This window comes from Lissotriton helveticus, chromosome 9, assembly GCF_964261635.1.
Source record: "Lissotriton helveticus chromosome 9, aLisHel1.1, whole genome shotgun sequence".
NCBI classification, from domain to species: Eukaryota; Metazoa; Chordata; class Amphibia; order Caudata; family Salamandridae; genus Lissotriton; species Lissotriton helveticus.
In genome coordinates, this window is record NC_136070.1 from 572,283,035 (window position 1) to 572,571,392 (window position 288,358).

General features: G+C 44.7%; 1 protein-coding gene across 2 annotated transcripts; it reads left to right on the plus strand.

The window, feature by feature from the left end:
* Positions 1-83,745: 83,745 nt before the first annotated feature.
* LOC144781594 (transforming growth factor beta-2 proprotein-like) lies at positions 83,746-222,987 on the plus strand. Of its 2 annotated transcripts, XM_078660509.1 has the most exons (7): positions 83,746-85,563; positions 106,909-107,072; positions 109,302-109,434; positions 174,884-174,994; positions 188,884-189,049; positions 198,113-198,266; positions 220,862-222,987. In XM_078660509.1, exons 1-7 carry the CDS (start codon positions 85,224-85,226, stop codon positions 221,018-221,020), a joined length of 1,227 nt encoding a protein of 408 aa, XP_078516635.1. In that variant the 5' UTR covers positions 83,746-85,223; the 3' UTR covers positions 221,021-222,987. The 2 variants fall into 2 exon arrangements, with proteins under 2 accessions (XP_078516635.1, XP_078516636.1); XM_078660510.1 differs by lacking the exon at positions 174,884-174,994 and having other exon boundaries at positions 83,808-85,563.
* Positions 222,988-288,358: the final 65,371 nt, after the last annotated feature.

Consider the following 288,358-nt stretch of genomic DNA (forward strand, 5'->3'; position numbering starts at 1 on the left):
AGGAAACATGAAGGGACATTTGCCGATCCACGGCGAAACAACATACAGGAAGCGTAGTGATTTAAAAACGCAAAAATAGCGAAGTGTTTGCTAAATAGTTTTATACATGTTAAATTTTATATTTGTATGAACAGAAACGTTTTTTACACTCGCTACGCACTGTACCCTTTCACATGATATATGAATATTCATTGTAAAAATGAGAGTGGTTAGATACTCTAATATGGCGCCCATTGCAACAGAGAGTATGAGTGTCCCTTCTTGATCTCAATGCCTGACAACACGTGAACCTTCAGAGTTTTGAATTGAGAATGCTTTATAAATGTGCCTTGTGTAATGGAATGGTAACACTGAGGAAAGCCCTGTGCTGAAACGTTTGTTTGTCAGTTTGCACAAAATAAACGGTCTTTTTTGCTGACAGCCCGGTCTCCCCCCTGTGAGTGCCACATTTCTTTACGAGTGAAAGAAACAGAGCAGTGATATATATATATATATATATATATATATATATATATATATATGCAACCAAGTGTAGTCTTCAACACCTCCGCTCTCGCGAATGAAATAGACTACGCAACTCCAACGTGAAATTTGGCATGTAAATTTTTTTCGCTGTAGTATTCCGCATTTTTTTCAAACACCCCACGTGATCATAGAAATAGAGGACACACTACAATGTTTAGGCATAGCGATCTGTTTTTACATTTATAAACCCTCCGATAGTATATTCAAAGTTCATGATTGTGAATAAAACTTTATGCACAATGCAAACGGTTCAAAAATATTAATGAAACCCACTGAATACAATAACATAAAATACATTATATATTGTATAAAAAGCTGTGTCCACGAAATCTAGACAGTTATTAAAACGTGATCTCAATATATATATATATATATATATATTACCTACTGGCGGTCGCCAGAAGGTAGTTATAGTTAGGACCTAGTTTCCATAGGAAATTCACAACATTCTATTTCAAATAATTTTTGCGCCGGTTGACGAATCGTCACAAAATTTTCAAAACTCATGGGGCGCTCCGGTCCGCTCCTGTCCTGAAAGTTTCGGGGTGATTCGGCAAGTGGGGGGGGGGGGGAAAAAGGGGGTCCCAGGTTTTTCCTATGCAATTTCCCATTGGAAACTTTAGACTCGGCTTCAGCCCGCACTGCTGAACGGAATTACACCAAATTTGACAAAGAGGTAGTTCTTTTTTCAGAAAGAACCCGTTTTGTTAAATGGTGTAAATCCGTTCAGTAGTTGCTGAGAAAATCAAAAGTAAAAACATATATATATCTAGGGCCGCGGATCCTCCCGAGCACGAGCTTTATGCTAATTGGCTGTCAACACTCCAAACCAGGAAGTGTTGGCAGCCATCTTGTGCCTCGGTAGAACAGAGGCACAAGATGTAAGCAGTGAAACAAATGTCAAAAACGCAAAAAGGGGCAGGGTAGAAACCCCCTGACCCCCTAGGCCTTCTTAGGGGGTCCCACAAGGACCCCCAGGGCCCCAAAATATATATATATTTTTTAAAAATCTGCAAAATCCGCACAGGGTGCGTGGATCTTGCTGAGAAAAAAAAATGAAGCGCAGACTCCCGCGCTTCGTTAGTATTTAGCCCCAGGGGGAGCCAAGTCCCTGGGGCAATATATTTAATGTGATGAGGGGCCCAGAGGGCCCCCCCAGCCCCGGGGACCGCCACCCCATGGGCTTTTCTCGAATATGTGGGGGGCTCTCAGCCCCTCCCAGCCCCGGGGATCGCCCACCCTCTGGGGCTACAAAAAGAAATGGGTGGGGGGGCTCTAAGGCCCCCCCAAACCCCGGGGTCCGACACCCCCGGGGCTTTTAAAAAATATGTGGGGGGGCTCACAGCCCCCCTCCAGCCCCGGGTACCGCCACCCCCGAGGCTTTAATTTTAAATTAAATAATCCTGTGTGGGGGCTTGAGCCCCCCCACATGCCCGGGGGACCGCCACCTCCCTGGGGCACTAAGTATTTAAATTTGGGGGTCCGTTAAGGGCCCCCAAGCCCCCGGGACCACCCCCCGGGCTTTGAAAATGTGGGGAGGAGGGCCGCTCGGCCCCCTTCCTGGAGACCTTGATGGCCCTGGCGACCGCCACCACCCAGGGCCTGCTCCTGCAGTGTCCCGGAGTGCCCACCCCCAGGGCACTGTAGTTTGCTATGGTTTTTGGAAGAGAGAGCAAGAAACCTGCTCTTTCTTCCAAATACCAAAGCCGATTGCTTTTCCAAACTGGGAGCTGCATCTTAGCAGCTCCCCATGTGGAAAAGCAATGCCGGCTCCAGAGGGACGCGGGGAGCCGGAGGGACCGTGGGGGGATTGAGGACCCCCCCATGGTCCCCAATGGAGAGAGACAGCCCCGGGGGATGGGATTCCCTGGGCTACAAGTTGTCCGGGAGCGGGGCTACGTGGCCACCCTCCCCAAAATTCTATTTAAAATTTTTTTTTTTTTTCAAAAAAAGGCCGGCCCGGGGAATGGGGTCCCCGGGGCCATGAGTGACTTGTGGAGGGGGGCAACGCAGCCCCCCTCCAAAAGAATTATAAAAATAAAAAAAGGCCTTGCCCCGGGGGTGGGGTCCCCTGGCCTCTCTGCAATGCAACTCTGTGGAGCTTAATGGTTGTAGCTGGTGGGCTAGTTGCACCCCAGGGACCCTCAGGATTCATGGGGAGTTAATCCCCCAACTTAAAACATGCCACATGGCGCATTTGCACAGTGGTGAAGGGAGGGGGCTGGACCTGAGGTGACATGTGTGCAAACACGCCATGTGACACGTTTTAAGTTCAGGAATTAATTCCTCTTCAATCCTGAGCGTCCCTGGGGGCCAGCTAGCCCACCAGGCACCTCCAGTAAGCGCCACGGAGCTGCGTTGCAGAATGTTGTAAAAAGGGGCGTGGCCCCTGAACACCTCTCTGCAACGCAGCTCTCTGGCGCATACTGGAGGTACCTGGTGGGCTAGTTGGCACACACACTCTTTTTCTGCTAGGAACTTCTTCCTTCTACCTTCCCAACCAGTCTAGAGCCATTGGCTTTCCTAATGGTGTCCAACCTGAGCAGCGGGTAGAGTGTTGCACTGCACTTCAGCCCATTTTCCCTGGAGAAATATCTTCCTTACCTTTGGTACCAGGGGTACCAAGGGTCAACAGTGTGTCGTCTGATCCAGCTCTCTTTCCACATTATGCCAAGAGTAGGCTGTTCCTGGCCCAGAGCAACACGTTTTGTGAAAGAAAAAAACAATGACTGCAAGCCTGCTTGAAGTCTTAATTATGTTTATTACAGCAGAAATAAGCAAAAATGGCATTCAGGGAGAGAGAGCTTCTTCTCCCGTAGAGTTTACACATGTCATGATAACCTCTTCCACAATCCTCAGCCTTTTGTGCATTTTCGGGCTATATGTTCATGTGACACTGAAACTCATCCAGTGAGTAATAGAAGGTGGGGCTTTCTCATGAGAAGGCACAGAGGATCTTGAAAAGATGCACAATTATGTATATTTCCTAGATGCTGAACTAGTCATTTGTGAATCCGCGCTTAAAAGTGCCAATATAAAAATGAGGCTCTAAACTTATGAAGAGCGAAGACTGAATAGCCCCAAGTATAACCTGGGCATGCAACATGGCTGTGGGTAAACGACAGGGCGACTCATTCAAGCTAACATAAATTGTCATAAATCATTATAAACGAACAAAATGAGCGCTCACTTTAACATTCTCAAACATTTTACTATATTAAATGAATGCATATAACTCACACTGCAACTGATTAATTATTAATGTTATAATTTAAAACTACAGTCTTAGATAAAAGTGATTTAAATATCAAATCTGTACATTTTCCACAAGCACATGTTTAATTATCCTCTTTTACATTTTCCCACAAGGAACATTACCCATTATTTCCCTCAACAGCTTAATTAAATCTGATAGATGGCAATAGAAGTTAATACCTATCCTTATTCGCAATATTTCTGACCTCTCAGCCTCAACCTAGAAGTCCCTCATATAGTAAAATGTGCCAGGCTTCCAGAATCTTTCTATAAAAAAGACTAACCAGTGGTTGTTAGATCGAAATGCTCAAGTCAAACGTTTTAGAGTTCGAAGAGCAACTCCATCTACCACATTCAACCAAAAATGTGAAGTCCTAGAAAAAAATGGAGACATTATTACAGTGATTGCGCCAAGTAAACTCATAAATCAGCTCTAAAAAACATACAGAACCAAAGTAACAAAACCTAGGTCTACTGTCTTCCATACCAAAATCGCAAAGGCGCACAACTCTACTTGAGTGCTGGTCAGGATTATCACAGAATCCACTAATCCAGCAGCAATCTCAGTTTCCATCATTCCATCCCAAATTCTTTGTGACATGCTCTGAGTTTTTTCCCGACAAGATTGCTAAAATTAGCTCTAACCTTGAAGCTTTCCTTACTCCTGAATCTGGTCCCTATTCACTGTGTATGAAAACAACACTGTTGTTGAGTTTAGACCTCTTGCTGCTGAAACTACAAATTTTCTAACCCAGTTATTTCAGCCTGAATTGCCTGTCAGCCCCTATCCTGCTCATCTATGATATCATCCCTTGGTGTTAAATCCACTATTATGACTGATATCTGCACTACTTCTTTTAAGTCATCCATTGTTCTTTCTGAATGAAAACGAGCCCAGGTACTTTGTCTTCTCGGGAAACCCCTACTATTCCTAGTAACATTAGTCCCATTCTCGCCTAAAATCTCAGAAAAGAAAGTGAAGCACCAGCTGTCTACTGTTGAGGAAGAAATGAAACTTAAATCAAGCACAGACAGTGTTTCAAAAACTTCAATGCACTAAAACCACCTTAATTGCTGTCACAGAAGAATTTAAACTTATTATGGATCAAGTGCTCATCCTGTTAGACGTCAGCAATCCTATTCCCAGCATTTTGCACGAGGCACGGATCCAATGGTTATCTAAAGTGAGATTTGGTGGCTCTGCCTTAGCTTGCTTTATTTTTTTTCTTTCTGGTAGGTCCCAAGCTATCTCTTTACCACCTTTTGAATCTAAACTCAGAACCACGCCATGAGTCTCACTTATTTAAATTGTCAATCATACCTCTGGCACAACATTTTTTTCTTCATTAATGTCTTACGCAGATGATACTCATATTGTTGCAACCTGTCAAAAGCATAACTCCTTAGAGATAAACAGCAATAAAACTGAAGTGCTGATCAAGGATCTGCCTTGGTTAATTCTGCTTTATAGAGGCCTAGCAAACTGAGAACCACTGTTTCTGTAACATATGCTTACAAACTAGGGGTAAGCTCTAATAAATCCCTGTTGTTTTTCCGAACAGATTTTATTGCATTTTCAAATCAAGTCATCTCAGACAGCCATATGTTTATCTTAATTCTTGGGATTCCAAACTCTCATGTTCATGTAAATAGTTAGCACACATATTTATTATCAACATGTGATTGTGTACATTATGCATATCTACTGCTGAAGAGCCTGGCATTATGCATCTTTGACAACAAAAGGGTCTGCCAAATTTGTTGTAATTACGTTATGCATTTTGGGCTGTACCCGTGTCTAAAGTTCCTATGGGAATTAGAATGGGAAATGCATGTTTTTTTCCCCTTTTTCTCTGCCCCCGCTTGATGAACCACTCTGGCACACTTCATTTTGAAAGTTTCCGGAAGATTTGTAAAATGGCACCAAAGATATAGGCAAGTCAAAAAATGCATTTTTTATGGAAACATGGTCCTAAAATACAATGTTCGATAGTCTCGCATCTCTTGTAGGATAATGTCAAGCTTATCAGGAGGGGTGTCCAATTCTCTAGGCAGAACACTGTCAATCCCTGTGTGTGTTGACGAACCATCAAAGTGACCAAGCTGAGACTCCCCCTTCCCCAGCGATGGTGTTGGTTTAGCAGTCTTCGTGCAGCGAACAGTAGCATCTTATATTGGAGACACAAAGTCACTAACAGTTGATTATGGACCACAGCACTTGGTATGGGCAGCCTCATGCCCTATGCATTGAAACCATGTCTTCCCCCAATGACCAGCCAAGCTCTGTGGAAGGCTTACAAAGTGGAATATGACTGTGACAAGACCAAGGTCAGTCCTTAAAGTGGGGCACTTCCAGTAGGTACCCCGAGGAAGACAGAGGGAATCCTCACAAAACAATGTCCCTCTGAGAGGTCGGGTAGGCCCAAATACACAGCAGGTATACGTGTCCACAAGGGAGAGTCTCCACATGTGGTAGCAATGGCACAGTAGCAAAAGGCAAAGTAAAACTGGAACTACTAGGTCGTATCAAAGTTCTGGGGCAACGGGCCTCACAACATAATGTTTTTCATCCTTTGGAGGCCCGCCCAGTCAGTTTCACCTACCCCTAGTAGCTGCTTCCTTCAGAAAAGCGTCCCATCAAAGCAGCCACACTGGTCGGAAAGAGGGCAACTAGTCACTTCTTTTGACCTCTGCCCCGCTCTGGCATTCTGGCGAGCTATCTAACAGTCATGCCATAGGCGAGGAATATTCCCCATGGCCAGTACACCGGTTTATTTATGGTGATGTTGTCAGAGTGCTAGGCATGAGGGCCTCCCTGCCCTCTGATTCACGACTGGCCAGCCAAGCGATGCCAAGGGCACAAGGGGGAGAACAGAGAGGGCCCCCTTCACTCCTCAGAAAGTCCACCGGGGCCCCTCAGAGGGGCATGAGGGGTAAGGAGGCATTTTCCATGCCTCTCGGTGCTGCTATCAGCCTTTCTACCATGTGGTTCTCACTGGCTTTGTTTGTTCTCCAGTACAGAGGCTCATATCATTCACCAGCGGCTCCATTGGCATCCTCATTCAGCCCGTCCCCAGCCTCAGGTCCAGCTTGTATCTCCTGCACTGTTCTCGGATAGCGCGGGTGGGCACTCAGGCTTCTCCCCAGCCCTGCAACAGCCCATGGGAGTCCGGCAGAAGAACAGCGAGGGTCTCCCCTCCGCAGTGGTGCCCTATGTCACTAACGGGGGTTTAAAAAACGGTGTGAGGTGGGAGGCAGAAGCTGTCCAAGTCACCTAGGGTAGGCGCCAGACTGCCATACATCTGGCCTACGCAAGTCACAATTGCTCGCTGGCTCCCACAACTATGAAATCAAGGCAGGAACACCTTCAGGGTTGCAGGAAGAGTCACTCCTCACAGGAGCAACTGCATTACTCTATGCGGGGCTCGGATGATGCCGTATTACTTGTGGTTCCCTAGCACTAGGAACGATTATCTGCCATTTTCGGCGATTAACCACGCACCCCATGACATCTGAAATGACATAATTGTTGGCATCACTGATTACATCATCCAAACTTTTTTTTGTACACATTACTCTATACGCGAGTATGGCGTTAGAAGTCTGAAAGTAGGTGCAAAATATCTCAGAATAATATGAAGTATCATTAATGACATCATATGCACAACCCCCTAAGGTGAAGTAAGTTTCTGTTATTTACAAGATTTACCCTTTTCCCTTCACTTTATGGATAACCTAGTTCATATTAACAATCAACCATATGTTGATTGGTAGCTCCTATTGCACAGGGTGTTCAATCCGCATACAATTTTTCAGAGAAAACAAAGTTCCTCCAGATACTCAGCTTATATTACATAACTAATTCCCTATTATGGACGGGCTTTCACTGATTCAAACTCTTCAGTGTCACTGACTTAACAGTGAGATATGAAGTGGATATGAGTACAAACGTATATACTATAAAACGTGTTTACTCTATGGAGAGAGTTTAGTTTGTACCACAAGGTTTGCAGACAGTGAAACTCTCATGAGAAATTAACCACAGAGTATTCAAGAGTATCTACTAAGAACAGTGTTCACCGTAGGCAAAACGCGTCCAAACAGAGACTATTCACTTAAAATAACGAAGGTCTGAAGGTGCTAAAGGCCATACTACCTGGAGCCTTCATACTGTTGAGAAAACTTTAGAGCTAGACCATCTTCTGAAGCTAATCAAGAACAAGTACCTGGTGCACACAGTCTTCTATCTTATGTAGAAATGTTCATGCTGCAACGATTCTGACTAAATGCTCAAGGCTGCTTACAGTACTTAGTATCTACTATGCAGAATCTTTGCCCTGTTGGAACCTTTTTCTGCATAACCCAAATAAATGTGTGGAACATACAGGACACAAGTTGTCAACTGTCACCTGCAACCTGCACTCAGAGTTACTCCTGAATACAAAGATTTATAACTTATTTAATACCTCTACTAACCTATGATGTATTAGGAGCACTTGTGGTTTGTAAACACTTACACCCATAAGCTGGACACACAGACTGTACAAAATTAGTTAATGAAGTAATATGGTGGTTACCTGCCACTGTGTAAACTATAAAACAAACTAACACCCCCATTAGATGATGTCATCAGTGATGTCATCAATGATGTCATTTGAGATGCCATCAGTGATATCATAAATAATTTCATTGATAATGTCTCGACAGATGTAATATTTGAGGTCATAAGCAGTGCATGGCCAGTTATAGTTAGTTCTGCTTCCCTTTCAGTTAAGTGCACCCTGGGAGATGGGGTCCCCAGGGCCTATTAAGGCTTTGGGAGGGGGGGTCACATGGCCCTTTCCCCTTTTTATTGAAATCGGCCTGTGGGGTTAGGGTTCCTGGGCCCTATTATGACTCTGGGAGGTGATGGGGGGGGGGGCTGTGCACCCCTCCCCTTAACATATTATGATTTGGGCCAGGGGGTGCAATCCCCAGGGCCACTATTGGCTTGTTGAGGGGGTTGTGCACTCCCTTCCTAGAAAGGGCCAGGGGGATGATGTCCCCAGGGCCCCTTTTGTCTCGGGGAGGGGGCCATATGCTCCCCTTGCCTTTACAAATATCGTTTGGTCTCAGGGATGGGGTGCTTGGGGCCAGAAGTGGTTTAGGTAGGGGAGATATGTGCCCCCTTCCTCTTTAAAAAACAATTCCCCGGGGAATGTAGTCCTCGCGGCTTGACAGCCAATCCTCTGCCACCCACAGTCAACCCTGGCTTTTTCCCGGAGTGTAACCGGCTGGACGGTCCGTTTCTGCAGTTGCGTTTTTAACTCTTTTTACTGTGTCTCAGCGCCAGGATGCCCGTAGGGTAACAGAGCGCTTTATAAGTGTAAAATACATACATACATACATACCCTCTGTTGCACATGGCTGAAGGCCATGCGCGGCAGGGATTGGTTTTACGTATGGTAATAAAATATTACTTCATGTTACAAAAACATATATTCCTTGAACAAAAACAAGGTTGAAGTGAGGTTATAGTTAGGAATTGTAATATCATATTTTACATTTTGTTTTAAACCTAGAAGTTGACTGAAAAAACAAAGGTTAAAGGGACGTTTGTCGCGACGTCAATGGAATGTACCACTAACCTCTGAAAGATGTCAGCAGGAACGATGGATGGATGTCTAGTCCCCCTCTTCTCCGGAACGCACAATACACAGTGTAGGGGTAACACAACTATGCATGAATGCCTCCCAGGGAAAAAGGGGAAAGGGGTTAAACAATAAAGGATGTTCCGAAGGGCTTCTGGGAATTGTATGGATGCCGTCCACCCACTCTCTCGCCAGTTTCTATGAACCCCCGGTGTTTGCTGCAGGTAAAGAAAGAATAAGAACCAACATTAGACTCCCAGTAATGCACAGGAAGCACGTTAACAGATGTTCACAAACTGATAGGTACTAACTGTAGGGGTGGACTGAAGCGCTTGTAATGCCCTCAGGAAAATCAAACAGGAACCAGTACTTCGTTGAGTGGAACCAAGCCTTCTCAGGAGCAGCCTGACAACTGGCGTCTAAGGTTTTCAAAATGTCGGCAAAATCAGCAAGGAAGAGGTAAACAAACAAAATCAGCAAGGGTTTTCTTCGTATAGTGCGCACCGGTACCGGCACGCCTGGATGCACAAAAGGAATCCCCCAGGAAATATGCAGTGGCGGAGACGACAACGCGCTCCTGCGCGGGTCTCACAAACGCCACTTATCTAAAGCCAGAAGGAATGTCCAAAGAGAAGTACAGTGGCGGAGACGACAACGTGCTCCTGCGCGGGTCTCGCAAACGCCACTATCAGAAGCGAGGGCGCCCGTCTTATAAATGCGGGGACTCGCGGAATGGACCAAGCACCAAACAAAGTATCGGGGAATGCAGGGAAGCAGAATCCGTTCTGCTCGAAAGGGCAAAAAGTACCTGGATACTCGCTCCGGCTACACCGGCAAGGCTCTGTCCTGAACACAATCAAAGACTTGATTGACAAGCCCCGAGCCGTTACCTCGGAAGGCTTTTGTCAATCCAGCACTTCCGTTTCCGTGGCTGCAGGGTCTCTGGGGAATGTAGTCCTGCAATCGCCTGGCTTCCTCCAGTGGCGATATGCGGGAACCACATCTTCTGATCACCGCTCTCCGTCCCTTCCTGACCCCAACACCCCAGGTAGGCGCTACAGAGCCCCCTCCCAAGGACCGACGTCCCGGCGGTCTACCAGGCTTGCCAGGGTGAGCTGCGTGAAACCGGTCCACCAACAGAGGGCAATGCAAATTGGCCACAGGTTCCCATGTCCTGTCCTCAACCCCATACCCCTTCCAAGACACCAAGTACTGCAACCTCCCACGGGACAAACGGGAATCCAGAATCTCCTCCACCTCGTACTCCTCCTCCCCATCAAGATCAACGGGGCCAGGGCGAGAGGGGAGACGCATACCCACCCGACAGGGACGAAGCAGGGACACATGGAACACGGGGTGGAGTCGCCAAGAAGAGGGAAGGGACAATCGGACAGCCACAGGGTTAACGATCCCCTCAATCCCATAGGGCCCTATGTACTTGGGAGCCAGCTTACCCCTCCCCTTCAGACGCAGGTTCTTGGTGGACAACCAGACCTTATCCCCCACCTTATACTCGGGTTCAGGGACCCGCTTCCGATCCGCACATCGTTTTTGGGTGGCCTGGGACAGGGCCAACTGGTTCCTAGCGTCTATCAATACCGCCCTGAGGTGAGCATGATGCTCCTGAATGGAAGGGTGTGTGGAGGTGACTGGCCACTCGAAAGGGAGCATATCAGGATGGTACCCATAGGAACAAAAGAAGGGCGAGCACCCTAATGTGGAGTGTTCAGCGTTATTGTAGGCGAATTCCGCCATCCATACCAGAGGAAACCAGTCACCCGCGTTCTGCAGGGTGAAGCACCGTAAGTATTGTTCCAGGGACTGGTTAAGCCTCTCGGTTTTGCCATCTGTCTGGGGATGGAAACTGGTCGATAGCCGAGCTTCCATATGTAATGCTTGACAGAGAGCTTTCCAAAAATGAGAGGTAAACTGAGATCCCCTGTCGGTGATTAGGACTCTAGGTATACCATGAGCTCTCACAACATGCTGGAGAAACACCAAGGCCAACTCAGAAGAGGTAGGCAGTTTTTTCAAGGGAATGAAATGACCCATTTTCGTCAAATGATCTATCAAGACTAGAATCGTGGTATAGGTCTCACAAGGGGGCAGTTCAACTATAAAATCCATTGATACTGTATGCCAAGGTGAAGGAGGAATAGGAATGGGACGTAGTAATCCCACAGGCTTGGAATGACTGGATTTACTCTGAGCGCAAACAGCACATTTCTGTACGTAGTCTTTGGAATCATTTTCCTCAGGAGTTAAAGGACCCCTCACCCCTCCAATTTGCATGGGCTCTACTCCCGTCCCGGTCTTGTTGTAATCCTCTGGAGGAGGGCGAGGCTTCGGAAAATACGAACGTACTTCTCCTCTGTTCTTGTCCCCTTTTCTATCTTGCACTCTGTGATCAAGCTGAACTGCAAGGTCAATCATTTCGTCACATGTCTTGGGTAGTTGTACAACTTGGGAGAGCACGTCTTTCAACTCCCCCCGTAATCCTTGGTAAAACAAAGAGGTGCGTTTCTCAGGGGGCCATTCTGTTTCCACAATTAGCCGATTAAAGGTGGTGATGTAGGTCAACAGATCTTGTGATCCTTGACGGAGAGTCATCAGTTCGCGATCCAGAGACAGCATGTGTGTTTTCCGATCGAACAGTTTTCTCATTTCGCTGCAGAAATCCTGGAAATTGTGTAGCACTGGGTCATTCCTTTCCATCAGTGGAATAGTCCAGCTGGCGGCGTTTCCCCCCATGTAGGACATCATGAATGACGTTTTTGATGCATCATCCACAAAAACGGTTGGTTTGCAGAGGAAATGGAGTCTACACTGATTTAAAAAGGTCTCAAATTTCTTGGTGTCACCATAGAATCGCTCAGGAGGTGCTAATGGTATACCTGGATTTTGAATGACATGGACTGTAGGCCCGGGACCTAAAGGAGAGGGAGTAGAGGGTTGAGAAGCAAAGAACCCACCTCCCATAGACGCCCCATCCGGATTTTGATTTGGGGGGGGAAGTGTTCCCTCTCTGATATAACTCCTTCCCTTTCGTGATATGCCTGCCACCTCCCGTCTTAACGAACTCACTTCTGTTCGGAGGTCCACATTCTCCTGTCTTGTGGCATGTACCTCCTGCTGGAGAGTAGTTATACTTTCCAACAAGGAAGTTAACACAGTATTAGTATCCATCGCTCAGGCTGACGAATTTCGTGGGCTTGTCAATCTGTCGCGACGTCAATGGAATGTACCACTAACCTCTGAAAGATGTCAGCAGGAACGATGGATGGATGTCTAGTCCCCCTCTTCTCCGGAACGCACAATACACAGTGTAGGGGTAACACAACTATGCATGAATGCCTCCCAGGGAAAAAGGGGAAAGGGGTTAAACAATAAAGGATGTTCCGAAGGGCTTCTGGGAATTGTATGGATGCCGTCCACCCACTCTCTCGCCAGTTTCTATGAACCCCCGGTGTTTGCTGCAGGTAAAGAAAGAATAAGAACCAACATTAGACACCCAGTAATGCACAGGAAGCACGTTAACAGATGTTCACAAACTGATAGGTACTTACTGTAGGGGTGGACTGAAGCGCTTGTAATGCCCTCAGGAAAATCAAACAGGAACCAGTACTTCGTTGAGTGGAACCAAGCCTTCTCAGGAGCAGCCTAACAACTGGCGTCTAAGGTTTTCAAAATGTCGGCAAAATCAGCAAGGAAGAGGTAAACAAACAAAATCAGCAAGGGTTTTCTTCGTATAGTGCGCACCGGTACCGGCACGCCTGGATGCACAAAAGGAATCCCCCAGGAAATATGCAGTGGCGGAGACGACAACGCGCTCCTGCGCGGGTCTCACAAACGCCACTTATCTAAAGCCAGAAGGAATGTCCAAAGAGAAGTACAGTGGCGGAGACGACAACGCGCTCCTGCGCGGGTCTCGCAAACGCCACTATCAGAAGCGAGGGCGCCCGTCTTATAAATGCGGGGACTCGCGGAATGGACCAAGCACCAAACAAAGTATCGGGGAATGCAGGGAAGCAGAATCCGTTCTGCTCGAAAGGGCAAAAAGTACCTGGATACTCGCTCCGGCTACACCGGCAAGGCTCCGTCCTGAACACAATCAAAGACTTGATTGACAAGCCCCGAGCCGTTACCTCGGAAGGCTTTTGTCAATCCAGCACTTCCGTTTCCGTGGCTGCAGGGTCTCTGGGGAATGTAGTCCCGCAATCGCCTGGCTCCCTCCAGTGGCGATATGCGGGAACCACATCTTCTGATCACCGCTCTCCGTCCCTTCCTGACCCCAACACCCCAGGTAGGCGCTACAACGTTATAGTTAGGTGAAAATGTCTGTTAAAACATGCCATTTCAAACAATCAAAGCCACTAAAATTCTGAAATTCACCAGTTATAGCTATCTCAAGGAATTTTAACTTGTGCCCTAGAGTAACGATAACTTGCGCCCTTGCCATGACCTACTAATAAACCCAATGTTACATCACTCATGACATGATCTACGACATCACTGATAACATCACTGCAACATTAAGAATGACATAATTGATGAAAACACTGTGCATGGCAGGGATGCAAGTTATAGTAACTTTAGGGCAAGAGTTATAATTCCTTCGGATAACTATAACCAGTGAATTTCAGTGGTTTTGCTTGTTTAAAACAGCATGTTTTAACTGACATTTCCCCCAAACTATAACATCCCTTAAACTTTTGTGTTTTTCAGTGTGTGAATATTTGTATGTGAGTGTTTACAATATGCAATCATGTTTTCACCCTTGCACACATACGTAGATGAAATATCTATAGAGACATTGTTATGGTTGAGTACATATGGAGATATGTGGGTCTATACTTTGTATAGAGATGGCACTGTTATCTTTATGCAAATGTGAACACATGCATATATATGTATGTCTATGTCTAGATATATTTATCTAAAAAACAAAAATGTGTACTCCATAGATAGCAAGACATTTATGTTTATACATTACGTCCATAATGATGTCATTATTTATAGAAAATATTTGTATAGATGAGATTCTGCATGTACGTTTCTGCTCCTTCTAGAGTAGTACATATATGTCAGAGTATGTAAATATGATTTGAGGAAAAAGCAACTATATTATAAGTGTATAACAGTATATTTTTTATATGAAAAACAATAGTAATCTAGGCATACACACAACATGCATGAGTATGTCTGAACATGTAACTATTATTACAAGCATGTATGTATGGATCCAAATATATGTAGGGATTTATTCCTTGTACATCAATAAAATTAATACAATGATTAGATGTAAGCATATTTACACAAAGATTGGTATGTCTGTATGCATGTATATGTTTATTTTATTTTATTTTAGTTCTAGCAATTTCTTATTTAATTAACAACTGTCACACCAACAATAATTTTTTTCTAAATTAATCTATATATAACAATAAATGTATGCCTTTCACATTAAATATATATGTATGTCATAGTACATGGGTACTCACAAACATTTTCGCAAGGGCCAAACCGATTGGCAGTGATGTGACAGATGGCCGCCTTGATGTCAGCCAGGGTGGCGATCTGGGTTTGGGGGGGTTGGAGGTAAGGTCGGTGTAGGGGGAAGTGAAGCATATACATCTAGTGGCTAAATTGCACAATGTGAAATCAGAAAACCTGCGATTACTCTCAGCTTTCCCACTTAACCAAATTGTGTGATCCTAGGCAATTGTTTTGTTTTCCATCTTCTGTCTTTTTTTCTCATTCTCACATATAAGACATCGAAATACATGACTTCAGGATTTGGGCTATACAAACCCTCGCCTGTGTTTGATTTAATAAACTATAATGTTGTTCATATATAATAGGAACCCAGGCCATCCAAAGAGTGCCCATTACAATTGACTTTCCTCCTAATTCACTTTTGGCATTGTTGTCTAGGTGAGGGGGAAATGAATGTTTTTGAAATTCAGATTTGAAAACTATATGTTTTGAAAAAAATACTTCTTAATGCACTGACATTATCTGATGTACTAAGGTGAAAAGGTTCAGCATGTTAATAAAACACACTTTTTAAATTTTGAAGACATTATCATAATTTTACACTTTTGCTGCAAGATGCCTTTAAAAATAAAAGTGTGCTTGAAGTTAAGTGGTGCAGGACATCCTTACTACTCCTTCTCTTTAATTTCAATGACCTTTAAAATAAATGCTTGCATGTTTATTTAACATCTCCTTGATGTTACTGCAGAGTCGAGACAACAGCAGCCCAGTGTTGCTATTGAGGAGGTGGCTGCTTGTAAAGGTCAGGAGGGCCCCCGAGTTGTTCTTTGAGTATCACTGTCATAGTGCATATTAAATACATCCTATTTACATAACATATAAGTGAATGTGTGTGTGGGTATATGTCTTTACACTTCTTTCTATGAAAACACATGTCTATCACAGTATGTAAATCTGATTACAGGGAAGGTACTCGTAAAAAAAAACCAATTACAATATAAAAGATATTAAAAGATGTTCCACCTATATATCTTTATATCTATGTATGTAGATAAACTCTCTTAAACACAAGCCTCACATATACGACCTACTCACTGTCACACAACCTGACTTACTCTTCATAACTGAATCATGGTTAGGAGATGACATGGCTCCTGTGTTGCATGAAGCCGTTCCTCTAGGCTATCGATCCATCACACAAAATCGTATAGGTCAGGCTTCTCCAACGAGTAGCTCATGAGCTACAGGCAGCTCTCCAGCTACCTTAAAGTAGCTTTCATGTCTACAGCCAGCCTCATAAATTAGAAGCTTTGGCGAATATATATATATATATATATATATATATATATATATATATATATATATATATATATATATATACACGACGACCTTTCCCGGCTGTTCCCAGTCTCAGATTACGGCGAGTCTGTGTGGGTGCCGGACACCCTATTTATGAAAACAACTGTTTCTTCCCACTTGCGAAGAAAATTTCACAGACTACTCACGATGCTTCAAAGGTTTATTTAGCACGAAATCAGCAGCTCACTACCGACGCGTTTCGCCACTTAAGGCTTGGTCACGGTGAAAGTGATCAGTTACAAGCTTCTATTTACATCTTAAATCATAAACACAAAGAAAGGACTTAACGTGTTGGTTTGCACAGACTGAATTGTAGTCGCCATCTTGGAGTGTATTATTATTACAAACAGAATATACACAAATTAAACAGTTATAAATATTTACACTTGCTTTATATCGCCCAAGTGGGCTATTGATACAATAATAATTTTATGCCACGAATTCCTAACATTTGGAATTTTATAACCTCTATTTGGGCATTAATTGCAAAATATATATTTTTGAGAATAATGTTACCACAAAACATATCGTCCCAAGGACTACCATCTAATCTAACAAAATCATGCCCAAGTGGGCGCATGTACCATGTTGTGTTCACTTAAACTGTTTACAATTTACAAAAATATTGCCCCAGTGGGCTATTCACAAGTGGCGCTTCTTGTCTCCAAATCAATGTTACGTCTGTCCTCCAGATCTCATTGCACACTCCTGCATGGAAAAGATGTAATCATTTAAAATTCATGTGTTCAACATATGTACAAATTAAAAACTAGAGAGAGATGTCAGGACAATATTGCATTTTCATAGATGAACTGCCATTTCTTCACTACAATTCATTCCATTTGGGTGTAGGGTCTCGAAGTCAATGATGTATTTAGACTCGAGAATTCTCAGCTGTCGCAGCCTATCACCCCCCCTTACATTCTCTTTGACTGCATCAAGTACCACAAATCTCAACAAGTTATCATTTTGGTTGTGGTGTGTTTTGTAATGTCTGGCAACAGGGTACAGTTCGTTGTTATTTCTAATTGCCCGTTTGTGTTCTAATATCCTAATTTTTGCCCTGTGTTTGGTACTTCCGATGTAAAATTTCCCACAGGGACAAATTAGACAATACACACAATACTCAGTATTGCAGTCAAAATTACCCATGATGGAAAATGGTCTGGATTTGTTGGGCATTTGGATTTTCTTGCAGTTCGCACTTCCCTTACAAGCCTTGCACTTCATACAACACTCAAATCCTGTTTTGTTCCTGGCTATGGTTTTCTTTTTTGATGAAACCATATTTACACTTAGCTCATCTTTAAGTGATCTTCCCTTACGAAAGGTGATCTGGGGGTTCTCCGTTATGTGTTTGCTCAGGAGTTTATCAGTGGTTAAAATTGGCCAGTTTTTTGTCAATATCTTCCTCACCTGATACGCTTGCCCAGAATACGTGGTGATGAAAAACAACAAACTGTCCACGAGCTTGCACAGAAAAGATACAGCTGGGAACAGCTTGCTGTTTGCGACGAGTGCCCATCCTTACAGCCTCATCCAAAGTATACCCTTTGGAGAGCTGCTAAGAGCCAAACGCAATAGCAGTGATAGCTTCAACTTTGAGAAAGAAAAACAAGTGATGGTAGACAGGTTTAAAGAAAGAGGTTACCCTGCAAAAACCATAAATCAAGCAATAGTCAGAGTTGATAGCATGGCAAGAACCGATCTACTTGTACCCAAACAAAGAAATTTGAGTGAGGAAGAAGGGACAGTAAGGTTTATCACCACGTATTCTGGGCAAGCGTATCAGGTGAGGAAGATATTGACAAAAAACTGGCCAATTTTAACCACTGATAAACTCCTGAGCAAACACATAACGGAGAACCCCCAGATCACCTTTCGTAAGGGAAGATCACTTAAAGATGAGCTAAGTGTAAATATGGTTTCATCAAAAAAGAAAACCATAGCCAGGAACAAAACAGGATTTGAGTGTTGTATGAAGTGCAAGGCTTGTAAGGGAAGTGCGAACTGCAAGAAAATCCAAATGCCCAACAAATCCAGACCATTTTCCATCATGGGTAATTTTGACTGCAATACTGAGTATTGTGTGTATTGTCTAATTTGTCCCTGTGGGAAATTTTACATCGGAAGTACCAAACACAGGGCAAAAATTAGGATATTAGAACACAAACGGGCAATTAGAAATAACAACGAACTGTACCCTGTTGCCAGACATTACAAAACACACCACAACCAAAATGATAACTTGTTGAGATTTGTGGTACTTGATGCAGTCAAAGAGAATGTAAGGGGGGGTGATAGGCTGCGACAGCTGAGAATTCTCGAGTCTAAATACATCATTGACTTCGAGACCCTACACCCAAATGGAATGAATTGTAGTGATGAAATGGCAGTTCATCTATGAAAATGCAATATTGTCCTGACATCTCTCTCTAGTTTTTAATTTGTACATATGTTGAACACATGAATTTTAAATGATTACATATTTTCCATGCAGGAGTGTGCAATGAGATCTGGAGGACAGACGTAACATTGATTTGGAGACAAGAAGCGCCACTTGTGAATAGCCCACTGGGGCAATATTTTTGTAAATTGTAAACAGTTTAAGTGAACACAACATGGTACATGCGCCCACTTGGGCATGATTTTGTTAGATTAGATGGTAGTCCTTGGGACGATATGTTTTGTGGTAACATTATTCTCAAAAATATATATTTTGCAATTAATGCCCAAATAGAGGTTATAAAATTCCAAATGTTAGGAATTCGTGGCATAAAATTATTATTGTATCAATAGCCCACTTGGGCGATATAAAGCAAGTGTAAATATTTATAACTGTTTAATTTGTGTATATTCTGTTTGTAATAATAATACACTCCAAGATGGCGACTACAATTCAGTCTGTGCAAACCAACACGTTAAGTCCTTTCTTTGTGTTTATGATTTAAGATGTAAATAGAAGCTTGTAACTGATCACTTTCACCGTGACCAAGCCTTAAGTGGCGAAACGCGTCGGTAGTGAGCTGCTGATTTCGTGCTAAATAAACCTTTGAAGCATCGTGAGTAGTCTGTGAAATTTTCTTCGCAAGTGGGAAGAAACAGTTGTTTTCATATATATATATATATATATATATATATATATATATATATATATATATATATATATATATATATATATATATATATATATATATATATATATATATATACATACATATATATATATATATATATATATATAGCAAAATCGAAGTGCTTATTGAAGATAAAAATGTGTATTTTCAGAACTCATGAACTGATGCTTGGGGAGACATATTACTAATTAATTAGAGCCAGGGGTATTGCAGCTATGGCTTTTATGCATTACCCAGGTAGAGGAATTCCACATCGACACACTGACAAACTGACAAGATATTTTTTACATGACTGCTGGTAACCGTGCTTGAAGCACTGATGTTAAATCTGCTTGTAATCTTGCATTTGGTGGGCACTAATATAATCTCTGATTTTGTCAGTATTAAGATTACTAGCTCGGGCTGACAATCACCTAACATGAGTAGCTCTTGCTATCATCAGTAGCCTAGACACACTGAACCTACATCAGATCGTTTACAAACCCACACACATCACTGGACAGATCCCAGATTTCATTTTTGCAAATCAACCAAACCAGTCACATGGTCAGACCACCATTTGCTAGCTTTCCAACATAAAATACCACAAAGCAACACACCTAAAACTACCTTACATACATCCACCTTTCGACTGTGGAACAACCTCAATATTGAACACTTAGAAACACAACTAACATCCAACACAGATCTTGACACAATACATTCTGTTAATAAACTATATGAGTGGCTACAGGAAGCTTTTGATATCCTAATACCACTCAGTACAACAAAACAGGACAAAAAACAGGCACCTTGGAGGAATACAGAACTAAAAGAGATAAAACTGCAAACTAGCAGGGGCGGCTCCTAGGCGGAGGAGTGTCACCCCCACTGACTTTCAGCACTTTAATGAAGGAAAAATAAAATGAATATAACGTGAGGTTATTATCATTTTATTTTTCCGTGCTGAGGTTGTTTTGCAGTGCGGGTCGGGCTGGGCAGCGCAGGGGGAGGAGTGGTGACACTCTGTAAGTGTCCTTGAATGTTTGGCCGGCTGTGTTGGGCCAGCCAAAACTTCTTGCACACTTTGCATGATCTCCACCCAGGCTGTATTACAGCCTGAGTGGAGAACATGCACAGGCTCCCATTCCCTGTCTGAGCACAGAACCATGCCCAGACCAATCACAATGCTGCATTGGCTTAGGGGAGCCTGGGTGCTTCCTGCTTCCTGTTTGCACAGAAGCCAGGAGGAGGACGGAGAGGACAGAGGAGAGGTGGCAGTAGGCCGGCAGATAAGTTGTCTTTTTTTTAACCCTCCTACTACCCCCCTGCTCCACTACTGCTTCCTGGGAGTAGCCACCACTGCAAATTAGAAAGCTGCATTGCACCTGGCTCAAAATAAAACAGCAATCAGGACACATTTCACCTACAGAAACATAACAGCGTATACAAGTCAACTCTCACAACAGCTAAAAAAAGGTACTATTCAGACAGAATTCAAAATGCTAAATAAAGAATTTTATAAAATTCTCACCGAATTTTGTAAACCAAAGTGCATAGAAGGAACTCTTTCAATTACTCCAGAATTCATGGACAAACTGGCAAATCATTACACACCAAAGCAAACACATAGCACTCCTATTTAAAGCAAAGAAAAAACACCACCACAAATCCCTTTCTAAAAAACCCCTCCAAGGGGTCTGCATTCCTTCAAACAAATATCGCAAAGTGACCTAATGGATCTGTTCAAAGCAAGCAGGCCTGCTGGCAGCCCTTCTGGCCTGTATCCACCACAAAACTTCAAGAGCATTTTTCTAACTGCCCCTGATGCTAAACCAGTATAAAGAATCATCAATAATTCCTTAACTACGGGAATCTTTCCAGAAGATCTCAAAAAAGGCATACATATGCCCATTATTAAAGAAAACTAACCTGGACCTGCTTGACCCAGACAACTACAGGCCAATCACAAATGGACCTTTCCTGGACAAACCGATAAAAAGAGCAGCATTCACCAGATGTCAAAATTCATTGAAGATAACTCCATACTTTCAGACTTCCAAACAGGATTTCATCCAGGAAGAAAGAAGCCTATAGAATCATATAGTCAAAATAAATTTATACAAATTTCAGAAAAACATTATAATTTATTACATATTAGGAAAAAATATACAAAAGAACAATTACGCTCAAGACAGAATGTTGGTATACAGAAAACAAACAAATCATGGCCCAAACAAGTGTCTTAACAAAAAAACATTACATGTAAAAAGAAACAGCACAAACAGAAAATAGTGTGCCCTTCAAACAAATTATGGCCACAAAGAGCGTCGACGGCGTTTCGATGGTTGTATTAATGTACGGTCATCATCAGGACTTGAATTTGCTTGAGCGTTACACAGCTGTACAAAAATGATAATAATTACATTAGTAATAGTAGGCTTCTTCAAAGGAAAAGACTTTAGAACAGTGCAGAAGAAGAAACTTAGAGTAGTCACCCAGTGACAAAAAGACTGACAAAATGAAGAACTACCACCACACCAAAAGTGATATCCGCAACTATCAAGAAAAATATGTAAAAGGTTTAGGATCACCTGCTGATTAAAATCAGAGGACCAACCAACAATGATGGATAGTTGTCAAGTCAATTCCAACTCTAAATCCATACTAATATTATAAAGAGAGAGTCCAAACCTTTGAGGCGGGTAATCTCAGGAACCACAGCACCAATCACAACACCCAATACAGCATTGGAAAGGGCAGTTGCAGCAGAAGGACATAGGCTATACAGATGCCCACCATATACATTTGAAAGGTAAAAGAACCGTACCAGCAAAGTAGTCCCTTGTGGGCGTGGGCGTGGGCGTGGGCGTGGGGGGGGGCGGGGCGGGGCGCGGCATGACGACAAAAAAAAAAGCGTTCCTTAAACGTGTGCGTTGCGCTGGGGGCGTGTGCTGGGGGCGTGAACAAGGCCAATGGGCGTGGCAATTGCAATTGCGCGACACCTAGGGGTGTGGCCAATGGGCGCGACAACCGGCAACATCCCCCCCAAAAAAACGTGCCTTGAGGGCGTGTGGAAAACAAACGTGTGCGTTGGGCCGGGGGTGTGGCCAAGGCCAATGAGTGCAGCAATTGCGCGGGAGCAAGGGGCGTGGCCAATGGGCACGGCAATTGCCGGGGCTTAGGCGGGGGCAGACGCGACTGATCGTGCCTGCGGGGACAATAACTGCACAGTATCCTGCGCGCTGTCAGCCAGTCAACTCTCTGCATAAAGGACCGTGCCTGCGGGGATACTAACTGCAGCATCTCCTGCGCGCTGTCACACACCCAACTCTCTGCATAGACGAATTGACACCAGGCGCACAACATCAACCAGGGCTGGAGCCGGGCTCAGGCGGCGGATGACGCGGCTAAGCGCGCCTGCTGGGACACTAACCTTTGAACTGACTGCACTTTCCCACACGCGCAGCATCTCCAGCGCTGTCACCCACTCAACTCTCTGCATCAACGACTTTACACCACAAGCACAACATCAAACAAAACTGGAGCCGGGCCTCAAGCGGGGGATGACGCGATTCAGCGTGCCTGCGGGGACATGAAATTTACAACTGAATGCACTTTCACACACGCTTACTTATGGAAGTGGAGTACATACACACTAGAGACATCTGCTAATACTTCTTACTCCGAGGTACACACAGTATCTGCACACACATGCCTAACTATTGTGACACTTCATGCTAAAAATGTTGCCTACCGCGAGATTTTAAAATAAATTTCCCTTGGCTATTACACACATTGCACACATTCTATTTCATACCCGGACAACGTCGGGACGGGCTGCTAGTGTAAATATAAACCAGAATGTTGAAATTAAAACTAAAATTCTGCCAGAATATCAGACTTTATATTATGATCAGACTGGCACATTCACTTACTAGAAACAAAATCCAAATTGGATACCACGCATCTCTGGGTTGTAGTCAAATCAATAATGGATATTCAAAATCCACTCGGTTCTGCGCCCAATAAATTGGCTATAAACCAAAAGCAAGAATAGTTATAAAATAAAATAAAATAGAATAAGAGGCTCAAGATGACTAGCAAATCTGGGCACATACTAACTTTAAAACAGCGATCAGACCGCGTGTTCGGTAAGTGTTAGCACGCATTATCGTGCACGCATATATGATGTTACATCACGGTCTTCACACCGCAATAAGTTTACAGCGCAGGCATTTCAATGCAAGTCGTTACAACGACTTGCGCTGGATGGCGCTATACACTAAGGATTAGTATGATTTACTATTCCAACACCTTCCCTACTGTTACGTAGGCTGGAATTGGAATAGTAAATCATACTATTCCTAAGTCCAGCGCCCTCCAGCGTAAGTCGTTGTAATGACTTGCATTGTAATGCCTGCGTTGTAAACGGATCGCGTGTGAAGACCGCGATGTAACGTCATATATTCATATATTTATATATGTATGACCTATATACATGTTATATATATGTATCCCGAGGGTCGATGAGCACTTTCTCTCGAGCCTCTTTATTATGGTGTTTCGTGGCGGGTTAGCGAGCCCCTATAGATCCACATACTGTACCAAGTCCGTTTAAGAACAAAACACACCGCAGCTCATATGCAATTCCAAGCATGCTTTTATTAGTGCAACAACATTCCTCTATGCGTTTCAGAGCACTCTGCTCCTTGTTCACGAGTAAACATGGTTTATTTATATATATATATATATATATATGTGTATGTATATATATATATATATATATATATATCACCTCGGATCCCCTGGGCTCACGTAGTCACCACAGAAGTCACGGCACCACAGCAGCTAAGTTAGATTTCAAGTTTCTTTATTACACAAACACCACGTCCATTAAGCAACAGGACGGCCTACGCGTTTCGACTATACTTAGTCTTCAACTGGACCTTAGAGTCCCTTGTGTCTAGACAATTTATGTTGTGCTCAGTGTTAAGTACCCTTATCAGTTTCCATACCTTTTAAAAACAACTAGACTACCAGTTCTGAGTGAGAAACCACGGCATATTGCGGTCGCCATTTTTTACACCTTGAGTCTATTCACCTCATTTTGTTCAGTAAAGTACTGAGATAAAAGTGAATTTACAAAAATGTAATATATATAATGTAAAGTACTCAATTAAAGTTCTGCTTTTCATTCGCATTGACATGTTATATAGATCAAGGTGTGTTTCTAATGCAATTTCCAAAGTACATTATAAGAGTTCTTTTTTCAAGAGTTCTTTTTTAGAGTTCATTTTGAGGAGTTCATATCAAAGAGATAAGTGGTTCTCTCAGGCAAAATTATTTGTGAAGTACAATTATTGCAAAAGTTGCTAGGGGACTGCAAGAGTTCATTTTAGGTGAAACCTATTAAAATTACAATGATTGATCAATCCAATATGTGCAAAAAGAACAAAAAAGCATTCTATGGATATTTAGTTATCTTCTTTCTTTCTTATTATCTCCTGTTTGTTACATTGTCTTTTTTCATTCAAAGTTTGTATTCTAAAGTAGATTGGACCTCATTGACGATGTTTGTCCTTTTCAGTATGGGGGAGTCTATTCCTGCACAAAGGTGATCGATTCCATAAGGTACATTTTATCTGATGTTTCCTTTATCTATATATATATTCACTGAAAAAACCATAGGTTTCAGGAGTTATATAGTTAGGAATTAGTTTTTTAAAAACCTTTGAAATTCACTCAAAAAACTATAAGTTTTAGTGGTGTTATAGTTAGCTGGACATTTTACTCATACAAAACCAATGAAATTGCTCCTATATAGTTAGTTGTACTATCTATATTTCGCGCACCTGCAATCCACTGCTGATGATGTCACACATTAGATCATTCATGACATGGTCAGTGACATCACTGATGACATCTCAAATGACATCACTGATGACATCATCCAGTGAATGTGGTTTGCTTCGTTATTTAAATATGCATTATATATATAGCAATTTACATTGAAGAATGAGTGGATATATATAAATAAATATTTGGATGGAGGATTTAGTAGCAGTGTAATTGACTGTTTAAATGACCAATTTATAATGTCTCACTAAATATAGTGGATAGTGACTAAACTGTGAGAATATCTGTATCACTTTGTCAGTTGTTGTGTAAACTGATTCTACAGTTGGTTACTAGCTATGTGAAAGTCTATATTAGTTATTGATTAGTTAACTGAGTATTTGTATGGGAGTGTGAAAGTGTGTGTGGTGCGGTGGGGGGTGTGTGACTGTCCAAAGATGTGTGAATAGTTGATTCAGTAGATATATGAAGTTAAAACTACATGTTCTAACAGTTTGGGTGAGGAAATCTCGTTATGGGTGTGGTGATGAGCAAATATATTTCTCAAAGGTACAGGTCCAACAAACTAGAAAAATAAAAGGCAGTGTATGTGTCAGTTGTTGTATATAAATACGTATACATAAGACACAATGATTGTGTGAGTGACTGTATGGATAACTGTATACTTGTAATAATGATTTTATAATTCACTAAGTATGACTTACTATCTAAATGAATAGAAGAAGTGGTGTTTGTATAAGTGTTTTGCTAAGTAAATATGTAAGTATGATCCATTGTTTGCATAAGTGAGTAGGATGACTTCATATGTGAATAGGATGCGTGCTGTTGTTTAATGTCGATATAGATGTACAAGTATTTTTGATAGTGTTCTGTTGTTCATTGACAGCATGTATGAGTGAATCCATAGGTAAGTGATTAGATGTGTGTATACATCTATGAATCACTGAGTGGATTTTAGATACTTGTATTGCTGTGACAATGGATTTAAATATGATACTCTGTATTTTACAAACAGTGATGAAAAATTGTAATAGTGTATGAAAAGGTGTATGTGATTGTCACGTGGATGATGTCATCAGTGATGTCATTTGAGATGTCATCAGTGATGTCACTGGCCATGTCATGAATGATCTAATATGTGACATCATCAGCAGTGGATTGCGGATGCGCGAAATATAGTTAGTACAACTAACTATATAGGAGCAATTTCATTGGTTTTGTATGAGTAAAATGTCCAGCTAACTATAACACCACTAAAACTTATAGTTTTTTCAGTGAATTTCAAAGGTTTTTTAAAAACTAATTCCTAACTATATAACTCCTGAAACCTATGTTTTTTTTCAGTGAATTTCAAAGGTTTTTTTAAATGCTAATTCCTAACTATATAAGGCCTGAAACCTATGGTTTTTTCAGTGAATTTCAAAGGTTTTTTAAATGCTGATTCCTAACTATATAAGGCCTGAAACCTATGGTTTTTTCAGTGAATTTCAAAGGTTTTTTAAATTCTAATTCCTAACTATATAAGGCCTGAAACCTATGGTTTTTTCAGTGAATTTCAAAGGTTTTTTAAATGCTAATTCCTAACTATATAAGGCCTGAAACCTACGTTTTTTTCAGTGTTTTTAAAAAAAAATTGATTGGTTAACTGGCTTATTAAGTGTATCTTAATGAATACATATATTAGCGAGTAATGTTTAAATATTTAAATATATGCATGAGTGATGTAATATGTGACGTCATCAGCAGTGCATTGCAGACGTGCAAGTTATAGTGAGTCTAACTAACTATAACGTGGGAATTTCAATGGTTTTATGCGAGTAAAATTTCCAGCTAACTATAACTGGTGTGAAACCTATGTTTTTTTCAGTGAATTTCAAAGGTTTTTTAAATGCTAATTCCTAACTATAACTGGTGTGTAACCTATGGTTTTTTCAGTGAATATATATATATATAAAATTTCTATGGCAAAATGAAACCCCTCATTTTGTTCCTTTTCAAATTAAATGTATTAAGTGTTACCACTTTATTCCAATCAAGATGACTTCAGGTGGGCCATACTTTTGTCATAAGTAAGACTGTTAGCGTTCTAGTTGTTCTTTAGAACACTCTGGGACATTCTGTCATTGGGCTATAGTTGGGCTACATCTGGCTGATATTTGGGCTACATTTGGGCTCTTTTGTCTCTGGTGGCCATCTTGGGAGACTGCATATCAGAATTTTTTAATGAAATATAAGAGGATTTGAGAAGTCACTCAAAATGTGCCCTAATTTTTTTCTTTCTTGAGCACTAATCAAAATTTCTATGGCAAAATGAACCCCCTCATTTTGTTCCTTTGCAAATTAAATGTTTTAAGTGTTAACACTTTATTCCAATCAAGATGACTTCAGGTGTGCCATACTTTTGTCATAAGTAAGACTGTTAGCGCTCTAGTTGTTCTTTAGAACACTCTGGGACATTCTGTCATTGGGCTATAGTTGGGCTACATCTGGCTGATATTTGGGCTACATTTGTTTTTTTTTGTCTCTGGTGGCCATCTTTGGGCTACATTGGGCTACATTGGGCTACATTGGGCTACATTTGGGCTCTAACATATATATAGCCCAATGTAGCCCAATATATATTTTTTCAAAGTTAATTTTCGTAAAAATCACTGGAGCACATATCTTGAGACATAGCAAAGGCACATCGGGCTACCAGTCCCTACAATTTTGCCAAGTTTGGTGGAAAACCATTCAGCCGTTCGGGCTAAAAGTGAGTCCAACCGCCCTATGGAAATTAACATGGGGAAAACACGTTTTGGGACCCCCCTTTTATCTCGGCCCGCGCTTGACGAATCCCCCCAAACTTTCAGGGAAGGAGCGGAGCGCCGCGAGGCAAAGTTAAGGAAAATTTCAGGAAGAATCCTCAACCGGAGCCCAAGTTATTCCCAATAGAATGTTGCGATTTCCCTATGAAAACAATCCTAACTATATATACCTACTGGCTATCGCCAGTAGGTAATATATATATATATATATTACCTACTGGCGGTCGCCAGTAGATAGTTATAGTTAGGACCTAGTTTCCAGAGGAAATCCACAACATTCTATTTGGAATAACTTTGGCGCTGGTTGACGAATCTTCGCGAATTTCTCCAAGAAAATGGCCTGCTCCGATCCGCTCCTTCCCTGAAAGTTTTGGGGTGATTCATCAAGCGGGGGCAGAGAAAAAAGGGGGTCCCAAAAGGTGTTTTCCCCATGCAATTTTCCATAGGGACCTTTAGCCAGAGCTACAGCCCAAACGGCTGAATGGAATTACACCAAAGTAAAATCATAGCGATATCTAGAGACGAAGTACAGCACGCGTACGGAAATCTGTACAATTACGAGCACGAGCTGCTTGCTGATTGGATGTCAACTGTCTGTCAACACTCCAAACCAGGAAGTATTGGCAGCCATCTTGTGCCTCGGTAGCACCGAGTCACAAGAAAACAGTAAAACAAAGTTGAAAAATAAGGAAAGGGGGTAGGGTAGAAACATGTTGACCCTCTAGGCCTGCTCAGGGGGTCTCACGTGGATGTTTAGGTGCACATTTTTTATTTTTTTTTAAAATGAAAAAAACGCGTTGTACGCGTATTGTACTCGTACGCAGTGGAAAAGGGAAAAAAAAACGACGTTCGTTTTATTCCTAATTAGCTCCCGGGGGGGGCAAATCCCGGAGCAATTATTTTCTATAATGCGGGGCTTGATAGTGTCCAACAGGAAGAAAAGAATGAAAAAAAAAAAGTAATGTCGAGGACAGTGATGCTACTGCTTCCTGCGTTTTATCAGGTCAATAGACTGTTTCCCATAACACAAAAGTTTATTGCAATAAATGTATAGAATTTTAACTTGAGCAAAATCAGGATGAATTTGTGTGCGTGGACTGTTTGCTGAAAATGCTGGTGTAGCAGTTGATGTGCTTGGTGCAGTAGCAGGTGGGTTGTCCTTCAACCTCCGTCTTGCAGCTCAAGCAAAGTTGTTGGGGTGTAAGTTCTTTACGTGTCGCTCCATATTTGCTGTGCTAAAGGAGTATTTTTTAGATGGATCACCCCTTGAAAGAGTTTGGAAAATTTTACAGGTTACTTTTGGAGCATTAACCTTTTTTTGCCCTTCTGGGAAAGTAAAAAACTGCCAAATTAGATCTTCTTTCCTCTTCTTTGGAGTTTCTTTAGGAATGAAATATTCTTCTGAAGAATGGCTGGAAGATGAGTCCATTGCTGTTAATATGGTAAACTTCGTTCTATTTGACAAGATTCTCAGAAGAGATGTTTATTTTTAGAAAGTCAAAGTAGAATTTTTAAAATGGGACAGAAGTTTCAACAGTTGTAATAGGAAGTGTTATGAACCAATGAAATTTCTTCTTTTAAAGTCACATGGCTTTGCGTACGGTCACGCTGTTATTACGGTGTTCTTAGGATGCGAGTACGCATGACTTTTCACCACGATTGGTGTAATTGCTTTTAAAAGTAATGTACGATTATTGGAACTTAAAAAAAAATGTTTTCATAATTATCCTAGATAATGTGTTCTGTTAGTATGTTCAATAAATACATAAACATATGTTTTTAAACAATAAAAAACATTCGCGTCTTTGCGTACGGGGCGCCGTACATGACGTCACACGGAAGCTTTGATGCGACGCGTAACGTGAAAACGTATTCGTAGCGTGTGGTGAGAATGATTAGCAGTACAAACTATGGTGCGATCACTCTCTCACTGTCAAATCAGAGCACAGGGCGCGCTATGAGAATGGTTAGAAGTGGTCACTCATTGGAAATCCGATTCAGCTGTGTGGCTTATCCACGGTATCATAACGTTACTTTTTAACCTGTTTAAGTTTGAGGTTTGCATGTAATACTATGGTATAGGCAGATATGGATGTTTAGGCAGCGCTTATCTCCATTAAGCTTGGTTATTATCATTTACATATAGGTGTCTGAGGGAGGGAAAAGAAGTCTATGTGAATGACGAGGATTGCACAATAGCACCAGATCACTCCTTAATTTGTAGACACATACAATTGCATGGCTCTTGTAATCAAGATGCGCCTAATTTGGTGTGAGTTTTTTTTTTTTTTTTTGCAGAGTTTTATATAGCGCGAACTAGAACCGAACCGAATCAGTTATCAGAGCGCTTTACATAGCACCAGTTACGTTACATGAGGACACACTTTCATTTTAGGCACGGGGAGATTAAGTGATTTGCCCAGAATCACAGGGGGTTTTTGGCGTCGTTACCGAGACTCAAACCTAGTTCCCCAGGTCCGAGGTCGAGCGCCTTAGCCGTTAGGCCAACCCCTCAGGCACTGAGACACCTGCTATCGTACCAACGTTCAGTTTACTGGAAACGTGAGTTATTTAATTTGACATAATGCAGATTGTTGTGCAATATTACCAGGCATCGGTTACATGATTACGGTAACTGAGCGTGTGATTTTCTAAAAAAAGTTGTGTTTACTCCTCTGTGTCACGCCTGCCTAGCCTCCGCAGAACTTGAAGACGAACTACCGAGACCCATCCAAGATGGCCTCGCAGTACTGCGCATGCGCAAGGGGTCCGAGCCGGAACTTAAGCTCGTTTCCCGAGGCGCTCAGCGCTTTGCGCTCTAGTTTCTTCTCTGCTGAGTCATCACTTCCGCTTGGCCACTTCCAGTCACTAGCCCATGTTTGTTCGTGGGCACTCGTCCCTGATTTTGAGGCACAGCTTTCCTTTGCCGTGCTCTTTTGTTTATTTTGTTTAGTTCTGGCTTGGGGTCACGGTATTACCGACCTAACCTCGCCCGGACTCCAGAGCGGCCAGCCCTGAATCTGTTGCCGCTTACCTGATTCCTTTGCCGAAGCTCTGTCCTTGCTGATTACCTCTCGCCGAGAGTTCTTCGGTGATTCCTCCTCAGGGGTAGTGCAGTATATCCCTGCCACATTCCCGGTAGACCCTTGTGTCCTGATTAACGTGGGTGCTACTTCTCATTCCTTCCCTCGCTCAGTGCCGGCTGTCATACCCTGGTGTCACAGTGATTTACTTTGCCCTGTTTCTTGCGGACCCGTCTTTGGGCCGGACTAAGGTCCCGCCGAACGGCCGGTATTTGCAGAAGCAGTGGTACGAGGGGATTAAGTGGCATTGTGGGATTTGTGGTCCGCCTGACGAGTTTCCTCCTTCCCTTTTTATTGCCATATTATTTGTTCGTTCCCTGGACTTCCCGGATTCTGGCATTCATCACAGTACAGGGACAAGAAGAACCGGTAAAGCGCTTGTAGCGCACTATATTTACATTGTGTTCTTTTCAAATATTCTATTGGTGTTTATGGAATCACTGACAAATTATCGATTTCACTAAAATCGACCTACAGAAATATCGTGTCTCAAATATCGATGGCAATTGCATCGACACCCTATATTTATTTAAAGAACTACAAAAACATCGATCACACAATATCGATATACAAAAACATCGTCTGCACAAATTTCGATAGCACATCTATCGACATATAAAATATCGACCTTTAGAATTAATTATAGCACTTTAAAATAATATCGATTACACAAATATCGACAGCTAATATTTCGACTTTATCTAAATATCGACAACTCTAAATGATTAAATAATATTTTTAAACATACTACACATTTAATCTATTACAAATACAACCATAAAAATATGTTTTAACATACTAAACACATTTATATAAATATATCTCCATAAAACAATTACTTAAAAGCAACACATCATAAAGAACATTTATACACACATTTAATATATACACATTTTAAAATAAATATTATACTATTTTACAAGCTATACAAATTTAAAAAGCTATTCGTAAAATACTTACAACTAAACTACTTCTCAGGATAAACATTTAACAGACAACTAACTTAATAAATTAACTTAAAAAAATTCAAACTAACCAATACAAACACTTTTCAAGGTATGTGACCAATCAGAAACAAAGACTAATTAAACATACCCTATATAAAGAAGTTGAAAACATATTCTAAAACCAGTAGAAAATATTCAGCTTCAAGATAGACTGCACAATTTTCGACTACCTTCAAGATTCTTCTATTAAGAAAAATACTACAAACTACAAAAAGTAAGTAATCTTATCAGTCTGAATAAAATGTTACATAAAATGTAACCTACTATTCATAGTCAAAACTTAATAACTGATTTTGCTTTCTATCTCTACATTTTTCCACTACAGATTCTACTTTAAAAAACAGATGAACATTTTCTACATAACTACTACAACATACTTATAACGTAAGTATATGAAATATCCTTTATAAACACTAAAGAAAAGCTAAAATAATATCTAAAATGATATAAACTTGTAAGAAAATCCCACTTAACTTTCACATTTTTTTTAATTAGTAAGCTCAGGTTTAAAAGACACAAAAAATGAAATGCTTTTTTTTTTTAAATGCAACTTAAATTATAAATACTGACCAAATTATTATTCATACATTTTATTTTTTCAACAGAAAACTGAAAAACGAAAAGCTGCAATATATCAACTAAGAATATACATTCAACAACTAAAAATTAACACTTGGTAAGTATATAAAACATACACATTTACTATTTTTTAGCTTTTAAAAAGCCACAATGTTACTACTTGACTTTCTTTAAATTTATAAATGTATTTTCACTAAATGTTTTCTATTCTTAAATAAATAAACATAACTTTTTTTATAATAAAAGATAACTCCCTACCAAATGTGTAAACAAAATACACATATAATCATTCCCAAAAATATTCTTCACTTTCTTTCAACAGACCAGTAAAATCTATAAACGCATCAAGCAAAAAATCCATCTACTTTCAAAATCTACAATTTTACTATTGGTAAGTACCTAAAAATTGTACATAAATAATTATGTACTCTTTTAAAGTTAATACTTTTCCTAATAATATTTAATACACCCTTTCTAGATTTAAGAAAACAACAATGACAGAAGAAGCAAGATTTGTTACATCTCAGAAAGGAAAATTTTTGTTGTGCTATATGGGGTATACTTATACTCAGGAAAAACAAAAAGACCTCAAAGTTAACTGGAAATGTACTAAGTATTACTCTAACAAATGCTATGGGCGTGCAACAACCAGAGAAACAAGTGTTATTAATACTACTGAACATAACCATCCACCTAACATCTCTGAAATAGAGGTTAGATATACTCTAGAAAATATTAAGGAATTAAGCAGCACCTCTGACCTACCAACTAGTGTAATACTTAAGGAATTAATACCTAGAGTACCTAGAGAGACAAGAGGTCAGTTACCATCAATAGCTGCTATAAAAAGAACCATAGCTAGGACCAAAAAATCCAGTAGACCAACAATACCAATACCTAAAACTTTTGAAGAGATCGTAATTCCACCTGAGCTTACCATAACACATAATGAAGAACCTTTTATCTTCTACGATAACAACAACAAAGATAAAAGGATAATAATGTTTGCTACAAACAACAACCTAAAAAAATTAAAAGAAAGTCAAACATGGATGATGGATGGCACTTTTACCATATGCCCTAAACCATTCTATCAATTATATACCATACATGGGCAATACCATAATACCTGTATTCCATTCATCTATTGTTTGTTACCAAACAAACAAACATCTACTTACACAGAAATATTACACAAAATAAAAGAAGAGACATCAGACTTCTTTCCCCTAAAAATTATAATAGACTTCGAACAAGCAATGATTAATTCCATCCTTAAAACATATCCGCACACATCCATACAAGGATGTTACTTCCATTTTAACCAAAGTCTATGGAGACATTTGCAAAAGTCTTCACTTAGGGGTCGATTCCGATCCGGTAAAATGTGCTCCGAATCGTCGTACGGAGTGTTTTTTCCCCGTACGAATCGTACCTGTAAACGTCCCGTACGTACGACGAAGTAGGATTCGTACCAGGAGCCGTACTCCGTACGAGTCGTACAAGACACCGTACGACTCTAATCTCCGTACGATTCTCCCTCGGAACCCGCTGTACGCGACATCTGTACGGTTCGCGGCTGGTTTTTACGACCCAGCAAGTACGATACGTGTCGGGTACGCACCGTACGACCCTTTTTCTACGGGAGCTGAAAACAGACGTAAAAGCAGAGTTCGCGCCTCGGTGTACGAGCCGTACCCCCATTGTACGATCGGTGTACGAGCCGTACCCCATGTATGATTGGTGTACGAGCCGTACCCCACGATCGATCGGTGTACGAGCCGTACCCCCATTGTACGATCGGTGTACGAGCCGTACCCCATGTACGATCGGTGTAAGAGCCGTACCCCCATTGTATGATCGGTGTATGAGCCGTACCCCCATTGTACGATCGGTGTACGAGCCGTACCCCATTGTACGATCGGTGTACGATGGGGGTGCGGCTCGTACACCGATCGTACAATGGGGGTACGGCTCGTACACCGATCATACATGGGGTACGGCTCGTACACCGATCGTACAATGGGGGTACGGCTCGTACACCGATCGAACAATGGGGGTACGGCTCGTATATCCCATGATCGCAGGGGTACGGTGCGTACCCCTGCGATTATGGGGGGTACGGACCATACGGTGTGTACGTGTTTGTGTGCTTTTCCGTACGACTCGCCCTTACCTGACGTGGACCGTACGAATCGCGTCCTCATACCCCGGTCCGGATCGTACTCGTCGGGTCGTACGGCATGTGTACGAGTCGTACGGTATGTGTACGAGTCGTACGGGTTCACGGTTTCAGCCTTGCAATACGTACGGATCGCGACGATTCGGACGGATTCACGGAATACGGATCGTACTTCGCGACTCGGACGGACAGGTACGATTCGTACGGAGAGGGCTCCGGATACAAATCGTACGGACGGTTTTTACGGACGGTTTTTTCCCCGAATCGGAATCGACCCCTTAGTGTTGAGTTTGCAACCAATATTACCTTTGCATACCAAATAAAACACCTAATAGCTTTAGCATACGTGCCAATCACAGATGTGGCTGAACACTATAACATTTTAATAGAAAGTCCTTTCTATACACAAAATAAACAAAAACTAGCTCCACTTTTGGAATATTTTGAGGACACCTGGGTGGGAAGACTACACAGGTCAGGCCACGGACGCCAACCAAAATTCCTAATACCTTGGTGGAATGTAAATCTACCAACCCTAAACCAAGAAGCCAAGACAAACAACGCAGTTGAAGGTTGGCATAATGCCTTCCTATCTACAACTGGCCGAACAACTCCCACACTACACAAACTCCTAACAGCAATCCAAAAAGAACAAAGTTTTCAAGAATTAAGAATGGAGCAATCTGTCTTACAATTAAAACCAAAACTATCAAGACAAACTGCCCTAATGTACCAATATTTACAACAACAAGTACAACTTTACCCTACAACAAGAGGACTAGAATACTTGAAAATGATAGCCAAAACACTAAACTAAAAACACTAACCATATAAAATATTCAAAATCCTAAAAAATGATCAAATATAACACCACACAACCCCATAAAAAATTATAAGATATTTATTTTGTCTAATATGTTTCAATAATTTTTCATATGTAGACAAAATAAATATCAAACTTAAAAAGATATGTTTAATATTAACACAATTCCCAACCCAAAAAATATTATAATTAAATCACTTACCTTTCACAGGAACGTAATAGGCAAATCCAATTATCCATACCAATCCATGTAGTAATAAATCCACAGCATAAAAATATAGCCCAATAAAATGAAAAAATACAACTGTGCAAAATCCATCGAACATCCAAATAAATCGATAATTCCAAATCCAACAAAAACCCGAAAATGGCTTAAAAATTTAATAAACGCTCCAGGAAACCCGAAAAATAAAGGAAGTGTAAAATGCATCTCAGTTAAACAACTGAAACAAACTTCCTTTTTAAAAAAAAAAAGTTACAACTCGGAAACGGAAAAGTCTGTATCCAAAAACCTAGAATAGAAAAATAAACATTCCCACCCACAAAAAACTTAGAATGATACATGATTAATAACGATAACATACATATTTTTTACCAAAACTCACTAAAATGCCACAAACACAATAACTCCAAGACCGTGACAAAACGCGAAGAAAACGTGAAAACGTACATAAACAACTACATACTACCGAAATCCTAATATAGTAGTCCACAAACCCTAAATAACAAACTACTACCTTCAAAACTTACTTAAAATAGTTAAAATATAATGAAAACCACTCTTACCTGCTCAGACGTGAAGTAACTTCCAACCGCGAGCTTCAATCTTCAAAAATGACCCAAAAAGACAACGAGCGGTTACAAAATAAAAGACCCAAATGATAGTATAATCAAAAAAATAGTGAAATAAATGTCAAAAAAATTAATTTTACTACTAATAAATTTATAAAACTGTCACAAATTGTTTTGCAACATTTATACAATGTATTTATCTTTGTTCCATAACTATATTATTATAATCATATTTTTAATATTTATAACATTAAATATAATTAATTTTTAATATTTAATGTTATAATTATGTAAACAAATTCTGTTAAAAATTGTGAAACTAAATGTAAAAATTTTCTGTATTTATTTTTCTTTTTTTCCAATTTTTTAAAATGTATTATTATTAATACTATATAATTAATAATAACAAATTAAATACATTTAACTAATATTATAATTTAAAAATGTGATTATAAAAATGTTTATTGTATGACATTAAAATTATTGAATATCAATGTTGCAATGTAAAAATATATAAACGTGTATAACATAATTTGTAAAGCACATTAATATGTTAAAAATTCAATTACATTTCATTTAATAAGAATGTATAAATATTTCTCTTTATCTCTAAATGTATGTACTCTATTATTGTTATCTTCAATCTATTTTCATGTACTATATTATTTTGATATACAAAAAATGTACTGTACTGAACAACTATCAAAAAATGTATATTTGTATTTTACATTGTACTTATATTTATTTGTTTAAATATTATACATGCATTATTAAAACATTGATAATTTAATTTATGTACTATATGAACAAATAAAGAATTTTTTTCTAAAAACTGAGTGATGTTTGTCTACTACCTATTATAAAATCATGACTAACACTATATAAAAATTATTTATTAAAAACATATATATATACATTTTATAAATTCAAATAAATAAAGTAAAATATTTAAATCCTTTTAATATTCACATTTAAATCTAAATTTAATTTATTTACATGCTACAGACTTAACCTATTTACTTTACTATTCCAATTCAAATTTACATTTAATTAGGGTAGGTGCTGGACACTGAACCAATTTAATTTACTATTCCAACTCCAATCTACATTTAATCAGGGTAGGTGCTGGACACTGAACCAATTTAATTTACTATTCCAACTCCAATCTACATTTAATTAGGGTAGGTGCTGGACACTGAACCTATTTAATTTACTATTCCAACTCCAATCTACATTTAATTAGGGTAGGTGCTGGACACTGAACCTATTTAATTTACTATTCCAACTCCAATCTACATTTAATTAGAGTAGGTGCTGTACACTGAACCTATTTAATTTACTATTCCAACTCAAATTTACATTTAATTAGGGTAGGTGCTGGACACTGAACCTATTTAATTTACTATTCCAACTCCAATCTACATTTAATTAGGGTAGGTGCTGGACACTGAACCTATTTAATTTACTATTCCACCTCCAATTTATATTTAATTAATTAAGAAATATATATGTGGCAAACACTCCCCACACATATCCCCTCTAAACACAAATTCCAGTTCATACATTTTTTTATATTTCAACAAAATTAACAATATATTCAAATTGCACATTTAGATTTTTTCTCAAATTTCTAATATTAAATTCCTATTTCAATTGTGTTTATTTTTGTTATATAAATTGTGCTCTCTATATTTTTAAAACACTCCCCACCCTTATCCCCTATTAACCCTACATCCCACTCATAACAAATATAATTAATTTAAATTTTCAAAATTAATACAAAAATCTACAATATTTTGACTTTTAAAATTTGTAAATGTTTTGAAATTTCTAGTGTAAATTTCATATTTCTATTTAATTTTCTATTACATATATTAAATATTCAATATATATTTTTAATACACTCCCCACACTTCTCTCCTATAAACCCTACATCCCGCTTTTAAAAATAATTTTTTTTAAACATTCACAATATTTCTAAATATCAAAATATTTTCACATTTCTAAATATTTTAATTTTTCTAATTTTAATTTCCAATTTGTATTTAATTTTTTTAAAAGATATAAAATACTCTTTATATATTTTTTTAACACTCCCCACCCTTATCCCCTATCAACTCTACATCCAGCTACTAAAAACTATAATTAAATAAAAAAATAATTTTTTTTTCTAATTTCAAATTTCAATTTTTTTTTACATTTTCTACTTTTTATTTCAATTTTCTTTTCTTTTTTAATAAAAAATATAAATATCTATTTTTAAAACACTCCCCACCCTTATCCCCTATCAACCCTACATCCCGCTACTAAAAACTATAATCAAAGTAAAATTTCTATTTTTTATCTAATTTCAAATTTTAAAAAAATTGAAATTTCAAATTGCTATTTCAAATTTCAATTTAATTTTAATTTAAAAATAAAAAATTTAAATATATATTTTTAAAACACTCCCCACCCTTATCCCCTATCAACCCTACATCCCGCTACTAAAAACTATAATTAAAGTAAAATTTCTATTTTTTATCAAATTTCACATTTCAAATAAATTTCAAATTTCGAAATTGTATTTCAAATTTCAATTTTATTTTATTTAAAAATTAAAAAATTTAAATATCTATTTTTAAAACACTCCCCACCCTTATCCACTATAAACCCTACATCCCGCTTCTAAAATTTTAAAATATTTTTATATTTCTTATTACAAATTCAAATTTCTAGGTAATATTTTTATTTATTTTTTATATATAAATATATATTTTTAAAACACTCCCCACCCATATCCCCATAAACCCAACATCCTGCTCCTAAAAATATATAATACATTATAAAACTATTTATTATTACTATAAACTATTATATCTAAAATTATACACATTTATTATTTTACTAACATTTAACAAACACTTTATAACATTTCGATATTTTGACTTTTCGATATTTTGAACATCGATATTTCTTATCTCGACATTACTTAACTCGATATTATTTTCATTACACAAAAAACGATATTTAGAACTACGATATTTCCAACATCGATATTTCTTACCTTCGATTTTTTAAACTCGATATTAGTGCTAGTCGACATAAACAACTCGATATTTTGACTGTGTACCGTGTTTACGTATGTATTTATTACTTTCCAGGCAACTACTTCTATAATCCCAACCTGTTACCATACAAAACCTTTTAGCCGAGAGGTGGTTCTGGTTAGGTAAGAGGTATACTAATACCCTTATATAGGTACATACCAGTGTCATACCAGAGGTAATATTTCATATCCCTCAATCTAGGCCATATTGGATATCCACAGTTCCATTGATCACATGTATGTTTCAGAAGATGTCCTAGTTGCTTTCATTGACACACCCTTGTGCTCTCAGGTAAAAGGTGGTTTATGTATTAACATTGGGGGTTTGTGGGTTGACTGTTGTTGTATTAACCCATTATTCCTTATAGCCTCACCTTCCAAAAGAAGCCAAAGAGAGCAGTGTCCGAAGAGTCCAGTGTTTGTCTCCCCCTACTTTCCTTGTTTTGTTCCCTCCTTTCCCTCCATATCACCCTTGTGTCCTAGTGTTTGATAGGCACAGGTGGTGTAGGGGGAAGGGTTGGGGTTCTTGTCGGCTCCTGGCACTCCTGCGGAAACCGCAACCGGAACCTTACACTCTGCATGGGAAGCTGGATGTTTCCATCTGGCCGTCGATTCCGACCTTGAAAGCAGAGTCAACCAAGTGAGTGTATAAGAGCGCTATTGTCTCAAAAAAAGGTCGCTGTTACATCTGCTAGAGAAACATTTGTCCTTCATGTAGTAAACACCTGCACAGAAGTGTATGATTTATTAAATACAGACGTGCCTTTGTATTTTGGGGAGTTAATTCAGAGTATCTTTAATGCTTCCTTGACTACGGGGTTCTTACTTTTTTAAAGTAAGAAGCAGTGGTCTTGTGAGTTCTTTTCAAACTATAATTGGTGTCTTTTCGGCGTTTTTTCATTCGATGTTTTCCAGCATCTTTGGTGGATTCACCTTAATAGTCGCATTAGTTGCCGGTGTGCTTCTATTAATTTGTTTATTTAAATATGGATGAATATCCTCCAGCACCCGACAATATGTCTTGGCTGTTGCTGCTGCGGAACCGAATGCTTAGGTATTATGGAGTGCTGGCTCTGGCTACATTGAGTGCAGCTTATGGATTATCGTTTCGATTCTCCTTTTTCACATGCGTTCAACCTGTCTTCCATTGCCTGAGCTGCGATTTCGACTGGGCCCTGGATTTGTGTCTCTGCAGTACGGTGTCTCCCAACACGGATTATGACCAGCTGATGAGCCCCTTAGTGGTTCATGACTTGCTCTGTTCTGGCGGCGGGATTATGGCCTTAGCAGTGATACATGGAATAATGGGAAGTTGGAATGTTTTTGCAGCGGCGCATGACTTCTTGGCACGCAGTTACATTGAAGATGACCCGAGTTTTCCTCCGATGGTGATAGAGGCTCCGGTCTTTGAGGAACATGTATGTTCATTCTCACTATTGAATTGGATGGCTGAAATGTTTTCAGATGAGAACAATGACTTCCTCTTGGAGGCTGTTGCTACATACTGTGCTTATACGCTGTTGGATTAAGACTCTTTGATTTTTCTACCTATTCTTTATTATTTAGTTACTGTTTTGTATCAAACAGCGAATAATTTTTTATGTAAATTTGAACTTGACTCTGCTTTTCAGGCTTGGACACTGCGTTCCTAGTTCGCCCACGTTTATATCACGTGGTTCTATCGAGGGAGGGTGTCGTGGGCTGAGCCTTGCACTCACACCGTGTTAAGTTAGCATGGGTTCATTAGAAGCTTAAACGTCATTTTTGCTTTCCTGCTCTGCTTTGTACACGACACGCAATTTTGATAATATTTAGAGAAGGCTGAAAATTTTGTTTCACATGAGAATAATTTGTCATGCTACAATTCTAGACTGCCTCGCTAGTTTAGTGTGTATAGTAAGAGCATGGAATATCAAGGTTATCCTGGATACTGTGTCTGTTATTTGGAATGATCGTCGCACGTTCGACCTATAACACATATGCAGGTGTGGCCACGTCTTATACTGGCGTGTTTAATAATGCATTGTGGAGGCATAATTAGAGAGAGTTGGAGAACATTGGTATCCTGACAGTTTGTGCAGAACTCAATGTGTTCCACTACTGCTGAGTACCAGAGGTATGGGACCGTCCATGTAATCCTATGAGACCTTCTGTAGTTATAAATTAACCTGGTAGGTAGGGAGGGTGAAATGTAGGTATATTTTAAACCTGTTTCCCGTTAGCAATATAAGATGCTTTCTCACTTTATTTTTTATGGAATAGTAACAATGCTGACAATCTTTTTTCTGATAATATGTTTGGTTGTATTATCTAAGGTACTGTGCATGAGATTACGGAGTTAGAAATAAACATTTCAAACTTGCACGTGTCTTTATTTACTCCTTGTTTTGGACTGGTGTAAGATTATAACGAAAGAGTGGTCTTTTTATCTACCTTACTTGAGGTAATCTAAGTCGCATGTTCTGAGTTGACTAGTCATTGGTGTTTTTGCTATAGAACGAAGAACCAATGAGTCACTGATTGCTAGTCTGGTAGGGGGTTTGGGTACTAAGGTGGGTTTTGGTACACCATAATTCACTGAGGTCCTAAGTCTTTATGCACAGTTCTGTGTAGGAGCAGAATTCTTGCAACAGTAGTTACAACAAAAAGGCTCGATAAAGGGCCTTGAGTTTGAATCAGAATATGAGATTGAAGAATATTTGATAATCCCAGCAAGGGAGCAAGTGCGCAAATTTACAATGTCTTCGGCTGGGATACTTGTTACAATAAAAATGTTCGATAAAGGCCTGCACTTTGAATAGGTATATGAAATAGAAGAATAGTTAATAATCACAGCTAATGTATGCAGCAAGTAGTTGTGTGTATGTGTGGATGATGTGTTGATTGAGCGGAAAATGAATAAGGTGAAAGATAAGAGAGGCTGCAGAGATGCAAACTTTCCATTTCTTTGTATGGGAAGTGGTTGTTTAGTTTTCCAGTGCATGTATATATATATATATAAGTCCACACAAGGTTGCCCCTGAATAAATGCCCCAAACAAGAGAGTTTTGACTCCTTTATTGTGCAGGTTGGCAACAAAGAACAGCTTCCTCCTCATGTGCACAAAATACGGCCAAACACGTTTCGGGCAGCCTTCTGCCCTTGATCACTGGCAAGTTCAAAAACCCCGGCAGGCAATGAGGAACACCTGATAAAGGAACCCGCCCCTGTGGGCGTAGCCGCAAGGCCTCCTGGTCTGTGTAGTTCCCCAGATTAAAACACAGTGGGTGCCACCGAGATTTAACAATAAAACTAAGTTGTTTGCCCCAGTGCGTTGCTCGATGGGGGAAGATCTTGTCTCCGTCGCCTTTCTGCTCCCACACACCGGCCTCTCTGTCCCAAACAGCGTAGGAAATCCGACGCTGGCGGTCCCCTCGAAGAGCAGCTGGGCATTTCTGCGGCTGGGCCAGCCGCTACATACAAATGCACACAAGGTTGCCCCTGAAGAAATGCCCCAAAAGATAAGAGAGGCTGCAGAGATGCAAACTTTCCATTTCTTTGTATGGGAAGTGGTTGTTTAGTTTTCCAGTGCATGTATATATATATATATAAGTCCACACAAGGTTGCCCCTGAATAAATGCCCCAAACAAGAGAGTTTTGACTCCTTTATTGTGCAGGTTGGCAACAAAGAACAGCTTCCTTCTCATGTGCACAAAATACGGCCAAACGCATTTCGGGCAGCCTTCTGCCCTTGATCACTGGCAAGTTCAAAAACCCCGGCAGGCAATGAGGAACAGCTGGGAGTGCCGTGTGAATTAACTTGGAACTTGGCTCTACGATGGCTTTCAGCCCCCTCTCAACCCACTGGGGTAATACTTGGGATTAACGCGAGTGATGAAAAGACGCCCACTGCGGTAATAACGCACAGGAACTCAAAGTACCAGCATGCTTTGCATGCATACGCCCACGGAGGCGGGACTGTTTTGAGTGCATATCAGCTGCTCCTGATGGATTGTCTGTCATCTATCTCTGCCATTGCCCGTGAACAAGAGCACCGTAGTGCTCAAAATGCGTTGGGCTGCTTATGAACATTGAGAGCGAGCTTGTTACCCCGTCGAGCTACAGCAATTCATTAAAGGCGTTCAATATTCATATATATATATGAAAAAAAAGAGAGTTGCCCTCATGAAGATGCCACACACATCGGGGTTAAAACACAAATCACTGGTCGCGGATTTGCCCCGCCGTGGTTTGCGGATCCAGAGTGCTCGTAACATTATGAGCAACGCTGAGGAAGGTAGGGGGCCTGGGCCACAGTGAACATTTGGGGAAGTAACCAGCAGTGCCTCGGATGCCTTTTACCCAACCGGGTTGTATATTTGAACTGTGTTTGCGGAAACAGTGCACAGGCATAGAGTAGCGTATTCAAAGTCATCAGGCATACTCCAGGACTAAGATATCCAGAATGCCTAAACGTAACGCCCACATGGGCCGGACTTTAAATTGAATTAAGAGTGTTCCAAACGTACCTGTTTTCGACATTCATTGAGCCAGTGATCAAGAGCTTTCCATTAGCTCGAAACGCGTATGGCAGTGTTTAAAGGCTGAGAGACATGCTGCTACTTTTCCTCCTGTGGCGTTGAGTGCAGTAACCCCTGCTTGTGTGGCGAATCCTTAAGGGCATCCTTGTGGACAGAATATATATATATATATATATATATATATTTTCACTGAAAAAAACTTAGGTTTTAGGTATCTTACAGTTAGGAATTAGTATTTAAAAACCTTGCAAATTCACTGAAAAAACCATCGGTTTCAGGCACGTTATAGTTAGGAATTAGCATTGAAAAAACCTTAGAAATCCACTGAAAAAACTATAATTTTCACACATGTTATAGTTAGGAATTAGCATTTAAAAAACCATTGAAATTCATTGCAAAAACCATAGGTTTCAGGCACGTTATAGTTAGGAATTAGCATTAAAAAAAATCTTAGAAATTCACTGAAGTCATCAGTGATGTCATTTGAGATGTCATCAGTGATGTCATGAGTGATGTCACTGACCACGTCATGAGTGATGTAATATGTGACGTCATCATCAGTGCATTGCGGGCGCGTGAGTTATAGTTAGCTGCCCAAATAAGGTAGCTATGGACCCGCAATGTTTTCTCGGTAGTGCAATCCCGCGACCGGGCTGGCCGCTATCAAAAAGAAGAAAGAGTTGCCCTTAGGTGGGATGCACTTACAGGTAGGTAATTATGCCAAAGCAAGGGCACGAGCCGTGAACAAAGTCCTTTTCGGTTTTCCTGCCAGACGCGTTTCGGGCCAACGCCCTCTTCAATGGCAGACCATGTGACATGACGGCATGGGGCATCTATATATGACTTGCTACTAATTTGGGATGGAACCAACGAAGAATTCGATGCTTACTTCAAGACACTCAATGATTCCAATTTTGGCTTGAAATTCACGTATGAAATCAGTGACTCAAGAGTGACATTTCTGGATACGGAAATCTTTATTGAAAATAATCTAATACAGACAACATTACATCGCAAGAGTACCGCGACCAATGGGTTCTACATGCTCAAAGTTTCCACCAATCCAGTCTAATTCACAATATTCCTTATGGGGAATTCTTAAGAATAAAGAGAATTTGCTCGAGAGAAGAAGATTGGAATATAAACAAAAAACAAGCTAGCATGAGATTTGAAAAACGAAAATACAACTCTGCTATCATCCAAACTGCTCTAAATCGTTCCTCAATTGCAAAGAGAACTGACTTACTGAAAGAAAAACAAATAACAAATATTGAGGACCAAAAGATCTGATTCATTACAACTCACTCAACGGCAAATCAATCCATAATCAAAATCTTGAGAAAGAATTGGCATATCCTGCATATGGATCCCAAAATAGCGGAAATTGTAGGAGACCATCCAAATGTAACTTACTGAAGGGCAAAAAAACTAAAAGATCGACTAATTCACAGTCACTTTCAAGATCAGAAAAAACCTGAAGCGTGGTACAAGCCAAAGGGATTTTATAAATGCTCAGGTTGCAAAGTATGTTGTATTGCCAAAAACATCAAGGAACTTGACATGGCAAACAAAAAGACATGGAAAATCCAACAACTGATCAACTGTAAAAGTCAATTTGTTATTTATGTTTTGAAATACCCGTGTTCATTAAAATATGTTGGCAGCACCAAGAAGGAGCTAAAGGTACGAATATTGGAGCATGTTCGAGCCACAATTAACACTGACAGAAGCAATGCAGTGGCCAAACATATGGAAAAGGAACACAACGGTAACTGGAAGGAACTCAAATTCTATGGAATTGAAAGTGTCGGATCACATCAAAGAGGGGGTGATCGTGAAAAAATAATGAGACAGAAGGAGTCGAAGCACATCATGAGCTTCCGAACTCTGAGCCCGCATGGACTCAACCAGGACAAAGAATTACATTGCCACCTTTAGACAATCTGAAACGAAAACTAACTGATTAACTGAACAATAATGAGCACGGAACATGACCTCCCTATGTATGGTTTTAAACTTTCACGGACACATGAAAATTTATTGCACTATTATGATTTACACATTTTTTTTTTTCAACTACATCGCGGGTTATGTAAATATGAGATTGCATATCCCATTATCAAATTGTTGAAATAAGAATTATGAGATTGTAACACTGCCTTAGAGGGATCAAGTCTTTAAGTTTGTTTCGAAAAGCCCACCGGAGGGCAGTTATGAACGTTTGGAAATGTAAAAAGAAAAACCCACAAATTTTTGATTGATCTTTAGTGATAATGATTATAATGAGGTCAGAAAGTATGAACCGAAATATGCAATTTAAATGATGCTTGAATGTAAACCCACCGGAGGGTAGGATTGTAAAGAAATACATTCCCTGTATTCATTTGACAGTGTAATTGAAAAGAAAAGAGAAAGAATCGTTTCCTAAAGCAAAAACTACATGTCCCAAAATTCCTGTGCAGAGAACAGGAAGTGATGTAATTGTAATGATTGTGCACTTTATTTAAACTTGAGTAAAAACATGGTGATTTGGCTTTCCTGTGAGCAAAGTCTCCGTAGAGACCGAAACGCGTAAGGTGTTGCTGGCTTGCTGTAAAAATAATGAAATAAACGGAAAGAATCCTCACAAAGTGTGTGATTACTTTGGTAAACCTGAGAGTGCACAAAGAAAAATTTCCCGACGGGAAAACGGAAATTATTTCAAACGCGGCTGGGTCCCGCCGTGCTTCGCGTGCACCGCCTAAGAGCACCCGGAAGCCTGGAGATTGGATCAAAACGGAGAAGATATATATATATTTATATATATATATATATATATATATATATATATATATATATATATATATATATATATATGTATTCCAATGGCCTCAGCTTTTCAGGGTCCACTCAACAGCGCGTTACCACGAAGGTCATTGACATCTCTCGCCATCATCCGGGAAGTTACGTTCGCCTGACGCGTTTCTGTGGTCCAATTACCACTTCATCAGAGGCGTTCTCCTGCTTTTCATTGGAACGCGCTTCATTGACGCATGCTCATTTATTCATTGTCATTTGTGGAACTTACATGATTTTTTTAATTAATCCACACTGCATGCTGGTCATAGTAGTTCTTTTGCGCTGCATTGATTGTTCCATTAAAGCAGATTTGGAGATAATGTTTGTTTCCTTTAGTAGGATCCGATTTGTGAAAGCGAGTCATTTTACCCACAACGTGCTGTGCTGACAGATTGGAAGGGTTCCTCTGCCTTGGCCGCTCGCTTGTCTGAGCCGGTGCATCCTGCACGGGAAGGCTCCCGTGTGAATTTTTGTATTCCAATGGCCTCAGCTTTTCAGGGTGCACTCAACAGCGCGTTACCACGAAGGTCATTGACATCTCTCGCCATCATCCGGGAAGTTACGTTCGCCTGACGCGTTTCTGTGGTCCAATTACCACTTCATCAGAGGCGTTCTCCTGCTTTTCATTGGAACGCGCTTCATTGACGCATGCTCATTTATTCATTGTCATTTGTGGAACTTACATGATTTTTTTAATTAATCCACACTGCATGCTGGTCATAGTAGTTCTTTTGCGCTGCATTGATTGTTCCATTAAAGCAGATTTGGAGATAATGTTTGTTTCCTTTAGTAGGATCCGATTTGTGAAAGCGAGTCATTTTACCCACAACGTGCTGTGCTGACAGATTGGAAGGGTTCCTCTGCCTTGGCCGCTCGCTTGTCTGAGCCGGTGCATCCTGCACGGGAAGGCTCCCGTGTGAATTTTTGTATTCCAATGGCCTCAGCTTTTCAGGGTGCACTCAACAGCGCGTTACCACGAAGGTCATTGACATCTCTCGCCATCATCCGGGAAGTTACGTTCGCCTGACGCGTTTCTGTGGTCCAATTACCACTTCATCAGAGGCGTTCTCCTGCTTTTCATTGGAACGCGCTTCATTGACGCATGCTCATTTATTCATTGTCATTTGTGGAACTTACATGATTTTTTTAATTAATCCACACTGCATGCTGGTCATAGTAGTTCTTTTGCGCTGCATTGATTGTTCCATTAAAGCAGATTTGGAGATAATGTTTGTTTCCTTTAGTAGGATCCGATTTGTGAAAGCGAGTCATTTTACCCACAACGTGCTGTGCTGACAGATTGGAAGGGTTCCTCTGCCTTGGCCGCTCGCTTGTCTGAGCCGGTGCATCCTGCACGGGAAGGCTCCCGTGTGAATTTTTGTATTCCAATGGCCTCAGCTTTTCAGGGTGCACTCAACAGCGCGTTACCACGAAGGTCATTGACATCTCTCGCCATCATCCGGGAAGTTACGTTCGCCTGACGCGTTTCTGTGGTCCAATTACCACTTCATCAGAGGCGTTCTCCTGCTTTTCATTGGAACGCGCTTCATTGACGCATGCTCATTTATTCATTGTCATTTGTGGAACTTACATGATTTTTTTAATTAATCCACACTGCATGCTGGTCATAGTAGTTCTTTTGCGCTGCATTGATTGTTCCATTAAAGCAGATTTGGAGATAATGTTTGTTTCCTTTAGTAGGATCCGATTTGTGAAAGCGAGTCATTTTACCCACAACGTGCTGTGCTGACAGATTGGAAGGGTTCCTCTGCCTTGGCCGCTCGCTTGTCTGAGCCGGTGCATCCTGCACGGGAAGGCTCCCGTGTGAATTTTTGTATTCCAATGGCCTCAGCTTTTCAGGGTGCACTCAACAGCGCGTTACCACGAAGGTCATTGACATCTCTCGCCATCATCCGGGAAGTTACGTTCGCCTGACGCGTTTCTGTGGTCCAATTACCACTTCATCAGAGGCGTTCTCCTGCTTTTCATTGGAACGCGCTTCATTGACGCATGCTCATTTATTCATTGTCATTTGTGGAACTTACATGATTTTTTTAATTAATCCACACTGCATGCTGGTCATAGTAGTTCTTTTGCGCTGCATTGATTGTTCCATTAAAGCAGATTTGGAGATAATGTTTGTTTCCTTTAGTAGGATCCGATTTGTGAAAGCGAGTCATTTTACCCACAACGTGCTGTGCTGACAGATTGGAAGGGTTCCTCTGCCTTGGCCGCTCGCTTGTCTGAGCCGGTGCATCCTGCACGGGAAGGCTCCCGTGTGAATTTTTGTATTCCAATGGCCTCAGCTTTTCAGGGTGCACTCAACAGCGCGTTACCACGAAGGTCATTGACATCTCTCGCCATCATCCGGGAAGTTACGTTCGCCTGATGCGTTTCTGTGGTCCAATTACCACTTCATCAGAGGCGTTCTCCTGCTTTTCATTGGAACGCGCTTCATTGACGCATGCTCATTTATTCATTGTCATTTGTGGAACTTACATGATTTTTTTAATTAATCCACACTGCATGCTGGTCATAGTAGTTCTTTTGCGCTGCATTGATTGTTCCATTAAAGCAGATTTGGAGATAATGTTTGTTTCCTTTAGTAGGATCCGATTTGTGAAAGCGAGTCATTTTACCCACAACGTGCTGTGCTGACAGATTGGAAGGGTTCCTCTGCCTTGGCCGCTCGCTTGTCTGAGCCGGTGCATCCTGCACGGGAAGGCTCCCGTGTGAATTTTTGTATTCCAATGGCCTCAGCTTTTCAGGGTGCACTCAACAGCGCGTTACCACGAAGGTCATTGACATCTCTCGCCATCATCCGGGAAGTTACGTTCGCCTGACGCGTTTCTGTGGTCCAATTACCACTTCATCAGAGGCGTTCTCCTGCTTTTCATTGGAACGCGCTTCATTGACGCATGCTCATTTATTCATTGTCATTTGTGGAACTTACATGATTTTTTTAATTAATCCACACTGCATGCTGGTCATAGTAGTTCTTTTGCGCTGCATTGATTGTTCCATTAAAGCAGATTTGGAGATAATGTTTGTTTCCTTTAGTAGGATCCGATTTGTGAAAGCGAGTCATTTTACCCACAACGTGCTGTGCTGACAGATTGGAAGGGTTCCTCTGCCTTGGCCGCTCGCTTGTCTGAGCCGGTGCATCCTGCACGGGAAGGCTCCCGTGTGAATTTTTGTATTCCAATGGCCTCAGCTTTTCAGGGTGCACTCAACAGCGCGTTACCACGAAGGTCATTGACATCTCTCGCCATCATCCGGGAAGTTACGTTCGCCTGACGCGTTTCTGTGGTCCAATTACCACTTCATCAGAGGCGTTCTCCTGCTTTTCATTGGAACGCGCTTCATTGACGCATGCTCATTTATTCATTGTCATTTGTGGAACTTACATGATTTTTTTAATTAATCCACACTGCATGCTGGTCATAGTAGTTCTTTTGCGCTGCATTGATTGTTCCATTAAAGCAGATTTGGAGATAATGTTTGTTTCCTTTAGTAGGATCCGATTTGTGAAAGCGAGTCATTTTACCCACAACGTGCTGTGCTGACAGATTGGAAGGGTTCCTCTGCCTTGGCCGCTCGCTTGTCTGAGCCGGTGCATCCTGCACGGGAAGGCTCCCGTGTGAATTTTTGTATTCCAATGGCCTCAGCTTTTCAGGGTGCACTCAACAGCGCATTACCACGAAGGTCATTGACATCTCTCGCCATCATCCGGGAAGTTACGTTCGCCTGACGCGTTTCTGTGGTCCAATTACCACTTCATCAGAGGCGTTCACAAATCGGATCCTACTAAAGGAAACAAACATTATCTCCAAATCTGCTTTAATGGAACAATCAATGCAGCGCAAAAGAACTACTATGACCAGCATGCAGTGTGGATTAATTAAAAAAATCATGTAAGTTCCACAAATGACAATGAATAAATGAGCATGCGTCAATGAAGCGCGTTTCAATGAAAAGCAGGAGTACGCCGCTGATGAAGTGGTAATTGGACCACAGAAACGCGTCAGGCGAACGTAACTTCCCGGATGATGGCGAGAGATGTCAATGACCTTCGTGGTAACGCGCTGTTGAGTGCACCCTGAGAAGCTGAGGCCATTGGAATACAAAAATTCACACGGGAGCCTTCCCGTGCAGGATGCACCGGCTCAGACAAGCGAGCGGCCAAGGCAGAGGAACCCTTCCAATCTGTCAGCACAGCACGTTGTGGGTAAAATGACTCGCTTTCACAAATCGGATCCTACTAAAGGAAACAAACATTATCTCCAAATCTGCTTTAATGGAACAATCAATGCAGCGCAAAAGAACTACTATGACCAGCATGCAGTGTGGATTAATTAAAAAAATCATGTAAGTTCCACAAATGACAATGAATAAATGAGCATGCGTCAATGAAGCGCGTTCCAATGAAAAGCAGGAGAACGCCTCTGATGAAGTAGTAATTGGACCACAGAAACGCGTCAGGCGAACGTAACTTCCCGGATGATGGCGAGAGATGTCAATGACCTTCGTGGTAACGCGCTGTTGAGTGCACCCTGAAAAGCTGAGGCCATTGGAATACAAAAATTCACACGGGAGCCTTCCCGTGCAGGATGCACCGGCTCAGACAAGCGAGCGGCCAAGGCAGAGGAACCCTTCCAATCTGTCAGCACAGCACGTTGTGGGTAAAATGACTCGCTTTCACAAATCGGATCCTACTAAAGGAAACAAACATTATCTCCAAATCTGCTTTAATGGAACAATCAATGCAGCGCAAAAGAACTACTATGACCAGCATGCAGTGTGGATTAATTAAAAAAATCATGTAAGTTCCACAAATGACAATGAATAAATGAGCATGCGTCAATGAAGCGCGTTCCAATGAAAAGCAGGAGAACGCCTCTGATGAAGTGGTAATTGGACCACAGAAACGCGTCAGGCGAACGTAACTTCCCGGATGATGGCGAGAGATGTCAATGACCTTCGTGGTAACGCGCTGTTGAGTGCACCCTGAAAAGCTGAGGCCATTGGAATACAAAAATTCACACGGGAGCCTTCCCGTGCAGGATGCACCGGCTCAGACAAGCGAGCGGCCAAGGCAGAGGAACCCTTCCAATCTGTCAGCACAGCACGTTGTGGGTAAAATGACTCGCTTTCACAAATCGGATCCTACTAAAGGAAACAAACATTATCTCCAAATCTGCTTTAATGGAACAATCAATGCAGCGCAAAAGAACTACTATGACCAGCATGCAGTGTGGATTAATTAAAAAAATCATGTAAGTTCCACAAATGACAATGAATAAATGAGCATGCGTCAATGAAGCGCGTTCCAATGAAAAGCAGGAGAACGCCTCTGATGAAGTGGTAATTGGACCACAGAAACGCGTCAGGCGAACGTAACTTCCCGGATGATGGCGAGAGATGTCAATGACCTTCGTGGTAACGCGCTGTTGAGTGCACCCTGAAAAGCTGAGGCCATTGGAATACATATATATATATATATATATATATATAACCACAATCCTTCTAACCAGAGGGAAAAAACGGGTCACACTCCCGTAGCTTTTGCAATTTTTATTGGATTTTCTTTACTCCTTCATTTGCATAGATATAGGCAAACGATCTACGCGCTTTGGTAGCTCCAAATACCTTGCTCACAATCAACGGACTGCTTGTCACCGCCTAATACATACTGTCAAACAGTCATTACCTCATTTCCTGTTTGGTGATACAAGCGACCCGGTGCATTTTAGGAGATGTAGTTTTTCATGTTTCGAATTCTCGTGATAGTAAAATTTTAAATAATATTACTATAACCAAATTATTTCAAATATCCCGCGCTTACAGTGAAATAAACAAAATTTCATATTTAATTTTTAAATGAACCAAACTCAAAGAGTCAATATTTTCCTTTCATCATTTTTCTTATTTCATCCTCCTTTTGTCCCTCCAGCGGGGCATGGAATTTATACACCCCAACATTCATTTTTATTCTTATTCCTCCCGTGGGATGAGGGTGAAATCGATTTTTAGACTCAATTTGATTTGTGCTCACACTCCATCTGTTATCTTATAATTTTAAATCCATATATCATCACTCTTAGGGGCACATTAAAAGCCCGCCCGCCACCCTATCGGAATCACGGGACCGCCCGCATTAAGGGCGGGGGTCCCGGGAGTGCCATTAGGTTGTGCCCGCCACAGTGGTGGGGACATCCTGTATTTTCAGCATTGTGGCGGGCGGTGCTCTCTGCACCGCCCGCCACAATGCTGAAAATGTATTGCAGCATTTGCATGATGAAATCGGCAGGCACCGCGCGGTGCCTGCCACTTTCATTATGCAAATGCAGGGGGGTACCATAGGTACCCCCCGTGTGCACCCCCCTACTGTGCTTCACTCTGGGGGCCCGCAGGGGGCCCCCAGATTGAAGTCCGCCTGCCTTTCCGTGGCGGCATTGCCGCCACGGAAAGGCATTGAAAAATGCCCATGCTAATATGGCTGGCGGTGTCTGATAGACACCGCCACCATGTTATCCCTTTTCCGCCCCAGCCGCAAGGAGACCGGGGCGGAAAACAGGCGGGCGGTGTTTCCCACCGCTGCGGTCTCCTCCGCCATCGTAATATGGCGGGGGGGAATGCAAGGAAGGATGTCGGGCGGATTGCCTCCGCCAGGGTGGCGGTGGCCACCGTTACCCTGGCGGAGGCAATCCGCCCGACATCCTAATGGGCCCCCTAGTGTTTAAGGGAAGTCTTTGTTTTCTAAGTGGATGTATAGTTCTTCCGATTGATTTAGGCCATAAGGTGTTAATGTTCGGACATTTAAAATGTGGCGTCATTCTTTTTGACGCAGAAGTTTCTCTCTGTTACCACCATGTTCCTTTTCAGGAACAGTTTCAATTCCATAGAATTTGATTTGTTTCCACTTATAAAGTTTGGGACCCCGAGTTTGGGCCCTTCATGTGAAAAATACCCATCAGTCACATTTAGGAAAGCAAAATCTATGAGAAATGAACTAGTGTGCAACGCCCCCACAAACATTAAAGGTTCCACATGGCTTCAAGCCCAAAAGGGATTCCGGAGGTGTTTTAAGTGTAAGGCCTGGAGACATGGAACCAACACCACCTCAGTCAGGCTTCCATTTAGACACACCCCATATACCATCAGGGGGAGCTACACATGTAAGACAGACTTTGCTGTCTACGTACTCAAATGCACATGTGGAAAGAGATACGTAGGCAGCACCATACACCAGGCACATGTGAGAGTACTACAGCACCTAAGGGCAATTGCAAATGACGACCAGGCATACTCGGTGGCCAGACACATCAACTTGCATCACACAGGAAATGCACAAGCCTGACCTTTTTTGTAATCGATAGCATACCCAAAAACATCAGGGGTGGCAATCGACAACTGGCACTCAGAAGACTTGAGTCAAGATATATAATCCTTCTAGACTCAAAAATCCCTAACGGGTTGAACGCGGATGAAGCTCTAAATGTGCACCTCTAGTCCTCAGCCGCTAGGCCTGCTAACTTTAACCCCTCCGTAACATCTAAATCTCACCTATTCTAATTTTATAAGAATTTCAGTTGACATAGTTCACATAATTTCTTTTCAAACAACACATGTAACACTTTTAACTCACTGTACAAATATTTCACACTTGGTCACCACGATCGAATCATTAAAGTACGCGCCTATAACCCAATCACAGGCCTGTGGCACTTATATCTTAGTTAGCCGCCAACCCACTTGGGTCTGATTGAGCAACCTTCCGTTCAATAAACTGCAAGGACAACCATTGACGTATAAATTGATAAATATTCTTCCAAAGGGTCCAGCATAGCACTAGCTATAGTAAGTACTGACATGAGTCAGGGAGGTACTAAAGCTTACTAGGCACATCCATAACCCACACATGGAGATGGAGATGCTGAATAAAACTGCTGGCATTCCTGTGCACGTTTCACATCAAATAAGGTACAGATTGGTTAGTGTAACGCGATCTAATTCTCTGCCCTATTGATTCGATTTAAGATGACATGGGTAACACACAATCACACATATTAAGTTCCCATTTGTTTTTGACATCACCCGCAATTGTTCAAATTTATAAACACGTTAATTCACGCATAGTCATATAACATGCTTTTGCAGTGTATTGTGTAATTGTGGAGCAACAGTTACCGATGGTTGGGGGTTTATGTCTTTTATTTATCTCTGCTCTTTTGATTCAATTCATTATGTTGGGAAAATCGAAAGGATGTGACTCAAAGAGATAACTCTTCTATGTTGTTTGATGTGGTGCAACATGGTTGCCATGACAACCAGCCAGGTTCAACTTGTCAACCTTGAAAGTATATAGTTGACAGCATTGTGAGACCAGATGTAGTGAGCAAGGCATTGAATACCGTCGAAACGCGTCTGGGTCATTGTATCAGAAAAAAAGGAATCTTACTTTGAAACTTATTCACGGAGTCAGCGCCTTCTTTTGAATGAGAGTTGGGACCGGTTTTGGATATTAAAGATTTGCCTTCCTGGAAATCTTCACGCTGACCCTCCTCGATTTGGTGCTCTGTGTTGCCAGGAGAACTGAGTGGTATTGCTTTCGCACAGAGAGAAACACAGCGCACCCTGAAGCCGTCAATCCGGACCTTGATCTGCTGCCACCGTGCACGGAGCCGCTCAGCCTGACCTCAATGATTGCTGGAGGGCAATCCGAGTCTCAGAGTGCGAGTGTACTGTGTGACAGCGTGTAGGTCCTGCAGTGGCTTATGGGAGAGGTAGTCCCGTCGCAAAATACATATATATATATACATATATATATATATATATATATATATATATATATATATATATATATACAAGAACAATCCCCGACTTCCAAGTGCCCGACAGCACAAATCAGGACACGAACCACACGGCAAGTAGTTTCTATTGCGTGATTTTATTCCACCAAACAGACATGATGCGTTTTGTCCGGTGAACCCAGACTTGATCACATAACATGCCGTGACCCCTTCAGTGCATATATACTGCTCTTGGTCATACCAGATGCCTCCCTCTTATCCATAGATATGGAAAACAGACTTTGCGTGATGCATAAAATCTATACAAACAATATAAGTATCTTTGTGTAGCTATTTACAAGTTCCGACATAATAAAGGGCAAGTGCCCATGTTTATACAATGGATTGGATATTATATCTTCCACATATGTAAGATTTTTGTATATACATCAATATTTCCATACCATGTAACTTAATTGAGGGTATGCCAAGATGAAAATAATTTGTAAATACCCAAAAAGTGTTGAAGTTAAAAAAACATTTTATACTAACAATTAGTTTTACTATATAGGCGATATTCTATACATATATAAAAAAAATACATAGCATGTGAATAATTTAATATGTGCTGTTTTTATATATGTGTATATATGTTTCAATCCTAATTAGGTGCTAGTAATGTTTGAAAGTGACATGTGCAAAATAAGGTCCATACAAATGAATACATCTCACGTGTTTTTGCAATCTCAAATAGGTATCATTGACATCATAACCTAAATATCTTGTGCAAATAGCCTAAACGTAAACTTCCCACTCATAGATACCAAATAAAAACTGCTAAAACCATGTAAAACCAGCTAAAATCAAGCATAAATAGAGCCAAAATTCCACATAAAAAAACCATTCACACAGATAAAAAAGTCATGATACAAAAAAACTCCAATTTGATAAATATGTGAAAAATTCAATATAGTTAATTGAAAATAAATAACATATATTTTATACATTAACCTTTCATGGAAAATTCAGAATCTCGATACACCCCCTGTTGCTAATAGATGACATAATGCAGCACAATAATTGATTACATAATATGAAGAATTATAAAAACTTTATAAAAAATTGTACAAATCCTCCCCTGTGTTCAATCCATTAGGCATTTTAGTGTCGAACTGCATGATGTATTGACTCTCCAGCTGTCGTAACTTTTATTCTCTTTTTCCCCCTCTTAGATCTTTGGGTACCGCGTCAATCACAAAATAAATGAGATCTTTAAGATTATTGTTATGTACTAATTTAAAATGGTGTGCCACAGGGTAACTGGAGTCTGAGTTGACAATATCACAGAAGTGCTGTAAAATGCGATTAAAAACAGGTAATTTGGTACTGCCTATGTACTTCAGTTTGCAAGTGCATTCTAGAATATAAACAGCAAATTATGTTTTGCATGTGAAGAATCCTTTCAGTTGATGCATTTCTAAAGAGAAAGCATCATGTACTTCCCTTATGTTCATACCAAATTTGCAAGCTCTGCAAGAGCTGCATTTAAAAAAAAAAAATTTCTGTTTGATAACCAATCAATTTTGTTCAAGTTTGAGTCTCCGGCATAGATCTATCTAGAGCATCCCGCATAGATGGAGCTCTCCTATAAGTGATACTCGGGGAGTTCTCAATTTCAGGTGCCAGGGTTATATCAGATTTTAAAATAGGCCAATTATTGGCAATTATTTGTCTCACCCTCTTGTGTTGGCAATTGTAAGTGGTTATCAATCTGATAGGTACCTTTCTTGTTGTTGTTACCTCATCAGGTAATTCTGAGACCATTGCTAGGTCAGTGTCTAGGTATGATACATTTTGGGGAGCCTCCAATTTTAATAAGGATTTCTTCAAATCCTCCATTTAGTAACCCCTTGCTGAAAACCTCTGCACTGCTTCATCTAGGCAGATTTTTTTATCATCTCTGTTGCTGCAAATTCTCTTGATTCGTAAAAATTCTCCATAGGGTATACTTTTGATTAAGTGTCTAGGGTGGGTGCTACTTGAGTGGAGGGTGGAGTTTCCCACCGTTGCCTTTCTGTGAAGTTTCGTATTGATCATATTGTTTAAGATATATATTTCAACATCAAGAAACTCCACCCTCTCCCTACTTATGTTGGCCGTGAACTTCAAGTTACGGTCATTGTCATTGATGATATCTACAAATGTCTGTGCTGATTCAACAGAGCCCTGCCAGATCACACAGACATCATCAATAAATCGCCACCATGCAGTGATATTAGTTGGGAATTTTTCCTCCAGAACGCGGGCCAGGACATGCTCCTCCCACCATCCTACATGCAAGCATGCAAAACTGGGGGAGGAGCATGCCCCCATTGTCACGCCCCGGAGTTGCTGGTAAACTATCCCATTGAATAGAAAGAAATTATTCTTTAGGCATATGTTAATCATTTTCAACAGCATTTTGTTGTGTTCATGTAAATTGATGTCACTTTGAGATAAATAATATTTGACACCTTCCAAACCTTGTTCATGATCAATGCTGGTATATAACGAACATATGTCCATAACAATAAATATATATAAATCCAAAGTTTGCCCTGCATAGAAGACACCCACACGAGAGAGTTGCTCGCCTTCATTTAATGGAATGACAAAGTAAACAGTTCCCTTCTTCACACCATAGCCATACGCGTTTCAGACATCTTGTGTCCTTGATCACTGGCTTGCGGACTAAGAAACGGCAGCCATGTGGAACAGCTGTGGATATACACCAAGTCCCGTCCGAGTGGGCGTTTGCCAGATAACTTTCTGGTACCCACAATATCAACCCCGGGGTGCTGCCGTGTCTCGCTGTTAAAACAGTCTATAATATATATATATTATACAGAGCATGTATATTTTAGACTTGACAAAATATGCACATCAAGGTATGGAGATGAACTTGTCTTGTTATACATGTGTCCCTGCACGTGAGACTACGCTTCCATGTATAAGAAGATTCATTAATACCGGGGGGCAAAAGATATATATGTATTCTTAGCTACCACAACAGTGTAACTCGTGCTGCTTCTATATCCATATGACTGTATATAGAAAGGGGTGTATACCAGGTATTAGAACTTGAATACGTGTCTGGGATATATATATATGTATGCATGCATATCAGTACATGTTTAGATACATGGGTTTGGCTCTACATGTATAGGTTAATTTTAGTTATTTGAAAAAATCCAAAGGAAAAAATAACTCAAGCCATTATCCCATTCCTCCTCTCCCTCACTCATCCCAAACCTTTCTGACTGCTATGAACTCACAGTCATCCTTTTCAAACTTATCAATCCTTTTTATCCACTCAACCCAGCTAACAGGGGCACATGCCCACTACTCCCAAAGACTTACAGTTTCCATTTTCTGACCTACTTCCATTATTCTATCCCTACTCAAAACACCATTAAACACATGAGACCTCAAGAGCACGAACTTAACAAACCTTCCACGACTAATCCACAAGGTAAAAAGGAAGCACATATTACTAATCTATTAACTATTTAGCTTTAACTATAAACTTGAGTTCCGGAGTAGCGTGCTACTCGCCACAAAGTGCTTCAACGCCTCGTCAGGAGAAGTATGCGCTAATCAAATAAAATGTCAATAAATAAAATAACTCAATAAGTATGGTCAATACCACATTGGAGGTCTTTGTTAGTTAGGATTTGGGGAGGAATTTGAAATATGTAACAAACCTAATGCTGTCTTAAACTGGGCCAGTAGATGGCAGCAATGCACCATTTGAAAACAGTTATTCTTTCTAAGCACAAATCCATGGTGAAATTTAAAAATCGTCTACTTTCAAATAGTGTATTTCGGTTTCCCAGTCTACCCTCAGGGTCCTATGTTGACGGGATAAAAAAAGCTTTTTCCGGTTTATAAGCCCCTTGTGAATTCCGATATGTGCAGTAACTACTGTTATAGCACATATCCCATAGCAAGTTTTATGGCAAGGCATGAATGCCAATGTTGTGCATATCCTTTTATTTTCATTACACACAGCAGCAACAAGGATAGAATACAGAACTAGAATCAGAACCATTACATTCTAAACATGCTTAAATACTCAGAACACGCTGCCATCTTCCTTCTTTGTTGCTACTCAAGCACAGATAGGTACTATGCCTGAGAGTGGGTATGTAATGTTGAAGGACTGCACGTTCGCAGTCTAGTCGTTGGCGCACGTAGGCGTACGCATACGCGGTGTCGCACGGACGCCGCGTATGATATAAAATAAAGGGAGGCGTGGCCCTAGAGTTAGTCGGGACCACGCGGAGACGCAACCAGGTGTCCGTGTGAGTTAATGCGCGGCGCGCTATGCACACGTGCACCGCACAGGTTGAAACCTGACAATGGCGACGAGGGAGTGAACGGCCTCATGCTGTGCTCCACCCGACGCTCCAGCCTGCATTCCCGGTACTGCCCCCAGCCCGGCTGCAGCCCGAGACTCGACCTCAGCGGTCGCATGACGGGGCCCAGACATTCCCAATATCGGCCAAGCGCTGCATGTGCGCACACCTGGGAGCAGATGCCCCGGACGCGCCCCTCGCCTGCCTGGCTGGTAGGACAGTGTGCGCCAGTGGCCCGCGCGGGCCTAAGGAGTCGCTAGGCTGCGAACCGGGCCTACAGGTGTCTTGCCACTGAGGGTGGCCCGCCTGCTGAGGACATCGTGGTGAAAGGCCCTCCTGACGTCTCTCCTGCAGTGCAACCGTTGAAGGGAGTTCGCCTCGGTTCTGCAGACCCACCGCCTGCGGGGAAGAGACTCCTCGTGCTAAGATGAGGACTATCCCTCCAATTGAGCCGTTCGTGGTGGATGGGGCGCCCGCTTCCCTGGCGCCAAGATGGAAGGATTGGACTGAACGGCTGCAGTTCTACTTTGAGGGAGCGGGAACGGCGAGAGAACGACGCAGGGCACTCCTCCTTCACCTAGGGGCTAAGGACATACATAGAATTTATAAGACCCTGGTGGAGGCCACTCCTCACACATACGTCACCCTCCTACATGCGCTCAACGCATATTTTGAGCCTATGGCCAGCAAGAATTGCGAAAGATTCATCTTTCGGCAGGCGCGCCAAGAAGCAGAAGAATCCCTTGACGCCTTCCATGGGAGGCTGAGGGAACTCGCCAGCACCTGTGGCTTCAGGGATGAACAAGAGGAGATACGGGGCCAGATCATTCAGAACTGCTACTCCTCCGACTTGCGAGTCAAGATTCTGCAGGAAGATGGGAAACCTCTGGCCGACATCCTGAAACTAGGCCGCTCCAAAGCAAAGACCTGTCACGAGCGAGAGCGTCGCATATGGAGGCGGCGCTACATAGGCCAGTGAAAGTTGAGCAGGTCAACGTGGCGGAGCAAGTGAATGTTGTCCGACCGAAACAACGACAGTCAGGAGGTAAGAAGCCACAAGATCGGCGAAAAGAATGCGGGTACTGCAGAGGCGTGCCCCACCGTGCGAGAGACTGCCCAGCAAATGGCAAGAAATGTGGCGCATGCGGACGGATGAACCATTTTGCCTCAGTCTGCAGATCTTCGAAACAAAAACAAGAGGCTGCCCACGCCATCAGAGACAGCCCAGAGAGCGAAGACATGGACGACGACTCCAATGACCATCCTGTCCACTACGTGTTCGCTATCAACCATCCTGCCAAGAAGAAGAGGCGCCTCCCGAAGTGTCGGATAAGAGTGAACCAACAAGAGGTGAGAGCCACCATCGACACGGGAGCTCGATAGAACTCATGGCGGCCGACGTATACAATCAACTGCGAGACAAGCCCATCTTGAAGACGGCGAAGATCCGTGTCTTTGCCTACGGACAGAAAACCCCGATCCCACTCATCGGGTGCTTCCCTACGGAAATCCAGCATCTTGACCGGAAAGTCCCCGCAACTGTCTACGTGACGAAAGAGGGAAGCGGCATGCTCCTTAGTGGACGAGCGGCAGAGGAACTCCAGCTTATCTTCTACGCGATGGCGGTACTGGAGGAGGAACTGGATGCAATCCTCGACGAGTTTGAAGACACCTTTCGAGGCATCGGATGCCTCAAGGGGAAGGAAGTGTCGCTTCACATAGACCCATCCATCCAGCCAGTTGCACTCCGACGCCGGAGGATAGCTTTCCACCTCAGGAAGAAGGTGGAAGAGGAACTCGAAAACCTTGAGAGGCAAGGCATAATCGAGAAAGTCGACGGGCCCACACCCTGGGTATCGCCGATCGTGGTGGCACGGAAGCCGAAGCAGCCAGGACAGGTACGCATCTGCGTAGACATGCGCCTACCCAACGCAGCAGTCAAGCGGGAACGTCACCTGACGCCTACCATTGACGGCATCTTGGGCGAACTAAATGGCGCTAAATGGTTTTCCAAAATGGATCTCCGCTCCGGCTACCACCAGCTGCCCCTGCACCCCGACTCCAGGTACATCACTACATTCTCCACCCACGTGGGCCTCAGGCGCTATCGACGCCTCAACTTCGGCATATCCAGCGCAGCGGAGGTTTTTCAAAATACGATCCGAGAGGTGCTGAGCGGACTTCCGGGAGTGTTAAACGTCAGTGAAGACCTGCTCATTTATGCACAATCTGTGGAAGAACACCATCAAAGGTTGAGAGGCGTGCTGAAAAGAATCAAAGACTCCGGCCTCACCTTACACAGAGAGAAGTGCCAGTTTCTCCAGAATAAAATCAGTTTCTTCGGATACACATTTTCCGACAAAGAGATCGCCCCCGATCCGGACAAGGTCAAGGACGTACAAACAGCTCCCGCTCGACGAACATATCGGAAGTGCGAAATTTTCTAGGAGTGGTCAAATTCTGCGGTAGATTCATCCCAGACCTTTCCAACCTCACCCGACCTCTCCGAGAGCTCACGAAGTCGACCACCCCCTGGCAGTGGGGCGAAGAACAAAAGGACGCATTTCTCAACACCAAGGCAGCACTGTCGGCTGAGAAAACACTATCCTACTTCGACCCGGCCAGACAGACCAACGTCGCTGTTCATGCCAGCCCGTATGGCCTAGGAGCGGTCCTGACACAACGCCAAGGAGAGGATGACTGGGCGCCGATCGCTTACGCAAGCAGGTCACTGACCGAGACCGAACAACGGTATTCCCAGATTGAGAAGGAGGCCATAGCGATCCATTGGGCGTGTAGACACTTCCACGTGTATGTGTACGGACACCCCTTCACCATATCCACGGACCACAAGCCTCTGATTCCACTATTCCGAGGGTCAGTATCCAAGCCACCCCCCAGGATAGAAAAGTGGATCCTGCAGCTACAGGAGTATGACTACCAACTGGAATTCAAACCAGGGGCCACAAACCCGGCAGACTATCTCTCCAGACACCCCCGGGCTGCCACCAACGGGGAAAAGGAGGACGCTGAGGATACAGAAGCCTATGTGAAAGCGGTTGTCGAGAGGTCAAGGCCCCTGCCCATGAGTCTGGACATGATCTTAGAGGCAACCCGAAATGATGAAATCTCCCAACTCATAGCGAGTGCTATATGCACCAATGACTGGAAGACACTCCAAACATCCTTGAACAAAAGGACACCTCAGGCAAAAAGAGCGCTGGAAGCCCTACTGAGAGTCAAGGATGAGCTATCAGTGGACAGTCAAGGGTGTTTGTTAAGAGGACCCAGAATCGTGATGCCTTCGAGTCTCACCCACCAGGCTGTCGCTCTCGCTCACCGAGGACACCAGGGAGTGGTAAAGACCAAGAGCAGGCTTCGTGCAAAGTTATGGTTTCCAGACATGGACTCCCAGGTCGAACGAGCTGTCAAAGAATGCCAATGGTGCCAAGCAGCAGGACTCCCAGATAGCCCACCCCCAGTCATCACCGAGGACAGCCCGCGAAAGCCGTGGGAACACGTGAGTGCCGATTTTGGTCACCTGCCAGATGGGAGACACCTGCCGGTCATCATGGATGACTTCACAAAATATCCGGAAGTAGAGATTGTGGCGACCCTCACTGCCAAAGAAGTCATAGCTAAGTTTGAAAAGGCCATCGCCACCCATGGCATTTTCGAACGGGTCAAGACTGACAACGGACCCCCCTTCCAGGGACAAGAATTTGCGGACTATCTGGCCGAGTGGGGGATACAACACAGGAAGGTGACGGCCCGGTGGCCGCAAGCGAATGGAGAGGTGGAAAGGTTTATGCGCACTTTGAACAAAACCATCCGGATTGCCAACGCTGAAGGAGCCCCTCTGGAAAAGGAAATATATTTGTTTCTCAGGGAGTACCGGCTCACCCCGCATTGCACCACGGAAGCTGCCCCTGGCCCATCAGCGATGGGACGTATAGTCCGAGACACCATTCCCAGCCACCACACCTGGATCCCCAACAGAGCAAACCCACGACATACACTGTCTAACAGGAAGAGGTCGAATGACTACGCTAGTTTCAAACGAAGAGCAAGAGGATCGTCTATTGGGGAAAACGACCGAGTCTATGTAAAGGCCAGATACCCTGGCAGTAAGTTCAGGCTCCCTTATGAGCCGCGGCCGTGGACAGTCACGGACCGCAACGGGACAATGATAACAGCTCAGCGAGGAGGAGAGACAGTCACTCGCAACGTCTCGTTCTTCAAAAAGGCGGTAACTCCGACAGAAGAACAGCCCAGCCCAGGAAATCTTCAGGAGTCCCCCGGCCGACCAGAAGAGAACCAGAACACCCCGGAAAGTGCGGGCAATGGCCGGAGCGACAGTCCGGTAGACGGACCACGAGCCTCCGAGACACCGAAAGCCGCGAGTTCTCGGAACCCCACGGGACCCCAGGCTGTCGGGCTCCCCAGTCATGAGCCCCCCAGGAGAGTGTTATTCCGTGGGGAAGCGGCAGGCTATGGACTGAGGAGAAACCCAGCCCCTTCTTCACAGCTGGCGGACTACGTGGTGGGCTGAACGTGAACGGCTGAATCCTGAGACTGGTAACTGGCCGGATGGCCGCGAACTTTTGTTGCTGTTAATTCTAATGCATGAATGCCTCCGGGTCCCAGCGAATGTTGGTTTTCAATTAAAGGTTAAAAGGAATGTAATGTTGAAGGACTGCACGTTCGCAGTCTAGTCGTTGGCGCACGTAGGCGTGCGCATACGCGGTGTCGCACGGACGCCGCGTATGATATAAAATAAAGGGAGGCGTGGCCCTAGAGTTAGTCGGGACCACTCGGAGACGCAACCAGGTGTCCGTGTGAGTTAATGCGCGGCGCGCTATGCACACGTGCACCACACAGGTTGAAACCTGACAGGGTATTTATGGATGTTTAAAGTGTGATTTTAGTAGGTTTTAGTTGGAAAATGTGCTGTTCACCAGCAAGATGTTGATTTCAACTTTTTGTTCCGTTAGTAGATGTTAAATGTATCTTTTTCAATGTAGTGTAAAGTTTATTCCTAGTTGTAATGAACATGAGCGTTTATTGCATGGCGGAGAGAGGTGACTGTTATCTGGGAGACTGAGATGAGCTGAAACCCAGCTGCACTCTTGCAAGACAGCTGGATGACTCACAAACCTTTCGTTTTTTTAGTAGAAGTGGCAAAATATGACCTACTTGGAAATAACTAGGGCCACTGGAATCAGAATCAGAAAGTACTTTATTCGGTTAAGATCATTAACCATAAAAGTGACAACATGAAAATTACACTTTATACAAATCTGTTTAAAAAAAAACACACAGTTTCATTATATTTCATTTACACCAATAGATTTTCGTAATTTAAAAACATGTTTAAAAAAGCTTGAAAGTACAACAACAGTTAAAACTGTGTCCATTCTCTGACATTCTAAGAAAGCTAAACGACATCTGTTTAAATTCATGTCTTTAAGGAAGGGGATCAAAACTTTTCTGCGAGGTATAATATAAAATTTACAAAAGAATAAAATGTGAATATCAGATTGGGGTGAGGAATCATCACAAGGGCAGGTAGGTAAATGTCGCGACCATAAATTCATTTCTGGAAAGGACAAGAGTCTAAGAACAAGATTTAGTCTAAAACGGGTTAAGAGAAATCGATCATGATTTGACATCAACAGGGTCAAATAGGGCTGTACTTTTACACCAGTCAATATTAAATTGTGCGAGGCAACTGTCTTTTTGCTGGTTTCCACTCGCCTTCTTTTGTCCTCAAGGTAGGCCAACCTCAGTTTTTTCAGAAGTTTTCTGGGTATGTTTCCCATAGAGGGTGGGTCCTCATAATATTCACGGTGTCCAATATCAATCATAAAATGTTTAATATATGCTAGCCAGTCAACGGTACCCATATTTTCCATGTTTAATATATCCTGTATCACAGCCCGATTAACTACACATTTGTTAGTAGTCCATACCCTGTGCCACAAAAGAATGGGCTGTATTCTAATTAAATCTGATATGTGGGGTTGGCCCAATTCTATGTGACAAATGTAAGTTGAAACGCTCTGCGGTTCAGCTAAGACATCCCGCAAGAATTTATTTTCAAAAATTTGTAATGCTTCTGTATTAGAAAAAACCCAAAGTCCAGCACCATACAGGGCTACAGATGTACATGTGGCATTGTATATAGTCAAGATTTCTCTTATTGGTTTATTACCCAGCTTTTTAAAAAAAGTCTTGATGGCCATTATAGTTTTTTGGAACAAAAGAGTTCTGGCCTTTATAGCACTTGTCCATCCCCCCAGTTCATGGAACAAGATACCCAGGTAAGGGAAAGAAGTAATATTTTCCAAGGGAACATTATTTAAAAACATACTTTTCATCTTTTTCCCAGATTTTGTACCACAGTTCATGGAGTATGTTTTACCGCAATTAATTTTCAGGTCTAAGCTCAACATGAACTTTTCGAAGGATAATACCAATTTTTGTAAGGCCAAGGGTGTACGGGCCATTAGGACGGCATCGTCCGCATACATAAGTGCAGGGATCAACCTCTTCCCCACCCTGGGCACATCCCTGCACTCCACAAGGAGCCGATGTTCAAGTCCATTAATGTAAAGAAGAAATAAGAAGGGGGCAGAACACACCCCTGGCGTACTTCGCGTCCCACTCCAAATCTTCTAGTACATTCTCCCCCACGGCCGCATCGGACTGAGGCTGTGGCTCCTGAGTATAAGTCTCTGAGGAAACAGATGATAGGAGCTTCCACGCCTAGCCGTTTCAAAATATCCCACAATTTAGTGTGTGATACGCAATCAAATGCCGAAGACAAGTCGACAAACATAAGATATGACCGTTCACCTTTAACCCTTGTATACTTTTGTTGGATAATCATTAAATTTAAACATTGTTCAACAGGTCCCATGCCTTTCTGGAAACCATACTGCAGGTCGCTCATTATTTCATTTTCCTCCGCCCAATTCTGGAGTCTTGCCAAAATAATTCTACCAAGAATGGAATGGAATAATCAGGCAGAGAAGGTCCAAAGGTGAGGCAGTGATTACTTAATTATGCTGCATGGGAAGGCAAATTATGCAGTATCATGCAGCACATTTTGTGATAGTAGTACTTCATTATTTGTTACAAAAATTTCACCTTATTAGTACCAGTTTAACACCCGAATACAGCAGTAAGGTGAAAAAAATGATCAGTCCACCTATGCGAGTGGCATTCCACTATGCGGGAACACTTGTCGCCTCATTTTTAGTACACCTTGAACTGTTTGAGCTAGAAACGATTTTTTTTGTTAAAACCTGCAGATTATGCTGCAGATGATGCATCAGGTGGAAGATGCGTCAAATCCATCTTTATATGGGAAACAGCGCAGCCACAGAATCGTATAATTCCAGTAGCCCTGGAAATTAGTTATAGGTAAAATACACTTGTAACAGCCCTTAATACCCAGAATGTTTTATAAATGGCAAAGGTAATGCAGACAGATTCCCCCTACTAAATATGAATGAGAAAGAGTATGATCAGATTACAATCCCAAAATATTAAGCCTCTGTGTGGGAAACAACCATTACAACGCAGTCATTACATCGCACAGCTTTTACAATGCAGCTGTTACAAAACAGCTGCCTTTACATCGCATGCCATTACAACGCATGCATTACAATGCATGTCACTACAACGCATGCCATTACAATGCATACCATTACAACTCATGCTATTACAACGCATTATAAGGTAAGTGAAGATGTTTTTTTGTTTTAGCGTGGGTATGGATTTTGGGGTAGATGGGAATAGTAATTTTTACCCCTACACTATCCAACACTTTCCCTACTATTACACTCACTGGAGTTGGAATAGTTATTTTTACCCCTACACTATCCAACACTTATCCTACTGTTGCAGTCACTGGAGTGTGAATAGTAATTTTTACCCCTACACTATCCAACACTTACCCTACTGTTACCCTAAAAGTGGTAAACGTTGTAATGGTAAGCATTGTAATAGAATGCGTTGTAATGGAAGTTTTTAAAAATGCGTTGTTATGGCATGCGTTGTAAAATCAAGCGATGTAGTAGTAGATGAGATGTAAAAACCATGTTGTAAAAGCATGCGGTGTACGTTTGCGTTGTAAAGTCATACATTCCTCTGTGTGTGTGTCTTTTCCTGTTACACTGAAGACAACTGCAGAGAACTTTGTGTTTGAAATGGTCTTTGTAAAAAGGATTCCAAACTCACCACTACCTCAAAGCTGCCAAATGTTCCTAGTCATCAACTCAACTAACGCGTGGGTGCTCTGTGACATTATTAATTAAGATGGCATTTATTTGTTTAGGCAGAAAATGAAGTATACGCAAACATTAATTTTATCATTTCAGATGGCGCATGTATATGCATTTGACATTTCTATCAAGAATTAGTTTATGTAACTAGATCTACAGTGGGCATTAATAAACCTGACACTAAAATATTTAGAAATATGATTCGTGTGGTAGGCACTCTGTTGGTGTTTACATTGAAGTTTCAACATGTGAGTAGGAAAAAAGGATCTGCTTCCCCCACTTTTTGCTGGTGTCATTATGTTTTACTGACTAGTCTGACTGGGATCCTGCTGATCAGGACCCAAGTCTCTGTGCTTCTTCCCTAAATTGGACATGGGAGTACTAAGGTACACTCCAGATTGGCTACTGGTGTAACCTGAAAATTCTCTAGTATATGGTACTAAGGTTCCCAGGGCATAGGGACACTAGGGGTCTCCCATGGCCTGAAGCATGTGGTATGCCACACATGAGACACCACTCAAATTGTGAGTACATGCCTGCCATTGCAGCCTGTGTGAGCTGGTGCTAGCACCTCTTACGACAGAAAACCTATAAGTCACCTCTAAAGCAGGCATTTCAATCCTGAAGGCAGGGTGCTCAGTTCTAAGTGTGAGGGTACCCCTGCATGAGCAGGACACCCCTACAACCTTCAGGGACCATCCTCTCAGGTTGTAAGTGCATCAGCCTTTCAGATACATAGAGTGGCCCAGCCTCATTAAGCGATGACCATCTCTAAACAGGCTGTAACAAATCGGATGTATGACATTACAACGCATGCTTTTACCACGCATGCCTTTACATCGCAGTTTTTACAACGCATGCTGTTACAACCATAACGCTAAGGGGTGCTGGATAGTGAATAGTTTAATTTACTATTCCAACTCCAGTCCCCGTGGGTAGTAGGGAAGGTGTTGGATAGTAAATTAAATCTATTCCCTATCCTAGAGCGCCCCCCAGCGCAATGCGTTGTAATGACATGCGTTGTAATAGTTGTGTCGTAAAGGCACTGCGTGGTAAAAGTTGCGTTGTAAAGGATGTTCCCCTAACAAATCTTGTTGTGTTTGGTATAAAACATGTTGGAATCATACACCCACACCATGAACTGTGTGGGTGGTATGATTCCATGCACTGTAAAGCTCCTCCGGGAGGCCCTCAGTGCTCCTGGTACCAGTCTTCTAGACCCAAACATCAAACTATGGCTGCTGCCAACCACAGATATGATTTTGCCCTCCTGCTGCTGAGCGAAGCTTGAGCAGAGGCAGACACACAATAAGTATCCTGTCACAGGGACATGTGACTACCTCCCATACAGGACTTAGTATATTGTGATTGGGTGGGGACGCTTGCCAGCACCACTCAGACTGCTTAAAGGGCACATTTGGTGCCCTCCTTTCATACTGCAATCCAAACCAGGTCAGGGAGCTGTTGGCTCCTGCTCTTGTGCAAAACTGGACAAAGGACACATTGCTATCCGCCCCACTGTCCAGCCCCTCCTCTAGGAGGGACCCCTGAATCCTTCTAACCCTTTCCTTAGGGTACTTAAGCAAAAACAACAATTGATGGACAGAATGCAGAACAATGTCATACATTCACCCCAGTACAGAGATGGATTAAACCCAGATCTGTTGACTGGGTGTGAGTGTTTGATTGGTTCAGATGCTCCGTCCATCACCACCCCCTTTTGTACCTCTTTGTTCACCATAAGTTGGCAGGGTATGCTCAGACGTGAGTCCCTTGCTCACTTTGCCACTGGATTCAAGCAAGCCGGGCTGAAGACGGCTGAAATGCCAGAAACCGGTCCTCGGAAGCTTGTTTCCGGTCCAGGGAAGGCATGGCTTGGCAGTTCGGGCTGGACTGTTCTCATGAGGCACAGGTTCAGACTGATTTGCATATGGCCATGTCTGAACTGGGGTGGCAGAGTGGGCTAAAGAACGGTGATGGATTAAACCCAGATCTGTTGACTGGGTGTGAGTGTTTGATTGGTTCAGATGCTCCGTCCATCACCACCCCCTTTTGTACCACTTTGTTCGCCATAAATTGGCAGGGTATGCTCAGACGTGAGTCCCTTGCTCACTTTGTCACTGGATTCAAGCAAGCCGGGCTGAAGACGGCTGAAATGCCAGAAACCGGTCCCCGGAAGCTTGTTTCCGGTCCAGGGAAGGCATGGCTTGGCAGTTCGGGCTAGACTGTTCCCATGAGGCACAGGGTCAGACTGATTTGCATATGGCCATGTCTGAACTGGGGTGGCAGAGTGGGCTAAAGAACGGTGATGGATTAAACCCAGATCTGTTGACTGGGTGTGAGTGTTTGATTGGTTCAGGTGCTCCGTCCATCACCTCCCCCTTTTGTACCACTTAGGGTACTTAAGGGCTTACCTGTGGGCGGATCCCTAGATTAGTGATGGGACAAGATTCAGATAATATACCACTTCAACTTCTACCATCTGGGCACTCTGGACCCTGCTGGACTTTGCGTTGGGAACCAAAACTGCAATGGGAAGACTCCTGCTGCTCCTAGGCTCGTCGTCCTCCAAGTCTGCTGCAACGTCTGTGCCTGTGCTCCACATAGGTTCTTTATAGGACCTGTGGACATCCAAGACACCCGAAGTGATCTCCCTTGGAGTGAAGTCACCCCCTGCTTCTGCAGGCACCGCAACGCAGATGCCCGGTCTGCTGATCCTGGGCTCCCATGGACTCCAAAGGGTCAGCAACACAGGTAGTGGTTCTGTAGCTCCCTCAAGGCCTGCACTGTCTTCTCACTGAGTTTGAGGCTAGTATCCCTCGTCGGAACCGCTGGAACTGAACCACTGTGCACTGCGTTGAGTTGCTGTTGCCAAGGCTTGTTGACTCTCTCCTCCAGAAATCTTTGACCCTCAGGAAGCTCTAACCTCAAGCATCTCCTGCAGCCAAGATCTTTGCCAACATCACATTGTTTGACCGTGGGCCTTCATCCTTTGGTGAGCTGCTCGGAGCACTCTTGTCAATCATGTGCCTTCCTCTCAAGGGTATTTTTTGGCTCTAGTGGGCTCCCCTGCTTGCTAGGGGCCTGCTCTGACTTACCTGCTCGTGGTGAGTCGCTTGGACCTTGCTGGTCCTGACATAGTACCTTTTTCATCACCTACGTTCATTGCCATTGCCAAGGCTTGTTGGTGCCCCGGCCAGACACTGGCCCCTTGGATATTGACATCCTACATGGGAAAGCATGTGCATGGTTGCTGGTCCTCCTCTGCATCGCATGGTCCGTACAGCTGCAACTTCAAGGTCACCATCAACTCCCCTGCATCTCCAACATCGGTGGGCATTCATCTTCTGTGCCTCCTGGTCACTCCTAAGTGGCATAGGCTTGGTCCCCTCTGCTTGCAGGTACCTCTCACCTTGAATCTAACTTTGGGTTCCACCGGACACTTTCACCTTCTTTGCCAGCTGCATCTTTCCCAAAGTCCTCAATTGTCGTCTGCGGCAGTTTCCGACATCACTTCATGCCTATGCACCCGTCTTCCCTGGTGTAGGTAACCTGGTTCCTGGGGTATCCACATGTGGGGTGACACTCCAACCTTCCATCTTCCACAGGGTTTCTTCTGGGGGCACTGGGAAGGGTCCTTCTTCTTTAAAATTGTAACCACAACTTACCTATTGACACGTGGTTGTGTTCCTAATCTGCACACGACCTCGGTGGGGTTCCTAGATACTCACCTTGGGTGGTTCCTTGGTTCCCCAGCTCTTCTATGTATTCTGGGTCCATTTTCAACTTAGGTCTTGGTTCACATTCCACTATTTTAGTATATGGTTTGGTCTTCCCCTGGAGACCACTGTGTATTCTATGCTATTTACGAATTCGTTTGACAAAGTATTATGTGTATTGTGTTGTATCTCCGGGTAGGAGATAATACATTGTGTTAGTGAGTGTTAATAATAAATACACATTTTTATAACTACACTGTGTGGTTCTTTTTCACTTAACCTATATCATAAGATTAAGTACTGGTAAATCAAGCTGCTTTCCACTCCTTCTGGATTAAGCCTGAAGGCTGCTCTCCACAGCTACCACTTAGAGAGCTTTCTAAGTTTATCTAAGACCACTAAAATCACCATAAGGTTTGTCTGGATTAGTGTAGGGTGCTACACTTACATAAGGGAGCACCATATGCTAAGCCAGCCTCGCGCAATGTGCATCCTGCTGGAACCATCAAAAAGGGTAGATACACATAAAACTATGTTATTCCACCTTTCTGGCATTTAGAAATGTATAAATGATGCATCCTCTATCCCATCCTGCAGAATGCATTTGGCTTGATTATTGCTCAAGTGTGTAATCAGCCTGGCATCCAGACTCAGCCTTTGTGTAAAGTGATGCATCCCACAGCAGAAAACAGTGAGGAACTCAACAGGCAGGAGCACCCACAACACAAGCACAATAAGGTATGGAATCTCTGCACCTGGTTGACTTCAACCTTCTTGAAGCAGCAATTAGGGACAGGCACATGGCTACCATGGCCTAGAAACGTTCTCACCTTCTATAACAAACTACAATCCCACCCTCAACTCTACCATTCACCAAATACAGTGCTCTGGAAACACTAATTATGACCCCTTGACAAAAAAGCCTTCATGAAATCTCTAAAGGGGGCCGTCCTCCAAGCTCCTAACTTTAGTGTCTTAGTCGCTGCCCTCTAGCAACAGGGATGCAAATAATACACTTCTGTTGTCCGGGAAGCTGTCCTCACCCACATTTTGTACCATGCTAAACCAGGACTATCCAAAGGGAACCATTTTTACTCTTTTAATAACTGATGTGAGTTCAACTTTACCGGTAAATGTCAGAAGACACCCGCTGTGGTATATTCAGAATCTCCTTTTGGTGTTTGCATTATTGGCCCTGTATGTTCTCTCGAATTTAGACCTGTCGGCCTTAGGGTGATTTTCCCCTAAATGTTTTGCCTTACTCCTCCATTTTTGCTGATTTGTTTTTGTTGTCCTTATGACTCTGTGCCCTTTCCAGCTGCTAGCCAGTGCTAAAGTGTGTGTCCTTGGTCTCTGAAACGTGGTAACATTGGTTTACATCCAATTAGCACATTTTATTTACACGTAAGTCCGGGACAGTGGTACTACATGTACAGGGGGCCTGTAAATGAAATGTTACTAGTGGGCCTGCAGCACTTATTGTGCCACCCACTTCAGAAGTCTTTTAAACAGTTCACAGGCCTGCCATTGCAGCTTGTGAGTGCAGTTTAAACTCCCATTTCGACCTGGAAAAGTAAAGCTTTTACTAGGCATAAACTTGTCTTTTTAATACATATATGTCACCGCCATGGTAGGCCCTAAACAGCCCAAATATCAGGATTGCAGTGTATTTAAAAAGTTGGCACCAGGAGACGATAAATGGAGCACTGAAACTTATCAGACACTCAGCCCCAGTCACATATGTGGGTTAAATCCATCATCGTTCTTTAGCTCACTTCGCCACCCCCGTTCAGACCCAGCCATATGCGGGTATTAGGGTGAGCATATGAAAAGGGTCAGCGCTCTGTCCATCATCTCCTTGTGTTTGCTTTGTTCGCCCTTAGTTGGCAGGGTATGCCCAGACTTTGGACCGTTGCTCACTTTGCCACCGGAATCAAGCTAGCCTGGCTGATATGGGGTGTTACCATGAAACCGGTTCCAGAATGCTGGTTTCCGGTCCAGGGAAGACCTGGCTTGGCAGTTCAGGCTGGACTGTTCCCATAAGACACAGGATCAAGACTGATTTGTATATAGCTGGGTCAGAACTGGGGTGGCGAAGTGAGCTAAAGAACGATGATGGATTCAACTCAGATCTTTGACTGCGGGTGAGTGTCTGAAAAGGTTCAGTGCTCCATCCATCATCTCTTGTGCTTGCTTTATTTGCCCTAAGTTGCCAGAGTATGCCCAGATGTGGGTCCCTTGCTCACCTTACCACTAGATTCAAACTAGCCTGGCTGATGAGAGGTGTTACCCCGAAACCGGTCCCAGAATGCTCGTTTCGGGTCCAGGAAAGGCCTGGCATGGCAGTTCGGGCTGGACTGTTACCATGAGGCACAGGGTCAAGACTGATTTGCATATAGCTGGGTTTGAAGTGGAGTGGCGAAGGGAGCTAAAGAAGGATGATGGATTCAACCCAGATCTGTGACTGGGGGTGAATGTCTGAAAAGTGTCAGCACTCCGTCCATCATCTCCTTGTGGTTATTTAAAAAGTTGGACATGTCCTTATAAAATCTACATGTTCTGGTAATAAAAACGATTATATTGTGTTTTCACTACTGCAAGGCCTACCTCTCCCATAGGATAACATTTGGTTGTCCTATTACAAGTAATATGTGCTAACTTCTAATTGGGAGTAAGTAGGAATCTTGAGTTTGGTGTCTAAAGAATTGTGATTTAAATTCTCTTTAATGGTGAAATCAGATTTTAAGTCACAAGTCTGAAAATGCCACTTTTAGAAAGTTGGCATTTTCCTGCCTTAACAATTTGGTGCCTGCAGCCTATATCCTAGGTAGCATAACTAGGCGTAGCTGGCAGTTGGCCTTGGTGAATTAGTCCCAGACAGTGAGACAATGAAGGAAAAAGTGTTGGCAGGATGGGCTATCTCTGACTTGATAGGTGTGAAGCTGTTACCTACCACACTTGCACATTACAAATCATCTGCCTGAGCACAATAACAAAGGGTCTGACACTAGTATTTTGAGCCCACAGGCAAACTGGGGCCAGGACAGAGAGGCAGGAAATTTCAAACATCTTTGGGGGTGTAAACCTCCAAAACTTTCTCCTACTTCAAAGCGTTCACCAAGTATAAATATTAGACCCTCTGACCTAATTCCTCAGCCCAATTCCGGACCTGTGGATACCACAGAAGGACTGCTGTGCTGGTTTGCTGCCAGAAGAACTGCTATTCTGCTGCCCTGCTACGTTGATGCTCTGCTGCCTGCTGCCTTGTCAACTGAGAAAGAAGACTGGACCTGTACCCTTCATCACAGGCTGAAGTTACTCCAAGGGTCAGCTGACTGATCTCCTGTTCTGAGCTACTGGAAGCCTCCCTCCATCTGACTTGCTGCCTGGACCTACAACTGGACATCCCTGAGTCCTGCTTGCCATTCCTGAAGTGAGTTCCTGATCCCCAAGACTTGCCTCTCAGTTTCTGGACCACTCGTGTGGCATCAGTTGAGCTCTCTCCCACAAAATTGGAGAAATCTTAAAGTTCTGGACTCTTTGCGACTTTGGTTTGGCCTGTTTACGTCAAGATCTTTGTGCCACAGAGTCTGTCAGCGACAAACTGCAATGCAAGATCTACACTTCTTGTTCACGGTGACTGCCAAAGTGAAGCTCCAGCAATGACCATTTGCGGTGTCCCAGAGGATTTTTGCGATACAGCGATGACCATCCGCAACGCACTGCCTGCTTTTCATGCTACATCGACAACCATCCGTGCCACTCTCCCTGCTCCTCAAGGACCCCCTCCACTGAGGACAGAACTCTTCATGCTGAACTTTTAAAAGTAACTCTTGCAGCAGGACAAACCTGGTCCCTGTATTCAACCCGCACTCCATTGGGGTCAGCCTGGACTTGTGACTTACACCCGGTCTCGCATGACTAAATCACTGCGAGTGGTAGTTTGTCTTTTTAGGTGCTGCACGTACCCTAAATCTTTAAATATGCATATCTCTGGTTCTACTGATTAGATTTTTGTCATTTTGGTCTCTAATAATTTATTAAATCGCACTCCATTTTAATAAATTGATGTGGGATTGTTCTTGTGTAGTATTTCCCCTTTATTACTGTTTGTGTGCTGCATAAATACTTAACGCATTGTCTCTAAGTTAGGCCTGACTGCTTTTGTGCCAAGCTACCAAAGGGTTAATTTGGGGTGTGCTTCTGTGTCACCGTGTCAAAAATTGTGGTGCCTGCTTGAGTAGGGTTTTACCACCCTCGACCTGTTGCTTTGATCATAATGTTATTGCTTCCTTTGAAAACAGTTTCAACTGTCCACAGTTCCCTATACATGGTTCCAGTCATTACTTTATGTTTCATCCATCTGAGCAGATTAGCTGTCCTTGCTGAGGTGATTGATTAGCCTAGCTGCAGATAGATTGTTTGCATGATGTTAGTACTAATATAGCATATGCCACATGTACATAATGTTTCTTTCTACAGTTTTGCATCTTTCAGATTGTGTGCAGCCTCAAAACGCCTCCTGTGTATTCCCAGAGCCTGACAAACGTCCTCCTTTCGAATTACTATTTCCTTCCTTTTTCATCCTCTGCATGCCTCCTCTGACCACATACTGCTTCAAGTCACATGCCTTAATCTGTACAATTGTATTTCTGAAAATGTCCCTTATGTTGTTCCAAATATACAAAAAATCGCTGCCTCTCCTTTTTTGAAAGCCATTTGTGCAGTCTAACTATACATAATCTCCCCTATCTCCTCTCTTCAGCCAACCAGGCATCTGCATGAACTCACAGACCATGTTGCCCCACAAATAATCAGCTCCAATTCCTATTAATTTAATCCACCACAGAGAAACAGGAGTAAATGCATGTAATGCCTTTCTTTCGAAAACAAGACTCTATCGAGTCTTTCTCTTACATCGAGAACAATATAAGATTCCTGAAGTCAAAAAGTTGTACTTTTTTATTTTACATGAAACAAAACGGGTGAAGCTGATTACTTTTCTTAGCAAGGGATCTAAGACTAAATGTTTCATTCCCAACCTCGTTTTCTTACATCACATATAGCAGCTTTAGGTCTAATTTTAAGAACTCTCAATCTAGACAAAAAATAGGAGCAGGGCAGGAAGACCAAATGTTATTGCCCAAGGTCACACAATTTGGTCACCTGGGGAGGCCCTGATTAAAAAAAACTGTCTCTTGGTTTAACTATTACTAACTTCCATAGTAGGCCACAGCGAGGGTGGAAAGGGGGGGGGGCTAATCCAAAGGCCCAGAGGCACCCGATTGTAAGGAATGCCACTGTGGTGGGAACCTTGCCCAGATTGTTTTATACAGTAGCTATTACCAGTATATTTGGATGTATGACGGTACGACGCGGGCTATTACCACGCGTACCATTACAACGCGTGTTTTACAACGCAAGTCGTTACCACGACTTGCGCTGTAGGGTGCGGATTTAGGAATAGTTTAATTTACTATTCCAACACCAGTCCCCGTGGATAGTAGGGAAGGTGTTGGAATAGTAAATTAACTATTCCTTGTCCTTGAGCGCCCTCCAGCGCAAGTCGTGGTTACGACTTGCGTTGTAAGAGACGCGTCGTAATGGTAGCGCGGAGTAACATCCACGTCGTAAAGGATGTTCCCCGTATATTTTGGTGAAAACGCACCCAATTGACCGTCTAGTGGTGTGGTTAGTGGTTTCTGTCCACCCCAATAAATTGTACACCTTCTTGGAGGCCCTGTCAATGTGTTTTTTTAAGCATCCACTACATGTAACTGAACTTGTTTACAATTGCTCCCAGTGGTTGAAAATTAAGAAATAATGACAGCAGGGGATTATAAAGCCTTTTCAATGGTCCGTGGGCTGTAAGTGGTAACTTGTCAGGATTCATTGTGGATAGTGTTCCTTCATAGCTGGTGTCACAGGTCCTGTGATGCTATTTGATTTCAACTGGATTACCGAGTTATTCAGTTTGTACGCTTAGTACCAATCGCTAGCAGTCAGGCCTAACTCTAGAAGGCAGTAGAGGAATTGAACACACTTAATAATCCCAATATCCATTGAGATCTATATCTAGATCAATGGTCCTGATTTAGAGGTAAGCAGAATTGAATGAAACCATAGAAAAGCTTGTTGAGACCCATAGCCTCCAAAATAAACTTCTGACAGTTCTGCACGCGCTTAGTGTCTCAGCGCGCACTCGGGCCTCATTTATGAGGTTTTGCCGTTGGGAAGCGCAGCAGGCCTTTCTGCTGCGCTTTCCTACGGCAAAAGAAAAGGACAGGGATGCGCCGTATCTATAAGATACAGCACATTCCTGTCTATTTCCCCTGCGCCGGCGCACAATGGGCTGCCTGCGCCAACGCAGGCACCTTTGCGCAATGGTGCAAGGGTGCCTGCTTTGCGGGGATGTTTATTTTTGTACAGGAAGTGAAACCTTTCTGTACAAAAATATTCACAAGAGGCTTTTCCTCTTTCTATGTGTGCTGCAGCACCCTTAGAAAAAGGAAAAACGAGGAGAAATAAAGATATTTCTCCCTGTTGCGCCTCCCGTACAGGCGAGGCGTAAGCTTTTGGCACTGCCTCAGTTTTACGATTTCTCGTAAATCTAAGGCAGTGTCAAAAGGCCATGGATGTTGCTGAGAACGCCCCCAGCAACACCCATTGCACGCCCCTTTAACGCAGAATACTGCGTTAAAGGAACTGATATTTATCAGGCAGCATTAAGCCAAAAAAAGTGGCTTAGTGCTGCCTGATAAATATCACTCAGGCTTCTGCGCCACGGAACGTCACAAAAAGTGACGGTCTCCTGTGAATTAATAATGGAAAGGTGGACACCCTAATCCATATGCAACGTTGTGTGTTCCTCAAAATTCGAGACCCCAGGTTATCCCATGTCAGGCAGGAGTAGAGTCCATCTTCTTTTTCCGATGCATTCTGTTATTTGGAGCTTCCATAGAACAGTGTAAAAGAATATATAGAATTCAAAGCGTCTACCTGGCTACTCATGTCTGACATGGAAGAACTTGAGAATGTTGTAGGATGTGCTTACTCATGATCACAGTTTCATTAAAAGAGACTTTTGGGTGAGCTCCGTACAAGAGCAAAGGGCGTGGGATGCACAGAGCTTTTACATTTCCCGGTTCCTTGCGCGAGTAGCTCAGCCCATTCATTTCTTTTTCTTTACATTCTGAGATTTGCAGTCAGTCCATGCATTACCATTAGAGATCAAGGCCACAAGTCTCAAAATGTGAATAATTGCGACCAATTCAGTTAGGCAGAACTAGCTTTACTGTCATATTTTTTCTCTTGTTGCCAATATCTTTTGATTTCTTGGACAGAGTTTGTCAAAAAAAGTGCATTTGCTAACTCTGATTATGCACCTCTTGAATCTGCATCTGAGTGCTCTGCCTTTCTGTTGCCTCAGGCTGTCCCTAAAATTGTTGGGTTCTGTGTGTACACATTTTTCATTTTCCAGCAGTGCAGTGTACTAAAACACTGCAGCGTTTCATTACACTAAATAGCTGACAGGTTTCCCAGGTCATGCGTAATATGCTGGGCCAGGCCAGGTTTCTACACTACCAGTTTTACCCCATGTCACAAAAAACGGAGTGCTCCACTCCTGCGGTAAAGTTAATCAACCTGATGATTTACGGAACTTGCAGTCCCGGTTCGCTTCAGGATATCCCACTGAACTAGAGCGGCCGACTTTGAAGCGGAAAAATCAGGTTTGAGTCTGGCGGGAGGCTCAAGCATCCTGTGATTCTGGGCAAATGAAATAATCTCCCTGTGCCTAAAAGAAAATGAATGTGTCCGTCTGTAATGCAACTTAGTGCCAATATCGGCAACTCACCCAACCAGCAAATCATAACATTGTCATAATAAATAAACACACAAGACTCATATTTGTTGGAGAATATATTGCTGCAGGTTTATTTCATACAAGAAATATGCCAACGTGGTGGGTCAACTTATGGGCGATCCAAAGGCAGGCAGCGGTGACACCCCTAAGCTGCTCTGCCCTCCTGATGAGCCAAATGCACCATGGCCAATCCTATCGGTGCTCCCCTTTTTTGGGGAAACTCCCCCTTACATAGCGTGAACCACCAGTCCAGACCTTTACTCATGCCCTTTTAGGGGCGAAACGTGTCCAGGCAAGCCCCTGGTTGCTCAGCCTTACAACCCCCTAAAATACTCGCGGGGCACCGTCGTTCCACCTGGGTCCTGCCGTAAAGACTCCTGGGGTTGTTTGGCTTTTGCACCCTTCTTGTGCTCCTGAAGAGGGTACTCCTATGTACCATTCAGCCCCTGGATTGCCCTGAAACTCCGCCTGTAACACTAATTAACAAGTTAACGACCTTCCTACCCTAGTTACCCACCCTAGCTGACATGCCGGGTATGCGATAGGGAGGGTGACAGCGTGAAGAATCGGCGCAAAAGGAATGCCGGATGGGCAGAGAATAAATACTCTGCCCCTGCCCACTCGGTGCGCCAGAAGTGATTTGTGCCACACGCCTGACCTCAGGGACCACCGGAGGTCTAACCACTAGACTGGTTTGGGGTGCCTAATGTGGCACTAAGGTGGCCACCCTCCAAAGGGGTCCTCTGCGTGCGCCACAGGCAGCCTCAGGTTCTCATGTAAAGCACTCTGGTACCTTTGAATTGCATTCATGCTATATAAAACTGTAAAAAAGACTGCAAAAGAAAAGTCCAGCAGTGCATTTGTCATGATATGGAGTAATCTGGTAACCCTTAGTAAACGAATCCAGTAACATTCTCTGGCACGAAACCCTGCTTCAATTGCGGAAACTGCATAATTAAAGGGAACACCATTCACCACCCGATAAAAGGAAACGCAATAAAACTAAGAGTAAACGCCACTTGTGATACCAACAATCTGATCTACGGAATAAAATGTCCATGTGGCAAAATGTACGTCGGAAAGACTGAGCGACGCATTAAAGTGCGCCTTACGGAACATAAGTCAAACATCCGATTGAAAAACCTAAAGTCAGCATTATCCTCACACTACGTTGAAAAGAATCACAACGTTTCACAAATCAAATTCATCGTCCTGGAAACCATACAAAAAGTGGAGGGTATTGATAACAACAAAAATCTTTTGAAAAGTGAGAACTTTTGGATTCAGAAGTTATCGACCCAAAAACCATTGGGTCTTAATGAAAGAATTGAACTGTCTTGTTACCTTTAAATATTTGCTCCATGCACTGTAACTAGTGATAAATGTGTGCCTCCATCACCCTCTTTGACACTACCTTATTATACACGCACCTTATCCCCCCATCTCCATCCAGTTTCTTTCACTTCTCTAATAGCTCACATACTAGTCATAGAACCATCTATCCCACACGCACCCAGTTCGAGTGCAGACCCATGCGCGTCAACATTAAATCATAGATTTTTCTTTACATTTTTTCCACCACCCCATTTAATCTTTCAACAACAGTAATTCTGTCTTAAGAGCATTTTTCACCCGAGTCAACTTTGGGTGCACCCAACGATGTAATTATGTCCATGTATTTTGTATTTCACATCTCGTTTTGAGGCTACCACGGAACTGCATAGTCTTTCTCTAGTGTTAGTCACGTGTCACGTGACCGGAGATTTTCAAAATACCTAAACGCGGGCAGGATCCCTTGCACCGGCGTTTTCTGAAGACTAACTAACGAACCGCCACACTTTCTCGCCAAAATGCAGGTCAGTCACGAACTCCCGATACTTTTGAACCTGAAGCACGACATTTTCATACTCCCGTAGCACGCTTTGACCGCGTCTTTTCACATATTCTTTTCAGAACTGATGTATCACTGAAGACAGGCATGTAAGTGATATGGAATCTTATCGTTCACTTCTTGTTCGTATTTAACCATTTTCAAATGCACATTGCCATGGTTACTGTTGCGTACCATTCACTGTTTCATGAGTTGTTATATCTTTAACCGCATGCGTGCGGCATGATTTCCCCCCGTACGCTGGATTTTGCGAAAGCGCACTTTACATGACGAGCTGGGCTCGTCATGAGCGTGCGAGGAGGCTACCTCATGACGAGCCCAGCTCGTCATGAGCGTCGAAGGGGATAAGGAGAGTAGTAATTAAGAGCCACATCACCGATACCTGACAAAGCACACTATTTTTTGCACTGTTGTTATTATTTAGGACTCTGTTAGAAGTCATACTAACAGTTGATTACGTTATTGTTTTATAGTGTCTATTCCCTGACGAAGGGCATGTTGTTAATGCCCGAAATGCATTGGACACGTTGTAAAGACATTGCCTGAGTGAAAAAATTGCATAATATGTATCTAAAAATATGAGATATCAAAGCTTGGAACATTGAAGTCAAAATATATGAAGTACAATATAAAGACACTTAAAGAACCTCATTGATTGGAAGTCTTTTTTCTACAAGACAAATATGTGTATGCCAGCTAAGGGATGAAACCAGAGACCCTCTGGTTTCACTTTCTTCACTTGAACCCTTAGTAAAGGACACCTTTTCATACTATGTTCAGTGCGTTTCCGCGTTGTGTTGCTTTATATCGAATGATGGTTGCAGAGTTCTCAAGTTTCCCGTGTCCTTGCATGTGCAACTCACTCAGGTGAGGTTTTTTGCGACATGTAGTCTTGATCTTATAATGAGGTTTCAGGACAAAAAGTGGCAGCAGGGAAAGCAAACACTTGGGCTGGATAGGGTATTCACTACCTGGCCTAGGAACCATAAGAGCTTTGCATTTGCATATCACAGTTGCCACATAAGCAGGACTTAATTTGAGCCGGTGGTTTCTAGTGCTGGGCAGTGGCACCTAATTGCCAGCACCGGGGCTTATGACAGTCCGCCACATGGTGACGCTGTCTGGCTCATTTAGGTGTGAGCACAACCACAGCTGTGTGTGATGGGTAGTAGCTGAGTTTGTATTGTCATTGCCAGCTCACAGGGACAATGTGTGCTGCAAGCTGCAGTAGCCTCCTGAGCCCTGGCACTTATTCATCTTACAAATTAAGCACTGCATATAAGCCATGCCATACGAGACACTATCAGCACATCTTGGCTTTTAGTGAGAGCAGATTGCATTCTGGAACTTGTAGTTTCTCTTTTAACGGCGTTCTTATAAGGTCGAAAATGACAGCATGCAAAAAGTGCTGCTAACTTAAAAGCCAGGACTAAATAAGCTAGAAATAAATAAATAAATAAATACATAAATAAGGAAAGAAAGAAATAAAGAAAGAAAGGAAGGACTGGTTGAAGTTATCGTTCAAGGCATTAGGCTATGAAATGGTCTATTTGCTGATATTCAGTAAATATTTCGCAAAGCGCACCCCACCGCCTGAAGGTGATGGCGCTGTCAAGAGAGTGCGCGCTTTGTTCGTCTGCTCTCGCCTCAGCCTCTGCCCTCCGTGTGCGCGTGCAGTTCACGCGCCAGGTTGCGGCAAGCCCTGGAGGCACGTGGCGCGCGGTGCGGCTCTGTGGTACACCTCAGGGCTCTGGCAGCGCCGAAGGAGGGGAAGGGATGAAGGAGCGGAAGGGGGACGGGGGGCGGAGGAGATAGAAAGGTAGGTGGAGACAGACGGGGCGGGGGAGGAGGAGAGAGCCGCGACTACGTTTTCTCAGGGACCAAAACTTCGCCGACTGCTTAAAGATACGGCGCACTCCCCTTCCCCGCTTCAGCTCCTGGCAGGAGGGCATTGGGTTCGGCAGGGACACGCCCCGAGACTGCAAGAAAGCACGTGAGAGCGCGGTCAAGCGTTCACCTCCTCCACGGGGACAGTGGAATTAATCTGCATGTGACACAAGAGCACACTGTGTCCAAACTCCCAGCTCCTCGAGAACCTGGATCACAGACGCCAAGCTCCTCACAGGGGACAGCCGGAGTGATGTGTGCATCGCACACGGACAGACAGCAGACACTCCGCTCCTCCGGGGGAACGCAGACTGTATTCTGCACATTGTGGAAGAGAACAGAGAGCCAACTACGCAGCTCTTGAAAGCATCTGGGACTGCGTGAGGCACAAAAGGACCCCGCCCGGAGACCCAGCGCCTCAAAGGGAACAGAGGCTTCTGCACATGCTCAGGAGCTTGGAGTGCGGGGCACCTAGCGCATCAAAGGGGACACAGCTCCTGAGTGCTATCAGGGCCGGCCTAAGGCATGTGCAAGCTGTGCACCTGCACAGGGCCGCCAAACCCCCTACCTACACTCCCTGCTCAGGGCCTCCGTGAGCCTAGAGCCGGCCCTGGTGCTATGCTTTAGAATCACGAGGCACTAGATCACAGCATTTCATCTGCAAACCTTCTAATGGGACATGATCAAGGACATCCTCAAACAACTCTGGGCGCAAGTCAACGTTCAATTCCTAGGCAGGATCTCATTCCCAACCTGTAGCTCTTCCGAGTAACCTGGGTCCCTGACCACCAGATCCCTCTAACATCCATTCAGAAGTGAGCCACGAAATTGATGTTGTGGAAGCAGGTGCCATACCTCTAGAAATACACGCCTTTGATTCTTTAGCTCAATTTCCAGATTGAAGGTCTTTCCTTCATTTGTAAAGAAGAGTTGGCCTACATTAGGATTTTGATTGAATATGGACACGCAGCGTGGTGCACGGGTATGAAGTTATGGACTGAGATGGGCATCTTTGGCCAGAAGTACTCTTGCGACTGAGGGTAGCCTGAATGCAGGCAGTAAGCTCTGCAGTCTGTGTAGGAAGCAAGTCCAGAAATGGCCTGCTGATGAGCTTGGTGGACTGGGATTGATTTGGTTCCTCCACCAGACTGGGTCTCTGAGCACATCAGATGCCTGCATTGCAATCTGTGAATTCAACGTCTTCTGAGCCGGGCCAGCCTTGACAGTCGCTGCTCTTGCTAGCACTTGACCAGCCAGAACACATTTTTGAAGGACGTGTCCATCTAAAAAGCGATTCACTCACATTGGACATTCAATGACCTGTATTTTCCCAACTTGGCTATTCATGGTGCATTTTTTTTGCTCTGCTGGAAAATTGACCAAGTTCTTCTGAATATCTGCTGATCACTGGCTCGGCTGAAGATGTGCCTGCTCCTGCTCTGTGCCTCCCTGCTGGAACTGGTGGCGGGGCTGCTGGCCCATTCTACCTGCCAGCCCTTTGACCTGGACTCCTACAAGGCGAAGCGCATTAAGGCAGTGAGGGGTCAGATTCTGAGCAAGTTGCGCTTCCCAGGCCCTCCCGAGCAGGAGGCCCCGCAGTCAGTACCTCCTGAGGTGATGCTCCTGTACAACAGCACCAAGGAGCTGCTAAAGGAGCGGGCCAAGGAACTGGCATGGCTCTGTGACCGGGGGAGCAGCGAAGAGGACTACTTCGCCAAGGAGGTGCAGAAGGTGGACATGGTGCCACAGAACTACGGAAACAGTGAGGATGGGGTGTTGAAATTGGTCGGTGGGAAGGGGTGACGTCAAATCAAGAAGGAGATAAAGGGAAAAGGCAGTCACAGGGGAGGCATTTAGAGAATGGTAGAGAGTATATTGTATTGTAATTGCATTTATACGGCGCTTACTACCCCTGAAGAGGCGTTGAAGTGCTTTTTCGGCGAGTAGCACGCTACTCTGAAACCCATACAGTGTTAGTGGTGAATTATTATAGTGAAATATGAAAGTAATTTGAGTAGTGGATATTTTAGTCAGTTATTTGGATTGAGAAGTGTAGCGAAGAGCGCTTGCTACCCCATATTAGGTGTTGAAGTGCTTTTTGGCGAGAAGCACGCTACTCCGGAACCCATAAAGTATTAGTGGTGAATTAATATAGTGAAATATGAAATTAATATGCTTGGTGGGCTTGTTAATCTATTATTTGGATTGAGAAGGATAGTGGAGGGATAGAAGGGAAGCATTTAGATTTTTAGTTTTTTGTGTGGAGCTCCTAGCAGTTGGAGGAGGTTTTGGATGAGTAAAAGAGAGGTGGAGGGGGATGAGTGAAAGGGAGCTGGAGGGGGAAGAGTCAGAGGTAGGGTTTAGGAAAGGCTTGTTTTGGGGGATCAGAATAGTAAAAAGAGGTATGAGTGTGAGGAAATCATTGGGCAGCTAACACCAAGCGGATATTAGGGGAAGTGGCTATAAGAAGACATGCCTGGGTGTCTCACACTTTTTGATGCTAATGGGCGAGTCAGTTTGTCTTCCTCACTGGGTGCACCTCATTTTTTTTACTAATTGCATTTGGGCGTTTCTCTTCCATCTTTATCTTTAAAATATATATGTGTTTTTCTTTTGCCTTTATAAAACATAAACATTATAATACATAGCCTCAATTATGTTTCTTCCACAAAGTGCATAGTTTGATCCCAATATCCCATTCAATCATTTTACAGCAAACAGCACTATGATTAAGATACAGCCTAGCCAACCGGGGAAGTATCTCTTTCTAAATGCCATTGGGTGTTTTTCATCCTCTCTTCAGGTCTCACGTTAGCTACCTCACCAAATTATTAATGGGGGTGGGGTCGCACACTACTCACACACCGGCGGTGTCGCCCCAAAGGACTCTGGTCAATGTAGTAAAGTGTTCGCGATGCATCATCTTTCGATCTTCTGCTATCTTCGCTGTCTTCGCCATCCCTGGACACGTGTTTCGGGGTATTACCCCTCATCAGCAGGGATAGGCCGTGTACTGGGGTTGCCGATGGCTGCCAATATCTGCCAGGTATAGTACCACTCAGGCGCGTAGGTGCGGGATCCCAGGCTCGTCAGCCCGCTGCTCAAGGAAGCTTTAAAGTTACAAATGGGGGTGGGGTCGCACACTACTCACACACCGGCGGTGTCGCCCCTAAGGACTCTGGTCAATGTAGTAAAGTGTTCGCGATGCATCATCTTTCGATCTTCTGCTATGGGCGACATCGCCGGTGTGTGAGTAGTGTGCGACCCCACCCCCATTTCTCACCAAATTATAGTTTTTCCCCAAAATTCATACATAGCACATACATGCTACATATACATGGAGGGGTTTTCGGTCAGAAGACTTCATTGAGTGGTCTGTTAAATTATCATTCATAGTTCGCTCCCTCCAATCTCAGCATAAAGCATGGGACAATGGCATAGCCCCTTTAACCATTGGCTTCCTTTACCATGAGTGACTGCACAAAGCCTGCGCACATTGTTGACATCCACCTAAAAATAATGTATTTCTTGTCAATGACAAATCTGGTTGACGTAGCGTTTTATTAAATACTTTTTTGATATTACCTTAAAATATCAGGTATTTAGGTTTGCTTGCACTTATGGTGCCCAGTTACATGGTTATTTCCTGGCTCCTTTTTTAGGTCTCACCTACGTATATGACAGCCACATTTAAGTGGCTACAAGTTTTCTTTTATGTTTCTTTATTGTTTTGACATAAGCTTGCAATAAAAAAATGAAAAAAATTACTATTTCTCCAGCTTGCTACGGCCAGGCATATTGCCTTTGTCAATGTGTTTTTTTTTCACGATGTTACTGGTCATTGTTTCTCTCACTTCTTATACTTATGCACACTTGATATAGCACAAAGAATCAGCCCAAAGGGCATGGTCTTTAAGTGGGCTGGGTCCTGCAGATGCTCAGAACTGGCAGTTCTTAAAAGCAGGTGCAGGGACGGGTCCCTAACGGGCTCTCCTTTTTTTTACCTTCAGAGTGGGAACAAAATAAAGCTTTACTCTGCAATAGTACCATCTGTTACTGATTTTGATCAAAGAGATTCATTTTTCAGTTTTGTATACCGCAATCTTGGAGCAAACAAGTTACATTACACAGGGACATTCATGTTTTGAATCGCAGGAAATTCAGCCGACCAGAGGCTCGAACCTGCTTTCTCATCTCGAAAGTTGGCAGCTCTAGCCTTAGCCACATATCTGGATTCATGTACAGAAGCAGCAAAATACCTGTCGGACGGCACACTAGGCTGAGTACAGATCTTTAGCTTAAGTGTTTTAAGCCATACCCTTAATTGCATCGGCCACACCCCTATGAGAGACCCCAGTTTTTTCATCCCATTTAAAGCCCTGTCGAAGGGGCATCTTGGTGCTAGAGCACTGTCCAGGTAGAAGAAAGGGAAAAGGAAGAAAGGAGAAGTAACATTTAAAAGGCCTTGTTTTGAGTTTTTTTTAAAGCAGGCAAAGTCAGGGCAAGCACAGACTTGGACGGGTAAACTGTTCCATTGATGTGGGCCCAGGTAACAAAAAAGATTGGCTGCCATATTTGGCTACACGAATATGGTGAAAACAGGGAGAAGCTGGTCTTTGGATCTCAAGTTTCTAGTAGGGAGATAGGAGTGGTTTATTTTGAAAATATATAGGGCCCATGCCAGCTAAGCATTTGTGTACCAGACACAAGAGCTTGAAGATGGCACGCTTCCTGATTTGTAGCCAGTGTAGAGATTGTAGAGTGGGCTTTGAGGGTGTTCTGAATGACCTGAAGCTTAGATTTATTTGCTTCCACTAAGAGAGCATTTTTATAGTCAAGACGACTGACCACAAGAGCCTGCGTGAGAATTCTTCTTGAGTGGATGGGTACCCACTGGAAAGCTTTCCTAAGCATGCACATTATTCCAAAGCAGGTGCCACAAATGTAACATGTATGCTCTCTCATTGTGAGGTTATCATTGATTAAAATACCAAGATTATTTTCTGCCTTTTAAGGATGTGGGGTGGTGCCCAGCTCTGACAGCCAGCAGTTGTAACACCAATAAGTGTAGGCGTTACCGAACAGCAGAATCTCATTTTTGTCGCTGTTTAGCAGCAGGCAATTCAGAGACATCCAGGATGCGACTCTCTTCATAATTCTCTGAATTAGAATTTTGCAGATTCAGGATTTGAACCCATAGAGATTATCAATTGTGTGACATCTGCATACCAGATGACATCTAAACCGTTAGGTCTCACCACTTGAACTAGTGGGGCAAAATATATATTAAAGAGCGTTGGGCTCACTGAGGAAACATGGCACAAAATGTAAAAGGCCCCAAATGTATATTCTGAGTACGGTTGCAAACGAAATTTTAAAGCCACCCTATCACTTTACCACTGACACGCACCAATCTCAGAAAGCCGTTGGACCATGGTGGAGTGTGAGATGGTGTCAAAGGTTGCAGATAAGTCGAGTAGCACCAGCATTGCTGGATAACCATCATCAAGGGAAAGTCGGTTGGTTTCCAGCACCGCCTTCAACGCAATTTCTGTCCTGTGTGAGCCTCTGAAATCTTACTGAGAAGGGTCTAAAATAGCATTTGTTTCCAAGTAAAGAGAGAGTTGTTGATTAACTAAGCTCTCTATAGTTTTGCTTAAATAAGGGAGAAGCGATATGGGTCTATAGTTTAAAGGTAACAGGGTGTCTGCATTGTTTTTTTGTGGATGGGTTGAACTTGTGCAGTTTTCCAAGCTAAAGGTAAGGTCGCAGTGCTTAACCCCTTGCGCGCTAGCGGTTTTCCCGCTGTGCGCTGACTTTTGCGAAAAGCCGCGTTGCATGACGAGCTCAGCTCGTCATGAGCGTACGACAGGCGTAACTCATGACGAGCTGAGCTCGTCATGAGCGTAGAAGGGGTTAAAGAAAAGTTAGACAATGCATTAATCGCTGGAAGTAATGCGTTGGTCAGTGTCGCCATAACATGGGGAGGGGAAAGGACAGAAGGGGAACCTGATTTGAGTTTTTTCCATTGATTCCAGAGCTTGTTCCAAAGTTATGGGTTGAAAGTGCTCCAGGTAGATGGAAGAATTGATGAATAATAGAGTGGTGGATATGGTTTCAGTTAGGGGGGGCGCATTGGGAAAGGTTCTTATAGATGTTTGTGATTTTCTATTCAAAATGGACTGCCGCAGCATTGCAGAGTCCCTGGTAGGACAGGATGGTAGAAGTATGTGCAGTGGGCCTCGTGAATTTATTCAAAATGTTGAATAGTTCTTCAGCTGAATTCCCCGCACTAGCAATTCTTTTTATAATATGGGACTTTCTAGCATCTTTATGCCTTTTATGCAAGCCTCTCAGTGCTGGTGCTAATGCCAAAGGTGTTTCTTTCAGTGAGTGATTTGGCAGAGCGCCACCTTTCCTCCAGTTTTCTACAGGCTGTTCTCACCTGTTTTAGTTCTTCCGAGAACCAAGGGGAAAGATGCTTAGCAGTGTTGGAATCGTGAGAGGGACAACTTTATCTAGGATCTGGGAGAATTACTCCTGGAAGTTAGTGAAAACACTATTTATATCGGGAAAGACTGCAGAGAATGGGGAATTACAGATTTTCTTCCAGGGCATTGTCTTGTTGAGGAATTCATACTTTTTCCTGATCTGCTTTCCTTTGATATGGATCTGGATATTTGCAAGGAAATGGTCTGACCAAGTTAGGGGAAAATGAGAGTCCACCTGAAGGTCCAAGGCATTTGTAAATATAAGCTCTAAGGTGTGCCTAGTAGTATGTGTGGGACCACTAATTATCTGATTAAGCCCTAGCATCTCCATATCGGAGAGTAGTATTTGTGTTTCTGCATCTAAATCTAGTTGTGCGTGGAAGTTAAAATCTCCCTCTAGCAGAAATTTGTTAGAAGAAAGTACATGGGGGGGGGGGGGGGGCAAGACATTCCATTAATTTATGGTTGAAGTATTTTTTGATCTGAGATGGCGATAAACTAGGGTGCCCCTCCATAATTCCTCCAATGTAATTTTTAAGATAAAAATACAGAGCTCTATCCAGTCATCACAAAGTGTATCCATCGAAGAGACTTAACGGGTTCTCGAAAGCAAAGGTGTCATTTTATATTTCCCAGACTCTTTCCACAGATGTGACTGAGGGTTCCCTTCCAGTTTTTTATCAGATAATATTTGTTTTACCGTTGTTGTTTCTCCAGAGGTAATTGGGTGTTTCACTTCCTTCATTTATACATGTGATTTGGTGTTTCTCTTCTTGTTTCTTATGATGTTGAATAATGTTTATCTTCTTGTTTCCCCTGATGTGATTCAATTGCTCTCTTCATCTTTCTCGTGAAGTGATTGGTCATGGCCATTCTTCTTTCTCCAGTTGCAAATTAATGTTTATGTTACTTTTTATGTGGTTGAGTAAGTCTTGCTCTTCTCTTTTCTTCATAGGCTGTTGCACCAGTGGCAGCCGCTGCCTATCTAGAGTGGTAGGGCAAGGGGACAAGGAGGAGGGGATGAAATAATAATAACATAAAAAAGACTTACCTGCCGATCTGCTCCCGCTGATGCTGCCAGCCGCCTCACTGCGCCTCTCATCTGACCGGAAGGGGCTGGGCCCTCAAGACACAGGCATTCCACCCAATCCAGACACTACTCTCATGATATGAGAGTAGCGCCAGTATTGGTCTGAGCAGCCTCGTTTGCCGCTCATACAGTACATTGGAGCCTGTGACATTTCTCCAAACCGGCTATGCAACTCAGCTGGGTTGGCGAAACATAAGTTTGCATGTTTGTTTGACCGGCCTAAGATGGATGGCCAAACCGACATGCACACTTATAAGTGCACACTACTCCTCCCCCTGCCATTCCCAGCCCCACACAGCCCAATTCTCAATGTGCTGCTCAGGCAGCATAAATAAAATGATGATAACATTGTTTTTTTAATGGAGTTTTATATAGCGCAAACTTGACTCTGTATCGGGTATCAGAGCGCTTTACATAGCACCAGTTGCATTACATGAGAATACATTCATTTTTGTTTGGCATGGGGAGATTAAGTGATTTGCCCAGAATCACCGGATGTTCAGCGTCATTGCGGAGACTTGAACCCGGTTCGCCAGATTCGAGGTTGACCGCCCTAGCTGTTAGGCTAACTCCTCTCCCCTATATTAATTGTGTTATCATTTAATTTATCATCTGCTGGCGATAGGCTGTGGGGCGATGCTCTCCCGCCATTACAGAGTAACTGCCCCTGTGTTGCACAGGTTTCTTCCTTATTTTCCAGACACACCTGGTTAGTTCCCTTTTGTGTTGATGGCGGGTGTTTTTCTCCCTGAAATATTATTGGGAGAGGTTGTGCATGAATGGGTCCTTCCTCCTTCTCCTCTAGTTAATGGATGCTTTTTTTCCTACCCATATGATTGGGTGTTTTTCGTCTGCCTTGGGTGAGTGTTACTCTTTGTCAAAAGGTAACTTGGTGCCTCTCTCAGTTTCTCTGGGTGTGTGAGTGTTCATATTCTTAGTCTACAGGTATACATACATATCTACGTTTCTTATTATTTCTCTGTGTGCGTCTGGATGTTTTTTTTCTAAATGTGATTGATTGATTTTGTTTCTACAGCTGTGTTTGTATGAACATCTCTCTTACGCTCCAGTTTTAAGTAGGTGTTATTGTTCATGTTTCATTTTCCTTAATTGATGCCTAGTTGCGTTTTCCTCTTCCCTATGTGATTTCGAATTCCCCTCTGTTTAGGTTGACCAAATTTCTGTTCAAAAAGACCTGGTGTCCACTTACCAAACTCTTACAGTAGGCGTAAAGCCCGCCCATTGCTTACTGTTGGTTGGCTTTATTGTAATTTGCTTGCTTCTTTTTCGATAGCTTGCCTTGGCCATTTTGTGCATGTCCCTGCCATAGCATAGTATTTTTTATTGTGTCCTGCCACTGCCCACTTTTAAAGAACTACTTTAATCTTTTTACTTACGCACTCTATGACAGTGCATGTGTTTTCCAGATGTCTCCCATGTGTGCTCCTCTCCCACCTAAGCGCTCCCTGTTGCTCTCTTTCATCTGTATGCTTACACCCCATGCTTCGTTTTGCTCTTTCTTGCTTGTGATCTTTGCCCACAGGTCCCGGTACTCTCCTTCGTGTGCTGGTTTTTCTCTCCACCCACCTCTCCTCTATTGCCACACTCCTGAAGTCCAATTTTTAGGGCTCGCCTGCCAATGCGCTTGCGCATTGAGCTGGCGAGACATATAGGGGCTTATCGAGAGCTTAACCAAACTGGCGATTTGATGCACTGCACGTGAGCGCGTGCACAATGCCACCAGCGTCCCTCCCACAAGCTTCCCCCAGCCCGTGTCTGCATTTGTCCTCCCCTAATTATTCACGCGCGCTCGCCTTTCTGTAGTGCCTCGCTTTCCCCATAAGCTTGGAGGCAATCTGCTTCCCCGCCACCCTGGTGTTTCTGTCTTTTCTCGTTTGTTTTCTTTGTGTTTGAGCAGTCCATACTTGTGCTCATGTTTTCACTCGCTCCGCCTTTTTCACCCTCCCACCCGCCCCATCCCAACCCCAGCCAGAGCACCTTCACATCCAAACGCTGCCTTATCTGGGTTTATACATCATGCCTGCTCATGTTTGTGAGCGTTTCACACTGTACACTTTTGTACCTCACACCAGGGTTCTCGTGTGTGGTAAAATCACACTCAGTATCTCGCATGCATGGCTCATTTGTTAGCATCTCGCACTAGTTTTCCATATTAATGAGCCTCTCCCACCCACGCTTCTGTTTCTAAGCCGTCTCTACATGAGGCTTCCTATGTTTGTGAGCATAACACACTATACAAAGCATTCCCACCCACTTGCTCGCTGCCCTGCTCCCCTCCCCCGCCCCCCACACAGCAATGCCAAGATCTTGTTTTGTTTGTTTTGCGATCGTGCTACGCGCATTTGCCTTACAGAACGCACACTCGGCATACATTAATAGAGGTTTTGAGCTTCATGTCACAATAAGGTTTAGCACTGCGCTGGTATAGATTTTTGACACAAAATAAACCCTTTGCGTGCAAAATATGGTCAACACTTTTCAAGCTGCTCCCCCGCCGCTCGCCATATGCTCCTTCCCTCCCACTTCCCTCCCACTTGCTCGCTGCCCTGCTCCCCTCCCCCGCCCCCCACACAGCAATGCCAAGATCTTCTTTTGTTTGTTTTGCGATCGTGCTACGCGCATTTGCCTTACAGAACGCACACTCGGCATACATTAATAGTGGTTTTGAGCTTCATGTCACAATGAGGTTTAGCACTGCGCTGGTATAGATTTTTGACGCAAAAAAAACCCTTTGCCTGCAAAATATGGTCAACACTTTTGTATATGTCGCTTTACGTCACGCGACCCACTGTGCAAAATCTCAGCCTCACTTTCTGCTAAGATAGTTCAGATGCTATCAAGAGCTGACAGGCATAAATAAATAGCAAAAAAAAGTGAAGTCGGACTTTCAATTGTTATGAACTACAGGACACTCCTCCATCAAGTGCTTCGCATCTCAGTCACCTGAGAGGCATATTTGTTCTCAGGACACCCCGCGCCGCGCAGCCACCAGCTGTAGCGTGTGCGTTCCTCCCCGCTGCTGCCCTCAGCCTCGCTGAGCACGCCCCGACGACCCCGCCCCCCCGCTGTAGTAGCGTGATTGTGTTTGATTTTGACTGCATTTTTCTTTCACTGTTTTTCCTCAATCTGTACTGCTCCCATAGTATTGTTGGCTGTTTTAATATTGTTTTCCCACATTGTTGTTCTGTGCCGTTTCCCTCTCTGCTGCCTGTGCCCCCCGCCCCGCTCCCCGCTTCCCGCCACCGTGCGTGCGGCCACGCCCCCTTTTCCTTCTGTACCCTCCCCGCTCCCGCCTCCCGGCTGCTCCTCCCTCCCTCCCACTTCGCCATAAATGGCGACCGCGCGTACGCGCAGCGTTGACGCGCAGCGTTGACGCGCAGCGGGCACGCCGATTGTGCGCCGAAGGCGCCCGTCCGTGCCTGCACCGCGCCCAGCGCCCGGACCCCTAGCCCCCGCAGACGCCAGCCCACCCGCCGGATCTACGACGCCACCGAACTCAACGCACTCAACATCGGCCGGATCCCTGGATGCTACCGAGCCACCTCGAGGCGCACCCACGGACCCTTAAGCTGCCACTCCTGCAAATTCTCCTGCATCCGGACCTGCACCGCACCCGCACCCACCAAGCCGAGAACCAGCAGCAACCACCTGAAGTGCATCCTGCTCAACACCCGCTCCGTCCACAGACACACCGTCGAGCGCTGGAACCTCCTCGACACAACATCACCAGACGTCGCCTTCCTCACGGAAACCTGGATGAACGCCTCCTCAGCGCCCGACATCGCCATCGCCATCCCAGACGGTTACAAGATCATCCGGAGGGACCGTGGCAACCAGACCGGAGGAGGCATCGCCATCATCCACAGGAACACCATCCGCATCACGAGCAACTCCGACGACACCCTCACAACCGCCGAACACCTGCACTTCCAGATCCACACCGACCCCAGGACCACCCTCAGAGGCACCCTCATCTACAGACCCCCGGGACCACGCACACAATTCAGTGAAGACATCGCCGACTTCATCAGCCCGCACGCCCTCCCCTCCGCTGACTACATCCTCCTCGGGGACCTCAACTTCCACTTGGAGAACAGCAACGACCGCAACACCGCCACCCTGCTGGACAACCTCGCCACCCTCGGTCTCAAGCAACTGGTGACCACCCCCACCCACTACGCCGGACACACACACAACCCCGTCTTCTCCTCCAGCAAGGACATCACCTTCAGCCACGCCACCGGACTCCACTGGACGGACCACAGCTGCGTCCACTTCAGCTACAGAAAGAACACGATCCACCACCACCAGCAACAGGTTGCACGCAGAAGATGGAACAAGATCACAGCCGACCAGCTCACCGCTTCCTTGAGCCGGGACCCCCCCGCCAGCTCAGCGAACCCCAGCCAGGCCGCCAACAACCTCACGAAGTGGATCAGCAACTGCGCAGACGACCTCGCCCCACTGAGGACCCCGCCCAGCAGATCCGGCAGCAAGAAGGCACCATGGTTCACCGACGAACTCAAGAGCTCCAAGAGGAACTGCCGAACCCTCGAAAGAGCCTGGCGCAGAGACCCAACACCAGACAACATGACCACCCTCAAGTTCGCCACTCGAAAACACCACCAACTGATCCGCACCACCAAGAAAACCGCATTCAAGGAACGACTGGACAACAACGCCCACAACAGCAAGGAACTCTTCAACATCGTCAAAGAGCTCTCCAACCCCAGCGCCGGAAACAACGACATCACCCCATCACAAGACCTCTGCAACTCCCTCGCCTCCTACTTCCACAACAAGATCGCGGACATACACAACAGCTTCAGCACACAGCCAGCGCACCCCACGACAGCACCTGCACCCCCCACCACCACCCTCCGCGCCTGGACGCCGATCAACACAGAGGAAACCCTATGCACGATGAACTCCATCCATTCCGGATCTCCAACCGACCCCTGCCCTCACCACGTCTTCAACAAGGCCGACTCCATCATCGCGCCCCACCTGCGGGACATCATCAACACCTCCTTCGACACCGCGACCTTCCCGGAGAGCTGGAAGCATGCCGAACTCAGCGCTCTACTAAAGAAACCATCAGCGGACCCCACCGAACTCAAAAACTACTGCCCCATCTCGCTCCTCCCGTTTCCGGCCAAAGTCATCGAGAAGACAGTCAACAAGCAGCTGGCCGCCTTCCTCGAGACAAATGGATCCCTCGACTACTCGCAGTCCGGCTTCCGGGCCAACCACAGCACCGAGACCGCCCTGATCGCAGCCACTGACGACATCCGAGACCTGCTCGACAACGGGGAAACAGCGGCCCTCATCCTCCTGGACCTCTCTGCGGCATTCGACACTGTCTGCCACCGCACCCTAGAGCAGCGCCTCAGCAACGTCGGAATCCAAGAGAAGGCACTAGAATGGATCGTCTCCTTCCTCGCCGGAAGGACACAGAGAGTCCGCCTCCCCCGTTCAGATCAGAAGCCACCGAAGTCATCTGCGGCGTTCCTCAAGGCTCCTCGCTCAGCCCCACCCTCTTCAATGTCTACATGAGCCCCCTTGCGGCCATCGCACGCCAACACAACCTCAACATCATCTCTTACGCCGACGACACCCAGCTGATCCTCTCCCTCACCAACGACCCCGCCACCGCCAGAGCCAACCTACACGAGGGGATGAAAGACGTAGCCGAATGGATGAAGAACAGCCGCCTGAAACTGAACTCAGACAAGACGGAAGTCCTCATCCTAGGATCTTCGCCCTTCGCCTGGGACGACTCCTGGTGGCCCCCTGCCCTGGGCAGCGCACTCAAACCAACAGACCACGCACGCAACCTGGGCTTCATCCTGGACTCCTCCCTCTCCATGACCAGACAAGTCAACGCCGTCTCCTCGTCATGCTTCAACATCCTGCGCATGATACGTAAGATCTTCCGGTGGATCCCCACCGAGACAAGGAAGACGGTCACTCAGGCCCTTGTCACCAGCCGACTGGACTACGGCAACGCCCTCTAGGCCGGAACCACTGTCAGACTCCAGCAGAGACTCCAGCGAATCCAGAACGCCTCAGCAAGGCTCATCCTGGACATCCCCCGACACGGCCACATCTCCGGACACCTGAGAGACCTGCACTGGCTCCCGGTCAACAAGAGAATCACGTTCCGACTCCTCACCCACGCTCACAAAGCCCTACACAACCAAGGACCAAGATACCTCAACAACCTCCTCAACTTCTACACTCCCACACGCCAGCTTCGATCAACCAACCCTGCCCTCGCCGCCGTCCCCCGCATCCGAAGAGCCACCACAGGAGGAAGGTCCTTCTCCTACCTCGCCGCCAAGACGTGGAACTCGCTCCCGACCCACCTCCGCCTGACCCAAGACCGCCTCGCCTTCAGGAAGCAGCTCAAGACCTGGCTGTTCGAGCAGTAGCGGACACCCCCCCCCCCCCGAAGCGCCTTGAGACCCTCCGGGTGAGTAGCGCGCTATATAAATGCTGTGATTGATTGATTGATTGATATTTGGTGCTTTTTTAGCCGCCTGTGCTTTACAGCACAAGTCAACATCTCGACAGGAATAGTAAGGCGCTATGTAAATAAATATATACATCCAGGTCATGCCACCCTGTTAGCCTATTGCAATTGTGTCACATTGCATGGCGATACAGCATCTAGCGCTTCACATCTCACCAGCCACCTCTAACTGTGTCAAAAGGTGACATCAACAGTATATATGGTGCTTCCCAGCCTTGTGAGTGGCACTCAACAGGACACACACACACAACCACACACACGCAAAACACCACACACACACACACAACTCCCCACACACACACACGACCCCCACACACACGACCCCCCACACACACAACCCCGCACACACACATACCCACACACACACAACCACACCCACACACACACAACCCACTCACACACTGCCCCCTCACACACTGCCCCCTCACACAACTGCCCCCTCACACACTGCCCCCCACACACACACACAACCCCCCCACACACAACCACACACACACAACCACACACACACACAACCACACACACACACACTGCCCACTCACACACTGCCCACTCACACACAGATCACTCACACACTGCCCCCTCACACACTGCCCCCTCCCACCCCCACACACACAACTCCCCACACACAAACACACAATCCGACACACACAACCACACACAACCCCCACACACACAACCCCCCACACACAACCCCCCACACACACAACCACACACACACACACCCAACCACACACACACACACACACAACCACACACACACCAGGATAGCAAAACATAGCATAGTATAACAAAACATAGCATAGCATAACAAAACACACACATACCCACACACACACAACCACACCCACACACACACAACCCACTCACACACTGCCCCCTCACACAACTGCCCCCTCACACACTGCCCCCACACACACAACCCCCCACACACACAACCACACACACACAACCCCCCACACACACAACCACACACACTGCCCACTCACACACTGCCCACTCACACACAGATCACTCACACACTGCCCCCTCACACACTTCCCCCTCCCACCCCCGCACACACACAACTCCCCACACACAAACACACAACCCCACACACACAACCCCCCACACACACAACCACACACACACACAACCCCCCACACACAACCCCCCACACACACAACCACACACACACACAACCACACACCCACACACAACCACATACACACCAGGTAGCAAAACATAGCATAGTATAACAAAACATAGCATAGCATAACAAAACACAACAAAATATAGCAGAACAAAGCATAGTATAACATAACAAAACATAGCATAACATAAAACAACAAAGCATAGCATAACAAAACATAGCATAACAAAACACAACAAAACATAGCATAGCATAACAAAACACAACACAACAAAACATAGCATAGCATTACAAAACATAGCATAGCAAAGCATAGTATAACGAAACAATACATATCATAGCATAGCATAACAAAACACAACAAAACATAGCAAAGCATAACAAAACATAGCATAACAAAGTATAGCATAGCATAACAAAACATAGCATAGCAAAACAAAGCATAGCATAATAAAACACAACAAAACAAAGCATAGGATAGCAAAACTAAACATAGCATAGCATAACAAAACAAAGCATAGGATAGCAAAACAAAACATAGCATAGCATAACAAAACATAGCAGCATCACAAAGTGGTTGCATCTCAGCCACAGACTTCCTGTCTCGCACGCATTACGTTAAACATTTTACATTCACACGGAGCCTTTCCTATGCACTTTCAAAGGTTTCCTACTCTGTACAACTACCATTGCTGCGCCCACACACACTCTGCACCCACTCACACACTGCACCCTCACACACTCTGCACCCTCACACACTCTGCACCCACACACACTCTGCACCCACACACACCCTGCACCCTCACACACTCTGCACCCACACACACTCTGCACCCTCACACACTCTGCACCCTCACACACTCTGCACCCTCACACACTCTGCACCCACACCCCATCTCCCACTCAGCACCACCACAGCACCACTCAGCACCACCACAGCATCACTCAGCACCACCACAGCATCACTCAGCATCACTCAGCACCACCACAGCATCACTCAGCACCACCACAGCACCACTCAGCACCACCACAGCGCCACTCAGCGCCACCACAGAACCACCACAGCACCACTCAGCACCACCACAGTCCCACTCAGCACCACCACAGCATCACTCAGCAACACCACAGCATCACTCAGCACCACCCCAGCATCACTCAGCACCACTCACCATCACCACATCATCACTCAGCATCACCCCAGCATCACTCAGCACCACCACAGCACCACTCAGCATCACCACATCATCACTCAGCGCTACCCCAGCATCACTCAGCACCACCACATTATCACTCAGCACCACCACATTATCACTCAGCGCCACCCCATCACTCAGTGCCACCCCAGCATCACTCAGCGCAACCACAGCATCACTCAGCGTAACCACAGCATCACTCAGCGCAACCACAGCATCACTCAGCGCAACCACAGCATCACTCAGCGCAACAGCATCACTCAGCACCACCACAGCATCACTGGTTCAAATATGTTCTTTCAATGTTTCAAGCTGTTTTCAAGCTTTCACGCTTTATTACAAATCACAAAAAGATGTTAACATTTCACTTCTGTTCTTGGATTTTCGTCACAATAAAAAACACTGAACATAATCTTCACAAAAGTTATTTACAAAAATGTAAGCTATTGCCATTACAAATTAAATGAATTATTTAAGTATTAGTTATTTAAAAAAATTAAAAGCATTGTTATTTGTAATATCAATACATCTAAGTCACGTAAAAACAAAACATGTTGCATTACAAATGCTATAGGTGTCACATTTGCGAAAGTTATAATTATTGGCATTGTAAATGACAAAGCTATTAATTTAACTATTTGAAAAAATAACACATAAATTAAAAAATATCATTTATAACACCAATAGCTCAAACTTTCCTTATGCGAGCCCTATTGCATTTCCAATGCTTGTTTTATTAGTATTTTTATTATGCTAAAAAAATGTGTATTCATTGTGCTTGCAGGCTACTTCTTTTTTTAGGTCTCGTCCTTTACCATTGCGAAGCAATGGGAAATGGGGGAGAATTATAGTGCTTGATCGGCTAGTGAAACCACTGGCGTTTCTTCACAGTGCATGTGAGGTCACGTGGCCACAAAGCGGGTCACGTGACCACACAAGCACGAGCATCTCCCTAATCCGCCTGCCCCCACCAGGCTCGCATTCCCGCCCCCTCACCAGGCCGCACATCTGCCTGCCACACTTCTCCTCCCCTCGCACGCATTTCGCTGCCCCTCCTTTCTCCCCCGCCAGAAGCCTCGCAAAATCACCCCTCCTGCTCTACCTCCAAATAACGCCTCTCAGTCGTCTTCAGCGTCTTCTCTCTTGCTTCCCTCCCTCTTCCACCCTATCCCATTGCCAGGGCTCCCGCAGTCTTTTTTGTCTCCTCTCTCTCGCTGTATGTCCCCTCTCCCTCTTCTTGCCTTCTTGCCTTGTTTTTTACGCTCTCCTCCTCTCCTGTCGGACCATGCCTCCCTCCTCTCCTTCCGTACCGCAACCTCTCGTCCTTTTCAGCCCCACTCCTCCACTCTGTTTTCCTAAACCTTCCCTGCTCAGCTTTCTTCTCTCTTTCTTCCCGTCTCCGCTTCCCCCACCAGCTTCTCCTGTTCGTAAACAAGCTCGGCACACACAACTCAACTGCCCCGGACTGGCGCGAAGTAACGCACAGCATTGCTTCAAGTTACTTCATTCTCAAACTCCCATGGGCATGATGCGGCTGCCAGGCCGTGTCTCGCATTTATCCCCCTGCTTTCACTTTTTCTTTTCGCTCTCCTCCTCTCCTGTCGGACCATGCCTCCCTCCTCTCCTTCCGTACCGAAACCTCTCATCCTTTTCAGCCCCACTCCTCGACTCTGTTTTCCTAAACCCTCCCTGCTCAGCTTTCTTCTCTCTTTCTCCCCGTCTCCGCTTCCCCCACCAGCTTCTCCTGTTTGTAAACAAGCTGGGCACACACAACTCAGCTGCCCCGGACTGGCGCGAAGTAACGCACAGCATTGCTTCAAGTTACTTCCTTCTCAAACTCCCGTGGGCATGTTGGCAGCCAGGCCGTGTCTCACATTTCTCCCCCTGCTTTAATTTTTTTTTTTCGCTCTCCTCCTCTCCTGTCGGACCATACCTCCCTCCTATCCTTCCGTACCGCAACCTCTCGTCCTTTTCAGCCCCACTCCTCCACTCTTTTTTCCTAAACCCTCCCTGCTCAGTTTTCTTCTCTCTTTATCCCCTTCTCTGCTTCCCCCACCAGCTTCACCTGTTCGTAAGCAAGCTCGGCACACACAACTCAGCTGCACCGGACTGGAGCGAAGTAACGCACAGCATTGCTTCAAGTTACTTCCTTTTCAAACTCCCGTGGGCATGATGCAAAAGTGCGCAAAGCCACCCAAGCAACCCTTAGCAATAAAACCTACACTGTCTCAGAGTGCTTTGAAGTGGCCATCAGGCACCATAACAGCACTATATACAACGAACAATATTGGCCATTATCTCTGTCCAACGCTCCCATCATTTTCACTATGTCATTAAGATGCTACTGTACTGTTTTCACTCATGTTGTTATTTTAATACTCTTCGCATGTCTAATTTGATTAAAGATGGGCGCATCATCTCTGAAGTCATTTGCACAATTTGTTTAGCAAACTGCATTTAGTGAATGGGCCGTCTGCACTCCAGCCATCTGGTCTCTCCTTCCCTCCCTCCTTCATGCACTCCTTTTTCAACGAGTGCATGAGGTCTCGTGAACGCGCTTCAATTCGCCCGAGCTGCCTGCCTCCACATCAAAGCCATCTGTTGCTTTGCGCTCGGCCTCAGGCCGGCATTTCTCCTCCCCTAATTATTCACTGCATGGCCGGCCGGCCGGCACATCAAAGGCTGCTGCTCCCCATGCGTCTCGTCAGCCCCCATTAAACAGCACAAGCATCAATCCTGGTTTCCTCTATGCAGCGCTTCTTCCCCTCAACATGCCATGTTGACCAGACCACCAAAACCTTTCACCACTGCCTCCTCTCCTTATTTATTTGGGAGTGATGCCACAAATTATATTTTTAGGGCTCGTCCTTTCCTATTAAGCGCAAACTCGACCAACGTAATTGGAGTGCTTTACTTGTCCTAAAATGCCGTGTTGTCTGTCCCTCGAGCTTGTCGTTTTTTTTCTCCGGGTATCCTCCCTTGTTATAGTAGTGTAGCCACGTGTCTCTTCTTTAAACAACTTCCGGGCCCAGGCTTTACCCCCGTCCCCATGACATGCTGGAATTCAACATGGTGCCACTTACTGGTTCAACTTTATTTATTTTCTCCCCATTTTCCCCCGTTTGTACTCATCTTTTTTGCGATTCCCACTGTCCATTCCAGTTTATCCCTTCTTCTCTGTTCGTCTCACAGTCTTTCTTCCTTTCTGCCTTATCAAGCATGCATCCTGGTTCCCTAACAACCATCAACGGGAGACTCCGTCTTTTTATACTCTTCTCTCTCCGCCGTGGGCTTGGTCTCTCGTCTCTCTGTCCCTCCTTTCATCCTATGCTCTGTCCCCTCATAGTCTTCCTCTGTCCGTGGCGGGCTCGATCTCTCCTCTCCCTGTTTCCTCCCTTCATCACATCCGTTATCTTCTCATACTCTTCCTCTCTCCATAGCGCCCTCTGTCTCTCAGCTTCCTATCCTTCCTTTCATCACATGCTCAACTATCAACGGGAGACTCCATCTTTTTATACTCTTCTCTCTCCGACATGGGCTTGGTCTCTCGTCTCCCTGTCCCTCCTTTCATCCTATACTCTGTCCCCTCATAGTCTTCCTCTGTCCGTGGCGGGCTCGATCTCTCCTCTCCCTGTTTCCTCCCTTCATCACATGCGCTATCTTCTCGTACTCTTCCTCTCTCCAAAGCGCACTCTGTCTCTCAGCTTCCAATCCCTCCTTTCATCACATGCTCTGTCTCCTCGTACTCTTCCTCTCTCCGTCATGGGATCTGTCTCCTCTCTCCCTGTCTCCTCCTTTCATCACATGCTCTATCTTCTCATACTCTTCCTCTGTCCATAGCGCCCTCTGTCTCTCGTCCCTCATGTTCACGAGCTGTCTGTCGTGTCGCTCTCTGTCCATCCACTCCTCGCAGGATCTGTAATGCCTGGCTGTATAGCGCCTAGATAGCTCGAGCTATATTAGTGGCTTTCCACACCTACACACATTGTAGAAGGGTGAAGTGCGGGGGGTCTGCGGCTCAGTGATGAGCCTAATGCATGTAGCAGACTGCGGGAGGGGTGGGTCACGTGACAGGCAGATAGGGGTTCCAGTGTGTAATTCTGCAAGGTGCTACAGAGCCAGTCCTCATCAGATGTCCAGACTGACTGCTGCGAACCGTCAGTAGGCTGGTGGGGCTTTTGGTATTGTAAATAACAATGCCTTTTCATTTTTGTAAAGTAAACATTGATCAGCGTGAAGGGAACTATCATAGCAATTTATTTTTTGTTGCATTCTATGGGGGATTACAGGAAGTATAGAATCTTTTTGCATTTTTCTACCCGTTCACAACTTATTTTTTTCTTTTGGTTTCCGATTTTCATTAGGATGATTGTGATATATTTGGAGCAGATTACTAACTGCTTTTTGGTGTATTTAATTGTGTACTACAGATCAAAATTGTAATCTTCATGCATGCATCCATACTATCATTTCATCTGACAACACAAGACAACAAGGATGTATACGGTTTATGGGAAGTGTGATGGTATGACTTTGTATGATAAGCTATAAAATACCTTCTGCCATACATTAAAAGGGTATTAAAAGTCACCTCTGAGTTTCATGCTCTTATAAAGGAACTTGGCCTTCCGTATCGCTCATATGCACAGAATATGCCTGAAACAAATGTCTGTATAAAAATTATAAATTATGGACAATACTAATTAGATTTTAGGTAGCTTTTTCAACACACTTCTGCTGTTTCTATGCCTTGTAAGAAAGTTACTACCAAAACCAGTTTAATGGTACTAAACTCACTGACCTCAGAAGGATGAAAGGCTAAATTGGCCTTACCAGGATTCAAAAGTGTAAACTGCTTGCTATCTACAAGTCATGAATGGACATCTAGGGACACACAAGCATACGTTTCATTTTTGCACACCATAATTTCACAAGTTTTTTTGTCCCTATGGTCCAAAGTTGAAAATGCATTGAAAATGCAATAGGTCTCGCTTTTGATTAAGTTAAAGCGATTTGCTTTGCTAATGGTATTGTATAGCAAAGCAAATGGCTTTAACTTAATTAAAGGCGAGACCTATTGCATTTTCAATGCTTGTTTTATTTACTGATCCATTTTGGATCAGTAAAAAAAAAAGAATTGAGCTCGCCTCTTGTGCATGTGTCATGACGCATGACTGTGCACACATCATGGCATTGCCTTAACGGCAATGTCATCGCTTTTTGTTTTTTTAATTGTTCGCATGCTGTACAGCATGAACATAAGGTGCTGGCAAAGCCAATAGGTTGCAAGGGCAAGGCCTATTGACTTTGCCATTGCTTGTCTTCCAGATGTAGCTGCCTACTTATTTTTTGTTCATACATATTTAAATCCTTATCTTCCTGATTATGCAGATGCAATTCTGTGGTTTCTTCCTCTATTACTCGATGTGATCAGGCGTTTGTTTTCCTATTAATGTAACACGGTGTTGCTCTCATGATTCCTCAGCATGTGCTTGTGTTTCTTATCATTGGTCTCCAAGGTGATTTTCAATTTTTCATCTTTCTTCGGACTTTGTTGGGTACTTTAGTTCCACAACCTCCTGGTATTAGTACATATTTTCTTCCTCCTTTCCAAATGTGCCTTTTTTTTACCTTCAATGTGATTTGCAGATTTGCATCTTCTTTTTATAGACTGGTGTCCATGTTCTCCTCTTACTCATGATGTGAACAAATGCACTCATTTTAATCACCTGACATGGATGGGCATTTCTTTTTTTAGATGTTTAATATTACTCACTAGCTCCTGGTTGCTCTTCCTGTTTTGTACAGATTTGTTTTGTCTCCAGATTTGGTTGTGCATTAATCTCCCATGTCCTCCAAATGTGCAAGAGGGAATCTGGTTCTCCAATTGTCGAATGGCTCTCATAGAGAGAGGGAGAGAGAGAAGGGGGGTCGGGGAGAAGGGAGAGAAAGAGAGAGGGAGAGAGAGGAGGGAGAAGGGAGCGAGAGAGAGAGGGGGGGAGAAGGGAGATAGAGTGAGAGAGAGAGGAGGAGAGAGAGAGGGGGAAGAGAGAGGAAGAGAGAGGGAGTGAGAGAGAGAGAATGAGAGAGAGAGAGATAGGGAGGAGAGAGGGAGAGGGAAGAGAGAGCAAGAGAGAGGGAGAGAGAGAGAGAGATAGGGAGGAGAGAGGGAGAGGGAAGAGAGAGAGAGAGAGGAGGGGAGAGAGAGAGGAGGGGAGAGAGAGAGAGAGAGAGAGGGGAGAGAGAGAAAGAGGGGAGGGAAAGAGAGGGGCGAGAGAGAGAGAGAGAAGAGGGGAGAGAGAGAGAGAGACAGAGGGGGCGAGAGAGAGAAAGTGAGGGAGGGAGAGAGAGAGACTTCACCGTTTCCAGCAGATGCGGTGCCTTATTTTTCTCCAGACGCTATTAGGTTTTTCTCCTGCGCTTTTTTCGGACGTGATTGGTCGTTCCTCCCACAATTTGTCCAGATATGACTTGTTGGGCGCTCCTTATGTGATTGGATGCCTTTCTTTCTCCTTCTCAAAATATGATTGGATATTTCTGCCTTTCTTCAGGTGCCGAGTGTCATACACCTTCTGTTTCCTCAGTTATAAATGCTTGTCCCTTTCCCCTTTCCCCTTTCCCCATGCTCTTTTTTTTATTCTCCAGATTTGATACCCACCAGTCCAGTGAGTCCCTTCTTCCGCATTATACGGTTTGATGTTTCAGCGCTTGAGAAGAACGCCAGCAACCTGGTGAAGGCTGAGCTCCGGCTCTTCAGAGTGCCGAACCCCAAGTCTAGGGCCAGCGAGCAGAGAGTGGAGCTTTACCAGGTATTACATTCTCTAGAGACTCTGCCTACTCAGTTCTCACATATACAGGGCCACTGCATATATATAAGCCCTAGTAGGATATACCTACCCAGCAAGGTTGTCTAGAATACAACTTATGCTGCATGTAATGTGAATAAAAGCATTTTGCGAGGCCTTATCTCATTAACATCATAATATCTAAGATATTAACACAAAGAATCTAGTTGCTTTAGAAAACCCAGGTCTTTATTTTAGTTAAAAAAAACTATATGGATTCAGCTGAAAACGCAAATACTATTCAACAATTCTTTTTTCTTGTCTCGCGAGAAAAACAAGAACACAATTATTTGTATATTTTGCTTCACAAGCCTAGAGCTCTGTGAAATTAGCAACATTCCCAAGCAGCACAAAAAACAAAATATACACATTTCTTGCAACAAAGTCTGCACCTCTTATTTTATTTTGCCTAATTCAGCTACATTGTAAGACATTGGAGTTCAGGCCTTAAGAACTAATTTAAAGCTCATTCTCCAACCCCATTTCTCTTCTTGATTGCAGCCATCATGGTGTGAACTCCAATAACACTTCCACTGGCACATCATAACACACAGGCAGCACTCCTTTATCTGTCCCTACAGTCTACAGTTCGATACCTACTTAACCGGCTGAGCCACCAATATCAGCCAGCCCTCCACACCATCCCTATTTTAAGAACTCCACATCCTCAATTAAATTTGTAGACCACCTAAGACTCAAAAAGCAACAACAGGTTACAAGGAAGTTTGCTGTACTAAATGCATGTGCATTACTCTTAATTCTTTAAAAAACAATAAAACCTATTTAAAAAAAAAAAAAGGCAACAGAATAATAAAAGACAAAGGCAATCCACTCAATTTTTGTATTTTTTATTCTTGAAGTTTTTTATAGAGTGGACCACGTCTTTATTAGCGTTCGAGCACTTGACACCGAAATGTTCCAATACACAAATAATAATTATCAGCCACAACGAAATACGGGTAATAAGAAAAATAATCAAAATGTAAAGTTCCTGAAGACAAATTGTAAGGAATTCACTATCACCCAAACACAAGCGTGAGGTAACACGTACCCAGCTTTCACGTATTAAGGAGGGGACTTGAACATGTGGCTTTTCAAAACGTTGCTGTCCCTTATGGGTGATGTCCACGTTATTGTAAGTGATGAGAATGGTAATGTAGCGAACCATTTGTTACGTTTAACCTTGCTGAATGTTTGGTAGGAATGTTCTTTTTTGGTTTAGGGGAACAGTTTAGCAATAACTCTTTCATCCATAAGGTGCAGGCCGTGTGAGACATTGTATGAGGCTTTTAAAACTTTTCTATAAGACAGATACTGGGTCAACTGCCTTGATTCTTCGACAGAACCTGCCACAGGGTGCGCGCCAAAACGTGTACATCTCTCACTGTCAACACTTTTACACCATCCCCAGTTTTAGCTCTCTTACTTTATCCCCTGCGACCTGTATTCCTGTACTCTCGGCGTACTCGGTGACCAACCCACCCCCTGCAGGTAGTTCCCATACAGCAGCCTCACTTCCAGCACTATTACAACACCACCTGCAACATGCGCCCTTACATCCTCCCCCAAAGGCTACTCCTATGCTCTCTGCCTACTGGGAGATCAAACCACCACTCCTACGACACCCCACACAAGAAGCGCTTTTACACTATCCGCCTTTAAGCCCTTTTATAACACAACTGGCACACTCAGCCAGTTCTACTACACGACTTCCTCACACATCTAGTACTGCTACCCCATGCTAAACAAATAGCCTCTTTTTCCAAAGCCAACAATCCACTACCATCCATCTTCATGGCGACCAAACCACGCTGCCTTCTTGATCGCTCATAGTCAGCGCTCATACAACATGCCCATGTGCAGCACTCATACAACTTTCACAGTCAGCAAGCCTACATGCCTCACAGTCAGTAGACGAGCCTCTATTGTTCTACAGCCACTGCCCCATACAACCTCTCTACTGAACACTTACATCATCGCTGTCACACCAATATTTTTCTCGTGCAGCCAGCGGTCCAACTCAGTCTTCCCGCTCTAACACCTCTCCCAATCAGTACGCGTGCCTCATTTCTCACAACCACAATGCCTGTACATTGAAGGACACGTCAACTTTCCGGAAACTTTCCCCCACTTTCTAACTCCATGTTTCATCACCTTGTAACACAGGTATTACTATTGCTTCCTCCTACACAGATTCTGAGAGCAAAGGATGCGTATTCATCCTCTCAGCGCTACATCGACAGCAGGAATCTGCAGCCCAGCAATAAAGCTGGTTGGCTAGTCTTCGATGTGACGGAAACAGTGGGCGAGTGGCTGTCTCGAAGAGGTAGGCTGGAGTAATGTTCCTCTTTAGTCACATTTAATGCACTGTATGTGAGGGAGAATGAGTGGCAATGTTCCTGAAGTGTGTTTAAAAAGAACAAAAAGTAACCATGGTTTCACAGTACTGCAATGCAGCACTCAACGGTACAACACTGGAACTTAACACCCAGCAACCACAGCAGAAGCAAATAGCTATACTGTAACCTAATATCTAAGAGCCACATTTGAATCAAACATTTAAATGCTCAAGGCTGGACCCCGGCACCCAACCTGGCCACATTGTAACCAACAGCCTCACTTAAAATTACCTCATAATGGGCCAGTTGTAGGAAGTCAATTTGCTATAGCAAACGCTGAAATTCGTGGAATTTTAGCGTTTGCGATCGCAAATTAGCAGTGTGCAATGTAGCTCACAAAAACCCCCTCCCAAAATAAGGAATCGCAAAATTTGCTAATTCCCTATTTTGCGATTGCATTTAAGGAATGGCAAATTGCGATTCCTTAAATGCAATGTAAGAAGCACCAAAGAAAGTGCGATTTGGCCGTAAGGAATCGCAAATGACCACCAACTTCAAGTTGATGGTAATTTGCAAATTTCTTTAATAAAACACTTTTTTGCTTTTTTTAAAAGTGCAATGTGCCACACATTCATGCCCTTAGTGCATGTATGTGTGCCACATGTGTTTACATGGAAATTTCAGGGATGCAACAGGGTGTCCCTCTGGAACCCATGCACTCTTGAAATTGCGCACGCAATTTGCTAGTACCTATTGGGTACTCGCAAATTGCATGCTCATTTCCCATTCATAGGAATGAATGGGGCAGTATTCCTTGATTGCGAATCGCAATTTGCAATTCGCAATTCGCAATTAAGGAATATTAAGGAATCGCAAAAAATATTGCTATTTCTACCTACATGGCATTTTGCGAGTTCTTAATAGCGATTCCCTAAAATTCGCTATTAAGGACTCGCAAAACTGCTTTTACCTACATCTGGCCCAATGACACCATACAATTAAGCAACACAAGCATCGAACTAGCACACGACTGTATCCACTGGAACCCAACATCCACTGCCAAACTGCATAGACAGCTCTCTATTACCCAGATGCACCACAATAGAGCAAATTTCCAACCACACCACAGTGGAAAGCAGCATACACAAAAAAGTCTAAGTGCACAACACTGACACCTTACACCTACTTCACATCAGACCGTAATAGTGAACTGCACTATGCTTGAACCAATCATCCAACAGCACCACACTGGAGCCTAACACCGAGGAGGCACGCTCCTCAGAGAGACACTTTATATATGTCCTGCAGATGTTGGAAGGCAGAGCGTTGCTGGGTCTTTAAATGAAGCTGTCCATCAACGTGTGCCCCATGAGAGGGAGCTCTGCATTGAGGTATCTCTTATAAAATTTAATTCTACCGGTCAATGGCAAAGAAGCATATGATATCTTCAATTCTATTCCATGCATGTTCCCCAACATGAGTTCTCCTGCATAAGACTCTGGACCACTTGATACTTGGTCTTCTTGTCCATCTTGCACTTTGGTACCCAAAGGGTTTGTGAAATATCTGTGGAGGAAGGAGAGCAGGCAAGAGAGATCTCCAGTAACTGAAATCATAGATATGAGTCTGAGATCTTTAGAAAAAGTATGGATCTGACAAAAATTTGACAAAAATAGAAAATTAAGCTGTATTAGTTCAAGTCTTTAGCTCCTTCCAATTGTTAGTTCTCTGGAGGTTTTTCACTTGGGCATGCCTCCAGGCCCAGAGTTGTGGTGCTCCACCTTTTCCAGTTCTCCTCTTTGTACCATTCTTGTAAATTCCTGGAGGGTTTGCAGGAAACTGTTTGAAATAGTATAAACACCTGTGTCACAATAAACCATTTTTGCAAAATCATCATGAGTGTCATTAATGAATGGCTTTTCACCTTCCTGATGACTGCACACACTGTATTGGTGTATAGAGTAAACACAAACCTTGAAATTTTCTATCAAATAAGACCTTTTCCTTTGATCCCTCTTCATTCGATCAATAGTTAGTGCTTCCAAGTAACAAAATATTTCCTGAAATGGCCTCTGATAAAATTTTAATTTGTGGAAATCTGTATCACGCTCACCCTTTTACACTGGCCTTGTGCAAGATGGTGTTGCTCTCCTAAGATAGTTGAAGAGAATTTGTACTAACCCGTTTTAGTAAGTAACACATTGCGGTGATGCAGCCATTAAGGAGATCTACTGCCTTATTGTGCATGATCGAAAGGTCTTGAGTGGTAGGGGCCATTGTCACCATTTCCAGCACAGTAATGTGCAGTCTTGACATTGCCTTAGTCTACCAACCATAGGCTTTTCCTCGTGTATTTGAGTCCCTATCTTGTTAGGAAGAGCAAACCAAAATGGCCTCTCCTTTATTGTTACAACCTCTGTTCTTCCAGTCTCCCATGGCCGGTGCTTCATATGTGTAATTGTAGGCAGCTGATTTATAGCGCCTCCACAGATAGCCACAAGAGAGCACCACATTGTGATTAATGTTCCAAGTAATGGTTTGATTGCAGGAGGCAAAGGTCACATCCAAATGGAAAAATTTAATTTTGCCTGGGGCTCCAAAAATCCTTGTACTTTATCTTCAGTCACCTACAGATTGTGAACGCTGCATGTGAAGCGATTGGTGTGTGAAGCGATTCCTGCAGTGGTTTCAAGTGTAACCTGACTTGGTTGTCTTTGCACACAGAAGTCTTTACTTTTTGCAGTGAAGCCAAGCGATGAAATGGTTCTGCCATCTTGCAGGGTGACTCTGTGTCATTTTCTTTCAGAATTCCTCTTTACCAGGCAATATTCCCGACAAGGGTAAACATGCATTATTGCTCTCCTGAGTTGAATCCACACTGCGGAGAAGGTGTTTGCGAAACCTCTCCATGTTGACTTTAGTCCTAAAAGCAAAGCTATGCATTGCTAATAATTTTACCCTGCCAAGAACCTGAGGTATTTTATGTTTTTGTGGTACTTCAGAATGTGAAGTGAATGTGCTTGTTTATCGAATGTCTGCAGTAGTGGAATGCGCCCGTGAAGCTTCTCTGTAAAGTGCTGCATTTGGACGAACCGGACAAAACAAAGGGCTGACAGACAAACTCCTAATGAAAAGATGCCTGAAGAAAGGCTGTTTTCTGGTGCCAATTCTTTTTAATCTCTTTCTGGCGGATCTAACCATCTATTTAGATTCATCCAATTCCCACCCTCCAAGTCTGTTGGACACAAAAGCGACCTTGTTACAATATACAAATGATTTACTGATAGATTCATCAAAGACCCGTTTTGCGAGTCTTTAATAGCGATTCATTAGGAATCGCTATTAAGGACTTGCAAAACGGGATTCATGTAGGAATCGCAAAATAAATTGCGATTCCTACAGCTTCCTTATTTGCGATTAGCAAATTGCTAATCGCAAATAAGGAATAACTCCCCATTCATTCCTATGGGCCAGGCCCATAGGAATGAATGGGGAGTTATTCCTTATTTGCGATTAGCAATTTGCTAATCGCAAATAAGGATGCGATTTCAAGGGTGCAGGGGTGTCCAAAGGACACCCTGTAGCACCCCTGAAATGTGAATTTACACTGATGTTGTGCACACACATGTCCAAAGGACATGTGTGTGTGTGTAACATGCAAGTTAGAAAAATGCATTAAAATGCATTTTTCTATGTTTTCGCTATTTACCACGAGGTTTGACTTCGTGGTAAATAGCGGTCCTAAATTGCGAATTCGCAATTTTTAAATGTTTCATGAATGGCATTTAAGGAATCTCTAATAGAGATTCCTTAAATGCTAATCCTCGCAAATTTGCAAATTCTTTATTAGCGATTTTTGCATTTGGGATGTGAATCCCAAATGCAAAAATTGCACTCGCAAAGGGCCAGATTCTCAGAATCTGGCCCTTTGCGAGCGCAATTTCCTTTCATGAATCTAGCTGTTAGTCCTGCTGAACCTAACTGGAATTGAACTCCAGAGACTATTAAATCACCTAGATCTCTACTGCACTGAAAACGAAATGACCATACATTTTACAAAAACACAGGTTGTGATTTTTGGCAGCAGGCATAAGGAGTGATACAGCACAATGAGGATAGGCCTCCACATGCATTGCTGGAGTTGCGTCGTGCTTGCGACACAACTCCAGCAATGTGTGACTTTTGCGCTAACATATGCATCAGAATTTCTGACACGTCTGTCAATCCTTGCTCCATGGTGCGCGCATTGTAAATACGGCGCATCCATGGTGGCACAAGGGTTTCTTAGGGTGGCGCAGGGAAAGTGACGCATCTTTACCGATGCGTCACTTTCTTGTAAATCTGCCCCCCAGTAGTCTATTAACTACTTTAATGTTACGCCTGCACCGTTAGATGACCCTGGTTATAGTGCTATCTCACTTTAACCCCTCCCACGCTCATGACAGCCACGGTTCTCGTGTGCTCATGATGAGCTGAGCTCGTCATGACCGTTGGAACGCTCAAATGCGGGGATAATTCCCCTGCTGTGCTGAGCGTTCCACGGAAACGGGTGTGGCCGTGATGAGCTCAGCTTGTCATGAGCACACGAGAACCATGGCTCATGACGAGCTCGTCGTGAGCACCGGGGCGCTGTGCGCGCCCCCCTTCCCCCCAGCACAGCGGGGGAATCGGGCCAGCAGCGAAAGGGTTAAAGACCGTATATGATCATATCAGTAGTAGCATTTGAAACAGGTGGAATAGGAGTGGTATTGTGTTTTTAAATGATAAGATTATGTTTTAGTTTTAAGGTTATTTTGCATAAATACGTTTGCATGTTTAAATAGATAAAGGTAGGAAAATGAATATCATTAAACAAATCAATAAAAGCTATTACATTGGAGCGGATTGAAATGAATGTTCATATAAAGTAGCCGCATTTGATATTTTATAGCTATGGCATTTTAATTGAAAATTGTTCAAAATGCAATTTAACTCCAGAAAGAAGCTGTCTATACTTAATGAATCTGAACGTTCTTTCTGTATTTACCGAGCTGTGTAAAATATTATGGTTTTAATTAACTGAAATAAATGACTTTGTACTTGTACTGGTGGATGGGGGTTCAGCCCAAGACTAGGTCAGAGAGATCCATCCTTCCTGTGCTTGAAAAAGTAGATTAACAACACACTCCTTGTTCTCTTTCCCTGCAACCAAAACGTCTTTGATGACCCCTTTTTGAAGAACTCTGGCATGTAATGCCAGATGTTGTTGTTTGGTACTTTTTCTGGGTGGTTAATAGTGCAGTGTTGTGTGAAGCCAGATGCACTGAGCATAGGAATATCCATTCAGAATCTTTTGTTGGGAGGTAAGATGTATCCGGTCCCTTGGAAAGTCCCTTGACTTTTCCTGAACATGATGTTCTAATTAGAAGGGAGAAGATGTGTGAGTTCTCCTATTGTTGGAGTGATACCCATTCCCACACTTCTTGGTGTCTCCATTTGATGTAGTACCTCTGTTCGCTCCCAATGTACAATGATGTGTTGCTCTTGAGAGGCCTGGTTAGAATGGTGGAGCTTATCCTGGGCCTAGAGAATTTATTTTGGTCAGAAGGTTGTCTAATGGATGTAGCTCCTCTATATTGCTCTGGGCATCTCATTAAAACCTCATAGGACATTGCTGGTGCATTGTTTTGGTTTATTTTCTACAGTTGCCTCCACCTATTTTCCAGACAAGGATGCGCCACTGTAAGACATATTTTGTTCTGAGCCAAGGTGTGCCAGTTCACCAATAAATATCCTACACTGTGCTACCAGCGTCCCTCCTGCTGCACCATTGAGTGATGTGGGACCGACTAACTGGCCTGGGAACGACATGTCCACATTTAGATTTACATTTAAAATCCTAGACATAACAAACAAGGGCTTTCCATTGGACCAACGTCAGGCAAATAACCTATACTGACATATTTTTTCATTGAACTCTGATAGTTGAGTCTGATTTCTATTTCCACTGTTGCAGTATAAAAACCAGAATGCAGAGGCAGAATTGCAATGAACAAGCTACTCATATCCGACATGGAATACATCTTTTTATAAATTGGATTCCCGATTATCTGGAAAAAAATGAAAAAATGTAATTTTAGGTAGTTGTATTTTTAAAGTGCTGTTTAAGTCTCTTTGGGGAACAGTGGAGTGCTGTTAACTGTAATGCGGATAACATAGAAATCTTACCAGGAAAAGGGCCAGAACAATAGGGGCGGCAGTGGTGGTTGCAGAGGACATTTGGAGAACCAGCATTTGGTGATCATTTTCGTTATGTGGGTGTAATCCAGTGACATGAAAAAATGTCACACAAAATGTGCCGTATTTCGACCATTTTGTATTACGTTACATTTCCCATGATTTTTGCTTGCATTAGACTAGTTTGAGCAGATATTGTCTCACTAAGACATTTTCTGGTCAAACCAACCTCTTACGGCACCTCCAGTAACTTTCCCATACCAGGTAGGCCCTCACTTAGAAAAGTCATGCAAGATACCTTGTTATACACCTTTTGTGAAATTAAATGAAACAAAATTACACTATTTACGCACCAGCCTCCTGGGTCCTCCTAGAATCTCTTATTGTTTACAAATTAAATATGGGGGAAAACTTTCAGTTTTTCTCATTTCAATGTATATATTCAAGTATCAAACTTTTAGAAAGTCTCTGCTACTATCTCTTGTGTAGCATGGGTGAATATTCACCAGAGCACTGGGGATAGTTTAAGGTTCTAGCCCTTTCCGTGCATCTCAAATCTGAATTTGCTTGCCTCCCTTTGTATAACATGTTTCTGCCCCGTAGATGTAGGTGTTTTTGTTATGTTGAATTTTTATATCTGTCAGTACTCTTGGGGAAGACTTCTGATATCACCTGAAAACTTTTACTATGATTCAATGAACTGTTACATGTTGGGTTGTTTGAGTATGTCTGAGTATGTGTATGTCTGGTTGGTTTGATAGAATGAGTGTGTGTGACTCATGAGGTGTATTTATTTATCTATGTGACATTTATCTTTATATATCTTTTGTATTGTGCGGATTAAATAATACAAATAAATATATATTTTTCCTACTCAATTGAACATATCCTATTTGGGAGGGTCATTAGTTTCTAGGACCATGTTCATTTCATCAGTGACTTGTTAACGCCAGATTAAGTAACCTTTGGGCAGAGTGGTTTTCTCTGTATGTATTGTTAGTAGTCTGTTCCGTAGATGGGCACAATAGGACATTTTATTTCTGATGACTTCCACAGTTAGTCTCATGAACACAACCTTATACACTGAGCAAAAGGTGATGAAACCAGTTCTTGAAATTTGAACAGAACCTACCGGGACAGCTTAAGGATTTTGAGGGCCCTGGCCAAACATTATTTGGGGGCCCCTGCTTGGAACAACTCTGAATTTATTATCCATTTTATGCTCATTTAAACCCTCAGCGGCTATGGTCTGATTATTGACAACCCTCTTTGCTGGCTCAAAAGGCCTTTAAGCGGACCCCAGTCCTTCAGGGGCACCCATTCAGTGCAAATCCTTTGAATATTCAGAGATATTGGAGACCTGGGACCCACTTTTCATATTGTGTAGGGGGCCCTATCATTTTTGTTTTAAGCCACTGTCTGGGACAGTCCTGAAAGCTTAATGATCGGGCCCAAGAAAGGTGGGGACCCTGGGCCAGAGCCCACTTTGCCCATGTCTTAAAACGTCTCTGAGAACCTCACTTGGAGATGTGGTACTCTAACCCCTTTGACAACAAATACAGAACTCCGTGTGGAGAACATTTAATCTGGGTTTGAAACTCTGAATCGTAGAACAGACCAATGAGTTAACGAGATCAACAGTTGCAACAGCTGTATCTCGCAAGGTCGATAGTAAGCTTTCTTATATTGTGCTAACAACTATTCCAGAGTGTGAATTCTATTAAAATGATTGCATTGATGGAAAAGTTACTCTTAGTACAATGTTGTGTAACTAGATTTCTGGTCTGGTGGTGTTTTCTCCGCTGCTTACCCAGCATTGGGCTTAGTAGACAGAATAGCTCGCAAGTTTGTAATTATTTTTAAATTGAGCATCAGGTTTTTGAATTTGTGTACATATAACATTTGCAGGCACGTGTTTCACCCTTCTGGCTGGTAGGCCTGGGCTTTTTCAAGGCCTATTAAGGATCAATTGTAAGTTGCAATACAGATAGGGGGTGCTTCCACCTCATTGCTTTACATCTAAGTGGAGAGACCAACAAATGATCCAGTGCCCGGCATGTGACCACCCTGAAGAAACTGAGCTCCATGTTTTTTTTAGCTTCCAGGCTATCAGAGAGCAAGGAGACGTTGGTTTGTCCAGATGTGCAGGAACCTGGGCAATAGGCGCTGCCTTGAAGTATTTAGGATACTGAAAACCGATTCTAGCATCCCAATAGTATATACGGTTGCAGGTTTCCTGTTCTCAATGTTGGGCACTAGAAGAGTTTATTTGAGTTCCAGAAATGTTGCACTGACTGACCTGTTCTGAAGTACTAATGACAGTATAAGCAATTTCCTAATTACTTTGCATATCTTGTATAGTTTTTAAATCCAATAGCTTCTGCTTTTTTAGGTCGAGCAGACCTGCATTCAATGCGAAGCATTGATTGCTGTTGTCTGCTTCTAGACCTATTGTCAGCCGTATTTGGGAATGTGGACAAGAGATGGGCACGAGCACGGATTGCACCTCGTGGGCGCGCACGGCGCCGTGCCCATCTCCTGCCTCGGAAGCTCCAACACGCATGCCCATACCCAGAGACACACACACACGAGCACCCATGCACGCACCCATACATACAGAGAACGTACCCCCGCCGTCGCATACACACACGCGCACACACACACTGCATACACACACGCTCCCCCTTACCTCACCAGAGACACACACACGAGCGCACATACACACACGCACGCATACAGAGACACCCCCGCCAACGCACACATACACACACACACGCGCACACATACACACACGCGCCCCCCCCCCACCGCTCCCGAATACAGTCCCACTTACCGCCAATCCGGTGTTCTGTAGCCTCCGCGGGGCTCTCCCTCGGGCATGGGAGCCCCGCGTCACCACTGCTACTCGGGCCAGGAACTCCGTGGGCGCTGATTCGCGCACAAGACGGAAGTCCCGCCCCCACGCTAGGTTTCGTTTTCATGAGTGCGCGCGCGCATCTTGTTATCACTTGTTGTGGGTTCCCGTGCATCACTGCTTCTTTTGGTATGAAGAAGTCTGGCTCGCGCACCCGAAACTGCAGCCAGCCAGCACTGAGCCGCAGATGAGCCCTTCATCAGAGAGGAGGGCTGGGTGATGCCGGTCAGGATGCCACCATGGCCATACCGGGTCAGGCCTGTGCTGGGTGATGTCATCAGGGGTCAGTGGGGTCACGCAAGTGAGTTTATCAGGAGAGTGAGTTAAGACTTTTCCATCCGATCCCATGGGTTGCTGGGGGCAGCCAGGGACGGGAGCAGCGATGAACTGCCCTAAGAAGGAACCATGACTCCGCAATGACAAACAGCTACTTTTCATTTTGTTTCCTCTGTGATAGCTGATGCTTTACCATTGCCAAAATGCAAAAATAGCGTTTAACGTTGTTGTTGTGGTGGTTTCTGTTGAGGACTTCTTCACACAAAGTGTACTCTGCCTGGATTTTACAGTAGAAGGAACCCGGCTTTATCTAGTGTTTTTTAATGCAGTCCCGCTTGCTTTGAGGTGAGGGTTCTGCATTATATATTTTTTTAATGAATAAACTTTTACTTAGCTGCTTGTTCCCGCATTACATCTGTTTCTTACCATCTGCACTGTGTGTTACCGGAGTGACTCCCAACCTTAACGCATGCAACGCATGCACAGCACCACCTTTGAGCAGCCCACCTCTGCACTGTATTGTCACATTTGTGAAGGCGAAGAATGTTTTGTGTTCTAAAGACCGAGATTAGCCCTTGTAAGCCATTCTAAAACACGAAGAAATAAAGGAGACCTTGTATACGTAATGCTGGTTGCCTTGTGCATTACTCATAAAATAAATATTATAACCACTGACAGACTTTGATGCTGCTGTGGAATTAGATCTCTCTTTCAATGTGATATTTTAAGCACTAACATTTCATCAGAAACACGTACTATTATAATTGTATTATAATATGGTATTCTAACATTGTAGCTGTATATAGGAAAGTGGTGTAAAATCCAACACGTAGAGAGCATTACGGACCACAACGAACTCTAAAAACATTAATACATTCAATAACAAATTATACAACATGCTGCGCATGCACACGGCACTTGACTGTTTCATTGGTTTCCTGTTTTGAAATAGCTGAAACTTCCGTCGGTTTCTCGAGGAGCGTTTAAAAAAAAAAAAAAAAGGTCATGGGGTAATTTATCTGTCATTGGGATGTACCACTCTTTCTTCTGCTCTTCATGACGCTTTCAGTGCAGCCAGCCCTTTGATGTCCATTTATTGAACAGCAATTATCAATGTGTGCACACAAACTTTGGCTGCTGTGCAGCTGGTTGTGATTCAATGTACGCAGGAAACTGTTATTCGTGATAATGTTTTATTGATATGTATTGTGCAACTTTTTTTCTTGTTCTCCAGTGTGGCCAGTTCTTGTGCAGCCTCCTAAGTTCCTTCCCTGCCTTTCTCGCCCCCCCTCAGCCGTCTTCTTCTCAGACTATTTTCCGATTTTCTCAGATGTCAGAGTTCTGTCTCTATCTATCTATCTATCTATCTATCGCCCTCACTCTATCTGTCTATCTATCGCCCTCACTCTATCTATCTATCTTTTGCCCTCACTCTATCTATCTATCGCACTCACGCGATCTATCTATCTATCTAGCTATCTATCTTACTATCTATCGCCCTCACTCTATCTATCGCCCTTACTCTATCTATCTGTCTATCTATCGCCCTCACTCTATCAGTCTATCGCACTCACTCTATCTATCGCCATCACTCTATCTATCTATCTATCTATCTATCTATCTATCTATCTATCTATCTATCTATCTATCTATCTATCTATCTATCTATCTATCTATCTATCTATCTATCTATCTATCTATCTATTGATTGCCCTCACTATATCTATCTGTCTATCTATCTATCACCCTCTATCTATCTATCTATCGCCCTGTTCTGCCTGGTTTCTCAGATTAGATAGGACCAGCTCATCAGAGCATTACTAACTCAGCCAGAACGTTACCATCTCCCCCTCCCTAGGACCTATTTACAACAGGTAACAACATACATCTACCACCTAGGGACAGGGAATTCCTAAGATGCATACCATGTACCTCCTATAATATCAGCAATCGGCAGCCTCGTGGTCCCATACGAACCCAGACCTCTCTACCCAGACGGCAGTATCAGAATCGGCGGCCTCGCGGTCCCATACGAACCCAGACCTCTCTACCCAGACGGCAGTATCAGAATCGGCGGCCTCGCGGTCCCATACGAACCCAGACCTCTCTACCCAGACGGCAGTATCAGAATCGGCGGCCTCGCGGTCCCATACGAACCCAGACCTCTCTACCCAGCGGCAGTTTATCCTATGATTACCATTACATAAAGGGATCAGTCTCACTATTCATCAGGGGTATAGAACTACAGTATTACTGATCACACAACGGTTGCCAATTTGGATAATGTACAACTTATTCTCTAATTCAAGGGGCTCCTCTCTCCCTTATTCAGTTACCACTTACCTGATCAGGGTTAGCATCTGTTCACATAGCAGCATCTGACTAGAAGAACAGGTTACCCTCTCATACAAGAACACGCAGCACATGTCGGTTCACTAAGAACTGGGGTACTTTATTTCTCATTACAATAAACAATCATATAACACCACACTACAACACATAACCTGCAAAGAGAAGTGAAAGATTAGGCTGTGCACTCTAATAAGAAAGGGTCGACATCACCTTATTAATATGAAGTCTGCACTCAGCAGTCATCTAGGTTCCCTTCTCGTCTGTGCCTTGGCTCGTCTTGAAGTCACACCTCCGCAATCACGGGTACACGGCTGCACCGCTATGCGCTGTTCCCTTCACCCTTCTCCAAGTCACTGGAACCTTCCTCTCATCGGCTACTCTCTTTTCCCTGGCTGTTCTGCTAAGAGAGTATCTGTTTCTCGATTCTTCTCCGCCTTTGGAATGGCGCCTGTCTTCCCTGGAATAAGTAATAGCTTTGCTGCTAACGGCTAGATGCCGCCTACGGACTAACTCCACAACTGTCTCGGGCTTTCACTAATATAGAAGCGTGTTTCTTCATGGAAAATTCCGGCCAGTAACCTGCCGCCCACCAAATTCTTGTACCTCCCCGTACCAAGGACACGTTCCCAGCCGGCCGGCCTGATGTTGTGTCTTCGGCATGAAGAAAAATACAATCCTTCGACAAGGGCCGGCCTGAACCGGTTCTCTCCAAGCGAACAACACCTCATAACTAAAACATTACACTTGACCTAGAAGCATCCCAAGCTGCCGCAGCAGAAAGCAAGATGGAGTCTCTCCCGTTTGAGGCCTACCAGGCCCGAATTCAGCATAACTCCATGGAAAGTATAATAATACCCTAACTGAAGGACGGATTATCCCTAATACTAACGAATCTATCCCCTAGCCTATGTGTATAAGCCCTAATCTAAGGAGGAGAATACGAAAATTATATCAAAGTGCCTTGTAAATAGGCTCTATTCACTACTCTAACCCTTGCACTGGAATGATAAGAGACTGAAGTCACCTTGAATCACCTTTCCTCAAAAGAGGGCCGGGAAAATCGAGCAGAACATTTCACCCTTGACTTCAGTCTATTATACATTCATCAAACAGGACTAACATCTGTGGAAGAATAATATGAAACAAAACTAACTGATCTATGTCTAGTACCAAGTTTGCAGTACTGAAGTAGAGAAGGAACACACTGAATAAAGCAACAGGTAGCTATTAAGATGCTAATAGTAATCAGAAAACCCCCTAATATTCGACGTAACATATGTAAATCAGGTAACCAATTAAAGAGCCAGTCAAACCAGCCCTGGTCAATGTGTTTTCTAACCTCTTCCGTCAAGTCATGAAGTTTGTCAATATGAGCCTGAATGGATTTCGTATGGTCAGACAGGTTAAAACAACAAAGACCCTCAAAATCAGAACAATCATGTCCATGTTTAAGCAAAAGATAATCAATAGCCGCCCGGTTTTGCAAAATAGCTCTACGTTCACCCTGGGCGTCTAATAGCATGTCAGACAGGATTGTAGAAGTATGATTAATGGATTTCACCATCCAGCAGGCCATTTTCCCAATAGACTTGGCATTATAGACCGCCAAGGCAGGAACACCAACAATTGAGATAGCTAAACTAAGGTATTCAGATTTGGAATATAAATGCATAGACGAATCACAGTCCTCCTGTAACATCACAGTATCTGGGATCACACGAGAATTGGCATTAGGATGCGATGAAAACATCAACAAGCTCAGTCTGGTAATGGCACAAGGGCCTCCGGAAATGTTCGCGGGAATATATGGCCAGGATGTATTACCACAAGAGAAAAGCCATCCAGAAGGTAGCAACATTGTACGATAATGACTGGGGGTAACCACTAAACTCTTACAAGTCATATTATTTTGAACAGAAGTACATAATTTCGGTGATCTTCGGAAGCACAAAGTTCGTTCATGAGCTGTGAATGAAGTAGTACCTTTCAATTTTAAACGCACACATTCAGAAATAGCACTGGGATCGCAAGTAAGGAAAAAACATAAATCACCCTGCGTGATATTATAAGTGATTATCTGGGACTGGATCGGGGGTGTCGGACCTGACAGCACAATACATAAAGGGCAATATTCATGTGTAGCAAAATCTCCCAGAAGGACATTAGGACGGGCATTTGATATATTGAAAATATGGGCCAAAGTCTCTAATGAAGCAGGGACAGCAACTAAACAAGTCGCTAGAATGTCAGTCACCGAACGCATCGGTGTTAAACAAAAATGAGGGGCTTTAGTCACTCGCTTGGCTAAAGTAGTCCAAAAGTTCGATGACGAATCCCACGCAGCAAAGGAACGCGGTACTCGGGTTCTCAGATCAGCACGGGTCGATCGGTTCCCTCCTTTCCCGTCGTAGCAGTCCAAAAGGAGTCCAACGCCGACGCATCCTGCAGCAACAGTCCAGAGAATGATCTGAAAGAAAATCAAATACAGGCATTATTCATTCTCGTAGGTAACATTTGTCAGCCGGGACCGCTTCCCAGCGATCTTTCCCTGGTCTCATGACTAGAACAGTATTATCATGACCGGTTGCAATAATCTCAGCTTGTTCAGGGGGATTCTTAGGCGATTGCACCCAAACTCTAGCTCCAGGATTATCCGTGGAACCAAATCCTTTTTGTCCTCGTACAGTTAGCAACGTTGGGGCAGTGCCTTTTGTGATCTCACCACTGAAAACAGGCATTATCAACAATTGAGCAATTCGGTCAGTTTTATGTATTGGTAAATCAACCTCACTGCTATTCAGCAGGAGCACCTTAATCTCTCCCTGATAGTCACTGTCAATGACTCCTCCGAGTACTTGAATACCTTTGACAGCCAGTCCTGATCTAGGGGCGATTAATTCAAAATTTCCAGTTGGTATACAGACACCAACACCAGTTTCAATGATGACTCGATCTTTACTTTTTATAATGGTATCATTCATGGCATGCAGGTCTAGACCTGCCGACCCTGGGGTCGCTCTGCATGGAGCCAGTGCTCCGGGGGTAATTTCCCAGTACATCACAGTGTCACCAACCACATTGGGCTTTGCATCAACATTCGGAGGAAACAAACGCATTAATGGAGACTCAGCATTCAGAAAGGGACGATTATTCAAAATTAACAGTGCCTGAAACAAATAATCTCTCCAATTCTTATATCTGTCATCGGTCAATTTACGCAGTTGATTTTTTAGCAAGCCATTTAGCCGTTCAATCAAACCCGAGGCCTGCGGATAATATGGTATATGAAACACCCATTCAATGTTATTTTCCACACAAAATTCCTGCACCAATCTTCCACGAAAATGGGATGCATTATCAGATTGAATTTGGAATGGGACACCATAATAAAGCATAATCAATTCCAATGTTTTAATGGTATTCACTTGGGTAGCTTGTTTACAGGGGAAGGCCACTAACAGGCCACTGTATGTATCAACAATGGTGCAAATGTATTGACAATTTTTACTCATAGGAAGTGGACCAATATAATCAATTTGCCAAATTTGAGCGGGCAATTTTCCGCGATGTAAATGACCTTTAACAATTTGAGGCACTTTCCGCTGTCTAGCATGCTGACAAATGGGACAATGCAAAATAATGTCTTTGATTAAATCTAAAGGAATATAGATTCCTCGATCAGCGGCCCACCTGCTAGTGGCTTTCTCTCCATAATGTCCTGCTTTCTGGTGGGCCCATTTCGCCAATCCTTCCATATCAGAATCCTGCAGGTCCACCAGTGCCTCAGCAATTTTAGATTTTTCATCTGCAATATTATGAAAGAATTTGTCAAGGGAATCTATTGGGGTATGAGCATCCACATGAAAGATTGTAACAGTACTTTGCGGGAGCATTTCCCAAATCTCTTGCCATAATTCTTTTCCCCACAGTTCTTTTGAATGCAATTCCCAATTATGGGAATGCCAAGTCGGTAACCAAACTGCCAATCCATTGGCAGTAGACCAGGAATCAGTAAAAATATGACATGTGCCAGGTAACTCTTGTTTCAGAACTTGATAGACAGCATAAAGCTCAGCGAATTGGCTGCTCTTTCCCTCACCAGTTGTATTCAGCAATTTTTGTGTGATCGGATTATAGGACACTGCCTTCCAATGTCGTTTTGTACCTATGAACCTTGCCGAACCATTCGTAAACCAAACATGGTTTCTGTCCTCCGCGGATAGATCATCAAATGGTTTACCCCACTTAACAGGGGATTCCTGTACTAAAGGTACGGAACATTCACTCTCCGTCTCAACCGATGGCGCCCGCGCCACCTGCTCATGCAAGGATGCAACTCCTTTTGGTCCCACACGTGCCCTGTCTTGTATGTACCATTTCCACTTAATCACACTCGCCTCCTGAGCGTGTCCAATTCGGTGAGTTTTCGGCGAACTCAAAACCCACTGCATGATAGGAATTTCAGGTCGCAGGACCACATCATGTCCCAAAGTTAATTGCTCGGTATCCACCAGAGCCCAGTAACATGCAAGCAACTGTTTCTCAAAAGGTGTATAACGCTCACCAGCATCAGGTAACTTTTTGGTCCAAAAACCTAACGGTACTTTACTTTTTCCTTGTTTCTGCCACAAACTCCAATTTGCATAAAGGCCTTGTACAGACACATTCAAATCCACATCACCATCGCACACAGGCCATAAATCCAAGGCATACTGAATCGCTTCTTTTGCCAAACTAAACGCATCTTGCTGTGGTTTACCCCATTCAAACGCATTCTTTTTACGAGTGACACGATACAAAGGGGCCAATATTTGACTCAAATGTGGAATATGCTGGCGCCAGAAACCAAACAAGCCGATGAAGCTTTGGGCTTCTTTCCTACTCCTCGGAACTGCAAACTCAAGAATCTTCTGTTTTACCTGTGGGATCACTTCTCGGTGACCTTCATGCCAATTAATGGCCAAAAATTTTACAGTCTGGGATGGACCTTGTAACTTATCCGGGTTGATTTCCCAACCTTTCTCACGCAGACACTCAAGGATTTTATCTAATTGGGTCTGAACTTCATCTTGTGTTTCACCTTGAATCAGAACATCATCAATATAATGACATATCTGAATTCTCGAATGTACAGGTACCTCAGCCAAATGCTCTGCCACCAGCCGGTGACATATCGTAGGACTATGCACATAGCCCTGGGGAAGACTTCTAAACGTCATTTGACGTCCGTTCCATGTAAAACTGAATTGTTCCTGGCATTCAGGGGCAATCGGGATTGAAAAGAAAGCATTAGCAATATCAATGGACGCATACCATGTACCTGGATGCTTTTGGATTCTTTCAATTAAAGTAATAATATCCGGTACTGCAACAGTCAAAGAGGGTGTGTACCTATTCAATTCTCGATAATCAATAGTCATGCGCCAAGAATTATCACTCTTACGCACGGGCCAAACGGGATTATTCCAAGCAGAAGTAACCGAAGTTATAACTCCTGCATCCACCAAATCCTGAATAGTGGTACTAATCTCTTCATGACCACCTGGAATACGATACTGCTTCTGGCAAACCACTTTTGTCGCCTGGGTAATTTTTATGGGGGGCATTCTTAAACGACCAACCCGTACGGGTCTGGATGATATATAATGTTTAGTTCCAAATTGATAACATCCATCATCCAAATGCAAAGTCATTCCTTTCAGAATGTCAATTCCAATTATGTACTCTAAGAGTGGCACGACTAATACAGAATATTCTTTTCTAGGAATTCTGCCTATTCTCATTTCAAGTGTAGTTTGTACTGCGGGAGTTTCCTTTCCACCTAAACCAGTAATTGTAAAAAATTGGCCTTTAAATTTCTTTGATTTTCCATGAATAAGAGTGGCCTCCGCTCCTGTATCTACCAATGCTCGGGCCCTTTGGATATTACGATGTCTCCAAAAAATTTCAATATCTACATAGGGTCTATTATCTCGGTGAGCCCATCTGTGTACGGGAGCTTGACCTACTTCCTAGTCATTTTTACTGCGTTCTGTCAGCCAGGACAAATCAGGATAAATGTTCTCACGTTTCTCAGGTATCAATATATCATGTTCATATCCATCTCCATTACGAAATGGATTCCTGTCCTCTGTATTGTACTGCGAATTTCGATCGGAAAATCTGTGTCGATCCTCCCTCCTCCTCAACTCAGGGGACTGATCCCTTTCATCTCTACGTCTGCTGTTAACATAATCATCTCTCCCCCTTTCTCTTTCCCCCTCTCGCTCTCTCTCTCTTCCACGTCGAGGGGACGCATCACGTACATATCGTCGATCATCACGACGATCAGAACGCACACGACGGTTGTCATCACCGCTGTCATCAGAATAATCACGATCGCACTCATTCGTCCGCACACGCCGGGCACCCTCCTTTCGGTCTAAACCGCGTTTGCGAAACAAGTCCCACAAACGAGTAGTAGTTTCACCATCAATATCCTCCTTCCTCACACCATCAGCCAAAAGTGCAAGAAACATGTCACGTCGAGTAAGCTTATTGTCTCCAGGAGTACGAGTGTCAGACCGGGACTGTCGTTCAGGTTTAAACCAATCACCCAACTCACCGAGCTGGCGTACAGATTCCAGTACCATAGACAACGCGTTACCAGTCTGATTGATCAATAAAGTCATCATGACTTGCTTATAAGCAACCGGGGAAGAACGAATAATACGATTCCGCACAGAAGACGTCAACAAACCATCAAGCAATCTGTCAGCAGTACTCAGAAAAATCGCAGTTTTCATCACCTCCTCTTTGAGACGTTGTGCAGCATCGCGCAATGTATACCACGGCTTGTCATTCACAGGCCAGTCAGATTCAGTAGGGTACTTTTGATTACAACCCTCAGTCGCCAACTGAAGCAAACTGATTTGACCAGCACCATTATAATTACGAAAATGATCTTGAACAGTAGAATCCGAACTCAAGGAACAAAATTTCAAAGAATCGCCAGCATCCAACATAATGCCAGCAGCGCCCAGTTCATAAAGGCGCACCATCCACGTAAGCAAGGTCTCACCTGCTCGCTGTCGAAATCGCTGCAAAATATCACTAACTTCCTGTTGAGTAAAATCCTCCAAAGAGTCCAAAGGAATACCGTTCGGATTACCGGGAGCCTGCTGCAACTTCCTACGAAAAACAGGATGTACAAAGACCGCAGGAAGAGCATCACAAGGAGCCCGATCAGTAAACTTAGGGGAACAATCTGTATGAGAAGTAGCAACACAATGCAAAGAGCGATCGTAGTCGCGGGACTCAACATCCGTAGCACAAGAAGCAGATTTAAAAGCCTGTCCGGAGCGAGAAGACTCGCGATTATTAGACTCCTCATCCGAGGAACGAGAATCACTCGAATTCCAGATATTACCATCCCATTCATCAGGATTCCAATCCAGTCCGGCTTTCGCCACGACCAGTCGCACTTTCCGTTTAGAAACGCGACCACGACGATTCATGTATTTATATCGTGCAATCCGAACAGCCGCCCTTTCAGCGATAGTCTGATACGCTTCAAGTTTGTCGGCAAGCAATTTATTTTGACACCGCAACAAAGTATGAGCATTTTGAATTTCAACAAACTTCCGTTCCATTTCCACATGCTCCTTCTGCAATTTCAAAAACCTCTCATGTACAAGCCTGTACGCAGACAAAACAATCCAACCTCTGCGCCCTAAAATAGGAAGCTCCTCACCCTTCGCTACTGGCGCCTTCTGCAAACAGGAAATCACATCAGCCGGCTCCGCCAGCTCCAGACAAGAATTCCAATTTTCACTCAAACCAGTAGAATCAGCCCACTCGCGGGCCAAGGCCTCATAAGGCGTTGAATCCCAGCCGGGAATATCAACAGGCAACTTAAAAACAGATTTCGACTTTCTCAAAAACATCCTGACAAAACAAAAACTATACACACAATTATATACAAATAATATACAAATGAAACCACGTACGCGCCGAGTACAGACTCAAAAACAACCACAACGCACACAGGTTTCGTAAACGGTTCGTGACGCCAAATGGTCTGCCTGGTTTCTCAGATTAGATAGGACCAGCTCATCAGAGCATTACTAACTCAGCCAGAACGTTACCATCTCCCCCTCCCTAGGACCTATTTACAACAGGTAACAACATACATCTACCACCTAGGGACAGGGAATTCCTAAGATGCATACCATGTGCCTCCTATAATATCAGCAATCGGCGGCCTCGCGGTCCCATACAAACCCAGACCTCTCTACCCAGACGGCAGTATCAGAATCGGCGGCCTCGCGGTCCCATACGAACCCAGACCTCTCTACCCAGACGGCAGTATCAGAATCGGCGGCCTCGCGGTCCCATACGAACCCAGACCTCTCTACCCAGACGGCAGTATCAGAATCGGCGGCCTTGCGGTCCTATACGAACCCAGACCTCTCTACCCAGACGGCAGTATCAGAATCGGCGGCCTCGCGGTCCCATACGAACCCAGACCTCTCTACCCAGCGGCAGTTTATCCTATGATTACCATTACATAAAGGGATCAGTCTCACTATTCATCAGGGGTATAGAACTACAGTATTACCGATCACACAACGGTTGCCAATTTGGATAATGTACAACTTATTCTCTAATTCAAGGGGCTCCTCTCTCCCTTATTCAGTTACCACTTACCTGATCAGGGTTAGCATCTGTTCACATAGCAGCATCTGATTAGAAGAACAGGTTACCCTCTCATACAAGAACACGCAGCACATGTCGGTTCACTAAGAACTGGGGTACTTTATTTCTCATTACAATAAACAATCATATAACACCACACTACAACACATAACCTGCAAAGAGAAGTGAAAGATTAGGTTGTGCACTCTAATAAGAAAGGGTCGACATCACCTTATTAATATGAAGTCTGCACTCAGCAGTCATCTAGGTTCCCTTCTCGTCTGTGCCTTGGCTCGTCTTGAAGTCACACCTCCGCAATCACGGGTACACGGCTGCACCGCTATGCGCTGTTCCCTTCACCCTTCTCCAAGTCACTGGAACCTTCCTCTCATCGGCTACTCTCTTTTCCCTGGCTGTTCTGCTAAGAGAGTATCTGTTTCTCGATTCTTCTCCGCCTTTGGAATGGCGCCTGTCTTCCCTGGAATAAGTAATAGCTTTGCTGCTAACGGCTAGATGCCGCCTACGGACTAACTCCACAACTGTCTCGGGCTTTCACTAATATAGAAGCGTGTTTCTTCATGGAAAATTCCGGCCAGTAACCTGCCGCCCACCAAATTCTTGTACCTCCCCGTACCAAGGACACGTTCCCAGCCGGCCGGCCTGATGTTGTGTCTTCGGCATGAAGAAAAATACAATCCTTCGACAAGGGCCGGCCTGAACCGGTTCTCTCCAAGCGAACAACACCTCATAACTAAAACATTACACTTGACCTAGAAGCATCCCAAGCTGCCGGAGCAGAAAGCAAGATGGAGTCTCTCCCGTTTGAGGCCTACCAGGCCCGAATTCAGCATAACTCCATGGAAAGTATAATAATACCCTGACTGAAGGACGGATTATCCCTAATACTAACGAATCTATCCCCTAGCCTATGTGTATAAGCCCTAATCTAAGGAGGAGAATACGGAATTATATCAAAGTGCCTTGTAAATAGGCTCTATTCACTACTCTAACCCTTGCACTGGAATGATAAGAGACTGAAGTCACCTTCAATCACCTTTCCTCAAAAGAGGGCCGGGAAAATCGAGCAGAACACGCCCTCACTCTATCTATCGCAATCCCTCTATCGATCTATCGCCCTCCCTCTAGCTATCTGTCACCCTCACTTTATCTATATATCGCACTCGCTCTTTCTATCTGTCGCATCACCACAGCATCATTCAGCACCACCACAGCATCACTCAGGGGCACCACAACATCACTCAGAGCCACTACAGCATCAATCTGTGACTAAACATAATCTTCACAAAAGTTATTTACCAAAGTTTAAGCTATTGCCATTATAAATTACAATAACTTTTATTTACGTATTAATTATTAAAAAAAGCCATTGTTGTTTGTAATATCAATACATCTAAGTCACGTAAATACTACACATATTGCATTACAAATGCTATAGGTGTCACATTTGCGAAAGTTAAAACTATTGGCATTGTAAATGACAAAGCTATTAATTTAGCTATTTTCAAAACCAACACATAAATACAAAATTTGTCATTTACAATACCAATAGCTCAAACTTTCCTAATGCGAGACCTTTTGCATTGCAAATGCTTGTTATATTTGCCTTTGTTTAGCTAATTTATGTATTTATTACACTACGCACTTTCCGAAAATGATTTTGTAAGTCTTGCCTATTCCCATATCCCAAAAACACAATGTATTTTTAATACAAAATCCTGTGTATCATTACCATGGGTTTTTTACCTTTTTGATGCAACTTATTTCTTGTTATGTAATTGTTTGCTGTGTGCTGTACTTTCTAGGTCATTTTGACCGAAATAAAGTTTTTTTGAATGATGAATTGTAAATACTCCATAGGTTTTAGTTTATTGTAAATATGGAGTGGCCGTAGTACAAATTGCTGTTGGGAAAGGTATTGGATTTGGTCTGTAGTTATGTCCAGAGACATTTGGGAAAGGAAAATCACAGAATTTGAGAATATGCATGCAATTTAAAAAACATGACGCATAACTGAAATGAACACCGGATCTGTTACTAATAAAATTTAAGATCAAGAAATCTTCTTAATGGAAATTCAAAATGTGTTCATTTGTGAAGGATATTAGATCTGCTGAGTAATAGGTGTTATCTGCCTAACAGAATTGTAAATTTGTCTTATGGATGATGGAAGGGCGGATGTAAAGGGGTGATTGCCTTAACAAAAAAATAAATCTGTTGTAGGTGCACAACTGGGCTTGGCTAAGATGGCTCCTTACTATGACTGATTAAATCGGGCTTGATGCACACACCTGTTCATCTAGGATCTGAGTGGCTGCAGGCCTTCAGTTAAAAAAGTATCCAGAGGAGCAGAAACACAACATGGATAAAATATATTTTTGCGAAACTCTCCCAAATAAATGCCATTTTCACTTTGTTCCATGCCCTGTAGATTAATTCCTTAAAAACATGGTACATGGATAAATGGGAGAAGGAAAGGGGTAAACAGCTCTAAGTAGAAACCTGAAACATTACAGGGCCAAGGCAGCAATTCAATCTGGATGCTCACAACAAAAGGGAAATTCGCATTTAAGATTTTTCCACTGGTACTTGACAGTTGTCCGCCTCAATCAATCAATCAATCACAGCATTTATATAGCGCACTACTCACCCGGAGGGTCTCAAGGCGCCTCAAACCTATGCATTAGGTCTTCAATGCTTCAAGGATGGATCATTCATTGTCAGGTATAACACTGCACATACACTGATCATGTAGGGGCGAAGAAATACTTAGGGAAAATATTCTGAATTGTATTGATATCATTATTGTGCACTACGGCTCAGTCCAGTAGTAGTCCATCTGGGTGATGTAAATGAAAATAATTCATAGACTAAACTTTTTTTTGACCTGATGTACAAAGTCTCAACTAGGATGTGTATGTAATTTCCACACTGACTGGTTTGTGAATGGGTAAGCAATATTTGCTAGACAACCTATGTACTTAAATGTCTTATTGGGAATTGTACATTTGCAGGCGTGTTGCAAAATTATCTGCTTGTTGAACATTAATTAGGCAGCTTTTGCAATAGCTGTGAATGGGTGCAAATGCAGGCATGGTGGCCTGCAAAGGATAGCATACCACCGTCCTTGCAAATGTTTTTACCAAATGCGAAATATTTTTTTTTAAAAGCATCCCATGTTCATTAAAGAGACAGGTGTTGCAAAAAAAATATTTACCATTGGAGAGCATATCCGGGGTGAGGATCACTGCCTGCTCCACTCTCTTCTGCCCAAAATGATTCCCAAAGGGCAAGCTGTTTTGTCCCATAAGTACTGCTTCCATTTTGCGAATCAGATCACACCTCCTTTGAGGTGTTGATCTCTGATCAATGTTTGGAATCGCTATTGCAGTTGGAAAGCATTGCTACATTCCATTCCACTTCCCAATTACAAGGGTGCAACCCCTTTCATGCCCACTCTTATTTTCAAATCGTAATGGGTTGCAAAACTCATTTTATGAGCCAGAAACATTTTCTAACCCATAAAAGGGGTTTTGTACATTCAAAATACTCTTTTTCAGTCATATAGGCTGTTCTGCGATTTGCAGGATTTCCTTTATACAAGAGGCCCTTTGTGAGCAAAATTAGTTCACATCTTTTTGCTGCACCGTTCATGATTGATGATTCCCCATAATTGGAAGGTGGTGGAGCTAAGGTGGGTGAAAGTATTGAACATGTATGCTAAAGAGAAATGATCAGCTACTGAATCTGGGGCCAGTTTCATGGCCATACCAAAATACAGATGACTGTCATGTTCCTTCCACAATCAGATTTGAATGAAATGAATGATTTAAATAATTTTATAAAGCTCGCAATACCCGAAGGTGTCTTAGCGCTAAACAGACCATAAAAAGGAAACCTCCTGCCTGATGAGGGACAAATCTGGCAGAGCTAGTGGATCTACTGAATAAACAGCCAGGTCTTCAACTGCTTCAACTGATTTGAAGAGACTCTGGTCTGATTGGGTGACCTTACACTTGCTATCGGGCCTCACAAGGGGTAGGACAGCCTTGATAAATACTTATAGTTTACAATGCAATTAAATCCATTTGATATCCATAATATTGTTCACTATGTAAAGATGTCCATTTATATCCTTACTTTGTTATATGATATTGTCATTAGTATATGATTTATTTACCTGTAAGTGAAATTGTATATATAGTTGCTTAAACACAGTCCTCAGGAAAAAATTCTCCTATGGTGGTGGTCTTGAACTATTACCTCTACAAATTCCTTACAAACGCTTTCAAAGCCCTCCACAAATCTGGAGCCGCCTACATCAACAACTGCCTGACATTCCACCAACCGACCAGAGAGCTCCGATCCTCCTCGGCTGTGGAGGCCGGTCCTTCTCCTACCTCGCCGCTAAGTCCTGGAACGACCTCCCCCTACACCCGTGCAGGTCCCCATATTTGAAGGACTTCAGGAAGCAGCTCAAGACTTGGCACTTCGACCACATCACTCTCCGACCAAGGATCGAACAACCCCCGCCTGGAGATCCTCCAAGGGTGTCAAGCCACACTTTACAAGACCAGATGTGTGATTGATTAACCCCTTGTGTGCTGTTGATGAGCTCAGCTCGTCATGAGGGACGGTTGAGCTGCCCTCATGACGAGCTGAGCTTGTCACAGCCACTGGAACATTCGCACGCGGGGATAATTACCCCACTGTGCTGAACGTTCGAAAAACGGGTGTGGTGTGACGAGCTCAGCTCGTCACGAGGGCAGCTCCGCTGTGCCTCATGGTGAGCCAAGCTCGTTAACAGCACAGCGGCGCCACGGGCGTCCCCCCGTACTCCCCGCACAGCGGGGGGAAAACACCCCGCAGCCAAGGGGTTAAGAGTAGCAGCCCCCATTCGGACAGCCCCCTTTCGGATGTCGAGCAGCGGCAGGGCTTTCTCCTTCAGAGAACCACCCTGGTGTCCCAAGCTTCTTTGTGCACTTCTGGTGTACCGAAGGGGAAAGTAATCCTGACCTGGTGATGATGAATAAGTCCTTGTCCCCAATGATGAGTGCTGGTGCACACCACGTTCAACAGCCAGCACAAATTACGCATTGCGTGCACTTAGAAAGAAGTTTGATGGCACTACATTTAAAACAAGCATTTACAATGCAATGGTTTCGCCTTTGGAAAAGTTAGAGCTATTGGCATTGTAAATGACAAATTTTGTATTTATGTGTTGGTTTTGAAAACAGATAAATAAATGGCATTGTCATTTACATTGCCATTAGCTTAATCTCTCGCAAATGTGAGACCTACTGTACCCTCCGCACTAACCTCGTGTTCAAAAAGGATTTTAAAAATCTACTTCTGGGCTTATATGAATGAACGGAGAACCAGTGATTTATCTAATGGCTCTCTAACTAAAGAATTTTACCGGTTTAAAATAGAGCCCTGCTTCGAGCCCTTTTTGAATGAAGTAAATCCTCCCTGAGGTATAAAAATCCAACCTCATAGAATGATATAATGCTCAAGCATGTATCTTGTATTCTTTATAGACACTCGTCTTATATGTGAGGCAGCAAAACCAATACATTCTAATTGAAATAAAAATGTTCATGTTTTTACGTTTAGCCGGTTTCATTCCGTTTGGAATAGGGGGCATTGTACGCCGTCTTTAGTGCTGTAAGGGGCCATGTAAACTCAAGGCCTGACCGAGACCAACTCGTGTAACATAAGGATTGATTGTTTATGGACATATAATAAAAGTGTGAGAGGAAAATTTAAAAGAATGTGAAGGGAATTGATGGCTACGCCGGCTTTAACACGTGATGAAATCATAGTGAAAATACGAGAGAATCTGAACTAGGCACTTTGGGATGGAATCAAAGCCTATTTTGCCTTTTGTGTTTGGATTACCTCAGCTTGCAATTTTGCCCTGAAGAAGTCCCATGTGAATTAGGACGAAACAGCATAGGCTGTTTTTCTGGATCTATTGTCCTGTTTTGACTAGCCACTAGTAGACGTTAAAATAAAGACAAAAAAGAAATACCAAGGAGGTGAAAGTTTCATTTCAAATAGAATGTATTGGTTTTGCTGTCTCACATATTAGATGAGTGTCTAAAAAGGATGCAAGATACATGCTTGAGCATTATATAATTCTATGAGGTTGGATTTTTATACCTTAGGGTACTGTGCTCCTCTACCTGTGTAGTTGTACTACGGGTAGAATGTTCTAAATTAAAAAGAGACAAACATACCAGCCATTATAAGCTTGGAGCTACTCCACTGTCTTCAGTGGAGCTCTCAACACTCCAATGTGCTAAATAGAAATATAGAATTATTCGAGGCTCTGTGTGCATTGCGTGGTTAAATACAATATCCGTTAGTTCAATTGAAATTTTTTCTGGTTTAGCGTGCAAGCAAGGCGGTACCTCTTGCCATTAGGTGCCCTTTGTGAACATAAAGTTGTGCCTTCCTCAGAAGAGGAAAAGGCATCCCTTGTAGCACTGCTGTATAATCCTACTGGGGTTTGCCCAGTGTTCCTCACAAAATTCACTTGTAAGTTTATAAGTTCATATTCATAGTTTATTTCAAGTAATTTTCTTTTTCCTTCAGTTTAAACATTCTGTGGTACATATCATTACATTTGGTCAATGCATTTCGGTCGTTAAGACCTTCATCCGGGACCAAGTAAGCTGAAAACAAGGCATGATAAAGTTTTGTGTCAATACATGTCGTAATTGATGTATCAAATGCAAACAAGCATCACTTTCAATGTTAATGCGGTAACTAAACAGAAATATACATGCTCAAAAACGGTTTCTATCCCCCCGGATAAACATAACATATTAAGTGCCAAAATGAAATAAAAACGCCGGTATAACTGCACATTTATCGTTGTCCTCGTATTGTGCATTTCAAGCCACACTGCCACTGATCAAAAAAGCAAAGAAACTTCCCTCAATGTTAAACAGACGCTTAGGCGTGAAAGTGTTTAAAGCTCCACTTCCCTACTAACTGTTATTCTATGCCCAGTTACTCACTTTGTACTTGTTACTCGTATCTTCCTCTGACTGCTTACTCTCCTGCCATTGATAGTGTCGGCATAAGCGCGATGCCTATCCTCTTACTGCTTATTTAACAAACTTCTTAGTGAGCGTTTGTGCGTCCTCCGCTCTCATTGGTTGTGCTCCCGATCACGTGGACGGGTCCACAACCAATGGGTGCGGCCGAATCCTCGCTATTGCTGTGTGTTCGTGTATTTGGCAATGCGGATGAATAAAGTCTATGAGCTGACTTTTTTTTAAAAAAATGTGTAAAAACGATATTAATGAAAATCAGAGAATTCACTAAACGGTACCCATGTTATAGAACATGTAACATATGATACAGTATAATTAAGATAACCTACAAAAAAATGTGACTAAGCAGTGACCCTGCTTTTACTATATATGAGAAATTGTGGATGACTCATGCATCCCACCCTGCAGGGAATGCAAAATGCGTATCTCAGTGTTATTGCTCCCAGTTCACAAATAACATGTGAACTCCACACGATCATTCAGTCCAAAAGGCTTATGCGAGTTCAACAGGTACATCCAGCTGTTCTCGCGTTGCAGGAGAAATCTGTTATTATCTCTTCCTTCAGTTTTCTCAATCACTTCCAAAATTGCGAACTGCAGTTGTGACACATTATGTTTTGCTTCCTTGAAGTGAGCTGCTACTGCTGACTTCATGTTTCCAGTCCTGATATTCGATTTGTGCTCGTTTAGTCTTGTCTTTATCTTGCGGGTGGTTTTTCCTACGTAAACCTTGCCGCAGGGACATTTCAACATGTAGATTGCGTTGGCTGTGTCGCAGGTCGCAGTTACACGGAGCTTAATTTGATGACCTTTCATGGGATGTGTAATTACGTTACCCCTAATAATGTTGTTGCAATGCCCACATTGCAAACAAGGTCTAGTTCCTCGATATGTCTCTGCTTTCGGTTTTTTATGTTTAAGCATTTCCCCTAGATTCTTACCTCTAGTAAATGCGAAAATTGGCTGATGCTCAAAACTCTTGTCAAAATCGCTTTCCGCACGTAGAATGTTCCAATGTGTCCGTATTATCTGTTTGTATTTATGGCTCATCGTGGAGTATTTTGACACTATCGTCATTCTTTCTTGTTTATGTTTGATACGAGTTTTCAACAGTTCTGCTCTGGAGATATTTTGAACCTTATCGATAGATTTATTGATCAAGGTTAACGGGTATCCTCTCTTGCGAAATCTTTCACCCATCTTTTCCAATGTGTCTTTTACTTTCTCAGTTTCAGAGGTGATTCTTTTTGCCCTCATCATCTGTGATGTCGGTAGATGCGTTTTTAGGGAATCCTGGTGAAAACTTTGAAAATGGACAGTGTTGTTTCTATCAGTTGGTTTTCTGTACATTTCCGTTTCTATTTTGCCCTGCTGCAACTTCACTTTGACATCTAAAAAGGTGATAGAAACTCTTGACATTTCCCAAGTGAGTTCTATTCTCTCATTCTTCTCGTTCAATTCATTTAGCACCTGTTGAAGTAATTCCTCTGTGTTCTTCCAAATAATGAAGACGTCATCAATGTAACGAACTATCATTTTCAGATTGTTGGTCCAGGTGGGGTTATTCAAGATAAACTGTTCCTCATATGCCTTCTTGTATAGGTTAGCATATACCGGGGCGGCACAATTGCCCATTGATGTTCCCACCAATTGTTGATACCACTTGTTGTTCACTTTAAAGTAACTATGATAGAGCGTAAAAATTAACAACTCCATCAAAAAGACTTGCATTTGCTCACTGTGTTCGGTGGTTAGAATTGCTTGTTCCATTGCTTCTATCCCAGCACCATGAGGTATCGAAGTATATAACGCCTTGACGTCTGCTGTGCATAGTATTAAATCTTCGTCCTCATCAATTTCCAAGAGACTTAATCTCTTTAAGAATTCTGTCGAATCTTTAATGTAAGTTGCCATGTTTTGTACCATGGGCTGCATGTATTTGTCGATAAATTGACCAGTTGCTTCATGAATACTGTTCCTTGTGGATACAATGGGACGTAGTGGAGGGTCCCATAAGTTCTTGTGTATCTTCGGGATCATGTAGAACATGGGGCTGCTCGGGTTCTCTTTGATTAAGAATTTCTTCGTTTTATCGTTGATGGTACCTTTAGCTCTTGCTTGGTCGACCAATTCTGTCAACTTTTTCGCATACTCATTGATGGGATTCCGTTTTAACTCAGCATAAGTGTTGGAGTCTGTTAGGTGTTCTTCTACTTTGCGCTGATACATGTCGATGTCCATTATTACTAGGCCTCCGCCTTTGTCTGCTTTTGTGCAAAGAATGTCGCTATTATTTGACAATTTTTTTAGGACATCCCAATCCTTATTCGTCAAGTTTCTCTTAGATTTTTTGTCAAACTTCAACCGGTTTAAATCTTGCCTCGCCAAAGTCTCAAAAAGATCTAGGGTCTTATGGCTAGTAGGAGCCATATATGTGCTTCTTGCTCGTAATCCTTTGAGTTGATCTTGTTCTATTGTGGTTGGTTTATCAACAATGTGATCAAAAAAATAACGCAACCTTAATTTTCGCATTAGTTTGAAAAAACTAATGTCAAGTTCAAGAGAATTGGTAGGAGTTGTCGGTACGAATGAAGTGCCTTTTTCTAAAACTTTGAGTTCTTGTGATGTTAACTTGTATTTTGAAATGTTGATTACTAGGTGCTCTTGGGTGTGACTTTCTTCCTCTCTTTCTCCTTTGTCTTTGTTGTCACACTTCGTGTGTTTGGACCTTCTTTTTCCCCACCTGGCTCTTCTTGTGGGTCTGAACCTAACTCTAAAAAATGCTCATCTGTAGTGGTGGTAGGAAGGTTCTGCTGGGTGGTGGTCGATTAGATGCAACTAATCGACCACCACCCAGCAGAACCTTCCAACCAAGGCAGACATCACAAGTTGAGAAAATGGGGAAATCCACAACAAGGCAGGAGGGATCTACAGTGATTGAAAAACCGACCACTTCAACAGATACCACCACTACAGATGAGCATTTTTTAGAGTTAGGTTCAGACCCACAAGAAGAGCCAGGTGGGGAAAAAGAAGGTCCAAACACACGAAGTGTGACAACAAAGACAAAGGAGAAAGAGAGGAAGAAAGTCACACCCAAGAGCACCTAGTAATCAACATTTCAAAATACAAGTTAACATCACAAGAACTCAAAGTTTTAGAAAAAGGCACTTCATTCGTACCGACAACTCCTACCAATTCTCTTGAACTTGACATTAGTTTTTTCAAACTAATGCGAAAATTAAGGTTGCGTTATTTTTTTGATCACATTGTTGATAAACCAAGCACAATAGAACAAGATCAACTCAAAGGATTACGAGCAAGAAGCACATATATGGCTCCTACTAGCCATAAGACCCTAGATCTTTTTGAGACTTTGGTGAGGCAAGATTTAAACCGGTTGAAGTTTGACAAAAAATCTAAGAGAAACTTGACGAATAAGGATTGGGATGTCCTAAAAAAATTGTCAAATAATAGCGACATTCTTTGCACAAAAGCAGACAAAGGCGGAGGCCTAGTAATAATGGACATCGACATGTATCAGCGCAAAGTAGAAGAACACCTAACAGACTCCAACACTTATGCTGAGTTAAAACGGAATCCCACCAATGAGTATGCGAAAAAGTTGACAGAATTGGTCGACCAAGCAAGAGCTAAAGGTACCATCAACGATAAAACGAAGAAATTCTTAATCAAAGAGAACCCGAGCAGCCCCATGTTCTACATGATCCCGAAGATACACAAGAACTTATGGGACCCTCCACTACGTCCCATTGTATCCACAAGGAACAGTATTCATGAAGCAACTGGTCAATTTATCGACAAATACATGCAGCCCACGGTACAAAACATGGCAACTTACATTAAAGATTCGACAGAATTCTTAAAGAGATTAAGTCTCTTGGAAATTGATGAGGACGAAGATTTAATACTATGCACAGCAGACGTCAAGGCGTTATATACTTCGATACCTCATGGTGCTGGGATAGAAGCAATGGAACAAGCAATTCTAACCACCGAACACAGTGAGCAAATGCAAGTCTTTTTGATGGAGTTGTTAATTTTTACGCTCTATCATAGTTACTTTAAAGTGAACAACAAGTGGTATCAACAATTGGTGGGAACATCAATGGGCAATTGTGCCGCCCCGGTATATGCTAACCTATACATGAAGGCATATGAGGAACAGTTTATCTTGAATAACCCCACCTGAACCAACAATCTGAAAATGATAGTTCGTTACATTGATGACGTATTCATTATTTGGAAGAACACAGAGGAATTACTTCAACAGGTGCTAAATGAATTGAACGAGAAGAATGAGAGAATAGAACTCACTTGGGAAATGTCAAGAGTTTCTATCACCTTTTTAGATGTCAAAGTGAAGTTGCAGCAGGGCAAAATAGAAACGGAAATGTACAGAAAACCAACTGATAGAAACAACACTGTCCATTTTCAAAGTTTTCACCAGGATTCCCTAAAAACGCATCTACCGACATCACAGATGATGAGGGCAAAAAGAATCACCTCTGAAACTGAGAAAGTAAAAGACACATTGGAAAAGATGGGCGAAAGATTTCGCAAGAGAGGATACCCGTTAACCTTGATCAATAAATCTATCGATAAGGTTCAAAATATCTCCAGAGCAGAACTGTTGAAAACTCGTATCAAACCTAAACAAGAAAGAATGACGATAGTGTCAAAATACTCCACGATGAGACATAAATACAAACAGATAATACGGACACATTGGAACATTCTACGTGCGGAAAGCGATTTTGACAAGAGTTTTGAGCATCAGCCAATTTTCGCATTTACTAGAGGTAAGAATCTAGGGGAAATGCTTAAACATAAAAAACCGAAAGCAGAGACATATCGAGGAACTAGACCTTGTTTGCAATGTGGGCATTGCAACAACATTATTAGGGGTAACGTAATTACACATCCCATGAAAGGTCATCAAATTAAGCTCCGTGTAACTGCGACCTGCGACACAGCCAACGCAATCTACATGTTGAAATGTCCCTGCGGCAAGGTTTACGTAGGAAAAACCACCCGCAAGATAAAGACAAGACTAAACGAGCACAAATCGAATATCAGGACTGGAAACATTAAGTCAGCAGTAGCAGCTCACTTCAAGGAAGCAAAACATAATGTGTCACAACTGCAGTTCGCAATTTTGGAAGTGATTGAGAAAACTGAAGGAAGAGATAATAACAGATTTCTCCTGCAACGCGAGAACAGCTGGATGTACCTGTTGAACTCGCATAAGCCTTTTGGACTGAATGATCGTGTGGAGTTCACATGTTATTTGTGAACTGGGAGCAATAACACTGAGATACGCATTTTGCATTCCCTGCAGGGTGGGATGCATGAGTCATCCACAATTTCTCATATATAGTAAAAGCAGGGTCACTGCTTAGTCACATTTTTTTTGTAGGTTATCTTAATTATACTGTATCATATGTTACATGTTCTATAACATGGGTACCGTTTAGTGAATTCTCTGATTTTCATTAATATCGTTTTTACACATTTTTTTAAAAAAAAGTCAGCTCATAGACTTTATTCATCCGCATTGCCAAATACACGAACACACAGCAATAGCGAGGATTCGGCCGCACCCATTGGTTGTGGACCCGTCCACGTGATCGGGAGCACAACCAATGAGAGCGGAGGACGCACAAACGCTCACTAAGAAGTTTGTTAAATAAGCAGTAAGAGGATAGGCATCGCGCTTATGCCGACACTATCAATGGCAGGAGAGTAAGCAGTCAGAGGAAGATACGAGTAACAAGTACAAAGTGAGTAACTGGGCATAGAATAACAGTTAGTAGGGAAGTGGAGCTTTAAACACTTTCACGCCTAAGCGTCTGTTTAACATTGAGGGAAGTTTCTTTGCTTTTTTGATCAGTGGCAGTGTGGCTTGAAATGCACAATACGAGGACAACGATAAATGTGCAGTTATACCGGCGTTTTTATTTCATTTTGGCACTTAATATGTTATGTTTATCCGGGGGGATAGAAACCGTTTTTGAGCATGTATATTTCTGTTTAGTTACCGCATTAACATTGAAAGTGATGCTTGTTTGCATTTGATACATCAATTACGACATGTATTGACACAAAACTTTATCATGCCTTGTTTTCAGCTTACTTGGTCCCGGATGAAGGTCTTAACGACCGAAATGCATTGACCAAATGTAATGATATGTACCACAGAATGTTTAAACTGAAGGAAAAAGAAAATTACTTGAAATAAACTATGAATATGAACTTATAAACTTACAAGTGAATTTTGTGAGGAACACTGGGCAAACCCCAGTAGGATTATACAGCAGTGCTACAAGGGATGCCTTTTCCTCTTCTGAGGAAGGCACAACTAAATAGAAATATAGACGTGATGGTACTGGCTACACAGAGACCCTACCTGTTTGGTCCTCAGAAGTGCTGGTAGTCTCCCATTAAAAATATTGTAGCTGGGAGTCCCTTTCAAATTAAATATGAGGCGGCATTCAGTACCAGACAGGACCTGCCCATTTCAAGCATTGCCAACACATATGTCAGGCTAGATTAGTTGCAGCCACATTCAAGTGTTTCCAATCACAAAGGGACTGAATGGGAGGCAGAGGTGATCCGTGAAAGGGTTTTAATCCTTGGACTCTGCTGCCATTTTGTAGCCAGCTCTCCTTCTGCAGGTGTGCCCAGCGAGATGGAGCAGGACAAGCCGGGACCTGGCAAACAAAAGGGCTTCCCGTTCTGGGTGTTAACTTTGGTTACCAGAGCCACACAATGGCGCCAGTGGCGTGGAAGGAACAAAATGGCCGCCGCCAGCTGTGCCGTTCACAGTCAGTTGATCTCGGTGCAGCTCCAAAGGCACTGGCCTGTTGTGGCCTGAGACAGGATGATGGATCATCTACACACGGAGCCCAGGTCCGAAGAACGGCAGAAGTTCAGTTCAGAGTTGTTAAAATGCTAATGTGGGCAGGCCAACAAAAGACTAATGGGTTAAAAAAAAGTTAGAGAAGTAAACACACACCTCACATCTTACACATGTGAAACCGTGATTTTGTTCCCTTGGATTACTCAAACATTTGATGTTCAGAAGTGAGTGAGACAATTTAGCAAAGCTTCTCACTTGAATATAAAAGAAGCAACTGTTAGCATACAACATGCTGTAATTATTCCCTGTGCGTGAGGAGGCAAACAAGGCCAATTGGGGAGTGGGGGCTCTCTGAAATGGGGTATAGAGAGGCAGCCGAAATAACTCCCAGTCCTTCCATTTAGCAGTTCTTCCACGTGACACTAGAACACGCCAGAGAGAACTTTCTTCCTCCTGAACTTTAAAGTTTCAACTGGTAGCTAGCTTTGTTGCTGGACGAGTAAAAACTTAACAACGTGGCTTATGAGGATTTTCCGTCTAACCGTGGCGGCTTATCCAGGGCATCATCGCCAGCTCATCTCTACCCTTAGCAGTTCGGATAAAAAGGCACCTTTTCAGCTGTTAATTGCTTGTGCTGTTCTAAATATACACAATCAACCTTGGGTATATATTGCACTTTCTGCGCCATTGTTAAACACTCCGGGAGCACACCATTATTCTGGGCGCGGGAGGGGCGTGTGTTTACCCTATTATAGGAACAGGTAAAAGGTGTGCTCAGCGAGTGGAGACCTGAATTCAGCTCACCTTTGTTTTTCCCCCGAGCTACTGGGGAAGAGGTAACTCTCCGACGCCCACTACCCCCCTCCCTTTCCACCTGGAATACAAAAATCAAGGGACTGAAATACGACACGAGCAATCACCTGGGATCCTGCCTGTGCCGCGGCACGGTAGTGAAATAATCTCTCTCTTCCGGAGGTGCTTTAAAGACAGACAACAGCACCAACACACGCAAAGACTTAGCACAGAGACACGCAAAGACTTACCCTGCTAGGCGCTGGACAGTAACAGCACGGGCAGGTCGAAAAGGACATGAGACGGGGGAACAGAGACAACACCACGGAAAGACGTACGGCTGACGGCAAGACGTAGCACAGAGACACGCAAAGACTTAGCATTAGCACAAAAACAACGTAAACATGCCGAAACAGACACAGACAGGGAGAAACATGAGGCGAGATAGACGTACAAAGGTAATAGATATTTGAAACAAAATGCTGCTTACCTGATCGGATCGCAAATACACAGAACTTCCTGGGAACTTAAAATTCGCAGTCCACTCCAACAGAAGACACTCCGAAAAAGCGAAAAACATGACTGAGAAAAAAAAAAAAACACGCCCACACACGCCCACCGCCGCATGACGTAGGGAAAGGGGTGGGATGAGTAAAAATCGCGGGAACGCCCAAGAATCTGCTCCGGCAATGACAGGCAGATCTGTCTTCCAATGGCTAGCCTACATTTATGGAGCTAGCCAATGGAAGACAGAGGCGGGAGAAAGCTCCATACTTGTTTACAAAAGTTTTCGCCTGCGCGATACTGCTTGCGCAGTAAACGCCAGGCGAAACCTAAAAAGTTAATTTATTGTGCAAAGTCTATGGGTTTGGAACGAATGCTGGACGGCAACATGGATTTGATCCAGAAAGTTGTGTTTCTATCATGTAATGAAGAAACTGTCCAGTGTCATTCATTTTACCAACGTGTGGGACTCGTCTGTCTTTTGCACAAAGCAACCGGAGCAAGGTTTTCCTGACCTGCACTAACCTCCTCCGCTTCCTGATATCTGCTGAAACTGTTCGCCGGACCCGCTCCGCGGGTCCCGCTTCACGAGGTAAGCCAGCGTGGGCTGCGGCGGCTCAACGGGACTGCGATCGTGACGGCAGGGACTCCGTTGACCAGGAGTCCCTGCGAGGCCAATTGGTGACACCTGGCCCGCTCTCCCCGGAAGCCACGCCCACAGCGCACCGGACCTGAGAAAACCAGCCCTCCTCTGCCCAACTGGTGGGACTCGTCTGTCTTTTGCACAAAGCAACTGGAGCAAGGTTTTCCTGACCTGCACTAACCTCCTCCGCTTCCTGATATCTGCTGAAACTGTTCGCCGGACCCGCTCCGCGGGTCCCGCTTCACGAGGGAAGCCAGCGTGGGCTGCGGCGGCTCAACGGGGCTGCGAGCGTGACGGCAGGGACTCCATTGACCAGGAGTCCCTGCGAGGCCAATTGGTGACACCTGGCCCGCTCTCCCCGGAAGCCACGCCCACAGCGCACCGGACCTGAGAAAACCAGCCCTCCTCTGCCCAACCAGTGGGTCTCGTCTGTCTTTTGCACAAAGCAACCGGAGCAAGGTTTTCCTGACCTGCACTAACCTCCTCCGCTTCCTGATATCTGCTGAAACTGTTCGCCGGACCCGCTCCGCGGGTCCCGCTTCACGAGGGAAGCCAGCGTGGGCGTCGGCGGCTCAACGGGGCTGCGAGCGTGACGGCAGGGACTCCATTGACCAGGAGTCCCTGCGAGGCCAATTGGTGACACCTGGCCCGCTCTCCCCGGAAGCCACGCCCACAGCGCACCGGACCTGAGAAAACCAGCCCTCCTCTGCCCAACTGGTGGGACTCGTCTGTCTTCTGCACAAAGCAACCGGAGCAAGGTTTTCCTGACCTGCACTAACCTCCTCCGCTTCCTGATATCTGCTGAAACTGTTCGCCGGACCCGCTCCGCGGGTCCCGCTTCACGAGGGAAGCCAGCGTGGGCTGTGGCGGCTCAACGGGGCTGCGAACATGACGGCAGGGACTCCATTGACCAGGAGTCCCTGCGAGGCCAATTGGTGACACCTGGCCCGCTCTCCCCGGAAGCCACGCCCACAGCGCACACGTTTATATTCTGACTCACACCCGCGCACGCGGGACGCGCGCGGTACGAAGCGCGGAGCGAAGCCCGGGCAAAGGGCGGGCCATTTGTGGCCGTTAGAGACCGAGTGAGACCGGACCGGGCCACCCCTCTTGGCTTTTTAGCTCTCTAATACTACTATCGCCCTGACTTTACTAGTTCTTCGTGGGAACCAAGGGACAATGTCCATGCGTGAAAGCAGAACCAGGGCAGCTAAAGGGAAGCAGTTAAATGGGACCCTCGACGACTTCATACCCAGGACTAATACAGCTATAGATGTAGAGATCAATAAAATGCAGCAGAGAGTTTCTATGGAACTAGATGCAGCTAGAAGAATGTCCCAGGAGTTGGCAATGGCTAAGAAATCATCTTTAGGTCATATTGCATCTGTTAAAACCCCGAGCGTCGGTCTGGCCCAGTATTAATTATGACGCAGGCGGATGTCCATCACACCTTGGACATAACTTCCCCCTTGCCAGTCCCTAATTTGGGGTTACCCCATCCTTCTATCAATCCAAGTTCATCTGTGGGTGGGGTGGATCCGGCAAGGGGGGCACCTATAGAGTTAACTCCTAAGGGAAAGGGGGCGTGTGGGAGGAATTTGTGTGTTATTAAAGAGGATGCTATTCAAAAAAGAAAGCGTAATACTACATCTGCCTACTCTAGGAAGAAGTCTAAAGTAGCAAAGGCCCAGTATTTCAAGGGTGGGAAGCCTACTGTAGTAGGATGGGGTGGTACACCCCTTCATGTACCCCCAGTTACTGAAATAAACAGCCCGAATGAGTCTAGCCTGGTTGGTTGCAGCAGAAGGGGAGCAAGACTTAGTAATTGAAGGTGAGAATGACGGGGTACCTGTGTGTGTGGTAGAGGGAAGAGATGTGGAATTTATGAAAATTGTTTGGGAAACGTTAAAAAAAACTCCTAACCCCTCTGGAAGTTAGATTATCACGCATAGAAAACCAGCTGCTCGAGGCAGAAAAGAGCATTCTAACCTTAGCAACCCTTAGTATAGTGGAAAATAAATCTAACAGCACACCTGGTGTAAATAAAACCACACCGGCACCCACTGTTATTTCATCCACAATACCTGTGATCAAACCCATACCTAAACCCCGGTCTAAGGCTCTCGAAATCAAAGTTAATTACACAGTAACGGAGGTATCTAAACAGTTGCCTGCACAATCTGTATTAGCTCAGAAAGATACGGCTGCCCTGAGGGTTAAAGAATCTAAGACACACCAACATAATCTACAGGGGTCAAATCTAGTGAGAAACAGCGTGGGGGTTTTATAGATCTTCCCCCAGATGTAAGGCCGTATGTAGTGGTGCTAACAGGAGTACCGGAAATTGCCTATCACCATCAGGAAAACTTTGGGTCATTGAGAAATAAGGTAACACACTGGCTGAATGAAAACAGGCCGCTACCCAATCATCTGAGAAGTAAAATTCTAATGGTGCGAAGGGTACCATGGATAGGTACTTCACATAAATCTATTCCAGGTGATTGTATTATTGTCTCATTTGAAGACCCAAACACAGTACACCATATATGCTCATGGAACAACTATGGGGGGAACTCGCCCATTGAAGTTAGACCACTTACTTACTTTTATCCCCCGCGAATACGCTCTAACTACGGGGGGAATTGGGCATCTGCTAGAAACTATGTCCGGGGTGGGACTGGAGACGGTTGGCAGGGCACTCAAAGTTGGTGGAATGGGGCACCCACCTGCAACAGATTTAGCTGCCTTGAAGAAGTAGATTGACTCACCCCAAGGATAGTTTGCTCAACTTGTTTTGATGACACATTCTCTACATCTTGCCCTAAACCCACGCTAATTCCATGCATCCTTGAAAATAGTAATCTACCGGCTAGTATGGTTTTGATCACAGGGGGGGGGGGAGCTTCCAATTGTCTAGATATTGATACAGTCCCCAAGCTCTTCAGCGATAAAATAGGCCTGGCAGTACCAGTTGAACATGGCGTGAAGGGTAATCTCTCTCAAAGGGAGGTGTATGAAATATGTAGGTTGCCCCATGATGTGATGACTTTTCCGGTGCCACCTTTATCGGATGTAGCCACCCGAAATGAAGGATCTCCTGGCAGCAGTCCCAACCCATTATTGTTGTTGGCTATGGGGGGGGGGAGCCTGCCCGGTCCCCCGCGGAGGTCCCTGGGGGGGAAGTCCTATCCTTGATTCCGTATGAGGCCCATAGCATTGTCTCTGACCCTCATGCGAGTGATTGTGTGCTAGGTCTGGAAGGAGTTGGTGGCGAAGCGCTGAAGGCGCTTAGTTGGAACATAGCAGGCCTTGCACGGAATATTGACAAACCCGATTGGAATTCATTTGTAGAATCCTTCAGGATTTGCTTATTCCAGGAAACCTGGTGCTTGGAACCACGCCATAAGGTGGGCTTCACCACCTACTTTGTGCCTGCGTTACAATCGCCCGGAGGGAAGGGCCGCCCCTCCGGCGGCCTACTAATTTGGGCGAGCATCTCACTGGGTCTCTCCATCAGGCCTATAGCCACTAAATCGCCTGACCTACAGAGAATCTCAGTTAGAGGGCCATGTGGGGGGAGGAAGCTCAAATTTTTTAACATCTATGTCAGAGGAACAAGGGGTGGGTCCTCCACACTGTCCCTTACGGGCATTGAGGAGGGTCTTAGTTCTTGTGGTTCTGACTCCCTTGTCATACTAGCCGGGGACTTCAATTGCACATTTGAACCCCTGGCTAGGGAGGATATATTGGGCACTAGGGAGGATGATGCTAGGAGAGGTATCCCCCCTCTTACATTGGCCCCTATCAGAAGCTGGACACAAAATGCCATTGACCTTAATGCCCTCTGTTTGGAATATGGCCTCAGGGCAACCAATGGTAGATCAAACTCAGATTCCACAGGAGCACATACGTTTAATAGAGTGGGTCACTCTTCGCGAATCGACTTCATTCTTTTGAACTATAGTCTTTGGGCCCACCTGATAGATATGGTGGTTTTACAGTCTTCTGTCAGCGACCATAACCCTCTATTTTTGTCCCTGTCCTCCCTGTGGACGGGTGCGACCCCAGCCCAAACCCCACACGCGTGGAAAACAACGCATGAAGTATGCCCCTCTAATTGTGGTAGGCGCCTAAAATGGAATACCATTGCTGCAAACGAGGAAAAGATCCTGGGTGTTAAATCCATAATGTCTAATGCCGCGTTGCGTTTAGACTCCTTTGGAGCCAGCATGCTTGAGGTTCCAATTTTGTTTGCCGAAACAATAAACAAGTTAGGCGAACTGTTCATGGTTCGCTCTTCAGGCACAAGGGGCAATGCAAGAGGTAGACCGATTGGTAATGCGGGCTGGTTCTCCTCTGCCTGCCGTGTTGCCAAAAGGGAGCTAATCAAAGCAGTGAAAGCAAAGGATGGGGCCCAGATTAGTTTCGCTAGGCGTAACTATAGAAGGACTTTATCGAAGGCAAGGGCCGAGCATGAGAACCAGTTTTGGTACGATTTGAAGGCGACCAGCTCAAGGAAGGACTCTAAGGGTTTTTGGGACCTAATAAAAGCTAGGGACAAACCCGTGGACTCTCTTATAACATGCAACATAACTGAGGGAGTGTGGTTTGATCACTTCTCCAAGCTTTATACAACGGTTGCGGGCTCCGAGGCTACCCTGATGGAACAGTACCCCTTGGTTCGCATAGAGCCCAATGAGGAATTCCTATTCACACCTAAGGAAGTAGAAGGGGCGATTAAGTGCCTTGTCCCCAACAAGGCAGCGGGCCCTGACCGCCTTCCGGGAGACTTGCTCCGCGTTAACCCAGTCGAGTGGGGGAGACTTATTGCCTCCTTAATGAATGCTGGCTTGGCTGGTGCGGCTCTCCCGGACTCATGGAAGGGCGCAGAGGTCGTCCCGATCTTTAAGAAAGGGAGTCGGGATGACCCTGCTAATTATCGCCCTATAAGCCTCTTGGATTCCACGCAGAAGGTGGCAGGCAAAGTGGTTCTAGGAAGGGTCTTGCAGTGGGTCGAGGAGAACCATATTCTTTCAGACTTTCAGGCTGGCTTTAGAACTGGTATGGGGACGATCGAGCAAGCATTTCGGTTAATGATGCTTTTCTGGAAAGTGGTTGTACTGGGCAAAGGCAGCTTGTACCTTGCATTTATAGATCTAAGGACTGCCTTTGACCTGGTCCCACGTAACCACCTCTGGAGTGTACTCGATGCATTAGGTATTCCCCCATACTTACTGAATATGCTGAAACAGTTTCATGCAGACAACTTTGCACAGATCAGGTGGGGTAATCAAGGACAAAAAACATCACGAATACCTGTAAATAGAGGCGTCCGCCAGGGTTGTGCTAGCCCCCACTCTGTTTTCATTGTATGTCAACGGAGTGGTGGAGCACTTGCTGCAACATCCTGCAGACGCACCATCCCTGGCTGGCAGGAGAATACCTACCCTCTTATTTTCAGATGATACCCTCCTGATCTCCAAATCACCAGCGGGTCTGCAGAGTCTCCTAACCAGCTTTAAGACCTTCTGTGACTCAAGGGGATTAGTTATAAACACAGGGAAGACTATGTTCCTGGTCTTAAATCCCCCGAAGAAGTCAGTTAAACCACCTACCCTAGATTCAGTTCCACTCGAGAGGGTCAAGGAGTTCGATTACCTTGGCATTCGTCTCTGCGACTCTATGAGTTGGAAATCCCACCATCAAAAGATGCTGCTGACCCACAAGAGGGTGGTGGGGGCCCACCTTAAGGAACAACGTGCCTCTTCCCTCAAACCAATTGCACCGGTTCTCGATATCTACAGGGCACGAGGTGTCAGTGCAGCTCTCTATGGGGCAGAACTATGGGGTGTACAGAACGTGGACCAGTTGGCCCGCTCTGAAAGTAAATTTCATAAGGACTTAATGGGCCTCCCTCACAGCACACCAACTCTTCCTCTTCTTTTAGATATGGGCACCCGCCCCATTAGTGATCAGGCGAGGTTGCGCCCACTCCTTTTGTGGGCACGTATTTGGAGAGTCCCAGAAATGTCCAGCTACGCAGAAGGTTTAAAAGAGATCCTCCTAATGCCTGGCTGGGCTAAGGTCCATTGGCTAAGGGAAGTCAAGCGCCTTCTTATAGACCTGGGCCTTGAAGATGCCTGGATTACTAGAACTGCCCCGCCCAAGTCAATTCTGAAGAAGCTATTTTGGAGTTGGGTGATTGATGGCAGAAATAGTAATGCCACCTTGTGCAGGTCCACGGTGGAATTTCTTTTGGTTAAGGAGGTGCATTTCTGCGAGCCGTATTTGGATACTATCCTAATTACTTGGGACAGGGCTCTATATTTTAAATTTAGGGTAGGCTTACTTCCAGTGGGGAAACTCACTGCCAGTTGGAAGGTCCCGGCGCAGACAACTCCCTTTTGCCCTTGTTGCTTGAACAGAATAGAGTCAGTTCCGCATTTATTGTTCGAATGTCCGGCCTACGCAGTCCCTCGCCGCAGATGGCTGAAGCCACTCTGCAGAGAACTTGGGACTAGATCCCATAAGGAGGCCTTAAGAATTTTTAAAACGGACCCTCGGCCCCTGTTTGCAAGTGGACTGGCGAAATTTTTAGGCTGGGCATGGCGTATTAGATTCAACAGGCTTTCGTACCTTGTTTGATATGTATCTTAGATTGTTTTTATGTAACTTCTTATGTAATTTGTTGTTTGAATTGTATGTTATTACTCATGCACTGGCTTTTACTGTTTTTTAATGTACATGTATTGCTTTTTATGATATGAACTATATCGAAATAAAGCTATTTACCTACTTTACCAACGTGTGAAGAATGAAGACATGGAAACGTATGCCTCATAGATAGCATGTTGGTATATGCAGCATGCGCATAACCCACTGGGCCATGTCTCATGATAGGAACTGGTGACCTGCAGCTGACATCGGGTGCTCAGTAATAGCTGCATTAACCAAGCAGAGCAATCTCACTAGGATCTGAACCCTGACCTGCAGGTCACCTGCAGTGCGACTCAGAAGCACATTAAGCAATGCTACAAAACCGCATGACTGTTGTAACAAGTTCCATGTGGAAAAAACAAAACACAAGTGCACCTGCTGCATTCTCTGAATCGTGAACGCAGGTGCCTGAATGCTTAGTGGGTTGGGGTGCTGAGGACAGACTGGCAGAGAATCTGTCAGCTAAGCTCAAGGGCTGTAAGGGCAGGGAAATTTACATAACACAGTGGCACCCAAAAACTGCAACATAACTGAGCTCGCGCCTTTTTTCTCAATTCGAAAACGTCCATTCAGAAATGCTTCTTAATAAGACCTATGAATTTCTTGATAATTTACTGACAAGTGGGGCTGTAACATGCATCATTTTGTTTTTTTGCACATCTTCTTGGATGAGAAACACTCAAACTCTCCTTGGGTGGGTGTGGCTCGCTTGCTGGCTAGTAAAACTTTTGTAACCTGGCGCTCCGCACCTAAAAACGTGCACACACCTGTGTTTAGATCCAGTTTCGTGTGACCCAGAAATTTAACGAGTACGTCTCAAACATGTTTAAAGTGTTTTTTTTCTGAAATGGCGGAGATAGTTTTAACATTTTTTTTCACGTATGTTTGGACCTCGTAAGGTCATATCGGCACATCGCAGTTAGTGGAAAGAATTTTAAAAATGTGCTTTAATTGCTCGGTGATGAAGTCAAATTAAAGTTAATTGGTGTTCAAACTCGGATTTAACTAAACCTTTCGGACAAAGAAAATTTTGATTAGCGTGCACTAAATTTCACGCGTGTGAAAGTAACCATCCCCCAGATGCATCAACAACCCATTTTGCGATTCCTTGATAGCGAAAAATACCGATTCGCTATTAAGGAATAGCACAATGGAACGCATCAAGAAATCACTGAAAAAATAGCGATTTCTTGGAATTCCTTAATTGCGACTCGCAATTAAGGAATACCTCCCCATTCATTCATAGGAATGAATGGGAAGACAATCTCAATTTGCGAATCGCAATTAGCGAATCGCAAATTGAGATTGCGATTTCAAGGGTGCAAGGGTGTCCAAAGGACACCCGTTGCACCCCTGAAATTGATCTGTGCACATATGTTGCGCCCACACATGCCCTTAGGGCATGTGTGTGTGCAACATGAAACTTTGAAAAATGCACTTAGTGCATTTTCCAAAGTTTTTGCAAATTACCATGAAGTTGTACTTCATGGTAATTTGCATGCCCTATTAGCAAATTCGCTATTTTTAAAACTTTCATGCATTGCATTTAAGGAATCTCAATTTGAGATTCCTTAAATGCAAATAATCGCAATTTAGCAATTTGCGATTTTTGCATTTGGGATGATGCATCCCAAATGCAAAGATACCGGTCGCAAAGGGGCAGATTCTGAGAATCTGCCCCTTTGCGAGCGGATTTTTGTTTGATGCATCTAGCTGCATGTGACTACTGAATTGTAGTGACAGTTCGTCAAAGTTTTTAGTAGTTGTATCCGAAATTTTTATTTTGAAAAGCGTAGCTTAACCAACATTACCAAAGGTGCTTATCTGACTCCTCTCAGGCTCTCATCGGATCAGTATGCGTTTGTGGCACTACTGCTCCGGGTAATACCCATACCACTGAGTGCATTTTTTGCCAAATGCTGCATTACTTTTCTAAATAGGAGCACCACAGGCCAGATTTTGATAGTTGTAACGAAGTAATTTCAGCTGGTTATAAACGCCAGGTACTTTATTTTATGTATTTATAGTACTTCTAAAGCGCACCATCATCCCCTGACAGGGATATCCCGGGACAAGACCTCAATTACACAAACTCCCTACACTACAAGGCCATTAAAGTGGAAACACTCAGGTCTTCATCATTTCCCGAAAAGTTAGCAGGTCCAAAGTCAGGCGAAAGATTAAGAGGCAAAGTAATCCAGTGAGAGGCCGCTGAGTAATTAAAAGAGCGGCCACCGACTCTGGATTTCTTAATTCTCAAAACAGGGTGGGTCTTCAAGCCTTTTGACCTAACAGTCGTGTGTTGAATAGTCCGACAGGTGAAGGATTTCTGACAGCAGAGCTAGCTGAAGTTCTGCTCTTGTAAACAAAGAGGTCAATCGACTCTGTATGAGGTATGGGAACTACAGGTTCAGTGGGGCAGGAGCTCCCACAACTTATGGTGGAGCCGTCACCCGGCCAACCTCTAAATGAGGCCCATAGACTTCACTGTATGAAGCTCCGAGCTCCATATCGACACCCGGGTGGGTGTTTGATGAGGTGTCAGTTCCGTCTGAAACAACTTGTTCAGCACCAAAAGGTTTCACTCTCCATTCAGGAACTGTGTTTTTGTACCTCTTTTTATCTTTGACACTGAGGTTTTGATCTGTGTGTGTAAATTTGTGTTACTAAAGGGAAAACTGAAGAACGGTAATGCAAAACCAACCCCAACCCCACTGAACCTGACAACCATCTCTAATGGACTGGATCCATAAGTGGTAACTGTGATACTAACCAAGAGGATACGATTGTCAGTACATTATTGTGGGCTCATCTCTTTTCCTGAGAGTCCCGAATAATGCACAGTGGTGTTAAGCCCGTCTCTCACTCTGATCAAGCTACCTTGCATTTACTCTCCCAGGGTCCCAACCTCTTGCTGCAGTCACACTATCGCATCGAGCGTGACTGCCCCTCTGGATCTGCAACCCACAGCCTTGGACAGCCTTGAGCATTCACCACACCAACTTCGACTTGAGACTTTGGTTCTCAAGAACCTTCTGTTAATGACAGAGGCTGTACCCCAGCCCAGGATTCTGGTTAAAGGTGGGCCCAAAGGTATCAGGGTTGCGCTAAGAAGACACATGGGGTGGGCAAAAATGACGGCAAAGGTTTTTGGTTATCAGCTGTTTTAGATACTGAGAAACAATGTGAATTTTAGAGTAATTTTAATACTTGGCCAATAACAATGAGAAGTTGATTGTGTGTAAATTTAGGAACTAAATTGCTGAGGTTGCATGAAATTGCCCTGCGCTTTTCTACCTTGCAGTGGTTGGGCTCATGTCAGAGCAACAGATCTCACTCGGGATAGCTGACCCATTTTAAGTCTAAACCCCGCCTGCTACATTGTGGGGTTCTTCAAGGGTCTCCACTGAGCCCCACATAAATGTTTCATCCCTGGCATGCATTGATAAGGCCTGGGGGTCTGAGATCTTTATATATGTCAATAATACTAAGGTTATTATTTCCATTGATGAGAGACATACAGAGACATAAGGGAACCTAATAGGCTGCCTCTCTGAAGTAGCAAAGTGATTGCAGGCCCATTGCCGGAAACTCAACGCTGACAAAACTGAAATCATGCTCTTTGGTGGGGCTTGCAGAATTTGGAATGACCCCTGGTGGCCTTCTTTCTCTTAGGCCATGCTTCTAGGCCAAAGAGGATAGTCAGGAATTTGGGCTTGCTAATGTATGACTCTCTCTATGCAGGATCAGGTAAATGTGTGCAGGAGTTGTTTTGGGCTCCTTACGCATGCGCTGCAGGCTATCTCCGCGGGTCCCTGTAGCGTGACGGACTAACACCCGCACTGTGCCCATTCCCAGAACCGTACCATACTTGTGTACCTCCATTATTACTCACAGCCAACAGTCATTGTATTTTGTGGTGGTTGTTGGCTGCAGTTCTATTACTCATTACATACATCATATTTGTACAACGCCCCTGGACGCCTTCTTGGGGCCGGGTCATAAATCATTATCGTACATGATCACAAAAATTCTTATCACTCAGTGTTATTTGAACATTATAAATCATGGGTCATAATCATGCCCGTTCCCTGTAGCTACTGCTTGCCCTACAGCTCCCATTGGGGTCTGGTAGCATTTTTGTAATACAGGAGGACAAAAGGTAAGGGAATGTTTTGTAATTTCTATTGACTGCAGTGCTGCCTGCTGCCTGCTGCCTGCCATCAACCACCTTAACAACTCTCTGGAGAGACATAGAGTTTGACACATTGTGCTCCTCGGCTGCTGATCTTCCCCATGGCAAGTACTGCTTGTGAGAGTAGGTGGGACAGTCTCAATCCTTGAATACCAATGGCTCTTCCTAGGCATGAGGACTCCCTTCTTCCCTATCCATCTGACATGTGGTGGTGCCCAGGTTCATCACTTCTTCCTTTTCTGTGCCTGCATCCCAGTGATACTTTTTATACATGCTTGCGCCTGTCTGGGGTGGCATTGTCTCGCCTGCAGAGCACTCCTCCTCTGTTGCAGTGTTGGTGGTGGATGCCTGCCATGGTCATGATCTTGCCCTTGGTCTGGCTGTCTTTTCCCTTGATTTTGATGCTCCCTGTGGAGAATGAGAGGGAAAAACGGATTGTCTGTAAAGTTGTGTATATCAACAGGTGACAGAATTGATACATTGATAATGTATAATGATAACTTGTAGGTTACACCTTATTTTACTACATGTGAATTTCAGACTACATCTCAGAAATGGAGGTTATGGGGTCCTGGAGTATAATAGATACCCTGACCTGCCATGAATATGTTACTCAATGTTCGAGGCATGTGGGCTGCTGAATTCATATCTGTGCATAGATCGCCGCCTAGTGTTGGGTCCGGATGATTGCACATTGTTGTCCTGGAAGAGTCTTCGAAGTATCACGAGATAGGTGGCTCCTCCCTCGGACTACAGTGCGCATGGGCATCCTCTCCATCCCCAGATTGTTTTTCTCCGCCATTGGGTTCGGATGTACTTTCCTACTCTCCATGTTCGGAATCAAGAAAAACTTTTCAAAAGGCCAAAAGGCCTTTGGATCCGTCTGTATTGTTCAGCGCTCGGTGCCGATACGCTTTTACAACTTTGTTGCACTCCGGTCTTCGAATCGGGCCGTGAGGCCTTCTCGACACCACGTGGACCGACCGTCGATGGAACGAAGTCCATTCAAGTTCTGCCCTCAGTGCAATTCCAAGTTCCCGCACACCGACAAGCATCCAGTGTGCAATAAATGCCTATCTCCAGATCACAATGAAGATAGTTGCCTAGCCTGTGCCCAGTTCCGATCAAAAAAGACTATTCGGAATAGACGGGCGGCGAGGCAAGAAATGCAACGATCGGCGCCAGAGCCTGATAACATCTTTGGTGACGAAGAAGATCTAGCGAGCGCCGAAGACTCGGATCAAGACAACAGACAATACTCGGAGCCCGACTCCAAATATTACCCCGAAGAGGGAGACCTAATCGTCAATCTCGAGGACTATGATCAGGACATCGTAGCAGTTGAAGACGACTCTGATGACAGCGAGGGGCGAACCGCGAGTACACCGCCCCATATAGACACTACACCTCTATCAGAGACTCAGGTCGAGGCATCGCCAGCAGGCCTTAGCCGAGATCAACAACCTCGTTCTACAGCCCCGCAATACCGCCCGGCTAAGAACATATCAAAAGAGCCCTCTGAGACTCGTCACACAATATCGGTTCCATCGAAACCGAAACTAATCGACAAAAAAGTCTTCGGACCGAACTACGTTGAACCGAAGGTATCTAAGCCGAAAGGCGTCGCTCTGAAGGCCACAGTACCACTGCAACCTTCAAAACCAAAGACCGTTGACTCGACATCGAAGACCAAAGCAGTCAAGTCCAGCTCGAAGTCCAAGGCCGTCGAGTCAACCTCGAAGCCAAAACACTTCGATTCAACACAAAAACAAAAGCACGTCGAATCGACACCCAAAAAGCACGTTGAATTGAGCAAATCAGCCTCAAGTATCGACAAAGGGAAAAAAACGGTCGACGACAGAACAAGGCATACGCCCAAGACTACCGTCGAACCGAAACCGAAGGTGGACGAAAGGAAATCGGTCGAGCCGAAGCCCATCGAATCAACAAAGGGCGTCGAGCCGAAACAGCAGGCTCCAAAACAACATAAAGAGACTGTCGAACCGACAAAACCGCTCGGTCCGAAACAAGTTGTGAAGCCAGCAAAGACGTTCAACCAACAAAACCTGTTGAAAAACACCAAGACTGATCCAACCACCTAAAACGGTCGAAGCCCCAAAAAGCGTCGAGCCGAAAAAACAAAAAACAAAGGTTACAGCACCAAAACCAAGAACTGTGGAAGAAAAACTGCTTCACCCAGACCCCTCCACAGAAAACCAGTCTAAAATCTACATTAACCCAAAGACTGCTAAAGTGACTGTTTATACCAAAAAGAAAAGGCCTCTACCAACTGAAGACCTTTCTAGGATCCCCTTAAAGAAGAAAAGAGACTGTGCTACCTCTCCTATTTTCTTTGAACCTATCACTCCTGCTATGCCTACTACTCCTTATGCCCCACAATCACAGGCACGCTCTCACTACACCCCTGATGAAGATCAGGACGCAGATGTAGGTTTTGGGTATCCACAAAACCCTCTTTCAGAGCCAAACACACAGCCATGGGGTGGAGTTGGGGAACCGGACACTGAAGGGACTCTGCCCATTACAGACCCTGCAGTATACCCTACTAAGCCATCACCCACAGAGGACACAGTAGCATTTAATTCACTACTGGATAGAGCAGCAACCTACCACAATGTAGAGATGCACTCGGATGCTGTTGAGGAAGACTTCCTCTTTGATACACTAACAACATCTGAGAGACACGTTAAGACACTCCCAATGTTAAAAGGGGTATTAAAACATGCAAGTGACATTTTTAAAGACACTGCTAGGGCATGAGTCATAAACCCTAGAATTGAGAAAAAACTACAGGGCTGCACCTACAGATCCTACATACATCAGAGGGCAGCTACCCCTAGATTCCTTAGTGGTATCCAACGCACGTAAACGTGCAAACTCACAAACTACTGGTGAGGCAGCACCACCAGAAAAGGAATCTAAAATCTTTGAGGCTCAGGCAGCAAACTCCTGGAGAATAGCCAATACACAGGCCTTGTTAGCCAGGTATGATAGAGCGCACTACGACAGTTTGGAAGAAATTCTCCAACACTTACCTGATCAATACAAACAGCAGGCAGATGAACTTATACAAGAGGGGAAGCTCATCACCAATGCATCCATTAAATGTGCTCTAGACGCAGCAGACACAGCTGCCAGATCCATCCATACAAGCGTGCTGCTAAGGCGCCATGCATGGCTTCGTATATCAGGCTTTAAGAATGAAGTCCAATCTACAATTCTTAATCAGCCAATCAACCCAGACTTTTTATTTGGTCCAGCAGTTGATTCAATTCTGGACAAAATGAAAAATGATGCAGAAACTGCAAAGTCTATGGGAGCTCTTCAGTCCCAACAACACCGGGGCTCCTTTCGTCGCTCCGAGCACTAGGAACATCACAGCAATCTTCCAACTACAAGACTAACACACAATCCACATAAACCAAAAACACCAGCAGGGGTGGTTACAGAGGAAACAATACCAAGGGTAGAGGTCGTGGAGGCAATGCAAATATATCCTCCACTAATACAAAGCAGTGACTTCTTGACACTACCCCCAGACCACATAACACCAGTCGGGGGAAGAATACAACAATTTCTGCCAGTCCGGTTAAATATCACCACAGACAAGTGGGTCAGGCAAATTATCCAACATGGCTATTGCCTCGAACTCACCTCAACTCCACCCAACATACCACCGGTGCACCGTCCCATGTCACAGGAACATATAACGCTACTTCAGCAAGACGTCATCAGTATGCTGCAAAAGGGGGCCATAGAACCAGTCCCACTGCAACATCAGGGAACAGGAGTATACTCCCTATACTTCCTAATTCCAAAGAAGGACGGGTCTCTCAGACCAATATTGGACCTCAGGCCCCTCAACCTGTACATTTTGTCGGAGCATTTTCACATGCTCACTCTCCAGCAAGTCTTACCACTGCTTCGCCAAGGAGACTTCCTAGCAACCGTAGACCTCAAAGACGCATACTTTCATATACCAATACACCCTGCTCACAGAAAGTATTTGAGGTTCACCATTCAAGGGCAACACTATCAATTCAAGGTCCTGCCATTTGGGGTGACAACAGCTCCAAGGGTGTTCACCAAATGTCTAGCGACAGTGGCAGCACATCTCAGAAGGCAACACATCCATGCGTACCCTTATCTGGACGACTGGCTAATACACGCGCCAACAGCCCAGCAATATGCCGACCACATGTCAAAGACTATACACCTACTGCACAGTTTAGGGTTCTCACTAAACTACCCAAAGTCACACCTACAACCCTCCCACGTCCAACAGTGCCTGGGAGCGACAATAGATACACTGTCAGCAAAAGCATATCCCAACACAGCACGGGTCTAGGGAATGCAGACGCTGATACAAAGGTTCAGACCCCAACACTCACTACCAGCTCGAGTGTTTATGCAGCTAATAGGCATGATGGCCTCGTGCATATTCAAAGTCCCTCATGCCAGGTTACATATGCGTCCCTTTACAAGAATGCCTAGCAAGGCAGTGGAACCAGGCTCACGGGCAATTAAAAGACCTGGTGTTGGTGACCAGTCGGGCATACAACTCTCTGCATTGGTGGAATCCACAAAACCTTTGCAAAGGGCGACTGTTCCAAGAGCCTGTCCCACAAATAGTCTTAACAGCGGACGCATCCCTACTAGGATGGGGAGCACATTGCCTACACTACACAGTGCAGGGACTCTGGACTGTACAGCAAAAGAAAATGCATATCAACCTCCTGGAGTTGATGGCCATTTTTCTAGCCCTAAAAGCTTTCGCGACACACTTACGCAACAAAGCTGTGTTGATCCGGACCGACAACATGACAGCTATGTATTACATTCAAAAACAGGGAGGAACACACTCGCCACAGCTGTCGCACCTAGCTCAAGCAATGTGGAAATGGGCCATTCAGAGGAATATTTTTCTCATGGCGGAACACCTCCCAGGCAAAGACAACCAAGTGGCCGACCTGCTAAGCAGGCACAGCCAACAGATGCACGAATGGGTAATTCACCCCAAAGTGCTCCAATCATTCTTCCGGAAGTGGAGACACCCGGAAATAGATCTGTTTGCCACAAGCGAAAACGCAAAATGCCAGTACTTTGCCGCCAGGTTCCCACATCCGCAATCGCAAGGCAATGCAATATGGATGAACTAGTCAGGCAAATTTGCGTACGCTTTTCCCCCAGCTCCACTAATACCGCTGGTAGCACGCAAAATGCGCCAACATTCGCTGACACTAATCCTAGTTGCTCCCACATGGGCGAGGCAACCATGTACACAACGTTCCTAGAACTGTCAGTGGTGCCTCACCAAAGACTGCTACTAACACCCAGTCTTCTAATGCAGAACCATGGCGAAATCCAACACCCAGATCCCCAACAGCTGAACCTAGCCATCTGGCTCCTGAAATCCTAGAATTTGGATACCTCAACTTGCCTCCAGACTGCATGAATATTATCAAAGAGGCAAGGAAACCCACTACCAGAGCATGCTATGCAGCAAAGTGGAAACGTTTCGTCATTTACTGTAATAACAGTGGAGTAGTGTGGCTCACTGGTTAGAGGCGGCAGACCCGAGAGCAGAGGACGGCCCGGGACCAGGGTTCGATTCCCGACGCGGCAGGTTTCTGGACCAGGGTCAGCGGACTCGATAATTCTCTAGCCTCGGTGCCCACTCTGATCAGCGATCACACTCGGCAACTCTGGGCACTAGCTTGCCTCATCTTCACTAACGGCCCCACCAGACCGCCGGGGATGCCTGGTCTCACCCTGGAGATACCCATTAAGGGACCATCTCACAGGGAAGCCAGGAAGGGTTTCGCAGCGGTCGAAGCGCGGAGGTACCCCTTCGGGAGTGATTCCAGCGCTATATAAGCACATAATTAATTAATTAATTAACAATGACATTAACCCACTTGATGCTTCCACTCAAAACCTCATTTGCTACCTATTGCACCTCCAACGGTGCAATTTAGCATTTTCTTCCATCAGAATACACCTAGCTGCGTTAGCAGCATATCTGCAAAACAGGCAACACCTTTCTCTATTCAGGATGCGAGCAATCAAAGCGTTTATGGATGGACTTAAATGCGTAATTCCTCCAAGACACCCACCTTCACCAGTCTGAAATCTAAATGTTATCTTAACCAGACTAATGGGACCACCCTTTGAACCATTGCATTCATGCGAACTACAATTTCTTACTTGGAAAGTGGCTTTCCTTATTGCCATTACTTCGCTACGAAGAGTTAGTGAGCTGCAAGCCCTAACTATTCAAGAGCCATTCATTCAAGTACATGCAAATAGAGTAGTTCTTAGAACAAACCCTAAATTCATGCCAAAGGTGGTATCCCATTTCCATATAAATCAAACTATAGAACTGCCAGTGTTCTTTCAGAACCCACAAACAGTAGCTGAAAGGGCCCTGCATACCCTTGACGTCAAAAGAGCTCTGCTATATTACATAGACAGAACTAAAACATTTCGGAAAACAAAACAGTTGTTTGTTGCCTTCTCACCACAACACAAGGGTAACCCTAATTGAAAATCAGGTATAGCCAGGTGGATAGTTAAGTGCATCCAAATATGTTATTTGAAAGCAAAACGCACCTTAACAGTCCCCCCTAGAGCGCATTCCACACGTAAGCTAGGGCCATCCATGGCTTTCCTGGGAAATATTCCTTTACACGAAATTTGTAGAGCAGCCACATGGTCAACCACACATACATTTACATTCAAAACAGCAGACTGCTGTAGGACAGGCTGTTCTCAAAACTATTTTCCAAACTGCTGCAGCTGGCACAGGTAGCCACCGCTAGGGGAGATACTGCTATACATTCTATGCACAGATAGGAATTCTGCAGCCCACATGCCTTGAACGGAATGTGCTACTTACCAGTATGCATCTGTTCTTGGCATGTAGGGCTGATGACATTCATATCACCCACCCTCCTCCCCGGTGCCTGTCGCAGCTACAGAATTCACTCTTTGCATGGACATCTCTTACTGTACTATACTCCATCTCTGCCACAATGGTGAAAAACAATCTGGGGATGGAGAGGATGCCCATGCGCACTGTAGTCCGAGGGAGGAGCCACCTATCTCGTAATACTTCGAAGACTCTTCCAGGACAACAATGTGCAATCATCCGGACCCATCACTAGGCGGCGATCTATGCCCATATATGAATGTCAGCAGCCCTACATGCCAAGAACAGATGCTTACTGGTAAGTAGCATATTCCTTACTGCACCAACACCTTTCAAAATCACACTGAAAATATACTCACAGGAGACAAAACTCCAGGAGGTACAGCTTGATGTGTTATGGGACGACATGTACGACTTGGTAATATACTCAATGTGAATTTTCAGTTTGTGATTATTGGTGCACCTTTGATGACATCAGTAGATCTTTCAGGATGAACTGCGGGTGGGTGCATACAACTCTGTGAAGTTTGAAATCTTTACCTACACAAATGTGATTGTTTGTTTTTGACAAATTGATGAGGTACACTATCTTTGGAAGCCACTGAGGAGTAGTAAGTGGCTACTATAGGGCACTGGAGATTTAAACAGGCTGAGAAGAACGTATGAAGATCGGGGTGTCTCCTTTTCTTTGTCCTGAGGATGACCAGAACAAATGATTAAGCCACACACACTGTAACAGGTTGAAACGTCCACTGAATATACATTTGGACTGTACTATATAATTGTATGAAGAGGAAAGATTTGTTCATCTGCCTATCTTCCGATTGATATTACAGCCAGGCCAGAGAAATGATTATAAAAAGAAAGAAATGCTATTACTTTTTTACTCTCTTAAACATTGTCATGCACACTTTCTATCGGCACAAGCACTTTTTGTCTCTCAAGCACAACTTGTCTGAGTTCTTGAGTTGTATCATTGATGAAATAATATAAAATTGCTTCAATTACAATATATACTCTGTACTACTTAAACAATGTGTGTTTCTTATAACTTTGTGCATTTATTGTGTATGTGGAGGGATTAGATGACCTCCTCTGAATTGAGAAAATGCCAGACAGTATATTCCGACAGAACAATTGATTGATGAGGTGTACTGTAGAATATATATAGGGCAAAAAGGGACAGATAGAGAAGGAGAACAATAGACTTTCATGCATTTGAAACCTAGCAATATGAATCCAACAGAAGCATGCTTTCCTGCACCAATTGATAATCTTGTAAAGAGTACAGTGCAGGTCAGGAGTAGATGCGGGAAAAGGGTAATAGGACGAGAGATGGAAACAGAGACAATGGATATCATCCCTCAGCCAGTTCTTACAGCTGGGATCAACCTACGCCGCAGAAGCATTGACATTTAAAACGAAAAATAACTCATTAAGCATTTCATCTTTTAAACCCCCATCTTTATAATCAATCAATCAATCAGTGTACTTATAAAGCGCACTACCTACCCGTGAGGGTCTCAAAGCGCTGAGGGGAGGGGTGTTGGGTCTGCCTTAGGTGGGAAGGGAGGGTGTTCCAGGTCTTGTTGGCGAGGAAGGAGAAGGATCTGCCACCGGAGGTTGTTCGATGGATGCGGGGTACAGCGGCGAGGGCGAGGCTGGCGGAACGGAGCTGGCGAGCGGGAGTGTAACAGCTGAGTCGGCTGTTGAGGTAGGCTGGTCCGGTGTTGTGTAGTGCTTTATGTGCGTGGGTGAGTAGCTTGAAGGTGATCCTCTTCTCGACGGGGAGCCAGTGTAGGTTTATACACAGTACTATTCCAGAATTTTCTTCTGAATAGGAAACTCGTTGATATCTTCTTGTGTAGCGTTTGTATTCCAAATCTGGCAACAGGAAACTGGATGTAGCAACTAAGTAGCTTGTTTGACTTGCAAAGAACGATCTGAAGTACAAGAAACATATACCCAAGGGGCTTATTATGAGTGCGCCGGTCCTGGGATCACCGTACTTGTGTTGGCGGACTGACCACCACCTCGGAGGGCCCGCCCGCTGTAATATTAGTGTGGCGGTGGGACCGCCACAAGACCACAGCCTCTTCTGGGATCAAGGATCTTGCTGCGGGCGGTCTGCAAATGGCCTGAATATGCTGGCGGTGCCGATGCCGGTATCACAAGGCATATTATGACCCGGATATCCCCCGCCCTTTTCATGGCAGGGACTCCACCTTGAAAAGGGTGGCAGACATGCACTACCTCAACAAGAGCCTGTCCTTCCACATGCCCAAGAGGAACCTCTGCTCCGCCGACCTCGCCCTGGCAGAGTTTCCCCGCATCCGCAGAAAGAGAACAGGCAGGAGAGCTTTCTCTTACATCGCAGCGAAAACGTGGAACGAGCTCCCCGTGAATATCAGATGCTCCCTCACCCTGCACACGTTCAGGAAGGACCTCAAGACCTGGCTCTTCGACTGAGCCGGAGCCGCTGTTCCCACCCCTCCCCCTTTCCAGCGCCTTGAGACCCTCATGGGTGAGTAGCGTGCTATATAAACCCCTGATTGATTGATTGATTGACCCCTTTTCCTAGCATCGTACATGCCTTGCAGGCGTGAAGCCTCACACAAACTGGCTCCCATTCTTTGTGCGCACTGTTGAGCTCTCCTGCCTTAGAAGAATCACACACCCATGAGGTTCATCGAATCATGACTCAATCGTCCTCTTAACACAGGTGAACTAGGTCTGCAGAATCATAACACTGCCTACGGATGCCATACACGCTTCTAGTTCACAATTTTACACCTAATGCATGTAGGCATCTAATGCACAGTAGGAGTAATACTCCTCAAATGTAAACTAGGAAAGGGGGATATTACACATGCTTATCACACTGATTTCCCAATATGCATCACAAAAGTGGGAATTCGCAAATACTATATGGTCGTTTTGTTGGTCTTCACATGGGCACAATTGTTTTTTCATTATGCTGACGCGACCATTAAAGTCTCATTGCACTATGATGCCTTGGGTCGGCATGTATGCTATGCCATCCATACATTCCTAACATGGATAGTTAGTTATGTATGGAAACAATACTGTGATGTTGCCAGGTTTGTAAAGCCATGTCCTGATGCAACAAAGAGGTGTGTTTGCTGTACTCACCAAGCATATGTCAACATAATTCCACACAATCAGCTGACATGGAATTACAGACTGATGGAAAATAAACTGTTATATGTTGCACCAGGAAAGACGACATAAACGTGAAGTGGGTATGGGTGTTTGAAGCGCTCTTGTCATTGCAGAAATCCTGCATATTAATGGGTTTGTATGGGTGTTTATTGCAATGGTGGTGAGATATGTCTAAAGTGCTTCATGTGTGCAGTTGATCGCTCCAGCAAAAGGGAATAGGCAAAGGCATAGAACTGCAGCGCCATGCTTTGCCTATCTTGCAGTGACTGTGGCATGAGGATGTACTGCTGCCGTCAACAGCGGGCACGTGCCAATACTTAGTGCAGGCACTGGGGCTAACTTCTTTCTAAGATGCCATCTGTGACCCCGCTGGCTTTCTTAAATGATCCAATGGACTGTAATTTGTGTGTATCTGGTACATTGATATGGGGATGGGAGATGGGAGAGGAGTGGCGCAGCGGTCAGAGCGACTGACTCCGGAGCGCGGGGTTCACACTTCAATCGCCGGTGGCAGCTCAACTCAGCATCATATGACTCTGGATAATAGCTTACTTTTTCTCCAGTATTAGGGGTGTCTTTCATAGATTCACGTGCTTGAATATTCCCCGTCGTCGAAGTGGGAGTCCCACGGTAAATAAAATAGCAATAATGCTAAATATATATATATATATGAAAACATAATACATGATAAAAGAAGAGGAAATACAACTGAAAACCTCCAAAACGATTCCTACATAGGAATGCATGGTAAAGAGAAAAAACTACTTGTAACACATTAGTGTCATTATGTTAGTCCAAATTACAGCCAATCAGGTGCCAGCACCCTCTAGAACCTTCTCCTCAGAAGCTCAAGCCCTCAGATTTTCTACCGCACGTCGTGTGAAGGGAGTCTCCCTGAGCTCTGCTCAGTTCTTCACTTCAAATCTTCTAGTTCCAGTTTTTCTCAACATGTCAAGTAAGAAGTCTTTATTCAGACCTTGCTCTTCTTGTGGGAAGCTGCGCCTTTTTGAGAAGGACCCCCACCAGAAGTGTATCTATTGTTTGTACCCTGATCATGAGGTTGGAAGCTGCAAGTTCTGTAGAACTTTTTCTACTAAGACTCTCAAGACAGAGAAGGCCGTCTTCTCCTTTGGCTCCAACGTCTAAAGGACAAGAATTCTGCCCTGTCAGACGCAGAAAGATTTTCACTCTGGTCCTTCTTCAGCAGCCTCTAAGCGTGGTAGTATACAGGATTTTCCATCTCCTTTCCTCAAAAAGAATAAATTAGCCCTTCCTCTGGCTTCTGTGGTGTCTCCTACCACTCCTACTACCACTACGCCCACGAGACCTGGCTCTCAAGCGTCTTCTGCTGCCTCTAGGTGTGTTTCCATACCTCTTAGAGTTCCGTCGTTGTCGGGAGCATCTACGAGCGTTCCGACGACGAGAACCGCATTGTCTGCATCATCGACGACGACGCTGATGACGGCATCAGCTTTTACTTCGTCGATGACGGTCTCGTCGACAGCATACATGTCGACGAGAGTTTCTTTGCCTTCAAAGCCTGTCCCGTCGACGATTACCATCACCTCGTTGACGAAGAAGAAAGATTCCTCGTCGACGAAAGTCTCTAAGAAATCTTTGTCGTCGACTACGTTTCCGTTGACCAAGGTCTCGCCGACGAAGGCTCCGTCGACCAAAGCCCCGTCGACGAGGACTCCGTCTACGGAGGTTCTGCCTACGTCGACGACTGCACCGTCGACGACTGCACCATCGACGACTTCGTCTACGATGGATCGCCCGTCGTCGGTGACCCTGACGACGACTCCGTCGACGCCCACACCGTCGACGATGGGTTTGTCAAAATTATCTTCGTCGACAGCCAAATCAGCACCGTTGACAATAGCGTCAACGACGCCGTCGACGGTGGCACCGGCTTCCTTTGCCTCATTGCCGTTAGTGCCTTTGAAGACTTCAGGATCCTCTGCTGATTCATCCCATCGTCGCAATAAGGCTCCGTGCCAACAGTTCTCTGCTCCAGAGCTGCAACCACCTTCTCCAATGTTTGCCACTACCTCTGAGCATGACACTGACTCTGAAAATGAAGGTGACACGTTTAGGGCGGCCCATAGTCCCTCTGATTTGATTATTAAATGTCAGGAGTCTGACACTGACGAAGATGGCGGAGACCAAGAGTCTCAACCTGAGGAACAGTTGGTCCAAGTACCTATGGCTACAATACCATTAACCTTGATCTCAAATCTCCAACATATGCTGGATAATTACAACCGTCATTTCCCAGCAACGCCGCAAGGTACTCCTGTACAATCTCCTCCTGCCGTTGCATTGCCTCCACCGTCTCTTCCGCCAACGTTACCACCCACAACTTTGTCTCAAGTTCAGACGTCAATCAGAATCCACACTACTGTTTATCCGCAGGATGCGGATGATGAGGCGGTCCCAGAACGTGAGGACGGAGAGGTCCCTGGCAATTCGGACGAGGATGCAGGCGACCAGGATATGGCGGAGTGGGACGATTAGCGAACACAGACGCCCTCTCCTCAGCCAGGAAACTCTGGTGATTCACCTCCTGTAGATATCGCCAGTTTTCATCTACTAACGGATAAAGCGGCTCAGCGTTTCAAATTGCCTAGATCGCAACATGAGGAGGACTGTTTCCTCTATGATTTTAAAGATAAGCCTTACAAGCAGGTCCACACGATTCCAATAATCGATTTTGTTTGGAAGGAGGGAATTAAACTCATGCAAGCTCCAAACTCGTTACCTGCTCAAATACCGCGCCTTGAAAAGAAATACAAGGCCCCAACCGGTTCTCCGGCATGCTTGATCTCTCACCCTAAGCCGGACTCAGTAGTAACTCAAGCTGCACAGCGTCGAGCCCGGAACCCAGCGTCTCCAATCACCCCACCTCCCGATAGGGAGGGTCGACGCCTAGACGCTATTGGCCGCAAGTTTTCAACCATGGCTTCCACTTCTGCCCAAGCAGCCAATGCCTTGGCCATTTTGGGACGCTATGCCCGGCAGATGTGGTCGGACATATCTGCATTAATAGATCTAATACCTGAAGCTTCCAATGCGGACGCTCAGCAGATTCTTCACGATGGGCAGAGAGCATCGGAAGAAATGATCGACTGTGCAGTCGATATTGCTGATACAGGTTTCCGTCTGCTTGCAAGTGCAGCTGCCCTCCGACGCCAGGGTTGGTTAAAATCCACCTCCTTCCGGCAGGAAGTCCAATCCAAGATACTTGATTTGCCATATGATGGTGAATCGCTTTTCGGATCTCACATCGATGACGCTCTGGAGTCCATTAAGAAGGACACCGATACGGCAAAGTCTTTGGGCACGTTGCAATTCCGGAAGCAGTCCTTTCGAGGTGCGCGCGGACGCGGCACTTCTTCCAATTTTCGAGGAGGGCAACAGTACCGCTCCTACAATCAGGGCAACCAGCGTTAAGCATCCACTCAGCAGAGTTGTCAGCAGTCCTCCAGACCCTATAGGGGAAAGTCCTCCTATCGCGGATCCACTCCTAAGCGCCAATGACTTTTGTCATCCTCAAAGTGTTGGAGGTCGAATCTCTTTGTTTTATTCTCAGTGGTCCTCCATCACCTCGGACCGCTGGGTTTTGGACATTGTACGGCGGGGTCATACCTTAGAATTCGTCGAGATTCCTCCTCGTACTCCACCATTTGGCCCGCCTCCTCCACACCTCAAGGAACTTTACCATCAAGTCCGTCTTCTTGTTCTAAAGGGTGCAGTCGAAGTGGTCCCGAAACATCAAAGAGGAGAGGGGTTTTACTCTCGATTCTTCCTCATACTCAAGAAGACCAGAGATTGGCGCCCCATTCTGGATTTGAGGGCTCTCAACCAATTCCTAAAGTGCCAATCTTTCCGCATGCTGACATTACTGGAAATCCTGCGTCTTCTATCCAGCGGGGATTTCATGACCACCATAGACCTTCAAGACGCGTATTTTCATGTCCAGATTATCCAACAACATCGCCAGTACCTGCGTTTCAAAGTGGGACAAACGCACTATCAGTTCAAGGTCTTGCCCTTCGGGCTGCGATCAGCTCCTTGTGTGTTCACGAAGGTACTGGCCCCTGTGGTGGCTCACCTGCGTCTCCAAGGTGTTCAAATCTTTCCATATTTGGACGATTGCCTCCTCAAGTCTCAATCCCACCATAAACTATGTCAGGACACTCGTCTTTGCCAGCAGGTGTTTCAGTCCCTGGGTTTACCATCAACGTCGAAAAGTCACAGTTTGCGCCTCTGCAATCCAGAAACTTCTTGGGAGCGATCCTAGACACGAAACTATCAAAGCGTTCGTCTCGCACGAGCGGCGACAGAAGATCCTTTGTATGGTCACCCTCATTCGAAAAAGACAGTCCATTTCTGTTCGGACGTTAAAGTTGTTTTTGCGGATGGCATCATCTTGTATCGCACTGATCCCAAATTGCAGATTGCGAACACGTCCCATTCAGGAGGAACTGGACTTACAGTGGTGTCAGGTCTCTGGGTCCTTCAACAACATAGTTGCTGTCATAGCCCGCATGAGAAGAAGCTTGCTTTGGTGGGCGCAGCCAACCAATCTGGAGACGGGGACGTCGTTCCTCGTTCACGCACCAGATCTCACGCTCACGACGGACGCCTCTCTGGAGGGGTGGGGCGCTCATCTCCAAGGCCTATCCATCAAAGGCAAGTGGACTCCACCCCAACGCACGTGGCATATCAACAGGCTAGAGTTGATGGTGATCTTCCTAGCGCTCAAGTCATTCCTACCTGTAGTTCACGGGGAGTCAGTGCTTATCCAAACGGACATTACCACCAGCATGCACTACATGAATAAACAGGGAGGAACCAAGTCTCCACATCTGTCTCTCTTGGCCCAGTCGATCTGGGATTGGGCTCTCCGTCATCAGATCACCTTGACAGCTGTCCATCTGCCGGGCGTGTCCAACATCCTGGCGGACTCTCTAAGCAGGTCCACTTCCTCAACACACGAATGGAACTGCACCAGCCGACTCTGGATCTTGTGTTCAACTGATGGGGTCTCCCAGCTCTAGACCTCTTTGCAACACCGGAGAATCGAAAATGCCCGTCTTACGCAAGTTGGCATCCCCACCCCGGGTCGTGCGGGAATGCCCTTTTGATCGATTGGTGCGATCTATTCGCTTACGCTTTTCCGCCGATTCCGTTAGTACCGCAGGTGCTGTGGAAGATGCGGAGGCAGCACTGCCACATCCTATTGATCGCACCTCGTTGGCCCAGACAGGCATGGTTTTCGTAATTGCTTCTGCTGTCCCAGTGCGAGCCCATTCCTCTGCGTCCCCGTTCAGACCTCCTAATGATGGACAGGGGCCAAGTGTGCCATCCGGACCCCTCCACGCTACAATTGTCGGCATGGAACCTGAGCACCTTGAATTCGCAGACTTGAACATATCTCAGGAATGCAGGGACATCCTTGCTCATGCTAGGGCTCCGTCTACCATCAAAACTTACAAACTCAAGTGGAAGAGATTCTGTCATTGGTGCGTGGCAGCGAATGTCCATCCCATCTATTCCACTCTGGAGCAGCTTCTTCCGTTCTTCTTAAGCCTCGCTCAGTCGGGACTTTCACATGCTACCCTGAGAGTTTTCCTAGCTGCAATCTCTCGTTTCAGACACGATGGCTCTTCTTCCCTCTGTTCGTCCAGAATCATACATCAATTCTTCAAAAGGCTCTTCCGAAAGTTCCCACCTGTTCGGTGCCCTCCTCCAACTTGGCACCTCAATGTTGTCCTATCTCAACTTATGAAGTCACCATTTGAGCCTATCCATAAGGCGGATATCAAATTCCTCACCTGGAAAGTTGCGCTACTTTTGGCTTTGACTTCATCTTTTACTGTCAAACCGCCTTATCTACAGTTCAAGCCTAGCGGAGTGGCGCTTCGCACCAACCCCTCTTTCCTACCTAAAGGGCCTACGGATTTTCATCTGACTGAGCCTGTGTTGCTACGAACTTTCTTTCCGGACCCAAGGTCTCCGGCGGAGCAGCGCTTGCATTCTTTGGACATCAAACGATGCCTTAAATTTTACATTGGCAGAACTGCCTCCTTCCGCAAGTCCGATCAACTGTTCATTGCTTACGGACCAACAATTGCCCGTTGGCTTTCTTCAGCCATTACCTTCTGCCATCAACAAGCTGGCAAACCATTGCAGTATTCAGTGAGGGCTCATTGTACGAGGGCGATGTCTTCTCTCACCGCCTTGTTTGCTGGTGTGCCTCTTCATCAGATTTGCCGTGCAGCGACATGGTCCAGCAGGCACACCTTCACCAAGCATTACTGTTTGGATGCCATTAATGAAGCGGATACCGCAGTGGGACAGGCAGTGCTTTGTCATCTTTTCAAATAAGGTGAGCCTCTGTTCCCCCCTCCTTGGTGTTTTTTTTCTGTGATTGCTAATGATGTTTACATGGCTGTATTATTACTGTCTTGGCTTTTTTCCATATGTGCCTAGCAATCTCAGCTCTACGGAGGTTACTGCTTTCTATTCTATTCAAGCATGTGAATCTATGAAAGACACCCCTAATACTGGAGAAGAACAATTGTTACTTACCTGTAAACAGGTGGTTCTCCAGTATTGGTGTCTTTCATAGATTCACATGCGACCCACCCGCCTCCCCTCAGAGGCTCTCTTCTCCTCATGGACTCTTGGTCTCTTTGGTGCTACGAAAATCTGAGGGCTTGAGCTTCTGAGGAGAAGGTTCTAGAGGGTGCTGGCGCCTGATTGGCTGTAATTTGGACTAACATAATGACACTAATGTGTTACAAGTAGTTTTTTCTCTTTACCATGCATTCCTATGTAGGAATCGTTTTGGAGGTTTTCAGTTGTATTTCCTCTTCTTTTATCATGCATTATGTTTTCATATATATATATATATATATTTAGCATTATTGCTATTTTATTTACCGTGGGACTCCCACTTCGACGGTGGGGAATATTCAAGCATGTGAATCTATGAAAGACACCAATACTGGAGAACCACCTGTTTACAGGTAAGTAACAATTGTTCATCTCCCCGACTGCCCCCAGCACATTGAAACCTTTACAATGGAGATATAGTTGCACTTTACAAATAGGAATTTAATTTAATTTATTGGTGGCACAGGAGTGGGTGGTTGGTGAAGTGAGCTACTTCAGTCATGTCCGGGATCACATCTCAATTTCCCGTGGACATAGCAAAGAGGGCAAACATCTGTATATCTTTGCCTTCTTCAAATAGTTATTTCTAGATGATGGCAGTGCAGCAAACACCAATCCCGACATCGTGGAACATTTCTTGGACCTGTGGCTACCTTATAATTCTGCTGGCCCACATGTGCACCTTTGGTTGGTGCGTTGATGATAAACACCTGGGGAGGGGTGTCCTTCTGGTAATGTCAGGAGCTGCACCCCTTGTATTGACAAGAGAGAGAGAGAGAGAGAGGGAGAGTGTGTGTGTGTGTGTGTGTGTGTGTGTAAGTGTTAGGAAATTTGCATTTTCTGCTGCATTGTCATTTAGTTTGTATATCTTTTTATTACTAGTATCTATATTGCTATGATTTTCGTTTTGTGTCTTGATGTGCCAGCTACACGTGTTTATTTATGATTACAAATACATATGATATTGTCCAAGCTATCCAATTGCATACTATATCATTTTGTTTTCCATTATTTCATTTTGTTTCTCAACACTCGCGTTTAGATAAGGCTTTATTGCTGATTGTGGGAGTGCTTATAATGCTGTACCAATAATCTCTTGTTTGACCTTTTTTTCTTTGTCCTTGGAGAATTATTTCTCATCCCAATTGATATGTGTCATTTCGTTGCAGATTCAGTGAGTGGGCAGTCTGTGGTGTGTGACTTTCTTTAAGACTGGGTGGTTGAACATTATGCATGGTTGACTGTAGTATGCTTGCTGTACCACTTGGCGCAGATTTTGTGTGTTTAGTCTTACTTTCACTTTAATCGTTGTTTAGCACACCATTGACAGGTGCTCACAAGAGAATGCTCTTTCTCCTCCTCAGATAGAAACTTGGGTCTCAAGATTGGGGTGCACTGCCCCTGCTGTTCCTACATCCCAGCCGACAACAGCATAGTCCCCAACAGGAGCGAGGAGCTTGAAGTACGCTTCGTGGGTAAGGGACACCGAAAAGGGTGAGGGTGACCAGAGGATACTTGAGATCTGGGGCATTTAAAACAGAAAGTTAGTTCTCGCTGAAAATCCCAGAAGTTGTTACTATTCTGTGAATGTAGCAGGGGACGTGTTCTGTGAATGTTACAGAAGGATGTTTCTACTCTGTGAATGTTACAGAAGGATGTTACTGCTCTGTGAATGTTACAGAAGGATGTTACTGCTCTGTGAATGTTACATAAGGATGTTACTGCTCTGTGAATGTTACATAAGGATGTTCGTGCTCTGTGAATGTCACAGAAGGATGTTACTGCTCTGTGAATGTTACATAAAGATGTTACTGCTCTGGGAATGTTACAGAAGGATGTTCATGCTTTATGAATGTTACAGAAGGATGTTTCTACCGTGTGAATGTTACATAAGGATGTTCGTGCTCTGTGAATGTTACAGAGGATGTTAGTAGTCTGAATGTTACAGAAGGATGTTTCTGCTCTGTGAATGTTGCAGAAGGATGTACTGCTCTGTGAATGTTACCCAGGGATGTGAATACTACTGAAAGATGTTCTTGCCTTGTGAATGGTGTTAGTGCTCTGTGTATGTTACAGAAGGATGTTACTGCTCTGTGAATGTCACAGAAGGATGTTCCTGCTCTGTTAATGTTACCGAAGGATGTTCCTGCTCTGTGAATGTCACAGAAGGATGTTACTGCTCTGTGAATGTTACAGAAAGATGTTACTGCTCTGGGAATGTTACAGAAGGATGTTCATGCTCTATGAATGTTACAGAAGGATGTTTCTACCCTGTGAATGTTACATAAGGATGTTCGTGCTCTGTGAATGTTACAGAAGGATGTACTGCTCTGTGAATGTTACCCAGGGATGTGAATACTACTGAAAGATGTTCTTGCCTTGTGAATGGTGTTAGTGCTCTGTGTATGTTACAGGAGGATGTTTGTGCCCTGTGAATGTCACACAAGGAAGTTACTGCTCTGTGAATGCCACAGAAGGATGTTACTGCTCTGGGAATGTCACAGAAGGATGTTACTGCTCTGGGAATGTTACCGAAGGATGTTCGTGCTCTGTGAATGTCACAGAAGGATGTTCCTGCTCTGTGAATGTTACAGAAAGATGTTACTGCTCTGGGAATGTTACAGAAGGATGTTCATGCTCAATGAATGTTACAGAAGGATGTTTCTACCCTGTGAATGTTACATAAGGATGTTCGTGCTCTGTGAATGTTACAGAAGGATGTACTGCTCTGTGAATGTTACCCAGGGATGTGAATACTACTGAAAGATGTTCTTGCCTTGTGAATGGTGTTAGTGCTCTGTGTATGTTACAGAAGGATGTTACTGCTCTGTGAATGTCACAGAAGGATGTTCCTGCTCTGTTAATGTTACCGAAGGATGTTCCTGCTCTGTGAATGTCACAGAAGGATGTTACTGCTCTGTGAATGTTACAGAAAGATGTTACTGCTCTGGGAATGTTACAGAAGGATGTTCATGCTCTATGAATGTTACAGAAGGATGTTTCTACCCTGTGAATGTTACATAAGGATGTTCGTGCTCTGTGAATGTTACAGAAGGATGTACTGCTCTGTGAATGTTACCCAGGGATGTGAATACTACTGAAAGATGTTCTTGCCTTGTGAATGGTGTTAGTGCTCTGTGTATGTTACAGGAGGATGTTTGTGCCCTGTGAATGTCACACAAGGAAGTTACTGCTCTGTGAATGCCACAGAAGGATGTTACTGCTCTGGGAATGTCACAGAAGGATGTTACTGCTCTGGGAATGTTACCGAAGGATGTTCGTGCTCTGTGAATGTCACAGAAGGATGTTCCTGCTCTGTGAATGTTACAGAAAGATGTTACTGCTCTGGGAATGTTACAGAAGGATGTTCATGCTCAATAAATGTTACAGAAGGATGTTTCTACCCTGTGAATGTTACATAAGGATGTTCGTGCTCTGTGAATGTTACAGAAGGATGTACTGCTCTGTGAATGTTACCCAGGGATGTGAATACTACTGAAAGATGTTCTTGCCTTGTGAATGGTGTTAGTGCTCTGTGTATGTTACAGGAGGATGTTTGTGCCCTGTGAATGTCACACAAGGAAGTTACTGCTCTGTGAATGCCACAGAAGGATGTTCCTGCTCTGTGAATGCCACAGAAGGATGTTACTGCTCTGGGAATGTCACAGAAGGATGTTACTGCTCTGGGAATGTTACCGAAGGATGTTCGTGCTCTGTGAATGTCACAGAAGGATGTTTCTGCTCTGTGAATGTTACAGAAGGATGTTCGTGCTCTGTGAATGTGACAGAAGGATGTTTCTACCCTGTGAATGTTACATAAGGATGTTCGTGCTCTGTGAATGTTACAGAAGGATGTTTCTACCCTGTGAATGTTACATAAGGATGTTCGTGCTCTGTGAATGTTACAGAAGGATGTTTCTGCTCTGTGAATGTTACAGACGGATGTTTGTGCCCTGTGAATGTTACAGACGGATGTTTGTGCCCTGTGAATGTTACAGAAGGATGTTAGTGATATGTGTATGTTACAGAAGGGTGTTCGTGCTCTGTGAATGTTACCGAAGGATGTTAGCGCTCTCTGAATGTTACCGAAGGATGTTAGTAGTCTGTGAATGTTAAAGAAGGATGTTTCTGCTCTGTGAATGTTGCAGAAAGATGTTACTGCTCTGTGAATGTTACCCAGGGATGTGAATACTACTGAAAGATGTTCTTGCCTTGTGAATGGTGTTAGTGCTATGTGTATGTTACAGACGGATGTTTGTGCCCTGTGAATGTTACAGAAGGATGTTAGTGATATGTGTATGTTAGAGAAGGGTGTTCGTGCTCTGTGAATGTCACAGAAGGATGTTAGCGCTCTGTGAATGTTACCGAAGGATGTTACTGCTCTGGGAATGTTACAGAAGGATTTTAGTGCTCTACGAATGTCACAGAAGGATGTTGCTGCTCTGTGAATGTCACAGAAGGATGTTGCTGCTCTGTGAATGTCACAGAAGGATGTTGCTGCTCTGTAAATGTCACAGAAGGATGTTGCTCTCTGTGAATGTCACAGATGGGTGTTTCTGCTCTGTATGTCACCGAAGGTTGTTACTGCTCTCTGAATGTCACCGAAGGATGTTACTGCTCTGTAAATGTCACAGAAGGGTGTTACTGCTCTGTGAATGTCACAGAAGGATGTTTGTGCCCTGTGGATGTCACAAAAGGATGTTCGTGCTCTGTGAATGGCCCAGAAGGATGTTACTGCTCTGTGAATGTCACAGAAGGATGTTCGTGCTCTGTGAATGTCACAGAAGGATGTTCCTGCTCTGTTAATGTTGCAGAAGGATGGGGGGGGGCGTGGCCAGCAACATGGCCGACTAGACGTGCCTGACCAGAGCTCCGGCCGAGCCCGCTAATTATCCGGCATTCACTATCCCCCAAGACCCAGAACCGCCACCAAAAGTGAGGACCTGACGCCCGGACACCTGCCAAGGGCTGCTGCAGTCCCGAAACGGAGCCGACCCCGCCTGGCCAGTGTATGTGACGGTGTCTCCTCCATGCCCCGGAGATCGTCCTGACGGCCTGGGAGACAGGAGAAAGAGGCGCGCGCCAAGAGCCGGCATTCCCGCAAATAGCTGTTGCGGGCTGATAGAGGCTTGATCGGGTGCTCGGCCACCGGGCGGACGATCACACACCGCCTCCGCCGGACAACGGGAGCGGGACAGAGGTGACCGACGACCACCTACTCAAGATGGCGACCGTCGTGGTGATGGGGAGATAGCGACGGCGAGATCCCCGCATTGATCCCGACGCTGTGCAGATTCTGTGCCCGGGAGCAGAGACGGAGTGTCGGTGAGCCTTCCACCGAGGTGAGGAGGGCCGCACCTGTCCAGTGCCTGGAACTGGGGTTGATCTCGGTGGCGGCGCCCGCCTTTACCAATATGGCGGCCGCGCACTGAAGACCCACGGAGAGACGGCCCTCGAGCCGCGAAAGACCACGGAGGCCTGCCTAGAGGGGGAGGGCTTGCTCCTACTGCCCTGGAACCCCTGTGGCCCGCTCCGGTTCGGGAGCGGCTGGATGTCACCGCCGGCACCACACCGCCTGTGCCCACGCCTGGTGATCCGGCACTGAGACAGTGAGAATCTCGGGGGGGACGCGCACGAGGCGCAGGCTGAGGAGCACCCCCTGGCCCCCGCGGCGCGGAGAGGGGCGACGACGGGGCCCCCTCCTGTATTGCAGCCGGGGTGAATCTGCGACCAGAGCCCGGCCCCAGAGGTGGAGAGACGGTGGGCCCCACATCGCGAGGGCGAAGCCTGATACACGGACAAGTGAAGCGGTAGCACGGAGGAGCGGGGTTCCGGCGTAGTAGCTCCTGGCATCTGAACGACCCAGGCATGGGCAAGGGGGACACGATACCTAAGACGCGGAGCAAGGGCCCAATGGACAATTTCGCTGCTCCGCGACCTATGGTGGACACACAACCCGTACACTCTGGCACACGCAAGGATACGGATATGTTACTGGAGGCCATACAGGCGTCTAGGACGGACATCCAAGCTTCACGAGCGGCCCTGGAAACCAAAATTGGGGAGGTGGGGTCCGAAGTGACGCTGTTACGCCAGGACTTCCGAAACTTGACCGACAGAGTCACGGTAGCCGAGTCAAGGTTGACAGACACTGAGAAATCGGTTTCTGAACTTAAGAAGGACATGGCAGAACTCCAGGCCTCCCACCGCCAACTCCTGTGGAAGGTGGACGACGCCGAAAATAGGTCAAGGCGGAACAACCTACGCTTTGTGGGCTTTCGAGAAGGGATTGAAGAAAGAAGCATGACCGCCTTCCTCCTCGACTGGCTCAAAAGGACCTTCCCGACGGCGCGATTCTCCTCGTGCTTTATCATAGAGAGGGCGCACAGGGCGCTTCTGGCCAAGCCACCGGAGGGTGCGAGACCACGACCGGTCATAGCGCGATTTCTGAACTTTGCAGATCGAGATCTGATCCTACGGGAAGCCAGGGGCATGGGCGAGATCCGCTTTGAAAATACCACCATAATGATTTTCCCGGACTACAGTCAGGAGGTCTCCAAACAACGCCGCTCCTTCGACGCTGTAAAAGCGAAACTGAGATCCCTCAATATCCAGTATATGCTCCTCTTCCCGGCCAAGCTCAAGGTCATCTATCAGGGCAAAACCATCTTCTTTTCACACCCAGACGACGCTTGGCAGTGGCTCGAGGAGCGCCCTATCCTGAATAGTAGGGAGGCGGCGGGTCGGGCAGCGCTCGACCGGTCACTGCGAGACCAGCCGGCATGGGAGAGACCGAAGCCGCAGCATCGTAGAATGAGGAGGACACAGAACAAGACGCCGGTGACTCCATACAGGACAAGGAACTTGCAGGACGGGAGACGGGGCAGATCGCTGTCACCGGGTGCCGACTCAGTGGCGGGCTCGAGAGTTGGTAACCTGAGGAATGGAATCCGCTCTGAGGAAGACGAGGTGGAGGAATCGGAAGGCCGCGCATCCGGAGGGGAGGAGGAAGATTCAAGGAGTGATTCGTTGCACCCTCTGGCAAAGGAAATCCGGCAACTGGAACAAGACTCTACAGGCCATGAGGGGCTTGTGGACACACAAGACTCACACTCGTGAACTAAGGTACACTGGGAGCGGGAAAAGATGGCGGCTCGGCGATGCGGAGCAAGCAAGTCGGCACGTCCCCACCACTGTTTTTGTGTTTTTAACGCTGGTTACTGTTTATTGAGGGTGGGATGTGTGGGAGGGCGACAGGCCTTCTCCCGCGGATAGTTGAGGCCCGGTTTGGGATGCAACTGGAAGGGGAGGGAGGTGGGGAGGGGGGTGTGGGATGGGGTTTGGTTACAGTGTTACCCCACGTTGGGGTTGTTGAGAGAGTTGGGGAGAGGGGGGGGAAGTCCATCACACAGCAGCAGAGCTCTACCAACCCACACCGGGGGTCTTTCCCATGCCGAGCTCCTGCTCGGGAAAGACGTTGTCTTGAAACATGGCAAGTACACTAGATACTCCGCACAGACATGATACAGGGATCACCGTGCTCACTTGGAACGTTAATGGCCTGGGGTCCAAAGTTAAGAGGGGTCTGGTCAGCGCCTACCTCAAGAGACTGTCACCCGACATTATCCTCTTACAGGAAACTCACCTGAGAGGTAATAACTGCGCCTTCATAGCGAGGGGGAGGTACACTGTGCTGGCACATGCAGGATACACCTCGGACTCTAGGGGGGTCGCGATCCTTATAAAAAAGGCGCTGCCTTTCACGGTTACTCGCACCTGGTTGGATACACAGGGCACATATGTGGGTGTTCAGGGGATGTGGAAAAGACGCAGCTACACAGTTCTGTCTGTATACGCCCCCCCCAAGCTACAATCACGCACACTTAAGGCGATCACCGCCATCCTGCTAGACACGGCGGACACAACACAAGTGGTGGGTGGGGATTTCAACGATGTGATGTCCATCGACCACGATAGATCTGGGTCGTCACACATGGGGGACCACGCAACAGCGCTGGCTCGGCTCATGAAGACCATGGGCCTCACTGACGTCTGGAGATGGCTTCATCCTACACAGGAGATGTATTCATTCTACTCAGGGGCCCATAAGGTCTTCTCTAGGCTCGACTATGTTTTTGTGGCCCGGCAAGAGATAACGGTGGGTGACCTAGCGGAATACAAGGCGAGAGGGATTTCGGATCACTCCCCACTATATGTACACCTGGGGCGGGGGAAGGTAGGGAGACGGGCGCAGTGGAGACTATCGGCATGGGACATCCAAAAGCCAGAAATACTTGGGGGCATACGGGCAGACATAAGGGTGTACCTGGCCGAAAATGAAGGATCAGTGGATTCCGGAGTCACTCTGTGGGAGGCGATGAAACCGGTCCTCCGGGACCGCATCCAGAGTAGGCTAGGAGAGGCCAGGCGGGCGCTGCAGGGCGCGATAGCGAACACTGAGGCGAATGTTCTCACCTTAGAAGCGAAGCACCTCCAACAGAAGGAGGAGGCGAGCCTTCGACGACTGCTTGACGCACAGAGACTGTATCGGGAACTGGCCACAGACGAGGCACGCACTCAGGCATTGGCGACACTGCATAGGCTGTATGATGTGGGCGACAAGTCCGGTAAACTTTTAGCTTGGCTGAGCAGGAAGGAGCGCGCCTCGAGATGGGTAGAACAGATCACGTGCGTGGGGGTCGGGAGGGCGACCACGGAGGATGACATAGCGGAGGCTTTCGCGACTTACTATGAGGACTTCTATAGGGCCAGGGACCTGGGCGACAGTGAGGATGCCCAACACTATTTGGGGGACATGGAGGTTCCTAACCTGTCCACCGAAGCTAAGGCAGCCCTAGAGGCGGACTTAACGATGGAGGAGCTCTCGGAAGCCATAGCGGCCCTGAAACCTGGGAAAACACCGGGTCCCAACGGCTTCCCGGCTGAGTTTTTTAAACGAACGGCCGATTTATTGCGACGTCGCATGAGAAACCTTTTTACAGGATCCCTCCAGGCGGGGAGCCTCCCTCCCGACCTGACACTGGCCGTTATTGTGCCTATCTACAAGGAGGGGAAGCCTAGAGATGACTGCGCCTCCTACCGCCCAATTTCCCTGTTGAATGTAGAGACAAAAATCCTGGCCACAGTTCTGGCTAGGCGCCTGAGACAGGTCATCACTGAGTTGGTCCACTTGGACCAGTCCGGCTTCCTCCCTGATAGGGCGACCAAGCTCAATCTCCGTCGCACCCACAACTGGCTGCAAGAGGTCTCTGAGAGGGCTGAACCCCATTGGTTCCTCTCCCTGGACGCGGAGAAGGCGTTCGACGCTGTGCACTGGCCCTTCCTGATGGAGACCCTCAAAGTTTGGGATTTGGACCCAAATACCTACAGTGGGTACAATTACTCTACTCGGGCCCGAGAGCGAGGGTGCGGGTTAATGGGAGGCTGTCCCGCGAATTCCACATTGGACGTGGCACGCGACAGGGCTGCCCGCTGTCCCCCCTCCTATTCACCCTCACCATCGAGATACTGGCGATCAGGATTAGACAAAATCAGGCAATCCGAGGCTTTACCTGGGGTGACTCGGCGGACACGCAGGAAAAAATATCACTTTATGCTGACGACGTGCTGCTGTTCGTGACTGACCCAGACACGACCATCCCAGCGCTGTTTGGGGAACTCGGCGACTTTGGGGCGCGAGCAGGACACACGATAAATTGGCACAAGTCGATCCTATATGATCCGCAGGGTAAGGAACGGGGAGACTGCCTACCAGAGCTATTGATACACACCACGGAAGGTTTCAAATATCTAGGAATCTTTATAACGTTAGACCGGACGCGTTCCTTCACTACTAACTTAACCCGCTTAATGCTGGAAGCAACAGCGGAGATGGATGGCTGGAGACAGCTCCCGCTCACAATGCTGGGTCGTGCGGCGCTCTATAAAATGGTCATCCTCCCTAAGTTTCTTTATGCGCTTCAGAATGAATACTATCCTTTACCAAATAACACCCTGAATAGAATCCACGCCGACCTGCGAGCCTTCTTGTGGCTGGGGAAGCAGCCTAGAGTGGCGCTTGCCACCCTGCAACGCCATCAGTATAGTGGGGGAATATCGCTCCCCAACCTCGAGGCGTACTACTGGGCGGAACACCTCGCCCCGATCAATGAATGGTTGCACGCTGCAGCTGATCACCCCACGTACGCCTTGGAAAGGTCTCAATGGTCAGGCAAAACCATTTTGCACTATCTCTACGGGGAGAAGGTGGGACGACACTTCCTCCCGGCCACCAGGATTACGATCACAGCTTGGAATAGAGCATCCAGGAGGACGGGGTGGGACAAACGGCCTACTAAACAGACGCCACTGTGGTGCTGTAGGTGGCTGGGGGAGCTCCATAAGCTGAAAGGCTTCAGGAGATGGGACGACATAGGAATCTCCACAGTGGGAGACGTGATTGCGAGAGGGGAACTAAAGACTTTCCAGGCTCTCCAAGACGATTTTGGCCTCCTCAACACCCAGTACTTCAAATACATCCAACTGCAACACGCATGGAGGGCACAACACATTTCGCTCTCAGATATCCCAGAATATGCTCCGCTTGAGGGTAGACTGTTGCAGGAACAGATAGGGAGGGGAGCAGTGTCCCTCACGTACAAAACCCTGACCAACAATATGCTGGGGGATTTACAGTGCTTGCGCGTTAAATGGGAGGCGGATGTGGGTTCCATGGAAGATCTAGACTGGGAGCTGGCCCTCATGCACCCACGGGAGGTGGCCATCAAGTCGAGGCTACGTCTTATTCAGTTTAAAGTGTTACACAGGTCATATTTCGACAGGGTGAGACTGTTTAGGATGGGCAGAATACCAGATACCACTTGCCTTAGATGCAGCCACCAGACTGCTGATTTTTTCCATATACTTTGGGGCTGTGCAGTCATTCAGGAATACTGGGGGGATGTGCTCCTGGAACTGGGGGAGGTACTGGGGGTGCACTTACCACGAGACCCTAGATTGACGCTACTGGGTGTGACCACAGAAATAGACCTACCCCGTCCCCTATGTATCTTTTTGGTGTTAGCACTGGTGGTGGCAAAGCGAGACATCGCGCGGCGCTGGGGGGCACCTGAAAAACCGGACTTGGAGGAGTGGAGAAGAGGGCTGGACTTGTACATGGCGGCGGAGAGGGTGACCTACAAAGCCCGGGGCTGTCCCAAAAAATTTCGGAGGGTGTGGGCTAAATGGAGGCACTACCACGGCCTAGAGTGAGAAGTCATGCCTCGGGGCCCGTGGGACCTGATGTGAGATAGTCTGAATGTGGAGATGCCCTGATTGTAAATATTGTAAAGGTGTACTCTACTGCCCGGTTCCCACTCGGGGGACGGTGGGGCCACTGGGGAGGGGGTGGGGGAGACCAGGAGGTGGGTGTTGGAGGGGAAGGGGTGGAGGCCTGCTGCTTAATGGACCTATGGGGGGGGGGGCTTTTCAATGTTTTCCTTTTTCCATGTTGCTGGTTTGAATGCAAGAGTTCTATTGAGGGGCACTCTGTCTCATGACACCAAAAATGTTGCGTATTTGGCGGCCAGAGCGGAATGTTGACGCTCTACCGTATGCAGATTCTTTGCCTTGCAATCCTTCTACTGCAACAATAAAAAGATTTAAACCCTAAAAAAAAATGTTGCAGAAGGATGTTCCTGCTCTGTGAATGTTACCCAGGGATGTGAATACTACTTACTGAAAGATGTTCCTGCCTTGTGAATGGTGTTAATGCTCTGTGAATGTTACAGAAGGATGTTACTGCTCTGTGAATTTTACATAAGGCTGTTAATGCCCTGTGAGTGTTACAGAGGAATGTTGATGCTCAGTGAATTTTGCATAATTGGCTGTTAATACCCTGTGAGTGTTACAGAGGAATGTTGATGCTCTGTGAATTTTACATAAGGCTGTTAATGCCCTGTGAGTGTTACAGAGGAATGTTACTGCTCCGGGATTGTCAGAGGAGGCTATCAACTATGTTAATATAATAGACTATGCTGATCCTCTGAGAATGTTTTAGAATCAAAGATTAACAGAGAAGTATATCACTGCTCTGTGAATATTACAGAAAAATATTACTGTTATGTAATTTTTAATGAAGAATGTTAGGCATATAAGGCCATTAGAGAATGATGCTAAAGTTATGTGGCTTGATGAGGAGTGACCCGGTCTAAGTTATAAGGGTGATTAAGGCTGCTTTGCTTAATGTCAGAAAAGCGGGACACTCGATAAAACATAAGATGGGCGTGAATGCAAGTTTTGAAGTTTCACCCTTAATAAGCGACTGCCTAGTAAACAATAGGGTGTGGCTTAAAGGCCGGAGCGGCCGACTTTGAAGCTGGGGGACCAGGTTCGAGTCTGGCCAGAGGTTCAAACATCCTGTGAATCTGGGCAAATCGCTTAATCTCCCCGTACCTTAAAAAGGAATGTGTCCGTCTGTAATGCAGCTGGTGCTCATGTAATGCGCCCTGAAACCTTCGGGTCGGGTTAGCGCTATATAAGAAACTGGGCACAAACAAAAACACACACTTGACTGGAACCAACACACTCTCCATTTTAACAGTGTACATCACCTCTGTAAATCGCAGCCGGTTAAATACCGTTCTCGTGGGAACGGTCAGGCGCAGTACATGATTTCCCAGCAAGTTGATGTCGCCTCGCCAAATATTTACAGCCCTAATCACTGTCAGATGAATCTTTATGTGCCCTTCGGCATCTTTTCAACACTTTCTCGCGCTTGGTTTGTGGCGCCATACAATGTAAGTTTCCATCGCCGAGAAGATGTGTTTATTCCTGTGTCCCTGGCACAACTACAATACGTTGCACGGTGCCAAGGCTACATGTACATACTTCACATCTTCTTTCAATTTAACGAGCCCAGATCTAGGTCCAAGGATTTGTAGCACTGCCCTTTGGCATAATCTAACATCTCAGTCTCCAGTCTTCTCTAGAAGGTAATGCGTTTCCACTTCCGGGACTTGATTGCGCCTGATTTTCTCTGCATGGATGTTGTTGTGATCGTTTGAAGAGACCATATAGCTAATCCGGGTAAATTCTTCACTGTTTAGATCTTATCTTGGATGCTCAAACATTTTTTTTTAGGTCAAAGCTTACCAGAAGGGAAAACTTTGGTTTGCTAAATATTTCTTAGGGACATTCTGAAAGATTCCCTGGAAATGCATTCAACTCATTGCTTACCATTGGCTTTGTGTTTTCTAACTCACAGTTGCTTGCTTTCTATCTGCTGGCTTTATTTGTTTTAGGCTGGCCAGCCCGAAGGAGTCTCTTTTGTGGAACATGGCCTGTTAACTGTATTTTTCCACAATGTCTTGCTTTCTGTAAATAGGCCTATAAATGTTGTTCTTATCTAGTGACATGTGCTGTGCATTCAAAAATGGAGGTCAAATGTCAGGCCCTGTCTTCCGAGGGAACTTAGTGTTTACTTTTCTTTTTCTGACTTCAGTGAGATAAGTTATCTGATGATCTGAAGGTGTAAAAGGAAAGGCTTTTTTTCTAGCACACAAATAACTTCAAATGTCAGTAAATTAACTCTGAAAATATTTCGGAATATATCAGAATTAGGAATGCACAAATAAAGCATTTTTTGGGTAAATCCGAAGTGGCAGGGCACTACAACAACATGCATACTCCGCTTTAAGCAACTCCAGTGTATGACATTCTACTCCACTCTATGCCCCTCTACTCTACAGCACTCTACACCTCTCCACTCTATGCCCCTCCACTCTATAACACTCTGTACCACTCCACTCTACGCTACTCCACTCTACGCCACTCCACTCTATGCCACTTCACTCTACGCCACTCCACTCGTTGACACACTACTCTACTCCAGTCTATGTCACTTCACTGTACAACACTCTCCAGCACTCTATTTCACCCCACAGCACTCCACTCTACGACCCTCCAATCTACTTTAGTGTACTCTACGCCACTCCACTCTACCCCACTCCACTCAACGCCACTCTCCATTATACCACTAACATTTTTAGCTATGCTGAACAGCAGCTACGATGGTGTACAACGTGGTTAAAATGCGTTGGCAAAACCTCATATAATAGCTGTGCATAAACGCAACCTATTGGCTTTGCCAATGCTTGTTAAAATCAATTTCCCCATATTTCGGTACCTTGTTCCAAATTTACACCCGGTATAGTCCTTTGCCTTTTTTTCCAAGGAAGTAAGACCCATTTCCTGTCAAAGAGCTCAAATTGGAGTTGTATTTATTCACGGAAATGGTCGTTTACAATATCACTCTTTCAGTAAATTGCAAGTAAAACTACCCCATTCGCACCAGTTTCCTCACAATGTAGAACCATGGAATCAATTTAGGACATAACTAGGGAAATCAAAGGGATTCAATCACATTTGTCCTTAAATGTTATAGATCCTCCCTATCCCATCTCACTCTGTTTTTAAATTGATTATTAAATTTCCATTGTAAATGGCAATCGAATTTGATCCCAAGGTAAAGATTAGGTTTGTGCGAATTTTCAAAATTGGCTTTTGCCATCTAGTCTAGTCTAGTCTAGAGTTCTTATAGAGCACATCGCTATTCGAAGGGCTCGCAGTGCTAGAACAGTCATCATAGGTTGTCAGATCACAGCAGAGTGGAAGATAAGTTCCTAAGCAGTCATGTTTTCAGGGCTTTACGAAAAGAAAATGTCCTCCAATAATATTTTAAGCATATTCTGTATGCCAATCTCATCACATTACTGTCAATAATCCTTTATTTCATGTTGAACAAGAAAAGGATAGAGCAAGGTCAAATATTCTGCAACTCCCGGAGGGCAGGTTACCATGCTACCCACTAGTTTCACTTCAGTGCTATTAGTTAGATGCAGTTTACCTAATCACCCTGTGATTTTGATGAGTAGTAAGAGCCTGAGATGTTTTCTAGGTGTGGCAGGAGGCAGAGTTTGGTTACTATGGTCAGTTCCTAATAGGAGACTAGCACTTTGCTTGGGCCTGTATGAATTGACTACCTCTCTAATCCCACCTGTTGGCTGCCCCTTCACAGACTGTTAGAGAAGAATATTTCTGCTCAGGGTTATCAGAAAAGGATATTACACTACAGGATTATCTCAGAAGGGGGTTATTGCACTGGAAGTGTTGGAGAAGGATGTTTCAGCTCTAGGATTATTACAAACGGGTCTTCATTAGGTTGTTGATAATTGGAGGGATATACTGTATGTGGCTGAAAAAAATCAATTTGAATAAACTGATATATTCTTCTTTAAGTTTGTTGGGTGTTGCAGTAGTGAACAGTAGGAGTCTACTCATTATCACCCCCCCTGTATTATTGCAGGAATTGATGTTGATATTATGAAGGACTTGCCGAAAAATAAATGGAAGCCAGAGTACAGCTCCAAGACTCCGCATTTGATCCTTACGCTGCTGCCGCCCAACCGCATGGAAACCCTGCAGAACAACCGGAGGAAGAAGCGAGCTGTGGAGACCCCCACCTGCACAAAGTAAGGGATGGGACTTATTAAGCAGGCCTAGCTGTAATGAATTAGGCATGTGGTCAGCTGTAAACTTAAGTCTCAGACGGTATGGTGTCTGCAGTGAGACTTAGCTACGCACAATATGGCAGTGTCAGTCATCAAGTACTGAACAATCATTAAGCGATTGTGTAAGCAAGCAGGCCTAGCTCCTGTACGTCAGGGATGCCCTGGACTGCTAGGTAGTTCTAATTTTCCCTTGATGGTTCAAATCTATTTTATAAAAATGTTTTAAACATTGGACACATACTCCCACCTACAATCAATAGACGGTGAGGCTCAGTGTTAAATAACAACTAACTAGGGGATGGGGATGCAGGGGAATGGGCTAGGGAAGAGCAGCATGGAAAAGAGGGTGGTTCTTGAGGGGAGTAGACTGGGAGAGAATGTGCTCCAGCACCTTTGACATTTTCCACATAGGGCTCAGTGAAGCTGAATGGGGAATCAATTCAATTCAATTCAAAACGTCTTTATTTCGATACACATATCATAAAAGACAGTGCATTAAAAATATTAAGCATTCCATTCTCATAGGGATAGCAAAACTGACACAGTAGGAACGTGAATCAACAGGTTACTCCATCCATATACACAATAATTTAGACTAAAAAGCAAGATAAAAAACTATTAAAAAAAACGTAGAGAATCCCAGCCCATAATACAATAAGTACCACAGAATTGATGTGAGTAGGTTAATAATTACATAAAAAACCTTTATATCAAGCTTAGCTTATGTGCACTGATTGCCCACACCCAGTGTAAAAATTTAGCAACAGCAATTGCTATAGGTTCCGTGCAATCTGTTTTTAGTATCCTTAGCGCCTCTTTGCCAGTTTTGATGTCCTTCAACAGGCAAATAGGCTTCAACCATGTTCGCCTCGGATGTTTGTACACGAGGCATATGAATAGAATATTTGCTATAGTTTCCGGCTTTGTCGGACAAAATGGACATTTTGTGCTTGACTTGGCGCGTCATTTACCGGTAAATGAATTGACTGGGAGTGTACACACCCTGAATTGGTGGTACCGTTTCCTATCACCAGAAAGCGTAATGAAATCCCAGTACCCTTCATAGACATTATCATGTTTGATCTCCAAGAAATCTCTTGATAGAGAAGGACTGGTTAGTATCCTAAAACGTTTCATGGAGACCATATTCCAGTATAACTCCTTAAAGTGCTTTTTAGGTGGAAAAACATTATCTGCAGGGTTTAGCCACAGGGAGTTTAGACCCATTGCGTTGTAGGTTGCCTTAGCCTCTTTCAGCCATGGGATTTTGCATCTATTGCACTATCGGCATCCCTAACCTCAAGAAAAGCCTGAGCGTACTGGGAGAGCTCAGGGGTAACCCATATTCTCCTCCAGTAGGCCACAGGTCTGTAACGTGCCACATCCTCTATGCGCTGGATTCCCAGATCACAGTAGAGGGGCAGTAGTGGCGTAGATTGAGGGAGGCCGATTATTCCCCTCATGAACTTATTTTGAGAATTCGTCAGTGCCGCTAGATTACTAAACCCCCAAAGTTCGGCCCCATACAGGACTGAAGCACTGTTTTTGGTGTTGTTGTTGTTGTTGGGGAATCACAATAAATCCTTATCCAATCTAGCTGTCTCTGCTAACCGGATCCCCAGCACAAGTACTCTGTGTAACTCGTAGGATGCTAAGGTATTGTGGTCATGCATGCTCATGGAATTCCCATGCTAGAAATTAGATGCATGTGCCCTGTGTTTTGTGGTTTTCTTCGTCCCAATAATTTCCCACAGTTGATGCCAAAAGTCTGTGTGGTCCAGTACAGAGTTGGTGCTCCATTTAGAGGTGACGGCTTGCTTTGCAGTACAAAGTGCCATCGTAATGGCCTTCTCCTTGTTGGAGTGTAGTGGATATGTTAATGCGTTCGGCAGCTATAAAAGGACATTGCTGGGCAAGGCTTAGATGTCTGTGGTGAAGATCTCATTGATTTCTTTGAATACCTCCTCCCAGTATCTTTTAAGTTTGGGGCAGTGCTAAAGGAGATGTGTCAGGGTAGCCACCTGGCCACAGTGGCGCCAGCAAGCATCTGAACTACTGATCCTCCACCTAGTCACCGTTACACGGGTATAGTACCTATAGTGTGGAACTTTAAGTAATGCTTCTTACCCCTTTGCACTGCGGGATGAGGTGTATGTTCTATGTAATATGTCGGCCCATTCTTTAGGTGTAAACATGTGCTCCAGCTCTGCTTCCCATCTCCTCTGGGCTGGCTTCTTGGTAGGGTGCATGGGTTTATTAAGAAAGGCATAAATGTTGGAGAGGAGGCCTTTGTTGTTGCCTCTGGCAATCAGCCATGTTTCAGATTTCGGAAGGAGTCTACTTTTCATGGATCAATTCGAGGGCTCGGAACTCCAGTGTTTCATAACTGTATAATGCCAGATTTCCACGGCAGGTAGCCCATAATTCCTTTGAAGCTGCAGAAAGTCCATATGGCCTCTGTGATCGAAAAAGTCTCCGCACCTCTTACAATTAGCTGTCTTCAAGGCTTGGGCTGCAGGACTGGCTTCTGCAGGCAGAAACTCTGCGTTGCCTGTGATTTGTGTACAAGGGGTAATGTGGGATGATAGGCTCATAGGTATCTTAACTCTGTTCCATACTTCTACTGTGGCAGGGGTGACGAGTGCGATATAATCTTCAGGTGTGTGATGCTGTTTTACGAGCCACGGAATTTTCCAAATGTGTATCCCAGCTATGCTTTGGTCCATGAAGCACCAGTGTTCACTCTACTATGTAGCGCAGTTGTGCTGCTAGGTAATAATGGATGAGGTGAGGTATTCTGAGCCAGCTTTTCGCTAATGATAGGAAGGCCCTCTTATGGGCCATGCACATTTTATTAGCTGCCCAAACAACGGTTTTAATCAGTTTCTGCAGTTTGTTGACCAGGTGCGGGTATGGTTGCAGGGGTAGTGTTTGCATGGTATACAGTATCTTAGGGAGGAGAGTCATTTTAACAGCTACACTGCATCTTAACCAGGAGAGGCCTTTGCCCACCCAAGAGCGCAGGGTGGAGCAGGCTGTGTCCAAAAGCTCTGTGTAGTTACGCTCCACTGTTCTCCCCAGTGTGGAGCATATTTTAAGCCTTAGGTAAGGGACCCAGGAATCCGCCCATGGGAATGGGAACTGGCGCTCGGGCCTGTGACTTTTGAATGTTAACTTAAAAGTCTGCATCAGAGCCAAAACACTAACTCACTGAGTGTGATGGGCAAGGAGGAAAAGGGTTGTGTGAGTGCAATCATGACATCATCCACATACAGTATTATCTTATGTTCTTGGCCTAAAGTAATTTACTTAATCTGGTTGGACCCTCGAATCCTGTCCGCCAAAGGCTCCATATAGAGGGTAAACAAGAGTGGGGAAAGAGGGCAGCCCTGACGTACGCCCCTAGTGATGGGGAAGGCTTGGGATATTAGACCATTGACACTTACTCAGGCTTTGAGGTCCTTGTAGCTACACATCACCCACCGCTTAAAGTGAAGTCCCAGTCCTATTTTGTTGAGCACTCATGGCCAAACACCTTTTCAACATGAGGAGCACTGGGGTTCAGGAGAGGTGAGCCTTATCTATAAGGTGGAGCAGTCATTTAGTGTTATCGCTGCAGCCCCGCTCCGGTATTAATCCCTCATGGTCCAGGCCTACCACATGAGTGGGTTGAGGTGTGCCCCAAGGATGCCCGTGAAAAGTTTAGCGCCACTACTTAAGAGGAAGATGAGGCAGTAGGGGGAGCATTTTGTCGGGTCCTTCCCGGGTTTGGGAAAAACAATTATCCCTATCTCTTGTATGGAGTCGGGGAAGGCCCTGGTGTCCCAGAGGGAGTTGAATAGACGAGTGAGGAGAGAGGCGAATTGAGCAGTAAAATCTTTGTAAAAGTTGGGTGTGAAGGCATCCGATCAGGTAATGGCTGAAAGGACTTTCTACTGGTGAATAACATCTTCCAGGGATTACACCTCAGGTGCCGGGAGGTGTGTTATATGGACGGCACCTACGTAGGCATCTGTGTCATTGGGATTCACTGTATCCACGATGTAGAGATCTGCCCTGAAATGCTTGAACGCGTGGGCGATCTCTTCATCCTTGTGTACCCTATGCCCTGTTAGTAGGCGGATCCCTGACACCCTACCTCTGTGATGTGAGCCCAGAGTTTATTAGCCAGGAGTCGTCCTGCTTTATTTCCTCCCATGTAGTATTTTTGCATCAAGAGGAGGAGGGCATATTCTGCTCTCTAAGTGTCTAAGGCCTTAAGTTGCTTGTGAGCCAGGGTCAATTGTCTCTGCACCCGGTGGGTCCCAGACTGCTAATGGCCAGTTAAAGAAGTACAGACATGTTCCTCCAAGGAGACGTGCTTGATCTTTCTAATTCTATTCAGTCGTGTGTAGATGGCTATCACGGTTCCTCTGATACAGCCTTTAGCATGCCTCAGAGCAGGGCTACAGGTGAGTTGCTGTGTCATTCATCTGCAAAACACTGCTGATCCCCTCCCTAACTTCTTTAATAGTGGAATCATGCATCAGGAGTGAGTCGCTAAGCCACCAAGGTCTGTGCCTTGAGGGGAGTCCCAGAGTATAATAAGTAATTGTAATGGAAGAGTGGTCAGAGACAGCCATGACGCCCATCTTTGCCTGCATGATAGGCGACGATATATGTGGAGTGGGAAGAAAGTAATCTATACAGGCGTTCATCTGGTGGAATGCAGAATAAAATTCCTAATCCCTAGTAGTTGGATGTTGTAACCTCCAAGCATTAGAGAGACCCACCTCACGCACCAGCATAGGCCGTCTAGTGGGAAATCGCTGGTTTGTCCCACCTTCTGGGCTGATCTGTCTAGTGTGGCATTAGGGACTAGATTGAAGTCTCCCTCTATTATGATGTCTGTGTTGGGGGATGTGGTGACCAGGCCCAGAGCATTCGGGTTAAATAGCTCCTGAAGGTCATTAGGAGTATAAATTGGGGCTATAGTGAAGGTATGGTGGTGTAATGATATGTGTAAGGAAAGAAGTCTCCCAGACTGTTCCGCTTAGGTATGCAGAACATGCCCTTGAAATTTGGTGGCCCACACAATTGCCACTCCAACTCGTTTAGCAGGCCCGGATGAGAAGAATTGCCTAACAAACCAGCAGGACTTCATCCTCGCCATATCCTTCTTCAGGAGTAGCGTCTCTTCCAATGAACATATGTCACAGTCACAGTCTCTAAGTAGGAAGAAAAGTGGAAATCATTTCACGGGTGCATTGAGCTTGCAAAGGTTGAAGCTCAGGACCTTAACCATATGTACCGGGTGGTGCCAGCAGTAAGAGGGTGCAAGGTGGGGCCAGGTATGGATGCTGTACAGAAGGATCCCATGTTTCCTAAGTGTAAGTGGAGCTGTTGATCAAGGTATAGTGCCCTGAGTGAGGGAAATCGCCCCGCGACTTTCCCAAGCCTATGTCCTTTTTGATAAAAACCTTTCTTTTGTGGCGATATTTCCAATCCACAAAGGGATTCAGTATCTTGCGCGATGTCAATAAGGCAGTCCATGCATCTGAGGGATCCTATTTTGTCCCCAAATCTTGAGCTCGTGAGTCTGACGGTCTCGTCCCATATGTCGCTCTCCGTGTAGCTTGAGTACATGGAGAGCGACGTTTGGGACAAGACCGTCAGACTCACAAGCTCAAGATTTGGGGACAAAATAGGATCCCTCAGATGCATGGACTGCCTTTTGGACGTCGCGCATGATACTGAATCCCTTTGTGGGTTGGAAATATCACCACAAAAGAAAGATCTTTATCAAAAAGGACATAGCCTTGAGAAAGTCACAGAACAATTTCCCTTTGTAAGCGATGAAACACGTGTTGGCTGTCTGAAGCAAGACCAAAAGAATAAAGAAAGAAAATAAGAATTGAAATAACTTGTGTATAATTTGTACTTATTGTGCATTTAACGAATTGTTGATACACCTATGACGTGTGCTGAGGATTTCTTTGTATATTTTATTGGCTTTGGCCGCTATGTTGGGGAGGTCTGTGGTTCTCCTTACCTTACAGCGCCCTCTTCCAAATAAGTGGTTTTATGAACAAATACATGTGTTATTCTCCTGAGTGGCGCCAATATACCTAAGCATTATACCACTGTTCATTAGTAGTTGCATTGCCCTGGGTGAGGGTCTAACTAGGGGTGCAACTGGGAATAACACTGCTCCCACCATAGGAGCAAAGAACTCTATGTGATTGTGAGTCGTGGTGGCGGCCACCATATTCAGTCAGGTTAGGTGGGATAGGCTCCCTCCTCCATCCCAGCACTACTTATCATGAAAATTAGTCTAAGGCCCTAGGTGTGCAAGAGTCACTATGTCAATGGAGTGGGGACACATTCAGGTGCTCTTATTACAGGTGCCCTCTTGAGCAGGGGCTACTGTAGTGGTACCCGAGTGGGCTTATTACTAGGTGGCATCGATGTATTGTAGTTGATGGAGCACTGTTGATCGTTACCGTAAGCTTTCATCCACTGTTGTTTATGGGCACTCCACTCCAAGGTGCGCTGATGCTTCCTGCTGCCTAAGCATAGTGTGAGTCGGTCTCCAAGTCGAACAGTATGTTCTGTCTCCCCAAGGGGGTCCAGTCCCAGGATCGAGCAAGCCTCCTCCATAGTGCAAATTACGTGAGTTTTGCTGTTCCATAAAAAGATGAGACGAAATGGGTGGCCCAATTTGTATTTAGCCCCCTTGATGTGCAGAAAGATGGTGGCAGCTTTGAGAGCACAATGCCTCTTGAGTGTTCTAGGTAATAAGTCCTGATGCAGCCATACCTTCACGCCTTCAAATAGGATGTGGCCTTCTTTTCGGATTCCGGCCATAAGAGCTTCCTTCTGGTGGAAATAATTGAAGCATGTAAGTATCTTCTGAGTTTTCCGGCAGTCGAGGTCGGTCAGCCTGCCCTGTGTGTGCAGCCAAGGATGATGTCCTTGTCAGGCAGTATGTGGCAGAAGAGTCGGCGTACTTAACCCTCCAGGTCTCCAGAGTTCGACTGGAGAGGAACACCGATGATCCTGATGTTAGAATGGTGGGATCAATTTTCCAGAACCTCAAGATTAAGCTGTAGATCTGCATTACATGTTAGTAGCTCCATTAGTTTGCCGGAAAAACATCCTGTTCTTCCTCTTTGGCACTGTCACTTTGTTCAAGGGATTGCATTCATGAGCCACGCTCTGCCATGTCATGTTTCACCTTCTTGAGTTTCGTAACAACCTCGCTCCCGAGTGATGCCCTCTCAGAGCCCGCCAAACAGCTCTGCCTTGTAAGAGCTGGTGAGAGGGCCTTCCACATCTGCCGGATCATATTCCGTGGGCTGCGCCTAGGGGCCCAACCACTACACAAGTGGTCTTTCTCCCTGCTGGTCTTAATTTTTTAAGTGTGCTTTAAGCAGCATGTCCTTCGGTGAGGTGTCTTTTTTTACCTATGTGCGGAAATTGTGGGGAGAGGGTGGCGGCTGCGCAGAGAGGCTATATGGAAGAGCAAATGTTTCTGCCTCCAGGATCGGGTTGTCCCTACCCAATAGTGTTAAAGAAACAAAGGGCTTGCACTGCCAGTTTCGGCTGTTCCCAGTACAGTCCACTATAGTGGGACCTTTGTAGCTCAGGAGTGGACAGGCACTTCCTTGTTTGACAAGCCTGGGCCAAGTTCAATGTGCAAGAATTAAGTAGTGGCAATGGTTTTATGGAACCCCCACTCACAGGCAGAGGCCTTTCTAAACAGTCCCCTTCAAATCAGCACGTGTCGAAGCCCTCCTATTTCTTCTCCTTGATCACCCCCAGTGGCAGGGATGGCCCAGCGGTTGGAGCAGAGTTCAGGGCAGGGTGCACGGTGGGGTCTCAGGCCCATACTGTCCAGGGTCTGTGGGGAGAAGAAGATGTGCAGATCAGCTGGAATGCCACACCAGGGCCTGCTGGAGGACTCAGTGTCAGGTGTCTGCCGGATTGCCAAACTCTGCCGCCACAGCGAACATCCACCACCGAGCAGGCCCAAGGCGACAAGGCAAGCAGCCCTGTATCCAACTGGACACCCTAGCTGGGCAGAGACCACCTCTAGTCCCCCAAGTTCGTATGTAGGGGGCTCCTCCCTGGTTGGCGGCCGCCACCCAACAGCTAAGGGCGGCTCGGTAGCTGTCGGTCCGTGGCAGGTGCCATTTTGCAGTTTGTCTTGGCCGCAAGGGAAGAGGCTGAATATAACTCAATCCTCACTCCCTCGGTGGTTTAAGGGAGACTGATGTTTCCCACAAGCCTGTCCCCGGTGGTTGCAGCGTTCGGCCCATGCAGATGCTCATCCTGGTCATATTTTAGTGCAGTCGGGTTGCAGAGCTGAGCTGGAACGCCCCTAATTGGCCGCCATCTTGGCCATGCCATCCCCAGCTTTCCTTTGTAATTAGCATAGCTTCTGTAGTCATGTCTAGCTGACTGGTAAGAGAAATTATGTTAAAATCATATATAGCTTGACTGGTAAGAGAAATTATGTTAAAATCATATATAGCTTCCCTCAGTGCGAGATAATATCTCTAGGCAGGTCTATGTGCACTTGATATGACAGATGTGTGAGCAGGTAGGCAACCCTGGATTCAAAACAGATGGTATCTTTGGTGAGGCCTTGGCGTACTAAATGAAACATGGTGTCAGAGGAGAGTTACACTGGGTAAGGCTTTAGGTCAACATTCAGGTAAGCTAAAGAAAAACATCAGGCCAGCAAGATATCTATTTGCTACATTCAATAAGGCATAGTCTCTGCATTCAGGCCGAGCTGCACTCAATACAGGATCTTGTCCCATTGCTCCAGACTGCACACAGTGGGAGATATTGTCTGCAGTGATGCCTAGCGACTCCCTGAACAGTATTCTTTTTAGTTTCCCTTAGTAAGTGATATTGTCTTCAGTAGATCCTAGCCTTGATGGCAGTCATGCCTTGCTCCTCTCAGAACATATACAGAAGCTTATCCAGGGTATGCCACAGGTTTTCTCTAACCTACCAATCTTTATCTCCTTGCAGGAGCACAGACCAGGGGTGCTGCCTGCGCTCCCTCTACATCGATTTCCGAAAGGATCTGAACTGGAAGTGGATTTATGAGCCGCGAGGCTACAAAGCTAATTTCTGCGCTGGAAGCTGCCCATATCTCTGGAGTGCTGACACGCAGTATAACATGGTGAGTAAGGGTTAGGCGTATGTTGTAATGATAAGAACCAGCCCCCCCGCTGAGGGCTCTGGGGCAAATGGGATTAGACAGAACCTACATTTTGCTTCTGAGGGTGGATCTATACCTATCCTATAGGAGCTACTTTCACTTTACCATCTTTTTTCCCTCTATGCTTTCATAGAAAGGTGATATTGGGAAGTGTAGGGGCTCTCAGGGAGACCCAAGTCACATGGGTTCTTGGGTGAGTAGTTGCTGATGAGTCTCTCCAATACTGCGGGCTCTTCGGTTATGAGCTGGAATAACTGGACCACAATATACCAAGATGACAGGTCATCAAGGAAGTTGCTCATGTCTAAGAATGTATCAGCAGTTTGTAGTAGCTGGTGATGCACACGACACACAACGCAACCCATAACTCATGATGGCTGACATGTTTAACTCTTGGTTGATTATCTTTTTCCAGAGCAATTTGCAAATGGGTGTTTTGTGCATGGTGGGCGTCATGAGGTATGGTGTCCCTTGGATGCGTCGCATAAATTAACAGGTGAATTTCAGTGGATTTTAGGTTTGAGCCAGAATCCAAAAATCAGTTTTTAACTAGGTTCTTTTCAGTGAGTTTCTATATTTTTTATATATGACCATGGTTTTTCCAACTCCCTCTGGCAATGCCTTTGCTTGCAGTGGGTCTGAATGTAAGGTCTGGCCTGTGGCCAGGCCCTGCACCCAGACTTTGTAACCAACACTCTACCAGCAGCCAACACTAGCTGTGCACAGAGTTTGGCTGTGCACAGCAAGGGTTGGTTGCTGGATCTGGTCTGTTGCCCGGCCCTCTACGCAACTTTCTGCCGTTAGCCAACCTTCCATTTTTTTATTATTCTTGTTTTCCAGCTCCCACTGGCCTGGCCTTTGGTGCCCAGCAAGGGTTAGGCACACAGCTGCTCACCAACCAGGCCCTTTGCCCAGGTTCTGCACCTAATACCCTGCACTCAGCTAATCCCCTCAGAGCAAGTCTTTCTGCTGTGCACTGCTGAAAAGGGATCAGCACAGGACCCTGCGCCCAAATCTCTTCCAGCAGCCACCCTCTACTGCGCATGTCATTCGACTGTGCATGGGGGTTATGAACAGGGACTGGCATGTGGACAGGCCCTAAATCTAACCTATTTTTATCAGCCTTAAGTTTTCCACGCCTTTAGGTCCCTACAACCTGTGCCCTAAGGTTATTACACTGCCTCCTTTTGCCTGAGGATGTTTTTCCACAGCACAAAGTTGCAATTCATAATCACAAATTATCCAAAAACTGGGGGTCAAAGTAGGCATCTAAAATGGTGGCTTGTGGGATCGAAATAGGTTTTTGATTTCCAAAGTGCACACCAGTGTCTGTGTTTTTCCTGGTTTGGTATTCAAGTTTTCCATAACTCTGAGGAACTCGCAGGGCTCCCTTTGAGTTGGGCACCTTTAAGGGTTTCCTCGTGTGGAATATTTTTCCTCAGCACAAAAATGAAACTCACAAATTGGAATCGATTTGCAATTTTCTAGATAGTGGAATAAAAAATTCGAATCCTATTACGGCCAGCCACATTTGTCACAAAATTCAAAATTTGATTGACTGTCTTGCAAATAATGATTTACAAATTTAAATGACGAAGATATACAAACGTTGTAAATCTGCACTAAATCAAGGCTATATCCAATGGCAGGGGCGAGGCTCTTTATGGGTCTCTTCTATCTGTAACTGGGCGGACAAAAGTTGATGAATAATGACCTGGCCTTTTCACAGGGTTATCCCCAAACGTTTTGCCTTCCTCTGATTATTTTTCTGACCTTCTTTTTGTTGGCTTTAGGACAGGGCTCTGGGCACTTTACCACGGTTAATCAGTGCTAAAGAGAATGTGCTCTCACCTTTAAACATGGTATGATTGGTTTACACCTGTCTATCATATTTGATTTAATTATAAGTCCCTTGTAAAGTGATATCCCATATACCCATGGCCTGTAAATTAAATGCCACTAGTGGGCCTGCAGCAGTGCTTGTGCCAACCCCAAACGTAGCCTTTCAAACCTTTCTCAGGCCTCCCACTGCAGGGCATGTGTGCGCAGTTTACTGCCCCTTTAACTTGGCATTTAAAACTACTTGCTAAGTCTTAAACTCCACTTTTATTACACTTAGGTCACCCTTAAGGTAGGCCCTAGGTAGCCCCATGAGCAGGGTACTGTGTAAGTAAAAGGGAAGACATGTGCCTTTCTATGTGGCATGTCCTGGTAGTGACAGTCTATTTTGTTTGTTATTTCTGTGCAGCCTACTCCTCTCGTAGGCTAGCATTGGTTATTCCTGGCCTGAAAGGAGTGGTGTTGCCATGTTTGGTATGTTTAGATATATTATAGTGGTAATAAATCCTGCTTACTGGTGTAGTTGGATTTTACATTACTATTTTAGAAATGGCACTTTTATAAAGTTGGCATTTCTCTGTGCTTATGATTTTTTGTTCTTTGCAGCCTGACTCCACTATACGTCTGAGCTAGGATGACAGCTGCACTTGGTGCATACTTTCCAGACAGCCACAACACAGGAAGGGCTGGATGTGACAGGGGTTACATCTGTATTCATCTGCATACCGAGGGTCTTCCTGGGCTGGGAGAGGAAGAGGTCGCTCACACTTTACATTTGTATAAGTTGTGTCCTGCCCTCACACAAAGGGCTGACCCTCTACTGATTGTCTGGACCCAAGGCTGGGCTGAAAAGGATTGTTGCTTACGTCTAAAGGTTCATTTGACGTCACCCCTTCATTTAAGACAATTTTGAGTATTAGTACAGGGACTCTGACCGCATCTTTAGTGAAGCACCTTTGCATCTCGAGCTGAACCTCTGACAGAACGACTGCTGTGCAGCTTAAAGAACTCCTCTGGACTGCTTTTCTGTGTGTTGTCCTGCTGCACTGATATGCTCCTTAAAGGACTCATCTTGACTGCTTTTCTGCTTGTTGCCCTGCTGCCTACTAACTGCTGGGCCACTTAACACCCTCGCTGCTGGTGCTATTCTTCTCCTGTGCTGGACAGCAATAAAAACGGGTGTGGTCATGACAAGCTCAGCTCGTCATAAGCACACGAGCACTGTGCTGCATGACGAGCTGAGCTCGTCATGAGCATGGAATGGGTTAAAGGGCTCAACTTGACTGCTGTTCTGCTTGTTGCTCTGCGGCCTGCTGCTCACTGATTCTGCTCTAACCAGACACTTCATGGTCCTTGTAGCCAAGTGCTGCTGGCTCTACAATCTAAACATTGCCAGAAGACTGCTGTGCTGCCAGGAGAAACAGCCATTTTGCTAAACTGCCTTATGTGCTGACTCGCTGCCTGCTACCTTCCTTTGTGCCCAGCATCAAGCGTTCTCCAAGGGCTTGCTTGCTTGCCTTCCCCTTGTTTTTGCCAAGTCAGGGGCATCAAAATTTACACGTACGCACCGCTGCCGTGAGACTCTGGTTGTCTGTGAGTCCTGCAGCAGTGTGTAATAAAGAAGGAATCATGACTGATCTCGCTGTCTGCCCCAAATAAGCGCGTGTTGAGCGCTTCATTTTCTCAAATTGCGTCCTTGGCGCGAGAAGGCCATCTGAAAGCACTCGATCACCATTTCAGAAGCCTCCGGCCTTAGGTAAGCCCGGTGGGAGTGGCCCTCCAGGTCCTCGTGACGTCAACATTGAGAGAAACCCTGTGCATGTGACATCCACTCCTTCAGACAAGTTATTCAGTAACCAGGGGTGGGCCAGGCACGAAGACCATCACCGAGACCCTGCCCCTGGAACAGTGCTGTGTGCAACCAGCCGAGGGAAGGCTTAAAAGTCGGGCCCCATTTTCAAGGCCCGTCTGCCTGCATCCTTCCCTGCTGCACCGTGTGAGGGTGCCCACCTCCCTGACACAGCTTCTTGAGGACTGGCCCTTCCTCACATAAAGCACTGTGGGTGAGTTGGTCCCAGAGGAATTGTGCCGCCACCCGCACATCCTCAAGGGTGGGTCTACTCTTTCCTCACCAACATGGGGGCCTTGCTCCTGGTAAAACGTCCAGGGTGAGACGTCGAGAGGAACATAAAATTACCTCCCGAATCAAGAGGTCTTCAAGGCAACAGCCTCCTTGTTTTGCAATCACAAAGTTTCCTTCCCTTCTTCAGACCTCATGTCGTCTAATAGAAATGCATGTTGTCCCGTACCCCATGCTGTTGAGAAGCAGCAGCTGGTGTGTAACTTACTTGCCTCGGCTAGAGTGGTGGGTTCTGCCTGGCTTAGGTGCATACCCTAGCCAACAAGAAACCCCGTTTCTAACAATACTGCTATAAAGGAATATGGTGTAAAAAGAAGAGTAAGGAGGAGAAAAAAAGAACGAAAGATGAGTAAATAGAAGAGAGAAAGATGGAAAGAATATTCTGGCACATGCATCAAGGTAGGATTTTGCGAGTCCTTAATTGTGATAAGTAAGGAATCGCAATTAAGGACTCACAAAAGCATATGCATGTAGGAATCGCTGTAAAAATAGTGATTCCTACACATTTCTTATTTGCGACTAGCAAATTGCGAGTTGCAAATAAGGAATGGCTTCCCATTCATTCCTATGGGCCTACAGCCCCATAGGAATGAATGGGATAATGCATGCGCAATTTGCGAGTGCCAATAGGTCCTCGAAAATTGTGCATGCAATTTCAGGGTGCAAGGGTGTCAAAATGCAGCCTGTTGCACCACTCAAATTGATCTGTGCACATATGTTGCGCACACACATGCCCCAAGGGCATGTGTATACGCAACATGAAACTTTGAAAAATGCACAAAAGTGCATTTTTAAAAGTTTTTGCAAATTACCATGAAGTTCAACTTCGCTGATTTTTTTACTTTAATGAATTGCGTTTAAGGAACCTCAATTTGTGATTCCTTAAATGCAATCACAATTTAACTAATCACAATTTAGAGATTACTTAAATTGCAATTTTTGCATTTGGGATGATGCAGCCCAAATGCAAAAATACTGTTTGCAAAGGGGCAGATTCTGAGAATCTGCCAGTTTGCGACTGTTTTTTCTTTTGATGCATGTGCCTGATTGAATGGAAAAAAATAGTGAAAGGATGTATGGATGAGTGGGTGAATGAATAAGTGAGAAGATGGATGAGTGGGTGAAAGGATGAGTGACTGGATAAGTGGATAGAAAGGTGAAAGGATGGGATAGTAAAGGGATGGATTGATGAGTGAGTGAATGGATAGGTGGATGGACAGATGAAAGAATGGCAGAGTAAAGGAATGATGAGTAAAAAGGCTAGTGACCAGATGGCAAAGTGGATGGAGAAATGGATGGTTTTATGAGTAAATGGTAGAGTGGACGAATGCATGATGGATAGATTGGTGGATGGCAGAATGGATGGATGGGCGAATGGCGGAGTGGATAGATGACAGAGTGGTTGGCAGGTAGAGTGAATGTTTGAATGGATGGATGGCACAGTGGATGGATGGATGACAAAGTGGATGGATGGTTGGCAGATGGAATGAATGGATGCATGGATGGATGGATAGATTATGGATGCCCGGTAGAGTGGGTGGATGAATGGATGGCAGAGTGAAGAGATGGAAGGATGGATGGCAGAGTGCTTGGAAGGATGGAAAACGGGATGAGATGGATGGACAGACTGATGGATGGCAGAATGGATGAATAGATAGGTGACAGAGTGGATGGATGTATAGGGAAAGAATAAACGAAGGTTAAAAAGATTAATAGATTACAGAATGTAAAGGTGAATTAGTGGATATCAGCGGGTGGATGCAAGGGTGAAAGAATGAGTGGATTTCTGCTTGGTTGAAAGAGACAAGGGAGCTCTTCTAGTGAGGGTTGGGCGTACTTGCTTCGTTTGCTTGGTGCCATCAAACGTTTTAGTTCAAAGTGGGGGTATTTTAATTTTCTGTCTACTCCCTTGTACCATGGTTGCACTTTGTTGACTTTCTTTAATAATTGGGCTCCTTATTACATCTTCTGTTAGCCAAGACCTTTTGTTTTTATTTATTAATATACATAAATTCTTATATGGCTAACTTCGCTGTGAGTAACTGCATACTGCTTTTTCATGAGTAGCAAATTGGCTCACAAAATATTTTCCTTAGTTGTTAGGGACTACTATGGCAATGTGTGCTCCCTGAGCCCAAAATTTGTTTTGCTTTTAGCCAATGTGTTTGCTACATTGGCGAGGCCCCAGCAGCTCCCTCAAAGAATAAGGTTTTACAAAATCCAAGTCAAAACAAAACACGCATTGACAAAACCAAATGGCTGGCAACCACCGTCATTGTCATTCTCAATGCTTATCATTTCATGCTTTTCAAAATCCTGCTGAAACTAGTTTACACTGATTTTTCCATAAATAATAATTTTGGGAACTACTAGCATGCATTAAAGTCTTTTTAGTAAAATGATGCCTCAAAGAAATAGTACCAAAAATTGCACAGTTTAGCAAAACGTTTTTCTTCTAGTTGCTATTTTTGGTGTACATTTTATTTTGAAAGGAAGGAATTATCATTCTTGCTTTCAAGTTTATGGGAGTATTTGTATCTAATCAGAGAGTATTCTGGAGCATTACAGGTGACCTCGAATTGCTAAACGTTCCAAACGTGTGTACACATTTTTATTATTATTATTTTTTTTGTTGAAAGTTTTTATTGCCATTTTTCACATTACAATAAATGACATAACATATAACAAATAGGACACTTGGCGGAAGTTTCCATCCGGGCGCTCGTGTTACAGTATTTGTTGCTTGTATTAGTGGGGTATACTTTACGGCCTATCAGGCTGTGCCTATCCGCCCTTCTGACTTGTACACATATAACATAGAACAAATAAGTATGTGCTGTTAGTCCCATGTCTAAAGGGTACATATAATATAACACAAAACATAAAGGTCATTTTATACTGGAACCACTGTCCATAATGCGTGCCGAGCTCACAGCATTTGCTTAAAGCAATCACCCTAATAATAAAGACTTTGCAAAAATCAACCATAAATACAAATTCGAAAAGCATGAACGTACAGATGCAAATCTTACCTTTACTGCAGACAAAGCACTTCTCGATTTAAATTGTGGTACTGTGAACTGGCAGCCCAAGGGTCTGTGCTAATAGTTTGTAAATGTCACTTGTGTATTTTGTATGTTACATGTTTATTTTAGTTATCTTGAAAAAGCGTTTTTCGTCAAATTACAGCTAGCAATGATCACCGATTGCCATGAGGAATGTTTAGGTTTACCTTTCATAAATAATCTGCTGATAATACAATAGACAATAATGAGAGCCTGAGGATTTATGCACTTCTGTGGCTGCATAATTCACTACATATTTATGATTTTAACTGCATTTGCCACATAATTTGTTGCATCATTTGCAAAATTTGCAGATTTCACCAAAAATAGTTTCTAGCTAAAATGGATGAAACTAATACTCTCACAGAATATGCTACAAAATTTGTAGTTTTTGCCTCATAATTATGAAAACCTTTTCACATAACTTGGTCCTCCATGCCGCATGATCCTAGTAGAATTAACAGTAGTAAAGCTGTGCAGATTAGTTTGAAAGCTGAGATTATGATAAAGTCTGTATTTCTCCAGAAATTGTGACAAATTTTCCATATTTGTATGGAACATTATGTTTGGCAGGAAGGTTTTTTTTTACGGTGGCCTATGTTGAGCATTCTGATTGGCCTGATGCAACATGAAGAGAAAAGTTGGGCTGGCCAATACAGGACACGTGGACTGGTTACCACTGCTCCCTTGAGGTTCGGCAGGACTCCAGTGGGATACTGGTATCGGAAAATCATAAACTGATGCTTGCATGGTCTTGAGGTACCCAGGGTGGACACTTTGTGGCAGTAGCTAGGGAGCCAATCCCATGCTATGTGTGAGGCTGGGGGGTTGGTGGCCCAGAGAGGGTGGGTGCAGGTCCAGTTTAATAGCTGGTGGGTCTTGCCGCAGTGGGCCATAAGGATATTTAAGGACATTCTGTCATCCCTTATGTGACCAAACCTCCAGTGCGCACAACTTCACCCAGTGCCAAACCCTACGTGGGCAGCGAATCCCCTGTGGGCAACCAACTGCACACAGGTGGATAAGGCACTGTAGCACATGTCTTTGCTGTGCACCACCCATCATGGGCAGCTCACTCCCTCCAGACAGCCAAGCCCCTCTTAGGTGGCTAGAACCCCACCATTGGCCCTCACCTGTGCCAAACCTTCGGTTCACAATCAACCCCCTATGGGCACGCCACTGTCGCACACAGTCTTTCCTCTATGCACAACCCCTCATGAACTATCACTCTTTTCAGAAACCTAAGCCCCTCTTAGGTGGTCAAACCCCCAATGCGAACAGCCTTTACTCTGTGTCAAACCCTTTGTGGACAGCCAACCTCCAGTGGGCAAGCATCTACACACACATGGTCAAGCCCCAGCTTCACACGGTCTTCTTCCTCTGTATAAACCCACATCGACAGTCCACTCCCTCCAGACACCCAAGCCCTCCGTAGGTGGCCAGACGCCCAATGCGTAGGCCTATGCCTTGTATCTAACCTTTTGCGGATTGCCAACCTCCACACATGGATGTGCAAGCTCCTGCTGAGCATAGTCTTTGCCCTGTACTCAGCCCTTATGGATAGCTCTCTCCTCCAGACACCGAGCCCCTCCGAGGTAGCCAAACCAGGTTAATAAGGAGAATTAGAACATTGGACTGTTGGTAGCTCCATTGAAAACAACGGAGTGCTCCGAGCTTGTAATGGCTGGTATAAGCCCGGAGGTCCAACATTCCAATGTTTCTTTGTTCTCAGGTCTGGCTGTGAACAAAGGCTTCAGGGAGCCTGATGGGATTCCAATCCCCTCACGCTCCCATAAGGCTTTGTTTTTTTTGTTAGAACATTCTGCCCTCTAGTGGCAGAATGTTCTAATAGCCTTATAGCCCTTTGTAGCTGGGCTATACCGGCTATTAAAGTACTTCTCCCTCATTAAAGGCCCTCGCCTTTGGCTCGGGCCTTTAACGCTGGAGAGGGCCTTTAATAGCCGGTATAGCCCTCTACGGCGGGCTATAAGGCTATAATTTATTAATTTGTCCTCAAGTTTTCATTTTGCATGTGTGTTGCATTGTACAGCAGACATGCAATGTGGAAAAAGCCTCTTCCAGTACAAAATATATGCTTTACACAACATATGCACCTTTGCACTATGATGCACAGGTGTTTGAATTGGTACATGACTAGTGTGACTGCAGAGGGAGAGTAGAACAGTGCCACATCTTAGCAGATATGAAAGTGTTGTACTAGCTATCGTTGATGCAATGCAGCGCATCAACTTTACTTAACTTTACTTGCTGCTCTGCGTTTCACTATTTCTCTGTAAATCTGGGATTTATAGTCTATTGTAGCAGACTATTGTAGTCATTAGAGTCTGAGGTTGTTGTTATAGGTGTTCGCCATCAGGTTCAACCTATAACAGTGGACTGGCCCGCACACTATAAGGATATACTAACGGACAGACACAACAAACAACATACATTTTCTGTTTCTGTTTTTTAACTAGAAAAACTGGTTCCAATAGGAACCTTCTTTTAAAAAAACCTGTTGTTGACCTTTCTTTATCTAAAAAGGGTGGAAACAAGGGACATCAAACCTTGGATTTCAAAATAACATTAAAATAACTATTTTTAAAAAAAACTTTTTCATGGGCAGTTAACAACCTGTCCTTGTCTTCTGTACTCTTCTCTCCTGCAGACACACATTTCCTGTAGTACATGCAATATAGCACAATGCACTGGTATAGATGTTTCCGGTCAAGGTGGCAGCAGCATCAGGAGAAGCAATGTCCCCAACTGTGGGAAGAGGAGCTGTAGATGTGGAGGCTCCCTCTTGTTCGTCTTGCGTTTTCTTTGCAGCGAATAGCTGCCCAATGTTGCAACTAAATATGTATTTCTACATGCCAGACGTTCCAAAAGAGTACATTTCTGAAGTACCTCAAGTAACTTTTTTTTTTTAATCTGTTCCCGTGATACTCCCTTAGGACCCTGAACAGGAAGTAAAACCCAGGTGGGACTACCACGAGACCCTCTGATTGGTTCTGTGGGTCCTGAAGAGGGGTCTTGTGGTATATATAGGAGGTTAAAAAAGAAAATTAAAACTAAAGAACCCATTTCATTGGCCACTCAGGAGACAGTACTAAAAGAAACACCATTTATGAACCATCTCAAATGATTTTGCCAACCACCATTATTGGACGGGTGTTTAAAAGAGACACTTTGCACTAAATACAATTCAAAGCCATGAAGCTGTTAGACAGAACTGGAGACCAACAACCACCAAGTGCATCATCCACCACACCTATGCAAGGTTCACCATCGGAAGATGTTGACATCATTGTGCTACCAAGCACTTCTGCAGCACCACAAGAAGACAGGAAAGTGAAGAAATCACTGCAATGGCAGTTTTTGAGCTTGCAGCTGGTGAATAGGCAAATAATGCACAGGAGGAGATGCGCACTCTGTGGAAGAAGGTGTTCCACAGAGTGAAGGCTGGCCAGTATTCGAAGAGTGGAGTGTGGAAGTACCTGAGGGCTATGCACCCAAACACCATAGCACGTGCAGAAGAATTGAACAGTCAAAAGACCACTAACTGCTCCGGAGGAAGTGCTGCAACAAGAAGAATAAAATGATGGCAACATGCAGCATTTTGGGATATACTGCAGATACTGTCATAAAGCTGTGGTCAGTGGTAAAATAAGTAGAAGAATATATTCAGGCGCAATGTACAGCACCTGGAAACAGAGCAGAGATAAAAATGAAAGAGTCATAACAAAAGTAAAAAATAAAAAATAAAAAAAATAAAAACTGTAAAATATTTTTTAAAAACAAGAAAAATGTACATTTAAAATGTTATAAAAACCAACAGCAGTAGTTGAAAACTGCACAAAAATTAAACAAATTTGAAAAAAGCACACCCAAAATAAGTATCCATTCTGTGCTGCAGATGAAGTTGGAACCTTGACCTTTGCGAAGGGTTGGCAGCAGGGACAGTCCCAGCACCTAAGCCACCATTGTGCATGGCTGAAGGCTATGCGCATCAGAGGGTATGCTGGTTCAGAGGGTTATTTTCAGGCCCTCTGGCCAAGCACCCCCACTGCACATGGCAGAAGGCTGTTTGTGGCTGAGGGTTGCCCACTGACTGGGGTCGAATGCAGGGCCTGGCTACAACCTAGGCCCTGTGGTCAACCTCCTGCTGCATACGGCCAGAAGCTCTGCTCAGTAGGTAAGTTGGATAAATATGATAAAAGACCACAGAAATTCACAGAAAAAACAAAGGTTATAATGATGTTATAGTTAGCTAAGGAAATAAGAATGTATCTTACGTTTAAAGAACGCCAGAAATTCACAGAAAAAACAAAGGTTATAATGATGTTATAGTTAGCTAAGGAAATAAGAATTTATCTTACGTTTAAAGAACGCCAGAAATTCACTGAAAAAACAGAGGTTAAAGTGACATTCTAGTTACGTGTTATAATACTACAGAAACGAATGTTTAAAACTCCAAAAACTTAGAAATTCATCAGTTATGGCTTCCTGAGCTAACTATAATTTGTGCCCCCACCATGCCTTCTTTATGATCCCACATAATACATCACTCATGACATGTTAAATGACATAATTGGTGACATCACTGATGACATCAATAAGTACATAATTGATCACATCCCTAGCGACATTATCCAAGCTACTGCTCCGCATATAGAGATAGTGTAGTACCCGAGACATTGATCATTCAGTATGGTACTAGTTATGTGGTGCACACTTTAGCTACAAGTGAAGTTTTAAGTGGAAGCAGTACTTCATTAAAACAGGGTAGAGACTGAGCATAACTAGTGTGAGTTGTAGTCGTGAAAATTCTTCCACCCCAAACAGTTGGAAATAGTGCACTATATAATCTTTACAATACATAATTAAACTTTCCTCCATAGCCCTGAATTAGTCTTTTTTTTTTTAACTCTTTATTCATGGCTTTATCAAAATTCACAGTTTACAGAGGATCACATCGGCAGTTATCAGCCTTTTCACTTTTTTCTTAATCAAACTTTGGCAATTGAACAAATGTGCGCTGTCCTCTCGCCTTAGTACTCAGGTGGAACAGTCGAACTTGTCAGTAATCTCTCGCAAGCACCATACAATATTGCCTTGTAAGTTAACACCCTCCCACCCAAATCCCACCCTCCCTTTCCGTCTCCTAGCTCTGTTCTCAGTTATAGTCTACAATTCTTGGTACCATGGCCTTATCCCACCTAGTGCAAAAAAGACACATCTGGCTGGGTATACCTGTCAACACAGCATTCTCGCCTACATTCTCGTAGTCCTCCACCTTGGCCCCTATGTGTACGGTCATGTTTCATTCCCTAGTGGAGGTTCCAGGTCCACACCTTCCAGTTCAATCAACATTCGTTCCCAGTCCTGTGAAATGGGATGTTTACGGAGTCCCCTCTCCTCCTCTCTGCGCAGTATCCCGCTCTCCGCCCGTCCCCATTTTAATAGGTCAGAGCGCCACATCACTACACTCGGGGGTCCGGTCGATTTCCATCTCATAGTGAGAACTCTGAGTGCCAACAAGAGTGCCAGATCCAGTAGCTTCAATTGGGCCTTGCAGGTCTTGGGCCGTTTCCTATGACCTATCAGGCAGGGTAGTGCCCCTTCAGGGAGTTGTAGGCCCGTGATGTTATGTAATGTGTGTCGGACCTTTCCCCAGTAGTAGTGTATCCGTGGACAGGCCCACAGCATATGAAGGATATCGGCCTCATCCGCTTGGCATCGGGGACAGGTATGTGGGGAAGTCGGGAACATTCTATGAAGCCTCCGGGGGGTGAGATACGCTCTATGTAATATCATTGCCTGGATGAATTTGAATTTTACATTCCTAGAGACTCTCCTGTGGTGTTCTAGGATAACCTTCCATTCCCCATCTGATATGGCCTCTCCCGTGTCCGTGACCCATGCGTCCCTGAGTGTTGTAAGGGGCGAAGCAACGTGTTCCCTAATACCCACACAGAGCCATCAAACTAAGTGTCCACCCGTGCCCATGTGGTGGGCGAGATGTACCAAATCATGTTGGGCAGGTTTGATGCGTTGTGGAGCCCACGTGCGTCGTATATAACGTGTCACCGTGGCATGTAGGAGGTACAGCCGAGGTGGGGCCCCCGTGGCCTGAGTGAAGGAAGCGTGATCCATCAACTCGTCGTCCCTAAACAAGTCACCCACCCGATCCACTCCTGCCTCCGTCCAGGGCTGTATTCTGCGTCGTGACAGAGGTCCCTGCAGCGTTGGGAGTTCCAGCAGAGGGATGGTCCCCGCCGCATATTTCAGCGCCTTACGCCAGCACAGCAAGGCAGTGCGTAGGAGGGGGTGGCAGGTCCGGGGGACCGCAGTCGTGGGCAGCAGTAGGGAGTGTAGCTCCCCGCTTGTCAGTTGGGCTTGCGTGAAGGCGATCTCGTGTAGGTCCCTTCCTGCTAGCCAACGGGTCAGCCATTGCAGTTGGCTCGCCCTGAATTAGTCATATACAGCCTAGAGTTACTGAGCTTATACATGTAGGTCGGTAGCAAGGAAATAGCAAAAGCCCAGGAGGCAAGAATAATTGTGTATTTTAAAAGTTATATGGTGCACAGTTAACAAATTACTATGGTTTGGGGGGGGGGGAGAACTGCTCCATGTTTAACAAAGTATAGGCTGAGTGCACCTGATGTGGGTTATAGAGTTAAGTCATTCCACTGTACGACACTCTAGTATACCTGATTCCACTTTACTCCACTCCACTATACCACAATATACTATAGTAGACGTTTACAAAACTCTTCTCCAATATAATCTACCACACTATATGTAATAACACTACACTCTACAAAACTAAGCTGGACGAATATTCCAAATTTGATACTAACAGAAAAAACATTGAGATTCACAAAAAAACAAGGTCACGATAAGTTATAGTTAGGAAAACTTTATTTATGTTCGCTATACAAACCCAACTTAAACTACACAAACATTAGACATTAGACATTCTAAAGTTATAGTTATAATTTATAATTTATGCACCACTTTCAAATTAATAAGTCATACTTATAACTCACATTTGTACTTTACGCCCCAACTTAAAATTCATATAACTCATGCACCTTCATCCAGTCTACTTACCTCAGTCGCCACACTGCATTAACTTGCCACTATACCATGCACTATGTTCTGCCACATTATATAAGTTCAGATATCATAAGTGTTTTTATTTATGCAGTAATTTCACATGCTCTAACTTCTGTCATATGCAAAGGTTAAGGTAGTGCATGAAGAAGGGGCGAGTTATAGTTAATGTAGTGTGGGCAGTGAGGTGAGAAGACTGTGCACGGAGGTGCTTGAGTTATATGAATTTTAAGATGGTGTGTGTGCATAAATGTGAGTTATTAGTATGACATCAATTTGAAAGTGTTGCATAAATGATAAATTAAACATATAGCTATAACTTTAGAATGTCTAATTTTTGTATAGTTTAAGTTGGGTTCGTAAAGCAAACATAAATAAAGTTGTCCTAACTATAACTTATCTTTAACCTTTTTTGTGTTACTATATATATATGTGTGTGTGTCTGGTTAATATTACTCTGGTGTCTACTTAACATAATGGTAAGAGTGGCTTTTAAATGGTGTATATCCCGCGACCAAGGTCCCGGCGGGACCAAAACGCGTAGGTATGTGGATCGTATTATTTACAGCCTGGATTGTAATTAATGCAAAAACCACAGTTGATGGACAGAATGCAGAACAATGTCATACATTCACCCCAGTACAGAGATCTGGGCCTAAATCCATCGTTTTTTTGCACTCCACACCACCCCAGTTCAGACATGGCCATATGCAAATCAGTCTGACCCTGTGCCTCATGGGAACAGTCCAGCCCGAACTGCCAAGCCATGCCTTCCCTGGACCGGAAACAAGCTTCCGATTGCATTCTAATTAAAGCATAAAGATTAGGAATTCTCACATATGAATGCGGCTCATTTCTTTCGGCTGGAAGAGTGTTTAATAAATAATTGCTGCTTGATAGGAATGCACTCCTTCCCTTGTCAATTGGTTAGTTTTATCATAATTTAAACAATTTATCTGTGAGTGCGTGCAAACAGGCTCTGTGAACCGTCCCAGCCACAGTTGTGCAAAAGCGGGAAACTTGGGCGCAATCTAGCGTACCCTCCTGTCGCACTGCCATATGAGAAACTTGTAAAGTTATAAATAAATGCGGCATGGCTCTGACGCTTAAAAGGATCGCACCACCCGCAAAATTGAGCCAATTTGTGACATATGTATCCATACTAATATTATAAAGAGAGAGCCCAAACCTTTGAGGCGGGTAATCTCCGTAACCGCAGCACCAATCACAGCACCCAATACAGCGTTGGAAAGGGCAGTTGCAGCAGAAGGACATAGGCTATGCAGACGGATAAAAAAATGTAATAAAAAATATTGCAAAAAACTACATCATCCAGAATGCCGAGGGCCAAAATAACATCAAACAGGAAATGATGTAATAATGTGACTCACTATATTGAGACTGAGAGCCTGGAGCCAAATTGATCGTGAACAAGGGATATGCTATCCGGAAACGCGTAGATTTGTGCCTGCCTGCTTGAGAAACTCAATGCTGTGAGGATTAAATAAAAAAGCACATAAGTGAAGACAAACGCGAGTTTGTCTCGTTTTTCTCCCAGCTGGGGGAATTGGTTGTGGATTTAAATGCGGCGTGGTTCTGCCGTGGGATTTACGAACCGGCGAGAGAGCGCTGCAAATTCTGGCGAAAAGGAACCGAGGGGTATCAATATATATATATATATATATATATATATATATATATATATATATATATATATATATATATATATATATATATCTATACTAATATAATAAAGAGAGAGCCCAAACCTTTGAGGCGGGTAAGCTCAAGAACTACAGCACCAGTCGGAACACCCAATACAGCATTGCAAACTACAGTATCAGCAGATGGTCATAGGCTATACAGCAGCCCAACATATACATTAGAAGGGGAAAAGAACGTTTTGTGAAAAGTAGTCTGTTGTGGGCGTGTGCGTTGTGGGATTCGCCAAAAGAGAAGTGTTCTGTGTGGGACTAGCGTTCCAATACGAGTGGCCGTGTCCTTTAGTATTGTTGTGGGCGTTGGACATTGACGCAATGTTGTGCGTCTAAGTGGCGAATGCTGGAGCGGCCAAACACGTTCGAGGATGGAGCGAACACACATGTTCGCATATTGCAGGGGCGTAGGCTGGAGCACGTTCGGGGATGGAGCGAACACCGGAAAAACACGTTCGCGGCTGGAGCGTGTTAAGGTACAGTGGGGTCGGCTACAGCATGCCCGGACAACGTCGGGACGGGCTGCTAGTATATATATATATATATATATATATATATATATATATATGTATATACATATATATATATATATATATATATATATATATATATATCCTCCATTCTCCTTTCTCCAATCAGTTCCCTGCTTCTCTCGGAACCCAAATACTCCACTTAGTGAGTGCAATCTTAATTTATTTTTTGTGCGTAGCCGCCTTGACGCTTTTCGAACCACCAGGGTCCTTGATCACATGACATACTACAGTTTTCTCCCTGTATTTAAAGTGACAAGTGATTTTTTTTTACATAGTGAATCTGGAAAACAGACTACCTGTCTGTTTTACTTGACTACACATTCAAGGAATCACAGCTATTTGCAAAAACCCCTTCTGTATAAATAATACATGTTTACTATTGCTGAACCTCTGTGAATGCATTTGGTTGTTGTTTTTACCTGTTTAAATACATTGAGCCAATATGTACATACATTGATCTGTACATGCTGTAATTTAAACACAGTTCATAATATATGCATAATGCTTAAAATCATGATTAAAAAGCCATACATCATTAGCCTTGTGCAAAAAACACATTTAATTCTAAAGCTGTATAAATACATTCTTTTAAAATAATGTGCTTACAATAATAAAATCCTGATTGTATTAGTTCTGTGCAAATTAAGCAATAATTTGTAAATATTCCTTATCCTGTAAACATATATGTATATATATATATATATATATAAAAATCCAACTTTCCACAATGTGCCTCCTGCACAGAAAAGTTCGCGGACGACCAAATCAGCACTCCGAGGCAGAAGATATAAAGTTGCTGTATTTATTTAATCCATAAGGTGGGTAACAAATGCCATCAGACGCATTTCGGGCACGTCCGTGCCCTTGCTCACTGATAATTAGCAAAGCGAAAAGCAATCACTTAAATTCAGTAGTTTGGCGCCAATGCTCATACTTTGTAAACAGAAAGGAAGGACTAACATATTTCATGAGTTCCTATACACATTCTAATGTGGGCGCCATTTTGTAATGATAACCATACATAGATAAAGCCAGTATTATCACATAGACATATAGCCAACATAAATACATCATTTCGCTTTATATACAGTTATTCAAATGGTATACATGTTTTATCAATACACCTATTTAAAAGGCAAAAATGCCTAAATCGTATATATGCGTTGTTTTTCTACACAAATCAACATTATGTCTGGCATTCCTTACTTAATTATAAAACTAGGAATGTCTGCGCCATGTGTATTTGAGAGGAAGGATCTGAATGGAATTTGAGTTTCATTACACCGGGCATTTGTTGCATTTCATTCTTAATGGCAAGATTTTACCTGTACAAATACATTCGAATATTCCTATATTACAACGGAATAAGTCCTTGTGCCAAAAAGATTGTTCGTGCTTATGTCTCTCCAATAAATGCATAGTGGCTTATTTCCAGGTTAATTATAAACATTCCTATCATTCAATTCTAAATTCATTTAAATGAATGAATACAGCCCCCTATGCATGTTCGACAGTAGCCCCCTTTGTAACATACTCAAAATCACAATATGTTTCCATTTTCCTCTGGTTAGTCCTATACTTTGAAACATTGCATGGTCATAAATGATATGCTTCGCTTACTCGGGTGCTGAAGAAGTGAAAAATGGTGCTGATATATAATACAAAAAGAATTTGAGTAAGTGCAGTTGTGCTAAAGTGCGAATATGCTTTCTACATATTTCTAAAAACGTTAGTGGGGTTTCATTTCTAGGCCAACTCATTAATCATTTCTACTCAGAAAATACTAATATCACATTCTTTACTGTCTTAAGAATCTATGGCTCATCTATATAAAGAACAGGTATCGATGTATTTCATCAGAAGCTAAATCACTGCCCCTCCTTAAAAATATTCATAGAAAATTGTTTAGGTCTTCCCCCATATTTAATCCTCCCGGACTCTTACTGTTAAGCAACACTATGTAGCGTGACTCCAGCTGACGTAATTTTTTCTCAAAGTCCCCTCCCCTTTTATTAGGGACTATCGCATCTATGACAAAGTATGTCAAATCTGCCAAATTTTTGTTGTGTGCGACTTGAAAGTGCCGAGCTACAGGGTAGCTCTGGTCGGCATGGACTATAGCACGCAGGTGCTGCAGGATGCGCTGATGTACTGGCAACTTCGTGCTGCCAACATATTGTAACTTACAGCTACATGTGAGTACATATACAGCCAATTCCGTCCGGCAAGTGTAATGATCTTTTATGGGTATAGGGTTGACCTCAAATGGGGTTGTGTAACTTCTGGTGTTAACACCGAATTTGCACGCTCGACATGAGCTGCAGCGGAAAAAACCCTTACGGGGGCAGAGCCAGTCTTTGGTCTTGCTGGTTTCAGGGTTATTGCTCACCAGGTCATTTCTCATTGTATAAGCTCTCCTGAACGTCACAGTCGGTACCTTCGGCACAATGTCTCTCAGGACCTGATCTGTTAAAATGATGGGCCATTGTTGTTTGACAATTTTAGTTATTTGCTTCGCTTGGCGGCTATAGCTAGTGATGAGCCTGATAGTATTGTCTTGGTTTGGTTGTTTATTCGCATGTCTATCTGGGTCAAGCAGATCTTCCCTACTCAATGAGTTTGCTTTTCTTCTTGCTGAGTCTAATAGTGTGGATTTGTATCCGCGACTAATAAGTCTATTCTTGGCTTCCAATTGACATCTGTCTCTACTCTCAGGACTACTGCATGTTCTATGGATTCTTAAAAACTCCCCGTAGGGGATGCTTCTAATTGTATGCTGAGGGTGGAAGCTTGTCGCGTGCAAAATAGAGTTGCCTGACGTTTCTTTTCTAAATAGGCTCGTGGATATATTATTATCCTTAATCTCTATCCTAACATCCCAAAAACTAATTTCAGACTTACTGATATCAGCTGTAACCTGAAGATTCAGGTTATTTACATTGATTGCCTGGACAAACTTGATGGCAGTCTCTTCTGACCCTTTCCAGATAATGCACACATCATCTATATACCGCCAATACTTCAATACATTGTTGTCCCAAAATACCTTGTGCTCAACCATGAGGACGTGTTCCTCCCACCACCCTACGTGGAGCCCCGCGTAGCTGGGGGAGAAACACGACCCCATGGCGACACCGCTTTCTTGTCTGTATACCTCGTTGTTAAACAGGAAAGTGTTATTCCGCAAGCATATCTCCGTCATCTCCAGTAGCATTTTGCTATGTGCATGTAGTTCAATTGAACGTTTATCAAGATAAAATTTCATTGCTCTGAGACCATCGTTATGAGATATGCTTGTATACAATGTTGCTATGTCCATAGTGATAAGCAACATATCATCTGACCATGTGCATTGGCTCAATTGGTGCAAAAATTCAGTGGTATCTTTCACATAGGCCGGCAATGCAACCACAAAATCCTGTAAAAAGAAATCGATATATCTCGATGTGTTCTCAAACATACTATTAATCGCCGACACTATGGGTCTACCAGGTACTGGTGTTTGTTGTTTGTGCACCTTAGGTATTAGGTACATATTAGGCATCACAGGGGAGTCTTTTTGTAAGAATTTGAGTTCATCTCTGCTCAATAGACCTTCACGTTTCCACTTGTATAGATCTGAGCGATAGGACTCGTTGATTTTTCTAGCTGTAGTTATGTCAATTTTGGAGTAACAGGTTGTGTCACCCAATTGTCTTGAAGCCTCTTCAATATATTCCTTCTTCCCCCATAACACGACATTGCCCCCTTTGTCCGATTTGTTAATTACGATATATATATTTTTTTTGAGTTTTTTCATTAACAAAGTGTAAGGGTGTGCTTTCACATTAGGCTTGAGGCGTGATTTCATAGTCTTATTTTGAAGAGTTTTGATTTCCTCTATCACACGATCCGAAAATACATCGATTGCATCTCTAGGCATGCTAGGATTGAAAGTGGATGTGGGTTTAAATGGACTTCCCGCTGGTTGGTTGATGTTAATCTCCTCATCCCCAACTACTTCTTGGGTGCTGTATTCACTGCTGTCATCGTTTTTTAGATTTTGTAGGTCTCGCAAAAGATTTACATCTCTTGATTGTAATCCAGATCGTTTTGGTATTGATGTATCACTCATTTTTTTCTTAGTCTCCAAACCTGTCTTCACTGTGCAGTACTTTCCATATATCCATACACATGTTGTCCAGAGACGAAAGCGAAATGCCGAAAATGATGGTTTCCGTTTTGCCAGCAAAGCCCGTGAACAAGAGCCAGGAGGCTCGAAATGCATTAGGCAAAATTGAATTTCGAACGTGAGTGCACAGTCATGCTCCTGCAATCAATAAAGCTGTGTCTTTAATCTTCTGTGGAGCCGCGCTTTCGTCTCTGGACAACATGTGTATGGATATATATATATATATATATATATATATATACATATATGTTTTATTTTAGTGTAGAACAGAGCAAAACAAGTCACGTAGAGAGAATGCTCTTGTGGCAGCTCCGTTCAATAAATTGGCATTATACAGCTCGCAATTGATTTAAGATAGTTGAGGGGTAAAAGTTTTCCCCAGAGACGCAGCCACATATATGGCAACTTGTGCGTAATCCCACCACTGACTCCATATTTTGGTGTGGTTTCTCCGTTTGCACCTTGTGTTGTACACCAGCTTCATTTTTGCAGAAAATATCCATCCCCCTGATCCACTCATCCAGCATCAATGGGGTTGAGATATGGGTATGACGCAGACATCCTAATCTTCCATAAAGCCTAACAACATCATTTTAGGGTCAAAATTGATAGTCTGCCCACCATTCTTCCCAAAATGTTACTTATTTTGGGCCAATATCCGGCCACCCAAGGACAGTTCCAAATCATGTGGAAATTAGTGTTTCTCTGGCATTGAGGATCCCATGCCAACCACTTCTTCTAGAGCTGTGTTGAATTGTAATATTATTAATGAAAGTATTTGATTTCAATAAGTCGGTGTCTGAGACAATGGTCATAGTCCTCTGCGCCATCTTGGCCTTGATCCATTCCGCAATGACAATGTTTCCTACGTCAAGTTCCCAGGTTTCTCTCAATTTAATAAGGGGTCAGGTGAGTTAATGATAAGTGATCTACGTAGTCGTAATATACCTTTCTTACCCATGATGTCTATGATTAGCTTCACCTCTTGGGGACTGAACTCGGGGCTGCGTTTAGCTTGTCACCATTGTTTTCTAAGGCATATCTCAGTTGCAGGTATCAGAAGAACTGCATCCTGTATAGTAGGAAGTCTGTTGTCAGAACTGCAGAGGACTTGATGGGATCATGGCACCAGACGTTACCAAGGTTTGAGATACCAGTCAAGTCCCATTAGCAAGACTCAGTCAATCTTGCTGTCGGATTTTGCCATTTCATGCCAGTGGATGCGCCATGTCACTTGATGTGTTTGAGGTCCTCATGCCAGTAAAACAGTAATAGCTAGGAATCTCCGGGTATGCTTGAAGCCCCATCTTGCTATAAATCAGGTTGGACAAACCATACCTGGCGATTAAGTCAAATTCCAGTCTATTTGAATGAGACCATATTTCACTAAATGACCAGTCATTGATAAGAACCAGCTAAGAAGCCCAATAGTACAATTTCGCAACCACCCATCCCAGTCTTGTCTCATATGGTGCTTACTGATATTTCAAGGACAACCGTGGTAGCTTGTCACCTGAGAGAAAGTTGCTAACCTAGGACTGCAGGTCTGTAAAAAATGAGGGTGGTAGTGTAAATAGATACATTTGTAGGATGTACAGGAAGTCAGGAGGGAGATCATCTTGAACAGTGACCCCTGGCCAATCATAGCACTTCTAAACTTCAGACAGGAGTTCAGTCTCCATGTTTGAGCATTTCTTGCTCTCTCTTTGGTCAGATTGCCTGTACAGCTTAAGTATAAGTCCAGTCAACGTGTTCACTGCACAAAAGATATATATATATGGAATTGTAAAAGAGGGATCAGTGTTTGAACCTTTTCAATAGCTAACTTGTCAGCAGAAAGGAGCTCAAGAGGCCTCGTCTGGCGGAGGCTGCAGAAGACAAGGTCAAGGGGGTTTGCTAAGAGAATTGACTTATTCTTTCTTGTCTGGGTTTGACCCAATCAGATTAATTGCCTCTCTTTTTCCTCACTTGTAGGTGCTCCCCTTATACAACAAGATGAACCCAGATGCATCCGCCGCACCATGCTGCGTTCCACAAGACCTGGAGCCTCTCACAATAATTTACTACGTGGGCCGAAAACCCAAGGTGGAACAGCTTTCCAACATGGTGGTGAAATCATGCAAGTGCAGATAGATGGATATGATGAACTCAGAGCATCCTCTAAGACAGGGCTCGAGATTTTCTCTAATCCCATGGGGAAAACTTGCTCTCACAAGCCAAAGAATAGAATGGCATTGAGGAGTGCTTGCAGCAGCAAAAGATAGTGCTCAAGCTACGTTTTGAGAGTCTGTATGGTGATCTGCCAGTTCTGGCTATAGGTTTGTTTGGAACACTCTATCTCGACCAACGCTTAAATTTGTCAAAGATCTCCATAGCTCATAACTCTGTCTTTGAGTCCTATGGTAGATCTTTCTCCCAATCTCTCTAAATGGATTCCTCTAGAGTTGGTCCTGCCCAAATGACCAAGAAGGGATTCATCTGGGTATCAACCATTGTTAGTTCAATTGCATTTCTGCTGTAGTTGTTTCCACTCAATTTCTTTCATAGTTGTTTCATTCTCATATATCTCACAGTTGAGTTCACTGTATCTGCCATAGTTGATTACTCTTTTTCTCTGCCATAGTTGGCTGCTTTTCCAAACTTCAATTGGTTCATTCCTGTACAACCTGTGGTTGGTACTCTTTTTGCCACAGAGTAAGTTCCTCATCTTTGTCATAAATGGATCCTCCATCATAATGTTTCTTGTTGATTCCATTAAGTTTCACCCATAGTTGAATGATTTGTAGATCTTTTTAGTGGTGTTTTCTAATATCTCATGTGATTTACCCACCCTCATTTCCTCCAAAAGTTGGGACAGTTCTACAACTGTTATAGTTGGGTTTTTGTCATATCTTCCATAGTTGACACCTTAACCTATTTCGCTTCCTGTTGTTCTCATTTCTTCTATGATTTCTTTGCATAAATTCTAAAGATGATTCCGAGTCATATCTGCAATAACTGTTTCCTTTCCAAAACTTCCCTAGTTCAATTGCTTTACTATCCCCCTACAGATGATCCCTTCCCATATTTCTTGTAGTTGGTTACTTTTCACGTCTTTTAATATGCATTCCTCCCTATATTTTCCATTGTTGATTCCATACCATGTCTCCTTTTTCATTCTCAAATCTTCCATTATTAATTAGTAATGTTGATATTGATTATTTCACATATTGCCAATAGTTGATGTTTTCCTGCACCTCCTACTGTTGGGCCATCCCAAAATGTCTTTTTAATTGTTCCATCACCATTGTGTGTTTATTCCAACTTCTCCCATAGTTGTCTGTATTTAGATTCTCCCCATATCTTCTGTAATTAGTTCCTTTTAGCATCTCTTCTCGTTGAATCATCTTATCTCCTTTAGTTCTTCCATTCTCATGTCTGCAGTAGGTGTTTCCCCCATATCTGCCAGGGGTCCTTCTCATACTTATCCCCCATAGTTGATTCACTTTAATATTTCTCTTAGTTGGTTCCTTCCCATGTCTCCTGTATTATGTTTATTCACATCTTCTATGTTTAGTTACTTCTGATATCTTCCACAATGTATTTTGTTCAAAATCACCTATAGTTCTTTCCTTTTCATTTTTCCCAAAGTTCGTTTGTTCACATATTTCCCAAAGTGTGTTATTTCTCACATCTTCCATATTTTCCATAATTTGTTCCTTCTATTATCTTCTAAAGTGAGTTCCTTCACATTTCTGCTGTAGCTGGTCCCTTCACGTAACTTTCACAGCTGATTTCTTCACACGATTTATGTCTATATTGTCAGCAGAAATTCCTGGGAGACACACATATACATGTTAGTACGTTCTTAAACAAGAAATACTTTTTTTTTCTCTGCATGTGTTAGATAAATACTTAAACTCTAATATGTGTACACCTAGTGAGAATATTCACTGGGTTGAAAAAATGTAGATGTTTTGTCAATGGTGTTTCTCGTGTTTCTGGGATCCTGCTTTTGTATTTTTGCATTTTTTGCACTGGCTAATTGTGAAAATGTCTCCTACTTTGGGACTGGGGAAAATTAAAAAAACTTCTGAAATAAAGATCAACCATTCTTCCTATTCAGTTGCTGTTGTCATTCTTGAAAAAAATAACCTGTCCTGAGGAATTGTACTAGTGAGAAAGAATGTGCAATGTTGCTAATAAAAGATCATGTGCAGTGTAATGCGAAATAATAAATGAACAAGGAATACCAGTCTTTGTACATCGAGTAGCTGTATGTCTGGTTTCTTAATATTCCCAATTTGTCAGAAAGTATAAAAATGAAGCTGGTGGCACAAGAGGTCAGTATTAGGTCTCAAGCTATCAAATTGTGAAGACAATCTAGAATACATTCTCATCTCCACTGCAGCTGGCACAGAGAAGCTCTTAGGGTGCGTGGCATCAATTGTGATAGTGCTTTATTTTCTTGTGCTTACATTTTGATGGGCAGATAACTAGCACAATAACAATGACGGGAGGTTTTCCTAGTGCAATATGTAAAATTGCTCTCTTATGCTTAGCACATGAGTTTTGATTGATATTTTTCTTCCTGGGGTCACACTGTATCACATAGGTGCTACTTCTCCAAATATTTGCCAGCTCTGCATTCAATGGTTCATATCAGGCACATTGTTTATGTACAGGTGCAATGATTTGCTGCAACTGAGACACATTGCACCTGTATCAGACCCAGAACTATTGGAATATTCAATTAGTTTCAGGCCTGGCGATAAAATCTCCTTGTATAGGTTTGGTCTGCTAAAGCCTGGTATTATTCCATCACTTACAGAGCTCTTATTGGTTCTTGAAACAGCACTGTATGGTCACAATCAGTGCTGGAAAACAGGCTTTGGTGTGAAATTCCGCTCACAGAGTTTGCTGAGTTTTCCCGCTCTGCATAGCGTTGTTTCCTTGCTCGACAACGTTAAGTTGGAGAGCGCGAGTGATGAAAATCTTACTCCAGAATACCTCCTGGCGAGATTTCTTAACGTGGGCGGTCGCAGATAGCCACGAAAGCTCACGTTGAGAAGCCTTAACTACGCCCATGCCGACTGGACAGTAGGGGAATTCCTCCGGATCCCAGTTGCGGCTGTTAATTCTTGGCCCAGGGAAACCTGTTGAATTTGTCCTGGTGTAATTATAGGACACGTGACATAATTCAGGAGTGCCCCCATTTTATCTGCATACAGTACAGAGCAGCAATATGCAGGCGGCGAGGGGGTCTTCCTTTTTTCCACTTCCTACCTGGACCAAAACAAAAGCCTGAATTAAAGGGCCATCAGCCCTTCTTTTTTTCCAAGTACCACCATGCTGGGTGCCATCTCAAGCCTTCACAACTAGGAAACAAAGGCACACACCATATACCTTCACAAGTACTTTAGAAACACTTTGACAGGTAGGTTTTTGCTTTATTGAACGCCCCATGTCAGAAATGTGCATCCACGGTAATAATGCAGGATTTATCTGTGTGTATGAGTCATTAGACAAATAATAATTAAAATGGCGCCTACTCATTTATTTTTTATTTAATTATTTTATATTGCTACTCATCCCATTGCAGGGTGTCAGAGTGCTTTACACACAAAAACACACACACACACACACATACACACACAATACATGATTCATGATACAAGTGTCTAAATAAATGTACAGGAAATGTACAGGAAATGTTACATAAGACAATGTGGTTATAAGATGTAAGAATCCCATATCTTCCATACTTGTAGACATTATAATCCCCTCAAATTGCTGGTCATACAAAGATCTGGAGAGCAGGTGTTTTAACCCTGTGAGATATTTTAATATGTAACTTCTCTGTGACCCATTAAGTGAGCTAGAACAGATTTACTGATACATTTGTCAAAGCTGCCTTCTTTGCAGCAGATTTTATTTTTTAAATAAATGCCCAATTTCACAGTTTGACTATGCTCTTCAAGTTCCACCCCTTGTGACCCCCAACCCCTTTTGTTGCCAGACCTTGACCTCCAATTTATAACATAACACGATAATTTGTAAAGCACACGTTCACCCATAGGTATCTGGCGCTGAATAACAGATGTTTATTGTTACCCAACTCAATGGTACTCATTTTAGCGACCTCAGATGGATGAAAGGCTGAGTGGACCTGCCGGGATTTGAACCTGTGACCATGAGGTCGAATACAGGCCCGTGCAGTGGAAGCATTAGTCCACTGAGTCACCAGACCCGGCAATTTATGGGTTCCCGTAGTCTTTTTTCCATTTCCATCCTTTATCACAATGATTAAGACACAAACATTTAAGGTCATGGGTCATCTCCATCTCAGATTCAGTGCCAGGCCAGCAGGTGCCTTTAGAGGGGACCTAGTCAGATCTGGGCTCATCTCCAGCGCTTAATTTGATCCAGTGGTTTTCGGTACTCAGCACCAGCACTTAATCATCAACACTGGGGGGCATTTCCTAAGCACCAGTTAAGGACACATTCATTTATGGTAGACACAGGGGATTAAGTGATTTGTCCAGAATGACAGGATGTTGAGCCGACACTGAGAGTCAAACTTGGTTCCAAAACACAAGAGGAAGTGGAGAGGTACTGATAGAATCACCCTCCTAATAGGTATACATAAACAAGTGGATTCTATCAATGTGAAGTAGCAAAAAAAACTTGGTTCCCCAGCTCTGAAAGACGGCAGCTCTGACCATTACACCACATCCTCTCCCCACTTTCATGGTTAGTAAGAAATGGGCTGGTGCACGCTGCCTTGTGACGAGATCCCCTGCACTTATTTGTTTACAAATTGACCACTGCCTACAACCAAGTCAGCAGTGCACAACTATGCATGCCACAGCTCAGAATTAATGCCTGATTTGCCATTGATCAACAGCCTTAGTGCACTGTAATAATGAAAGAATGGATTAATGAAATAGGACGTGGAAAGCCCACAGCTACTCATTGGGCGGCCCAGCACTGACCCTCCTAGCCATAAGGCATAATAGGGGGGTATACCCTATCTTCTTACCCTGTTACTTTTTAGAAATAGGACCTCTTGCTTCGTTTGTTTTTTAAAGTCAAGCCATTGTTTACATTATTGATTATTGATTCTGTGCACATTATACATTACTTAGTGATTCTGTGTTCATTTCTTCCTTCGTGATATTTGAATGGGTGCATTGTGGTTTTATGTGACATAATGAGAACTTAGCCCAGGCCGTGGCTGGGTCCCTGACCTCGCCCCTGATCACCTATAAAATCGAGGATTCTAAAGAGGTCACCGGTGCATCCATTCAGAGAATACGCAGTATCTTCAAACTCTTCAAAGTGTACTTTACTAGATGCCCCAGTTACACTTTACATTATAAGGATAATACTATCCATCACCTCCACGATGAAGTTTATGGGTTGAAAGGTTAAGAGATGTCAGCCTTTCCCCGTTACACAGCGTAGTTACCATCAAATTGCAGCCAGATTCAGTGCTTAATTTGAGCCGGCACTTAATTGGTTTCCGGTGCTCAGCATCAGCACCTAATTGCCAACACCACACTTAGGGTAGTCTGCCACAAGGTGGCGCTGCTCATGTAATTTAGAGATGAGCAGTATACCAGTTGTTTAGGAAAACAATATACATTAAAAAACTTGCTAATACCTGCCTCCCCTTCCATTCCTTTAGCTTTGGGGACCTGGAATAATCTGAACTGTCGCATTTACATGTGAGAGAGATGATTAGTAGTTGTTTTGGCAGCAATGACAAGGGCGATGGGAGGTGCAAGCTGCAGTGGCCTCCTGGTCAGAGCCCTGGCACTTAATATTTGACAAATTAAGCACTGAGCCAGAACTTCTTAAAACACCCATTATTTTTAGAAATGCACTTTTCAGAGTAGTATTCTCGGAGGCATTATGTGTAATACTATATTCAATCATGAAAGGCTTACAAATATGGGTAGAGTACCGCATGAGATGCAACAAAAAAGTAATAAAAATTGCCAAATAGGTCCAGTTATTATGAAATCTTTTTGATGCTGCTAGGAGCCAAAACCACAAAATGACCATGCTTAATGATGTTGAGAGTCTAGAAAAGTGTGGCTTACCTAATATCCTGAGCATTAGGATATATTTCAAGCAGCGTGTGGCTCCGAAGAGGCCATCTGTTTACTACTTCATTACCCCTCATCTCCATCCTCCTCGTCTTTCTCAGCGTCTTCGCCCCCGACAGAGTTTTTTTTCCATGAAGGGATCTCCCTATAGCTGTAAGCTGTTTTCTATTTCTATAAAACAGAATTCGCTCCTCCCCTGCCCATCTTCCTGTATTCTTCTCTGTCCTCGCTGATGAGAGGTAAGCTGTGCCATATTCACAATAATTTGGTTCAGCTGCAACATTCCTCCAAAATCACAGAACCAGTGGAAGCAACATCAAACAGGTTTCATTACAGAACGTTTTACCACAATAATTGACCCCACTGAGGAGCTATTGCATCAGTTTCTTCAATAATCTCCATTAAAAAAACTCCTGGTTGCAGCATTTTATTAAACACTGGTCGACAAGAGGAACAAATAAGCTGATAATAAAACTTGGAAATGGTGACAGTACACTTATCTATTTGTGAGGCGTTGAACTAGTAAAAAAGGACTATTCAGAAAAATAAAATACCATCCACAGCTATATTCTGAATCCCACCAAGTGAGCAAGTCCAACCCTACACAAGGAACCCAAGTTTAAAAGGAAGATCATCCTGGAGTAATTCGGAAGTCATCCAATGACTTCAGCTGGGCTATTCCTGTAATTATCTGGGTAAGTCATCCCTAACCATCCTGAAGTATGTGTATAGGGCAAATATTTAAATGAGATAACTCATCACAGAAACTACTCCAAGTTTGGTTCCTGATTACTTCAGCAGAGAACGTGATAAACATTTACTACTACAGGATGATCCCTTGATGATTTCAGGGTTAGCCTGTATTACTCCAGGAGGATCCAATGAGTATTTCAGGATGAGGATGTATTATTTCAGAATGATCTTGTGATGACTTCAGAGTGAGGCTTTATTACTCAAGGATGATCTCAAGATATCTTTAAAATGGGACTGTTCTAGTCAATGATGACCTCATGATGGGGATGTATTACCCTTGGGTGGGTTCTGGCTGTATAAGTGCATAGTGATTTCAATATGGGTTGTATTATTCTAGTATGATCTCGAGTAGTAATGGATAAACCTTGTTTGACATACACAGGAAGTTACGAAATCCACAGTTTTATTAGTTTGTTGGCAGAGTAGATTACTTCTACAATGACGAGCATTGACAAAGCCAATAGGTCTCTTATTTTTTACCAAATGACTCACCAATGTTTTTTGTCGATGATCTGTAGTATTGGTAAAAATAAAAAATAATCTGAAAGCGTGCGATGATGAGAGAAGGACAAAAAGACATGCTGGCCAGCCTACAGCAATTAAAAAACACAAGTAAATAGAAAGCCATTCAATGGTAACCAATGGGTGGAGTGCATTCCCAAGGAAGCGTTCAGAATTCTCACAAGAAGTCTTTTTGCAACCAGACACCTGCACTGTCTGTTAGGCTTCGACCTAAAAAGCACCGATAATTGCTTCAGGGGTGGTCTACAAAAAAGAGTGTATTCCTTGTCTGAATACAAGCAAACCTCTCACTATTTTACATTTATATGGAAAGCTGAAGAGGAAACCTGAAATGGCTTACCTGGCTTGGAATTTACTTCAGCTTTCCATGGAGGTACCCATCCATACCTGTAAGGACTTCAGGATATCTTCATGTTACATCAAGATAATTCCACTATGTTTCTGTACGGGTTTTCTATGAATGCCAGTTTTGCTATTACAATTTAATAACACTGGAGTTTCAAGCTATTGCATTAAACAGAGATCCGTTAATACTAATATTATTGCACTCCTTTTAATTCTGCCTCACCCTTATTCTTTCAGTTTGATTATTGTCATTCCAGTAAAATAATTATGTTGACATCAGATGTAAAACAGTAACTGAGAGTTTAGAGGTTAGTACTGTCAGTGCAGTATTGGTCTTGAGTGAGCCATTGTGCATGTATGAGACTTCTCAAGAAGTATGTTGTGGTTGAGTGTCTGTAAGTAAGCCTGTGTGTGGTCAAATGGTTGCTGTGGTTCATTGGTGATGATGTGAATGAGGGCTGCTAGTCCAGATGAAAATAGAGGTAGTGGGTGACTGGTCTTGTTGTTGTGAGCTGTATAGGGAGCTGATGGAGTGCGGTTTGGTCAAATTATGAGAGTGGCCATGAATCTTGTAAGTGAAGAAATGTGTTTTGTGTGACTCAGAGGTATTTTGAGTGGCTTTAGTAAGTAGTGTCAGAGAGGTATAACACATGAAGAGGTGCTGGATGTCTGTGAATGATAGCTTGGGCTCGTTAGACTGGGAATGATTATATGATAGATGTGGGTGAAGGTAAACATTCTTTTGGTGATCATTGATGTTCTTAGTGAGTGCTGGGAGTGACTAGTGCTACTGGGTTGTGTTAGGAATGTTGATGTGTAGTGAGTGTGAGTGCAGTGTGAGAATGCTGTGAATGATTGCAAGAATGTTGCAATGACTATTGCAACCAACTGCAAAGTATGTTGATGGTGGGGATGTGAGTGGATAAGGGGCGGGCCAGTGTTGCTGAATTACTGTGGGTTAGTGCTGCTAATTGCTGGGGATGAGTTATGAGTCGTGTTGTGAAGGACTTTGGTAAGTAATACATGGCATGGACTGCAATTGATGTGAAGTAGTGAATGAGTGTTGCAAGTGGCTCAGTTTCGAGGTGAAACAGCCATTACAATGTGGCTGTTTCTCCGCATGTCATTACATTGCATGCGTTACAACGCATGCGATGTAACAATGCGGAGCCATTACTATGCATGCCATTACATCGCATGCGCTTTTACAATGCATGCGATATAATGGCGATCCACCTCGTTGTGAGGAAACCGAGGCCCTTCCATATCCTCACAACGATGTGCACCGTGCACCGCCCGTCAGACGACGCAGGAACCAGGAGAGAGGAACCACAAGGAGAGAGAGGTAAGGGGGATTGGGCCAGGGGTGGGGGCTACTTTTTTAGGGTTTAGAGTAGTGGGGTAGGGGGTCGTGCAGGGTAGTGTTTGAGTGTATGGACCGGACTGGGGGTCAGGGGAGGGTCGTGCTGGGGGTAGTGTTTTAGGGTTTAGGGTAGTGTTGTGGTGTTTGGGTAGGGTAGTGTAGTGTATTAGGGTTTAGGATAGTGTCGGGGGGGTCATGCAGGGTAGTGTTTGAGTGTAGGGACCGTACTGGGGGTTGTGCTGGGGCGTAGTGTTTTAGGGTTTAGGGAAGTGTTGTGGTGTTTGTGTAGGGTAGTGTTTTTGGGGTTAGGGTAGTGCCGGGGGGGTCGTGCAGGGTAGTGTTTGAGTGTAGGGACCCGACCAGGGGTCCGGGGAGGGTCGTGCTGGGGGTAGTGTTTTAGGGTTTAGGGTAGTGTTGTGGTGTTGTGTAGTGTGGGGTAGTGTTTTAGGGTAGTTTTGGGGTGTTGTGCTGGATAATGTAAATGTAGGGAGAGGACTGGGGGTCGGGCAGAGTCGTGCAGGGGTACTACATTAGGGTTTTAGGGTGGGGCAGGGTAGAGTCACTTACCTTTCAAACTTTTACCATGAGTATACCTTCACCACGCATGCCTTTGCGTTGTAATGGCATGCGTGGTAAAGGCATAGTCGTGGTAAAAGTTTGCCATGTAATGGCATGTCGTTGTCATTGACATCGCGTAGTAATACCAGCATTGTAATGACACGCGTGGTATTGGTATGCGATGTAATGAGACATATTCAGTTTTGAGTGATGGCAGGTTGAAATATGAGATGTGAAAGAAAATGTGAGCGACTGAGTCACGCTGTGAGGCAGAATAGAATGTTGCATATCTGTGGATGGGAAACATCATTAACAACGAAGGCAGTACTACGCGTAACGTTTACAACGAGGCACTTACCACGTAAACGTCTTTCCAACGCGTATGCCTTCAACGATCGTATTTACCACGAAAAAAAAAACCGAAGGATTAAAAAGGGGTGTTGGGGGGGGTTTCCCCCCCCATAAAAAAACGATCCCGCCGTGCCGAAAAAAACAGTGTCATAAGAGAGGAAGCGGAATAAACTTCCGTTTCCTCTTTATGACGTAAGAACGACGTGGCAAAGAAGATGAGGGGAAAACGAATTCCGTGGTAACGCATGCGTGGAAAAGGCATGCGTTGCAACGGAATTCGTGGTAACAACATATAACCCTGTGGATGAGACGTGACTGAATGGCTCATGGGACTGGTTGCATGGGCGAGTGACATTTAAAATGGCTGAGATGGGTGAATGGAGAGAGGTGGATGGTGAATGAATGTCTGCAGCTCAATGCTGGTGTGAGTAAAAGGATGTGAATGTGGCTATGGTTTCTGGAGGGCGGTGTGGGTGACTGGTGTTGCGAATAGCTAAGGCTGAATGAGGCATGTAACTGAAGGAGAATAGGTTGATTAAAAGCTGTTAAACATTTTGAAGTAGCAAGTAATTGATAAGAGTTCTTGAGAGGAGTGGTGTAATGACTTAGTAGTAAAGCAGCAGAGGTGAATGGCTACTAGACGTGTGTAGTGAAAACGGTTTTGAGTGGAACATGAAGAGAATGAAAAGTCGAATGAGGAGAAAGGTGAAGCAAGGGATGAAGCGCAGATAGAGGGGAATGCATGAAAGAAGAGTGGAAAGGAAAGACAGGAAAGGGAAAAATGAAATGTGGTTATAGAGAGGAATCGAAGAGAAGAGGAAACTTGGACCTAGGGTACAGAGCAAAGGGTGAATGGAGAGAAGAGAATGAGTGTGGTGAGAAGGGGTGAAAGAAAAGCAGATAGTGAGGGAGAGCAAGAAAGACTACACCTCTGCTTTATTACATATACAGTAATTAAATATGTAAAGTTGAGGGGTGACAGGACTATATCATTCTTGGGCCTCCCTCATCAATGCATAGCTGTGGTGTTCAAGACACACAATAGCGATTCTTTAACTGTGTTAAGGTGTTATGCTATCAAAAAATATTTTGTGGTAGCACAATAGGTATTCCTGATACCAGATAAAAAAGTATTAGGTATACCATCAGGATTAAGCTTTGATGGCCAATCAAGCTCTTGTGCTTAAAATAAATAGTTATATCACATAATCAGGCTATAAAACACAGAATGCCACTGCCACCTCTTTCAAAACGAAGACAGACATTCAACCCAAATCAGATAGACTTCCTTTTGTACTAATAAAGCGCAAAATTCAACTGAGTCTGCCCCGCTGTTATTGAGATGTGACAATAAACCCCCAATACCCCAAATGGAATTGCCACATTTTCTGCAGTGTCTAGGGCTGTCTCTTGACCAGTTTTCTACAAGCACCACCGGTATTTTAATATGCTTGCTGGTCAAAAAGAATAAGCACAGTCACCTAAAGCCGGTATTTGTAGCCCTTTTCTGTACATACTTCAACATACAAATATACATTGAAAGCACTTTTAAAAGAGTTGTAACACTGAGTTAAGGATCCTTTACTTACAGTCAAAGTAATAAATGACAAGACCAGGTTACAAATGAACACACAATTTTTTTAAAGTTCTATTTAGTATCACGTCTGGGTCTTTGCAGTCTCTTAAAAGAACAACAACAGGTGGTATTTTACTCTTTGTCTCAGAAAGGTGGCAACCCTACCAGTGTCTCAAAGAAAGCCCCACATTCATGCAGTCTTATTCACAGGTGGTTATTTCCACCATTCTATGAAGAAAGCCACTATTTTCAACCCCTTCCATGCTGGCCCGTTTCCGCCGCTGTGCGGTAAACAAACGAACAGGGCGGGGCCGTGACGAACTGGCCGGCTGGGGTTCGTCACCAGCATGGAAGGGGTTAAAGCTCACAGAGGACCTCTCCCACTTAAAGCACTACATTTTAGTCCCACACATCAAATGGTGGTGGGCTCCTGCCTTTGAAACAAACCACATAATTTGCAGAGAACCCAAAGTGCGAGGAGGCTGCAAAAATCACACCCACCTCACTTTGCGCCTCCTCCTCCGTCCCACCATCCAAAAAATATTGACGAAGCAGAGCAATATTTTATATTCTCCCTCTCTAGTAAGCTCAGTCCGAATATAAAAAATTCTAGCTTTTGCAACAAGAATTTTCGATTTTTTTAAGGACATGGAGGCAAGTCTTATGCTTCTCTTTCTTTGCTGCCACAACCAGTGCAGCCAAATCAAAACATCAATAAACAAAAACTACAAATCCCATGAGTTTAAATACACCCCTTTTTAACACCTCTTTCCCAGTACACCAATTACTGCTGCTCAATGTCCTCAAAACGGAGGAACACCATCTTGCTGCCTCTTTCTTTGTGAGGCCAGTCCAATTGTCAGAGAAGAAGAAAACAACAGCAACTTCAATATCGTCAACAGCGAACAAGTCGAACTTCAAGCGGCAACACTCCAGCAGGAAGCACTTCCACCATCAGTCTGAATATGAAGCCGCTGGTCACCCACAGGATTAATTCCTGTTTTTGCTCAGCACCTGTAACAAGAACAAAGATTAGCCAACAGTCAACATATACATGAACCGAAAGGGTCAGAAACACTGTAACATCAAATAATTCCAACAGTATAAATACATTGAATGCAGCAATACAATACCACGGTATTCACTCCACCAACAATACAAGGTGGGATAATCCTCGCCACTGTGTCCTTGATAGAATCGAATATTATTGTCGGGAAAGCTAGATTTTTTTGTATTCTGTTTCAGGACTGGAGGCTCTGATTATGCTTGTTCAAAGCTGACTGATAACCAAAGAAGACACATGAGCAATTGGTTTATAATGTAATTGTTTAACGTTGAATTCTATGACCAGGTTGATGCCCTCAAAATATCCCCCAGCATAGAAACTAAAGATAGAGCTTTGAAGACCATTGCCCCACTAGCAGAATGTGCACCAAATCTGCTAACACTTGCCGTGGCCATAACCCATCAAGCCAGAGTTGCTGCCACCGCAGGTTTCAAGGGCTTTTGTAAACCAATAACAAGTTGACCATTGGGATCCGACCAAAGCAACATAGTGCAGTTCTCATAAACTTTCATACATTTCACAACACATAACTTCTCATCATGAGGAAAAGCAGGATTATCAATAGACTTTGAAAATGTTATTGTATGTCTAGAAATAGCAAAAGAAACTCCTTCCGGTGAGTAAACTCTACCTGCTAAATCCAGTTCACGAATGTCTGAAACTCTCCGACAGGAAACCAAACAAAGTAACATAGCGAGCAGAGAGTTGTTTCTTAGACAAACGCTCATTGTCTGGACATCTCTGGAACAAACTCAGGACCAAATTAACATCCCACAATTGTTGATAACTGCGCTTGGGAGGATTGGAAACGGATGCCTTGGAGCAATTTACACATCAATGGGTGGGCCCCAACCAGGCTCCCATCAATGTTAGAATGAACAACTGAGATAGCTGAGCAAAAATTGTTTACTGACTAGTAGCACAAGCCGTCTTGAGCACACTCAACTAGGAAATTCATGACGTCCTTTAGGTCTGCCTTCATGGGATCTTAATCCTGTTCCACACACCAACCCAACCAGTTCCTCCAAGCAACCTTATATCACTTGTGATTGTTAAGGGCCCATGTTTGTTGGAGGTAAGTAAAAGCCAGTCTCAAACTCCCTGGGACAAAGCAACTATGCTGGAAACCTTCCACACTATGAGAGGTACATTACGGGACAGGCTATACGAGCCCATGCATGATCCCAGTCTTGAATATTTAGCATTCCAGCATGCAAAAAAGATCATGTTAGAATATAATAAGGTGTCTTCAAAATGCAAGTCAGTGTATTTATTAAACATGCTGAAGCATCTAACCTTAGTAAATCAGAATATTTGCTATCTATTAAAAGCAAATATTTTTAATCATGAACTGAGAAACATTCCTGTCCTTGCTCCGATTATATTGCTTTTAATAAACTAAGGGACATATGTACAACAAAGTGACGGAGTGCGGCATTAGCCTTCCTGGCTTAACGCCGCAGTCCGTCACTTCTAAAACGCACAGCTGCACCATATTTACAACAATATCGTGGGCCGACCTTCATTTCCCCCTACGCTGACGCTAAACTTAGCAGCCTAGTGCCAACGCAGGCACCCTTACACCATAGTGCAAGGGTGTCTCGTTGAGGGTGTCTCCCTTCCTGCACATAGACAATCTTTAAATGATGTTTTGGAACTTTTATGTGTGCAGCTTAATGTAGCACACATAGAAGTTGAAAAATGTCATTTCTTTTTTTTTTGATTGTTTATGTGCGGGGAGGGTCACCTTCCTGCACATAAACAATGAATGGCAATTTGCTGTTTCTATGTTTGCTCCACAATGCAGCACACATGAAAACAGCAGAAACGAGGATAAATAAAGCATTTCTCCTAATTTCGCCTGTTTTCCTTGGTCTTAATTTGGCGCTGACTCCAATTTACGCCACTCTTGTAAATAGGGGGCAGCTTCAAAATCAATGGGTGTTGCGGTGGAACGTCCAATGCAACACCCATTGCACTCCCCTTTCACGCTAAGTACAGCGTGGAAAGGTGCCTTATTTACAAGACACAGTTTAATGCTGCCTTATAAATAAAGCGAAGCCCCTATCTCATTCACAATGTCTGTGAAAGTGATGTTGTGCTGGAGATAGGGGCTTGTAAATATGCCCCATAATTTTCAATTTTTTTCTATTTAACCCATTTGTAAAGCGCACGTAGACCAAGGTTTCATGGCGCTGATCAGAGTAGGGTGTGGACGGAGACTAATTCACTTTAGTTCATTCATGTGCCTATGTAAACAGCCAAGTCTTAAGTTGTCTTCTGAACTGAAGTAGCTCAGAGCAGGAACGGATCTCAAATGGCAACGTGTTCCAAAGTTGTGGCGCCAGGAATCCAAAGCGACGGCCACCATATCGCTTTTTCTTAAACCTGGCGCTCACTAACAGGTTTTGATGTTTGGAACGGAGATCACGAATGGGGATGTGCCTGATTATCAGATCGTTGATGAAAATGGGACTGTAGCAGTTCAAGGACTTAAATGTTAAGCAGGCAGTTTTGAAGATTGACCGTTGAAGCAATGGGAGCCAATGCAGTTGTTTTAGTAGGGGTTTGGCCGATTGCCATTTGGGTAGTTGGTAGATCAATCTCGCGGCCTGGTTCTGTACCAGCTGGAGCCTCTTTATCTGATACAGGGGAAGACCCAGGTAGATGGAATTAGCATAGTCCAGGTGAGATAGGACAAGTCCTATCACAACCTGGATCAGTGCTGCCTGGGTGAGCAGATGGTGGATCTTCTGAATCTTACGTAACTGGAAGAAACACTTCGATACCACTGAACCCACTTGGGTGTTTAGCGAAAGATCGCGATCGATGTTAACCCCTAAACCTTTTACAGCAGAGGCCGGTTTGGGCAGAGGACCAAGTTCTGTGGGCCAATAGTGGGGCCCCAGTGAATGCAGCTATCTCCTATCAATAACACCTCCGTTTTCCCGGGGTTTAGTTTCAACTGGTTATGGTCCATCCAGTGACGGATGAATACTATAGTTTCCTGGAAATCGGTGATGGACTTAGTGGAGTTATCAATAGTAAAAGACAGCTGCAGATCATCTGCATAGTTAAATGTGGATACTTGCCTCTGTTTTAGAGCTTTGATTAAGGGGAGGAGGTACAGGTTGAATAGATGTGGGGACAGGGAGGATCCTTGTGGGACTCCGCAGGTGGTATTCAGCCTGGGGGCAGTGAAGGTGGATAAATGAACTGCCTGCGTACGATCCTCCAAAAAGGAAGTGATCCATTTCAGGGCAGTGCCCTGAAAGCCTGCCCGTCCGACACGGTCCACCAAGATGGTATGGTCCACCGTGTCGAGAGTCCACCCGGCAAGAGTCATGGCACATTCTTATTATTGATGGAACAACATTGCAGGCTATTAAATGAAACAGGAGAGGTTTTTGAACAGCGCATATAATGAACTCAGGTATTGGAAGGTATGCAATGATGAACGAACAGGTGGCTCTGCGAAATAAAGTAATTGCCTTGGATCACAGAGCTTGGGCAAGAATAGAAGCTAGGATTGATCCCTGATTATGAAGTTTCCACTTTGAAATTCAGCCCCTAGATAGGTGTCACTTTCTTTTTTTAATTTCTTTCTTTTTACTTTTGTAACAAATGAGTACCGTAACCTCAAAATTACCATACATATAAAGGAATGATGGAACTCCATAAAAAAGGCAGCAAGAACTTAAGCACAATTATTTACTTTTTTCCAAATGCAACAGGCCTATAGCCTACTGTCATTTTATACAGTACTCATGCAGGCTCAACCAACAGAGGTAGTCATGTTGAGCAAGTCTATTTCTTATCGTCATAAGGGAATCCAGAAAGCCCTTCCCACGCTGCATATTCTGTTATCCCAATCTACCATGCGCTATAGTGGCCTTACCAGTATCGTTCATTTCTAATAAATATCCTCTTAGAGGTGCCCAAATAACTCTGGATCGGGAAGTGCAAGGTAAAACAAAGGAATAGATCTGGATCGAGTCATTACATTACAATTAACCTAGTTTTCTAGGTACATGTGTGCTGTGTTGTTTCAGTCCATGTTTTTTCTTTGAACTCTGGGGGCCTCATTTATGAAAAGTGACGCATCGCTGCGTGAAAACACTGATGCGTCACTTTTCATTGCGCCCTCCTTGCGACACCACTGATGCGTCTTGTTTACAGTATGACGCATCATGTCGCAAGGAGTTACAGATATGTCAGTATTTCTGACGTATCTGTAGGCGCAAAAAATGTCGCATTGCTGGAGTGTGTCACAAAAGTGACGCAACTTCAGCAATGGGTCATTTCACATAGGCAAGTCCCATTTCAATTGTGCCTGCGTCAGTCTTACACCTTCTGTGAAGCAGGCGTAAGATATTAATGCATTTGCGTCCTAGAAGTGGCGCAGTTAAATCTCATAGATTTCACTGCGTCACTTCTACGAGTCTTACTTGCGTCAGAATGCCCACCCTGCATACATTATACCTGGCGCAGGTATAATTTGGCGCAGGGGTTTACAAAGTGACTCATCTACCTAGATGCATCACTTTGTAAATGTGACGCAACATGGCAAATTTTTTATGCCGCTGGTGCGTCACAAAAAGTGACACACCGGTGGCGCAAAAGTGACGGGCTCATAAATAAGCCCTTGGGAGTTGTAGTCATGTGTATTCCATTATAAAATGCGACTCCATGTCCCCGAATTCAAAGAAAAGAAAACCTGACCTCGAGTAGGACATACCTTGCAGCTATGTACATTAGAGCCACAACCTATTCCTTCGTGGTAGGCACAAGACCCCTGTCCCACCAAATAGCAACCCTCTTTTCAGCCAGGAGGCAGGCTATAGCCACAAACCTGTGAACGCTTTTAGGGGCATCATTCGCATAACCCAACAGTGCCACTAGTGGTGAAGGGTTCATCTGGCAAGCTACCATCTTAGATAGTATCTAGAACGTCCTGAAACTATTTTGACAATAGAATAGAAGACTATTAACAACATGTTTCAAATCTGCATTAAAAAAAAAACAATCTGACCGAAGTGCCTATCGGTTGAATGTGCATAGTTTTGGAATACACTTTGGGGGAGATTTACAAAAAATTCACGCAGCGCAGAGCAGCACCCCTCAAGGCTGCTCTGCGTTGCGCAACATGAAAAGAGCAGGAAAGCGCCATATCTTCATAGATATGGCTCTCTCCTCCCCTTTCCCTTGCGCCGGAACTGATTACAGCTGCCATACGCCATGCACACACCATAGCGCCATAGTACTAGGGTATGTGCATTAGTATAGCATAGGTTTTTTACAATACGATGCCCAGACACATGCAAAGTTTTTCCCACTTTGTATGCGTACTACACAGTGCAGTACGCATGTAAAGTCAGAAAAGGAAGGAGAATTGAAAGCATTTCTGCTTCCTTGTGCCTACTTAAAAAGGGTGCAGTTTACTCATGTTAAACCCAATCTACTTTATTTAGTAAATTGGGTTTAGCGTGGGAAACCTTGGGTGGTTGCATGGGAACACCCATGCTCCACCCTTGCTACGCCCCCCCCATGGCGCAAAGTAACGCGAAGCAGTGATATACGCTGCTTCGGATTACTTTTCCGTTATTTCTAGCTCTAAATAAGTTCAATGCTGGAAAGTAAATAGGGATAAAAGATTTGTAACTGATTTGCGTCACTTTTGTGATGCAAACACAGCGCAAAATCTTAGTAAATCTCCCCCTTTGTATTCATAGCTCTGCGTGTGTCAAAACAAGAGGAACTTCACCTTCCGTGAAGGTGAGCAAAGATTACCAACTATGCCCGATTTCACGTAGGGAAAGATTGAAATCATGGGGGGTCTGAACACTGGACTGCTTTCCAGCTGCAGGCTATCCCAGCCTGTTGTATTTTGAGATATAGGACTGAACATGGAAGGTGATGCGACAGGTGCTGGAGTGTGTGGCTCTGCCGGATGAGAACAGGGTAGATGGATAAGAAATGTGTTGCAGGATTTGTGGCTCAGGCTCTGATAAGGGGACATGCAAGTGGTAGGGTCACTAACAGGGGACAGCTGGCAAATGGCATCATTTCACCCAGTGAAACTCATTGTGGAAAGATTTTTTTTGATTACTCAAAAGGACATTGAGGTTACCCTTTTTTAAACTTTAAAATAAGAAGTGAAGTTCACACACCCCTAGTTAATAGGTCAAGATTGCCATTTAGCACAGGATAAACAACATTATATGCTTTTTCATACCATATGCCACCTAAATCTAATGTCTCGGCCTATACTGCACAATTTACATATTTATTCATAATATGTTTTGCTCATTTAACACAGGATGCTTGCTTGTATCCATTACAAAATCAATGTAAAAGTAAAAAAGAAATCAATAATAAATTATCCTGTGTCTGACATTTCTACTGTCCTCTGAGAACATTGTATGCTTATTTCCATGTAAAGGAAAATTATCAAAAAGCTACATGCTGTTCATAGTTTACAAATCAACAAATAATTCTGAAGTTATCGATAAGGCTTAATGTTTCAAACAAAAATGAGACCAAAATGGAGACAGGCTCTTGAAGTAATTAGTAAGTCCACTTCAAAGCATCAGGGGCATTTTCATGTTAGTGCCTATGACGTAATCAGATAGTAATCAACAAATCATCCTCAAATCTTCAGAAACAGGCTTATTTTGGCGAGTAATCAGCTGCTCATCCTCTGATCATCAGGAACAACCACATCTTTTGTAGTCCTTAGATACACATTTTCAAGTCATCCTCAAGTCATCAAGCTCAGGTTTCTAAACCCTGCTGATTGAGAGCTTAATGATGTCTGATGACCTGAAAATTACTTCTACAGTAGTTGGATGATCATCAAATGACTTAGGGATGACTTCTAAAGTAATCCTGCCTGCCATGGGAAGTTTGGTGAGGAGATGATTTTCGATTTTAGGAACGTTTGAAAAAGAATGTGCCAAATGGTGTATTTTAAGGCACAATTTCCAAAGAATGTGACCAAAACTATGTGTATAATCAGTTTAATTGCTGTCTCTAAGTGATAGTTCTGGTTTTGTGAAAACATCTTATAAGATGTGGTTCTCGAGGAATTGTTTTTCCCACCAAAGGCCAGTTAACTTACACAGGACCCTTAATTGCTGTTATTGAGGAAGATGCACCTGGCCACCTCTGAGCAGGCTGGCGTCACATGGCGAACAGGCTACGCGTGTCTTCATCACTGGGTACAGATCCCAGACTACTTGCAGTCCTTCTTATTTGCTTTTTTACCTCTCTCCCCTGCCTCCCTCCACCACAGCTGCCTCTCACTCCTCTCTCCCAACCAGGTGCTTCTCCACGGTATCTCAAGCCACCTCTGCACTTTTCCAAATTTAGCTTCCACTTGAGGGTTTTGTAAACAGACAATAATGACCAGTTGCGGGGGGACTGCAGTGCTTGGAGACAGTGATGGGTAATGATATCCTGCAGCAGGCCATCAGGCAGAAAAAGGGCTGTTAAGCAACCTAGTGATTACCTGCAGGGTCACAAGAAGCCCAAACAGCAACTGAGAAATAGCTGGACTTCTGGGGGCGGGATTGAGGTTGGGGGGGGGGGGGAGGGAGGGGGGTTAAACTGAACAGTGAAGATTAATGGGGCTACGCGGCATGTATCACCCCACATCGAAAGCCCTGAAGCGATGTGATAGAGCAAAGATGGCGTATGGCCCAATGCAAGGAAGGAAAATGGCTTCCAAGACCCAGGTTTATTAAAGACATCTATATTTTGGGTGGACATGGCATCATTAAACAAAGAGCAATGTTTAAAGTTTTTTCTCCCCTGTTTAGCTAACAGGATGCCCTGACCACAATTATAAAAGTAATAGTCCAGTTTTACTGTAGCTGCCATCAAGAGATTGCTGAATAAACAATGGGAAATGGTGAGATTACACAGACGTTGTCATTATGATGTAATGACATGACATTTTTTTAATGTGTATTTGTGCAAACAAAAATGATTTAACCAAAGCCAAGATTTAAGGGGTTGAATGTGTGCAGCATGCTAAAATCACACTGAGGAGATATCCTGACCTTTAGGAGAAGTGTTGTGCTGTTGAAAACTAATTGTTGCATACAATCTGTGAGGCGGTAAAAAGTGGGTTTCTCTTATCAATGTTGCTGTAGTTGGTTATAAATTTGAATTTTACCTTTGCACTGTAGGAATACATGCATTATTGAGGATTTATTTGTACAATGACTCCAAACAATGTGCAGGACTGGGCCACACTTACTTGTACTGCCATGGTATGTACGTGTGTTTATGTTTATAAATATACATCCACTGAAACAACACAAAATATCAGTTAAAACGTTACATTTTAATTACAAAAAAACACTGAAATTCCCCAGTTATAGTTACCTTACGCCCTCGCCATGCACAGTGTTGTCATTTGAGATGTCGAACTGATGTTATCTATGATGTCATAGAACATGTCATGAGTGAGGCAATTTGTGTGCCATTAAGCAGTGCATAGCGAGTGTGCTTCTTACAGTTCCTTCAGTTAAATGTAACTGGTGAATGTCAGTTTAAAATGTACCGTTTTAAATGACATCTTCACCTAAATATAACGTCACTTTAACCTTTGTTTTTTTCAGTGAATTTCTCAGGTTTTTTTAGAATGTAAAGTAAGGTATTACAGCCCTACCTTACTATATTGTAATGTTGCCCTTCAGTGAATTTCTATTTTTTTTTTAACCTAAACTAATATTTTATTATCATACCTACCAAGGCCTACCATTGACTGTGCGCAACGTGGGGTTGGCTGTGGGACCTGGCCGCTGGTCAGGCCCTGTGCCCAACCACCACCAGTGACGAGACCCCTGCTGCACATAGCTTTCAGCGTAAGAACAGTGTGGATGGTCGCAGGGTCTGGCCTGCACCCGACCCCCGCGGGCAGCCGAGACCCCGTGGGTGGCCAACCCCAAAGGCCTTTCAGCACCTTGAGGCCTGCCTTTGTTTTTTGCAGTACCACAGCATTACCATGAAATTATATGGGACCCTCTGAGCCCTGTGGTAAAACAGCTAAACCGCGGCACTGAAAAAAAAATCTTTTAAATTTCATCCCAAGGGTATCCCTGTGGGACCCTCAACAAGAGGGCTACGAGGTACCCTTACACTGCCCCTTGTTCTTTTTTATTTGTTTTCTATGACACAAGCACCGATTCTCTGAATCATAAAATGGCAATTTCCTCAGTCTCTTCATGTTGTGGTCATCTTTCTCTTCATGTTGCGGCCAGCAATCGGATTGTGGGTTTTGACCTTGCAATACTATGATGGTACTGAGGGAGTACCATCATAACCAATCAGATTCCATGTTTTCAGCTGTTTTAAGTAGCACAAAGATATTGCATTTCTAGATAACTATCAATTTTGTTCCTTAATTTCTCTAAAACAACTGAAAAGATTTACATAAAATAACAGTAAGCATTGGCAAAGCCAATAGGTTCCTGTATACAAGATCAATTGGCTTTTTCAATGTTTATTTTACATGTTGCCCAGCAACAAATGTAAAACAAAAGTGCTATGACGCAGTCAATGCTGGCCGCATCATAGAACATTTTTTCTTACTTTAAGCCATGTTGCACAGTAGCTCATGCTGCTGGGCAGCATATAAAAAAAAATGACCATTCACAAGGACAAAAGATCTTGCGTTAGAAAAAACCTATTGGCTTTGACCATTCTTTTTTGCTGTTGTATATTTTTTTTTTGCAAAAACAATTTTTATTGGTGGTTCAGAGAAAGACATTCAAGGCGTTGGTCATCGTTTACATGCACACTGATGAGTGTAGGAAAATGAGTCTTTTCTGAGAACATACCATTTAGAAAACAATCCCACAACCCGTCCCTCCCTGGATCCCACCCCCCAGTCAGTGTGCCAGTGTCCTCCGTCCAACAGTTAATGCTCCACAATCCCTCCCTCCTTCCAGGCAATTGAAGGGGAGGTAGATGATGCTTCCCAGTGGGGGGCCTGAACCCTCATAAACTTTGTCTGTATTCATGGTAGGTGTGTGACGTATCCGGAACAGGGAACCTCACCTTCACAGCCCCCTATGGCGTCGGCGCCTCACTATCCTCCTCCTGGTCGCCCTCAGGGATTCGCAGCTCGGCCACAAGGGCCTCCCACGCTCTGGCTGTGTCCAGTGCCCTGTCAGTATCTAGTCGCCTGGCCTGTCGCAGCCGCAGTGCGCCCTCTGCCGCAGCCCACCTCTCCAGTGTAGATCGCCAGCGCAAGTAGCTGGGGCCCTGGCTGGACTTCCAGTGCATGGTAATTTCCCGTTTGGCCAATATCAGGCCCAAATCGATGAATTTGCTGGTGACGCGGGTGCGGGGGGTATGAGGGAACCACAACAGCAAGCACACGCCCATATCTGCTCCAATATTCCGATCCGTGACAGCATTCAGGCAGGCCAACACCGCCTCCCAGTAATCGGTCAGCTTCACACACGCCCAGAACATATGGGCGAAGTCCGCCTCCTCCATTCCACACCTAGGGCAGAGCGAAGGCGCGCCCTCAAAGTACTGCGAGATCTTGACCGGTGTCAGGTAAGCTCGGTGAAGAGAGAAGAATTGGATCATCTGGAACCTGGCATTCCTCGTGCCTTTCCATGCACGCCGTAAAAGCTGCGGCCAAGTCATGTCGGGAATCGGTCGACCAATATCCGCCTCCCATTTGGCTCTCAGTCCGTCCAGGGGCTGCAGCGTCGCCGACGACAGCCTCCGGTATAGACAGGTGATGGCCTTGTAAGTACCAGCCGCCATAACCACATACTGACAACTCTCAGACGTGGGCGGTTCAGAGAGGCCCTTCCTCCAGTGGCGCTGGATGCTAGCCACGAGCGAGGCGTGCAACAGGTAATCCCCCCTTGGGAGGCCGTAGCCATCACGCAGCTCCTGGAATGACAGCAGCGAACCCTCCTTGTACAGATCACCGACCATCTGCAGGCCTAGGTCCTCCCAGGTCGCCAAAGCTGACCAATCCCCTCCATGCGGGAAGGCAGTGCACATCCCCAGTGGGATTTCCGGGGCGTATGGGCGAGCGACGCCGGCTCGTCTATGGCATCGCAGCCAGCAATTACGGATCGTCCGTTCCTCGCTGGAGAGTAGGGAAAGGTCCAGCTTCTGGGCCAGTATAACGAAGGACATGACATGTCTCGGAAGGAAGCCGCCTGCAGCCCCCTCCGGGCCTCTGAATTCAAGAGCCACTTCCTGAGTAAGCCATTGCAGCTGGGCCGCTAAGTAGTACCATTCAAAGTCAGGGGCGGCTAGTCCCCCGTCCGACCTAGGGCGCATCAGTGTGGTCAGCGCTACTCGCCTCCTGCCCGCACCCCAAAGGAACTCGGTGACCAAGGATCGCAATCTGGCGAACACGGAAGCCGGGATCCAGACTGGTAGAGTGCGGAACAAATATAAGAGGCGGGGCAGCGCCACCATTTTGAGTAACGCCACTCGCCCCGCGATCGCCAGCGGTAGCGTCCGCCAAAACCCCATACAGCCTCGCAGGTTCCGGATCGCTCTCTCGATGTTACCCTCCAAGAGGTCCAATTGGGACCGGTATATACGCGTACCCAGATAAGGGAGGCAGTGAAATTCCCACCGCAGCTCATCCTCTGGTTGGGAGTCGTCCGCTCCTGACCCTAGCGGGAAGAGGCATGACTTCTTCCAGTTGACCCTTAGTCCCGAAAGGTGGCCGAAATCCGATAACAGGCGTCTAGCCCCGCGCAGGGCGGCGTCCGCATCGGCCAGGAACAGTAGGCAATCGTCAGCGTAAAGGGAGATATAGTGCGTGTCGCCTCGTAGCCGTAAGCCCTCATATGCCTGACCCAGACGGGCGTGAGCTGCCAATGGCTCTATAGCTAACGCAAACAGGAGAGGAGACAAGGAACAGCCCTGTCTAGTTCCACGTTCTACCCTGTAGGGGGCCGAAATAGTGGCCCCAGTCTTGACTCGGGCTGTGGCCGCAGCATAGAGCAAGGAGGTCCATTTCACATATCGCTCACCCAGGCCGAAGGTCGCCAGTACGCGAAGCAAGTACGGCCATTCGACGCTGTCAAATGCTTTCTCAATATCAGTTGACAGAACAGCGGGTCCTGTCAGGCCGTCAACATAGCCCTCCATGACCCGAAGCAGTCGTCGCACACAAGTAGCGGTAGTGCGCTGGGGGATAAACCCTGCCTGGTCCCGGTGTACCAATGCTCGCATGTGGGGCAGCAATCGCGTCGCAAGAACCCTGCTCAATATTTTATAGTCCGTTGTGAGCATGGACAAGGGTCTGTAGGCCGAGCGTGAGGTGGCGTCGCCGTCCCGCTTCAGTAAGGGAATCACCAGAGCTTCCCGGGTCGACGAGGGGAGAGCCCCCGTGTCCCACGCCTCTCGGTACACCGCAAGCAAGCGCGGCACCAACACGTCAGCATAAGCTGCATAAAACTCGATCGGTATCCCATCTGTACCGGGAGTCTTCCGGCGAGCCATCTGCTTAATGGCCACCCGAATCTCACCTTCAGAGATGTCACCGCCCAGTGAGGCCACACGGTCAGGGTCTAGTCGGGGGAGCTGCGCCACCCGGAGGAACTCGTCCAAGTCCTCTAGCATACACGGTGTCGCACTCTTATAAAGGTGCGCGTAGTATGTGAAAAACTGGTCATTAATCTCCGATTGGGAGTAAACCTCAGTCCCTTCCGGTGTAGCAATAGCCACAATCGGGGTACCACGAGTTCCTGGAGAGGCCAGCCAAGCCAGGAGCGAACCCACTTTGTCGCGCTCAGCATGAGCTCGAATCAGAAACTCTTTATAATCAAAGCAGCGCAGCTTTTCCATCACTGCCGCCACGGCCTCCCGCGCCGATGAAACCGCCTCGCGAGCTTCCGGGGCTGCGTGGAAGCGCCTCTCCTCCTCACGCAAGCGATCCTCGCTCTTCGTGAGGTCCCGCAAGAGAGTTTTCCGGACTCCCGCCGTGGCTGATATGCATAGACCCCGAACCACCGCCTTAAAAGCGTCCCATTCCAGCGCTCTACTAGAAGCCGTGCCCGCGTTATCGCCAAAGTAGCCCTCCACCCCGTTACCTACTTCCGTCCGAAACACCGGGTCCTCAAGCGCCAGCGGGTTCAATCGCCACGTCGGTATAGCTTGGCGTTGTCGCATCCAGTGGAACGTTACCAGACAAGGGTTATGGTCAGAAATTGTCTTGGCCAGGTACTCACTATGACGAACCAGGCACTGAACATCTGGCGTGCAGAGAATGCTGTCAAGGCGAACATGAAGCTCGTGCGGAGGGGAATAGAACGAGAAGTCTTTCTCCGTTGGGTGTTGGGTGCGCCACGCATCAACCAGGCCCCAGCCACTCTGCCATGCTCGCCTACTCTGCGCTAGCCTGTGCGCCGCTGCCTGCGCCAGTGGAGGGTGAGATCTGTCCATCCCCACATCAAGGACCGAATTAAAGTCCCCCCCTAATAAGACTGCATTGGCTAATACAGACGCTAACTTCCCTGAGAGACGCGCAAAAAAGGCAGGTTGGTCTACATTGGGGGCGTATATACAACAGAGCGTGACATCCCTCCCGTCCAATCGGCCCTGTACAGCCACGAACCTCCCCTCAGGGTCAAGCACCGTCTGCAGCGGCTGAAAGGGGACCCCCGCCCGCACCCAGATCAGGACCCCTCTCGCAAATGCCGAGTAGCTCGTGTGAAACAGCTGACCCCGCCACCTGCGCTGTAAAGCCCGCCCTTCGCAGTGGTCAACATGCGTCTCTTGCAGAAAGGCTATGTGTACCCCCCTACGGACCAGATAGGCATGCACCTTGTGGCGTTTCAGCATGGAGTTCAGTCCCCGTACATTCCAGGTCACACATTTGAGGTCAGGTATGGTCCCCATTCCCCACAGTAAAAGTAGCTCCGTCGATAACCCGGAGTCTGGACACACTGACATCACCCCCAATCCAACCCCAGAACATCACCCAACAACCCCCTAACCCACCCATCCCCAGAACAGGCCCTAAACAGCAGAGTCCCATCCAAATGTCAATAACCTCAGTTGAAACGTCTCCGGTAACTACCAGAGTCCCACAATAGGTGTGAGGAGGAGGGGCGGCTTGTCGCTACCTCCAGCAGGGCGTGAGCAAACCGTGTCCCCTGGCCAGCCCTCCCTATCGTGTCCTCGATGCCCCATATCCCCGCTACCGTAGTGGTCTAGATCGCCAGCAGCGGGAGGGAATCCCCCCAGCACCCCGCAACAACTCAACACTCCCAGCCACGTGCCTCCGCCCCAGTCCCAACCCAATTGTCCCACAGCAAATACGATACCAGCAGGACAGGTCCCAAAGGCCACTCATCCAATAAATCATCAGCCGTCCCTGGCGTGACCGAAGGTAGTCCCTTATCACCAACACTCGATTCCTCCGACACTGCTTCCTCCGATCCCACTTTGGAGCCCGTCTCCGCTGCAGAGAGCACCGCCACCGCCTTGGAGATGTTTGAAACCGCCTGAAGGGCCTCCCTGCGTTCTAATTCGGTTTGCGAGACAGAGGGTGTTCCAGCCTTCGGTGGTCTCCTCCTGGGTCTCCGGGATCGCTTGGATTGTTGCGGCTTCCTCCGTCGTTCGTCAGATGCAGGGGGACCATCCGTCCCAGCTTTATAGAGCTCCAACCAGTCCCACACTTCATCCGGAGAGTCATAGAAAGAAGATTTGCCATCCATCATAATCCTCAGACGCGCGGGAAACAGAAGCGAGTAGCGGATGCCCTCCTCCCGTAATGCTCTCTTGACTGCCAGAAATGTGGAGCGTAGCCTCTGCACCTCTAGGGAGTAATCCGGGTAAATAGAGACCTGAGCGTTGTCCACCCGGTAGGGCCCCAGTGCTCTCGCCCTCTGCAGGATAAGATCACGGTCCCTGAAGTGCAACAAGCGCGCTACCACTGGGCGTGGTGGCCTGCCCTCCGCTGGGGGTCGTGCTGGCACCCGATGGGCGCGCTCCAACGTGTAAAACTGGGTCAGGCCCTCCGGCGCCACCACGCTGCGCAGCCAGGGCTCCAGGTAGCCTACCATGTCAGTCCCCTCGATTTTCTCCGGCAGGCCAACCACGCGGATGTTGTTGCGGCGATTGCGCCCTTCCGCGTCCTCCGCTCTCTGCTCCAGGAGGTGTACCCGGCGCTGCAGCTCCCCTATGGCAACCTCGTTCGCCTTGGTCGTCGGTTCCAGCACGTCCAGACGGCCTTCAGTCTGCTTGACCCGGTCCGCTAGCTTGCCGTGGTCCGCTCTCAAAAGTCCCAGGCCCGTAGACACTTGGCCGATATCCAGACGCAGGGCCTCCCTGGTGTCTGCGATGGCCTGTAGAATCTGCTCCAGTTGGCCTTGAGGCAGGCCCGACGGCGGCCCCCCACTCACGGCAGAGCTCTGGCTGCTCGCCGCCCCCTCCTCCACGTCCGTCGGGGGCTTCCGAGGGCGCCCCATGGTTCACAAGGCCCCACTACTCCCCTCCTCCCGGAGGGCACAGAGTGCGCAGAGGGATTCCCGGCAGTTCCTCACCGCAGCCCAGCACTTTTCAGCCAGGGGTCCAGGCGATCAAAGCACGTGTATCCCCTCCAGGCGGGCAAGCCGCGTCTCAAAGCAAAGCAAAAGGGGGGGCCAGTCCCAGTATATAGGCAGCCAGCACCAGTCCCGGGAGTTAAGGCTCCCAATGCGGAGGATTCCCCAGTAGATCAGCCCCCAGGTCCACAGCTCCCAGCAGAGCGTTCCCGGTCGAGATACCTCAGTGGCCCCCCCCAGTATCGGAGCCCCGGAGCATCCACCGAGTGAGGCAGGCAGGAGGAGCGGGGGGAGCGTCACCAACCAGGTAGGCCGCGGACCCGAGAGCCCCCGCCAGCACCAGCGCTGGTCCGATCAGTTCTCCCGGGGGGGGGGGGGGGGGCCCCACCAGCCGCCGCCGCCCCCGCACCACCGCGTCCGTCCTACAAGGTCCCTGCGGCGTTGCCGCCAAGCCGGCCTGCGCGGGCGGCAGAGGCCGAGCAGCCCGCTCCGCAGGGCAGCCGCTCGCACACGCGAGGCCGGGGATCCCGCTGGGCGCCCAGGCCGCCCACAATGACTGGCGCCGTGTCAAGGCCTCCTCGGCAGCGCGCCACTCTCCGCAGAATTGGAGCCAGCGATGGCCCTCCTGAACCCAGGCAGGGGTACAGGTGAGCGCTCGGCAGCGGGCGCCTCTGGCGGGTCCCGGTCGCCGGTTGTCGTCCGCGACCCCAGGCCGCCCGGTAGTCGTCCAGGTCCGGGTGCGCGAAACTCCAGGTCCCCGGCTCCACTTCACCGGTGCAGGCCTCCAGAAGGCACGTCGGCTCGCGTCGCGTCCCCGGCTCTGGGAGCTCCGCTCAGGGCACCGGATCGCCGACAGGCAGCCCCAGACCCCGTACACTGGCAACGGGCGCCTGAAAGCAGGGCAGAGGCAGGATAAACACAGGAGAAGTAGCGGGCCGGCCGGAGCTCGCTCAAGCTGCGACCACCATCTTCAAGCGGCAAGCCACGCCCTTTTTTGCTGTTGTATATAGCGCAAACTCAACCCGAAAGGTATTGCAGGACTTTCATGACCACAAATTACATTACACAAGCTCATATTTATTTTCAGGAATGAGGAGATTAAGTGATTTGTCAAGAATCACAGGATGTTGAGCCGAGGCTATGCCTCTTACCTGGTTCCCCAGTTCCAAAGTCGGCAGCCATGGGCCTAACCCCACATCCTACCCCATGATCAGGATAATTATGAAACGTACTTTTTTGCCCTGGGACCCTGCCAGGGCAAAAAAGTACTTTTCTGTTTAACTTTTTGCCACGAAATCAAACAGAGTTGTGAATCAGGTGCAACCCCCCCCCCAAAAAAAAAACAAGCACAGTCCCTTGCACTTGTTTTTAATTAACCCCTGGGTGGACCAAGTCCCAGGGGCATGCAGCGTTTATCAAAATAATGGAGGGGTGCATGTGGCCCACCTCCAAGGGCATTTTTATGCTGTGGGGACAACCACCTCCCTTGAGCTACATATACATATAGAGGGGACCGCATGGACCCCCCTGGAACCACCAGCTCCCCAGGTCTTTTTTTAAAAAGGAGGAGGGCTGCTTGGACCCCCATCCTTGGGTATTTAGAGGCCCCGGGGACACCATCTGGTGAGGCTAAATTAAACAACATGGAAGGGGTCCGCGCAGACCCGTGGCCCCAGGGACCATCACCACCCTGGGGCCAAATCCAAAATGTAAACATAAAAGGTATCCGTGTGGCCTTCCTCCCAGGCCATATACAGCCCAGGGACCACCACCCCCTGTGGCTTGCCAATGCAGAACAAAGGAGGGACAGGCGGCGCCCCTCCTGGAGCCATATATGGCCCTGGGGACTGCCGCCACCCCTCTGTTCCGGCTCCTGCTATCTCCCTAGTAGCCCACCCTCGGGAGATAGATGTTTGCTTTTGCTTGGTGGGAGCTGACATCACCCGCTAAGCAAGACCAAACACTCCACTTCCAGCAAGCGGGGGCTGTCAAACCGGTCCCTCTTGGTGGAAGCTGGGTTTTCATCTCTTTCCCTGTCCGGTGTCATGTGGGCAGGGAAAGAGATAAAAGTATTGCACTCACAAGCATTGAGTTGCATTCCCAGCAGCTCCCTGTGTGCGAGAGCAATGTCCGCTCTCGCAAGAGGCGGGGAGTCGTCTGGGACTGTGGGAGACTTGAGGCTCCCACCGCTGTCCCCAACATGCACCCTGGGTGGGGCCATGGCACCCAGGGATATGTGACCAGGCCGTAGGAAATGGAGCCCCCGGGCCGAAATTGGCCCGTGGAGGGGGACTAGGCAGCCCCCTCCCTATTGAATTGTGGCTGGGCCCTTGGGGATGGGTCCCCAGGGCGGTAATAGGCCCAGGGAGGAGGCCCCCCAACCCGTTTTACTTAGTAGTGTGCAAAGGTCTTCCTGCCTTTTCCCACATTGATGGGCAGCTTAACAAAAGGCCTCCAAATGCTTTTCCAGCCAATTTTGGTGACGTGTTATTGATGCAGAGGAATATGAGTACATCTCTACTAAACAAAGAAACATTTACATCATTTAGCCAAGTGGAATGCCCCTGATTGGTGGAGATTCACCTGTTTCTAGTCTCGTCGTCTTCTCTTGATGAGAATTTACTATATCACAGATTTATGGATTAAGACGCTTCAGGAACAATCACATTATCAAACCTGCATGCACATAAGGTCACTGGAGATATTACCTGCTGTTCCTTTACACAGCTGTAGTGCAGAATATGCACAAGACATTTACCCAATGAGATAGCACTTACTAATTAACCAAATGAAAGCACTCCAGTTGGGTAGACATCTTTTGGCACAACTGGGGGCTCTTCTGGGAACAAATGAGGTTCGATTCAGGCCCTGGTGCGCATTTCACAGAAATTAAACCTCAACGGGAAGCACATACAAATATAAACATAGCAGGTGCCCCAGTTGAAGCTCCACTCCAGTAAAGCACAAACATTCATAACGTCTTGGGCTTGACGAAGGCAAATCAATTGTGTTACCTCTCGTATTCCACGTTGAAAATCAATCTGATATCCTTAATGGAGGTGAATGCATCGTTGATCTACTGGAGCGCAATCTAATCTGTAGTAACTGTAGCGACTGGTTTCTTTCTTGTCTCCTTGTGAGAGCAGAGTCCATGGTTTTCCCTTTTAAATACCCTAAGAATGCAAATGCCCAAAATCCATACTGCCACTCACACACCCACTCACAGACATACACAGGCACTCACATACCCACTCACAGACCCATAGCGTCACTCACTAAGCCAGTCACAGACCCACACAGGCACTCGCACACCTTCTCACACACCCATGGCACCAATCACACGCCCACTCACAGACTCACACAGAAACTGACACACCCACTCACAAAACCACATCATCATTTACACACCAACTCACAGGCCCATAGTGCCACTCACAGATCCTTTCACAGACCAACAAAGGAACTCACACACCTACTCACAGAACCACACAGACACTCACACTCTTACTCACAGACCCTTACAGCCATTCACACACCCACTCACAGACGTATTGCACCACTCACAGACCTAGTCAAAGACCCACACAGGCACTCAAAAACTCACTCACAGACCCACACAGTCACCAACGCACCCACTCAGACACTCACACAGGTACTCACAGACCTACTCACAGACCCATACAGTCGCTCACAGACTAATTCACAGACACACACAGGCACTCACAATCCCACTCACACAGGTACTCACACACCCACTCACAGACCCACAGAGACACTCACACACCCAATCAAACAAGCACTTACAGACCCACACAGCCACTCACACACCCGCTCTCAAAGGTGACAGGATTAAAAAGTTTAAAAAACATGGAAATTCACTTAAAAAACAAAGGTTACAGGGATGTTATAGTTAGGCTCAGATTTCACTCATACAAAACCGTTGAAACCTAAGCTAACTATAACTTGTGCCACCTCAATGCACTGCTTATGACCTCACGCATTACATCATTCACAACATGGTCAGTGACATCACTGAAGACATCTCAAATTACTTCACTGATGACATCAGCCACAGAATCACTCACACTCACACTCCCATAGAATATCCCATACAACCGCTCCCACTCCACCACTCACATACCCATTCACAGACCCAGACATGCACTCACACGCCCATTCACTGATCCATAGAGCCACTCACTTATCGACTCATTCATAAAGCCACTCACACAACCACTAACTCACTCACACGGCCATTCACTCACCCATACGGGTACTCACATACCCACTCACTTACTCATACATATACTAGCACATGTACTCGCTCACCTATTGTAGCATAAATATCACCCAAATGTAACCCAGGTATAGCCCAATGCCAGAAGTGTGCCAAACACCCACACACATTGGTCGTCTTTATAAACGTGCATGATAGGGTTAACACATACTAGCCATTCAGGAATGCAGTGACAAAATAAAAAAATGAAAGATATGTTTTTATTTACTACCTTCCGCACTATCAAGGGTGCAAAGTTGAAAATGATGCCATTAATGGTTGCTTTGTGTGAGAGTGGTGTGCCATTCTTATGCTTAGTTGTTACATTTTCCGACAGTATTTTATCTATTGGATCAAAAAATAATATTTGATCAACTAACTCAATTTTCAGGTATGTGAATTACATTTAGTTTGGATAAAGAAATATTGAAAAGGTATATGTGTATGTGGAAATGTTATAAGAGAGTATCAAATATTTTTGAGAACTATATGAGGTAATGTATGAGTGGTTTTGTGAATGGCTTTGTATGTTTAATACCAGGTGAGTAAGAAGCTTTATGAGTGTTTGTTAGGGTATGAGAATGTGACAGTTTGTCCAAATTGCAGACTAGGTGTGTGAGAATTTGGTCACAATCTGTAGCCTTGACTTAGTATGTTGTACATTTGCTGCTTACTACATGGTGTAATTGGTAATCAAAAAACTGTACATTAAGAGTTAAACTTTTAGGGCCAGATGTATGAAGCTAATTTGCGATCGCAAACGGTAAAATTTGCAGAAGTCCACCATTTGCGATCGCAATATCACAGTGTGCAATGTATGAAATCAAAACCCAATCGCAAATAGCATACCCAAAATTAGCAATTTCTAATTTTTCAAATCTTAACTTTGCGATAACAAAATTGCGACTCGCTATTTCGAAATCGCAAAGAAATGTGGTAAAAATCACAAATAGCGATTTCATCTAAAATCGCTATTTGTAACTCGCAAATTAATACCAACTCAAGGCAGGTGGTAACCAGTGGCACATTATTTAAACATGTCCAGAGTGCCTCACAATCTTTCACAATGGCAACCCTGTATGTCATATCGAGGAGGATGTGGATACAAGCAGCAGCACAGAGAAGGAGGAGACAGGAAAGCATTTACAGAGTGCACATTACCCCGTTTCAGCAGACAGAGGAAGAAATACATGAGAAGTACAGGCTAGACTCATCTACCATACTAGACCTGATAGATGACCTACATCCAATGCAGAAACATCAGACCCGCAGGGCCAAGCCATTCCAACACATGTGCAGGTCCTGTGTTCACTGCACCTATTGGCATCAGGGAGTTACCAGCGGGTGATAACCGTAGCTGGAGGGGTCGCCCAAAGTTGCCTATCATGCTTTTTTATTTCTTTCCTGGATGCCATGGTTCAGAGAAGGCACCATTACATCAGGTTTCCCACTTCACAAATGGAATTGAAGAAGACAAAAATGGATTTCTACCAGATGGCACAATTCCCACATGCCATTGGGTGCATTGATGGGACACATGTTGCAATCTGTCCCCCCTCAGCTAATGAGTATGTGTATAGAAACAGGAGAACTTTTCATTCCATAAATGTCCAGGTAATATGTAATGCCTCACACACCATCACTGATATAGTGCCCAAATTTCAGGGTAGTATGCATTACTTTTACATCTTCAGGCGTAGTGGAATATATACACGTCTCACGGGGGAGAATTTGGAGAAGGATACCTGCTAGGTAAATGCATGTCACTCACTCTGATGGACACATTTGTTCTGTTGAAATTGGCCTGTGATTAATGTTTTTTCCTTTCTCATGTAGGTGACAGCACATATGCAGTGCGTTCAGTTATACTCACACCATATCTCAATCCAGCAGCCTCAAGTAAAAGGAGATACAATGCTGCACATAAGTCTACGCGCAATGTGGTGGAGCGGACATTCGGACTGCTGAAGAGTAGGTTCCGCTGCCTACACAAAAATGGAGGTGCACGGCAGTACCGGCTAGAGATATGTTATGAAATCATTACTACCTGTGCCATGCCACTCAACCTAGCAACAACAAACAGAATCCATTTGGACACCACAGATTCTGACTTGGATGATGATGACCCACGGCCACTTCGCAGAACAGCAGGTGGTTTAGGTGAAGCAGATGGGAGACACAGACATAATGAGATCACACACAACTATTTCTAGGTGAGTAATGAGACAAAGCAAATCATGAATGTTCCAGAACTGTGTTCTATTGACCTTGCCATCAGGAAATATGTGTGCACACAGCCTCCAAATCCTCACCACTGTGTGCCTTGAGTTGCTCATGATGGCATATATACACTCCATGCACATTTACAACCCTTTGAATCTTATGTCATGGGTTACCTCATCCATTTGCATGCCTCGGCCACAGCAGTAACTATTACTTGCGCCCACGTGCAGCACTGGAACGGTCAATGTTCACACTGGCCTCCCTTGATGAGGGTTCCGATGATGTCCCTTGCCTTGCAGTCCGCCGCCTGGGCTCAGTTACCGGTGGAGTGATGCTGCTGCGGTCGGAGGCCTCCTCACTGTCCCCAGCACCGAGCACACCTATGGCAGCTATGTTGGTTGTCTGTAGCTGGCCAACAGCATTGATGACCTGCACCAGTCCCCTGGCCACATCCTGGCTGCCGTGGGCCATTTCCACCTGCATGGTCACGATGCGTCTGGTAAGCACAGCTGTGGCATTGCACAGAGGGTTGACTGCCTTTGTGTACCCATCCATACGGCTACATAGGCATTGCTTTTCACAACCCCTAGAGGCATGTTCCAGCTGTATGGTGGTGCATAGCTCTTTTATTGCTACAGTCATGTCCTTGATACTCTCTATATTGGCCCTATGACCCTCTGTAACAGTGTTGTTCAGATCACGGCAGCCATCCTTGATGTCCGTCATGTTATGATTCTGGGACACCAGCTGCCGTTGCATTGATCGCATGCTGTTTAATTGCAGCTGCTGCACCTTTACCATGGTGCCCTCCAGCCCAGAGAAGACAGTGGATTCCTCCCCTTGGCCAGCAGCACGTTGTGACCTTGCTCTGTGTCTGAGGCTACTGGTGTTGCTACGCTGCACAGGAGACTGATGAGTTTGACGCTGTGCTTTCTCTTTATGCATGGACTGTGGATCTTCCTGGATTTCTTCCACTCCTCCCTCCAACACCTGTAGTGGTGCCACAGTGTACCTGGATGGTCTTGGTGCAGGTGTTGTTTCTGTTCTTGTGTCTGACTCTACCTTCCCTGACTGTTGTTGTTGGTCAGGTGCCTCATCAATTTCTGTGGATTCTGCCTGTGGCGCAGGTTCTCCTGTGAATACAAGAGAAGCATTTACTGTGTGGCCTGCTTTCTGTTATTTCGAATTAATGGTACATGATTTGTTATACCAAAAAACTGTGCTTAGCTTGCTCATTAACAGGTGTGTGTACACTCCAGATAAATTTCTCCGTGTTACTGCTTTACTATCTAATGCTTGGGACTGCATCTCCCATGAAGCATTGCTGGCTGTTAACATGTGGACTGGAGTGGAAAGCTTTATGGGTCATTGGGTCATTTGGGAGTGGGGATTTTGGTGAGTGATGGCTCAGGGGTGATTTAGCATGCATCTTACCTCGTCTGGTGGTGTCTGTGGCTGAGCTGTCAATATCTGCTATGCCACTGATGCTTTCGGGCTGTAGGGTAGACTCCACCAAGTCCTCCAGGGGTGTTGTCGCTGGCTCTGTTGATAGTCCTCTCCCAGTTTTCTTTGCGTTCTCAAGCCTATTCGCAACTTTCTCTTTTGCCCTTGAGCGCAAGTCGTACCAGCGATTCGGTAGGTCTTCAATGGAGCTCTGTGTGACCCCAATTGTATTTACTTTGGCTTGTATCTTCCTCTTCTCAGACCCTGGTACGTGCAGTGATTTTTTTCCGAAGAGTTGTTCATGGCTCTTCACCATTTCTTCAATGAGGACCTCCAATTCATTCTCGCTAAATGTATGTTTTATTTTCCGTGCTGCAGGCTCATTTCCTTTTGTGGTGATAATGTGAGTTTGTGCCTGTCTTAGCACTCCTGATGAGCTCCTGAGTGGTCTGCTTCTGCTCTCAGCCTCTCCCACAGCCTCAGGCACTCTGAAACAGCATGGGCAGCCTTACTTCCTGCTTGTGATGTCATCAAACAGCACCAGAATTGCAGATTCACTATTTTGTGATTTCTTAATTTGCGAACTCGCAAATACAGAATCTGCATTTGCGATTCCGTATTTGGAATTGCAATTTTTACCAAATCGCTAAATATTAGCGATTTTTTTCTAGCATAGCTAATTGCAATTCTCAAATAGCGATTCGGTAAAAATTGCTATTTGGGACTCGCAATTTGGGTTTTTTATCCATGTGGCCCTTAGTTAGCAAGGCATTTGAAGATGTGGAAATATTTACATGTGTGTATATATGATGTGCTGTTCTCAAAGAGTGCTTTTATTTGAATTCTGGGTGTTGTAGTTCTGTTACACTGCTTTGTCAGACAGCTACAGAAACACATATACATCCAGTCACTTATCCAGAAATGACTTGTGCATGCAGCAGATTCGAACATAGTTGTAGTCACATCTATATTGCTCTCTTTTCCGTAACAAAGGCGATGAGGTGTTTGTTTATAGCCACTTACATAGATATTTAGAGAATCATAGAGATACTGAAATAAACAGTCACATACCAGCACATTTACTTAATTGTCACATGGCACTGCTACAGATGTACTCCTACAATTTCTCAGATAGGTTAGAAAGTATTGACACAACCTTCTCATTCATGTAGAAAAATACTCTTTCAAACATGGATGATGCTTGGTAGAACAGATCCTGTGTGTGCACTTTCACCTGTAGCTTGATTTCCCTTGTAAAAGCTGTTTGTCAAGTCTTAGCTCTAAGTTTCAGTATACACAAGTCACATGTAAGAAATGCTGTAGGTTTGTTATAATTGCAAACACAACAGTGATGGACAGAATGTGGATCAATGTCACACATTCACCCCAGTCAAAAGATCTGGGCCCAAATCCATCCTTTTTCCACTCCACACCACCCTGGGTTAGACAATGGCGATATGCAAATCAGCGCTGACCCTGTGCCCCATGGGAACAGTCCAGTCCGAACTACAAAAGCCATGTCCTTCCCAGAACGGAAACAAGCATCCGAGGACCGGCCCGGTTTCGAGGTAACACCTCTCATCAGCCCGGCTAGCTTGAATCCAGTGGTGTGGAGTGCCTGGGACTCACGTCTGAGCATCCCCAGTACACTTAGATGGATTTGGGCCCAGATCTTTGGACTGGGGTGAATGTGTGACATTGATCCACATTCTGTCCATCACTGTTGTGTTTGCAATTACCGCTCTAAGTGTACTGGGGATGCTCAGACGTGAGTCCCAGGCACTCCACACCACTGGAGTCAAGCTAGCCGGGCTGATGAGAGGTGTTTCCTCGAAACCGGGCCGGTCCTCGGATGCTTGATTCCGTTCTGGGAAGGACATGGCTTTTGTAGTTCGGACTGGACTGTTCCCATGGGGCACAGGGTCAGCGCTGATTTGCATATCGCCATTGTCTAACCCAGGGTGGTGTGGAGTGGAAAAACGATGGATTTGGGCCCAGATCTTTGGACTGGGGTGAATGTGTGACATTGATCCACATTCTGTCCATCACTGTTGTGTTTGCAATTACCGCTCTAAGTGTACTGGGGATGCTCAGACGTGAGTCCCAGGCACTCCACACCACTGGAGTCAAGCTAGCCGGGCTGATGAGAGGTGTTTCCTCGAAACCGGGCCGGTCCTCGGATGCTTGATTCCGTTCTGGGAAGGACATGGCTTTTGTAGTTCGGACTGGACTGTTCCCATGGGGCACAGGGTCAGCGCTGATTTGCATATCGCCATTGTCTAACCCAGGGTGGTGTGGAGTGGAAAAACGATGGATTTGGGCCCAGATCTTTGGACTGGGGTGAATGTGTGACATTGATCCACATTCTGTCCATCACTGTTGTGTTTGCAATTACCGCTCTAAGTGTACTGGGGATGCTCAGACGTGAGTCCCAGGCACTCCACACCACTGGAGTCAAGCTAGCCGGGCTGATGAGAGGTGTTTCCTCGAAACCGGGCCGGTCCTCGGATGCTTGATTCCGTTCTGGGAAGGACATGGCTTTTGTAGTTCGGACTGGACTGTTGCCATGGGGCACAGGGTCAGCGCTGATTTGCATATCGCCATTGTCTAACCCAGGGTGGTGTGGAGTGGAAAAACGATGGATTTGGGCCCAGATCTTTGGACTGGGGGGAATGTGTGACATTGATCCACATTCTGTCCATCACTGTTGTGTTTGCAATTACCGCTCTAAGTGTACTGGGGATGCTCAGACGTGAGTCCCAGGCACTCCACACCACAGGAGTCAAGCTAGCCGGGCTGATGAGAGGTGTTTCCTCGAAACCGGGCCGGTCCTCGGATGCTTGATTCCGTTCTGCGAAGGACATGGCTTTTGTAGTTCGGACTGGACTGTTCCCATGGGGCACAGGGTCAGCGCTGATTTGCATATCGCCATTGTCTAACCCAGGGTGGTGTGGAGTGGAAAAACGATGGATTTGGGCCCAGATCTTTGGACTGGGGTGAATGTGTGACATTGATCCACATTCTGTCCATCACTGTTGTGTTTGCAATTACCGTTGTAGGTTTGTTATAAAGCATGCTGGTTTGTGCCTAAGAGATGAGAGATATTCTTTTCAGTTCACTAAGTTACTCGTGCACTTGTATGCCCTATGCAGAGTATGTAATTCCTTCAGCAACTGACCTACATGTTCAGAAAAACATAGAGGGCCTCATTTATGTATTTTTGACGTAGGGCAGCGCAGCAGGCCTTCCTGCTACATTGCCCTACGGCAAAAGAAAAGGGCAGGAATGCACCGTATATATGAGATACGGAGCACTTCTGTCCTTCTCCCCAGCACTGGCGCACAATGGACTGCTGTGTGCAAACGCAGTCACCTTTTAACCATGGTGCAAGGGTGCCTGCGTTGAGAGGACGATTGTTTTTGTGCAGGAAGGAAAACCTTCCTGCACAAAAACAATCACAAGAGGCCTTTTCCTTTTTCTATGTGTGCTGCAGAATGGGATTTCTCGTAAATCTGGGGTAGTGTCAAAATGCCATGGATGTTGCTGGGAACGCCCCCAGCAACACCCATTGCACGCCCCTTTAACACAGAAAATTAAGTTAAAGGGGACAATATTTACGAGGCAGCATTAAGCCAAAAAAGTGGCTTAGTGCTGCCTCGTAAATATGGAGCAAGTTCCTGCGCCACGGAACATCACAAAAAGTGACGTTCCGATGGTGCAAGGGCCTCATAAATGAGGCCCAAAGCCTCTGTTTCAGCTATTAAAACAGATGCAGAAGCACATATAAATTCAGTCACTCACCAGAAACTATTAATACATGCAGCAGACCCAAAGGTATTTGCAGTGACGCCTACATAGCTCTCTATTGCCTAACACAGGGACTGAAGTATTTCTGCAGCCACTTACATACAAATTTAGACATCCATAGTGTTATTAAAGTAGGCAGTTACGTATGAGTGAGGCCCACAGACGCAGTTAAGATGGACAGGAGACTATATGTGCTGGCGCGTAGGAATAGGATGGGAGTCCTTAAAAGAGAAGCCTTGGGAGAACGTAAAGAGGCTTGAAGTAGGAGAGATAGCTCAGCTTTTTGGCAAATTGTGAACCAGCCTCTCTTCAATGAGGTAGCAGCACCACTTATGGGTCAAACCATGCGTGCCCACAAAAGCTAAGCCAGCATTACTATAGTTGCAGATTTTAGAGAAATGTAATATATTTTTTTATTTCACATGTTTTTAGCAGGTGTGTATCATGCTAAATTGTTATTTAAATGTAATACTGTGAAATGCTTTTATTGTGTATTGCACTTTTATGATTTGCTTTGTCAAATTGAATAAAGTTGACTTGACTTGAGTGAGTTAGTGGCTGTGTGAGTGGCTGTATGGGTGAGTGAGTAGATGCATAGGTGGTGTGTGAATGATTGTGAGAGTGGCTGTATTAGTGAGTGTGTGCTTGTGTCAGTGACTGTATAGGTGAGTGAGTACATGTGTTGGTATCTGTATGAGTACGTGAGAGGGTGTGTTAGTAGCTGTATGGGTGAGTGAGCAGTTGTATGAGTGACTATATGTCTGAGTGATTGGGTGTGTGAGTAGCTGTATGGGTGACTGACTCAGTGTATGAGTGTATGAGTGGGTGTACTAGTGTCTGTATGTCTGAATGGTTGGATGTGTGAGTGGCTGTATTGGTGAGTGGGTGGGTACATGAGTGGCTTTGTAGGTGAGTTAGTGGTCATGTGAGTGGCTGTATGAGTGAGTGGATGTGTGAGTGGCTAAATTAATCTGTCAGTGGGTGTATGAGTCTGTGAATAGGTTTGTGAATGTCTGTATGGGAGTGGGTGTATGTGTATGTGTGGTTGTATAGGGGTATGAATGGGTGTGTGTGTGACATTTGTGTCAAGAGTGATGTAATATGTGAGGTCATAAGTAGTACATTGGGGGCGTACGTTATAGCTAACTCAGGTAACTATAACTGCTGAATCTCACTGGTGTTGTACTAGTGAAATGTGAGCCTAAATGTAACATCCCTGTAGCCTTTGTTTTTTTCAGTTACTATATATACTTCTATATTTTATTTTTTGCTGAAAGAAGGGAAAGAAGGGAAATGTGTAACATTATGTAAGTATAGGTAGACTGTGCAGTAGAATGTTGGGGATGTTCTAATTATACATGTGTGGTTATAATGTTGTAGGTAGTAGAAGAGCTGGTGTATCCTTCGTACGATAGGTTGTTCACAATAAAGGATCTTACAACTTACCTGTTTGGATTTGTTACTCCAAGGATTCTATTTTCTCCTTTCAACATCTTTACGTTAGAAGCGAACCAGCCAAATCTAGTTTTGCCAGCTTCCATGAAGCTCATACATGGGCCCATAGATCTTTGATCGACCTAAATAAATTTGCTAATTTTGCAGATTTGTTATTGGCAACAGGACATTTCAATGAAGAGGTCAATAATAGCCCTAACCAGCCAGGGATGGCTTGTGTTCTCATCTGCAGTGGACCTACAAAGGGAGTTCTGGCTGAATTGTTCCTCTTAGGGCAGGAACAAGGATAGTTTCTATATGGCTGATTCTAGTTTAAGGGGGCACAGTGGGAAAAAACGATGGCCTGAAATGCAGCCCAGAAAACTTTCCAGAGCTTTTTTTCACGTATCTCTGTTCTATGGATTATGGTAGCATTCATAACTATGTGCACCAGCTGCATAAATGTTGCATTTCTGGCACCTTGTTAAATAGATCAAGCCATAAGCAAATGAACATTAGAAAATAATGATATGCCCTCTGTAGTTAGTTGATGTCTTGCAGCCAGGCTGATGGATTGTTAGTGCTTGAACTATTTACCAGCTGTCCAACTAGAATGATATTCTCTTGTTTGATAGTTTCCCCTTCCAACTTTACTAGTAGTTAATTGAAAGTGCAATTGATTGTGAAGCCTGTAGTGGGCAACCAGCTCGCCTGGAGAACGAGCACTAACTAGCAATACATGCCTGCAGTCCACAACGCTTAAGCTTTTGATGTAAGTAAGCTCCACAAGCCAGTCAGAATGTGACTCCTGTGGCTTTCTTTGCTCCTGCCATTCATAAAGATGGAACACCACATTGCCTTCCAAGTGACATTTCTTAGCAAATAATGTTGGTAAAAGCACACATTCATGCTAGCTTTTCAAACCGAAGTCACAGAAAGAGTTTTCTAAGCCTCTGCTACTCCCTGAACATGCTAGAGAATACTGTAGGGATATTGATAGAATCTGAGGCCAGGCAAGGGGTGTTTAATTGACATTCGTGGATAACAGAGGCAAAGTGAATGTCTCTGTGATGGGCAGAGGGTCTGTGAGGGCTGAACGGGGGTGTCTGGTGTCCGAGGGCTAGTTGGGGGTACCTAAAGACAAGCCAAGGTCTCTGGTATTATGAAAAGACTGTGGGTAGTTGAAGGTGGGTGGGGGGATTACTGGGCATATGTACTGATCAATTGTGTTAAGAAAATGCCAGCTGAAAGTCTGAGGGTCTGCTGCCAGAGTTTGCTGGTAGAGTTTCTGAGGGACATCTGGTGCTGTACAATGACTTGCTGGTGGTGTCTTAATGTGGTTTTAAAGCTGTCTGTGCTATCAGATGGTCTTAATGTCTTTCAGGGCATAAGGAAGATCACAAACAGCTGGAATAGGATGCCTGAGGATGGACCAGAGGTATTTGAGAGTTGGCTGCGGGTGTCAAATGGGTATATCACACTTGGGGGCATATTTACAAGCTCCTACCACCACAAAACGTCACTTTTTATGTCGTTACTGTGGGGATCGGGGTTTAACGTGGCTTAACGCTGTCATGTAAATAAGGCCCCCTTTCACTCTATGCTTAGTGTGAATGGGTGTTGCTGTGGGCTTTCCACCGCAACACCTATTGATTTTGACGCTGCCCCATATTTACAAGGACAGCGTAAATATGGGGCATCGCCAAAATTAAGACCAGGGAAAACCTGGTCTTACCCAGGCGCAACGAGGAGAAATGTTTAATTTCTCCTCGTTTTTGCTGTTTTCATGTGTGCTGCGTTGAGCAGCACACATGAAAACAGCAAAAGGCCAATGATTGTTTATGTACAGGAAGGTCCCCCTTCCTGCTCCTAAACAATAATTTTTCAATAATGCAGTTTTGCAACTTCTGTGTGTGCTGCATTAAGCAGCACACATAGAATTACAAAACTGCATTTAAAGATTGTTTATGTGCAGGAAGGGGGACCTTCCTGCACATAAACAATCTTCCCCTGCACGTAGACACCCTTGCACTATGGTGCAAGGGTGCCAGCGTTGGCGCTAGCCTGCTAACTGTAGCGCCAGCACATAGGTAAATGCAGAGCGGCACCATATTCTTGTAAATATTCGTATATTTATTTATTTTATTGCACAGTTACTTAAAACCATCTGCAATATAACTTACATGCGATTTTAAAAACAATTTGCAATAATTATTTTAAAAATACATACTTATTAAATAAAGAACATTGGGTTTACTTGCAACCATTCTTGTAAATATGGTGCAGCCCTTCATTACTGAAGTGGCGGAGCGGGGCGTTAAGCCAGGAAGGCTAACGCCTCACTTTGCCACTTCCCTTGTAAATATGTCCCTTAATGTGGGCACTGGAAGTGGTGATTTAATGGATGACCTCGGCCACAGCTGTCCTGCACAGGTGAAGAGCATGAGCAGCGGTATTTTACCACCATTGGCAGTTGTAAATTGTTGTTTGTCACTGGAACTTTAAATGAAAGTGATGCTTTTGGCTGGAAATGGAGCCGCATTTTTAGCATCTTTCATGTAATTACAGAACACAACACAATAATATAGCACAAAGCAAAATAACAGCACAGTATAAACATAACAGGGCACAACATAAAAACAGTCCTAATAGAAAGCAATACAAAAAAAAGTACAATATAGTAATACAATACAAGAATATAACAGCAAAAGGGAATAGAACACATCACCACCACAATAAGATGCAACACAACAAATATGCAGAAATGTTCTTGTCACTTATTACCACATACACTAATCTACTTTCATGATACTGTAGTAAAAGGTGTTTTCACCAAGCACTACCTAACTTACTGGCAAGAAAATGTAAGAATGCAAGTCAAAAATGCTTTGTTAAACGGACCATGGTCTTTTGGGCATGGCTGAGGGCCTTCTGGGAGAATCATAATATGACAAGGGCCTCTGAGTGTAAGTGTAATTGGATATTAGAAGACCAGTTTGCGTGTCTGATTAGCTGCTAGGCACCTCTGATTGTGAGCAATTTCCAGATACCGAAGAACATCAAAATGTTAACAAACATTAGCAAGCCCATAGGTCTCGGCAATGCCTGAGCTATCTGTACTGTCATTGTGAAAGTCTTTTAGATCATTTCCTGTAGTAGCCTGTCGAGTTTGCAAGGCAAGCTTCGATGTGGCAGGCAGTTGACAAACGTGTGCACAGCTTCAGCAACTTAATAGGAAACTGGAATATAACAATTTGCAATACATACAAAATTAGCAAGCTTACATTTCCAAAGCACTGAGGCAATGTGCAAGATATGCATTTACAAGCACCTATAGTGACCCCCAGTGATGGAGGAGACAAATGCAGGTGAATGTCCACATGGAACTGAGGGGCATATTACCAACGATTAGCAATATTTATCGCTAACTAGGCTTAGCAATGAATTTTTTAACGCTAAGCATCGCCGGAAAATATCACTGAGATAACGTGCTATTAGCAACGTTTATCTCCAAAGCGATACATTTTCCGGCGATAGCGTGAATATCGCTGAGAATACAGCGATATTCACGCATTAGCGACAAAATGCTCTTAGCCATGTTATCCACCTCCCATTGGATAACATAGCTAAGAACTGGTCTGAGCAGGCGTTAGTTTTTGGAGATATTCGCGCTTAGCGCGAATATTTCCAATGCTAGGCCTGCCTTGTTAATAGGCGATAGCGACGTTATCGACTGCTTTCAGTCGCTAACGGGTTGGGTACGCCCACTTTGCATGTCATTAACGATAAACATCGCTGACATGCAAAGTGGGCCCCAAACCGCTCGCTATCGCCTACAAGCTGTCGCTAACATCAGTTAGCGACAGCTTGCTAATAGGGCGATAGAATTATCGCCGCTTAGCGGCCGAAAACGGCCGCTAAATCGGCGATAATTGTCGATCACACCCCCTTGGTAATATGCCCCTTAGAGCCTGTACCAAATTTAGAGGGAAAATAAAAACATTGGAGAAACATTGATGTGGCATGTGAAGTGTAATTATAAAACTGATGAAAGATGAACCATGCAATTTAACACAGTTAAAAGGATAGGAGAATGGAAGAGGAAACACACTTGCAGAGCCCGTGCACATACAGCTCCAGCCACACCCTGTATGCTGTTTCTATGTGTTCCTGAGAAACCTCCTCGGGCTGCACTGCTTTTGCCCAGTGACAGGCTGCCTTCTCCATCTGCAAGTGAGGGGCCATAGGGTCTGCACAGAAGGCAGTCAGCATGCAAGGCCGGAGATCAGGCCTCCATTCTATAGGCACATCGCATTATATCCAAAAGCTTCTGATTAAGCTCACAAGCCCGACTCTTCAGCAATATCACAAAGGGAGAGGTGAGCTTTGCTCTAAGGAAATTGTAAAAATCTATTTTGATTGAATGGTAAACTATATTTCCTAAATGAATCAGAAAATCAAAATACAAACGCCACTCCTCTTGGGAAAAAAGCCCAAAACAAGTATATATCCTACCAAAAGAAGCCCAAAATACGCCTAACCATTGAATATCTCAAAACATTTCCAGGAATAGAATTCAAAATGAAAATACATTACTACTATAAATATTACCAATGTCAAATATTGGGCATGTTTTGACCTACAATGTGATTGCAGCGCTGACCGTGAGAAGACTATTTACACATCTGTTTGAGAATTGCTTGGAACAACCGTAAACAATAGGGATTGTTAAAAAGCACTGTTAACCAATGAAAAAAGTAGTCTCGAAATTATTACCTAAAATGGCAGCTGTGTATGGAGATTAATAATTGGCCGGTGCTCTCGGGGAGGGCTCAACACAGGAAGAGCCATGATGCATGCATGCCATAGATGAATGGAGATAAATAATTGAAGCGTGATGATGGTGCTTGCAAATGGGAAGCCAATGGGCGAGCTGAAGCCCACAATGTAGATACAGCAGTCTCTTCGAGACAGCACACGTGCTGTCCACAGCCGAGACCTAAAAACAATGAAGCCTACCTTTCTCCATATGGCCCATAGAGAGAAAATAATGATAAAAAAAATACAAATATTGCTTAAATGTATGTCTGCACTGGACTCGTATTAATCATAGGCCACTTTCAGTTGCACTTTCTACTCATTGAACTAAGCGAAAGTCATGCTTCCTGGTAGCTCCTTTGCCACCCTGGCCATCTTTTTCATTTTTCATCAAAAATACAATGCCCTAAATTTGATAACATGACATTTAGGTTTTAACAGAGGATTATGTCAGTGAGGTCTGAGAGAGTGCATCTGCAATTTAGCTGTGTCTCCAGTACACCTATTTACCTATGTTTTTTACATCTTCTCTTTTTCAATCACCCCTTTTGGTGATCAGTTTGAAATGGCTCATTGTACATGTATATTCTCCCAGACTAAACAGGAAATTCACTATCCCTTAAGGAACCAATGTGTCATTTTCACCTTTTATCTCTTGAATCTTCCTTTTACTCCAAAAGCAAGTCAATGGGAAAATTAATGCTCTCAATTTCAATCTCTAAATTTCCCTATTAGGTTTTCCTATATGACAGCATTTGGATGAGAGGTTTACTGGGTAGTGAAGGTCTGACCTGCTCTGATTTGGGGGCCAGCATGGTTTGGTTGAGTTCAAAAGGCATACACACAACATAACTAATTCCAGGGCACAGGCCTACTTGCTAAGTGGTCACATTCATGTGTGATACTTTCAGAGTCCTGAACAGCTAGAATTGTATGCCATACTTGAAAAGCGTGTCTTTGCAGGATCTTGTCTACAAAGTGCCTTCACACCTGAAAATATGTCAATTTGCATTTTCACGTTACGCTTTGCCAAGACCCTAGAGCTGCAGACCCTGCCATCGGCCAAGTATATAATGGGAGAGAACAGATGTACCTGTGTAGCTGGTACAGCAGTGTTTGCTGGAGTCGGAGAACCAGACAGAGGCTTGTGCATTGTATTCTCTCTGACTCTACAGTGCTGCCTTTCTGTAGCTTTTAGTTTTAACACAATTTTGTTTCCTATCGGTGGCCAAAGTGGTGATATTATTTAATTTGAATGTGTGTGTTTAATCTTGCTAATCAGATTGAGCATATTTTAAAGGGGGCTGTAATATGCTAAAGTGCAGAAGCTAGCTGGATAAAACTAAGCAATGCAATGGTATGCTATTTGAATTGCTGGTGATTTAAGTAGCCTGAATCAGTCATGGTTCAGTCATAGGTTCTTAGCAAGGATGTCACCTTTTGGTGAACACTAAGTGGCACCAAACCATGAGAACAGCTGAAATAATATTTTCAAAATAGATTGGAGGCACTCAGCAGTAAAACACAATTTTGCCTTGAGCATCATGCATCCTTAGAACATTATTGGCGAGCTTAACTATATTGATATATGGCCTCAGAAAACAGTAGTTATGCAGAATGCTATTTGGAATCAGATGTCCAGAATATTTTAGTAAGTAGGTGGCCAGCCAGGCTCTTGCTAATGATACCTGTCAGTTTATTGAAATATTCTGATTCCCTTAGTACCAAAGACTCAAAGGGGCATATTCACTAGAAACGGGTGTCGCGCAGTGTTTCGCCAAAATTGGTAAAGCCGCACTCCGTCAGTTGCAGGGATGCACCATATTTGCAAGGATGCGGCCTACCCCTGCGTTTCACTTAGCGCTGGTGCTAAAAAAGCTGCCTAGCACCAATGAAGGCACCCTCACGACATGATGCAAGGGTGCCTGCACTGCAGAGGCGATTGTTTATGTGCAGGAAGGGACACTTTCCTGCACATAAACAATCTTTACAGGCAATTTGCTGTTTCTATTTGTGCTGCAGAAGGAAACATTTCCCCCCGTATCGTTTGCTTAAGACCAGGTACTCCCTGGCAATATTTTTGGCACTGCGCCATACCTTGCAAATATCAAAAGGCAATGGGTGTTGCTGTGGACCACCCTCTGCAACACCCATTGCACACCCCTTTCACGCTAAGAGCTGCATGAATAGGGACATTATTTACAAGGTGGCATTAACACCGCCTTGTAAATAAGGCTAAGGACTTAACGCCACCAGAATGTCTGAAAAGGTGATTTCCTGGTAGTAGTAACTCCTTGTAAACATGCCCCATAATGTGTTTCCTCCCATCTTAGTTTATCACATAGCTGCCTGCATATTGCCTTTCTACGTTGAAGCATTTTGAGTATTGGCAGATAGGCAAGGTTATACGAAGGGATTCCTACCCTGCTGCTGTTTTGCTACTGCGGTGGTGGTACATTATTGTCACTGCTTCCATTCGGATATTCTTACAATACACTTTTAAGTCATTTATATGCAAAGATAAATGTTTAATTATATCAAATATTTTTTGTTTCTTTTATACATGTTATTACATAAGGCACTTTGCTGTTTTATTTGCACGCTGTATATTTATCAATAGTCTTTTGAGTGGCTAGAATTGAAAATACGTGTGATGGCTTAGGTAACCCTCTGTATGCAGCTATCATAATGGAACTGTCAGGAGAGATGGATTAATAAACCACATGTGTAGCAAACATACTGGAAGGATATAGATTGTTTTAATGAACCCATCGGTGGTTTTATTAAAAAAAATGTGTTGGAAAATAAAATACAGCAGTCAAGTACAAGTTGTAATAACGCAAACTATATCCATGAAGTGACTTTGGAACCTTTTCAGCCAAACAGTGGTGTTGTTTAACCCCTTCTGTGTGCCCGCGATTCTGCGCTTGTGCAGCACATTCCAATTGCGGGTGCGGTCATGACGGCCGGGAGCCGTCATCAGCACACGAGCACTGTGTGTCATCAGCATCGAAGGGGTTAAAATGAGCAGGCACAGGAAAGTTTGGAGATATGTGCCAAAATGATATGAGACCAATAATATAACAAACACAAAGGCTTTGGAAATACATAGTTCAAGCTAGCATCAGATAATTCCTGCAGGCCATGAAACAAAATCCCCACAAACTGATGGAGTTAAAACTGAATAACATACTGCTGTATACTGAGCCATGACAATGTATTTGTGCATTCTTGATCTTGTTCAAGGACATTTATTTGAAAGACTCCAAAAAGAATGATTAATAGGAGCTCATTTGAGAAGCCTCTGTTTCTTTCAGGATAATCATACATTTCTATGTAGTTAGTTCTCTTGTGTGGCACAGATATGTGTATATTCTATTCGAGTGCTTTAGGAGAACTTAGCCCCAAGGTAAGTGATATGTTTACTGAATCAACAAGAAGGAGAAGGGGGGCCAGGAGCTCGCTGAGGTCCAGTGTCCGTGCTCCTCAATTGCTAGTAAATAAAAAAGGACACCGTTCTGTGATAAAGGGTGCATGTACGTCACCCTAGTTGGAAGAGAGGGTAAATATTAGAATGGGGGAGAGGCGAGAAAAGAGGGTGAAGGAAGGAAAAGAGGCAGACCCCAGTTTCAAGGATCCAATCCCGAAGAGGAGGGCCAAGTCTTGCCTCTCATTCGCCCTCACACACCCAAAAGGATGTCATGCTTCATCATCAGGCTTTTTTGCTCCTCGTCAGGCTGGTGCTGCAATGCCTGACGGGCCCCGAAGGGTCTCTTTCACAGAGATCTTAATCTTTCAGGCAGCCGCTGGCGAGGGTAGGTGCACAGGAGCGAGCACCCATCAAAAACCTCACTAAGATGTGGGCGCAACCAGCGAAGCCTTTGAAGTCTCCCTAACCGACAGTAAGAGAGTAAGCGTGAACACGCACCGCTTGGACAGATCTACTTATAGCGATCACCTAACCTATCTAGGTACCTTTTCCTAGGGTCCACTGCGAGCTACCTCACACACTTGACGGGGTTATCTCCTCGCAAACCCCCTCCCTTTCCTCACTGACTAGCATTTTTACCCCCTTTTTGGTCCTGAAGAAACGCTACTGATCATTAGGACTACTATAGCGTGAAACATGTCGACCCTGTGTTAAGTTACACCGGCACATTGAGCCCTAACGTAAGTCAACAACCTCTTGTTTTTTAGCCTACCAGGGGCACCACAAGAATAAATCACCCAACAGGGGATACCCCTAGGTAGTTTTAACCTCGCTTGCATGCACCACACCACCACTTCTCACTGGATCCCCTTCCCGCTCCTCCCACACCTGCACTCATCTAACGCCTTTTTCTTTTTTAAAAGATCTCCGTGAAAGAGACCCTTTGGTGGCCCATCAGGCATTGCAGCGCCAGCCTGACAAGGAGCAAAAAAGCCAGTTGATGAAGCATGACATCCTTTGGGTGTGTGAGGGCGAATGAGAGGCAAGACTTGGCCCTCCCCTTCGGGATTGGATCCTTGAAACTGGGGCTATACATCTGCCTCTTTTCCTTCCTTCACTCTCTTTTCTCGCCTCTCCCCCATTCCAATATTTACCCTCTCTTCCAACTACGGTGACTTACATGCACCCTTTATCACGGAACAGTGTCCTTTTTGATTTACAAGTGATATGTTTATACAACTCTTCAAATGCACATCCTCTGTAAATTAGCCAATAAAGTCAGCCATGTTTAAACAATTTACAGAGATCTATAATTTATCAGTACATTTAAACCAACTCCTCCTGATTAGGCCTGCAAAGCATTGGGACCAGGCACCCACACACATCTCCAGCACATTCTATTAGGTCTCACCTCAGAGTAGCTGTAACTGTCTGCTAATAAGAACTATTTTATACAACATAAATCGATTGGGCTTCACGTTCCTCCCTTGCTCTTAATTGTATGGCTTTGTTGTCTATCTCATTTCACCGCTCCTGATTTAATGGCTTTTCTATCTGTCCATGTGTAATCCCTGCCCAGGAGCATATCTATTGTAGTGTTCTGATTGCTTGCTTGTATTCTTCCATGGCTGACTTTGCTTGTATTCAGGGAACTACTTTTCTTTTTTTGTTAGTACTCCATGGGAGTAAATGCCTTTTTCTTTTGCTCTCTCCCCCATGCTGAAGACGTTTTTTCACTTGATTCCACATGATGCCCACTTCACAGTAATAAGGTCATTGAATCTTTCAAGACTGGACTATGCCAATGTGTTCATTCTGGGCCTCCCGGTATATCTGATCCAGCGGTTACAAGTTATGCAGAATATGGCTGTCCGCCTTCTGTATACAATATCGAAATACACACCAACATCATTATTTCGGGGGACACTTCCCTGGCTGCCAGTTCCAAAATGTATAATGTACAAAGCACTGACCCTGATGCATCTAGCCCTCCCCAACAAGGGTCTTAGATACCTTATGAGAAAATTAAGGTATACCTTCCTAGAAGAACCTTGTTTTTCAGCAAAGCTGGATTATTTGTCCATTTCAAAAGGCAACAAAGAGGTGGCTCTTTGTTCACTTTAACAGCAGTTGCCTAAACATCTGAGGTCCATTTTGGATGAAGCAACATTTTAACCCCTTCCATGCTCATGACGGAACGGTTCCGTCATCAGCGTCGGTGCTCCGGTGCTGATGACGGAACATTTCCGTCATGAGCCAATACGATTTTAAACTCTTCAGCACTGCAGCGAAATTCGCGCAGCACTGAAGAGGTTAAAAAGTACTGAAAACATTCTTATTGATACTTTGGTGACGATAGGCGATCAATGGTATCAGTGGTCCTTGCCTCCGGTCTGCTCTGAGTTTCCTAACAGCGTCGGAACACTCTCTTGAGTAACCATGCGCTTTTGAAGAAATCATTCATTCATTCATTCATCCCTGTGCTGCTTCCACCTTTTATTTCCCTCCACCCCCAACGCTCTGTGCTGCTTCCCCAATACCCTACCAAGTTGTTCCCTGACGCTCTGGATTTTGCTGTTTCGATTTATCATTCCTTCCGCTCTCCCTTAGTTTCTCCTTCTTGATTCCCTCTCTGTCCTGGAACTAGTTTAACATATTACATTCTCTTTCATTCTTTGTTTGCTGCTAAAGAAAATGTTTAAACAGGGAAATTCTGCTCTAAGATCTGAGACCAACCCTCTAGACTACATCATTCTAATGTGGCCATTCATCTCTTTTTTCATTATGTTGAGACTAAGGTGTGTTTTTTGCCAAAATTTGAGGTAATTTGTAAAGCTATAAATAAGACATTGTGCTTTATTTATTGACCATTGTGAGAAAGTGTCCTCTTTCTTGCATGGTATGCCCCCACTTTTTGCTGAATTGCTGATGTTCTTTGAAAGAGTGTGCCCTGGGCTCCTGCTGATCAGGAACCCAGGGCCTATGTTCCTTCCCTAGAACTGCATTGAAGCCTAAACCCAATTGGCATCTCTGGCCACATGTTAGTCCCTGGTAAATGGTAACACAGTTACCCAGGGCACTGAGACCAGAGAAGGCCTCTAAGGGCTGCAGCACTTATTGTGCCACCCTTAGAGGTCCTGTCCCATGACACTCACACACTGCCTTTGCAGGCTCCGTGTCTTGGTGCAGAACAAAGTGAAGAGTTGCCATGGCACACATCCCTGTGCGCTATGCCCACAAACCACTGCCCTGGCATACATCAGTCACCCCTCTAGCTGGGTGCCCTATGCCAGTGGTGAGGGTACAAGAGCATGAGCCCTGTACCCCTACAGTACCCAAGTCCATTCCTGGACACTGTAAGTGCAGTGCTGCCATTAAGAGTATATGGTGCTGGGAGTTTGTCATTACGAACTCCACAACACCATAATGGCTACACAGCAAACAAAGAATGAAAGAGAATGTAATAAAGTTTGGTATCAAACTTCTCAGCAGATTAAACCCCCACTGATGCCAGTGTGGGATTTAATGTAAAATGCACAACAGAGGGGATCTTAGAGATGCGCCCTGAAACTCGACCAACTTCTAGTGTCCTGACTGAGTGGCTGCTTTTGCTGCTACCAACAGACATGTTTCTGGACCCCTGGGTCGAGAGCTGCTGCTCTCGGGGGCCTGAAATAATGCACATCCTGGGATGAGGTGCCAAGCCTCCTCCCCCAGGATGGGCAGGGTTCACGAAGGAGAAGCTTCAAAGGCATGCCGCCTTTGTGAGCCTCTCCAGACCATTTGCTGCTTTCAGCAACTGGTCCCCACTGGTTCTACCCCCCAATTTGGGTGGGAGAACGGGTGGGAATAACAAGTGAGGAAGAGGGGTGTGCCCATCTCTGCCAACTCCACCCCTCAGGTGGGGGAGGCGAGGTGAAGCACAACCTTGAGTCACCGCCATCTTGAGGATGGGGGACCCAGCCAACCAGGGACAGGCTCCTGCCCCCCTCCCACTGGAGAGTGGCAGAATAGGGGGTTTACCCACCCCAGGGAAGGGACCCATTGGTCCTTGCCCTTTACCTACCTGTAACACCCCTAAACTAGTAACTATTTAGTGGGCACCCTGAACCTTGCTTCCTCAGATCCAACAGCAACAAGAAAAGAAGATAAGAAGACGGGGCGAAGAGCTGTGCAGAGCTAACAAGAGGATGACGCTCACTGACTTGGCCCCAGCCCTATAGGCCGGTCTCCCCTCGAACCTGCTCCTGCTAAATCCCAGTGTGTCCTCTAGCCAGCAACCTCAAAAACCTCAGAGGACCTTCCTGCCTTCACTTCAAAGACTGAATCTCCCGTGAACCCTGAACTTGTTCAAGCAGCAACCCCTGGCAGCAGCCAGGGACCGCAAAACCAGCCCACTCTGCACCCGCCATACCTGGCCCATGCTTGAGTGGAAAAACACAGCGAAGAGGTTACCCCGGCGATTCTGATCTGAGATCCGGCGACCCCTGACCCTCCAGATGACGCCTGCAGCCTCAATCCAGAGGACCCCCCCAAGGCACCCCTGCACCAGACACCCCACAGCCTGGTGTGCCCAAACGGATGGTGCTTAGCCAACCCACGACATTCAATCAATCAATCAATCATTTGTAAAGCGCACTACTCACCATGAGGGTCTCAAGGCGCTGTGGGGGATTGGGGAAGGGTGCTGCTACTGCTCGAATAGCCAGGTCTTGAGCAGCCTCCTGAAGGTTAATAGGTCCTGGATCTGCCATAGGAGGATTGGGAAGGTGTTCCAGGTTTTGGCAGAGAGGTGAAAGAATGATCTGCCGCCGGTGGTCTCTCTTCGGATGCGGGGGACGGTGGAGAGGGCGAGGTCGGCGGAGCGAAGCTGGCGGTGCGGGGTGTAGAAGGTGAGTCGTCTGTTGAGGTATGCTGGTCTGGGGTTGTGGAGTGCCTTGTGTGCATGGGTGAGGAGCTTGAAGGTGATCCTCTTGTTGATGGGGAGCCAATGCAGGTCTCTCAGGTGGGGTGTGATGTGACTGTGGTGAGGGATGTCGAGGATCAAGCATTCATAGGTGTCTGTATGCGTTGTAGTCGTTTCAGGAGTTTGGCCGAGGCTCCTGCGTAGAGGGCGTTTCCGTAGTCCAGCCTGTTGCTGACGAGGGACTGGGTGACTGTTCTTCTTGTTTTGGTGGGGATCCATCTGTATATCTTGGGGAGCATGCAGAGGGTGTTGAAGCAGGAGGATGAGACGGCGTTTACTTGCTTGGTCATGGAGAGTGTTGAGTCGAGGATGAACCCGAGGTTGCGTGCATGGTCAGTGGGTGTCGGTGCTGCTCCCAGTGTGGTCGGCCACCAGGAGTCATCCCAAGCCGAGGGGGTGGAGCTGAGGATGAGGGAGGATGAGGACCTCTGTCTTGTCCGAGTTCAGCTTCAGACGGCTGTTCTTCATCCACTTGGCGACGGCTTTCATTCCTTCGTGGAGGTTGGTTTTGAAGGTGAGGGGGTCCTTGGTGAGGGAGAGGATCAGCTGGGTGTCGTCAGCGTTAGAGATGATGTTGAGGATGTGCAGTCGGACGACGCGAGCGGTGCCATGTAGACGTTGAACAATGTCGGGCTGAGGGATGATCCTAGGCGTACGCCGCAGATGATCTTGGTTGTTTCAGATCGGAAAGGGGGGATGCGGACGCTCTGGGTTCTGTCAGAGAGGAAGGAGGTGGTCCATTCCAGAGCCTTGTCTCAGATCCCATTTCTACGTTGTAGAGGCGTGTGCATAGGGTGTGGTGGCAGACAGTGTCGAAGGCAGCTGATAGGTCCAGGAGAATGAGGGCCTCGGTCTCGCCATTGTCCAGAAGGGCCCTGATGTCATTGGTGGTGGCGATGAGGGCAGTTTCGGTACTGTGGTTGCTGCAGAACCCAGACTGGGACGGGTCCAGGATGCTGTTCTCCTCGAGGTAGCGGGTCAGTTGTCTGTTGATGGTCTTCTCGATGACCTTCACTGGGAACGGGAGCAGGGAGATGGGTCGGAAGTTCTTGACGTCCTACGGAACCACCCTGGCTTTTTTGAGTACGGCGTTGATCTAGGGTGCTTCCAGGTCTCCTGGAAGGTCGCGGTCTCGAAGGAGATGTTGATGGCCTTGTGGAGATGGGGTGCGATGGTGGCGCTGGCTTTGTTGAAGATGTGGTGAGGGCATGGGTCTAACTGAGAGCCGGAGTGGATGGTGTTCATGATTTTGATGGTATTGTCATCGTTTATGTTGGTCCAGGCGAGCAGGGGATCAATGTGGGTGGTGGCCGTGGCGTCAGAGGTATCAGTGGCTGTCAGGGAGGTCAGGTTGTTGACACTGTCATAAATGTCTGCGATCTTGCGATGGAAGAAGGTGGCGAGGGAGTCGCACAGGTCTTGCGCTGGTGGGATGTCGTTGGAGCTGGGGTTGGAGAGTTCCTTCACGATGTTGAAGAGCTCTTTGCTGTTGTGTGCGTTGTTGTCTAGGTGGTCCTTGAAGGAGGCCTTTTTGGCAGATCTGATGAGGTGATGTGTCTGCGGATGGCGTTCTTGTGGGTTGCGTAGCTGTTCTGTGTCTGTTTTGCGGTGCCAACTCTCGTGGTCACACCCAGAAGATCCTTGTCCCTGAGCCTGTAGTGTTTCTTTGTACCGGAGGTTCTCCATTGAAAACAACAGGGCACCCCCCAGAACCTTAACTCCCACAGTCAATTACTTACCTGCAAACCGATAACCTGTTTTTCCTCCATAGGATAACATTGATAATTTTCCTTCCAAAAAACGACTAAGTGTGGAGTTTTGAAATCTGAAAATATTCTTTAAAAATTGCACGAATAATGAAAACGCATTTACTCACTTGTTTCCAGGAAATGTCCCAGTGCTGAATCTAGGGATCTAGCAAAGAGTTAAAAAAAATGTTTTAAGTAACTTCCCTGCAATTAGTTGCAAAAACCTATACATTTCAATGTACTGTGTTTGCTGAGTGTTGCAATCTACTACATTAACTGTAAATCAAAGCAAGTACAATTTCTACTGTATTCAATCAAGTGACTTATTACTGAAAAGTATTCAATGCTTACCTGTGCCAGGCTTGTTTGGTTCTAAAAATAAAACAACAGTATATGTTTTTCCTACAAAAACATTTGGTCTAGAGTTCAGTTATTGAGTGTGTGAATTCATTTGCTGACTAAGTGGGTACATCAAATGCTTAACACTGTTCTCTGATACTGCCTTACTGCTCGACCAAGCTACCACAATTAGTGGTAAGGTCCTATCTAACTTTAATCTCTGCCTACCTCTGGGGACACTTGGACTCTATACACACTATACCTCACTTTGGTGTAGTATATATAGAACCAGATTCTTACAACCATTGAATGAATGAAAGGCTGGTTGGATCTGTCAGTACTTGAACACTGTGACATGCATATGCTACACACTACAACTTCTTTTGTTCCAGCATATTTAAGAATCATTTCATAGCACTCCTAGATTGTAAATAGGGACAACCTGCCCTCTCGTCTAGCAGTAGAAAAACATATTTTTTTCTGTACTTTACCATGTGACAGTGTTGTCCAAGGTAATGCGTTAAGATGGCGTTGCAGTGATCATGTTGTGGTTCATTGCAGCAAACATCAGATGTCGTTCAGGTGCAAGTTATGGTAGGATAACTGCTTCTCCTCATTAGAGGTCTTTGCTTGCTTTGCAAGTTGCATCCTTGTGCAAGCTGTCTTACACTTCCTTTAGTGATCCATCAGAAGAATTTTTTTATTTACATCCTTCTCCCTCCCAAGTGTTTTTTCGCGCTCTGTGCATTTCATGCATACCTGCCAAAATTTCGAAACAAGAAAGATGGAGATAGTGAAAAAAAAGATCAGGGAATGTATTTTCCCAATGGACTAACTGTGAAACATCAATTTTAAGGGGGAGACAGATAACGCCATTCTTTGCTTTAAAAATTGGTAGCTTCCTGCCTCAATCAGGTCTGTTGGTATGCATGTTTATGTATCCGACAGGAGGGGAGCAATGTGGCAGACTACTGCACTGTTATATTCGCTTCACAGACCTTCTTTTAAGGTGTTGTCACTTGTCAGGGTTAATGTTTCTATCTAAAGCTTAGACCTATTCGTTTTGCTATCGCTTTTCATTTCAGGACGGGCACCATGGGAGTGCTTGCATTTTCTTGCCTCCCCAAGCATGGTGTTTCTCCATTCAGTTTCTTTCACCCTCATCTTTCGTTTTGCTTCTCCTTTCCTTCAAGCTCTTACTTTTTTGTTTACTCACCCACTTCCCCAGCTTGTTCTGTGGCTTACCCTGCCCCATGCTGCTTGTTTTTTAAATTTTTATTGACCTCCCTTCATGCTTATTTGTCCTATGCTCCCCTTCTCCTACCCACTTGTACCTCTTTTCCAGGTTACTTTTAATTATTATCTCTTGCTTGGATCAGCACACACGTTGTAGCTTGTAAGACATTTTGTTAACTAAAAATGGCTTGGAAGCCACTGATTAACCACCATATTAGGTTCATTGTCACTCGTATTTGCTGGCTCCTTATTGGTCAGCGCATGCCAGTTTCACTTTCTCTTGTTTGTTTTTTCCTTCCGTGAAGCATGGACCAAGTACTAATTGCTTCTTTTTTGTTAGTGTCCTTCTGCTGCTCGTACTGGGATTGATGTACTTTCTTTTTCTTTCTTCTTCCCCGTCATCATTGTTGTTGCTTGTTCCCCAGTGCCCCTCACATCAGTATACATACACTACCACCATTTTTCTAAAATCACCACCCTACCCACCACCACCCACCCAGCCCTACCATCCACACACTTACACCAACACACATGCAACTACCACCTCATCAACACACCACAACCACACAGCACCCTAGCGCCCCTACCCTGCCACCAGTACCCTACCACCCCCACCATATCACCACCCTACCACCGTATTTCCACCACCCTACCCTACCCAATATTATCCTACCATAACCACCACCATTACCAACCTTGAGTAACCACTACCTCCCTAGCCACCACCACCCTTTGCTAAACAACACCCTAACCACCATCACACTAACACCCACTAAAAACCTAACCTCCACTTCCACCCCAACCACCACCCTAACCACCACCTTACCACCAGTCTAACAACCAGCACCCGCTTACCACTTCTCTATCACCACCCTAATTACCACCATTTTACCTTAACTCAATTACCACCACTGCCATACCCTAAACACCACCCTAACCACCAACAGCTTCAGCACAACCACCGTCACCCTAACCAGCATCCCACTCGAACCACCACCCCAACACTGAACCTAACCACTGCCATCACCCCCACTACCCTACCACCACCACCCTACTACCATCCTAACCATCCCCCCATCCTAACCATCACAACCATCCTAACCACCCCTGCCACTATGACTACTATCACAATAACAGCCTAACACCACCATATCACTACCACCCCACCACCCCAACCACCACCACACTAACCCCAACCAAACCACCCTATGCAGCAGCCTAACCATCATCGCCACCATCATGACTACCGCCACCCTAACTGCCTAACACCACCCAACCAACACCACCGCATCACCCTACCATTACCATTATGTCACCACCATTCTGCCATCACCTACCCCTACCACCACCCTAAGTACAACCACCACCAGCCTAACCACCACCACCCTACACGAACTACCACCACCCTCCCTTAATCACCATCACCCTATCCTACCTTAACAACAACCACATCCTACCCTAACCACCACCCTAGCCACTGCCACCTTAACTACCATCACCAACCTCAGCACCACCACCATCACCACTACTACTTTACCACCACCACCATACCAACTACCACCTCCTTAACACCACCCTTAACCACCACACCTCCTTCATCGCCACCATCTGACCCTAACCACCACTACCCTACCACCACCAACTACCACCTCTCTAACTAGCATCCTATCCACCACCACACCCCATCACCACCACTATCCTACCACCACCACCACTACCTCTCTCTCATCCCTCACCACCACTGTTCTAAAAACCACCACTTACTGCCAACCTACCACCACGGCCACCCTCACGATCACCACCCTCACCCTCAAAACCCTAACCACCACCACCCTCACCACTATCAGCCTCCTATAGGCCACCACCCTCACCACTATCATTCAAACTGCCACCACCCTCACCAAACTCACCACCACCCTTACCAACCTCTCAAACACTCTCACAATCCTTACCACCACCCAAACCACCACCCTCACCACCTCTACAACCCTTTCCTCATCACCATCACCATCACCACCACCACCCTCACCATCTTCACCACCACCACCCCCGCCTCCCTTTCCCTAACCACCACCTACCTTTCACTTAACATGGCTCTCAGTTCTTGTAGATGGATGCTCTTCATTGTTTTAATAGTTATTTTCAACTCAACAATTGAATGTTTTAATTGAAAGTTGTGGCCTATATTTGTGTTTGTTTACTCTTGAGTAACTTGTTCTCACCTAAAACTATGCATTCACCTAAAACTACACATCTTGGTACACAGTAAAGCTAAGTCGCATATAATATTAAGAAACATTTACACGTTGTCAATAGCTGTCTATAGTCCTTTTGGCCTTATACAAGGAAGTCAATATGTGAACTTTTAGAAGGAATTCTATGTATGTGCAAAGTAACTACATTGACAAGCCAATGGCGTAGTCCTCATATTTTAGGGGGTGAGACGTAGCGCTTTATCATTCCTTGTGTATTTTACCCCGCCCCCACTATGGCAGTGCTAACTGTATGCTATCTGCATGTGAACACAGCTAGTATCATGTATGCACCGAGCATGTTATCCCTAATCCTATCTGGCTTGTCACACCACCACGTGTTCGCTGCGGACTTGGACCTGTTGTAACCCAGCAGTGGCATAGGTGATACCCTTTTATAGTACCTGCGTGCACACTGGTTAGACCCACGCGCTCGCCTCTGTCTGACATGCTGGCAGTCGGTTCAACTGCCAGCGTGTTATGGGAATAATCTCTCGGTATAGGCCACTTAACAAGATCATCGTCAAAAAAGCGACAAATTTCTCTTGGGGAAAATCAAAAAGCTTGCCGCAAAGCTGCACAATTCCTGGTAACCCAGAGGACCAGACAACAACGAAATGGGTAGACTTCACCCCTTCTTGAAGTGGGGGGAAGTACAGAGGATTTGACCCGTTACTCCCAGCCTCCTTCTGTTCTCCAATTTCTTTCAAAAGTAGACATGTGTGAGAAATAACTGACATAATTTATTACTATGATAATACACAATTATGCATTGCAAAGGACGGGCTCTCTAATATATGCACCAATCCTCCTTCTTTGCGATAGCCACCATAGACATTTGGGTTTCTCATCTATCCCCCAGAAAAGCTCACCAAACAGATAATAAAAGTTAACATATTTATTCTGTCAATCAAGCTTTCTTTTTCTTCTTTTCTTCCTACAGGTAGTAAGACATGACATTCGGTATTATTATCGGTGGCAGAGCCTTCTCTCTTCCATTTTCTGGTTAGGTATCCCTCTCGCTCCATCTCCCTCTTGCCAGCATTTATAGTCATCTTTATTGTACTTGGGAATATAGCTGGTGTTTTCTATGGGAAAGGTGGCAACTGTCCTTTTTAGGTCTCGGCCTGGCAAAAGCAGCGCATGCGCTACTCTTGCCAGGCAGAGGGCTTCTTGGAATCAATACGGATTCCGAAGCCATGTCCCAGCTCCACCTTCAGCTATCATGCGAGCACGTTGTTTGGCGTCACAAATTATGCCTAAGGCACTGCAATGTTTGCACCAAAGGAATGTCAATCCCTCCTTGTTGCCACCCTGTCTCCTTTTAGCCACGCCTGGATCTCTTACCAGCAGCGTGACACAGTAGGTTTATTATTAACTTGCTGCATTTCTCCTTTTAAACAATTACATGCAATTCCGCTTGGAAAGAAGCTGTGGCTGCAAGCCACCGCGGACTTATTTACGAACTGCATAGAACAGAGGAGCAACCCCATATGCGCCATACCTGCGCTCTGTCATTAAAAGAACTGGAATGAAAGGAATCCCTTATTTACTGTTTATCAGCCTCGTGAGCGGCACGAAGGCATGTTATAAGACTGCGTGGGCTTGCGGTACTATGTTTTTCTTGTAGTGACTAACATCTGAGCTCCACTTTTGTGTGCACTTCCGTTTCTGCTGTTCTGGGCCTCGTACTTATTATTAATCTTTTTGTTGCAGTGACTCTCATGTAATCCCCACGTTTGTGTGCACATTACATTACCGCTTTTTTGTGCCTCAGGGTGGTTAAATCGCATGCCGACGACACTCCACACGTTTGCGTGCTGTGAACGACCACACAACCTGCAATACAAATAAGCGCCGATCAATATGTCCCCTTGTTGATGCTGCCAGCGGCAACTGCAGCCCTCCTTTGTGCTGTTCGCTGATTGACATTGCGGTTTTTGGGGGTGGGAGTGGGACGCGAAAAGCTCCCACGTCCTTGGGAATGTGTTGACTAGAGAAACTCCCCTTCCTAACGCCCAATCTATTTACGACCATGTGTGGTTTCTGAGAGCTTTAACACCACCACACAGCCAGTGAAGGTCAAAATACAAAACGCAATCTGTGCTTTACTTATGAGTGATACATATTTTTTCTGCTTTTGTTTTGACTTGCTTCTTGTTTTTTATAAGGGCTGAGTTTCAGCCTGCGGACATGGAAAGGCAACAGGAAGATGCATTTGCATTGTTCGTGCGCATGCAGCTCGTCTCGCGACGTCACAGCTCTCGAAATAACAGGTGTTCTTACCCAACTCAATGGAACTCATTTTAATAATTTCAGAACTATAGAAGGTTCATACTGTTAACGGTTTAGAACCTGCACCTGGTTTGCACGCGGACTTCCGCAGCTTGCGCATTAACCCACTAAGCATCACAAAAGACCGGAAGTGCACATTACCCCACACCAATTTTAATCAAAGCAACCAGCTTGTGTTAGACCTGAAATAATCCCGGTGCTTAAATGTATCACTCGGGGAAATCATGCACTCGGTCGGATAATAAATTATTATTATTGTCTCAGTGCTGTTTAATAACTAACTGCAAGATGACTCAGTCAATTCCCTCCACAACTTCCCATTTTCTCCCAAAAACGCTAAACTCCTTTCCATGTAAAGACGTGGGAATATCTGCAAAACATATGCAAAAAATGCCAATTAAGACACAAAGTTCACTTTTTTAATTACACTCTACTCAATGCAAAAGAAATACACTCAACATACTACCACTCAGTACCACATAATTACTTGTCACTTTATTACACTCTATTTAATGCCACATAAATACACTCCACATAATACCACACAGTGCCACATAATTATATGCTACATAATTACACTGCACTCAATGCAACATACACTCCAAATACCACTCAGTGCCACATAATTACACACCAGAAATTCCCCATTCCTAGTACGAGTCCACAACCATTCCTGTATTTGACAAGCATTAAAAATGCAACAGGTCCCACCTTTTATTAAGTTAAAGCCATTTCCTTTGCTATGCAATACCATCAGCAAAGCAAATGGCTTTAAATTAATCAAAAGCGAGACCTATTGCATTTTTCAATGCTTGTTCTATGTTTAGCTATATTGCTAGCTGTTTGTGTCTGGCTTGCCTTCTCCAGAGAGCTAATCTTCTATCTCTGTTTTGACAAACAAGTTAGCCCTTTCCCATTGACATTTGCTTCCTTCTTGCTCTCTCTTTACTGAATTTTCTTGGCAACGTTTTACAGAATCACTCCTAAGTAACGGGAAATGATTACAGTTTCTCTGTACATGAGGTACAAAAATATTAATTCTTTAGAACTTAGACCCTCATCAGGAGTTGTGGCATTTGATTTCATTCGGAGCAATCGGCTCGGAATTACAAGGTCTGCAAACTACCACCAGATAATTCCGGGTCCAGACACACCTGGCGTGTTTGGGCTGCTGCATGCAGCATGTCAGACAGAGGCAGCACAAGTCTGCCTGCCACTTCTTTTGGTGACACTCTACATCTGCTCAGAGCATGTCGAAAAGGTCAATGTTTCCTCCCTTTCAGTCAGGAAAGCTGCCCTGAAAAAGATCTGACAGTTATTCCCCATTCTGAGAGGAAAATTATAATCACCGGAATTAGGTGCGAGGATACCAAAGTGAATCGTATATTCTAGGTCCCATTTCCTCGCACCATATTCAACATTACTGTCCACTGCCATCTTCCCTGTCAAAGTCACCTCTAAGCACTATGGGCCTCTTGTATGAGGTTTTACCGTAGGGCAGTTCCGTAGGTCAGTGGGCAGTTCGGGAGGCCTTTCTGCCCACTGACCTACGGAAAAAGAAAATGGCAGAAATGCGCCACGTCTATCAGATATGATGCATGCCTGTCCTTTACCCTTGCGCCGGCGCACAATGGGCTGCCGTGTGCCAACGCGGGCACCTTTGCACCATGGTGCAATGGTGCCTGAGTTGCAGGGATGATTATTTTTTTTGCGGCACAAAAACAATCACAAAAGGCGCTTTCCTCTTTCTATGTGTGCTGCAGCACACAGAACAAGGGTTTACAATGCAATAAGTCTTGCAAATTACGAATTTTGGAGCTAATGGCATTGTAAATGACAATGCCTTTAAAAAAATTAAAAGCCATTGTTATTTACAATACCAAAAGCAACCCATATTGCATTGCATAGCGCGCTGTCCGTGAAGACGGCACCACGCTCATTAAAGTAAAAAAAAAAGAGTGTGTTGCGTACATGCAGCGTACTATGTTAGTTCACCCTTTGGCTGTTTGTCAATGTACTAGGTGAAGGGAAACCTAATTGTTAAAAATTCTTTTTGACAAAGGCAAAGAATACCTAGCGAGAAACCACAGAGTCAATAAAAGGGACATCTGTGCATGAAAATATATTGTGATTGATGGTGTCAGAGGTAAAACTGTTGTTGATATCACTGTACAAAACATCATGGTAAAACTGGTACTTTACAGTTGTATATAAGCTGCCTCGCGTACAAGAACTATTCCCAACATTTAAAATCTGACCACACTTTAAGCACTGTAACTAAACACAAAAACTCCCCTGTTCTAAATTACCTATCCGTTCTCTAAGAACTGCCTCACTATAACGAGACCTTTCACGCCTTATAAACAGTGTACTGTCTAAATAGGAACTCTCCGCGTCCTAGGAGAATTGCTCTGCCGCATAAAATCTTTCACAGCAGAACTGCATTCACCATATAAGAACTGGAATCTCAATGTAAATATGTTCCTGTTACAGAACAACATTCCCATATAAGATCGGACTTGCCATGTTGACACTCCCCCTGCCCTAAGTTAATATCCCACTCTGCTTGTAGGAAGGCTGCTGACGCATAATTATGTCGGTGATCCATTGACGGTGGCGATCTCTGCGCACTCTCCTTGCTGTGGAATAACTCTGCCCTGCGTGAGACGAAAAGAGACAACTTCTCAGATTTACCGTGAACCCGCCTATGAATCCGAAACGTGCACCAGCGTGTGATTTATGGATCGATTTAAGCATTTGCAATGCAATTGGTCTCGCATTTGTGAAAGTTAGAGCTATTGGAAATGTAAATGACAGTGTTTTATGTATGTTTTTTGATTTCCAGGCATTTAACGCAAGTGTTCTGTAATGTAAAGTACTGGCAAAGCCAGTAGGTCTGGCCTATCACTTACAGTGCCTTGATGTTTCCATCCATGCTCTAGCTCCGGGGTCTCCAACCAGTAGCTCGGGAGCTACTGGTAGCTCACCAGCACCCTCAAAGTAGCTCTCAGAGGTGAAGCCAAACCAAGCCGATCTCAGAGATTCTGTGTATATTATAAAGAAGGCAGCACTGCTCGTTTCATTACCCGTAAGAGTTACAGACTGCCAAACCAATGGCAGGGCCTCTTGATAACACTCAAACACACATTGTGTTGGCCTATCAATCAATCAATCGGGCATTTATAGAGCACACTACTCACCCGTGAGGGTCTCAAGGTGCTGGGGGTGTGAGGGTGGGGGATTTGGGCAGCTCCGATCATTCAAAATGCTTTCAGTGTGGGGCTTCATCTGATGCTGAGGGGGAGTTTGTTCCAGGTGTTGGCTGCAAAGTAGGAGAAGGATCTGCCTCCTGTTCTGGCTCTGTGGATGCGGGGGATTTCGGCCAAGGCCTGGTCAGCGGAGCGCAGGTTTTTTTTGGGGGCGTAGAAGGAGATTCTTTTGCTGAGGTTTTGGGGTCCGGTGTTGTGGAGGACTTTGTAGGTGTGTGTGAGCAGCTTGAAGTTCACTCTTTTTTCGACGGGAGCCATAGGTGCTGAGGATGTGGTCTTGTCGTGGGATGCTGAGGACGAGTCTGGCTGCGGTGTTCTGGACGGTCTGGAGTTTGTGGTGTAGAGATTTGTTGAATCCAGAGTAGAGGGCGTTCTCATAGTCCAGCCTGCTAATGAATGTGTAGGTGATAGTCTTCCTGAATACTGGGGGTGGTCCATTTGAAGGTTTTGCGGAGGGTGTTGAAGCATGTGGAGGCTACAGCGTCACATGAACCATCTTTATCCACTTTAAATCTACCTAAGAAGTAGATTGTCCATGTTATACGCCCAGCTCTATCAGTTGCACTGTGTGCAACATCAAAGAATAGTAGCAGCAGTAACCAGGGCTGACCCACCAAAGTGTGTGACTGCAAGAACTAGAGTGAAAATGTGTTAGTTGGGACCATGATCAACCAAAGAGCTGAGGAGGAGAGAGTATGCATCCAGGGCAGAGAACGTTAGAAGCCTCACATTCAATTTTGTGTGGGTGTGTGACATTGTGTCCTTCCCTAATAAACAGTGTTGGTTCCTTAAAGCTATTCCTAGTGTCAAGGACTGCCAAATATGTATGCTGGTCCCCATCATAAGAGTATTATCTCTGATGCAATTGAGCCCGTTCATTGTATAATTGTGCCATAGCCATAAAATATTCATCCTTGACTATTTTGTGCATACAAGTCTAGTAATTACATACCTGCTGCCATCACTGACATATAAAGAGCTTGACTGGCTTGCTTTTAGCCCTTCCTGACAGAGCGGCAGCCGCTTCTCTCTTAATAATGGCCATAACTAATATATGTTGGGCATCCAGCTGTGGCACAGTGGTAGCCCTGGTTTAATGATGGGCATTATTAGCATAACAGAGGCATTTGTAGTGTTATGGTGAGCAAGCATGGCCTATGATTCCAATACCTGGGTATTTGAAGCAGAATTTGGGCATGAGAGGCATTTTTAACATGGCGGTATTCAATGAAAACTAAAAGCTGATGTTTAGCAACTGTTTATTTTCTGACAAGGAAAACTGATTTGATTTTTAAAGGAAAAAATTGTTTTTTCAGAAAGGTTTTTCTTCTGGAAAATTGAGTTTGATTGCTCAAAGTGGAAAGTGATTTTGATAGAAAAATATGTGTATTTTCAGAAACTAATATACTAATGAAGACAAAATATTGCAATTCTAAAACATATTTAAAGTTGTTAGCTGAATGATAATTCAATTTGAGTCGGGGAGACTTACTACTGTTGTAATACCCTTTGTGGCACACAGCATGTGATGATTTGAATTTTACTTGATTACAAGCATTTAATATTGATAAACGTTTCCCTAGCATTCTGCTGATAACTTCACCTGGAATGTTTGGGTGGTTACTACTGATAATCGTGCTTAGGGTGGTCAAAGTGTAATGGTAATACACATCATCAGCATTTTACAGTGAAAAATATGCTAGTAGCTCGGCAGGACTTTCCTTGAGCAGAATTAGCTCTCACTACAGAAAAGGTTGGAG

What these genes read in the sequence shown, in the direction of transcription:
- LOC144781594 (XM_078660509.1), top strand. Translation starts at nt 85,224, where the DNA reads ATGTGCCTGCTCCTGCTCTGTGCCTCCCTGCTGGAACTGGTGGCGGGG. An exon ending in AGAGAGTGGAGCTTTACCAG is followed by an intron (nt 107,073 to 109,301) that starts GTATTACATTCT and finishes CCTCCTACACAG; the next exon opens with ATTCTGAGAGCAAAGGATGC. An exon ending in CGAGTGGCTGTCTCGAAGAG is followed by an intron (nt 109,435 to 174,883) that starts GTAGGCTGGAGT and finishes TCTCCTCCTCAG; the next exon opens with ATAGAAACTTGGGTCTCAAG.